The sequence below is a fragment of the Argopecten irradians genome, chromosome 16 (assembly GCF_041381155.1).
Source record: "Argopecten irradians isolate NY chromosome 16, Ai_NY, whole genome shotgun sequence".
Taxonomy (NCBI): Eukaryota; Metazoa; Mollusca; class Bivalvia; order Pectinida; family Pectinidae; genus Argopecten; species Argopecten irradians.
Window position 1 is genome coordinate 5,845,566 of NC_091149.1, and position 285,000 is coordinate 6,130,565.

Consider the following 285,000-nt stretch of genomic DNA (forward strand, 5'->3'; position numbering starts at 1 on the left):
TTGGTAAGTTTAGGTGGTGAATAAAATATTAAAAGTTCTTCATAATTATTCGTGATATACAATACGGCATATCAAACTATGAGGTGTGTGACTTTAATGTTAAATGTGCCGTAATTGTCATACTCACGAATCAAGAAAATATTTCGATATGTTATTCACCACGTTGCATCTACAAATGAGTACATATATACGGTCAGACCATGAAGTTGTAGTCTACATTTTCATTTTATATTTTTCACGGTGTTGTAAGTAATTATACAGTGACATCTGCAGATATTTGCATAAATTCTGTGTTGTAACTAAACTTTATAAGGCATCGTACATGTTCTGTCCATATTTTTTCGTTTTCATTATATTACTGACGAAAAATTAACATGTTAAAATGTTCGCTCAGTTAAAAGCACATATAACTTTAAAGAGTCAACAAATGTATATTTACCTTATTTGTTAAAATATTGAATGGATTACACATTGATCGATATATTGAACGAAAATGAAAAGCGTACGGTGACTATATTTTATTTAACTACTTTTATACAAATTTGTTGTGAACTTGAATGGAATATTTGATGTTCGAACAATGGGTTATTTATTATGTCGATTTTGTTTTCCAGATGTCGAATCGCTTTCTGTCTGGCTCTCATAAAGATTGGGCAGCACGAGATTCTCGTTCTAATACTTCAATCAGAATGAGCAAATCAAGCTTGATTTCCACCAGGGTGAAGAACGAACAGGAAGGTAATCGGCTGTCTATGAAACTACGTCACATCCGGAAAAACAAACAGAAAACTGAAAACGTTGCAAACAGAGATATCAAGGAAACCAAAGATGACTTTGTGAAAATAATCGCTTCCGGACAAGTCTATAAGAAACATCGATTTGAAAAATATGACCCATATCTCAAAGAGGTAAAAGAGTGCAGGACGGTCATGGTGGACAATTTCAGGGACATCAAGAAAGCAGCGAAGAACATACGCCTGAAAAATTTGATCGCCAAAAACAATTTGCTTGAGCGAACTTTTAATGATTTAGCGCCTATCCCCGAAGAAAGTGGCGTCGTTTCAATAAACAGTCGAGTTGCCGAGTCGCTATCACATCCAAACGCGAAACTATTGAGACGTGGATCAGTCAGCAACTCGACAAAATTGGCGGATCACGGGGAGCGTCGGTTTTCAACATCTTCGCGGTTGACTGATATAGGTAGTATTAGAAGCGAGCATCTCCGTGTGAAGGAATACTCCTATAGAAGGATAAAAAGAAAAGCGAAGACGATTATAATGAGTCGAGACCGAACGATTTTCCCAGGGGAATGTAAATCAACATACGAAATGAGAAAGTTCATGGCGAAAGAGGCCACAGATTTGATCTTTTCATTCTCCCCTGAGGGAAGACGTCAGGCTCAAATAGACAAGTTGAAAAGAGAAGCACAGTTACCTGCATTTGTGGACCGAACAAAGTCAACATCAGCCATACTGCGGCATTATCGGGAATACAAACTTAACCGACCTGCTGTTGAGTCGGTTTAAAAGTCTGGCTATAATCATATTGTTACATAAATAGAAACTCAAAAGGAAGAGGTGCTGTTTCGCAAATCGTTGAATATGATTCCCGTGTACGATCAATAATACCTCCCCTTTAAGACATAACATTAAGTACTTATTGTCCAACTGTTACGGGGACAATGAAGTGTTTTGTGTGACTGTTTAAAAGGATACACGAAGGACAGACTTATGAATAAACATTTGTTTATTGACAAATGGGGGATACAAACATTATAGACTATATATAAAACTATAATGTATTGGAACTCGCTCATGCTGTTGAAACCATAGACTGAAAATGAAAAAGAATTTTAAAAAATCGAATAAAATGTAGACAAACAAATTTGTTTTAAAATATTAAAAATTCTCAAGAAAGTAACATTGATAAATATACGTGCGTGTCCCGGGCCATAGACTCTTAAAATTCCAAAATGTCCCATAGAAAGCTATCAGCACTATTAAAATTCTACGTAGATGAACCCACTTGTTTTGAAAAAAAATAACTTAAATTGTCCCATAGTTTTCAAAACATTGATTTATCACTGAAGTAATAATTTGAACATGTCGGTATATTACCGATCAATCTTATTCAAACAAGTGTCTCTTATTTCTATAAAATATGCAGTTATAACTTAATTTAATCAGAGTTAAAACCTCGCGTCGGTACATTGTCCAATACAAAATCAATACACAGCAAATAAATAATACATACAAAGCAACACTGTGCAACGAACCTCCTTTGGAAACTCTAGGGATGTTTACACATCATTAGAACATACAGGAAATTTAACATTTTGAGCTTCATATAATTACATATTTAAGACCAAAGTAAATGCTTGCTATTGAATTTATTCAATTTAACTTTAAAATACTACATATCTATTGATTTCAGCTCTGTTTATAATGAATTCCAAACACTGCCATATCAATAACTGAGTGGATACAATATAAGTTTGTTTCTTTCATTAATAATTTTTAACACAATAATGATGTGTATACAAAATTAAAACTGGTGCACGGCTCCGACTTGATTAAACAACGAACTTTAAAGATCTATATACCTCTCTGATAAAATTAAAGTGTTAGTGAATGCTGTGACAAATATTCAATCCACAAAACTAGTAATCATTTTTCTGAACAAAATTACAATCCAGCCTCGTCAAAGGGCCGACAGAATAGCTTCGAAACATCGATACTTCGAATTACTCAAGGTTTGGAATGAGGCTGATGTTTTTCTACCATTAATGCCGTAATCATACCCCATTTTCCATGCTTGATTCCAACGTCTTTGGATATCTCTGTCCACATGATTAACGCTTCAGATTTTGATATGTTATATTTTGTTTGTTTGATTAATTAACGTCCTATGTTATAAGACACGATCTATGACGGTCATGCCAGAAAAATGCCCGTCTATCCTGTGAACAGACAGTACGATTGATTGATTAATTAACGTCCTATTAACAGCCATGTAAGGACTGCCTCCCATTGTAATGCTCTTTTAACAGCTCTGCAAACTATTCACATTCCATGAACCAAATGAGATGTTGTCAGATTATCTATATAACGAAGTGAGTATTTTAATTGAATGGTTAAGTACACTGCACATGCACACGTATCTATATATATTCGTTCATTTCTCTTTTAAATGTAGTTAACTATAATTTTAGAATACGTCGTCGTATTCATTTCTAGTTGTGGACATTGAATTTTCAGTGGTTTCTTGATATGGATTACAATTTTGAGTCACTGAATGACAATCGTTGCAACCTTTTCACTTTGTGATGAATGATTGTTTTAAAACAGGATAATCGTACTAGTCTTTTAATTTTACAAAATATACACAAGAAAGACAAAATAACATTCTATATTTAGTCGCATATTTCAATGCAATGCATATTTCAATGCAATGGGGGCAGATGTTTCAATTCCAACGCTCTCGAATAGCTAGGTGTGCACGGGTAGTTGGATGGCTTGATGAATGAAAGCGTGCCAATGTGTATTCTGAAAGATGATAGCTATCTAATGAAATACACACGCACGAATGTTATATTATCAGATTCTGTCAATGTATTGTCTGAATCCTGGACTATAGTTATAAATATTCCAAATGTCCTGAGATATATCGTACTTCAAATGGAATAGTAAATGCATATGGAAATGGAAATACATGTATATTCATATACATTAGTATAATGTACTCAAAGGTACATAACAAAATCGTCTGTGCGTTCTACTACTTGAATGATTTAAACAATAGACTTATGATCCTGGTGTGATATTTGAAATATTTCGTCTCCAAGTGATTTCGCTAACAAATCTCACATATTTATTTTCATCACCAATGTTCGATCAGTTGAGTCACAAAACTCGTGTTTTACTGTATGTACTCGATCGATGCATTTTACGAAATAATTTCAACAATAATAACAGGTAAGGGATATTAAGCATTATTGTTCCATTCACTCCTATTTAATAATTATTTTAAATTGACACCTTGATGCTTTTATCCCTTCTACATACTACTTGGCTTTATTCCTAAGCCTCCCTGACACCGCCTTACGTTTATATGGTCATGAGTGAATGATCATCCCTTTGGAGATCTAGGTTATGTCCCCTGGCCAAGAGGCACCATAGTCTATAGAAGTGTTTCTGCATACAATGTACGAGGTAGAAGGACGCCTGTGTTGTCAGTTGTCAGTATTATGAGAGCGGATGGAGTGTGTTTGTTCGGTGTCGTCAGCTACACGCTACAGTGCAAGGACACTACAAAAGAAAAAAAAGAGTTCTTCTAGTACTTGACAACACTTTGCTATAAGGTTATACTACTACCGATAAACACATTGAGACGAGCTGCAGCTGAATCCATACTAATGGGATTGGATAGTGTGGTGGATGAGAAGCTTATGAATTGTTGGTAGAACATGCAAGCTTTTGGTTTTTCTGTTCTGAAAGTATCAAATAATGGTCAAATAATGACACAACACGTGTATACCACAGTCTCCCAGAACATACAGACATTTACACTTTTGTTTGTTTGATTAACAATCTGATTAAAATACAGATCCTTATAACCACTCCGTTCAATAGATTGGCCATTTCCAGGTCATCTGGACGTTTCCCGAATTTTTTCGTCATGATATATGAAGAAAAAGAATCTGCCAATCAGAGAGTTGGATTTATTTTGAAAACAAATAAAAATTTATTATATGAAAGACGCGTGGAGTTTTGTCTTTATCAATTCATTACCTTCTATGATCTGAACACTCTATACCGTTACGTTGCCGAGATAACTTCGTTAACATGTACACTGGGCAATGTGTCGGAGTCGCGAATATTCTTGCTTGATTTCAATAAATATATCTTCGCATCGACTGTTTTCAGCATCACAATTGTCGGTTTAGACAGAGTGTGGCCTGTCTGCTGTCCGGTCTCGTCTCCTGGATATATACATGTACATCGGAGGCCGTCCATAGTATCAGTATGGTTTTGCAGTAGTGTCCACTAAATGATCAACTGCCTACCATATTGCTTAAAATCGTCAATGTGTAAGCGCAGACCGTCCTCACATGACCCTGGTTGTTAATAGGACGTTAATGTAATCAAAGAAGTAAACAAACAAGAACAATATCGCTACCGCACACGCATCACTTTGTATACCAAGCAGGGACATTCTTTGAATAGTTTGTTTGTTTGATTAATTAACGTCATATTAACAACTATGGTCATGTAAGGACGGCCTCCGATGTATGCGGTGTGTTGCGTGTATGTTGTGCGAGGTGCGTGTTTTGGGAGACTGCGGTGTATTCATGTTGTGTCATCTTGTATAGTGGAACTGTTGCCCTTTTTATAGTGCTTATCACTGAAGCATGCCGCCGAAGACACCAAGCAACATACTCCACCCGGTCACATTATACTGACAACGGGCGAACCAGTCTTTGAATGGATCTGTATGTAAATAGAATGTTCACCCTAATAACCAAAGCAACTTAAACTGTTGCCAGATAAAATCAAGGGAAGGAATCAAAACCCAAAACAACTAAATTAAATTGCTATCAAATATACTTATTGATTTGAATAATATTTCAAACAGACGATACCTTGGATACGTTTTATCGTAATTTCAATTATCTCATCCGCATCTTTAACAAAATATGAATGTTTTCTTATCCTCTTATCGTATCGACTCAACATTTCATCGTTTCATCAACATTGTGCATGAGTTTTGTCATGTATTTTACCAAAACCTATATTATCCCATGCTAATTTTTTTTTATAAAAATCAACATTTACAATCTGTGTTTTAGTTCTTACTTGCATTTTCTTATCTTGATCTTTTAAATACAGTCAGTGTTTATATCCTGATATTAATGCCTGACTTGTAGTTTAGCCCTTAATGACCTTAGTTGTCGATGGGCCGTAATACCCTAACAAACAATTTCTAATCGATGGTAATTTTGTTTATGTTCAAAGGGAAGCAACTCTAACAAGAAGAAAAAACGTAAAGCATTTTTCCAATGTGCGATTTTGCATCCATTTAGAATCCGATGATCATCATATATGCATATAAAACTCTGCTGAGATATAAATTGATAAAAACAAATTAAAAGTGTTTTTTTTTTAATGTTTATTATCTAATCAACTTTCGCTTTTTATATAAATAAGTAAAAACATCCATGTACAGTATATAAATAGCTATTCAACTGTTAAAATATTGAAAACAAGAACGAAAGTATGATTTTTTTAAATGTATATGTAAGCCACAATCCATAGATAGTTCGTATTTCTACCATACTGATCTAAGGTAGAAGTTTAAGGTCCTGATTATATATACACATGAACAGGTGAGTGACAGTCAAACATACTTATTTATCAAATAACTGGCCTGTTCAGTCATGTCATAAATATCGTAAGACACATGTATAATTACACTATTATGACGTCACATTTATTTTTCTTGTCATACTATATATATATGACGTCGCATGAATGTTTCCGTAGACGGAAACGTCACGTCCGAGCTTGATTTTTACTTTTTTATATAGAGACGAAATTTAAAGTTTTACTTTAATTTGTATTAATAAAAATTATGTGATGAATAGAATCTTACACTCGTGACTATGTGATATGAAATTTATCAAACTCGTTAAATAATTTGATATGCCACACGCCTAAAGGCTCGTGGAATATCAAATTATTGAACTTGTTTGATAAATTTCATATCACATAGCAACTCATGTAAGATCGTCTATTTATTATGAAAAGGAATTAAGAGTGTCTTCGGCGACATGCTTCAGTGATATAACACTATTAAAAAGGGCAAGTGTTCCATTACACAAGAGACACAAATTGAATATACCAACCATATAACATGGTACTTAGCATAGTTTTACATATATTTAAACACTGGTGTTGTTAATATTCATATGTACTCCATCACCGGACGAAATTCTATTGTATGAATCATGCATTACATTCAAATGGACACAAAAAGTAGGACGCAAGTATACAGTAGTTACAACAGAATTTAAAAATTGTGCTTTTTATTCCATATGTATGTTTAAATGGAAAATACCTCCTAAAATCCCTTTATTAACTAATAACACTGTCAGAGTATGGAAAGTTAACAAGAGCCAGGACTGTATCGCTCATAAAGTAATGTTCTGAATACAAGTTCATTGTTTAAGAGTTCCATCAGGGGTCAAAGCCAAAAAATTTATATGAATTCTGTTTTACACAATCCATGCTGATCTAGGACAAGTAGCGATTTTTAGGATTTACCTCTATTTCCCTTATCCGGCCCGCCCCTCATGCCCCCGGGGGTCAGAGCCAAAATTTATACAATTCTGTTCCCCTTCCCCCAAGGATGTTTCTGGCCAAATTTGGTTACAATCCATGCAGAACTCTATGACAAATAGCGATTGATAGGATTTTCCTCTATTTCCCCTATTGGACCCCGCCCCTCCTGCCCCCGGAGGGTCAGAGCCAAAATTTATACAAGTTCTGTTCCCCTCCCCCAAGGATGTTTCTGGCCAAATTTAGGTGGTACATTCCATGCAGAAACTCTAGGACAAGTTAGCGATTTTTAGGATTTACCTCTATTTCCCTTATCGGGCCCCGCCCCTCCTGCCCCCTTGGGGTCAGAGCCAAAATTTATACAAGTTCTGTTTCCCTTCCCCCAAGGATGTGTCTGGCCAAATTTGGTTACAATTCATGCAGAAACTCTAGGCAAGTAGCGATTTATAGAATTTACCATCTATTTTCCCCTATTGGGCCCCCGGCCCCTCCTGCCCCCGGGGGGGTCAGAGCCAAAATTTAGTACCAAGTTATGTTCCCCCTTCCCCAAGGATGTTTCTGGCCAAATTTGGTTTATAATCCATCCAGAACTCTCTGACTAGTAGTGATTTATAGGATTTACCTCTATTTCCCTATTGGGCCCCCCTCCTGCCCCCTTATGGTCAATAGCCAAAATTTTTACAAGTTCTGTTCCCCTTCCCCCAAGGATGTTTCTGGCCAAATTTTGTTACAATCCATGCAGAAATCTATGACAAGTAGCGATTTATAGAATTTACCTCTATTTCCCCTATTTGGCCCCGGCCCTCCTGCCCCGGGGGTCAGAGCCAAAATTTATACAAGTTCTGTTCCCCTTCCCCAGGGATGTTTGTGGCCAAATTATGTTACAATCCATCCAGAACTCTATGACTAGTAGCGATTTAAAGAAATGTTGACGGACGGACGGACGGACGACGGACGCCCGCGCCATAAGCTCACCGGGCCTTCGGGCCAGGTGAGCTAAAAACCATAACTGTGCTGCCAAAAATTATTCAACTCCAATTTATACTTGTAAAGTTTAAACCTATGCATTGTAAGTATTGTCGTTCTCAAAATGTTGGTAACGTTTTTTGATGAATAACATATTAAAAGCTCTTCTTGATTCGTGAGTATGGATACTTTTGCCTTACGCATTTCAGTTAGATGTAGTTAATTCATACTATGATATTGGAGTGGGATATTCAAACGCATCCATGAAGTCTGTGGGTTTCGTGTCTCAGGCGGCATACTTCCGTGAGATAGCAATTAATATACCGCAGTCTCCCACAACAAGCACTTGGTGCCTTCGGCGGCATGCTTCAGTGATATATCACTATTAAAAGGGCAACAGTTCCACTAATCAAGAAGACACTACATGAATATACCGCAGTCTCCCAAAACACGCACCTCGCACAACATACACGCAACACACCGCATACATGGGAGGCCGTCCTTACATGACCATAGCTGTTCATAGGACGTTAATTAATCAAACAAACAACAATTATAAAACGGATAGGAGTTCACTATTACAGTGAGGAATTTCCTTGTTGTTTTGATGAATAACATATTGAATCGATTTAATATTATTTGAGTTATACACAATATAATTGTGATATATTCCAGATAAAACGATAATTTTCACTGTAAATGCTGTGTTCTGAATGGTAAATATTGGGTGAAAATGTAAAAAGTGATATTTTCACTCGGGTGAAATATAACACATATTTTTCCACCAAAAAGATTATATTTCACTCTGAAGAATGTAAAAAAGGCACAATACGGGCATACTGTAGTCTTCCAAAATACATGTAAAGTACTTCACACATGCATCACACAGCATGCACGGGAAGCCGTTCGTAAATGACCCTGTTTATACATGTATGACGTTAATTAATCAAACAATAGGACATTATCTAATCAATGACACCAATTATGTTAGCATTGCTAAATATAGTATACAGACATGTTCAAAATTCCTTCGGAAACATCAACTTAGTACATATTATCACTGGAAACGGGGGAAGAGGAACATATCGCAGTCTCCCATAATAGGAACCTCGCACTTCACGCACGCTACACATCGCATACAGGGGATGCCGTCCTTGCAAGACCCAACACGCACCTCGCATTGCACACACGCTACACAACGCATGCATGGGAGGCCGTCCTTACATGATCCAGGCTTTTAATAGGACCTCAACACGCACCTCGCACTACGAACTGCATACATTGGAGGCTGTCCTTACATGACCATAACAAGCAGACCTTATCTGTGTGTAAAATGTACATATACATGTATGTGTATAGGATGAAAACATCATGTGTGTGTACACATACATTGTACGTACAGTGCTTTCTAATCAAGGTCAGATGTCAGAGCTGTTTATATACCCTTTAATATTCTCATTTAATCTGCATTAAAGTTAAATTTTGTTATAAAGTGATAGTTAATCGTCAAAACAATAGAACGACCCTTCTTATGCATTTTCTATGTTTTGATGCGGTCAAGGTATGACTTTGCACATATGAGGCCCGTCTAAGATGCTCCAACGTCAACAGAGCATACAAGCTACATTTGAACAATAACTGGTGTTTAATAGTGTTTAATAGTTTACATTTAAGTCTAATTAACACAAAAAAGTATATAAATAATGTATTGATGCATGCGTAATCAGTACTTCAATCCAAATAGAACATAGTGTTATGGATTTTTTTCGGGACGCAATTATTATTAATACTGGTATCTTGAAGTAAATTTAGAAGCTCATACTTTTCAATGGTGATAATGATGTTAAGTAATTGTGCATTTGTAAGTTAATTTTGTATCCGTACTGAAGACAAATACTAATTTGACTGAGAAAAACATACTATTTGTTAGCGGTGTAGCATCTTTAAATGACCGGGGCTATGGATAGAAAGTTAACAACCTAACCGTACTCTCATGGCCGGATATCCCTATATCATGTTTGCAGCGGTGCATTTGATCACTTCATCCGCACTATTATAATTGACTTACCGCGATCGGATATTTATCTTATGTGCGAATTAATAATTTTAGTACAAGATACAGTTTTTACTGACATATGGATATTGTAGTTTACATATGTTTTAATTGCTATGCGATGTTTTCAAAGCAACAAAACCCACATCACACATTAAAGTTTAATGCCTTATTTAACCTAGTGATTTTTTGTATGCCTATACATTGGTTGCCTAAGGTGAACTTGAACATAACTTAGTTATTAAAAAGTGTCTATGCATCCATATTAACCTTTAGTTAAAACATAGCTGTGGAGTCATCCATTGTGATTCGAGTACAAGTAATATATTGAAATATTGATTATCTTAATCCTTTTCGCATATTGCACACCATGTATGCATACAATCGGTAGTTAAATGCATATGGCTCCACAACTTTTGATTGTATTATCTATTTGAATTGATTTCTAATAGAAGTAAAGCCCGCATTTCAAACATATCAATCACACTTTATCCATTTTAATGTGGAGATTTCTCTCTCTCCCACTGATGACAAGGCAAATGAAACTAAAATGACTGCCCATGATTTCACATTCAAACATGAAATATGAGGAACATTCTTGGAGATCACTTGGTCATTGGTTTCTCGGTTTCCTTAAGCTATATCCAAAATGTCCGAAAAAGACGCTCTTTATGTTGAAATTATTGTTTAATTGTGTTATCTATGTCGACAATATGAAGTAAAATCACCGTCATTGTTTGGACTGTTTTTTCTGATAACTTGACTGAACATAATATGTCATCATTGTCTGAAGACATGGCGAAAAATGAAATAATGTGAAGAACAGGTAAATTATGTGCCTTTAATGTACAGTCCATTTCAATAATAGGGGTATCAGTGTATTAACTGTAGGAGTCCAATCGAGTGGAACATTCTATTTGAATTATAGGGGTACTCAGCATTTACCTGTAGGTGTCTAGTATGTTAACAAAAGGATTCCTCTGTACAACCAGCAGTCCAATATTACCACAAAGAGGGGCTATATTTTAAGTATGTTATAAGCCTCTACGAGTCCAATATGTTGGTAGAAAGAACACTTGTCGGCCTAACGGCCCCAAGTGTTCTTTCTACGAACATATTGGACTCGTAGAGGCTTATAACTATACATGTCACTGTGGACTCGTAGATTGCTGTGTTGTTTGTAAATTTTAGCAAAATATGCAAAAACTGTACAATTTTTCGTTGCCAGTCAACAGGGTTCAGTACATAGTGGGAGCGCTGGTTTGACCGGATTCGACTTTAAATAGATATACACATCGAGTCCTTTACACATGCAAAAATCACTAGCTTAAACACGATCTTTAACCTTTAAAACACCAAAAAATGCACCGTGTCGTTTTTTTTTCTACCACAAAACACTATGAAGTAAGTGATCTGTTCTTGAAAGTAAGCCCGTTATTGAAAATAAGTCCATATAATATTTTACTAGAGAAAAAACCACGTCTATTTTAAACAGATTTGATGGTGTATGTATCAATCTGTGCAAGTCATATCCGTAGATGATCAATAACTGGAAAGCCCTAAGCGATCTGACGCCTGTCGCTTCAAAGTCTGTTTATCAACCTTACCTGTATACAAAACAGGGAAATTGTCAAACATGACGAAATACTTAGGCATGGACCCCATTCCGTCACCAGCTTCAGAATTTGTGAATTTATCTTCACAATAAAGCTGGACATCTGACGTTAACAGTTCTGCTCCTTCTTCTGTGACGTAACAAACGCAAACTTCCTCATATAAACGTACATCCGGTACCGCCACTGTCGCCACACGACTAATCCCTTCCATTTGTTTCACCACGTCATCTATGACTCCAGGCAGTATTTTTCGTCCTCCGCGAGAGATGTTTTCCTTTACTCTCCCACGAACAATAAGATCACCTGACGCAGAAATCAACCCAATGTCTTCCATTTTAAACCAACCAGGTATTTCCTTTGTGAAAGCATCCCGCGTCTTTTCCGCGTCATGGAAATAGCGCTTCATCAAAAAGGTACTCCTGACCTGAACCGTCCCTTCTTCGCCGATTGGCACTACGCACCCATCTTCGTCAACTACCCTGATTTCTACTCCTGGATGAGGTTTTCCCACATTACCGGTTGCTAGGTTATCATCGGAAGTAGATAGAGCTGATACTCCTATTGTTTCTGTTGATCCGTATCCTATCCTCAAACTTTTGCAGAATCTGCCGATTGCCCTGGCGCAAAACGTATCTATAACTTGCCCGGTAGTCGTTATTGTATCTAAGCGATATCCATCATCTACGATGTTGTCCTTTATCGTTATAAGATCGTACAAGGAAAATGGCATCAGTAAAGCAATATCAACATGTTCCTCTGCTATGATTTTCCAAATTATTTTCATCTCATTTCTGATAGTACCAAGGGCTGAATCTGTGAAAACACGCGTACATCCCAAAGCCGTCGCGATTGCAAGCGATCCACCACTATACCCAAACGGACGGTTATTAAACGATGTCTTTCGTTTCACCGCCATATCGAATATTGGTCCGACAGCAGCAGTAAACGCAAAATGACTATGGACGACCATTTTGGGTTTGCCAGTGCTACCAGAAGTGGTAAATATTACAGCGTCATCTTCGGGACAAACGTCTGGTAGAATCAGGTCATAATTTCCGGAAGTTTGAATGTCGTTTAAAAGCGTATCGGTGACATTTGCAGAGTCTGGCTTCCTCAGAAATATCAACTTTTGCCTCTTATGATTAGTTTCATCTGTGGCTATAAGACTTCGTATCAGCGGCAGGAAAGCGTCACTAACGCCAAGATCAGCGAAAACCACTTTACATTTAGCTTTTTCTAAAACGTCTTTGCAATCGCTACCGTTTTGGACATCGATATTGAGATGAAGGACGACCGCCCCGGCCAATAGAATGCCGCATTCTGCTACAATTCTTGCCAGAGTATTGGGACCAAACAAGCCGATCTTGTCCTGTCGTTGTACCCCAGACTTAACGAGGTACTGCGCAACGCAACGGCCCTGTTCATACAGGTCGCCGAAGGTTATACTCTGGCGATCTCCGTGTTCGTTGCGGTAGATGAATGCCTCTGTATGAGGAAATTTCTCTGCATTTCTTTTGATGACGTCATTCAATGTAATATATTTGTTTGGTGCTAATGAATTACAGTGCAAATAACTCCACTTACTCATTTTGCCTACAACACACGAAAGGTCGAATTATAATGAAGCTCAAGCCGATCGTAGTTAATTTTGCATATTAAAATAGAACACACATCAAACATCAAAATAAATTATAAAAAGAACAAAATGTTAGCCTTATGTTTTTATTTCTAGTATAAATATTTACATTGCCCTCCATAAGTTATACGTGCATTTTTATATTTATGCTTTAAGTACACAAATAACTATATATCATGTATCAATGTATTTATCTTCTCAAACTCATAATTGTTTTGCGAGTCATCTTAATGATAAATTGTCTAGAAATTTTAACATATGTGACAGAACTTTTGGAGGGCAGCGTATACAGGAAATTAACGAATATTAACAAAACTTTTATGTAAGATTATTTGAATCGTTATTTATACTGTAATAATGAAACTAACCTGCTGTTTTTTCTATAGATCAAACTTGTTGTTGAAGTTACGGTATTATCTCCCATCTGAACTCTGGGTATGTAGAATTCCTGAAACAATGACATCTCACATCGGGCGGTAACGTAGGTCGTTTTAACAGCTTATTGTTATATATACATGTTCCGGATAGAGGAAGTATTGATATTGTGGCCGTACTGATGATTAATAGATAGGATCCTGGTTGTGAATACGTATGTGATAGTAATGAAGCGGTATAGAAAAATCTCACTAACATTGTTGAAACCTCGGGGGTGTTGGTTGGTTATTATAGTAACGTCCTATTAACAGCCAGGGTCATGCAAAGACGGCCTCCCATGTATGAGGTGTGTAGTGTGTGTGAAATGCGAGGTGCGTGTTTTGGGAGGCTAATGTATGATTGTGGACCTCGGGGAATTTTTGTGGGTACATGCTTAATATTTTCAGATATATTCAATTTTAAACATTTCAACTTTTCATCCATGATATAATATATATATAAATCGACATGCAAATGGATAATTAACAAAACTTACAAGTAATATTTCCAGAATGTAGAATGTATATTTTGTACTTGCATATAACAGAGATATCTTCCCTTGCATGTAGGTATTAATGGTGACGTCATACTTTGCGCTCACAAAATAATGACGTAATAATCGATACCTAACCGCAAGGGCGAAAACTCTGTAATATGCTTAGACGGAATATGAATCGAAATGCAAATGAATAATTTATTAAACATACAAGTGATTAGTTGGTTGGTTGATCAGGCTAATAGTTTTGTAAAAAGTCAACGCCATTTAAGGTACGTGGATGTATCTTTGTTATATTACCAACTATCAAAAATGTTCTTTCACTGGTGTTTTCAGAAGCGAGCATAAATGATCAGTCATGATAATTTGTTGAATTACATTCGTTTGTTACATTTACTATACAGACCAAAAAAGGTTAAGGATGCTCGACCGCTGACAAACGGTATTATCTTTTCTCTATCAAAGACAGGAGCAGACGATTTAGTATGTTTCTTCGGTTACAAAAGTTACTTACTTTACACCATTACCGCCATTGAAAAGTTTGAGATTCTAATATATTTTCAAGATAAAAATACTAAAAATAATAATTAATTGCATCCCCTAAAAATTCCGTTGCACAATGTCCTATGTGGAATGAAGTACTGATTGCGCATGCACAAAAGACAAAATAAATTATTTCATATTATTTTTTGATTTATTAAACATATATATACAAGATTAAACACCGATTACAGTTCAAATGATAAGTGTCGTTTATGGTCCGTCGGCGGTGGAGTATCTTTTAAGTGAAATATATAGTAAGATAATTGAAGTCCAAAATGTGACCATATGATGTCACTTATGTTGACGTCGACACATCAACTTATCAAAACACGGACCGCACACTACATACACGCTGCACGCTACACACCACATACTGTACATGAGGCCATCCTTACATGAACCGAACCCAACGTCGCCTCATCATCATCATAATGGCTGTTCCATCTTATTATTGTTATCAACAGCTTTAGCAGAACCGCCAATAGCTAGAAATAATGTTAATATAAGTATTGAACTGTCTTATATAAACTCCAAATGGTACTGAGCGCATTATGTAAATTTTTTTCAACGGCCGAGATAAGGTGAACCTTGTTTAATTGTAATATCAATCTCACAGATGAAGGATGAATTAGAGGATGCTTTATCTTTGCAGTCAAACCACTTAAAATCGAAATCGATACCGAGGAATATAAAATCCTCGTTATCAAAATTGTTTGGTTCCGTGTCCTGCCAGTTGAAATATGTCATCGGTGTGCCATCGTCAAATCTAAATGTTCCTTCAGTGGTTTGATCCGAGCCTTGGATACAAACGGAATGATGGCACGTCACATCACCTGCAATAATAAAACAAATACGATGTTAAAACTCGAGATTATTTGTAAAGTAAATAGTTCTGCGATGTGTATTTGCATCGAGATTAGTATTATATTGTTTGATGCCCGTATGCGCTCATTATAAAGGGAGTGGGACGACTTGTTTTCCCGTGCATTCAAAATGTGACCGGCGTGTTAGTCCGGTGTCATCGGGTTAGGGTTTGGGCATGCTTAAGTGAGATAGCGATATAAAAAGGCCGCTATATATGCTAATTCAAGGATATACAACGACAGTATCCGACAGTCGCCCAAAATATAAAGGCATTCACACACCACATCACACTGCACAGATGGGAAGCCGCCCTGAAACAACTCTTGCTATGAATAGGATGTTAATATAATAAACAAAATTGACTATTACTGGATCAAAATGGTTCAGGGAAAGAAATAAGATTTAAATAACTTTTCACTGTGGTACGAGAAAAAAAATTATAAGTATTGTTTCAAATTTGCTCCAACACAGCACCTTGCAGGACACCGTATGTCAAGCCGATTTCCACTACATTATTACTTACCATTTAACACAATGTGTTCTTCAAGGTGATGTTTTTTACCATACTTATCTTAAAGATGTTACACCGCCGACAAATGATAACAAGATCAGATTTTTTTTTGTCTTCGGCGGCATGCTTCAGCACTATAAAAAGGGCAAGTGTTCCTCTATACAAGAAGACACAACTTGAATATACCGCAGTCTCCCAAAACACGCACCTCGCACTACATACACGCAACACACCGCACGCATGGGAGACCGTCCTTACATTACCATAGCTGTTAATAGGGCGTTAATAAGTCAAACAAACAAACGAAGATACCAAAAGCAATAATTCAAATATATGTATTTTGTGTTATTTAGGTATAAATAAGCTAAATGATAAATAGTATTTATGCTCTGTCGACGGTGGACCATCTTTAAATAATCTTTGAAGTCCAAGCTCAAAAATAAGTTTCTGGCCAATGTTCATAAATCTATGCAGAATCAATGATACAGAGCAATTTAAAGGATTCATCATAGTTCAGCCATATCGGAACCCAAACTGGAATACAGGAATTTAGCAGCAATATTAGGTTTTAAATGTATACCTAGGAAAGCAGCAATATGGTCTTGTATATCCTGAGATGAAATCCGTAGAAGTTTACCGCCTTCTGACGCACACGTGTTGCTAAAGTCGACGGCATTTCTTTCCCCACCAATATGGAGTTTGTAGCATAAATTTAACTCTCTGCTCTCTATATAGCCGTTGCTGTATGGGCAGGCACCTAAACAATAAGAATATCAGTTATAATACTAAAGGAAAGATATTCAAAACAGAAACCAAAATCCAATTTGAAATATAAACTAAAATGTTTTATAAGATATAACGTCTTAAGTATATCAACTATGGATGGCGCCTGCTTAGAGTCCAGCATACAGGGAGTAGGACGCTATGGATGGCGCCTGCTTATAGTCCATTATACAGGGAGTAGGACGCTATGGATGGCGCCTGCTTAGAGTCCAGCATACAGGGAGTAGGACGCTATGGATGGCGCCTGCTTAGAGTCCAGCATACAGGGAGTAGGACGCTATGGATGGCGCCTGCTTAGAGTCCAGCATACAGGGAGTAGGACGCTATGGATGGCGCCTGCTTAGAGTCCAGCATACAGGGAGTAGGACGCTATGGATGGCGCCTGCTTAGAGTCCAGCAGGGAGTAGGACGACAGGTTTGCCTGTTGTCAGTGTAATGGGACCGGGTGGGGTGTGTTGCTTGGTGTCTTCGGCGGCATACCTCAGTGATATAGCACTATAAAAAGGGCAACAGTTCCACTATACAAGACACAACACGAACATACCGCAGTCTCCAAAAACAAGCACCTCGCATTTCACACTGCATACATGGGAGGCCGTCCTTACATGACCATGGTTGTTAATAGGACGTTAAAATAATCAATCAAACAAACTGTTAATAGGACGTTAAAATAATCAAATAAACAAACATTCTGGGTTGGTTTGGTGGGAGGTCACTGAAGAAGTCATCAGTTTTCAGGGTGTTTTTTTGCATTCGTGGAGATATCACTATCGTTTAATGCATGATCAACATAAATGTTATGCACTACATTTCTCAAAAGATGTATATTCGAATCACTTGCGTTTTGATTCTCACACCATACGTTGTTTGAAATCTTGGGTCTAATATTACCGCCCAGGTAGGGTGTAAGACTGCTGCCGCTATTGGATGATCTTAAAAGAAAGAGTCTAAATATAGGATCTTATCTTTTCTTTCTTCCTAATTTCCTTTCTTCTTCCTTACGTCTCCCTTGACCCCACCTCAATTTTGGCCCTTGGTTGAGGGCTCTATTCTATGGAGCCCCACTAAAGTCTAAAAAAAGTGTTAGATCCTGTTCCTGGTTAGCGCTCAACATAAAGGGATTGGGACGATTGGTTCGCCAAATGTCTGTAATTTGACCGGGTGGGATGTGTTGCTTGGTGTCTTCGGCGGCAATAATTGCACTATACACGAATATACAAAACAAAACACACACCCTCACTTCATACACACATATATAGTTGGCCGTCCTTACAATACACTGGCTGTTAAATTTACACGAAGCATTCACGTAATTACGTAATGCTTGATGTCTTCGGCGGCATGTTTCGGTGAAGGAACACTATAAAAAGGGCAACAGTTCCACTTTACAAGACGACACAACACAAATATAACGCAGTTTCTCAAAACCCACACCTGCACTTTATACACGCGACACACCACATACAAAGAAGGCCGTCATTGCATGACCCTGGCAGGACGTTATTTTAATCAAATAAACAAATAATGTTACTACAATAATGTATGGTTCTTCATTCATGCAATGAGTGATTCTTGACTCAATTAAAGGTTTGAGGGCAGTACCAGGTTTAGAACTAATCAGTGAGTTGATTTAGTGTTTCAAAGCAAGAGTTACTGGTATAGTTAATCTACCACTTCAGACTGGACAATTCTAGTGACTTTTTCAAAAGGTTATTTCAAAATTTCAAAAAGATATCGCACTTCTCTGACAAAAACTTTCGTTCATACAATGTAAGTTTCAATTTGCACTCAATCTCGTTTAGCTTTACCTCTGGTTCATTCAGAACCGATTTTATCATAATATATTATGAATTCCACCTAATAGCATTTGTTGCCGCCTGAAACAACATGTTTTCGGTTTCTAGAATATCAGAGGCAAGGATTGATTTTCTTACAAAAGATGCAATGTTAATGGTAACAGTTTCAGGTGGGGACTGCAGTGTTTAGACTATCTTTTACAACAAGCTGAAAATTACGTGCATAACATGTGGAATGGGATGGCAAACATTAAGACAAAACATCATCACAAATGACTTCAACGTTTGACAAATCATCATCTTCGCTCTCACTATATATAGTCAACACCTCTGCAATGTCATTCTATGACTTTGCTTCAAATCCTGGTAAAGAAAATGCTTTTACCATATTGCATCATTGTCACTTGATACACATACATTTTTAGAACCGAAATAAGAAACATACTAATGCGAATGCTTCTTCATACTCATTACGAATATCGCCAGAGATATGTCACCTCTGACACGCTTACAACATATCATTACAGACTTCAATGTCAAATCAAGGATATAATATCCTGTGATGCAAAGGAATCCCTTCATTTGTCTGCTGGACCACAAATCAATTGTTAAACACACATTCTCTGCGTGTTTTAGGTGTTCAGCAAGGTTATTTTTTATTTCAGCACTTTTTATTCATGTAGTAGCTTGGATGATAACACTGCCCTGCACGTAGGGCGTTAGAATTGTACCTGCTGCCCCTATCGTAAAAGGCGACTAAATTTAGGATCTTATTTTTTCTCTTCTTCCCAACTGAATTTATCTTTCCTAATGCCTCTCTTGGCACCGCATCACTTTTGGCATGGAGTTGAGACAGACCAAAGTCTATAAAAGTGGTAGTTTCTGCTCCTGCTTAGCGCTCAGCAAACAGGGAGTAGGACGACTGGTTCGCCCGTTGTCAGTATAATGTGACCGGGTGGGGTGTGTTGCTTGGTGTCTTCGACGGCATACTGCAATGATATAGCACTATAAAAAGGGCAACAGTTCCACTATACAAGAAGACACAACACGAATATACCGCAGTCTCCCAAAACATGCACCTCGCACAACATACACGCAACACACCACATACATGGGAGGCCATCCTTACAAGACCGTTAATGGCTAACATGGCTGTTAATAGGACGTTAAAATAATCAAACAAACTTAATGAGTTTTTCTGATGATGGTTGGCTATTCAAATCGCTACTCGTCCATGGTTCGTCCGTTAACAATTCTTGTTACCGGTTTTTCTCAGAAAGTGCTGAAAATTTTATATATAAGTTTCCTTATGGCTTTAGTTGTGCATAATGCATTTTGGGACTGATCGGTCAAGAAGATGGTTTATTACCATTATTTCTCAGCAAGTACTGAAAGGATCTTTTTCAAATTTCAAATGTAGGCTCTCCTTCACTCAGTAAGAAAAATAAAAGTAAGAAAAAATATTTAAAATCAACATATATAGTTATAATCACGAAAATTTGTAGAAACATTTTTTGGATTACAGATTTGAATGTTGTAATCAAAGATCCAGAATCAGCAATTACGATTAACGATATGTATTAGGTACACATAGCACGAGGTCTATTTTTGTAGTTGAATACATCGATGTAAACGTTATAAAAACAATAGGAATAATCAGCACTGATGCCACAATTTTTTTAATTTCTTCGCAGTACGAAAGGACATTTTGTTTGTATATTGTATGAATCTAGTGGATTTTCTCAACAGTTTTCAAACAAAATTTTATTGTACCTGCTGCCTCTTATTGCATGATCGTAAAAGGCGATTAAATGTATGGTCTTATAAATAGCTGTTCTCCCAAACTAACTATTTTCCTAACGTCTCCCCGGACACCACCTCTGTTGATCGCTGGTTCCTATGAGGAAGGCTCTAGGTTCTGTCCCCTGGCCAAGACACACTAATGTCTATAAAGTGGTAGGTTTTGCTCCTGCTTACATGACCCTGACTGTTTATAGGACTTTAATTAATCAAACATATTTCATAACCCAAATGACATAACCAATAGTGGCATTAATACAAATGTACATACAATCTGATTAAAATACAGATCCTTATGATTGGCCCTGCAGGTAGGGCGTTAGAATTGTACCTGCTGCCCCTATTGCATGATCGTAAAAGGCGACTAAATTTAGGATCTTATCTTTTCTATTCTTCCTAACTGACTTTATCCTTCCTAATGCCTCCCTTGGCACCGCCTCACTTTTGGCCTTGAGTTGAGCGTTCGCCCCTGTGAGGAAGGCTCTGGGTTCTGTCCCCTGGCCGAGACACACCTAAGTCTGTAAAGTGGTAGTTTCTGCTCCTGCTTAGCGCTCAGCCAAAAGGGAGTGGGACGACTGGTTCGCCCGTTGTCAGTATAATGTGACCGGGTGGGGTGTGTTGCTTGGTGTCTTCGGCGGCATGCTTCAGTGATATAGCACTATAAAAAGGGCAAAAGTTCCACTATACAAGAAGACACAACATGAATATACCGCAGTCTCCTGAAACACGCACCTCGCACAACATACACGCAACACATCGCATACATGGGAGGCCGTCCTTACATGACCATAGCTTTTAATAGGACGTTAATTAATCAAACAAACAAATCACTACGTTGGATAAGAGGATCTGAGAACATCCCATTAGGGGTCACGTCAAGATGACCTTTTGAAATGACCAATCAAATTGGCACTGCCGGAAAATTGACTGGGGACGAAATTGTTTCAAAAAGCTGTCCAAATTATGTTCATGTATGTAGCCATCTAGCCCCGAAGTGCACAACAAAGCTAATTGTATATGTATACTGGGGCGAAAAGACGTTTTCAATTGATGTTGTAAGGTGTAGAAACTGCATTTGCTCTGAAGTACACGTGGTATAAAGGTCATCTGGACGTGACCCCTAATGGGATATTGTCAGGTCCTCTATTGAACGGAGTGGTTATAAGGATCGGTGTTTTAATCAGATTGTAATACATATGTTTTCAGACTACTTTTAAACGTACGATTCCATCGATTATCCAAGGGGTTTGTTTTTTCCTCAATTAATACGTCGATCCTATGAGGAAGGCTCTAGGTTCTGTCCCCTGGCCAAGACACACTAATGTCTATAAAGTGGTAGGTTTTGCTCCTGCTTACATGACCCTGACTGTTTATAGGACTTTAATTAATCAAACATATTTCATAATGCAAATGACATAACCAATAGTGGCATTAATACATACTTGAAATTAAATTTCAGACTACTTTTAAACGTACGATTCCATTGATTATCCAAGGGGTTGTTTTTTACTTAAACAAATCTCTATTCTAACGTCACGATAAGATTTAGTATGAAATAAAAACAAATATTATTGACCTGTGTTATATAATATATCGTCCGGATGGCAAGTATGGTAAATATCATTAAAATGATAAAATAAGAAAGCATAAGGTTGACATAGGCCAAGTACTCTATCTTTACACATTGAAGAAATAACATTAACAATGCTATTATTTGCACTTGAAAGATACCTCAAAAGGTTTTTTGCGTGCAAACCTATACGGCATTAATACTTGTCAATGTCTTATCGATTTGAAGGTTTGTCAGAAATTAAAATATTTAATACAGATGTGAAGGAGAACACTGGGTGTCTGTTTACATTTAATCAATTAATTTAGTGTTGATTAATATCAATGTCACCGGTTAAAGATAAACGTATATGTATACAAAGATGTATATTTTTATTTTTGATATCTTCTCACAAACAATTGAAATATGACAGTTATAATTTATAATATTTTCGATGTACGCAAATACAAAAAAAACATATTATATTACAACAGCTTTTATTAGTGACCATAGTTTTAAATTGACAATACTTTTATTTATACAAAAAACAGCCAATCGATCCACAACGAAAAACAAACATAACTTACATGTATAGGTTGGGTCTAAAACAAACCTTATCAGGCGAGGTTAAACTTGTGTCAAGTGAGACGAAGCCGAGCCTGATTGATATTTCTTTTAAGATCAAATATTTTTCCGTATAATGTCACTAACAAACATTTGTTATCAATTCATACTGTCGAAAGCAGGCTCCCACCATGCAAAATACCTCAGAACTTTTATCCCATTGAATGACTCGAAATAAGTTGTCATTTCCTCCATTTTCGTTCAATAATAATTCTTGCCGATTTTGCTGTCTTTGAAAATAATCATCTGGTTTATCATCCACATGTCATCCCAAGGAAGTGTGTTGCTACTTCATTATTTTTCTAAATAGCTGTACAATGTAAATCATGAATATATAAAATGTAATTCTTTTCCCATGCAACATATGTATGTACTATTTTTACAATTTTGGCATGCATTTTATGATTTAATTGTTTAGTGAATTTATTCTGTTGATGAAATCATCGTATTCTTAAAGGAAATAAATAGGATAATGATAGAAAACACATTTGAAAGGTAAATATGATACACTGTACATTTAGGAATCTGTCTTAAACGACCATTCAAGGGAAATTGAAAAGTGGTCTCTTAATAGAGTAGCCCATGTTAAGGAGGATATATAGTTTGATGTTTTAGCTCGCCAATTCGAAGAATAGGGGGAGCTAATGTTGTCACCCCAGCGTCGGCGTCAGCGTTGGCGTCCCATTTCACGTTAAAGTTTTTGAGCAAGTTTCTATTTTGTCTATTGTTTAAGCTTAAGTCATCATAAATGTTTATGATTTTATTTTCCTAATGTGTATGGATGCTGAACGTGATAATACAACCAATTTGGGGCCCTTTATGGGGTTTTTGAATCTGTTAAGTTGTCATATTTCCATGTTTAAATCGTAAATACTTGAACATCAACTTCTTCTTGTAAAATATGAGTTGTCCTTCACTGTTCATGAATAAAGTATCAATCAGTGTATCATAAACATTTATAAAATATTTTAAAATAAATATAAATGTTTTTTAACAAATAAAAAAAAATCAGTAATTTATTCATATTATGTGGTTCTCAGTGAGTTTTAAAGCAAAGAATATATTTTGTGTGGTAATAAGGTCATATGTATAGCATTATTTCATTTATTGTAAATATTTATTTTCTATTTATTTTAACTGTTGTGTAATATTTTGTTTATTTAATTATTCCTGGTTTTAAAAAAGTGTGTTTTCAGAACATGCTACACAATAAATGGGAATTTGTACTGCATGATTCTTAGGGGTTTTTTTATTGTAAAATCCGGATTTTTTTTTTATACATATATCCGGTTCTGTCTATTACTATGACCCATTCAAGATGGCAGCCTAAACAAACGCTGCATGTGTTGTCTGTTCGACTGCTTTCATATTTCATTTTCATGTAAGTAAAGTATTGTCAGTCACTACTAGTATTTGTTTTAAATAATGTTTATCATGTTGTATCAAACAGTTTATTATTTAACCGTAATATCCTTTCACATTGATGGAGACGGCCTTTGAACCTGACCCATAATCTTCTAAGGGCCCCAGGTCTGACGGTAATAAAGGTGTGAAAAGTTCAGTCAGATACAATTGCCCCAGTGTGACATTACTTATACAGGGCTTCAGTTACAGACTAATTGTTTCACACCTCTTTTGTTTACATTAACAAGCTATAGACTTAATTGCTCTGACCAAGCTGTGTTAAAACCGGCGACCGGATGATAGACGTTTTGGAAAGATCGAAATGACATTCGTTTTCTGGTCGCTGTATGGAGATTTTTCGCGACCACGGGAAGGAAACTTTGTGGTCGCTGGTCGCGTTAGAGAGATGATCGTTTAATAGAGTTAAAATATATAGTGAAAATGCTTGGGGGGATTGAAGTGGTCGTTTAGAGCAGAGGGTCGCTTAATACAGATGGTCGTTAGTACAGATTCGACAGTAATAATTATCCAGAATCAGGCTAGAATCTAACATTCCTATTGGTTAACATGATATCAAGTGATATCCAAGATATAGTCGATAAGCCAACTTTTTAGAAAATATTTTTGGTGCACTCAAACTTGAAGTGGGTAAACCCCCCTTTGTTAATAATTGACATGGCCGAAAATAACACCAAAAATTTCGATATTTTCTATCCTAGTCAAACTTTTATTTGTTACATTTTGTCTAGAAATTTGTGTTCATAATATGTAATTATTTATACTCTTCCGCATATAATACTGTGTGACGACGGAACGTTTTGGACTAAAAAGGGAACCCTGTCTTTCACCTCTTCAGGGTTATTTAATTTGGCCATAGCACAGGCCCCTGGGACCTTTTGAAATTTTTAAACGTATTTCAAGAAATTGCATTAATGTTGCTATATAAAGCATTCATTTTTAATAAAATTGGTTCGAGGGCAAATTTCCAGCAGGGATCTGTTTAAGGTCCAAGTTCATTTTTGTTTTATTAAGTTATAGATCATATTGTTACTAGTGATATTAAACTATTTTCAGGTCATTTTGGTGCCCTGTAGATGTGCAACTTTTATAGACAAGGAACCAAGCTTAAGATGGCCGCAACGACACGCAATTGGTCAAAATTGAACAAAAAGGAACATGGTTGATAACACAAAATCTAATGCAAGTATAGACATTGTTGTGCCTAATATATTAACTTTAAATGATGTGACTTTTCAAAAAGCATTTTTCTTCTGCGAAATAAAATTTGTTTACGGGTAAAACAATGTCACATCATCATTCAGGGAAGGTCACTCTTGTCAAATTAGGCTCTGTGGTGATTAGGGGAACTTCATATGACGGCACCCATAAAAATAACTTTTGCTATAAATCTGTTACACTGTAATTAATGTTAACCTCTAGTCTTAGATAAAACCAAAGCTCGGACCTTTACAGTGCTGATATATACGCAGTTTTCTTTGTTTGCCGAAACGCGGTTTCATCCGCGGTGACACACGAGCCACTAACCTAATAAGCATAGCAGTTTCTTTTAAAGAATGTCTAATACATTAGAATACGATTCATAAAATTTAAGTCTGTTGGTTATCATCCGGACTTTGAGGGCCAAATATTTTGCATTTCAAACATATCTTAAATTCGGTAAGTAACGTCCTATTAACAGCCATGGCCATCAAACGACGTGCCAGTTTTGTTGGTGGAGGAAAGCCGAAGTACCCGGGGAAAACACCGACTAGTGGTCAGTAACTGGCAAGTTCCCCACGAGATTCGTACTCGAAACCTACAGTGTACAGGTGGGGGACATTTGGTGATATGTCAGGACACCTTTGGCCACCACTCGGCCATCGCGACTCCTATACGTATACAGAATATACATCATATTAACATAAAAACTGTTAAATTAATGTAATGGGACAACTTAAAGGAAACAAATCATTACCTGTATAAAGGTTGTAAAACTTCCATCCTGGGTTTGGTAAGAGTTTAGTAGTATCCACGAATCCGTTCCTGTAAAGATGACACTGTCCAGACTGGACGAAGATGGACATACAGCGGACATTCTGTCCACAGAGCATCAGACAAAGATACGTGGACACGTTCCCGGGTACCACCAGGTCAGGGTAATCCTGGGGGTGCACTCCACCTATACCGTTAGTTGAAAATCCGTAGAACGATCTGTTACAACCAGCAACAAGAATGATTTGGTATAAAAAGTGACATATCTGTACGACAAACAACATCTTTTAACCTCTGTCTTTGTTTTCTATTACTGAATATAGTTTTCAAAATGTTTCAAGTTACGAACGCAGTTCTGGTCCAAGAAATAGCACTATTGCGCTGATGTCATATGCTTGTTATAAGCGAAGGTAAATAATTTCTTGTATATTGTGTCTTCTGGTAATGTTGTGCTAAGTACCATTCAAACTGAGACTGCAGTTACAAAATGTAAGTCGGTAAAATATCAATTATCGTGTCCCATCAAGCAACAACGTAACTGTGCCGTTATTGGTCAAGACCATGTCACATGACGTCCTGGGCACTGTTCATAAAATATTATTCTTTTCTCTATTTGGTCGATAAGACCCTGTATTAGTTCGTTGCAAGGAAATTCTACGGATGGTTTGGGTTCGTGAAGTATTCGAAAGACATCAGACAGCATTATCCGTCGGTTCACGTTATTTAGTTCACATGATGATGCAAATGACGCAATTAGAATAAAAACATATTCGTTATTTCTCCTGGTCAGGTAGCATGTGTATCTCACATCTTGGTATCGTTTGGTGTCTGCTCCTGCTTAGCACCCAGTATACGGGGGTTGGGAATCGAGCGGCTGGTTTACCCATTGTCAGTATACATTAAACACATAAAATTGATATGTAGCGTTTTATTTCCTCTTGTCCAAATTACTGTCTATTCACAAGACCAAAAGGATTGTGCTTCTTAAACAAACACGAGATTATCTCGGTAAGGGAGCAAACTGCAACTCAATAAGATGGCGAGAAAAGGGCAAGAGCTAGACTGAAAACTCTACCACGTAACATAAAACACTCTTTAATTTCCGCACTCACTAACTCCGTCCTTCACTCTCATTCACTAACTAAACTCACTCCCTTCCTCCCGCCCTAGCCATCCCACTTTTATCCACACTCAATACCTTCCGTCCTCACTTTCACTTACTCCCCAAACCCTCCCTCCCTGACTCTCAATAACTCACCCATACTCTCACTCCCACTCTCTCATCCTCTCACTTCCTCACTCTCACCCTTGCCGACATTCTACAATTGGGGCTATTCCAAAGGAACAATTACTACTGAACGGTGTATCTTATTAGAGAATACCTACTAAAATAGGACCTTCTAATATAGGGACACAACTATCAGAGTCGAAGTTTACAAACGTAAATGTAAGTGTAATATTAGTGCACTGTAACACTATACGGTTGTATGAGGGGAACCTACGGGAAGGCCAATCAGGGATTAGGGAGCTTTGATTACACATTGGTACATTGTGCACCTGTGTTTGCTTAAAGGGTATAACTTCATATTGAAATTTTATTATATGAATGGAATCATAGATCTTTCCTTAGGTGGATATGTTCAATAGCTCTATATTTATTTCTTGATCACTCGTAAATTTAGCCATTAAGATTGAACATAGGTTTTCATTTTCTGAGAATTTATAAATCAATTTGATATTTCAATTTTGCGTGAAATAAGGAAGTTTTATCTATATTCATTCAATTATCTGTAAATAGATGGTAGATAACTCTTAGTTCTTACTTTTATAATACTTATTTGACCGGGTGGGGTGTGTTGCTTGGTGTCTTCGACGGCATGCTTCAGTGATATAGCACTATAAAAAGGGCAACAGTTCCACTATACAAGAAGACACAACATGAATATACCGCAGTCTCCCAAAACATGCACCTCGCACAACATACACGCAAAACATCGCATACATGTGAGGGCCGTCCTTACCTGACCATAGCTGTTCATATGACGTTAATTAATCAAACAAACAAACAATAGCAACAACTTTGATTAAAACAGTTTAAGAACGAAAAGCAACAGAATGGGGCCACCAGTGAGTACTTTTCAGTATTAGGGGTTTGCTCGATATAACTACATCAGTTTGTCATTGCCCATCGTAAGGAGCACAAGGAGCATTGCCATGTGTAGAGATAAAAACTTTGATTCTGCAAAATACTGCATCAGGTTGTTTTTAGGAAGTATGTACAGTACGTAGGAAACAATTGGATTATTATCAAGCTCTGTTCAGCGATTGCTAGAAAAATAAGTAAATGAAAAAAGAAATTGTCGGAAAATTTAAATGTAAGTTAATTTTATTTGAAATTAATTCCATCTGTGCTTTCAATAGATAAAATACATATATGATAATACCAAGGCATCATTTGTTGATATAAATGTTCATATGGAGTTCAAATGTTAACTTGCAATACCAAGTTGCTATCATATAATAATCAATTGAAAGAATAATTAATGAAGCTTGTTGATGTACATTTAAATAAATGTAATTTTCTTATAGCGGTGTATTTTTAAAAATCTGGCAGCATTGGTTAGTTGGTCTATTGGTTAATTTAATCATTAGAACAAGGTGAGTAATGATTATATCCCCTCTCTTACAGCATTCGTTACTATGGTCGAGTGCTGTTTATGGTTTTATGGTTTTATTAGTTTAACGTCCTATTAACAGCCAGAGTCATGTAAGGACGTGTCAGGTACATATCCAGCCCCTTTAAAAAATTCATGATCATGTAATTATCCTGACTGGCCATGAATGAGGGTTCCAGCCCCTTTTGTGGTCAAGTAATCCTGTTTGGCCATGATAGGGGGTTATTGTGAAGTCAATGGTGGTAGCAAGATATTTATTGCCTGGCCACACTCTTCTTTTTTGAGAGGTTGGAAGCATGCAGCAATGGCGGAATCGCTTGATTATCACTTCGCTCGGGTGTAATAAATCCCTTATTACTCGAAAGCCATGCAATAACTTTTACTTATAGACTTCCAATTATACCCGTGTCATATATGTAACAATATACGTGTACTGGTCAATTCGTCACGGGTTCTCTGTTATGAATCGAAGTCCGGTAAGAACTATTATCCATAATTCGCTTAAATTCAATGGGACATTGAACTAGATTTTAAATGACCACGGTGTGTTATTTGGATAAATGTCTAGGCATTGGGTGCTACCTAAATACAGGTAGATATTCATGGTTCAAATGGTGTTGTTTGATTTATATAATAAGTTTTAAGTGTTATTCCCAAATGTCGTAAAAACATCTATTCTTAACGAGTCCACACGCTTACGACATCATCATAATCTAGATCGTATAGTGCTGAGTCAAAATAAAATTATCTCTATATCTCTCTCGTTAAAAGGACACATCACACAGAGTTTGAAATGTCACAAAATGTGGCAAAACCTTCGGCAGGCATCGGGCTTTACCACATTTTATGACTCCTCGGGTGGAATACCCCTATCCTCCATGTAACGACAAGAGTGTTGTCTTTGGCTGGGCTGGTTAATTTCATAACCGTAGCATTTGGTGGTGGCGACTTCTTGAATCTTTTGTCGAAGGGTTAGACAATAGATGATCTTCCATTCGCTGCTTATCAAGTGTGCATACTTCGGTTCCATGTCAAAAACTAATGATATTGGTTAAAAAGGATTTGTTTAAATAAACCCGCGAAATAAGATTAAAAGCGAGAGGATTCATACATGGCTTTATTGACATGTTCCGATAAAGTATGCAAATAATTCACTGTGAAACATTAAAAACAAACCCTTTGATGGTTGGTTTTCTAAGGTGGATTCGCACTCGCATAGGATCCACGTGGTAAAGGTTGTTGTTTTAAGGATTTAGACCCTGTTTAAACTAGTGATTTTTCGTATGTCTATATATCACTTCTTCTGTGTACTTGAACATAAGCTCGTCTTAAGCCTTAAATAGGAACATTGAGTCACAATGAGTTGTTATTAAAGATTGACTCGATACAGTTTGGTTTTAGATACACTTTGTAATAAAATGGCTTTGACTTTAAATGGATTCGTGGTTAAAAAGTTTCTGGTTTCGGGTGCGTTCGATACAATAACAATAATAATGAACTAGTTTATTAAAGTGTCACGCATTGATCAACATAAAAATGATTATACAATATAAAATATACACAATACAATGATTTAACGCCCAGCCGGTATGGTTGACTTATGAGACACTTGAAAGGTAAAAAAAATCACTGATGTTATATTAAAAGTTATTACCTAAAAGTTAATATCTCGAACATGCAATCATTGCCTAAAAATTACATATAATTACACAAATATCGGTGGCCAAGTACCGCCCCACAAACAGGGGAGGACTGAAAAAAATAGCCACTGATCAAATTATTAATGTTAATTAATTTAGCGTGACCTGTATTGTGTATAGGTTGGTCCCTTGTGACCAACATTAGATTACGCTATTTATAGTATTGTCATACGGTTTATGACAGGTTCCTATTCGGACATTTGTGATGTAATCTATTTGTTTTAATCTACTCGAACATACTTAATATTCTATGTTTAGAAGTAAAATACAAAGCTTCATTTTGAATATAATGGCCGTTTCCTTATTGTGATATATAGCTTTAACGTATTTACCGGTGTTTCTTTCAGCTAATCCTTCTTAGCAGTTCTCAATACCGGTAACTCTTGCGTCAGTTAATTAGCGACTACTGTATATCACGTTTAGACTAAGCGCTGTTTACATGTTTGTTACTGTATATTTTGTATATTATCATTTTTTATTACTTGTATATTCACTTTAGGCCTATAGGTTTGGAAGTGTAGAGTTGGATATTTCTCCGCTCCACACCCGACTCTAATAAATCAGTATTTATAGAAAATTATATCTTTGGATTATCCTTTTCACAGACTACATAAGAGCTGTTTCCCCAAACACTAGTTGTAGCTCTGTGAAAGTAAAGTCAAGAAAAGTATGTATACAATTATATATTATGGGATTCCAACCGTGTGGACAAAAACAATTGTCAAATTTTCGAGGTGATCTGCCTCTTAATCAAGACACACAATACGAACACGATTACATAATAGAATACGAACAGTAATACGGGACAAAGAAAGAAGATACACGGTTGGAATTACTTTCATGTCCCATATTTACCATTTGAAGTTATTCGTATCCTACAGACTTACGTTTGATAGGATCCCGTATCATCGGGAAAATCCCGTTGATATTACTTCTTTGACCCTTATAATTATATATTAGATATGCTGCGATATGCCACCACATTCATTGGCTGATACACTCTCACGTTGAGGGCGATATTTAGCATATAGACTCCCATGTTTTCATTTTTAGAAAGCATATTGACTCGATGTTTCCATTTTTAGAAACACAGAGTCAATATTCCCTATTGTGACGTCAATCCCAATTCGATATTGCGTTTATCGAAGCCATTCTCCATGCATTTCATTTAAAATAATTATCATATCTAATATAAAAATAAGAGGAGCTATGTTTTAGCCCATGTGGTGTTATATTGCCCTTGTACGCCCTCGGTCATTATCTATTCTACTCGGGTAATATAACACCATATGGACCTTAACAAATGTCCATAAAATATTAATTTCCACAAGCTGAGGCTACACTGTTGTACGAATACATAAAAGAGTGAAATTTCAATTACGACCGCTATAATTGTTGAATTTTCACATGGTCAATGTGAAGTAAAGGGAGGTTATGACACCACACATAATTGATTTTAACTTACACGTAGTTGTAAATAGAGGACTCGGTCAGCTCTTAATCCGGTTGACCTACAAACATAATTCAATGGACATACATTAACATTTAAAACTGAAAATTCCGCGAAACCAAACTTTTTAGATGTGGCGGGAGGGGCTGGTAAAATATAGCAGGACTATATACTGTATACTTTCCTGTGGTTTTGGGTATATTTCCCGCGGTTTGGGAGGAGTGGGAGGGGGAATGACCCCAACCTTTTTTTTACTACTGACAAATATGTACATGTACATCCAATGTATTTACCATCAGGAAATTCTCAAATATGTCCATTTCATATGGATTGTATGAAATGTGTCTAGATGTTTAACAACACGGTATATCGTTGGTCAAGTGTATGATAGACAGAATACACATGTAAAATAAAAACATGCGTAAATGTCATTTTGTTCAAAACCGTAGCCACAAACGTGCTCCTTTTCACATACGTTGTTCCATCATTCCTGTGAATCGCTATTCCATAAAGGTTTGTAAAGGAATTTGCGGTTTTAATATACGAGATGTCCTTTGATTTAACAAGTTCCTCCTCGGTCCATAAGAGTCAAACGTGTTATTTCACTACTTCTCTTAGTTTCGGCTATGAAAATGGCGGCCATCTTGAAAATAACAGAAGAAATAAGTTTTCAATAGGTCCCAGCATCCGTAATCATAACTTCCTTCGATTAACGTGTGTTTTATATGAAAGCCAATGCCACAAGATCCGCGCTTGACTGAATGGTGTAGATATTGCAAAAATATACTGCGAAAAAAAACAATATATCCTTCAACATCGATTTCCTGTCTTTTATCCCCCAAAAAAATTCCAAGTTGTGCGCGGATATTGTAATTACTTTCCTTTCCACTGACCATGCATACGCGTATATTAATGTGTGTGTTGGGTATATACCAGTTTACTATCCGAACCACAAACGGCCACTACTGCCTATTGGGGAAATGGTCGTTAATCTGCTAGCCCCATTGTCGGACAATCGTTTAGTCAGACAATAAGACTAGTAAGGCCTCGACATGTCTCAAATGAAGTTAGGTACGCTGCGCATTGTAACGGACAATAGTTGCCCTGACCATTGAAGAGTAAAGATCAAAATTGGAACTACTGCTACGTATATTTGGTTTCCTGAACAGGTATGAAAAATTTAATTTCTTTCTGAAAATGTCTGCAGTATTTTTAGTCGTTTTCTAAGGGTAAAATGTAATATACATCTATACTAAGAGATGATTTTAAACTTTATGTGAAAAATTTATTTAAATATGTTGTTAGTGATAACGATTCAGAAATAGGTCAAGTTTCCTTGTGTGAATCATTGTGTATTATTGTTCTGAATGTACCGAATAATTCAGATTTATCTAATCATTTGTGTACAATGTTGAGCATAGTTTGTGCCGTTCGTGACTTAAAATACATATGGCGAACCTTTGTCACACATAGCGACTAATATAATCATAAACCGGAAACTAAATACCTACAGAAACATATATTAGAAAGATTAGCAACAACCTCTGTATCTGTTTTACTTACGGGTTTTTAGATATACTCTTAAATACTGGAGAATAACTTTGATATCTTACAAAAGTAATTTCAGATAGTATGTGTACGAGTTTGGAAAGATATTTTTTTTAAACTTATATAACAATAAGACAAAATGCACTTCAGGTTTTTAATGTCTTATTTTTGCAACACCAGGGAAAATTTGCCATTTTTATGCTTTAAAAAATCATTTAAAATCATATTAATCGAAACAATTGTTCACATCAAACCATGATATAATGTTCGTATCAATAATTACAATGTATGACCTACGTTTCAATTGTTGAGCGTTCGCCCCTGTGAGGAAGGCTCTGGGTTCTGTCCCCAGGCCGAGACACACCAAAGTCTATAAAAGTGGTAGTTTCTGCTCCTGCTTAGCGCTCAGCAAACAGGGAGTGGGACGACTGGTTCGCCCGTTGTCAGTATAATGTGACCGGGTGGGGTGTGTTGCTTAGTGTCTTCAGTGATATAGCACTATAAAAAGGACAACAGTTCCACTATACAAGAAGACACATGAATATACCGAAGTCTCCTAAAACACGCACCACCCACAACATACCGCATACATGGGAGGCCGTCCTTACATGACCATATCTGTTAATTAGATGTTAATTAATCAAACACACACTATAAAAAGGGCAACAGTTCCAGTATACAAAAAGACACAACATGAACATACCGCAGTCTCCCAAAACACGCACCTCGCACAACATACGCGCAATACACCGTATACATGGGAGACCGTCCTTACATGACCATAGCTGTTAATTGGGCGTTAATTAATCAAACAAACAAACAAAATGTTATTTGATATGACCTTTCCCTAATCCTTTTACTATGCATAAATAATTGCGAAAAATAACAGGTTTTTTCTTGCTTCTGAATTAATTATTTTTCAAGCATTGCATACATCTTATAATTTGAAGTGTCATATTACCTACATTCCACGAGGATGCATTGGTGTGCCCTATTCACATGTGACATGTACATCTCCTTTCCTGTATTTTATTTGTGTCAAATGATTACATTAATGTAATGACCATCAATGGTCATAAATATTATTTTAGTTGGCTACTCACATGCTAAGTTTCGTGCTTTTATTTAAACATACTGCGTCTTAATGCGTTCTCTTAATTCCGCAATATTAACTTTTTCCCCAATTGCTGTAGATTTAAAGCTAATTTTGGCAAACTTGGCTACTAATATGCCAACATTTAGCCTGTTAATTCACTACTTCTCTTATATATGAAAACGGCGGACATATTGAAAATACCGGAAGTAGGTATGTTGCTTCAATGACTTCCGGCTTTAAACATTACTTTGGTAGTCTTGGCTACTACCATGCCCAGTTTCATGATTTTATTGAGACGTGCAGCGTATTACTTCGTTAATAATTACTTATTATAGTTTTTCCTATGAAAACGGCGACCATCTTGAAAAAAACGGAAGTAGGTACAATTTTCAATTGCTTTGTTTTGGAAGATTCATGCTTATATATATCAACCAGTGCATGATTTTCCCCTCTACCGCTAGTCTGGCATCATTGTATACGCAATACAAAATGTTAAGTCACAAGTATATACATATACATGATGTCCAGTAAAATGTCTAGAAATGAATTCTCATGTCCACGACACTCATAACACATTTAGGACTTAATATATGTACCGTATTTGTTCAATATAGAATATGGTTTGTGTAAAGTAAAATCATAACTAAAGCTAATTTCTTTTTTTATTTTTCAGCGACAATATGATGGAACCACTACAAATGCGTATCACATCACTCGTGTGTTTTGTCTTTGGATTGGTAATTTACTTCAATATGACACATAAAAACATAACACCAAAGGAAACTCATGTTGAGGAATCGTACATAACACCAAGACAACCAAAACCAAAGGAAGTTTATGCTGAAGAATCGTACGAACCGCTACAATCAATGGACCATTATCCCAACACATTTCCGGTGCGGCATTGTGGGAGTAATCAAACCTATGTTGATTTCGGAAGTGGAGATATTCTAACAGACGAACAGAAAGCAAATGTGGAGAAATGTTTTTCGTCATACATGGATGTAATACAGGATTCATATGACGCAGAACTAATAGATAGAAATATTCGTTATACTTCCCATTCATATCTTACTCAGCAAAGTGTGGTAATCGAGGCGGGCGGACATCGTGGAATTGATACAGGCGAAATCAACTCACGATTCCGTCCCGGGTACTATTATGTACTAGAACCAGTTCCTTCATTTTATAACTTACTTGTGCAAAAATTTAACGAATCTAAAAACGTAGTAGTGTTTAACTTTGGAATCGATTCAAGTGATGGGACGTTTCATATACAAGAGTCTAGTAATGATGCCGTTTCAATATTCGCCCCTCGTAACGAAACCGGAGAGAAAATATACATAGTTGACACTACAAAATTCTTCGAAAAAATATCAGTACGAAGTCGCGACGTTGATCTGATAACAATGGACTGTGAAGGGTGTGAATATGCTGTATTAGACCGTCTTCTTACCACAGACTATATACGTCACTTCCGGAACATTCAATTCCAGCCGCACAGAATCGACAGAATATGTTTTCCGCTACGGCGTTATTGCTGGTATCAAGAATTGTTAAGAAAAACACATAAATTAAGTTTTCAGTTCAAGTTTTTGTGGGAAAATTGGAAACAATTGTAAAGCAAGCATTATCATTTCATAAAAAAGGCTTGCGAAATGTTGTCAATTTCGATATCATATCATTCAGAGTTACGTAGAGGATTACAATAATCCAATTATAACATATGCAAATATTTATTTTTATCAATAAAAGAAAATATTGTCTTACCAGAAATGTTTTCCTATATTCTACATTTAATTAATATATAATAATTTCAATTTAAATTACTATAAATTAAGAAAAAAAAGTGTCATTATATAATTACTCAAAATTACAGAGAGATTCGGATTAGACAAGTCCGGTTGTGTGAAGTTATACTGTACAAAATGTCAAATCGCCCCAAAATATAATAAGGGAGATTAAAAAAAGGATGGCGATGATGTCTTACATCCGGGTGCTCAAAGGTTACATTAAGATTACAGTCGCTTGCGATGTTTGTTTATGTTTTATCACGGTAAATGATACGTCACTCCGATAAATATTGGGTGTTTTTTTATTTCAAAAAGTGCAAGTAGAACATCTAACAATTAAATACTAGATAGGTATGCATATGGTACATGTAATGATCATTTTTGAATTTCCACTTTCGGAAACAATATTTCAGAAAAATACGTTCGCAATACATAATGTACAACCCATGAATACATAGACGATCTTACATGAGTGGCTATGTGATATGAAATTTATCAAACGATTTCAATAATTTGATATGCCACGAGCCTTTAGGCGAGTGGCATATTAAATTATATAACGAAGGCAACAAAATAGAACAGGTAATTTAGTCCTTTGATGTCCATGTAAAGAGCCGTAGTTGACTGTGGCTTTGAAGTTGGGCGTCGCTCTCTCTGTAGTCTTCAAAGGAAATTTTTGCAAGATGATATTGACCTAAATATCAGCTTGAATTTGCCAAATGAATCTACATGGTCAAATATAATTGTGGCGGTTTTGTATCCCCACTTAGGGCATAAGAATGCTTGATATAATCAATAATCAGCTGATGCCATGTAAAATAATGAGATTGATTTCCCTAATTATTGAATGTGGTCTCGGGTGAATCGAGCTCAGTCATACATACTTTGGCATTAAAATAAGTACACAAATATAGCAACAAAATTGTAAACATAAAAACATGGTTATAAATGTCTGTAACCTGCAGCGTCTGTCCATCTGCCCGTGATCGGCGAGTTTATAGTAGGGCAGACAATGTTTGCCATGCAACTGGTCCTTCGACCGGCAATCTGATTAAAATATAGATCCTTATTATCACTACGATTGATAAAAGGATCTGACAACATCCCATTAGGGGTCACGTTCTGGTGACCCTTGGAAATGAACAATCAAATTGCTGCGTCCAGAATCTTGACTGGGAACGAAATAGTTTGAAAAAGCTGTCAGAATTCTTTTCGTGTATATAGTCATCTCGCCCAAAGAGCAAAGCAAACCTAAATGCATATGTATACTGGGACGAAATGGGGAGTTATGAATTGACATACCAATGTGTAGAAAATTCTTTTGATCTAAAGTAAACGTGGTAAAAAGGTCATCCGAACATGACCCCTTATGGGATGTTGTCAGATCCTCTATTGAACGTAGTTGTTATAAGGATCTGTATTTTAATCAGATTGTTTACAAAACAAAAATAGCAGAAGCATTATAGAAAGATTGAAGATCAAACTGTACAAACCAAATTTTCGTATTATTCTGGTTTTCAGTCAACTTTATTGAGATTGCACGATACTAAAAGAGATATGTAGATATTTTAATTAGCAAAAGTATTAATTTGCTAGTAAATAAACTACAAGGTTGAATCGTTACTTTGTAAGGACCAGTAACTAAGTCAGGACCGGTAACTTTTATGGTCAATCAGTCCTAAGGACCAGCTGGAAAAAAATCTTAAGAGAGAACTCTGGTAACTTGTATTGGAGAGATTGGATGTGTATACTTTTGTTAAACTTACACAATTACCCATGTTAGCGATGATATAGACGTATATCTTTCTATTATGAATTAATTTACGAGTAATGTCATCTTTGTTTTTTTATAATTATTATTAATTCAAGCTAAACTAGTCGTAAGAGTTATTACCCTTCAATTGTCCAAAAAAGGGTCGGTGATCGAACTTACAACTCGAGACAGACCTTCATTTTGTATATACAATGTACATGTATCAGAACTGGCCCATTGCGGCACATACAATGTACAATGTATAACTTTAAGAGGCCCCGCAAAGAGAGGTATTGCTAGGTCCTTATATTTCCTTCGTTCGTCTTCGCTGTTCCGTGCCCAATGTGTAAATCCACGTAGGGGTTAATATAGAGTTGTGTGACCCCACAACGTTACACGATGTTCGGTGTACGCACGATGTATGCACGATGTGCGGTCTGGGTGGTAGGATGGTGTCTGGGCGGTAGGATGGTGTCTGGGCGATAGTTATCGTGGTTGATATAAATTTAGGAATTTTGATTTTACTGAGTAAAGATGCGAAACGATGATGGGATTTTATTGCTACTGTAGTGAAGATATGAAAAATCTAAATGCGATATATACAGGATTTATTTAATAAACATCTTCAAAATCTTTTTTGTATTGTTAACTTGAACAATATTTCAGTTTTAAAAAAATTGATTGCATATAAATAACTAAAACAAATCCTATAAATCGTTTAAAGCAGGACAGCTTTATTAATTAAAACTATTTTCATGTACATATGCATGTAGCTACATTTATTCTAGTTAGATTATAGGTTTTACCAGAAATTTATATAGTATATATTATCTAAATATCTTGTTTTACGTACATATATATAGGGGCCGCGGTGGCCGAGTGGTTAAGATGTCCCGACATATTACCACAAGCCCTCCACCTCTGGGATGCGGGTTCGAATCCCATGTGGGGCAGTTGCCAGGTACTGACCGCTGGCCGTTGGTTTTTCTCCGGGTACTCTGGCTTTCCTCCACCAAAAAACCTGGCACGTCCTTACATGACCCTGGCTGTTAATAGGACGTAAAACTAAACAAACCAAAAAATTTACGTACATACATTCAGGTGTTAAATACTTTTCTATACTAGACCTGTTGTACTAGTATGTATACCTGAGCCAGGATATTAGTTAAATTGAAGGTAAAAAAGGCCAGAGGGCAGAATTAGTGTCGGAGCGCGCGGCGAAATACACCTACAATATCTACCTATATACATATACAATGTATACGTGTATACTGTAGGTAGGATTGGGGTGGGCTAAATATCTTTATTTGCCCACTTTTTATAATCTGATAATTAGCAGAATGTTATGACAATGATTATAGTCTATTTCAGAGAAGTTAAACATGGATTTACCTGTATTTTACCTGTGAATTTCACCTGTGCTACTGTACTTATTCCATAAGGGTATCATTATGCAAAAAACGTACATGTACATGTATGGAAATAATATTACATGGAAACATATATCAATTTGTTACACTTTTTGTGATCTCAGTTATGTTCTTGATATTTTTATGTTAATTGAACACATTAAACAAAAAATTATTATTTTGGTAGTAACTTTAAAAGCCCTTTACTATGTTTTTGTTAAACACATAATATATACATACATACAACTATATATTAAACTTCATCTACATATACACATAAATGCTTACTAGAAAACTAGTTTATGGTAATATGTAATCATACAGTTTATATATATGCCACAATTTCTCATTGTTCTTCAGTTATGGTATAATGGTTAATAACATTCGCATTCTCTCAAATAATTTGCAGTCTGCAGAAGTCTATCTTCTGTAGAAATGTTTAGGTTTTTAATAGTGTGATAAAAGTGATGCGCATTGATATGTATTACATCAAATCATGCAAATTTACTAAGTTTTGCAGGTTACTGTAAACAAAAGATATCTCAATTAATCCAAATATTACATTCTGACTAAAAAATATATTTAATTTATTAATACATCATACTTAGTAATTATTTCATGGAGGAAATTTAGCGACCATCTGTATGTTTCCAAAAAATTGCGAAACTCTCATCCTTGATGAAAAATATATAGTTGGATTTTCTCAATGTCTAACATAGAATTGGAATGTCGGGACATCGGTAAAGTTTGGTATACACTGTATATGGTATACAACTGTATATGATATAATTAATTAGATACGTGTATATTTACATGTACATTGTTGTTGAATACATTATGATCCTACATATAATTGAACAGTGTCTTGTGATATATTCTCTATATAGCTATATAATTACACATGCCAACTTTACAACCATAATCGTCCTGATTGGGTTCTCCTAATAAGTGTTTATGATAATGATAGTGGAATGTGTGTATTACTCTTGCTCTTCTTCTGACACTTCTTCTAAAATGGATGGAGTTTTGTTCTTTATTCTTATCTCAGTGGTGAAATTTATAAAGATGTAATATACAAAATATTATGCATATTTGTTTGTCAAAAGGCATAAAAATATATAGTACTGTACTGTATATATTGATATCTCTCTATTTCCCCAGGTAAACGAATACAGGTAAGCACAGGTAAAAATTAATATGGAACTGACTATAATTTGTTTTCCATTGTTCTCCTATACCAACACTATTCTTTGTTCTCCAAAAAGTGGGCAAATGGAGAACACACCCTTACAATGTACCTCGCAACGCTATCTTCATTTCCACACCACGTTGTTACGTTAAAATACTGTATATAAATTGTGGCAGAGATATGGGATTCTATAAAAACGGGATTCAGCTTCATGAAAATTAAAAGTAGATCAATATAGAACATTAGTGAACAGTCTTCTGTAGAAAAGCAAGATTTGCTTCCATCCCCGCACAAAACAGCCTGTCCGCCATCTTGACGTCGAAGCGCAACCCTATAATGACGTCATGTAATGGTGACGTCACAATACATTCACGTTCAATTTCGCGCCACTTCAATAGTGCCCGCTTGCCCGGGCACTATTGCAAATAGTAGCCATGTGTGTAGCCAATCAGAATCCAGTATTCTGTCACGTGATGTACTAATATCAAATAGTCTGAAAAATTAATAATAAGCATATAAATTATGTTTGCAAACTTTTATGAGAATCCGCGCAGCGGATTCACACAGTTTACAAACAAAATTTCTTTCATAACCCGATGAAGTTAAAAGATAGTTACATCAATGCTTAAATTAATATATTTGTTAATTTTGAACCTTAGTTGAGGTTATTTCAATGTTATATAGACCTATGAGAACACAAATAACTTGGTTCGTTGATTTCGGTCATTATTCTAGATTCCACGAATTTGTCATGAAGCAATATTGGCCGTATCCGCCATTTACATTACATCTCCCCCGTGTGGATATATACGTCAAACCGATGAGCCGAAGCTGAAAAATAACCGGCGATCCCATTTAGAACAGCAACATTTAAAAAATAACCTGGAGCAAATGAAAATAAAATCACACTGTGTTAGAAATTAAGAAGGAAAACGTTTTTGATAGCATGATATTTAAGGAATAGACTTTTATTTTGTTGAGGTTATGAGGGTATAATCGTAATTGAGCACGTGTAAATTATGTAACCCCGGCGAATTTATTTAGAGACTAGGTGGAGAGACAGATGGATCGATTAAGACATTGTTGATTTTGAAGAATGTAATTCGAGTTATGCCAATAACGAAATAATATTAATCAATAACGGGGGCGTACATGTAGCTAGAGAGGGGGTCCAGAGCAGCAGCGCATTGTTTTTTGTATTTTTTTTTTTGGGGGGGGGGCGAAGCCATCGACGGAAAATGGTTTTAAGGAATTTGTGCTGACAGTGTAGTCAGGGTTAATTTTGTTTTATGGACAGTAGCTATTTTTCTCGTTATAGTCTAGTCCTTTTGGCTTGTGCCAACAGAGTTATCGTTCCTGTGTACGGTTGAGTTGAACTGAGTTACCTCCCCTGAGGACAGAACTTCCTGTTATTGTACGAAACGAAACAGAGACGAATCTAAGGAATATTTCATGTTCTCTTTCAATATGTAAATGAGCTCACGGTGTAAGTAAGATGATAACGATGTTGATGATGTTTTTTGTGATGATACCTAGTCATTAGCCTTTGCTTTATCTGATGTTAGATTTGTTTATATAGCATTATCGTATACCAGAGATTTAAATAGTAATTACTATTTAAATCTCTGCGTATACCTTTTCTCCTTCTTTTTTTTGTACAATTTTGTAGCTTTTACCACGTGGTTTCACCTCAACTTTTGATGACAATGAAAAGATTAAAGTTTAAGGAAAAGACAACCTTGTGTGTGGTTATGCTATCTGCAAAAGCTAAGGGCAGAATAGAATTGGTCAGTAAATTATTTTCGGAAATACTGTGCTACACTTGAGTTATAAAATCAATATAATAGGTCAATTTTGCACGAGATTCAGGTACATATTACTAAGTAATATTAGAACTAGGCCTAACACCACAAACTCGTTCCTACTATCTACATGTTACTAGTCCCGCTATTTCACATAATTTGAAGTAAACAAGTTGATATTTATCTGTTCTATCAAATGTTTTTATGGTTGAACTGGTTTTAAACGGCGTCATAAACAAACAACATTACTGTTAATGCACCAACTGATTTAGGTGTATGTAACGTTTCTATGGACAAATATTTGGTTTGTTTTAGTTTTACGTCCTATTAACAGCCAGGGGTCATGTAAGGACGTGCCAGGTTTGTTGGTGGAGGAAAGCCGGAGTACCCGGAGAAAAACCACCGGCCAGCGGGTCAGTACCTGGCAACTGCCCCACATGGGATTCGAACCCGCATCCCAGAGGTGGAGGGCTTGTGGTAATATGTCGGGACATCTTAACCACTCGGCCACCGCGGCCCCAATATGGACAAATAAAAACATACCTGATGAAATAACTTTACAATTATTTAAGGATTAACTTGAATAGATTTTTTATGTTATGGAGATATAACACAAAAATCTGAGTGTACTCTAAATAAACCGCGAAGCGGTTTATGATGAGAGTACACTCAGATTTTTGTGTTATATCTCCATAACATAAAAAATCTATTCAAATTAATCCTTATAATTCAATTTACTAAAGATTAATCTCTTCAACATTTAAAATTCATTTTGGGACTCTTTTGTCTTTGAAAATATTACGCCGTCATCTCAGCCAATCAGAAGCGACGTTACAAACGGCGACGCCATTTTTTCCTTTATGGGCTGATAAAGTAAATTTTTAAACCAATGGAAATGCTCGTAACAAGCAAAATTGAATTATAATGTATTAACAAAACTGTAAAAATGTAAATTTCGTACTCATTTCATTCTCATTCTTGCGTTTTTATATGCCACTGTTAAATGGAAACCTTACACTGTAAGTATTGTAATTTCCAAAATGTTGATAATTTTTGGAGGTGAATAAAATATTAAAGGGGCAATTTAATGAAGCTAATTCTGATACTTAACCACGAAGCAAACAATGATATAAATATATTGTTCTTCATTCCTTATGAAACATATAACAAGAAATATTGATTAATTCTGCAACATTGTTAAAGCCACACAATACGTAACTATCAACAAAAATTCGTAAATTCGACTTCGATATTGTTAGTATTTGTAGATGTAGTTAAAATTAAGATATATTAAAGAATATAATAACTTTGGTACAGCAGTTGTTGTAAGTCGATGCATGTAAACATGCTTTCATTTTAAACTGGTCGCCATAGAAGTTACGATTATTGCCGAACGGAAGTCGGAAAGTTCATGACCCATTTTCGGAAGAGTTCGGACAGACGTTACGTACGTAGTTACGATAGTCACATGACGTTCTCGGCAACGACGTTACAATGTCGGCTAACTTCGGCTTGTTTGACTAAGTGCGATGTTTAATATTTATTTATTTTTTATCAAAATATTCCTTATCATAATCGCTCATCTTGACTTCGATTTAGTCCTGTCTCTGCATGATTTACAAAAGTAATATTTTCAACATTCTTCTAAATCATGAAAAAATAAGACAGATACGGATATTGGGCCTTTAAGTATTTTGATCGATACCGTTGAAATTCCAAATAGTTGATCAATACGATTAAGCAGGTATAACATGTATGCTGTACCCATACCCGAGCCAAAGTTACGTGCGTTAAACAATGCAATAACCACTGAGGAGTTGGTGAAGTTATATTTAGACATTAACGCGCACCTAATAACGTAAACACACATTTGTAAGAGCGATTTGAGTAGTTCTAGACGTTTTTTTACTACACTGGCAAGGGCCAGGGATCGGCATACAAGACGTCAAACCACAATTTCGAATGTCGGACAGCAAGCGAGTTTGAAAATTTCACATACATTTCACTGTAGTGGGCTTTTCTGGCATATCACAGTAAAACCAACTAATCTACTTTTCATTAGAACTGGTTTGTTTCCGATATATATGCATATTTTTATGTTCTTTTAGACTGAATTGTCCCTAAATACGGCACATATAGCTTCAAAATAATTCTCGCGTGAAAATACCTTACAGTTCTTAATATAATGGATTTAAGTGTATTAGAAATAAGTAAATAGAAAAAAAACGGAACTTCGTATTATGTAAAGCACTTACATTGTACAAGCTACACACTGATGTTTTCATGGTGGTTTTATCATGTGGTCAGTAACGGTCATTTAAACACCCCCTATCGGTGAAACAGCTGGGAATTAGGGCTTTTCACCATGTGGTGAAAAGAACCTATTGTTTTTGTTCTGTTTTTTATTATTATTATTACGTTTTTTATTATTATATTATAATTACAAGCTAACCGATACTTATATTTATATATATAATTGGCTTCTGAGGTAAAATATGTGTTTTCGTTTAAATATCACATACATCAGTGTATATAACAATAATGACAATAAAAAAGCTAACCGAATTTTATAACATATAGGTATATATATAAATTCATTTTTCACAAAAAATAATACGGGCATCCACTTGAAACATCATGATATACACGTGCATATCAAAAGGTCTCCAATACTTTCAAATGACATACGTATCAAATTACTTGTAAACGTTTCTGTCATAATTTGCGTGCCCCTGTGTTTTGGCTGAGGTGATCAAGATTGAATTTTACGGTCTCGGAATAGCAGTTGAGACTGCTTGTTTTACACATGTTCAAAGAAATTTAACTGTCGAAAACAGATATATCTAGAATTAATATCCCAGGAAAAGTTACATAATATAAGACCACGATCGAGAGCATCGTGGGTAGCGATATGCCAAGGTCGTCTCCTTGCAGGCGGTGTACGGGACTCGCAAATTATTTAGTCTAGATGAAATAAATGATTATTCTAATTACTGGTTTATGTAAATAATGAATGTACTTGCAATATTTCCAACGTTGGACATTTTTATTTTGCTATAATTAATATCGCTGCTGCTATCGTTTGTGCGATGAGATGAGATGAGATGAGATGAGGAGGTTTTGCAGAGTCATCTCTGTTTTCCCTGTCGACACCAAAATAAAACTTGTATTGTAAGATAGCGACCGGGTATTCTGTTTATCCTGCAACTTTTTCATTATACATACAGAAGATGGTAATCAAAACGAAAGCAAATTGCCTGTTATTTACACAGAATGTTCATTCCGGTGATTGTGACGTCACTGTTTGGCGGGATTGACTGCCGTTTCATTCATTCCTACTAAAAGTGACGTCACTGGAATGTTCGAGATCAAGTCAACAATTTTAGAAATTGAATCAAACGAAAGAAATTAAACATTTATTTACTGACATCGTAATATTTTCCTATTGCAACTATTACAGTAAATTCTTATTATCCGATATTGGGTTTTGTGCCCGACTAATGTCGATATTAGAGCTGAAAATGCATTGTTTCTTGATATAATTCCGCTTCTTCTGTTGACTTTAAATTCGTAAAATGAACTTAACCCGCGAAGGGCGTCAGAACGCTTGTTTTCAACGTGAATAAACACCGTAGTGATAAAGACCTTCCACGTGAAAATTTGCATCAGGGAAATAGGGACACAAAAAGACGATTTTCTCCAAAAGTAAGTAAGTTACACTACATTAATTTTGCCGGAACACTTAAAAAATCGTTCTGATTTCAGAACAATTGGAATTATGAAGATATCTTTTACAGTATTTTTATTTTTATGACTATATATAATGTAAGTTAATTATTCTACACTTTTTTGTGTCCTAAAGACCTTCAAAATGGTAAGAGGTATGCCAATGGCCTTATTGTTATATTGTATGGCATGAGTTGAAGGGGTGACCGCAACATTTTTAAGTAGGTCAAAAATCCAAGATGGCGGCCATGACGTCATACCTAAAAAGTTTAAAACAGCCATAACTCAAACAGTTTAAGATACAGCAAATATTTTTGATGTTTTATGTAGATCGTATAAAAGACTAACTTTTATTCAATTACAGCAATTAGGTCAAATGTCAAACAAAATAGTTCACTATGAGGTCAAAGTTCACGAATTTTTATTTTTTTTATTTTGCGAAATTTCTTTTTACATATCAATGCAGAATATCATTCTGATGAATTTGGTGCCTTTTATTTTTTGATAGCACTTCCGGTTAATGTTGTATGCCATTTTGAACAATCCTTTGATCTTTGCTAAATTTCCGCCAAAATGTTAAACATTATATATTGTCGAACTGAATGACTAATATAGTCTTCCATTGCTATAGAAAAGACCCCTCTAATGTTCTCTTACGTTTGATATGATTTTCATCTTCATCAAAAAAACAAAATGGCCGCTATGACGTCATATCTTAAAATTTAAAAATGCTTATAACTCACTTACAGTTCTTTTCACAGATTTCATCCAATAATATTTTTTGCAGATAATCTTATGCGTAAACTTTTTCTCTCTACATGTTATTACAGAAAATGGCAACTTCCGGTTTTCGGTAAAGGTCAAATGTTAAAGGTCCTGTTTTTAGGTCACCTGAGACGAAGTCTCAAGTGACCTATTCTAATCGCCTTTTGTCCGTCGTCGTGCGTCGTGCGTCGTCCGTCGTCCGTCGTCCGTCGTCCGTCGTCCGTCGTCCGTCGTATGTCCGTAAACAATTTACATTTTCAACTTCTTCTCAAAAACCGCTAAAGCGAATTCAATGAAATTTTGCACAAACCTTCTAAGGCATAAGGCCAATCAAAATTGTGAATTATATGGTCCCCACCCCCCTGGGGGCTGTGGGAGGGGCCGAAAGGGGTAAAATTTACTATAATTTCAAAAATCTTCTTCTCCACTCACAGATGTGATGGAATCAAATACTCTTCACAGATAGAAAGGTCTAAAGGTCCTTTACAAAAATTGTGAATTATATGACCCTGGGTTCTCAGGTTTCCCCTTGGGGAGGGGGTGAAGTTTACTATTGTTTATATAGGGAAAACACATTTTTGAGCATTATTTGGTCTTTTGTAAAAGGAAATGAGTCAAATGTTGTCAGAATTATCGCTATGAAATGGCACTTGAATCCTATTAACAAATTTTCCATGACTGACCCCCAGGGGCCTTAGGGGTGGGACCAAAAGGGGTCAAATAAGCTAAAAGTTCAAAAATCTTCTTCTGAAATTCTGGAACTGGTAGAATCAAATACTCTTCATAGATGGAAAGGTCTTAAGGTCCTTTACAAAAATTGTGAATTATATGACCCTGGGGTCTCATGTTTCCTCCTAGGGAGGGGGTCAAGTTTACTATAGTTTATAAAGGAAAAACACATTTATGAATGTTATCTGCTTATTTTTCATAGGAAATTAGTCAAACTGGGTTAGAATTATTAGCCTGAGATAGCATTTTATCGTCATATCCATATTGGTCCTGGCCGACCCCCAGGGGCCTTAGGGCGGGGCCAAAAAGGGTCAAAATGGCTAAAATTTCAAAAATTTTCTTCTGAATTCACAGATTTGATGGAACCAAATACTCTTCATAGATTGGAAGGTCTTAAAGCCCTTTACAAAAATTGTGAATTTCATGGCCCTGGGATCTCAGATTTTCCCCTGGGGAGGGGGTCAAATTGACTATAGTCTATATAGGAAAAACACATTTATGAACATTATTTGCTTAGTTTTAATAGGAAATGAGTCAAACTGGGTTAGAATTATTAGCCTGAAATAGCATTTTAACACCATATCCATATTGGTCCTGGCTGACCCCCAGGGACTAGAGGGGCGGGGCCAAAATGGGTCAAAATGGCTAAAATTAAAAAAAAATCTTCTGAATTCACAGGTTTGATGGAACCACATAATCTCCAATAGACTCCATAGATTAAAAAGTGAAATTTATAAAATCACTGACACTGACTGACTTCTAGTTTGGTTTTGTTGTTTAACGTTAGCAAAGCAAATTGGAATTTTAAGCATAAGGTTTGGTAACATAATACACTAACTATCAAAATGAAAAACAAAAAATAAAAATTCTAATACGAAAGTTCAATTTTAAAGTTTATTTTAATTTGTAAATAATTCTTAGGTCACCTGAGACGAAAATCGTGAATTTCATGACCCCAGGGTCTCCGATTTCCCCCTGGGGAGGGGGTGAAATTTACTTCAGTTATGATTAAAAGGAAAACAAATATTTTGTTCATTTTGTGTATTTAATATGTCACACCGGATTGGAATTATCATAGTGAGATGGCAGTTGGAACGTCACTTCTAGATTGGCCATGTATGGCCCAGGGGCTTCAGGGCGGGGTCAAAAAGGTCAAAATGACAGAAATTCTTAATTTTTTCTTTTCAATTAGGAGATGTGATACAATTAGATTTAGCAAACTGACAGGTCTTAAGATGCTTTACATAAATTGTGAATTCTGTGACTCATGAGACTTAAGTTTCCCTTTTGGGAGGGGGTCAATTTTGCTATGTATGTACATTTTGGATAAATATTTTTAGTTATTTGTAGAATTACCATTGGATCTTTTAATTTTTTTTTTAACTTTTCAATACAAAAATATTTGTTTGATAGTTATGCAGACAGACCAGGTGAAAAAATAGTTAAAAATAGTTTTAAAAAATCAATTAGGCAGAATGGGATTTGAACTCAAGATATTATCTATGTATCTCTGTAATGTAAGGGAGATAACTCTGCTAAGAATATCCTTAACAAACCGGAAGTTGATAGAATTGTTGGATATATGCAACAAGGTAATATGGCAGGGATGGCATGCTTTCAGGAATAAGTCTAAAACTTTAATTCTAGATGTTTAATTGTATTTTTTTCGAGTTGATATATATTTTCAATAGTTTATTGACATTGCACATCATTCTGCATGATAATTCTGTTTGAATTTGTGGACAAGTTGGTGAAAAACGAAATGTTGATCTTTGTCCAGGGCAAAGCCTGCTTCCTACAGACCAGGATAATTCCCATTAAAAATTAAAATGTTATGCTATCATATATTAAAAGTCATATAGGCAAACACATGGATCTTCAAATATAGTTTCAATGATTTATTAGTTTATGCTCCCGATAACTATTAAATTGACATTATATTGTACTCGCATTTTTGAAAAGGGAGAGATACCAGTATAACTCCGACTTATGTGCAATGTTTTTCATAATTAAGTGCCTATAATTTTACACGAGTTAATCCATTGTTTGTTGTTTTTTTAACTATTATCATTAGTTATTTGTTATATTTCAGAGCAATATCTTAAGTGTGTGTGTTAAGATGAATTTAAGGCAAAGCCTTAGAAGAGTGCAGCTACATGTAAATACAGGATAGTAAACTAAACATTTTACACGTGTACATTTTTCACAAGACTGAAAATTATTTAAACTTGTGATTAAATTTTCATCACTATGAAATACAATTTTAAACGCAATTATACTCTAAAGCACTATTGACTCATATTGATAATCAGTCAATCATATACATGACAGAAATAAATGTATTGAACAGGAATAGTTCAATCTTGTGTATATTAAAGTCGAAAACTTGCCATATGTATCAAAAATATGTGGTGTCATGTTTGGCTGTAGTTTTCATGACTCACGTTGACAGACTCCCAAAACACGCACCTCGCACAACATACACGCAACACACCGCATACATGGGAAGCCGTCCTTACATGACCATAGCTGTTAATAGGACGTTAATTAATCAAACAAGCAAACAACACACAGATTACATATTTACAATATCATTTTGTCTGCTACATTTATTAAACATGGCTGGCTTCATGGAGGCTCGAGACTTTTCCTGCGGGACACAATTTCAATGTCTAAGGGTTACTTGAATCTTGCCTGTTTACATACGTATTATGGTTACTAGACTGCATTGTTATAATGTTAAACTTGTATATCATTGACATAATGTCAGTCGACCATTATGAAATCTCGTAACTAAATATTTTTTACCATCACCACATAAACAAAATGGATGCATCTGATTTGTTAATTAACATTTAGATATTGTCATATTCACTACGTATAGAGGGGGTTTAGTTGGCCAATGGCTTACATTCAAGATTTTACAAACCCTTGCATGTATATAGGTTATTTATTCAGTTACCAGATATCGCACATGTATTCTCTCTTTACAAAGAAGCTGAAGCCATGTACATACAAAACTTGTATTGTTTTATTGAAATTACCATGTTGCATAATTGCCAGCATTGCATAACTGATCATGTGGATATCTTAACCAAGATGAGACCACGGATGTATGTAGGTCAGAAGAGAACAAACACATTGCATGAAATATTGAGGCAGCTCACTTCGGTACAGTTATAAGCAGTGACAATGTCAAGGTTGTTGATTTTATTCATTTTAAACAGTTAATTCATGATCACTCCTTTGAGATAACATTCACATAAACAAAGGCATCAATCACTGAATCAGTAATAATGAACACTAGTTAGAACATGTAGTATAATATTATGTAGAAAACGAGTTCCGGTCGACTATAACTGGATGGTAATGATCAATTTTCTGGATTCACAGAACACTTTCTCATCTGGCCAAGATTCAATGGTTTATGGAAGTTCTAGACAACTGTACATATATACGAGTAGGGTTGGATACTGTTCTAAGAATTCATTGGTACGATGCCATACTGATATTAATGAAATGATACCAGTATTTAAATGATACTGATACTAATACTGGCTGTTCAACATGTATTACCACATATACAGGGTTTGCTCTTGGTGTTCAATAAAATGGGGTCCTCTAATGTAATTTGAATGGAGTTTCAGAAAAAAGTGTGGTCTTTTTATTTTTCAAATCGCTTTTCGTCTGTGGTCCATGGTCAGTCTTTCCATTCGTATGTAGATACGTTAACAATTCTTGTTATCACTATATATACGCCCCGACGCCATCTTGGATTTTGATAGTTACCGCTATTTGTCAGAAATTACTGAAGGGATCTCCATCATATTCCGTACATGGGTTCCCCTTTGGCCCTAGCGTGCATAATGCCTTTTGAGACTGATCGGTCAACAAGATGGCCAACCGGCCGCCATCTTGGATTTCATCGTTGAAGTTTGTTACAGGTATTTCTTAGAAAGTACTGAAGCGATCTTGTCTCAAATATATATAGTATGTTTGAAAAAGTTTGAAAAGCAGGGAAAAGATCCCTCTTTCCATTGTCAGACATAAATCATTCTTTGGTGGGCGCTAAGATCCCTTTGGGATCTCTTGTTCAATGCATGGTTATAGGATATTGGGACGCCATATAAACATTGCAATTAAATGCTTCATCATTGCAATTATATAAGAAAATGCTATTTAGTTATGGTGGGGACAATGTGTTTTCATTATTAAACATAATTGTAATACATTTAAAGGTCATGTTATTATAATTAACCACGTAATTGTCTTCTGGCTTCATTTAGTCACTTTACAACGGATTTCCTTAGAAATTTTTGAATACTTTTTTAAATGATTATGTACCATAATACACATGTACTATGTTTTTGCTGTCTGTTGTGAAGTCTTGTGTAATTCTTTTATGCATTAATTCAAATTGCATACACCATACAGGAAGTCACTGTCTAATCCAGTCAATCCTGTTTGATAGATTTTGTAATGATTTAGTGATACACCAACTGTGAATAAACAATACATTATGTATTAACATTTTCTGTATTGATCATGATATTCAAAGCATCTCGTGGACTTTATAAACTTCTGTTACAATCCAAAGTCCATAAAATGCTTAGAATTTCAGGACCGATACAAGTATTTGTATGATGTGCAGCTTGAAGCTAACCTGAATTTTTTAGTTAGTCAATAAATTTAAATGAAAGGAATGAAACGGATGACTTTTGAGTACTAGCCAAAGACATTTACAGCATTATTTAAATGGTTTATATTTGATTTATTTCATACAGGTTTGTGAATATATCCACAGGTTATTATGTGCTTTTTATAATACGAAGCTATAGACCAACATATAATGTGATATGCACTATACATCGCACATCGACAGCTATAGATAGTTATACTTTCCTTTTCATTTTTATAGAATTTTTACCAGCAGTTACGTTCCTACATGCAATATGTAACTATCTTATTTGTTGTGTGTGCAAAATATCTTGTAGTATAGGCCATATATATATGTACATGTACGGGAAATGAGGGTTTTAGGAAGTAGTTTGCGAGCAATTGATATCTAACAGACATATTTCTAGTTTAAAATGAGTAGCGATGCGATAGTGGTATCAAATACCGGTATCCAACGCTGGAGTAAATATGTAATTGTCACTTTTCCTGTCTGAATTTTATTTCCCAGGTTTTCTCTTATTAAAAAAGGGAGGTTTCTGATTATGACTAATACACATAGTTTGTTATTAAGATAATTTGGACATTGCATTTGATAAAAAGGTCGCTTTTTAGCTCACCTGGCCCGAAGGGCCGGTGAGCTTATGTCATGGCGCGGCGTCCGTCGTCCGTCCGTCCGTCGTCCGTCGTCCGTCCGTCAACATTTCCTTTAAATTGCTACTGCATAGAGTTCTGCATGGATGTAACCAAATTCACATCCTTTCTGGAACAGAACTTGTATTAATTTTGGCTTGACCCCCGGGGGCAGGAGGGGCGGGGCCCCAATAGGGGAATTTGGTAAATCCTTTAAATCGCTACTAGAGTTCTGCATGATTGTAACCAAATTTGGCCAGAAACATCCTTGGGGGAAGGGGAACAGAACTTGTATAAATTTTGGCTCTGACCCCCCGGGGGCAGGAGGGGCGGGGCCCAATAGGGGAAATAGAGGTAAATCCTATAAATCGCTACTTGTCCTAGAGTTCTGCATGGATTGTAACCAAATTTGGCCAGAAACATCCTTGGGGGAAGGGGAACAGAAGTTGTATAAATTTTGGCTCTGACCCCCCCGGGGGCAGGAGGGGCGGGGTCCAATAGGGGAAAAGGAGGTAAATCCTATAAATCGCTATTTGTCCTAGAGTTCTGCATGGATTGTAGCCAAATTTGGCCAGAAACATCCTTGGGGGAAGGGGAACAGAACTTGTATAAATTTTGGCTCTGACCCCCCGGGGGCAGGAGGGGCGGGGTCCAATAGGGGAAAAGAGGTAAATCCTATAAATCGCTATTTGTCCTAGAGTTCTGCATGGATTGTAGCCAAATTTGGCCAGAAACATCCTTGGGGGAAGGGGAACAGAACTTGTATAAATTTTGGCTCTGACCCCCCGGGGGCAGGAGGGGCGGGGCCCAATAGGGGAAATAGAAGTAAATCCTATAAATCGCTACTTGTCCTAGAGTTCTGCATGGATTGTAACCAAATTTGGCCAGAAACATCCTTGGGGGAAGGGGAACAGAACTTGTATAAATTTTGGCTCTGACCCCCCGGGGGCAGGAGGGGCGGGGCCCAATAGGGGAAATAGAGGTAAATCCTATAAATCGCTACTTGTCCTAGAGTTCTGCATGGATTGTAACCAAATTTGGCCAGAAACATCCTTGGGGGAAGGGGAACAGAACTTGTATAAATTTTGGCTCTGACCCCCCGGGGGGCAGGAGGGGCGGGGCCGGATAAGGGAAATAGAGGTAAATCCTAAAAATCGCTACTTGTCCTAGAGTTCTGCATGGATTGTACCACCCAAATTTGGCCAGAAACATCCTTGGGGTTAACAGAATTCGTATAAATTTTGGCTTTGACCCCTTGGAGCAGAAAAAGTGGGGCCCAATAGGGGAATTAGAGGTTAATATTCAAATTCCTTCAGAAAATAAACAAAGAACTTGTACTCAGAACATTACTTGGCATTACAAACCAGGTGAGCGATACAGGCCCTCTGGGCCTCTTGTTAACAATAAACTTGAAAACTTTTCTCCTGAAGTTCTGTAAGGTCTAGGATCTTCATATTTCATATATAAGATGTCCAGGGGATGGGCTATAAAGTCAGATACTAGGAATGACCTTGACCAATATTCAAGTTCACAGGGGTCAAATACACATATCATAAATAAATTGTTTAAATGGTCATAACTAACTTATCGTTGGTTTTACAGCTTTCATGCAATTATGTTATTTGAAGATAATCTACAGGGCAATGTTTTAAAGGGCTGTCAAGTTTGTTAATATAAATGATCTTGACCGTAATACCTTTAAGGTGAAAAGCCCGTCAAATTGTCCCGGTGACAATTTCTAGTTATAATTGAGTCTGTTTCCATCTGTGTGTACTATACATTTCAAATGTTAACACGTGTTATTTTGACGTTATTTTCCATCGATCTTGCTTATTATCAAGGACATCAAGGACGTATATGAGAATCCTTGCTTATTATATAAACACAACTACTCTTCTTTTCCATAAGACAATAAAGCTGTCTTGGCAAACCAGTAGGAGTTGTGTCCCTTTCAACACAAATATTATTATCTATGTATTGCAGCATAAGAAAAATATAATAAAACAATAGTTTGTTCACCCAAAGGTTGAAAAGGCCGGTAAATCTGTACAACGAGCTGAATCCTTGATACCTAAGGGGATATTATAACTCACGTTATATCCGCCCCTGGACTAACAGCTCAAGAGAAAAAACAACTGACCAATCACAGGTCTGCTAAGACTTCCTTTGATGACTACAGAGAGAGCGGCACCCGAAGCTACACAGTCAACCAGTGTGCCATTATTCGAATCTTTTTATATATATTAAAGGACCAAATTTAGCTGAAATTTTACAAAAAAAGTCATAGTCCAGGGGTAGAGATAACGACAGTGATAGTAACCAATGAAGGATCAAGGATGACGATACACTGTAACTATTTCGTTCGAATTAATAATTTTCACCATATCGGTTTACTATATACCCGATACAAAACCAACTGTTTAAAGATACATGTTTACTCAAAACATTTTAAAAACTATACATTTTTTCCTGTGGTGTGTCTCATGATAACCTACTTTATGCTTAGTACGGTGGCCGATTGAGGATTCACAAATCTCGTGAGCATTCACAGATCTCGTGAGGATTCACAAATCTCGTGAGGATTCACAAATCTCGTTATAATGACTTAACTGTCTGGTATCAACGATTTAGTATCTCGTTATGATGGCTAAAATCATGTTTGTCTTAACAAAACAAAAAAGACCAAACAAATTTTCCTTTTAAAATTATCCCACATACAAAGTGACGTCACTAAGACAATACCGGGTCTATTATAGTTTGTGTTATAATAAAACATTTTATGCTTTTACATTGCCCAGGGATATTTTGTTCACACGCAATAATTACCGGGTTCACATGCGTCATTACTATGCTCATACATAATGATATAATATTGCGTTCGTACGCAATAACTTTTTTTTTAATTCTCCATGCCCTTTCACGGCTACCGTATAGGGAAATATAAAATGCACAACAAAATTCTAAACTTTTTTTTGTAAATATGACCAGGATAATTTTTTAATTTTCCTTCTCAGCCAATCATGTTAGTCGATACACACAACACGAGATCGTAGATGATATATAGAGTTACAATCGGCTGTTTCCTGTCGGCTGACTATTAACCAGATCCAGGATGTTGTGATTTTCATAAGCTTGGATTTGATTAACGTTTTCTGCTCTCAGTCGACAAATAAGGTGAGTAAAATTGTATCTTTTAACCAATCAGTCAATCAATCCATTATTTTTCATAGAGGAAACCACAGGAATCTGATAATTAGTTACAGTTTATATAATTATAAACCAACGGGACATAAATATATAAACTGTTACTAATCATCAGTTCCCTGTGAAAGAAACGTGTATCTAGCATGATAAGCACGAATTTAAGTTTTAAAAAATACACAAATACAAACACGTCTCCAAACCTCATAATTACGAATACATGTCCGTTGACATGGGTGTGGTTTACATAATTATGTATCTGTAGTTCTGTTGTTTATATTAAATTCAATTTATTTTATTCACTCCGGACACACGATCTGTGTGTAACAGGAGGTCAATCGAACAAATACATATAGATGACAGAACAGAGATACATCAATTACATAATAATGCTCTACAAGTTTAGCAATAATACATACATTACATATATACATACCCTACATCTTTACATCAATATGCAATATATTTTCGTACATACATATTTAAAAAAATATATACACTGTACATGTATTTATCCGGATTATATTTCTGGCCTTTCCTTGTGTAGTTAAGCAGATGTTTGTTACAGACTATAAAATATGATATTCTACATGACTGTGGCTATATACCTAGGCTTGATAAATCTGATATATATCGATTTGTTCGAAAAACCAGCTGTTGCTCAACTGAAAGAATACATGTACGAGGAGAATATGTTATGTTTTACATGTGTCATCGGGGTGGGGGTGTAGTATTATATATATAAATGATAAGAATTTTATACTTTGAAATTTGGACAAATATATAATTATCTACATATATCTTTCAGGTATGTTACTACTGTGTAGGTCAAGCACATGTGTTTCATATTTACAATAGTATATGTACGTGCATGTAAAGTCTATTGAAAACCAACCTCTGTTAGGGTCATTGTATTGCTATTTAATTACATAGCCATGTTATTAATTATGTTACATGATAAGTCTAATGAGGTAACATGTTTCCCTATGTAATACAGCATTCTACGTTGGGTCAAATGTTCCAGGTATTGGCTTTCATACCCAAAATATTGACATATGTTATCCCGATGTACTGCTATATTAACTCGCCAATAATCTCTGTACAGTGTCGATTCCTAAGACTCCAATAAACGTATCGTACCATCCACTGAATCTGCGTTGGAGTTCTACATCTATACACACCACAACAACATACAAAACTACACGAAGTTAAAATCATCATATTGGCGCCGTGCTGAAAAGAACCTGGGTTCGGACATTTTGGAAGTTACTACCACTATATCGATCATTGGTTTCACAGGTACGTAGATTTGGCCTATTAGCTCTTTTACAAGTAAATTATTGTACCACTTATTTTATTTTTCTCGCACAAATAATATTAATGTTTTATCATGGCTTTATCATCACTGAGAACCGGTCTTATTCTTAGTGAGAATTATCGTTTGACTTTATACACATATACATCTTATGAACTAAAATAGACTACCAGTATGTAGTTTAACTTTGAAGTACACACATAAAACTTACACTAAAACACAGACATGCACCACAAGGAGTCAACCACATCAATACACATAACGCACACATATAGACATAAAAATAAACAATTTATAAGTTAAAACAATTTCGTTATGGAAATATTTGAGGGGAATATTTTTATTCAATAACCTTGCTAGTTATTTTTAACTACAATAAGCTACAATATTTCAAATCACTGGTTAAAAAATGTTCAATTATTTTATGATTCCTCTCCTGTGACATGTTCATGAATTAGTTGATTGTTTGTATCATAAATCTTAGAAGTTCCTTAGTGTTTATTTACATATAATATTTACTTTTCCACAAAAAACATTTTTACATCTTATATACTTTTGACAAGTTTCTCTCACGTGATAATGCACGGAGGTAAATATGTACATGGAAACTCGTCTATTTTTATGTTAGAGGCAGAGTAGTGATGTGATTAAAACACACACGATAGTTGCTCTAATCCTCATATAACAGATTCCGCAACATTATACTTTTATATACATAAAACATACAACATAACACACATTATGATTATATTATTTATTTCATTATTGGAGAAATTACTACCTGATGCATTTGAATGCAAGTTTAACACTTGTTAATTTTCTCCTACATTACATATTTTGCACATACAATTTACAAACTTACGGAACTTTCTTTCACTTATCATCTAGTTTTCCTTTAAGTCTCAATCTAATAAGAGACGAAGCGTCATGTCTGAGTTTGAAACGGAAGTACGTACGTCGATCAGACTCTCTCATTGATTGTCATTCACTCTATGGCAACAGCATATCGTGAACATGTCCTCGAGGTCGGAATTTGTGCAAATTAGCTTATATATTATTTTGTAGTTTTTTTTCTCTCAAGTATTTCAATCAAATTTTCTACAAGTTTAAGCTATTTGTATCAATCTGGTTACATTAAATTACACATATTCATTTTATATCTTCATCAAATGATCAAGCATTATTAATGTCTTACTCATACACCACACATAAACATTTTATTTCACACAATTCACTTAGTTACCAGAAAAAACTATAAATGCAAATAAAAAAAAGAAAAAAAAAACCCACAATGTTAAAAAAAGAAACATACTACATTGTACATAAATTACGCATGTATGCTAGAAGTTGTGTTGTATTTCTCTTCTAGTTTTCACAGATGCAATGTCTGTTCTATCTCAAAATAGATATATAATAAGAACTGATAAATTGCTAACATGCATATATGCCATCAGTTTTTTTTCACTTAGTATCACGTTTATATGTTTTTAGATTTATTCTTCTTATCAAATAGTTAAGTATCAAACGTTTTACTCGTAGATAATGAGACGACCATACATCAATACTTTACTTACGGTTATATTATCGCTTTGAAGCACGATTTACAACTAAAGTTTTTACATTGTACAAAAATTAACAGTAGTTAAATACATTTAACACCACAAGCTCATGTTAGTTTTTTATGCATTTGTTGGTTGTTTACACATTATAATGTATATCCCTTTTGGTTTTTTTTTTTGGTTTTTTCCCCCACAAGCTCTGAATAACAACAGCTTGATAGTTATAGATATATTAAATAAATATCTCCTACTGTCTCCTAGGCAAATCTACAGATAATATTACAACTATTGATTGATACGTACAATGTTATTGAGCGATTATTTTATTATATCTTTCATTTTTTCTATATAGTTTTTCTACATTTCTGGTGATACCATGACATTCTTAGTAATATATTTGTGATTGGTACAATTATTTATAAGGAAAAGAGTGAAAAGTCTAATCTTTAAAAACTTGTCGCCTTTGATACGCAAAAGAATTGAGAATCAGCCATAATCCAATCGAAATATAATCTGGACCCCATGCGACGGAAGTGTTAATGTATCCACGCCTGTCAACTATAATTCCGCCTCCAGTTATAGAAGTGGATCGGTAGTCCATCAAAATTCTGACTTTATTGTGTCTTCGTTGTATATGACTTGTTTTGTGTATGCCGTCTTCATTCTATCATTGGAGTTTCCTGTTAATATATATATCTCCACAAAAGACACTTACATCTATTATTTCAACATACGTATATTTTCTGGATAGTCCCCTGAAGTGATTAAACACCAGGTGAAAACTGTTTTAAGGACTATGTCAGGCTATGTCAGAGTCAGAGATAGTGACGTGTTATTTCACGCAAATTTTCAATTATATCTCTGTGCTTGAAGACATAAACATTTACAAAAAAAAAAACACCTACATATTCAACGGATAGGGAGGAGCCGATGCAGTCTAATGCCGGAATGTTTGTCTAAAGTCTCCTTATCCAAAGAAGTCAACACTACACCTGTCCACGTCAACACAATTATCATCAACGAATTTGGAAATACCCGAAGCAGTCTAATGCCGGGAAAAATTGTATGAATCTCCTTTTCCGATGAAGTCAAACACAACACCTTCCACGTCAACATATCTCCTCAAAGTGCTCAACGGATTTGGAAATACCTGATGCAGTCTAATGCCAGGGAAAACGTTGTTTTATATTTTCATCTCCGGAGAGGACTCATTACACTTAGTTAACTTATATTCTGCAATTTTTACACGGAACTCTCATCTTAAATAATTCTTAGCCTTGTTGTGCAAGAAATCACCGTTGGATTCAAGATGGTTGTACATCGTTTTCAGCACTCATTAACTTTTCATCACGCGACGGCATATTTATAAACATTTCTATATCTACGTTGGACATTTTTAAAGTTATCTTTTGAATACTGTGTTTTTAATAATCTATTTGGAACTCTACGTTTTACATACTATACTTATTATGCTTTATATATATTCTTTTCAAGCAACATTCATATCAATAATTTCACTTTCTTTATATATATTTCATTTTCAATCAAAATATTGAAAATGTGTCTTACTTTCATTTTTAACTTAACTGTACATTTTCATCGTATGTATGTACATGCAGTATTTCGTACTACAGTTCTAGATTCAGTGATATAGAATATAATGGTCATAATGGTAATATAATAATGATCAATGATAAGATTTTTAGAAATTTTTATAATTTTATTATATCAAATTATATCATGTATAAACATGGCGACGAATGTAGTATAATATATATATAAAATGATAAGAATTTTAGACTTTGAAATTTGGACTAATATATAATTATCTACATATATCTTTCAGGTTTGTTACACTGTGTAGGTCAAGCACATGTGTTTCATATTTACAATAGTATATGTACGTGCATGTAAAGTCTATTGAAAACCAACCTCTGTTAGGGTCATTGTATTGCTATTAATTACATAGCCATGTTATTAATTATGTTACATGATAAGTCTAATGAGTAATATTTTTTCCTATGTAATACAGCATCTACGTTGGGTCAAATGTTCCAGGTATTGGCTTTCATACCCAAATATTGACATATGTTATCCCGATGTACTGCTATATTAACTCGCCAATAATCTCTGTACAGTGTCGATTCCTAAGACTCCAATAAACGTATCGTACCATCCACTGAATCTGCGTTGGAGTTCTACATCTATACACACCACAACAACCTACGAAACTACACGAAGTTAAAAACGTCATAGGGGATAGTTTGATACAAAAAAAAACCACGTGCGCCATGCCACGGTAAAAAGAACATGATTACATTGTACATTGTAAAAAATATAACAGCATTTATTATATAACATTTAATTGCAAATCCAGCAAAATTCTGCAAGACTTGACACAGGTCGGGCATTTTCGCGTTCTAAAACTTAATAAAAAAAATATACCATCAAAATTTCAGCTAATATTTTGTGCCAACGTGCATTGATGCACTTTTAGATTCCATTTACATAGAATAAAACGAATATATATACTGCCCACAGGGATCTGAGAATTAATTACACTTTATATAGATTACAGACATTGACCAATGTTTTGATTGCATTAAAGGTGGTATGAACGCAATGAGATACAGAAATATTCAATGTAGCGCGTAATGTAGAGTATGATTTTTACCTATTTTATATCTAGACCTCTAAAACGTCTAAAAATGGTCGGTCCATAATCATATACAAATGTAAACAGTAATGAATTATATGATCCCTGTGTTGAAATACATAGTGTGTATTTGTAATATAAATTATATGTAAGCTCCCTCCTCCAAACAAAAACAACAAACAAACAAACAAAACAAAACACACTGCTGAACTTTTCAATTCAGCTTCAGTGCGTAAAGGCCCACTACCTTTCCGGAGTAAAGTTTAAAGGTTTCTTAAAGTCATTCATAACATAAGAAAATACATATCGATGTCCTAAGATGAGGTTACAACACCAAGCATATGAAGATATTCTTGAATAATATTCGATAACGGTGCAGATTCATTTTGCTGCTTTGTCGTGTAGCTTAATTATATTCAACTACCACGCGATATTTAGGACGACGGCGGGAAACATAAGACGACCCGCGTTATTATAAAAATATACAATTAATTTATTCTAATCAAATTGTTCAGAAGGTGGTGATAAGTGCAGTATTAGCGGTAAGGTAATAGCTTCTGCGATTCTACAAAATTATTGATCTCGTTTTTGCATTTCTATTTAAAAAAAAAATACAAAAAGCCGTTTCAGAAAGGTAGTGGGCCTTTAAATGCAAACATTGTTATCGTTAACTATTCATTAGCATTTTATTTTATTTCAAAACTATTATTATAAAACGTTGGAAAAAATTGGAAAAATCAATAGGATTTTATGTAATTTAGAAGTTAAATCTTTCAAATAATAGTTACACCTGTAATCTACATTAAATTGACTATAAAATGTAATCAACTAGTCAGAATATTCAAGCTGAAACAGTGATATATTATCAAATGAAGGCAAGCCAGTAATTCAAATATTTCATCCCAAGATACAAAATACAACATACAAGATATAACATACAACATACAAAATACAAGATATAATATATACAACATACAAAATATAACATACAATGATATATATATACAACATATACAACATCTACAACATACAAGAACATTCATCGCATACAAAATAACAAAATGATATAGATATATACGCAACATTACGACATACAACATAAAAACATTACAACAATATATTATACAACAATGATACAAGATACATGATACAAAATACAAGATGCAAACATACATAGCATACAACAACATACAACATACAAGCAAACATATATATACAACATACAGATATAAAACATACAATATACAACATACAATATGATACATATATACAACAACATAATATACAACATAACGATATACAAGCTACAACATACAACAACAATACAACTATATGCAACATATAAAAATACAAGCATACAATAATAACAACATACAAGTTTATACATGATATACAACATACAACAAATACTATATGCAACATAATACAACAATGCGATATACAAGCTACAACATACAACAAAATAATATATGCAACATAATACAACATGCAATATATTAGCTACAACATACATACAACAAAATACTATATGCAACATAATAACAACAACATACGACATGCAAGCTACAACATACAACAAAATATAATATATGCAACATAATACAACATGCAACATGCAAGTACAACATACAACAAGCAACTATACAAACAAGCTACAACATACAACAAATATACTATGCAACATATGCAACGATAATACAACATACAACATACAACACATACAAAAAACAACATAATACAACATACAAGATATACCATTCAACATAGTCATACAAAATACAAGATATAACATACAATATACAACATAAAAGCTACAAAATGCAAGATGTAACAATACACATTAAAAATAAAAGATACAACATACAACATACATAATACAACATAAGTTTTATTTTATTATATACATGTATTTTCTTAGAATTTGTTTGTGTTAATAATGTCATTTTCTTTAGCATATAGACTAATTCGAGTTATGCCCCCTTTTGTGGATTTTACATTTTTGTCTGTACGATTTATGCCCCTTGGGGTTAGAGGAGGGGCATTTGATTGGTGAAGGTGTCCAAAGGTGCAATCTGAATGAAATACAGATCCTTATAACCACTCCGTTTAATAGAGGATCTGAGAAAATCCGATTAAGGGTCATGTTCGGATGACCTTTATACCACGTCTAATTCAGATCAAATGCATTTTCTGCACGTTGCTCTGTCAATTGACAACGCCATTTCGCCCCCACATACAACTACGATTAGTTTTATTGTGCTCTTTGGGCGAGATGACTGCCTACATGGAAATAATTCTGACAGATTTTCAAACTATTTCGTCCCCTGAAATTCACTGTCAAAATTTTGCCAGCAGCAATTTGATTGGCCATTTACAAAGGTCATCTGGACATGACCCCTAATGGCATTTTCTCAGATCCTCTTATCTAACGTAGTGATAAAAAGGATCTGTATTTTAATCAGATTGCCAAAGGGGCTCCCAGACCCCAAATCAGAACCCTAAGCGTCAGGCAGCCATATTAAAATTTTCCTACTCAACAGTTTTAACCTCTAACAGTTTAACCTGTTTTGAATTTGGCTTGAAAACTTTAATTTTGAACTTTATTCATCGGTCAACTATGTAACAAGGTCAAGGTATTAGCCTCCAATTGGATTTCGACGACAAAAAACTGCTGTTTTCTCGCCATGTAAGAGATTTGAGACACTTTTTCTCGTCTTTTTGGTCTGGATGATGGGGAGAGCTGCATGACTAGAAGAGCCACATGAAGACGAGTGAAGCCCAGATTTAAGTATAGCTTTATGTTAACGCCTTTTATTTTACTATCATAGATGGATCACAACAATGTAGACTTTCGGCCTAGAATACTTGTTCTCGGCCATAGATTTATCAGGTGTTTATTTAGTGACATTCGTGCAGGTATTCTCAGATTTAGCTCAGTGTGAAATTCAGGGTTTAGGAATCGGAGGGTTTAGGAATTGAGGAGTTAGGGTAAGGGGACTGCGTAATGATAGGCGTCTTTATAATTTATTAGACGATTTTCAAACCTCACGCTGTAATTCTTCAGATTGTTGGTAACGATTGTTGTAATTCTTGTCTACCCCCTCGAAGCTTGCGTATGATATTTACGATCTCATGGTGTTCCTGCATGAACGGAAGGTGGTTGTTTATGTATGAGAGTTGTTTACTCGGCCTGAACCCCGTGGGTACCCCAGAAGTGTACAAGGACAGGCGTGTGAATGTCAACAAAGCACTGTGTGTGTTGACTGCAGGGCATGGTCAGCTTCATTTGTGGTACCATAGACGCATTTCTGTGGTGAAGACATTGTCAATGTCTATTTTGCCGGTTTTACTCTGTAAACCCCACATTGGCTTTTTGGTTTATTAATTCTTGAAGGAAATATTGTTTTTATTGTTTTTTTATGTAATTCACATACATTTCGTCATGTATTTTATTGATTATCATTGCTGTTGATTTAATAAATACCCTGTCACCCTTAGTGAGGGTGGCCTTATATATATTCATTCAATATGGTTGTTGAGTTGTTACTTGTAAGTGTTTATAAGCATAAAAGAGAGCAACCAACTAAATAATTTTACATAGACCGCAGTGTTAAACTTTGTTAAAGTTTTGTACTGTATTATTAAAACAAAGGAATATTAGTTAGCTATTGTGCTCTCTAATTAAAGTCTAAGTTCTCGTATAACACTAGATAGAAAAAAAAAGTTTGGGTCCTTCTGCTCAAACTCCAACCAGGGTAGCTTTATTGAAATCAGGCGCATTTTGCACTAAAAATCCTGAAATTCTAATATTTTTACCTATTCATTATCAAAATTGATATTTTGAACCTAAATCTCAATATGAATCTCCAAATTCATATCATGGTTATCTAGGAATAATTACCTGTCAGAAAACATTTTTGCTTTTGAAATCCATAATTAGCCAGCCAATCAGCGGCCGGGTTAAAATTCTATCCTGGGCTCAATCTTCGTTACACACGGGCCGTTTCGAAGGTCTTTTTTATTTAGTTAGTTGTTCCCTAAAAGTGAATACATACATATATACGTGTGGCTTAGAGTGAGATATAAATGAATCCAAATATTTTATTCTAAGGCCTGCTACTAGACCTAATGTAAATTTGGACCTGACCTTTTAAAAGGACCTCTTTCACGAACAACGGTTATTTGCCCACGAACATTTTGATTTTTTTTAACGTATTTAAGGGTTTGTATTAATATTGCTACATATAACATTTAATTTTAATAAAATTGGTTCGTAGACAAATTGACATTGTTCCTGAAAGAGGTCTTCTGCATTAATTTAATCAGACAAGTTTTCGCTTCAGTTTAGCACTAAATTAAGATCAATTGGAAAATTCCAGTTAATCAAGAACCAAGATTAGTTGTTTCTATTATCTGATATAAAGTGGACATTCGAAAAAGTGGTGAAAAGTATCTCTCATGGAAATCCACATCGACAAGTTTGATCTCCCACTAGTCTTACTAGATACAGGATATTTCATTATATATAGCCTCACCTTCCATGATTTACAATCCTATTAAAACATTAAATGGTAAAAGGCTATTATCTTTCCGAAACGGCTTTTAATCTTTAAAATAGGAATGTAAAACGAGATCAATAACTTTGTAGAGTCGCAAAAGTTATTAGCTTACCGTTAACACTACATTTATGATAACCTTCTGAATATTTTAATTCAAAAAACAAAATGCTAACTGTCATAACGCGAGTCGTATTATGTTTCCCGCCGTCATCCTAAATACCGCACGGTAGTTCACTATCACTGCGCCAGACGGCAAAACAACGAAATGACTCTCCACTGTTGTCTTATATTACACAGAAAATCTTGCATATGTTGGGTGTACATGTTGTAACCTCATCTTGAGCAATCGATATATGTATAATATCTGATGTTATTAATGTTTTGAAGAAACCTTCACGTTTTGTTCCAGAAAGGTAGTGGGCCTTTAAAAGATATCATACGTGGGTAAAGGTATCCTACTCAAGTGTTTAAAAGGACACATTGCATCTAGTTATCACGTGATACCGTGAGTAAATATAGTGTATATATATATATGACTTTAGATACAGCATACGATAATTACATGTAGCAAATTTTTACAGATTTTAGATTTCTCACAACTGGACGGATATTGTCAAGTTCATGTCGTGGTGAAAATGCTTGTGTTTTGACTATTATTCTCACCTTTTTATTTTGTATATCGGAGAAAAATAATCATTCTTTACCTTTGAGGATGTGACGACACAATCACCACCCTCGGAGAAATTCTTAAAAACCATCTAGGTAGGGAAAGATTCTATGAATCATTATTTCGTGAGCAAAATCTCGCGTCATTTTCCATGAAACCTATGAATCACAATCAATAACTCCACGTAAATACGACGAAATACCGATATTTAAAGTTTGAATGAAATTAATACAAAGACACTGTCATATTTATTAATCGGTTCACATATCACATGTGACAGACATATCTATTGTATTGGTGTTCCGTCTTTGCACATTACAGAGTTACCTCCCTTGCGGGTAAGTATACATTGTGACCAATCTCTTCGAGAGTGCATTGCGGTACCCACAATTTCACCCCTGTAAACGGCCCAGCGAAATTTCAAGGTTCTTGAAAAACGTATTTCGGACGCATACTAAATTATTTAATACATATATCAAATTTCCTTTTGTATCATTTGCCTAAAAACGACTGTTATTTCTGACAGAATATAATTTTATAATTCAATATAAAACCAAACAATTATGGATTCTTTTACGGATATACTACATTTATTTGTAAGCAAATAGTCACAATTTGTATACGAAGTCTGCCGTTTCAAAAGCAATCACTATGACGTCATGTAAAAATGGGGCGCAATGTCAATCTCTCCAGAGTGAAATTTGTGGGGACCGCAATGCATGCGTACGCTTCTGGCCTGGCGGAAAGTAGAGAACTAATTGGGCGCAATGTATTAAGCAATCGTCATGTATTAAACAATCGTCATTACGTAATATTTTTTGACCCGAGGTCAACAGATGGCGAGTCCGTGAGTCGCTGACAGAGGTGAAATTGTGGGGACCGCAAAGAACCCTGGGAGAGAATGAAACAGAACATGGTTTGTCAAAAACGAATTATATAATTTATTTTTTCTTTGTATTTCAGTGACGATAGGATGAAACCGCTACAAAAGATTATTCCAGCACTAGGATGTTTTGTAGTTGGATTATTAGTTTACTTCAGTGTGACTTTGAATGAATTAAAACCAATTTATGTTGAAGAAACGTACGTACCTCTACGATTAATGGACCATTCCAACACGTTTCCGGTGAGGAATTGTGGGAGTAATCAAACCTATGTTGATTTCGGAAGTGGAGATATTCTTTCAACCGAACAGAAAGCAAATGTTGAGAAATGTTTTTCGTCATACATGACGGACGTCAAAGGTGCATACAAAGCGGAACAAAAACAAAGGAATGTTCGCTATACTTCTCATTCTTATCTCAACCAGGAGAGCGTTGTAGTCGAGGCAGGCGGACATCGTGGAATTGACACGGGCGAATTCAACTCGCGCTTTCATCCCGGCAATTATTTTGTGTTAGAACCAGTTCCTTCATTTTATAACTTACTTGTAGAAAAATTTAAGACGTCTAAAAACGTAGTGTTGTTTAACTTTGGAATCGATTCCAGTGATGGGACGTTTCATATACAAGAATCTAGTAATGATGCTGTTTCAATATTCGCCCCACGTAACGAAACTGGAGAAACTATACAGATAATCGACACTACAAAATTCTTCGAAAAAATATCGGTACGAAATCGCGACGTTGATCTGATAACAATGAACTGTGAAGGGTGTGAATATGCTGTATTAGACCGTCTCCTAACAACAGACTACATACGTCACTTCCGGAACATTCAATTCCAGCCTCATAGAATCGACAGAATATGTTTTCCGGTTCGACGGTATTGCTGGTATCAAGAGTTGTTAAGAAAAACACATAAATTAAGTTTTCAGTTTAAGTTTGTGTGGGAAAGTTGGACAAAATTGTAAAGCCAAACATTCTCCTCAACAATATGAAAAATGTTGTCAATTTTGATGAATTATTGCTACAAGCATCAAAATACAAACATGTCAATGGCTAAGTGTATGATTAAAATAATACAAAAAAAGATGTGCAAGTATTTATTTTTCTTGGGAGAAAATTAATTCTATTACCAGAAATGTCTTTTTATATATGTCCAGTATTGATTGCCTTCTTGTGGGATTTATGGTCCTGTAATTCTGCCAGGATTGCAGGCACATTTAATAACACTTGTTTGTTCGTTTGATTACGTCCTATTAACAGCAAGGATCATGTAAGAACGGCCTCCTATGTATACAGTGTGTAGCTTGTGTGAAGTGTAAGGTGCGTGTTTTGGGATACTGGGGCATGCATCAGTGATATAGCACTATAAAAAAGGACAACAGTTCCACTATACAAGAAGACACAACATGAATATACCGCAGTCACCCAAAACACGCACCTCGCACAACATACACGCATCACACCGCAGACATGGGAGACCGTCCTTACATGACCATAGCTGTTAATAGGACGTTAATGAATCAAACAAACAAACAAACAAACTTTCATGATACATGTAAATGTACATTGATGATACATGTACAAGGTAAAACAATAATGTATATCATATAATAGTCTAACCTGTCTAAATTGGATGTCACTGGGGCCATCAGCTTTGGTCGGTACAGCCAGGTTTTCAGATTATACAGGTTTAAATTACTATGAATAAGAAGGAAAGTATCATACAATAACGCCAAAATACAGAGTGATCCGGATTGGACAAGGATTGTTTTTGACAAGATACAGTGTATACTTTTTATTTATGTGAGATCGTCTCAACGACGAACGGAAGATTTCTGACAGATGGTCGTCGTCAGAGCTGCAATTCCGTCCCATTGACCATAGTGTTGAAAATGTTATAATTCACGTGTGTAATCAAATTCAACAATATCAAAAATTCTGACATAAACTGGTTATTTATTTACTCACCTCCATGTATAAATTATGTTTGTAAGCATATGAATGGCTCGCATCTCCGATTCATGCTTCTCATAAGAAAATCTCGCACTCCAAATATGGCAACTTTATAATTAAATGACCTACACATTTTTACTACAACAGAAATGTTATGTCAGATTTTTTAACTTGAAATTTAAACCTTGAATGTTTATTCTTATAGTTTGACCTTTTTTAACTTAAAAATTACCTGTAGAGTGTCCCATTTCGTCACGGTTTCCGGTAAATTAAACATGGCGGCTAATTGAACAGAATTATATGTGTGTTGTGTTTAGGGTTTGCCTTGGGCTTTAGCGCTAGTTGAAGAAAGATTATAATCTGCAGGTTTGTGAGTTGAATATTAATCATAGTTGTCAGAACAATACATATAGATATTATCCGAAGAAATATTTACATCGGCCTCAAAGTGTCCGATGTGGAGCACATCTTGCAACACTATCTATCAAACCGTAATGGATATCTACACCACTCTACATGTACGTTAATTTTCTTGACAAATACCAAGTTTACAGGGACATACTACTGTATATGTTTTCCTAAAATGCATACATTTCCGGAAGTGACCGCCATGAGAGGAAAACCCTTTACCGGAACTGGCCCGTCACACCACATACAAAAGTTTAACTTTAAGAGGCCCTATAGAGTGTTATCGCGAGGTCCTTATGCCTCTGGTTTCCTTCATTCTTCCTCATGGGATGTTCAATGTCCGATGTGTCAGCCACTTAGGGGTAATTGAATCTCAGAGTGACAGTGATACTCAGAAGACAATCTCTCCCAGGGTAAATTTGGAGAACGCAATGAAACCTATGAGAGATTGATTCCGAGTGGTAACACTAGGCACTGTCACCCTCTAATACAGGTAGTACTTATTTTATTATACCAGAAGTCTAGACACAAACATAGTTTTCAGGTTTTCGCAATCTATTGAAATATTTTACTTATTTTAGCTGAAGTCGAAAACCCACTGTCGGCAAAAATATCTAGCATATCATGCTGTACCGCTTATTACCGTTTGCAATTACAATAAACATCCGGTGAAATATTCTTGTATGAATTCGCTAAAATCTTAACTTTTTCGTAAATCTCAATGGATTTTGATTTCGTCAAGTCGTCTGTTTACAACATTAGCAACGTCATGAAGACGCTTGTAATCGCATGCCTTCTGTTCACCTAATCTTGTTTGTTTGATTAATTAACGCCCTCTTATGAATGGTTAAGAGGGCGTTAATTAATCAAACAAACAAGATTAGGTGAACAGAAATCATGCGATTACATGCGTCTTCATGACATTGCAAATGGCGGTGTATCTACACATGTACGTGTATTTACGCAAACATGTGTACATTGTTCGTATATACGTGTACATGTAGAACTTAAAACATCTCGAAAAGTATTCAAGTTGGGTATAGGGAACAACCAACAAAATGAAAAAAAGACTTTCGAAATGGCCCTTGTGTATACAAGATTGAACCCTGGATAGAATTTTATCCCGGCCGCTGATTGGCTGGCTAATTATGAATTTCAAAAGTTAAAATGTTTTCTGACAGGTAATTATTCCTAGAAAACCATGATATGAATTTGGAAATTCAGATTGAGATTTAGGTTCAATATCAATTTTGATAATGAATAGGTAAAAACGCTAGAATTTCAGGATTTTTTAGTGCAAAATGCGCTTGATTTTAATATAGCTACATATACCCTGGTTGGAGTTTGAGCTGAAGGATCCAAACTTTTTTTCTATCTAGTGTTATATGAGAACCTAGACTTTAATTATAGAACACAATAGCCAACTAATATTTCTTTGTCTTAATAATACATCACAAAACCTTAACAAACTTTAACACTGTGGTCTATGTAAAATTATATAGTGGGTTGTTCTCTTAACCAAACTACAGTTGTGTCATGGACGTGAGGTTGGGTTGGGGAACTCGTTGTACATGTCTTGATTCTGATTCTTCACAACAAAAACACATATGGGTGGCTCAACTCGACGTTCATTCTCCTTTTTTATGAAGATCTTCGACCAACGGGGAATAACTCGTACAATTAGAGTATTAGTATTAGAAGATTATCTCCCTTTGGCCACATAATGTAATCTCATCACATTCTTACACCTACATACACAACATCCAACGCACAAAATAAAATCGCCGAAAGGACAATTGATGTCCTATACCTTCGCCATTTTGAATCATATGACCTTGAAAGTGGTCAATATATGTGTCTGAGATCATGCTCTTTCACACCCAATTCAAAACCTTTCTTGTGGAAATTTCTTAAATTACGGTAAAATTTACGTTACAAAAGTGAACGAAATGCCATATGCGGAGGGCCATATTTCCGCCAATTTCGAATTCATGATTTTGAAATTATAACCCTGTACAGACAATATGCCAAAGTCTAAATTTACAAAAAATCAACACCCTACATTTAATAATAAAGGCCCTACAAACTCACAAATTACGGAATAATATAAGGAAATGGAACAAATTGCCATATTTGGAGATCTATATTTCCGCCATTTTTTCTATATAACCCATTGAAATCCATTGAAGACAAAAGTTCATACAACATAGATATGAAAAATCAACACTGTACATACAAGTTTAAGGCGCTGAAATGTTTGCCGCAAGGACAAATAAAAATAAAAAATTAGATTTTTGATGTCTAATATCTCCGCCATTTTGAATCATATGACCTTGAAATTGGAACACAACTAAGGTATCGGTTTGTCTAGAATTCGTCACTATAAAATGTCGATACAAAGATTATTTTCAATGATTGACCTCCTTTTCTGGCAAAACTGCTGGCGGCCGCCATTTTGATTCGCGTAACACACCAAATACAAACCACGTGATTCCCCACCGTGTATTTGGTTCCAAGTCTACTTTCATTCTCTTTTTTATATGAAGACCAAGGGGAATAACTGGTACAATTAGAGATAAAATTATCTCCCTTTGACGACATAATGTAATCTTATCACATTCATACATACAAAACATGCCCTCACACAAAATGAAATTGGGCTTACACAATTTTATCCATGCGTGATTAAGATTAGAAAGGGCTTGGATGCAGAATAAACAAGGAAGAAAACAGCTAGAGAAAAGTGTTTTGTTTTAAATAGAACTTTAAGATTTTGCTGCCTTCTCACAGCAATACATGTTTCAGTATCCGTACATGGTGTGTCACGGTGATGTGTGAAATGTGAGTGATATGAAAAAACTCTAACTTTTGATAAATAAAGTTGATTTCGGTGATATTATGATCGCATTACCTACTTAAAACAGCGTGCGCCCAATTGTGCGATCTGCGATACCGTTATTGTAATATTTCACACAATATGTAGCTTGTATTTATTCGATGGCTGTTTAACTACGTATACGATAGTGAACGACCTTTATGTGAGTACGCATCCTCGATACTCCAGCGGTTACTATAACTGACGTTATATATATATATATCAGCTGTCCATGAGCATTATCTGTCTATGGACATATACATACGGACACACAGGATAGATACTGTATATTAAACGAACATACTTTCAGCTATGATTTCATATGAGGTCAGACAGACAAACACATGAACAAACAAAAAATAACCTATTTGACCCCTGTGACATTCAATGAAGGTCAAGGTCATTCATTTGAACAAACGTGGTATTTCTTTTATCCCAGCATTCTACAGACCCAATATCAGGTCTCTAGGCTGTTTGGTTATTAAGAAAAAGTAGTTTAAATATATGTGAGTCTACTTGACCCCTGTGATCTGGAATTAAGGTAAAAGTCATTTATTTGAACAAATATGGTAGCCCATCACCCAAGCGTGAAATAGGCCCAATATCAGGTCCTAGGTATCTTTGTTATTATGAAGTCGTTTACATATTTTAGCCTTTTTCACCCCTGTGACCTTGAATGAAGGTCAAGGTCTTTCATTTGAACCAGTTTGGTAGCCCTTCATCTCAGTGTACCACAGGCCAAATATCAGGTCTCTAGGTATCTTGGTTATTAAGAAGTTGTATAAAGATTTTAGATTATTTGACCTTGTGATCTTGAATGAAGGTCAATTTCATTCATTTGAATATACATGATAGGCCTCCATCCAAGCATGCCAAATGCCAAATATCAGGTCTCTAGGACTCTTGGTTTTAAAGAAGAAGTCGTATAAATATATTTCAGTCTATTTAACCGCCATGACCTTGATGAAGATCAAGCCCGTTTATTTGAAGAAATCTTAGCCCTTCATCTCAGCATACCACAGGCCCAATATCAGGTCTCTAGGCCTCTCGCTTATTAAGAAGAAGTCGTTTAAAGATTTCAAGCTTTTTGACCCCTGTGACCTTGAATTAAAGATGCTCCACCGCCGACAGAGCATAAATGATATTCATCAATTGAACAATAATTTGTGTTTAAACATGTATGTATATATCTAATTAACACAAAACATAATATCATTGAACCTTTCAATGTATAGATTGTATCTGGTTCCATCAAATTTGTGAATTCAGAAAAACATTTTTCAAATTTTAGCCATTTTGACCCTTTTGGCCCAACCCCTCTTGCCCCTGGGCGTCGGCAAGGACCAATATGGATATGACGTTAAAATGCTATGGTTAACAATTCTAACCCAGTTTGACTAATTTCCTATGAAAACTAAGCAAATAATGTTCATAAATATGTTTTTCCTACATAAACTATAGCAAACTTGACCCCCTCCCAAAGGAGGAACTTGAGACCCCAGGGTCATATAATTCACAATTTTTGCAAAGGACCTTAAGAACTTTCAATCTATGAAGAGTATTTCTTCTACATGTACCAGTTCAAGAATTTCAGAAGAAGATTTTTGAAGTTTAAGCTAATTTGACCCCTGCCCCGCCCCTAAGGCTCCTGGGGGTCAGTCACAGAAATTTGTTAACAGGACACAATGGCCATTTCATAGGGATAATTCTGACAACATTTGACTAATTTCCTATTACAAATGACCAAATAATGCTCCAAAATGTGTTTTCCGTATATAAACTATAGTAAACTGAGGGCCTTGAGACCTTTCTTACCATGAAGAGTATTTGATTCTACCACATCTGTGAATGGAGAAGAAGATTTTAGTTAATTTTACCCCTTTTGGCCCCTCCCACAACCACCTGAGGGATGGGGTCATATAATTCACAATTTTGATTGGCCTCATGCTTTAGAACGTTTGTGCAAAATTTCATTGAAATTGTTTCAGCGGTTTTGGGGAAGTCAAAAATGTAAATTGTTTATCGATGCACGACGGACGACGACGGACAAAAGGCGATTAAAATAGGTCACCATCGTTTCAGGTGACCTAAAAATGCAAACACAAATCGAAGCCCTGTGCACTAATGGTAAAATGCAAACACAAACCTGGTAATAATTTAATTTCTGTCAAACCTTCAAATCGATAAGACATCGACAAGAGATTATTGACGTATAGCTTTGCACGCAAGAACCCTTTTTGAAAGTGTCTTTCAAATGCTATTAATAGTCTTGTAATTGTTCTTCAATAGGTAAAGATGTAGTACTTGACCTATGTAACCTTTTAATGATGGCTGCCCTGTCATCCGAACCATATATCATGTAACATTAATCATTATTCATATCGCTTGAAACTATTTTTTCGTTGTATCCAACTACATTTGTACAAACAGCAATGACAGCTGTTACATGCATGTCTATCCGGATGTCGGCAGATTGTACTGTTAACACATTTGACCGTACATGTGTAAATTAATTATTCAACTCTACAAAAGCACTGACTTTCGTGTATGCAATGATACCGGTAAATTGATATTTTGTAATTATTTAGGGACAATCGTGATTGCTTATGGTCTAATAGAAAAAATAATTTCTACTGGATGATTACATAATTTAAACTTGGTGAGTACGAGTCTCGACCACGTATCAATTAAATCTAAGTTAAGTGTATAAATTAATTCCAGCCAACTGTAAGCAAAGGCATAACCCGCAATTCAGTTGAATAATGAAAACTTATGTTTGTTTTATGAAATTAAACGTCCTATTAACAGCTAAGTTCATGGTAAGGTACGGCTGGTCCCCATTTATTGCTTATGTTATGTTGGCGTAGGTATGTATGTGCGAGGGTGCGTGTTTATGGGGAGACTGGCGGTATATTCATGTTGAGTCTTCTTGTATAGTGGAACTGTGTTGCCCTTTTTATAGTGCTATATCACGAGTAAGCAATGGCGGTCCGAAGGACACCAACGCAACACACCCCAACGCGACACATTATACTGACAACGTGGCGAACCAGTTCGTTCCCCTAAATCTAAGTAAAAGTGTAATAATTCAGCCAACTGAAGCACAGGGCTTAACCCGCTATTCAGTTGATTAATGAAAAATGGTAGGACTAGTTTACCAACCAAAACATTCAAATGGAGTTATTATGAAGCAGCTCAAAGGAAAAAATTCTTAGACGATGAAATCGAAAATGTGTGATAAATTGTGGTATGCAGTTTTTACATAGCTGGTACTAACAGGTAACAAAAAACGTACACTACCCTCTTCAATCGCCTCACTCACTCCATCAACAACTGTATCACTCTCATTCACAGACTCCCTCTCACCTTCACACCTTCACTCACTCCCAATCACTTCCTCAGTCTCTTTCACCCTCACTTTCTCCCTCCCTCTCTACCACTCACTCACTCCCTCCTTTACTCTCACTTACTCTCCTCCAACCAAATCCTCTCACCCTCACTCCACACTGACTTATCTCCCCTGGAAAACAATTTTAACAATTTAGGATTTTTCCAAATGGTATAACTACAGTCGAGGAAGCGATTTTTTTTGGCGAGACCACGGGAAGAGAAAATTTTATTGTCTCTGGTCGCGTGTAATAGATTTTGGTGTTTACATAAAGGTTAATAATTATCAAGTGTAAATTGCTTTGGAGGATAATTGGGAAGTGGCTCCCGTTAGAGCAGCAGGTCTTTTTCGCTTAATACAGATATGGTTCCGTTAATAACATATGTCGACTTCACTACATAAGGGGCGTCATGGATATTTAAGAGATATCCTACAAAAGTTGAATGTAGATTGTAAGTGTAGTATTAGTAAGCAGATCCTACGTTTTTGATTAAGTGATTAACTTAAAAGGGCCAGTCGGGTTTAATGGAGACTGTTTATTACACTATGGGAACATTGTTGCACCTGTGTTGTAGTGCAAAAAGCCAAACAGCTTCGTATTTATTTATTTATATGATACGTAAGAAACCTTAGATCTTCCTAAAGATTGATCATTTTAATGAGCTTCCTATTTTCTTCTTCTGCATTTTTCACACGTACATTATAGCCATTAGCGATTGAACTTACAATATTTTATGTTCTGAGATGTCATGAAACCGAATAAGAAAATTTTAATATTTGCATAAAAATAAGGAATGTTTTTTATCAAATTTCATTTAATCTCTGTAAGTAGAGTGGTAGATAACTCAGTAACTACTTGTATATCTTACACTTATTTGATAGTGAGAAAAGAACCGAATTACAGTTTAATCCGCCTTATTCGTTAAGTACCGTTTCAATGGTTATCTGATCATTTGGGCTTATAAAAATGAATCATAAAAATGATGTTGAAGTGGTAATATATATATTATTTCGTTAGAACGAATTAAGATTCCGATAAAATAAAATAGTATTTGGTTAAAACGAAATAAAATTTAACAACATTTCGTTTAAACGAAAAATATTTCGAGAAAACGAAATGAAATTTATGTGGGGCATGTCAGTCAGGGGGCCCATATTCAACGTGATATTTTAGAGGCAGATCGTTCATTTCATTGGTTCCTTCGTCCTTCTATACATGTAGTATATATTTTAAGATTCTCCCATATGTGGATATGAATGACTAGGATATTTTCCTGTGGGTCGCAAAATGCTGTGAAACCCAAGGCTTGCTGAGTTCGATGGAAACCGCGGCTACAAATCAATTCTCCATACATGGAAAACACGCGCTAATTTAAACACAAGCCCCGTTGTTTATTGTCTTATAGTAAAATCAGACTGGTCTCATTTTGTAAACTAACATTAAGGGCATAATATACGTAATCTTTCAGGTTTAATTGTAATCACATACATTTACAAAAAACACTTTTGTCTGCATAAAATGTTGACTAAAGCCAGGTAAAATGTTGCTGAGACTAACTTTGAAGTTTGGAAAAAAAAGTAAAAATTAAAATTAATTAATGTGGCTCACAATAAATACAAACCGAAACGATACAAAGAAATAACTGGAATAATATCATTATACACGCTTTTCATCTTTATTCTAGGTCATTTGTGCAACGTTCGATATATAATTATGTGTTTGTTATTACAGAAAAAAAACTGAACAGTTACGTATTTTAGGCCTTTAATATTTTACCTAGAACATAGCAATTTTGTGTTACAAGGGCCACAACTCCTACTGGATTTGCAAAACATTTGACAGAGCATGTCCCTGTGTCCCTGTCTGATCAATCCAATATTAACATTGAATCACTGTTGTGTTTTTTTAATATCATAAGCAAGGTTGATGGAAGATAATTTCGTTGAATTAGCACATGTTTGCACTCGATACGAGTTCTTTGCGCTGTTGCACATATGCTTAAAGGTTTCTATGCTAATATTCATTGAAGATGGAATATAAAATATAAAAATATTTTGTTTATTATTGTACCATACCGGATTTGTTTGGATATAGTTAATACGGGCTTCGTCTAATGCCAAATCCATTTGCATCTTATTTGCAATTTAATTTGTTGAAATTAAAATTAAAGATTTCTAACAGGACTGATGTTTGACATTACTGTGTGTGATATTGACCTTGCATATGTGTAAATTATAATATTTAGATTATAAAATATTCAAATTATATTATGTAAATTATATTATGTAAATTACCTTATGTAAACTATGATATGTAAATAAGGTGATGTTAGAATTAGATTGACCTTTATTGGCAGATGTAAAAACACAGTACCTCATTTATTCATGAAAAAGTAAATGTTCTACATTGTCTAAACATAAATCATAGCAATTAATATTTACATTTCATGGCAAAAATACTCTTAATATCAAAGCGTCTATATATATGTCAAATAATTGTCACAGAAAGTCCCGCTTTATGAATAAAAGACTTTTGTCGGTTACTGTGACTTGGTTTTCACAAAAATTCGCAATATTTGAGAATATTGCTATCAATAGTATAAAACTTTAAATAATCTACGATTGAAGTAACTCGAATCGATGCATTTTGATACTGAAAATTAGGCATAAATATTTTCCGTATTTACATTATTGTAACTTTTTATTTAATAACTTCATTCATTTTTTTTTTCATTCAAAAAACTTAAGCATTACAATATAGCGTTAGTGAATTGGCCAATGACTTCATGAGAATATCGCTATAATCTAATTGAAGTAACTCAATCTGATACGGCATAAATTTCCGAAAACTTTTATGTGCAAGCGTAGTTTGACGTATCATAATACTTGTCATAATACTTGATAATTTCGGTGTATAGAAAAATAACTTCAAAGATAAACCAATAGAAATAGGTGTATTGTATGAAGTTTGATTATAAAAGCATAAATTGAATGATGATTTTTTTTAATTTGTCTGTACTTTTTTTAAATTTATATACGTATAAATTGAATAATATTTGTGTGCCTTTTGATTAATATTTCTAATTCAACTGGAGGGTAAGATTCAAGCGTTCTGCCGCCTGTCGCTTCAGTGTTTGTTTATCAACCTTTCCAGTAAAGACAGTAGGGAAACTGTCAAACCTGATGAAATATGTCGGGCTGGATCCCATGCCGTCACCAGTTTCCTCTGTAGAGAAGTTCTGTTTACAATAAAGCTCTACATCTGACGGAGACAAATCCACTCCATCAGTGGCTGTATAACAGACGCACACTTCCTCATATAAACGTACATCCGGTACCGCCACTGTCGCCACAAGACTAATACCTTCCATCTTCTTCACCACGTCATCTACCACCCCAGGTAGGATTTTACGTCCCCCTCGGGATATGTTCTCTTTGACTCTACCGCGCATAATTAGTTCGCCCGATTCGGTCATTTTGCCGATGTCTTCTATCCTGAACCAGCTGGGTCTGTCTTTGGTGTATGCCCTGTTCGTCATTTCCTCATCGGCATAGTAACCTTTCGTCAGAAAAGAGCTCCTAATCTGCAGCTCCCCTTCTTCTCCAACCGGCACAACTTGCCCATTTTCACCAACTATCCTCACCTCTACGCCAGGTATTGGTTTTCCAACACATCCTGTTTCGAAATCCTCGCTATTTTCTATTAGAATAAACGAGACACCCATGACCTCTGTTGATCCATACCCAACACCTATCTTTTTACAGAATCTGCCAATAACTTTGGTACATTCCTTATCGATAACTTGACCACCTGTCATGATGGTCTCCAACCGATATCCATCGTCTTTTATATTGTCTTGCTCTGCAAGCAGGTCGTACAGACAATATGGCATGAACATACCATCTGTGACTTTTTCTTCTGTTATGATTTTCCAGATAAGTTTGATACCTCTCGCACTTGAACCAAGGTTAGAATCTGTGAAAACAATAGTGCTCCCTGAAACCGTTGCAAATGCTTGTGATCCACCCAGCCAACAGAACGGACGATCATTAAACGTTTTCTTTGACTCTGGAAGAAGTTCAAAGTATGCTTCGAGTCCTAGAGTAAAATCAAAATGACAATGAATAACCATTTTGGGTTTGCCGGTACTACCGGATGTGGTAAATATGATAGCCTCGTCTTCAGGTTGTACTTCTGGTAATTTCACGGAAGTATCGCAGGATGTTTGAATATCGTTAATAACGACCGGGTCGGTGTAGGCTGAACCTGGTTTTCTAAGAAAGATCAACTGACATTCGTTTATCAGTTTTTGTATAGTCGGTAGAAAAATGTCGTTTTCACCAGGATCAACAAATACAACTTTGCATTTAGCTTTTTCTAAAATATCGTTTGTATCGCTAGCAGTTTTGACATCGACATTAAGATGAAGGACGACCGCCCCTGCCAATAGAATGCCGAATTCTGCGACAATTCTGGCCAGAGTGTTTGGACCAAACAAGGCGACCTTGTCCTGTCGTTGTACCCCAGAAGTTACGAGGTACTGCGCCACACATTGGCCCCGTTCATACAGGTCGCCAAAGGTGATACTCCGGCGATCTCCGTGTTCGTTGCGGTAGATGAATGCCTCTGTGTCTGGACAGTTCTCTGCATTTTTCTTCATAGCATCGTTAAGTGTTATGTACGTGTTCGGTGCTGTCGGATTGATATGGAGATAGCTCAGCTTACCCATAGTGCCTACAAAGGATTAAGTCGCTATATTAATAAAAGTCAGGAAAAATAGAAAAGTGTATATCACAAAAATATCCCTCGAAACCACCGCCCCTTTGACTTTTAGTTAAGTGATAGCTACTCTGGGTTCTGTCGCCTTGTCAAGACAAATCATATGCTATGCAAGTGGTAAATTTTTTTTGTTTGTTATACCATTCGTCGGCGGTGGAGCATCTTCAATAAAACGCCATCTGGGCGGTGACAACATTAAAAAGTAAGTCAGATTAGAATAGAAAGTGATAATATAGTTTAATTTAATTCATTGAATATATCAAACGGTAAAGATGTCTCACTGCTGACGAATGGTATTTTTTCATTATCAAAAACAGGAGGAGATGAAATAGTATTTGTCTTTAGTTACAAAAAATACTTAATTTACACCATTAATTGCGTCCCGAAAAAAATCCACGGCACTATGCTCTATATGGAATGCAATCTGATTGAAACACAGATCCTTATAACCACTCCGTTCAATAGAGGATCTGACAATATCCCATAAGGGGTCACGTCCAGATGACCTTTATACCACGTGTATTTCAGAGCAAATGCAGTTTCTACACATTACAACATCAATTGAAATCGTCTTATCGCCCCAGTATACATATGCAATTAGCTTTGCTGTGTACTTCGGGCGAGATGACTACATACACAAAAATAATTTGAACAGCTTTTTCAAACTCTTTCGTCCCCAGTCAAAATTCTGGCAGTGCCAATTTGATTGGCCATTTCAAAAAATCATCTTGACGTGACCCCTAATGGGATGTTCTCAGATCCTCTTATCCAACGTAGTGATAATAAGGATCTGTATTTTAATAAGATTGTATGGAATGAATTATGATTGCGCATGTACTAAAAGCAGATTAAATGATTTGGTATGATTTTGTGTGTTAATTAAACATATATATACACGGTTAAATATCAGTTATTGCATATAATGTAACCTTCTAAGTCTGGGGATTTTCTCTGGTAGAGTCTCGTCTCTTTTATTATCTTTTGCGATTAAAATAAATAAATACATAAAAATTTCAGCGAAAATCTTTCCATTTAAATTTGAAATTTAGTATTATTGTACTACTATGTACATTTTTTCTAAAAAAAAAAATTTCATTGACATTTTATTATTATCATTCATAAGTTAGACTTGCTAAGATTTTGTAAAAGAAATGATAATACAAATATGTCGTATATTTATTTCAGAGGAAAGAATAAACAAAATATAGTAAATGACGGGTGATATTTGGGTCATCGGGTCAAGGGGGGTGTTTTTAAAATTGTCATATAGACATATACTAATCTATAATTATCAATACTATTTAATAGCATTATTGGCATTCAAACCACTAGTTTGACATAAAAAATTGTGCTTTGTCCTTATAGTGTATGCTAACAATAGGAAGTGGCGTCACTATGTAGAAGTCAACGGTTGTAAGGCGTTCCACGACTTGTGAACTTTATGAATTATTTACATAATGTGACATTGTAATTTGTACCATTTCGTATTTCTGATTGTACTTTATAAACACATTCTTTAAATAAATGAAGTCTGAAGTCATCAGGGCTACTGATATCAGCACTGAATGTATTCAAGGCCACACATATGTATTCAAAACTCACATACAATGTACACGTTCCAGATATTGGAGGCCGTCCTTAGGTGACCTTAGCTGTTGATAATTTAAACGGTTTTAAATGTCGGAGAATATATACATGGACTGTATCTGATAAACAAGAAGGTTTTTAAATCACTAAATGAGAATATATACAGTTAGCAACATGAAGACTAAATCTAATTGAGTATGAGAATAATGGCACAAAATCAGTTTCATTATCATATTTAATACATTAACATTTTGTAAATTTGATAGCACTGAATGAAGAGTACATTAACACAAAAACTGTTTCAATAACGTCCAGAGTAGATCTGACTACATGCTGATTGAATAAGTAGCCAACCACTAGAAAAAACTTACGTTAAACGTACAATTTACACACATTCATGCAGATTTGATTTAAACAAAACACACAGATTTAATTTAATTAACCACAACATGATAATTTATTTAATTAACTACAACTTGCAGATTTGATTTAGCCACAACATGCATATTTGATTTTACCACAACACGCAGATTTAATTTAATTAACCACAACATGCAGATTTGATTTAACCACAACACGCAGATTTAATTTAATTAACCACAAGATGCATATTTGATTAACCAAAACACGCAGATTTAATTTGATTAACCACAACATGCATATTTAATTTAAAGATGCTCCACTGCTGACAAATGGTATTTTTTCACTATCAAAAACAGGAGTAGACGATTTAGTATTTTTATTCAGTTACATAAGTTACTTACTTTACACCATTACCACCATTGAAAAGTTTAAGCTTCTAATTTTACTTCAAGTTAAAAATATGAAAAATAATTAATTGCATCCCGAAAAAAATCCGTGGCACTATATCCTATATAGAATAGAGTAATGATTGCGCATGCACCAAAGGCGAAATAAATTATTTTATGTTATTTTTTGTGTTAATTAGGCATATATATACACGATTAAACACCAATTATTGTTCAAATGATGAATATCATTTATGCTCTGTCGGCGGTGGAGCATCTTTAATTAACTACAATTTTAAGATTTGATTTAGCCAGAGCATGCAGATTTGATTAAACCACAACACGCAGATTTAATTTAATTAACCACAACATGCATATTTGATTTAACCACAACACGCAGATTTAATTTGATTAACCACAACATGCATATTTGATTTAACCACAACACGCAGATTTAATTTAATTAACCACAACATGCATATTTGATTTAACCACAACACGCAGATTTAATTTGATTAACCACAACATGCAAATACGATTTAATCGCAACACGCAGATTTAATTTGATTAACCACAACATGCAGATTCGTTTTCATCCATAATTGACTTAACAACAACATAGAGATTTGATTTTAACAACTTACCTATTTATTGCAGTGATTCAACTTATCAATATCAGGTTTTACTTTAATTAAACTTAATATAATATACTAACCATCAAGCAGAGTGAGCTAAACAACAATCATAATTAATTTAAAAAAAAAGTATCCTTGTTTGAAATATTTTAAAGGCCAGAGTATTCCTACCTGTAGTATTGCTACCCCTCGGATCAGATGTGTACGAAATGAGGTCAGCTACCGCTCTGGGATATATCCCCTCTATTCACATTGTATTATATCACACTGTAAACGTCACCGTTGTATCATTAAAACACACACACGGCTGTTCCATGTTCCATATACGCACCTCAGTATAAAACATGCTTTATCATAATTACGGTCCTTCAGTCGCATATTTTGTCAAACAAGAGGCATACTAAATAAATAAATAAATATATTTGGGAACTTTTAATCTTTGTTGAGGTCAACTTCATGTTATAAAGGCCTTACTTAAGGCGAACGGATAAAAAAATTCGGTTATTGACTTCGGTCATTATTCTAGATTCCACCAGGTCAATATGACACAATATTGACCGTATCAATTGTCTATATATTCTGCGTGATGGTTTGCATGCGTTTTAATGTATTGCAATTTTCGTGCCATTCACAATTAATTACTGTCATTATAAAAAGGAAGATAACTTATAGAGGGTATGCCTATTTTATCCTTTTATCATGTTTTTTTTTAAATGTTAAATTGCTTTGAAAAAAATATGACGTAACCTTTGGCAGCAATGTCATTTTGTCATATTATAGGAGGCGTGGTGAAATTGCTTCCTTCGCTAAATGCATTAAATAAGCACTGGTAAGTACTTTCGCATGAGAAAAATATTAGAATAGTTGTATGTGTCCTGAATTTTATACACACGAATCACGAAAAGCTTTTAATATTTTATTCGCCACCAAAAATTACCAACATTTTGAGAATTATGATACTTTCAATGCACAGCTTTTAATTTCACAAGTACATTTTTTTTCTATTTCCATTTACAGTGCAGTGCAATGCGTAGAAACGGTTAGACCATAAAAAAAGAGGTCTGCAATTTTATTTCATATTTTAGTGTTATCAGTAATGTAAGATGATTTCTGCAGGTATATATCCATCAAAATATGCATAAGACATAAAATCAAGATTTTACGGTATATAAATTATGTGATGTAACTGTTGTTAACATGTTTTTTTTCTGTGGCTTTGAATGATTCTCACAACTTAATAAAGCAGACCTAATGGTTTTCAATATATCATTGAATTACTTAATTCATCGATACGAAACACAAGTAAAGTAGAATTACAAACGAAATTTATTTCATAGCCCGATACAAAAAAAAAAAAAAAAAAAAAAAAAGAAAAAAAAAAATTTTTCCTCAGCTACTTGATGAATTAAAATAATTTGCACGTATGATTCCAAAGATTTTCGAAGCGATTATTTTTCCATCGTTAATGTTTCTATTGTGATGTCACGATAACGTCGGGTTTTCGCGTCATTTTATCAAATAATTTATAAAATTAATAATAGGCATAGATGTCATTATTTGTTAATTTCAATGGGTCATGAAATCACATACATAATATAAGAATATTAATTAAATTCATCTCAAAGGTAACTGGAACTAAAAAATTAAAAAATTAAAAAAAAAACCTGATGGCATAAATGACTTTATCTCCTAACTAGCCCGTCAATCCATGTCATACGGCCATGTCATACATATTGTAAGACACATGTGTAATAACACTATTGTGACGTCACTGGTAGTTTTGACGTAATAAATTATATATGGCGTCGCTTGACGGAAACGTCGCATTCGAGCCGAATTTCTCGTTTTATATAGAAACAAAATCTTAAGTTTAATGAAATCTCTATTATTAAAAGTTATATGATAAATAGAACCTAATACTCGTGACTATGTTATATGAAATTTATCAAACTCGTTGCATAATCTGATACGTTAATTACTCGCCTTAAGGCTCGTGGCATATCAAATTATTGAACTCGTTTGATAAATTCCTTATGACATAGCCACACATGTAAGATCCTCTATTTATGCTTCGCATGAATGAAATCCAAAACAATATGATACTTTATGGCAGGAATATGGATTAGACAAGGGTTTTACAATTTATGATTTTACAAGCTGTACTGTATAATATAACTGTTGTATCTGTATTTTAATGCTTACTACCATTTAATTTGATCACCGATAAATTTTTTCACATGAACAAATGATTTTTTGGATAGTTAATGATATATTCAATATTGAAATCGACAGAAATATAAATAACAAATACTATCGTTAAAAACGGGAGGTATAAAAACATTACCGGTGAATTCACATACTGTTGTGACCTAAAACTGTACAATGTAAACAGTGACCCAGATTTCTGTGCGTTGCCCCGAGAGGCTAGTTATGGATTATCACGTGTTGTTTGTACAGTCGGGTAACACATACGTGGGGTGACATAAAACCTCGTCATGTATCGGTCAGGTTAATAGTTTGAAGGTTGATAAGCATGTCGAAGACGTGCGATAGAATATAAAAATAATATTGCCAGTATGGTGAGTCTTAGATTGTATTTTAATAAAACAAAAACCAAAAAAAATATAAAATAGAAATTTATAAACAAAAAAAAATAATAATAAAATTAGATATAAAAAAAAAAATAAATAAAAAAAAAAAAAAAAAAAAAAAAAAAAAAAAATTAATAACAAAAGAAGTTTTTTTAAAAACATTTCACACATGTAAAGCAGAGACATTTATTCTATATCACTTCTTAGTTATAAAGTTGAACATATCTAAGTTGATAAAAAGTAAGTAACCTTATGTATTACAGTTAAGCCTTAAATTGTTTCGTTGGTTGTATATTTTGTCAAAGTATGCAAACAAATATACAAATAGAAGTACATATTTATGTCGTTAAAGAACCATGCCAGTATGTTTGCATGTATTAGTGACTATAGTATGTAGAACGAACGTTTGTGTGTGCAGATTAGACTTTACAAAAGCATACACATCTAGTCCGTTTTGACCTTGTCATGCAAATGGCGGTTGTAAATTATAACATGCAAACACTGTCAAGGATAAAATTGATTATTTTCACTGTATTATTATCAATCTTCCTTATTGTCAATCCTAAAGGTCATAATTACTAGGTTCATTTATTGTTGAGAGTAATGTTATTATTGTCAAGGTTAAGGTTCAACATGTATTGTCAAGGTTAAAGTTCATTATCAAGGTCAAGGATAAGGTTCATGTATTGTCAAGGTTAAAGTTCATTATTGTCAATGTCAAGGTTAAGGTTCATGTATTGTCCAGGTTAAAGTTGCAGTAGTATCTTGCGGTGATCGGCAGAGAAGGTGATTTGCTTCAGCGATATTCAGAATACTTGATGACCCATGCGATGACTTCATCTAATATTTCGATTAACTACGAAGAAAATCATCTTCGGTTACTTTTCTATTGGCTATGGTCCTTAATGAATCTTTCAAATATATATTTGTTTTTGAGATGTTCCCTCTAAAGACTTAATATCTTCTGCTGGTCGTTCCCAGGGACGTAGAAGACATATGGTAATAAGAGTACTTCTAACATATTTATTTGTATTGGAGATTGATAAGTGATTATTTCGGATTAATTTGTCACTGATTAAAGGGTGAAACTGGAGGGGATTTTAGCGTGTGTCTAGATGGATCAAAGATAGAACGTGGATGGATGGAGGATGGATAGATAGACGGACGAATCGAAAGAAGGATATTGCTTTCTAAGCGATTACTTGAGAATGGATAACTGAGTTTTAATGAGACTTTAATTTAGTTTATTTCTGCAAATTAATAGAAATCTCTATCATATTAAAAGCTATTTCAATCCCATTAAAATTCCGTGATTTTAAGTTTTTGCCTAGCCGATGTTGAAATGGAAATCCTGAAATTTAATAGTCCCGATTAAAAGGTAGCTAACAATATTTCCATGGAAGTGTGACGTAAACTGAACAACTAATCTGTAGAAAATAACACTTCAACACAGTACAAATTTGAATTAATTTTAATGTATCAACAACTTTAACAAAAGATATACATTATATCGGAGCATAATGGGAATAATGATTATATATCCAAAAGTATGGAGTTTATAATGTATTATAATGTAATCATAACATGAATAAATATCCATTTTAACTGTGGAACAAACGATAAATGTCATCACGCCATTGTATCTATCCGAATGATATATATACTACCATCTCGTAGGTGTGGATTTGTCTCAAATCCAGAATTCCATCTTTACTTATTACAGAGGTATCTCCCTTGTGCGTAGGTATTGATTGTGACGTCTTATTTTGTGAGTTATATTCACGCCGTTTTCTCTGAAAAGTATGGCGTTATGCTCGCAAACACATCGTGTCACAATCAATACTTACCCGCAAGGCCAGATAATTCTGCATTATGCAAACACAGAATGAACACATCTTAGAAACATGACAAAAAACAATTAATGATCACTATACAGACATGAAATAAAACAATGATGTAAAAATGGAAAAAATAACAATACATAAAACACATCGCAATTTTCATTGGATAAATAATGAGATCACTTTTTAACATTTATGCGCACGCATCCACTCGTAAATGTATCATTGTATGTCTGTTTAATATCTGTTGGAAACAAGCCACATAGAATATGATTTAAACATATTAACGCATTCATATATTCATATAAGTGTCTGTACGTTTTCACCTTCATTATACAGTTACTTATCATGTTTTTTTATTTTTCAAGTGAAGCATCCTTCGAACCAGACATTGCAAATTCAAATACTGTTCAACATACTGTTTATTCGTTAAATTTCGCGGGGAGATCGATTCGCGTTTATTTTCATTGACAATTATTGACGATTAAAATTCGACCATTTCTAACAGTAGAGCGGTATTCAGGTTATTTTACCAACTGATTTGTGTGTGCGGATATTTTTATCCCTTCAAACAAAAATATCTTCATATATCCTATAAAATTCACAATGATTGCTACTCCTACATGGGGATATAATTTTATAAGGTGTCTTGATTGAAAAGAATGTGAATTAATTCATTCCGAGACGGACATGTTTATCTATAATGACTGATGTTCGGATTTGTGGTTTGCGAATGAGCCAAAATATTTTTTTTAATTTCGTTTTATTCCTAAATTCGCGGGGCATATCAAATTCGCTTATCGAAATTCAACTCTAAAAATTTAAAAATAAAATAATTGTTTTACAAATCACACCCTGCCACGTGAAAGACGATGACAAATGCTACAAAAACTCCACACAGTGAATTTACGCTACCCGCGAAAAGTTGATAAACAAAAAATTTAAAGAAAAACACACTGTGAATAAAAAAACCCAGACAAAGTCGCAAGGTTCCACTACACAAATATCCATCTCTCATACGATACAAAAATTGTCTTCAAGAGCTTACGATATTATCAACGTATTTGGCACAAAAATGCCAAACAATAATTGAAAATAATATACTTTGTAGAATCATTACACATAGAAACCAGTGAACTAGTATTCTGTTTTTGTATATTAGAGTTACTTCCCTTGCGTGTAGGTACCCACTGTAACGTCATTATTCTGTGAGCGCAACTTGCGTCATTTTCTCTGAAAACTCGGAAACCAATGGCGTCACAATCAATACCTACCCGCAAAGGCAGATTACTCTGTAATATGCAAATACGGAATCATGTGTCACTTGTTTAGACAAAATCAAATAGTTCCCTCTACATGTACATTATAGTGTTAAAGTTAACACATAATAAAACATAAAATAAATAAATTGCCATCGTTACCAGTTATACTTTTTTAAATATTCAGCTGGAAAATACGATCGGGATACCATTACATGAAACCTTTTTCAAAATCAGAAAATTATGACCTATTGAATATGATATTAAGTTTTGATCTTGTGCCTCTGTTTCTTTTCCTTTTTTAATGATTGTCAAAATAATAAATAGGTCATTTGTATTACATGCACATCACTAGTCGAGAATATAGCCAAATTATTATTCACGCAAAGCTTATCAAATTTATAGTACAAATCAGGCCATTAATCATAATGCTAGTTTAGATCACCACTGATATAGCAAGCTGAAAGTTATATGTTACAAAGTGAAAAAGTCTTGTTGCTATGTAAAACAGTCTATCCCGAATAATAATTCATATCTTTTCTAAAAAAAAATCTAGTTAAACTTTAAACTTTAAAACGACAAATTCAAGCTTGAAACGACATTCATTTGTACAGTATTAGCATTATTATACATTTGTATGTATGTTATTTTGAATAAATGATTAATTTATGTTGATATTTCAAAATGCTTGTGAAAACTTCAGTGGGTATACGACTGATACTACCTGTAAAACAAGTTGTAAAGCGACTTAATTTCATGGTTCTATGCCTTAAAGGCCCACTACCGTGCCGGAGCAAAATTTAAAGGTTTCTTTAAAACATTAATAACAAAAGAAAATATATATCGATGGCTTAAGATGAGGTTACAACACCAAACATATGCAAGATTCCCTGTCTAATGTACGATAAAAGTGGAGATTCATTTCGCTGTTTTGCCGTCTGGCGCAGTGATAGTCAACTACCGCGCGGCATTTAGGACGACGGCGGGAAACATAAAACGACCCGCGTTATGAAAATTAACATTTTATTTATTCTAATTAAACAGTTCTGAAGGTGATGATAAGTGTGCTAGTAAACGTATAGTTAATAACTTCTGCGACTCTACAAGATCTCGTTTTACATTCCTATTTTAAAAATTAAAAGCCGTTTCGGAAAGGTAGTGGCCCTTTAATATTTTTACTTCTATACATAACGTTAAAAACAACTTTCCGTTGATTGATTTTCTCGAATATTATACGTGAAATTCAATCGTACATGAATTAATATGAATTATATAATTAAAGATGTGTACATATATAAGCTGTATGTGTAAAACAGTATACAATAAAAACGTGTCTGCCATGACATCTTTAAACATAAACTTAAAAAAAAATGTTTTAAATCATTGAAACCTCCCTTTAGGAAGGTTTTTAATAGTTTTCCATAAAAGCTACATGAATCGTTAAACTATCTACAAATCCGTAGTTTCTAGAACATTTTTAGCACTAGGAAGATGTTGACCCTGTAGGACGATACTCCTCGGAATTCTTCTCACAGTCCTGGCCGGTTTACTACAGTCACCTGTACTTATAGTATGCACTGTTTGTGTGTCTCCGGAAGAAGTTTTGTGTTTGCAATCAATCGAGTTCACCCGCTGCAACTTTCTCGTGTCTATATCACACACAAACTCCAGCGAGCCGAGAGATGGCGGTTGGCTATATGCGTTACATGTTTGCGTCTGTTGTAAACCGGAAGTAATACCCGGTGGACTATACGAACGATCCGGATGTTCGTATGGAGGACTAACGGAATGATGCGGATTTCCATGCGTTAGACTGGAGGAGGAATGACCCGGATGTACATGCGAAACAGCTGTAGGAGGATACGGCTTTGTTAGATGCATATTAGTGGAATGACCCGGATGTTCCTGTATTGGACCTGACGAACGACGAGGACATGTAGGAGCGCTGTAAGAATTATTTGGACGATCCGGATTGCTCTGTAACTGTTCATGGACACGGACAGGAAGTGATTCCGGCGGAACATAAACACTTCCGTTGAGTTCTTTCTGTATTCTACGATCTGGCGGACCGTCACTATGGCGACGCTCTAAGATCTGGTGGTCACTGTTACTAAGGTAAATATTATCACAACTCTTGTTGGCTTTATTACGCCAATCGTCACTATTAATGGAAGGAATGTTGTCTAAATGGATTTTAGGAAACAATGAACAACGAGGCTTTGTCCCTTGTGGGGCAGCAACCTTCTTAGTGGAAGAGCAAGGCACATCTAGTTTACCCCCTTTCTGTTGACCAGCCACATTGATTACATTGTCTTCAGATGTTGGAGATCCGAATGAAAATCGGGGCTTTGTGTAAGGTGTAAATGGTGTATTTGGAGGGGATATCGAATGGACACTTGGATTAGGAGTGAGTATTTCGATTAAGGATTTCAATCGTTCGTCCATGTGACTGAGTTCACTTCCAATCGTATCAACTTTTCTCTCTATCTGGAATATATTTGTTTTGGTTCCCTCAAAGTCTGTTTGGAGATTTTGTAAGGAAGTCGACAAAGTCTCTATACCATTTCCGGTTCCTTTGTCAACTGGAATAGAAATAGGGTAAAAATGAAGAAATACAAAAACAGCTTATCGGCATAACGAGATATCTTGCAAGGCGTAATATGTCACTGTCCCTGTCGCTAACTAAATTAGTTACACGAAGCTGAACATGATTTAAGCTACTTAAATACGCTATACACAAAATTCATGCCGATGGTGGCAGCCTTTTCAGAGAGTGATTTTACTTTCCTATTATTTATCGTCCTGAATTATTCAAAATGTCATTGAACATAGAAAAAGAAAACATTAATTGAATGATTTATTACAAAATCCGACTTCGACTTTGTAGTGCATATTTTGGACGTTGGAATCGATATTCACTCCGAGCAGCAATGTCACGTTGTAGCTAAATAATAAACCAGTTAAGTGATGATATTTGTTAGCTGTGTGATTATACTAAATAGCGAGTTAGCTGCTAATATACTAACCCGGGGTAGCGAGGGTCCGTTGCTTCCTGAGCGATGAACGCCGAAATGGCGTACTGTAATTTCTCTTCGTAGCCGGACTAGAACTTGTCACGTGACCTCTTTTTAATGATGGAGGACTCGTCAACTCTCTGAAATTAATGAACAATGGCATTTAAATGATAACGCATTGATAACGCTTAGAATTTCGTTTGATTTCGAAAATAATGCAATGCAGAGAATTGTCGTAACGAATAACTTTCGCAGTTTCTGTTTGTCGAAATTTCATCTCACATGGAAATAAGTTTATTTGCAGAATGTTTTAATTGGCCAACAAACAGTTATTATTTCCTTAATATGAATACCTGTTGAGTTTCTCTATGTCCCCATTAGGAATATTAAAGGTGAATTGTTTATCAGACAGAAGCGGAGAGGATGGACTTGACTCTCGTCCGGCGTCTCTCTGGGAGGTTGGACTACCGGAGTTATCTCCCCTGTGGAACACGTGATCACTATCGGTTTCCTCGTCGTCTTCCGATATAGAGGGCAGTGTCATCACCCTGGTGATCGGAAGCTTTTCCTCATACTCACCCTGTATAAAGGTATACCAGATAATGAACATCATCTGATAACAAAATCGAATAATCTTCGGATCAACACATAGTATTGTTATGATAAATTGAGATTTGTAATTAGATAACATCTTAGAAACACTATTGACGAAGCGAAGGAAGACAGTTTTATGGCTCATGCTAATGCAGGCATCGAACCTACGATCTACGGCACTCACTTGCCCAGCCAAACATATATGTGACTTACAATGTGCCGTATCACCGTCCTGGTCTCAACAGATACATGTATATACTACATATCTGTATACATGAGGAATGAAAATTAGTTCAGGTTCCCATATTCTATAAAGATTATTATATTTTTTGTCTAAGAATCTATGAAAAATTCGTAACATTGACTCGAAGCAGGAAGATTATATTTTCTCCGATTTTATGGATGGTCCAGGAGTAAATATAACGACAGTGATAGTAACCCATTTACATCGAAGATGGTCCAGGGGTGGATAACACAAAAGTGATATTAATCGAGGATGAGCTACTTAATACATCAGGTATGAACGCAAAGCCAATTACGTATATAGCACAGACGAAAAAGGGAGATATTTTTGTTAAGTTTGAATTCGACTAAACCCGTGTTTACGGACTACAACTCCCGGCATTTTAGTTTTCGCCTACATGACTCCGCCTATCACAAGGCTTTGTCTCAAAACCGGTTAATGTCAGTGTTTGTTGGCGTTACTTACGTCTGATTCGTCCGTGCCCTCTTTAAGGTTGTATGTGAGATCGTGACGGATATCCTGTGAGAACTTCTCAGCGAAGTCAGGGTAGAGATTAAGCACTTCCGCTAACCCCTTGATGTTGATTCCCTGTAGTTCGCAATACGTCAGAGACCTTACGTCACAGCACGAGATTCCAATAGGGTCTTCTAAGTTAATATCGGTGCCAAATAAATCACCTTTCCCTAGAATAACCCATGAAATAAGACAAACCTTAAATGGCTGTTAGTATGCATTCCTATTGAAGAGAAACGATTATTTTATTTGCAATAGAAAACTTTTTAGAGTTTAAGGAGGTATCTATTGGCGTTATTGTCTTAATTCAATTATTTTGTCTAAAAATGTTTTAGTCATAGACATAAATTATATATTTTATAGATTAATTATATATAATACTATATACAGCGTATGCTATATATATATAATATAATTATGTACTCCAAACAAACTTATTTTTGCGGAGATTTATTTCGCGTTTTGATGCCTAATTTGTGCACTGGAATTTTATTTCTATATTTAGAATACTATAGCTCTACCTTACGAATGCCAAGTACCTTTTCGTGGCCATGGCTTTTTTCTTTTAGCGATGTAGACTTACTCACGAATTACGGGAAATTTTATTCTACGCCAAAATGGTTTTTATTATGTAAAAAATTCTGACAAACAAAAACAATATGCGAAATTATATCAATTAATATTTTAATAATTTGTTTACATGATATTACTAACCTAGGATAGCTACGACCATTTCTGTCTTTAAAACTTCCATAGACCCGCTACATAACAAGTACACATAGTTGATGGCATCCCCCTTATGGATGATGAATTCCCCGGGGGCTGAGAACGCCCGGCGGGTATGGAGGGAGATCGCTTTTAGACAGCCCTGGGTGGCGGTCTCAAATATGGCAAGTGACAGCAGGTCTTTGTGTAAATGTAGTGAAATCTCGCCTCTCATCTCATCTGGAAAGTCTTTTAAAATCTACAGCAGAAACGTAACTTGTTTAATTAAGTATTTGATTCGACATAATTCATGTTTTGCATACGTAATATATAAACTATGTTGCGAATGTAGGCTGTTTTCAGATTTATATATTCCCTTTTATGATCAATCATAACATGCACTACACGTATTAAAAGTAGTATATGATTATTTAAGGACGTTTATATGAAACAGTATAATATTTTTTCGATTGGTTTCCCTACAGTCGTCCGTATATCCGGATATGTTGCTGCTTAGAAAATGCACAAACATAGACAAACACAGGAACACTCAAAGTGAAACTGTTTCAAATAATATACTGATAACAACTTCATTTTGGCGAGATATATACATATTCGCGTTTTTTCCAGAAGTCTCGAATGTGAATTCGAATGTTATATTATACATTTGCATTTTAAAGAGTTATATGCTCTTTCGAGTAAGTATTAATTGTGACGTCATGTGTTTTGAAGAATAACGTCATACTTTTAGAAGAAAATGACGTAAATTACGCCCACAAAATAACATCGTAACGATCGATACGTACCGGCAAGGGAGCTAACTCTAAAAACGGAATACGCACAAATTAAGTGGTTTAGCATAACAATTGTATCGGAAAACAATTTCATGTTTTTCCATCTTTTTTGTTTTTGTCATGTAAAATAACATGATTTTAAAGATGTCAATTATCTCTAGTGGTTTGTATTTTTTCGTTAATGAAACGATTCCAAGTATAGTATTTTAAGTTACCTCTCCTGCTTCCATTCCATTGTTCATCGACCACATAGTTTGGAAGTACTCCTGCATGCGATGTTTGAGTGGTTTGGGTATATGGTGAGTTCGGAAAAAGTCCTTCAAATCTTTCGTCCTGGAATGGTAGGTGGCGCGTCGAGCGTACATCCGCTGAATGATGGCAGTGACATTACCGAACACGACGGCGTGTAGCATAGCTAAAACACAAAAAGTAAAGGTAACTTAATACAATTCATGGTTTGGATTACATTTAAGTACAAATACAAATTGTAATTTTTTAGCATAACGATGGTGATGATCGCACATCCTTCTCCTCCCTCATAATATATCATCATCCATCATCATCATCATCATCATCATCATCATCATCATCATCGTCGTCATCATCATTATTATCGTCATCTCGTCATCATATCATTCATCATCTCATCATCATCATCATCATCTCTCGTCATCACCATCATCATCATCATCATCGTCAGTCATCTCTCATCAGTCAGTCAGCATCATCATCATCATCATGTTATCGATAAATAATCTTTATCTCATCATAATCGACAAATAATCTTATCTTCATCATTATTATATAATCTTCAATAATCTTCATCATATCCCATCATCATTATATACTTCTCATCATCATCATCATCATTTCATCACCATCATCATCATCTTATCATCATCAAAATCATCAAATCATATCATCATCATATCATCATCAAAATATCATCACCATCATCATGTTAGAGAGGACTTAAATAGGCGTTGCCTGATGTCCGATCCATGTCAATAAGATATCGTTGAAGTTGAAATCATCATCATCTTTATCTTTAAAGTATAATGTCTTTATCGACATTTAAAACAGTAGAACAGTATTCTTTAAAGTATATTTTTGGAAAAATAAAGAAGCGTCAAAAATCACTTATTATTGTAGCTACAATGGAATTTTCTAGCTTATACAATAACATAAATTTCAATAAGCAAACATTATCTCACTGTGTAAAACAGTCAGGTAGGTACGAAGTATTTTCGTTTTTTTACTTTTTACGTATTTTGAGTAACTGAAAACAACTATTTTGGGCAACTCAAAACAACTAAAATAACATAGAATTTCAGACAGATACATGTATCCCCAAACTTACCACCGACAAGCATGGCACATACAGAGAATATCTTCTCAGCGTTGGTGTTAGCAGACACATTACCAAACCCTACACTGGTCAAACTACTGCACGTGAAATATAGCGCGGACACATATGACGTCATCAGACTTGGTCTGTTGGTCTTGTTGTGGTTTATAGGGTCATCAAGCCGTTCACTCAACTCGAACAACCATCCTGAAACAGTGATATATATATTCATTATAAATGGCTACCGCGAAGGAGAGTGTGTTAATACACAACTATTTCTGTAATATGTATGCCCTAGCCAGAAGATAAAAGGACAATCGACTTACATATATATAGGATCCTACATGAGTGTTCATTTCATATGCGATTTTATGAAACGAGTCTGAGAAGTTTTTATTTTTGCGAGCCTTGGCGAGGAAAAATTAAAACTTTGAGACGAGTTTCATAAATCTAATATGAAATGAACACAAATTTAAGATACTTTTTATCACATAACTCCAAATACCTACATAACAAAGTATTTAACGTCAAAATGTATTCCGAAAATCCAGCAAAAGCCGTCATTTTGTCCCGCCGTCCTCGTAATCCTAACGTCACGTCATTTTTTGCTGACGTCATTTTATTGTTTCTGTCTGACGTCATAACGAATTTCCGGCCAATGAAAATCGCTCCAGGTCATATTACACTAGTGACATATGCAAAAATATTACACGGGCAAAATCACTGGATATCAGGCGGATTATGTGATAAAAAGGCATAATCAAAATATTTACAATATGTTTCATGTTTAGGAAGCAAAGTTACTCAAATGTGTTACGCGAGGTATAATCTGTAACATCACAAATATCAAGAGGAGCATCGTTTTGCATGAAATAATATAACACAAATGTCTTTTTTAATAATATTCATGAAATACATTTAAAGATGCTCCACCACCGACAAAGCATAAACGATACTCTTCATTTCAATTTTATTTGGTGTTTACTCATGAAAATGTATGTTTAATGAGCACAACAAATAATATGAAATAATCTTAAAATATCTTATCTCTTACCATTCTTTCATATTCAACTAAAGACAGATGTTTAGTTCTTGGTTGTTGTTAGACTTTCATACAGATTCCAAGGGGATGGGCCAGTGTGCATAAGCACAGGGACTTTATGACCTAATATCTCATGGTGTGTATGTCTATGTTAGTCTGTCAATAAATGAGCATGATTCTTATCCCTATTCAAAAGCTAAAATCATTAGGAATATGAACTCCAAATGATTAAGCTTGGACCGAAACATTTTCTATCAAAAATAAAGTTATCCCCCTTTAATTAGTTTTTTTTAACTGTACTGTAACTAATTCAGCTTATATGTATATATATAGATATATGTATTAATGAATGCAGAATGAATTCATGTTTGTACTTTAAAATATCAGCTAGAGAGGACTGAAATAGGCGTAGCCTGATGTCTGATCCTTTTGATGTATGTAATGTCAATAGAATATTGCTAAAATTGAAAAAAATATAAAATAATATGTTTTGCTTTTGGTGAGTGCGCAATCAGTACAGTCCATATAGGGCATCATGCCATGGACTTTTTTCAAGGCGCAATTAATATGTTTTTAGACTTTTTTCTTGAAGAAAAATAAGAAGCTCAAAGGCAGTATTGGTATTGGTGTAAAATAAATGTAAATGATTTTGTAACTGAAGGGAAACAATACCATTCGTCAGCGGTGTAGCATCTTTAAGGATGTAACTTCAAATCTGACAACATAACATGATAATGAACTAAATTTTACTTTGTACTCACCTGTAGTCCAATGTGCCGGACTGTTGAGGAGCTCGTGGTAGCCAATGGCGTACCAGATACAGGCCAGCCAATGAGCGGTGAGGGCAAATAGGAGCATAAGCATGGCAATAACAATAGCGCTGTATTGGGAGTATCGGTCTATCTTCTGCAGCAGACGCGCAAGTCGGAGCAGACGGGCAACTTTGAGCAAATGAATTGGAGTATTCTGTAAAAAGGAGAAGCGAATAAATTAGAGAATTCATTGAGAAGAGAGCAGAGATACATTTTTATAACATTGAGCTAAAGCATTGTGATATAAAGTCATCAAGAATCCCCATGTAAAGATCAAAATATCCCTTCATGAAAAGTTTGCTTTTACATAACATAGAAATATTGAGAATACATCTTCATGTTGAAAAAATAGCATACTCGTCCAAATTAGCGAATGTAAATACCCTGCAAAATTGATCAAAATCATAGTTGTACACACATTATCTAAATGTAGCCAGATACGAACTAAGGTTAACGAAGACTTTTTAATATGCACTTACCGTATTAATATCAATGGTATACAAGAAATCAAATGGAATGGCAGCGAGGAGATCGAGAGGGAACCAGCCCCGGATATAATTGATGGCCACCATTCGACCATCGTATACAATCTGGCCACTCTTACTGACGAAAGAGGTGCGGAAATTTAACACAATATCTGTAAGATAATGAATATATATTTATGAAAGAGCTCATATTTTTAGTAGATGTGTTGTATAGACTTAGCCTGCTGACAAATACTATTGATTTTTGTCAATGAAATTGGTCGAAATGAAAATATATATTTTAAAATAGTGACAATAAAATAAGTAAATACACATGGACTCGCATACCACAGGTTTATATTTTAAAATGGGAATTCATATTTTTTTAAAAGTTTAATCATTGAAATCATTTATTTAATTCATTTAAATATTTGTAAAGAAAAGTCTTCCCATTTCATTTTGATTATGGCAATATCAATACTTATGAAAGGCACGAACAGTTGGTGTCTTCTTCATTTCGCTTTACTAAATAATGTTCCTACACATATCTCGGCCGTTGCTAAATTAAAAGTAAACCGGATAATAAAACCGCCAAACTCAATATTTCAGTTTTTTTAATATCAGTATTTTTGTAATGGAATTGTTATTATAATATAAACATATGAAGGGCCTTGCTAGAGTACTTTTGCGAGATAAGTTAAGCATTTGATCTTTGTTTTCATCCACCTAAATTGACGGATCGCCAGCTGTCAATCAAACCGCACGTGACTTTGCATTTTGTATTGTGTGTGCTACGATGTTTGCTCCGACATGAAATAGAAACACGTGCGCTTGTGAGCACGAGGCGTAGCTATGTAACACCTGGCGATCGGTCAATTATGATGATGCTAATTGAAAAAGATATCTTTCGAGTAAATTGTTTTATTTACTTCAGATAGAGGAACATTTCTCAATGATAGGTGATTCCCCCTGAAATAAGTACAGTCAAACCTGCCTATAAAGACCACCCTTGGGACCGATGGAAAAGGGTCGTATAGCAAGACGTTATAAATATGTTGAATTGTGTGGAAATTTGTCATCTGGTACCCTAGAGGAGTGGTCATATTACTTTTTAAGAAGATGGTCTTTATAGAGAGGTGGTCGTTTAAGTCAGGTTGTATTGAAGCTAAATAAAGACTCAACTTACCAATCATAAAAAGACCTTCTACTAATACATCAGAATATATAGAACTTCTGTGATTCTTTTCTCGTGTGAACGCTGCGTTGTACGGTACCATGATAGCAGTGTAGAATGTACACAGGAGTATTAGCCAATCCCAGCCGATTTTAAATATCCCATAATGCGATATCACATAGCGGGATTTCTTCACTTCCTGTACCTTGTATTCTGGCATTTTACCGGAAATGGACTCGGTGAGCTGGAAAAAAAATCAAATTGATTTAAAAGTATGGGAAATTTTGGAAATGCTAAATAATTTAAATGTTAAATGTAGTATGAGCATTGATATTTATTTTGATCATGTTTTAGAGCTTTTCGCACTTGAGGTCTTAAATATAACTGTGCAAAATAAATTTTCTATATAAAGTAACATTACATAAGACATCAATAGCGAATGTGTGAATTCATCACTTCACTAACAGGTTTAAAACGTACTACACGTTATTTTTACAGTAAAAGTTCTATTTCTAGAGAAACAATATCAAAACAATAAGATAGAAAGATATATGTATATATGTGTAATATATGTATAAATGAATAAAATGGATAACTGCCTAGCATGTACTGTAAAGAAACTTTTATTTGCGGCTACAATTTTTTCGCGATTTCCATTTCAAAACAAGTTCGCGAAGATTAATTTTCGAGGATTAAGACATTGAATGAACCTTCCTATCAATGTAAAAGATGTACATGCAGATATTCATTCGCACATATTAACTTCCGCGGATTTACTAAGGTCGCGAAATTTACGAAAGTAAATCACACGCGAAAACAAGTTTATTTACAGTAAGTCGCAAACATTGATTTGTAGAATGTATTGTTAAGGAGGTACAGTTGTCTCTCACACTAAAGCAATATTTTTTTTTAATAATTTGAAATATATTATAGTATATGAATATATTACAATGCAATGAAATGATAGCAAGTTCTATGCAACTCAAAAGTAAGCAGATGCCGAAACATCGTCGGCGGCCAACGGTTGAATGCACTTCGCTACGTTACACTTATCACTTGTGCAACGTAGCGTAGCATATCGCAATTAACAGTGGGTATTCGACGATTTTCGCAAAGCAATACTTAAGCTAATGTTGTCATTGAGTTCGAAAAAAAGATATCCGACCGAACTGAAAATTAAATTTTTTTAACTTGTGATATCTTTAGATAAAGAAACATACCTTATTGAGTTTCTGTAGTTTACTTTTTGCTTTGTTTTGTTTTTCAAACTGTCCAGACAAGTGGTAAAGAACTGCCCGACTGCGCCTGCGCTGGTAGTTACAGTTGGACGGCATGTCTGCCCGACATCGCATATTAGGAGGCCGGAAGTTCTCGTCGAGGTCATCTTAAACCGGAAATGATGAATTATTACCGGATGAGAACATACAAATTCAGCACGAAAGTATTAAGATTTTTTTCTGAATTCCTGTCACAACAGCTACACTTTCCACAGATGAAATGTTTCTATTTACTTCATTAAAAATCATATCATGTGTTCATGCCATTCTTCAATATCAAATATAGGTATCCTCATTGGAGTAATTGTTACATGTCCATATGTTCAAAAAACTTCCAAATAGATCACCAAACGTGAACAAAGAATAAACAAATTCCGTCAAAAGCTTTCAGCCGAGTCTTATTCCGAACCAGACTATATCTTTAACAAAGAAGGTTCTAAAGAATTCTCCGACATAAATCAATTCTTCAATTGTAATCCTCTTAAGTTTGTATGTGCCGTAATTTCCATTCCGAGGAACCAGGAAGAACTTTTAATATATCATTCACCATCACAATTTTCAATCATTTTCAGACTGACAAAACAGTCATACAAATGGATAGATTGCAATTTCACAAGATCAAATGAAAACTGAAAATACATTGTGGTAGTTTTATCATAAATATATGTAATTATATTTATATCTAATATACAGATTAATGAACACACAAGGTTTCACAAATGCTTAACATTCTGGTATTATAGTAGCCGGTAAAGCGATTTCTTAGATATGTTTCACCATAAAGCACCTTAGTTATTGCCTTTGAATGACGTTAGTATATGAGTAGAAAAAACATCTAACCTAACGTGGAGAATTAAAAAAAAAGCAATAAAAAGGAATTGCGTAAAACTTTGTTATTCATACTTTTCTTTATTCTACTAAGTGCGTCCTTGGTAATTTTTAGGGTTGGCGTTTTTTTGTGTGTCAATAATATGTGTGTCAATAATATATATATTTCCAGTCATCGCTCATATCTTAGCGTTCTGCCGAAAAGCATGGATACATTTTTATAGATCCGGCCTTCGGCTGGCACTTGCCGAAGGGTAAATTGCGCTCCATTGTGCTATATAGTTTAATATTTGTCTACTTTGACCCGAATTACTGTTCGTATCCTGTAATCGTGTTCGTTTTGTATGTCTTGATAAAGGGGTAGATCGCCTCGAAAATTTGACAATTTTGTGTTGTCCACACGGTTGGAATTACTTCCTTGTCCTATAATATATATATATATATATATATATATATACAATTGTATACCATCATCTGATGGCCGTTTCAAATAGGTCAATGTTTTTTTGTTTATATAACAAGTTAGATATACATACGAGTTTGAAATTTGATACCGTTCACCTGTTATAAAAATGCAATAAATTATTTATTTTCTTTTTTTTCTCTATTTTATTATTTTTTTTTTTGCAATCTGATCTTCAACGTGGTGTTATAAAATGGTTCATTAAATGGAATTAAATGGAATTTATATAAAAAAGAAAGAAATCCAATTATGTGGATTTTAATATTGATCCTGAGTTTGTTATTGGAGAGCACTGCGTTAAGAACACACGTACTGATTCCTGAGTTCAACGACACATATTTCCACGAGAGATCTCGTATAGGATATGGGTTCGTTGTTGTATATACAAGGCTTTACAATCTAAATTTTATGAGTTTACCTTATGGAGATTGCAACAAAAAAGGAATTATTCCACAGAAAGAAAGGCTTCAACTATGTATGTTAAGTTGACAGCTGTATCGACCACAAATGAGCATTCCTTTTCAGATTAAAAGAGAGATTGATTCGAATTTTTGGCGTCGTTAAGACCAGATTTTACCTTAATGCAGACACCAATGTTGATAGATTCTATTCGTATACATATAGAATAAATACTGATTGTGATAAAATCAAGGTAATTCATATTACCAGGAAAGGAATAATAATAATTTTTTTTTAAATTGAATGTACTAAATTAATATAAGTTTAGTAAAGGGTTTTTTATTAAAATTTATTTCTTAACTTTAATTATTTGATTTTAAAAGAAAAACCAGCCATATGCAATGTTGAATTCAGACAATTGCAAAAAATTTCAGAACATAGAGTGGTGATGGGAAACAAATAAAGAACTTTCTATAATTTGCATTTACCAAATAGTTGCGTTTTAATGTGAGGTAAATGGTTTCCCTTTCCCAGTAATGATGGCTAAGTCTATGCACTCATTTTACTTAACTATAGATGTAAACGGAATGTTTTTTGGCACTTCAGCTTAAAATTATGTTCAGCTCTTCATCCCATTAGGGGTCAAATTCTTGTAAACTTCATATTGGTCAAACATAAAGTTATTTCTAAATTCTTGAGAGGGGCGAAACAATAACAGTCAATATAATTTCCGTGTATATAAGTCATTCGCCTAAAGTCGGAACATATATACATTTAAATGAATGCTAGGAGGAAATATCGGTTATATTGATATTTTAATCGAATGGGTTAAATAATTAAGATATAAAACTCCATATGTGAAGTAAGCAGACTATATTTAGCATGCATTTGAATATAATTTTCGAACAATGATGTATAAATACATTTTAAAAAGGAAAAACATTGTTTCTTCTTTTCTTTAAACCTATAAATTGGTTTGTCCTTTGTTACCTATATATATAAATACTTACCATCGCTGTCATCCTCTTCGCTGCTCTCCTTCTCCGGGACATCTGTCGACGAGGAGCGGTCACGACTTATATCTTTGTAGGATACTAAAAATAGCACAATCTGACTTTTTTCATTCTTGATCGGTATAATGTCCAGTAAACACCAAAACGTCATTCCTGAAAACAAACATATTATTTTCAATTGACCGGTCACCAGGTAGTACATTTATGTAGCCACGCCTTGTTCTCGCAAACGTACATGTACCTATTAAATGTAGGAGCAAATGTCGTAGCATACACAATACAAAATAAAAAGTAATTTAAAATGACAGCCTCTGATATAACATCAGTGTTTCGTAAGACAATATCAGGCTTCAAATTTGAATTATTCATGCGAATACTGTTAACTGTTAAAAAATTACAATCACAACAATACTTCCACTATAGTCACAGACGCTACAATAATTTGAAATCACACCCTCAGATAAAACGTCAGTGTTCTGTTGACACATAGTAAATTCAAAATAATGAGGATACCGCAAATTACTCTTAAGACTATACTCCCATTTCGATCATACTCACAACATAATTCATATAGTCGCATATTTGCCTTGATGGTAAACTGAAAAGCATTTGATCCTGGACCACGTAAACCTAACGCATATATGGGACATATGTGATGTGGTGAGTTGTGTATGTTAGTTTATAACATATCAAGTGACTTCCTATACACACACTTAACTATTTTTAATTTAGTCCTGAGGTCACAGAGTCTGCAGTTTGTATTGCTTATGTCACAAAAGAATGTGTATGTGTGTATATATATATAAATATGCATGCTCATTGTTACATGGCAATATTTATTAATATAAATTTTCAGTTAATATCTTTAGCTAGTAATATTGAAAGTTGAAGTCGATATCTTAAGCTCATGATATTGAAAGTTGAAGTTAATATCTTAAGCTCATAATATTGAAAGTTGAAGTTAATATCTTAAGCTCATAATATTGAAAGTTGAAGTTAATATCTTAAGCTCATAATATTGAAAGTTGAAGTTAATATCTTAAGCTCATAATATTGAAAGTTGAAGTTGATATCTTAAGCTCGTAATATTAAAAGTTGAAGTTGATCTCTTAAGCTCGTAATATTAAAAGTTGAAGTTAATATGTCTTAAGCTCATTAAATTAAAAATTGTTTCAGCAAACACATAATGTTTTAGTGTCAGTTTGATTGAAGAAAAATGATTAACAAAAACATATAGAATACCGAAAATATCTTGGCTTTCACAAACCTTTTTTACTTGATGCTTATTTATGTCTGTATTCATTGAACGGTGTTTTCGGCGTGTATTGCGTACATATTCGAGGTGGGGTAGTACAAGGACATATATCCTTGGGTTGTGTAAATGGAGCGATTGTGAAGTATGTTCAATGACAATAGCATAATACACTAGAATGTTAATTCGAAGTAATTACCTTAGTAATTTCTTTTCTCTTGTAATAAATTTAACATAAAGATTCCAAGTAAGCGGATTAACAGCATAAGGTCTCCGGCCATCGCTTTAAAATGATAAGAATATTTCTAGGACAATCTTTCGTTATTTACTCGGTGACCAACCATGTTCAAAAATCATGCTATGAAGTCTCCATTCTCTTGATGAAACAATTTAGCAATGTTTAGCACGTCTAAAACAAATACTGGTCTTGCGAATAAAAATGGAATGGGGAAAAATTGCTACACATATATTTTTTCTCTGACTGTTTATATAATAAGGCGAGGATTGAGAGGGAAATTGGTCAAGGATAACCGTTGAATACATGTTACATTGCTATGAATATACTAAAAAGAATCAGACGTTTTTAAAGCTACTGATTGTAAATTAGCTAGGGTTATTCAAGGACCTCCTACCATGTCTGCAATATGTTGCGAAGTGAGCGTTCGCCCCTGTTAGGAAGGCTCTGGGTTCTGTCCCCTGGCCGAGAGACACCAAAGTCTATAAAAGTAGTCGTTTCTGATCCTGCCTGGCGCTCAACATACAGGGAGTGGGGTGACTGGCTCGCCCGTTATCAGTATAATGTGACCGTTGGGGTATGTTGCTTGGTGTCTTCGGCGGCATGCTTCAGTAATATAGCACTATTGAAAGGGCAACAGTTCCACTATACAAGAAGACACAACACTAATATACCGAAGTCTCCCAAAACACGCACCACGCACTTCACACACGCTACACACTGCATACATGGGAGGCCGTCCTTACATGACCCTGGTTGTTATTAGGACGTTAAAATAATCAAACAAACCAGCAAGTGTGAATGTATGTATACTTTGGGAGGCTGCAGTATTTTCTTGTGACTCCTCATAATAGCAGATCTATAATAAACGGTATATCTGGACCTGTATCTTCTGCGATCGTACTCACCTCCTTTCCTATATAGTAAAATTTCCGTTTTTATTTCTTCAATGTTTTCAAGTGCCTCATCAATTTTCTCCTTTTCTGTTTCGTTTGTTTTTGGTCCCCGAAGAAACTTACAGGAACAGCTTTTTCCCATCACGTGAGCGCGAGAGTATCCGGTCAGTTCGCAGAAACCGTCAGAGCAGTAGACGATTGGACAGCCTGTAGCTTGGGCGTTACCGAGCACAAAGTTACTGTCTGTAAAACAAAAACATCAAGAGTTATCGAACGTAGTTTCAGATTTGTTCATTCATGCAAATGTTTGATTGTCATTTTTCTAATAATTTGACAAAGGTACTCCGAATCCATGCAGTTTTGATTTATTGTATGTTGAACAATGCATTAAAATATTGAATGTGCATTAATACGAATTTTAGGTGTAAACTTCAATCCTTAAAGATGCGCCATCGCCGACAGAGCATAAACATTACCCATCATTTGAACAATAACTGGTGTTTAATCGTGTATGTATGCGACTGATTAACACAAAAATACATATAGAATAATTTATTTTGCTTTTCGTACATGCACAACCAGTACTTCTTTCCATGGCATATAGGCCATAATGTCGTGGACTGTTTTCGGAATGCAGTTAATTAATTTAAATATTTTTTTATCTTGAAGTAAGATAAAACTCAGTTACTTAAATCATGTTCCTCCATTGAAGATCATTACAGAAGTGCTTGTCTATCCAATCTATCCAGCGGGACAAAGAATACTGAACCCCGATTTCGTCTCATCTCCCACACAAATAATGTGTGGCAAGATTACACGCTGTGTTTGGTTTTCCTATCAATCATTAGTTCAGTCTCATTTTCACAACTGTTACGTTATATCACAGTTTACAGTGATTAAAATATGTATGACATAAACACAGGTATTTATGGAAATTATGCTTGTGTATATAGTACATTACATGTAACAATGCAAATTGTCGGCATTAATCTTCAGTCGTTTTTAATATGTTCGGTCGCAAAAAGGCATGTATTTTATTAATTTTAAAACAGCATAACTTTAAAATTACATATATGAGAATACTGGAATAGAAATGGTCGAATTTACTTCGCTATAGATGTAAAACTGATGCTTATGCCGATATTGGACATAATATTTTGTCTTTCTAATGTACTTTTTTTAAACAGTGTTTCGTAAGTCTTTTTTAAGGCTGGACATTTTAGTAGATTTTATTTGTACATATATGATGTATTGTATTATTGTATTTAAAAAAGTGCGACACTATAATTAGATATATCTTACTTACTTACTTACTTTCTTTATCTCAGTATATGATACATTTTGTAGGATAACGTTACTAGTACAACTGATACATTAGTTCGTGATTGGCAATGTAACAACATCAGTTGCAATATCTGGGTTTTTCTTGTTTTAATTTAAAAACATTTCGCGAATGGTTTTCTTCAAATTTCTAGCTGGCTTGTACAATTAATATATACACTTTGTCTTTCATCCGTTCTTTTTATAGGAGAGAAATGTGCAAATTTGTTTTAATTTTGAGTTACCTCCCTCTATTCGGCAGGATTCGGTTCCGGCATACTTTGTGCTCACGAACTTCATCGAAAAGGAATACAAATATTGTTTTTCCCCTCTAAACTTTCAGTTATGAATTTTGTGTTTGTTATAGTAGTATTCTTTTCAGTTTTGCATTTGAAAACTACACTCCTATATATGCGGGAGTCCGTCATAAAATATTTACATTACCACTGCACAGTATCGCAATATTAATACTTATCCCACAGGATGTTTACTTATATTGACAGTTAGGCTCTGGCGTAATGATATCTTCAAAGTTCAAGAGGTCACGGAATGAACCTTTTTGATAACGGTAGTGAGAGAAGTTACAGAACAGGCAAAGAAACAAATATATTGTGAATAGAATATCCAAGCATAGCTATCATTGTGCGTTAGTTTAACGTGATCCTTGGAGTTGTTTTAACACTGAATCTGTGCTACATACCAATGTATGCCAAAAGTATAACAACCAGCATTTAAAGATGCTCCGCCGCCGATAGAGCATAAATAATACCCATCATTGGAACAATAACTGATGTTTAATCTTATATAAACATGTGTCTAACTAGCACAATAATAATTTAGTTTGCTTTTGGTACATGCGCAATTATTACTTCATTCCATGCATAGCATAGTGTCGTGGATGTTTTTTCGAGACGCAATTATTAATTTTTAATTTTTTTTATCTTTAAGCAAAATAAGAAGCTCAAATTTCCAATGATAGTAATGGTATAAAGTCTGAAACTGAAGAAAAATACTAAACCGTCTGCTTCTGTTTTTGTTAGAGAGAAAAATACCATTTGTCTGTGGTGGAGCATCTTTAAGAATATAAACAATATGTTATTTTTTACCAAAAAGGATATAGTACATAAGCATATATCGTGAAAAGATCAAAGTAAAATAACATGGACGTCACAACTAACAAAAGTACAGCGAATCAATGTCGAAATGTGCACTTTTGTATGAAATAACTGCATGCAGCAACCCGAATCGCGGGAAGAAGTCGATCGATGACATTGCCATCTCATGAATTTTTACGTATTTATCTTATCGAGATCAGAGACAAGGTGATGACACTATCTAAGCTGAATTTGACATATGAGATATGCGACATGACAGCGACTGAACTAGATTACTTTAATCATGGCAGATCTAAATGCATTGGGTGCAATGTTGAAATGTGACCACATTAGATATGCCCTGGTGCAATATTGAAATATGACTTCATTAAATATATAACTGGGAGCAGTATTGAAATGTGACCACATTAAATATGCCTGGGTGCAATAATGAACTGTGACCACATTAAATATTTCCGGGTGCAATATTGAAATGTGATCACATTTAATATGCCCGATGCGATATTGAAATGTGATTAAATATGCCCGAGTACGGTTTTTACGTGAGTTTAAGTTTTCCTTGCATATCGAATCTGTATGATATTAAAGACATGGTCAGAAACAATCAAAGCAACTGCAAATGTACATTTTAAGCGGTAATAATATTGTAGTTCTTTTCGCGTCGAAATTGCCGTGCAAAGTCTGCAAATCTTTCATAGAGCAATCAGTGCGTCCTCGATAACCCAGGCGATTTATATTTCTGACATCTGATGCGTAAATTCGTCAATTCCCTTATTCATTCAAAATCAACTTTGCGCTAAAATTTGATGGTGTTAAAATGAGTAAGTTATTTGGTATTTGCTGAGACGCAGTGTCTAGGTAAAGGTATTTCTGGTTGTGACATGCAAAAACCTTTCGCCTTAGTTAATCAAATTTCGCTGTGTGAATACTTTGAAGGAGGTTTAAAAGGTCTGCATAAGACTGACGATGGTAATTACAGGGGAATCACTGGATACTTGAAGACTACATAAACATCTTCATTGCAAAACATAAAAACGGCAATACATGCTGACTGAGCGATTGGTGGAGCTTTCATGAAAGGACATCTCGACTGGAAAACTATATGATGTCTTGCAAATCCATGACACTTTAATATCATTTCAAACACTGTCTCCTCGCCGGGGAACAAATGCAGAAGCAGTCTACGGCGGAGGGCAACTGAGTTATTACTATGGCGCTCTCCGTAGTCTGTGATTTTCTCGTCAGCTCTCAACGGGTAACATAAATTGCAAGCCTGCCTTGACACATTTCTCTTTACACAGAGTAATTTTCCAATGTTTTTATAATTGCAAGATACGGGCGATGCAAGAAATGACAGAATTGTGCTATCCGAATTAGGGTTTATTATTTCTTTTTGTATTTATAACTATTCCGCTGGAGAACCGAATGTCTATCAACCATAGCCTTTTACACCCAAAATGAAAGGAAACTGCTGAAAATATTCGAAAGAGCGACCTAAATTTTGTTAAATTAGTAGCCTTTCACAAACTCCATGTAGTATCACCGACAAAAGGCAGGAAAAGACAAGCGTTGGCCACACAATATGTTAATCTAGTAAACAAGCCAATGCACGCCATGCAGCTCTCCATAGGTCTAGACAAATCAACAAACAAACCCATTTCGCTACCCACACGTGTTAAAGAAACCGATACCAAAGTTATTAGCGTTTAAGATATATAACACTACATTTGTAGCAGATGGCTATTTGGCGGAAACAGAAATAGAAAATCTCTAGCGACAACTTCAACAAAGCTGCCCATCTTTACTACCATGTTTGAATGTGGGGTCATAATAAACTGTAAGGGAGCATAATTTTAGTGGGTTTTCCAGATCAACAGTTAACGGATGTCTATAACAAAGACATAGTCCAGCACACTTCGAGTTGACGAGATATAACTGTATATCCAGTCATCAACTAAAACACGAATACGAACGTAAATAAATAAATTTATGCTTTAATTGCTGTCATGATTTAGTAAATATCATCGCATTAACATTTTTCTAGACCGTTATCTATATGAAAAGGCACGTTCCCATTGCATCCATTTTCTGGGGAAGAAAGTGTATAAGTAAATTATATCTTCTTGCTATAACATAGGAAATCATCAATATAATTCAAAATAGAGTCTTTCTGAAATATACTTACAATAATTTACCACAAAGGTATATCTGATCTAGCTATATGAGAAGAAAAGCAGCTTAATTTTCGCTTTAAGTTTACCATGGATTTACGGCATTGATTTTACTGATCTGATATCAAGAATGGACCATTTCAATTTTCTGCAAAATTGCAAAAAAGGTTATTCTGCGAAAATAACCAGTTTTGTGATAGTCCTCTTGGTTCATTGCACACAAAATATCCCCGTGGAAAGGCCCCGAAAGAAAGCATGAGACTTTTCAACACCAATTAGGAGACCTGGGCAGTGTGGTACTGTTTTGGTATTCCAGCGGATCAGAGCTTGGTAAAGAATAACGTAATTAGACCTGCTTTCACAGACATCAATTGACGCCGTTAAATGGATAGCACTCAAGGACAAAAATCAATCCGCCATGTCAATAGCATTACAGACAGCAGTAAACAGGCGCGCAAGGCGAAGTGAGTGATTCCTGTCACGGGCTTCTGCAAATAGTGCAAGCCGTATTCCAGTTGATACCTAGGTAAACACATCTTTAGGTGGGTTTTAACTAAATCACAGGCGAGAGATCGATTCGACTAGACAGTTTGTCAATCTCCCGTCTGAGTAAACTTGAGGTCGGCCACGAACCGGAAATATATCACGGTAGACAATGACATATCGGGATGTCAAATTGGTGTTCCGTTATGTGACCCCTAACAAGAGCCGGACACGGCTCAATGCTCACAACGTATTCCGTCTATCAATTACAGGTACATGTAGAATTAGCAATAATGTGGATGAGTTGTTCTTCAGAGAGAAGGTAACTAATCGTACTGCCGTGATTAATTGTGTTAATTTCACGGTTTCTGTCCATCAGGTATATGTGGAAATCATTAACAAAGAAAACAAATTAGAGTGTTAGACTTTGATGGAATATAATTGAGAGAATAGTCAGAGGTATATATGAATTGGCGGAGGATAACTTGTGTTCAATATCAGATGGCGATTGGTGGTGGTGAAAACCATGATGATGCTGATGCTGATGATGACTATAATAGTCTTCATTTCACATTTCATCTGTTTATTATTCAAACATTTATTCTTAAATACATTATTTTAGATGTTGATTTAGAACTTCTAAAGAAACGTTTATGGAGTTTGGTAACTGGTTTGCCAGTAGTTGTTCTAATGTGACCGGAATTGAGTGAGATTAGTCTCTGTCTTTGACAACATGCTTCAGTGAGGTAGCACTATAAAAAGACAATATACACGTATCTACTATCACAAAGAGACACAAAACGAATATACTGCAGGCTCCTAAACCATTCACGCCCTCTCACACACCAGGTCCCGATTTCTCGAAACAAACTAAAGTCCAAAACCGACTTAAGTCAAAAATTTTCATATAAGTTACATAGGAAAAACTTTAGTTTTGACTCAAGTCTGCACTTTTGTTACGAGAAATCGGAGCCAGATACAATGGAGGCTGTACTTAAATGACCGTGGCTTTTAATAATAGGACTCGAATCCAAACAACCAGCCGCCATCCTTTAGAAGAGGTTAAGAAACCTCAAAACCGACTTAAGTCTAAAGTTTTAATATAAATTACCTAGGGAAAAAACTGAAGTTTTTACTCAAGTCTGCACTTTTGTTACGACAAATCAGAGCCAGATACAATGGAGGCTGTACTTAAATGGCCGTAGCTTTTAATAGGACTTGAATTTAAACAACCAGTCGCCATCGTTTTGTAGATGTTAAGATCGTCTATACCTGATGTCCACCCTACTGACGGGCATTCAACAATCAAGTCAATAAGATATATGAGTATGACATTATAATTGAATCTTAATCGGTAAAGAATTACTACTACACGTATTAATATCGTGTAACCCTGGTCAATACTAGCCGCAATATATCGCTCGGCTAGAGAGAACTTCTCTTTAGCTCGATCGGTTGAGTGTCAGACTAGTAACTCAGAGGTCCCGAGTTCGATCCCTTGCAGAGGCAGGTATTAAATTTATTGTAAATCCTGCACCCTGTTACATTGGCGCCTATGTAGGGACTCGGGAATGATGCTTCACGGTGAAGGAATCGTTGTGACCCCTGGGCCTCAAGGACGAGTTGATTTCTGGAGGGGAAGTATGTAACCTTGGTCAATACTAGCCGCAATATACCGCTCGGCTAGAGAGAACTTCTCTTTAGCTCAATCGGTTGAGCGTCATATTAGTAATCCAGAGGTTCCGAGTTCGATCACTGGCAGAGGCAGGTATTAAATTTATGGTAAATCCTGCACCCTGTTACAATCGTAGCAACGGTTCAAAGTCATATGATTCAGAAGAAGAAATCAGAATCTAAAGAATTAAGTGACTGCTGTTCGCTCGCTAACCTCTACAACAGCATTACGAGTCTCATTCAATTTCGATTCGGCGCTTTACATATCAGAGACATTAACAATTATCTGGAGAAATCGGGTCCACCTCTGGGGACTCTTCGACAATCGAAACGTCTTGTTAGCTAAATGACCCGGATATGGCCCAGCTAGAAGCCGTGGACAATGACACTGATGCTCGAAATTTGATTGGTGGAGATTTGATGAATCACTTCTGATTTTGTCGGAACAAGCGATTGAGTTAAATGTCCCTGAGGACTTTGTTCGCCATGCTGCTGAAATATCCTTTTGCTAGCAAGGTTCGATTGGCTTTTGCCATTCCGATTCCTTCGGGAGCGAGTTAACTATCTGTTGAAAATGATCGCCCAGGGGACATGTCAAAAACCTCTCACCCTCCCAGACTCTTTTAAACTTAACTATCATAACAAGCACTCGATGTCTGCTGTCAAGCTGTGGTGATATAAGCAGTTTGATATATCTTCATGTTTGTGTAGGGACTGTGGTGCCAAAGCAGCATTTTATAATAAACGTCAGACACTGGTGATTTTTCTCCGAGTTCTCCAGATTTCCAATACTTGTGTTCACGTTATTAAAAATCCTCGATAATTTAAAGGAATAAAACAAAATAATACGGAAAAAATCCATTAAAACCCGGTTGTTGATGAATGATTGTGCTTGTTGAAATTCTTGCGTTTGATTTCATCCCAGCCCAACAAGGTCAATTGTCATCATAGATTAAATGCTGTAATATATAATTCGTCATTAAGATTCTCTGCATGCATTGGCTGATAAAATAAAGCAAGTATAATCCTCTATTCATATTATATTTCTTAAATTATGCTATCTTTCCTTTTGTATGATTTTATCACTGACGAATGTAAGATACAACGCTTGAATGAATTTTCTGTGTCCAATATTGAGGACACGACAAGAATAGATAACGTTAAGCTCAAATATCGCCATGCCAGCCAATTGAAACAACCAAACAAATTCAAATGCAATGACTTGCATACCATGTTTTATGATTAATGGAAATATTCGACCTGTATGTACATTGCAGAAACAGAAAAAAGAAACCAATATGGTCAAAGACTTTATCGCATGCCAATTCGCCCTAGGTGACCTTGTCAAGCTCAATGACCTTAATGACACGAGACAATTTATAATCGAACGCGCCTGACACAGCAATGTTCAATGAGATTAGCTGGAGACGGATGTAAGACCGATATTTAAGTACCCTACAATAATGACACGTGTACGCCTCATTAAAACTCACCAGAAACCTTAGATATGTAAAATCGGCTAATTCAAACGCGTGTACTCGTGTGGCTGATTCAGGTGAATTCCGCCATCCTCGGCTATTGATCTTTTCTGTATTACAGACTCCACATCTCTGGGCGCGTTTGATGTGGAAGCGACACCACTATTAAGGAAATCAGAACCACTCTGAAATCTGCGAGGATAATAGAATGATGTTACGAGACTGTCTCGTTGATTTCGAGACATCTTCGCTAAAGCCGGACACGTGTATTTGTTCATACGTAAACAAATTACCAACAAATAGATTCGCAGGCAATCAACAGTCTCATTATCATTCTCTCACTTTATAGAAGAAATATAACTTTGACTTCAAAGAAATTGTCATTGTCATTTTACCGCCGGATGGTTCATTGTTTCCAACCACATTATTTACAAAATACATTAGGATGGTTCACTGAACTTCACTGAAACTAGGTCGCATTGAACTTCTTTTAACATGTTTATTAAAAATTACACGAGATGGCAATAGATTGTATTATTTCCAACTAGATGGAACGGTTTTAAAACTGATATATTAAACCGCCAGAACGTACACGTGCTTTGTATGTTATATTTATAATCTGCATTCCTTAGAGATTTGCGCAATTGCATGTCATAAAGAAAAGGGAGGATTATTTTATCTATTTTGATTTTCAACACTTTTTTGTGATATTCTGCGATCCGATCTGCAATCCAAATCACCATTGTCCATTTGTATTTGTAAATAAAGAACCTGGCAAGAGGTAAAATGGTATTTTTAACAACGAAATTTCTTATCATTGACTATTTTAGGGGTTTCCAGTGCTACTTTCATAAGAATAGTAACGTGACATGCAGTTGAACGTAACACCATCCCCGATTTAGGTTCAGATATAGATTCTTATTGCCATTTTGTTTCTCCTATATAAAATGGAGTCCAAATAAAGATCTGTATTTTAATTAAAGTGTCCTTAGTTTGGAAATCAGCCATTTACGGCAAGAAGTTTTCTTCATGACTGCGGCAGAGGTTGTAAATGTAAATATATTGCATGTTTTGAATGGGTCTACGTTGACTCGAGGGACGTGGCAGTTGTGTATCTTGGCACCAACTAATAAAGGTAGTTAGCGTATCACCAAGAGCTGCTAAATAGTTATCGCATCCCTTCAAATGTTTGCCTGTTTCTCACAGAAAGCGCCAGGCCAACGTGACAGTGAGATTTGTATTGTTTCATTATGCAACTATGATAGTAAAATTCAGCCATCACATCCGTGTTTCAGCGTGATTACACACGATGAACTGACTTGTGAACGTGCGATAAATCGAGAATTTACAAAAAACGTAAAAATACGTCATTCGCGCCTATCCATAGTTAATAGTACAAAATTTAGCAACCATAGCTATATATATATCGAAATGTTCAATAGTTATGTAACAAATGAAAATCGTTACTTTCAAGATATATAACAAGATCATCCAAATTTTAAGTAAAACTGAAAAAAACAATCAATGTCGTGTATTCTTCTGAATTCTAAAAGCATTTAAAATTACTTTAAAATTCAAAAATGTAAAATTTTGACATAATGAACTGTATAGGCTTCTATAGTCTTGAGGTAAATTATTTTAAATTTAAATTTCACCGTAATTCGGTTAACGTATTTTTCATTTATAGTTTTTTTTAGAATTGAACTTTTATTATCTTCCTTTATTTTGCTTTCTGGTTCTTATTAGTATCATCGTTGTATCATAGAAGATCATATGACCGTCCAATACATTGGAACGATAATGTCACAAAAGTTAAATGTGATTTTACAGCCTTGTAAAATCAACCTACTCGGACCATAGGTATATTGTCTTATTACATACATGTATTATATTGTAAACATTTAATTTATTTTGATTTTGGCCAAAACGAGTATTTGTGCGATCAGAAGCGACCCCGTATGACTGCGACCAGCACGATTCTGCAAATAAGGAACAACCGATATGACATACATGTACATGACTGGGAGCATTGACCGAATATTTGGATAGGCAAATGTTTGACCCAGTTACGAATATTGTGTTATGGGCCAAGATTATTTCCATTTTCTATTTGATGTCAAGTTAATAACAAATGGACCCTTGACCCACTTGTTTGCTCCATTCACCTCCCCCACACAAACAAATCTAAATCTACTCAATCACCTCAGGGTATCACGTCACTCGAATTGTCAGCACCAGAAAGCACCAGAAAAAACAACCGCATTTATGATTTTAAATGCCAACACAGCGATGAGTGAATTAATATAACTTTTGTACATTCATATTTTAAATAGAGATAATTTTATAGCTATCTATTCTGCAAAATAATTTACAAATTAATTCTGTTACAATAGTAACATATAAGTTACTAGCCACATGATATCAAGTTCATACCTGATAAAAGATAGGACGCTCTAAACAAGAAATTTGTTGGTGGAACATTTTTAGCATCTTTAACAAAAAAAAGAACCACACAAACAAAAACACAGAAAAAAAATATAACCCAAAAAAAAAAAAAAAAAAAAAAAAAAATCAAAAACTCAAGATTTAAGATCGGGAATCCCTATAGAACATTGAATGAACTGTATTTATTCTGTACTTATCATTTTGAATGACCTTGTCGCTATACATGCTATACATGAGATTTACCAAACGCAAACGGCAATAATAATAACGGTATACTGTTGTTGATATCATTTACGTATCACTTGACCTATCAATGATATTCAGTCATTAGATCACGGTGTTTCCTGGCCTAACATAGTTGCCGTTTTTGTTAGATCATAGTTGATGATCCTAAATGTGAATTCTCATTGAATAAGCAATTGTCTCACACAAGTTTCATTTGCATCCTCTTCTGGTATTTTCTTTAATTAATAAAGCTAAGAAATCTATATAAAAAAAACTCAGGCTTTCGGGATAAGATTGACAGTATATAAATACTACCTGCTTTAGAGGGTGACACTAAGCACTGTCACCCTCTAATGCAGGTAGTATTTATATTATTATACCAAAAGTCTAGAAACAAATCTAGTTCCAAGTAATTGCAATTTATTGCAACATTTTAACTAATTTTAGCAAAGGCCGAAGAGTCACTGTCGGCAGTAGAATAGCATATCAGCTTCTACTCAGTAGCGCTAACTATCATTGCGTTATTAAAAAGAATACTCACAATAAGCATTTAGTGAAAATTGTTGTTGTCTTGTCACATGCGCTTGTTAAACTCTTAACGTTTTCGTAAATCTCAATTAATTTTGGTTTCGTCCCGTCGTCTGTTTACAACATCAGCAACGTCACGAAGACGCTTGAAATCGCATGTCTTCCGTTCACCTAATCACCGACGTGTTCATAAAAACCAACATATAGCGCTTGGACGGTAAGCGAAAAGGTGTAAACGGAAATCTTCGTCCTTAATTTGGAAAAAAAACATATTGATAAACAGATTAATTTGGGAAAACTATTACTAATTAGCTCCTGATAAATTTTGACGCGTCGAAAAAAGAAACGAGAGCCCATCTTTTTCGGGCGGTTAATATTTTGCACTGTCAAAAATACACTATCACCTGTTGGTAGGGGTTTGCTACGAACGTGTCTATTACCTGCCGTGTGATAGTGTAAAATACCGAATATCTCTCGACTAATCAGAATGCAGGATTTTCACTTGAGGTATAATAAAACAAAACATATATTTTACTTTTATACATGCATTTCTTATACTGTATAGTGTGACGGCAATTATAGTTGATAGCTCTATATTAAGTTATAGCAAAATTGGATATATAAATATAAAAAAATAATAATAAAAGAAGAAAAGAAAAAGAAAACAAGCCAACAAAAGCAGATAAATACTGTAAAGTGTTTTATGTTCTAATTTCGTTCAAATCGTGAACATTAATACGTATACATTGCGATCGTATATGTACCACACGATGAATCATGAATTTAAGACCCCAGGCATAAGTTCGAGATTCTGTTACAAGGAAACACGAATATACCGCAGCTTCCAACCAAAAACGATAAGACATTCATACACAACGTGTCCAACACAATACACACAGGTGAGGTCGTTCATAAAAGACCATGGCTGGTAATAAGACGTTAAAACTGACAAACAAAGCCAAATCGAAAATCCGAAAACGCGAAATTTAGACACCGCAAAAATTAAATTTCTTTTCAGTATGTCAAGCTGACATTACGTTGTATATACACTTGACATATGTCGTCTGATGTCTGATTCCTAGAATCCGTCTGCTCCCGAACATCTCATCAGCTGAACAAATACAGAAATAACACTTGAGGAAAGAATTAATAAACGACAAGGAGCCTCTATCACTTCATGCTGTGTTAAATCATTCGTCTGTGTCCTCGATTCACGAAAGTTTATAGATTTTTTCTTGTACTTGTTGTCCATTCTCGTCTGTTCAAGACGTCTTCCGCATCGACCAGTAGTTGAAGATAGGGCCTTTTGACACTAGCATGTTCTCTTGTCATCTCGATTGTGTTGAGACAATACACATTGTTCTTTAACGTTCAATCTAGCTGATCTGATTATGGTAAATTCCTGTCTTCGTTTGTATCGGGGCATGTGTTTATCAACCGGGTATTCATATATAACTTCTCCTTAATTGGCAGTTAATTTAATTGAGTACGTCTTTTGCTCTTTCTCGCATCTACTTTCTCAGTTAATTTAAAATCCAATGTAACAGTTATTTAGATTTTGCAATTGCGTTTGTATCAGGGCATGGGACATGTGTGGTACATTCATGTTGTGTCTCCTTGTGATAGTGGTAATCACACTAACATACGCTACCAACAACCCCAAACAAACATACTCCACTCAGTCATATTATACTGACAACAGGCAAAGCAGTCGTCCCACTCCCTCTATACTGAGCCACTTTATGTCATTTTATAGACTATGGTGTGTCTCGTGCAGTGGGGAGATTCTAGAACCCTCCTCACATGGACGAGTGCTGAACCCAATATATAAATTGAGGCGGTCAGTTGAGAGTCAGGAAGAATAAAACTATAAGATTAAGATCCGAATAAAGTACGTCTCGTTATAGATTTTAACTAGACATCAAAATATGTTCTATTGTTCAATTTTAAAAATGCTGATGCGGAAATATGTTAAATGTCAAGGTTGGTACCTTTTGTGTTGTTATTTTCGCTGTTTAGCATCGGTTATGTACATGTCATGACATGTGACACATGCATTCAGAGGAATTTTAATGGTGAAACCCTAGCCTCAAAAAAACAAACGTTATTTGTCACGATATGTTGATAGTGTAAATAATAAATAAACATTCACATCAATGGACAATATCGTGTCTAGAATTACGACAAGCATCATGTTAACAAAAGTTGCTTTAACAACGACTGTGACACGGAGACGCGCTGCAATTTTGAACTTTGAACTCGGAACAAAATATGAATGAATTGTCGCGACCTTCTCATAGGGCTGAAGGTGTCAGAAATGTTAGAATAAATAGGTGGGGGGATGAATTATATATACTGCATATGTATTCCCTGCCGGTTTGCAAACTTTTTGTTATATATATAACTTTTTATCAATTATGAATTACTAGTGACACTTGACATGTTACACCATGTCTAGTAAGATAGATATGTGTCGCTGCTGAAGTAGAGCCACAAGAGAGTACCTAACTCGTATGAACTTAAAGATCTTTAAGAAAGTACCAATTATATACAACCCCGTGGACTTTTACACAATGGCAGAAGTAATGGGAAAAGACAGTGAAGTTGAAGACGTTTCATCATCAAAAAAGAAATTGCATTGCCATTTTTACCAATGTATTTTTGATTTATATGTACACACTTATATAGAATGTAATTTGTAACTTCAATATAATTGCTGTCGGTGTGAATGTATAAAAACCTTAAACAGAGGGATGAATGAATGGAAAATAAATTAATGTCAATGAGTATGTGTTAAATGCTTATATTATGGGATGGATGAGATGAGTTGGATTGTAAGTTGTGTGATAACCCCCTGTATTGGGACATTTGTTTATATTTTTGATGCCCAAGGCTCCAACATTGGTTGTAAAACATGTTTCTTGGGGATAAAATGTTGTTTTTATACCTTAAAGTTTAGCGTAATTCCTCATTTTGCTTGATTGTGAATAATACCTGATATACGAAATGTAATTTGCATCGTTTCTGGAATACGTCCCAAGAAAGAAAAAGAAAGACACTCCAACAATAAATAGCATACATGAGTGCCGTCATCAGATGGCCTTATCCGTCAAAAGGAATTTAAACCCAACAAACCACTAAATTTTATGTAGCGTTATGACATTGAGGTATACGTGGTGCAAATAGAATGATGGAAAGCACTCTTTGCTTCTTTACCAAATCAATCAGTTGCATTTTTTTTATTCCAATAAACATTTGAATCGCAACTCGTACCGTCTCAATACAAGCCAGGATTCTAATAATTCACGACTTCTTTCAGTTTAAAAGCTCACTAACACACGACTGTAGTAAGAAGATGCATGTGATAAAAGAGAAGATACAGTGGAAAAGAAAGTGTTCGAAAAGGTCATGCAAGCCCTCGAGATTACCTTTAATAGAGTTAAACAAAATGGCAGCGGAATTAAAAACATTGCTGCTATCGTATAAAAATCGGCAAGGATGTGTTGTATATAAAGAAATCTTTTACCTGCTGTCTAAAGGTGGTATTATTGTTATACGAAACGTTTGCCTGGTGTTAATTATTTTTTACGTTGCCAACACTCAAGGTTTACGTAACAACTCGCTCTATGTACCTAATGAACCTTTTAGTAAAAACCTGGAAATGTGTAACGTAGATATTCATGGGAAATAACTATCATCTTTGAATAGATAGCAAAACGCTTTATACATAGTAAACCCCGTTATATCACCATCTGTTTCTTTTTGTATTTCTTTCATTTTTTTTAAAGTCATTTCATTGCAACGATATAGAACAACCTAACATATCCAATATTGACATTGTCATACACATTCAACCACACATCCTCAAATCCCTTCTGTTTTCTGATGACTGGGAACAAACGTCGTTCATCATTTTGACCTAACATAATAATGACATCACAATAGAATCGCGTTCAAGATCGCGCCAAATTATAACGGCACAGGAACGGAGATCTACTGCAAACCACTTCACATATACTTTCGCGTTAGATTAAACATATTCGGAAATGTATAAATTTGCTATCAATGGTTTTTAATGTAAATCGTGAATTCATTTGACTTTTCAAACACAACATGCACGGAACATGTCGATTTGATTCTCAATCATGAAATTTACGCGAAAAAAATGTGTGTCGCAAAAATTAAGTGGTTATAAGTATGATGCAGCAGTGTCTTGTCCGTTGCTGATAAAAATGGGGGTTTAACATTTTAAGGCCCAAAATTGCATGGTGTCCAACGTTGATTGGCTTTCCAGACACGTCATTTTCCGTTAAATAGAAGAGAAACAGATAATATACTTATTTAGTCGCCTCTCACAATCATGCAATAATGACTGCAGGTACGTTTCTAATACGCTTCCTAGAAGGACTAATGAATTGTCTCTCTAGTACTCTTCGTTTTGTACCAGTGGTTGTTGGGGGCGTTGTTGTTCATAATTTTGAATATCAAATGATAATTGGAATGCAAACAAAGTGACAAGAATACAAAATGTATCTACACATATATGCATTATAATTTCCGGGTATGTGTTTTCTTCGAATTTTTAATTCAGTTTAAATTACTGAAACACATTTAAAACTATTAAAATAAATAATTGCCAAAAGAATCAACTATGGTCATAGAGTTTCTAAAAATAAGAAATAGAGTAAATTCATATTGTAATTTAGTCGGATATCATGATGAGATTCTAACGGGCATTAAAAGCCAGCTATGCACAGACAATTTCGATATTGCTATTGTTTTGTAGACATTTACAGACACTGTCTACAGTCGTGCGGATTCGCTAATTACATTTGATAGACATATCTGTTTTCGCGGAGCGCTTATCCTGGAATTTAAGTGAAGACGGACGGTAATTAAGTCGTATCCAAGTCGTTTCTATCCCTGAACCTCCCTGGCACTGAGACGGTAGTTTTATTTGTTATTGTTGGCGAGATCGAGATTGTGCCACTGACCCAATAGTTCGACCTATCGTTAGACAGACATTGAAAACAGACTAACCCGAGCTCCCCTGTAATATCACGGCTATGTTGACAATTACTTGTTGCCTCAATTGTCTTGCCGCTAATCAGAATCTGCGACATTCTAGATCAGGACACCGCAATCCGAAATCGATCGTGTGTATTTTAGGCTCCGGATACGATGTGGAGACTTATCGGAAAGTCTCAGGCTAATATTGTCCGACGTTTTGAGATTTCCATGACTGATAGGAAATCAAGACAGCGGTATTAGAGCCTGAATTTGTGTTTATTTATAAAAGTCCTCTCAATGATTAGTTTCTAACGACATATATACATATATCGTTATCCGAAGTAACACGAAATTAGCTAATCCACGTAAGTAGAACGCTTGTAATCAGTACAATCCAGGCATCACATTGGGGAGTCAATCTAAGTAAGTCAAACGCTTGTAATCATCGCAATTCATTAGAGCAATCAAAGATACCGCCATGTATGAAGGTTTCAACAAAGACTGAATCAAGCTATAAATCAATACAATGTTTAGATAATGCACTTACTGACATCAATGTATAGCTACGAATAACAACATCAGGTTTTACATTTATTCGGTCGGGAATTCCAGAAGGCAGTTAGTCGCCACTTTACATATTTCATTACGGTTGTTAGAATCCTCCCTCAAACTTTGTCAATGCACTAGGGACAATTAAAGGTATCTCTAATGCAAGAGAACAATTTATGAGAATTTCATGAAACCAGGAAGTGACAATGATATCCCTATATGAGAGAAAAAAACCAGGTCACTACCTTTTCGAAACGGCTTTTAATTTTTAAAATTCGAATGTAAAACGAAATTAATAATTTGATAGATTCACACAACTTATTATTAACTTACCACTTATCATTGTTTTATCACATTCTTAACACATTGAATGTTAATTTCCATAACGCGGGTAGTTTTATGTTTCCGTCGTCTCTAATTACATACCTTAGTTGACTATCACTGCGCATGCGCCAGACGGCAAAACAGCGAAATGAATCCTCACTGTTGACATAGTTTACACAGCTAATCTTGAATATGTTTGGTGTTGGTTGGCGTTATAACATTCTCTTAGACCATTGATATACGTTTGTTTTTAAGAAACTTTTAACTAGATATTTACTAAGTAAGAAATTGTTGTATGTTAATTTAAATGTATGGATAGATAAAATGTCATACTTAAAAAGTAAGAAAGCGCTGTGTGTTTGTGAATGTAAGTGTTTTAAAAATCTTAGCAAGTAAGAGAGTGTTTGTCTATGTATGTTATTGTATGAATGAATAAACTTATAATCTACAGCATATGAGAAAGTGTTATGTGAGAAAGTAAGGATGTGTATGATTTCACAAGTGAGAAAGAGTAAATATATAGTAAGTATGTATGATTTTCATTGATCACAATTATCTTGTGCATATTACATGAATTTATAAAAAACTTTTCACTCTTCAAATATTTAGACAGAAGAAGAAGAAGGAAGAAAGAAGAAGAAAGAAGTGGGAGAAGAAGAAGAATTACACCACTCAGTTCATCATGACACTGCAACGAAACTAGACCAGGTTACTTGAGAAAACTACAGTGATAAATGTTATCCTGAGCGTCTGTAATGCGATCTTGTCAATACTGTGCAATGCAACTATTAGAGAACTTGGCATCGGTCATCTGTCTACCCTACACGATCCCGTGGCTTTATTTGTATACATGTATACGGAAACTAGCAGATAAGGAATGCTATCACAACTGATGTGGTGGACATTGATATACGACACGAACGTCATTCTGCCAGTGTGCCAATCGGATGCTGACTTAATTGAATCTGAGTAGACGTTTCGTGACAGAATGTCTTTGATACCTATATCTACGTTACCACACCACTTTGATTTTCAAATAAACAGAAATTGATGGGGGATTAGTTCCTTCTTTTTACTGTAGTGCTATGTGTTGGTATGACCTTGGAGCTGGAATTGCTTTGATTTTCCTATTTGTTTTTACCTGTTTTTTTTTGCGTACCTCAACTCCTTCGGATGAAGATTACTCGTAATGGCAAAATACTTTGCTTGACAACTTTAATTTTTGCCGTTTTGAAAATGCTTATGAATATTACGATGTGTTACGTTGTTGGCATTATGTAAAGAGAAGAGGTGACATTCAACTCAGCTCTGCTGCTTGATTCTAATTTCTCAGTTATATTATTTTTCGTAAATATACTGTACTTGAAAACCGCTATAGTTCCGTTGCTTTGTATTCCAATCTCTATTCTCCATAATATCAGTTTTCAAAATATACTGTACATGAACCCTGTTATATCCCTGTCTTACTGCCAACCTCAAAACCCCGTCAATTAATATTGAACATATGTTCTTAATTCTTCAGCTTGTCGAGGTTGATGTTCACCTTCTGGGTATTTTTGGAACTAATGGCAAAGATCTTGTGCGGGTTAAATACACTTAACATTGTACTTCTGGATGATAGGAAAAGGAGATTGGTTTACAAATCTGTTGTCAAATTCTCAATTACTCTCAATTATTCATTTAGAAGCTTGTTAAAATGTACTAAAATAGCAAATGAGCATAACCATCGCTTGTATGATCATTTTAATTTTCTTTTGAAAGGCTCTTCATCTTACACTCGAATTCCTATTAATGCATTTTTATAGATACTCTATATTCTGTAATTTCAAGTATTTTAGCGGGCTATTAATTTTCGGGTTTTGCGATGGGGTTGGATGGGGATTGAGATTTGGGTGTATTATATACAGTCAAGTAGTATCATTTATGATTCTAAATAACGAAAATAAATTGACAATGGAGAGGTGTATTTCTATTTTAGAGCTATTCACCTAATAATTAGACTATCCACCAGTCTCTAGAAAATTTGGCTAAGTTTCAAACTAGGGAAAGATAATCTAGTGAAAAACTCTGCTAAGAATGTCTTATCAACATCTTATTGTCTAGTGAACAATCCAGCAAATGTAGGGCATCGGCTCAACTAAAATAACCAAAAATATAATTCAATGGCACATTTTAAGAAAATATAGAACAATGGAAATCGTTACCATGGTTATTCCCCTTGCTTATTTCCTTGTTTTAGTATGTGTTAGGAGCGTTAGATCATTGGCTAAAATAGTATTAACGAAAAATACAAATAAAAAAATGAAAAATACATAAGCTATGTCATTTTTAATAAGGTATAAAAGGGCACAAGATTTTTCAGCAGACATCCTGACTAACACCTATATGCAGCCTGATTGAAAGTGACATCGGTGTCACCAACCCTGATTCATTAAGTTAAAACAGAATGTCTCGCCTGTATTTACAGACGTTAACACACAAGGTGATGATAATGAGGTGAATTATTTCTGTATTTAAACCCTAGAGATAGAAGATTGCCTGACAATACTACCTTTGTCTGTAAAGCTTACATTAATGAGATAAATACACAATTGATGTGTAGATCCAACAACTGCATTCTGAACTCATGTCTACAGTGGTTCCATACAGTGCACTCCAACGCACAACAAAGTCTTCTCATTTTTTGTTTTATTATAGGTTTTTATCACTTATTGCAGTTATTTGAAACAAATTGTGTAAGATTTCTTTTACTTAAGCTTACAATACTTTATTATAAATGTAGCCATGGTGGACCAGTTGTGTAGCACTATTGCACAGAATCACGCTAGGCCAGTGGCTGACAAAGCGAAATTTCTCTGGGCATTTCGTTTATGACCTATATATATATCGTTCTGTCGCCCACAGTATTGGATATTACCATTGCTTAATCTGGACTCTCTTCAAATTTTGTCACGTAATTAACTTAACTTGGCAATAAAGAATATATTGTATACGTAATATTCAATTATTTCTGTGATTTTCAGCGTAAATGCACATCTGGAAATGTTGGCATTTTTTCGAAAATTGTTTGCTAACAAAACGGTAATTTTTGTTGATTAAGTATCCTCTGTAAAGAAAGTTTAAAACGAGATGGTTCATCTTGTAAGTCTAAAACAAATTAAAACGTGTGATTAAATAAGTTTTGTCTAGTCAATATATACAATATAGTCGTTATTAAAGATATGAAAAGGAAGGATGGCATGGTATTTGCAATATGCATGTGAAATATGCACAATACTGAGCGAATAATGTAAAGGAAAGAGGTGGACTATTTTGTACCCGTATCATATTCGGTCTAATAAGCACCAAGTGCTTGAAGGATGGCATGGTATTTGCAATATGCATGTGAAATATGCACAATACTGAGCGAATAATGTAAAGGAAAGAGGTGGACTATTTTGTACCCGTATCATATTAGATCTTATTAGCACCAAGTGCACTTTAACAAACACTAGCGTTACAAGAAATTATTACATAAAATAAGCTATTAATCAATTTAAAAACATAAAGGAATTAGAAAATAAGCCTAAGGTTTTCATTTTTATGTATACAATTAAGTAATTAAGTAACTACTGAATAATTGTAATATCTTGGGTTCGGTTGTAAAATGAAACACAATTCATGCAAGATGACGATGGTCTTACAACTGACTTTATTCTAAGAAAAACCCAGAAACCAGATACTGAGTTGCAGACGTCCTTCTAAATTCCGACATGGCTAACATGGTGTAGCATATATTGAAGTAGCTTGTGCATCGCATGGTTAGTATGTAATATGAAAGGACTGTCACGGTTGGTTGAACATAAACAAAGAATTCGAACTTGCTCGCTGACAATGTACCGGATGTCTGATATGTGGTTCATTAATGATAAATATCATTATATGCAATATACTATAGATTTGAATAACGCTAAACCACACGATATGTTTCAAGGTCATCATTGCGAGCCAGGTAATTCGATAACTGTTACCCAAGTACCGTAATCAACCACGCTCTATTCTTACTGATATGTAAACGTAAAATTATTCATAAAGTTTGGATTTGTTAATTAGAGTTTATATCATTCGTGAGTGGATAATTGTCATTTTATCATTATTTATTTATACGACTGTCAGGCATTACAAACTGAACAGCAGAGTATCGTTTTTAATGAAACGTAAAACCTGAAACGCGAACATTCTTAGTTATCAATAATTTTGATAACTGATAATAGATTAAAATTTTCAATATATACATAACTTTAAAACGGTGATCCAGATAGATTAGTACACTCTGAAAAAAAATTATCATATAATGTTAAATTGTAAACTTTTAATAATATCAATAAACAAAAACAACTAACGCAGGGTTTGGAACCATGCTTAAGCGCTGTTTAAGATGCATACCATGTGTGTGGTTATTTATTCTGATTGTTTATATTAAACGAATGTGGATGTATGGTTTGTAATGAAGAGAGAGATGTAAGCTTGTTTAAAAGTAAAATTAAGAAATATGAAAATTGAGTGAAAGTCCATCTACGAAAGGAATATATATTGTTATTTGCAATGTAGATTTGAATAAATAAAACTCTTGGTAAAAAAATGCATACCAGGTAAAACGAATGATACATGGCGTAATGACAGCTCTAAATAATGTATGTATTTATTCAAGTAAAACTTTCATACAAATAAAAGCACCCAAGACAATACGCTTGTCAAATTATACAATATAATAGTCATTTGGGACCTAAGGAGATTGTCTTATAAAGCATGTGTTTTTATACAGAGATGGCCGATAAGCCATGTTGCAATGGATTCCAAAGCGGTGTTACGTTGAGGCAAAGATTGATTCACGCAATAATGCCAGCTCTAAATAACGTATGTATTTATTCAACTAGACGTAAATATGTATGTAATGTCGGCGAGAACATTGCCTGAAGCTGGGAGAAGCAACGCATAAACACATCCGCAGTAACACACAAAATCGCGCTATTTTACGATATAAACTATTCCTCGCACGTTTCCATGTCATCAGTATTCCGATCACGCGCTATATATAAGTCTCACACGGCCTGTTAAGTCTACAGACGTTCCAGTGGTGTTCCCTAATAAGGAGATAAGCAAGATCCCGCATATTGAAAAGAACAAATACGTAGTCTGTATGTATGTCCTATTACCGGCCGTAAGGTAATTCCAAGACTCTCGACAGCTCGGAAATAACTTCCAATCGGATAGTTGTCCGTTGTAATGAAGTCCCTGAACCAATGATCCATTCACGATTTGACGTGTTGCGCGGAGGATTTGATGTCCAGTCGAGCGCGAGATGCTATCACGGACTAAGTGACTGGAAAATAGTCTATGTAGGATTTCGTGGACAGCAAGAATCGAAGGTTTACCGTATATTCTTTGTACTCTATCCATGTTTTTCTCAGTTTCGATATCTTTGTATCGCAAAAAAGCAAACGGACTTGGCATCAGGTGATGGCTTTCTCAGCCATCGCCAAATTAATCCGGTATGTAAACTCTAATTTTAACAAATACATAAATAGAAATTGTATATCTCCCGAATCCTTCAAGCACATTAGGAAAATAGATGATGAGATCGGTTGAGTACGCTGATACACATTGAGTGTTTTTGTTTTTGTGTGTTCTTTTACCTTTAACGGACACGAAGGGACAATATCAGAATGTTTGGTTCTAGACACGCGTTTGTTTTTTGACGAAACAAAAGATGGAAATTGATGCTCAAGAACAATACCTTCAAGCGGAATTAAACCAGACTTAATGGATACCGTTCTTCAGAAGCGAGATGCAGGTTCATATGGCGTTTAAATTGTTGTGATAGAACCAAATTTGAGAATGTGTACATCAGAGATAGCCTTTCACATCTCTTTGGGGAAATTATGTTTGCAGACAATCAAATATCGCGTTAATTTACTATGCAACACTCTGATTTCCAGCCTTTTGATCACAGTAATATAACCAAAGTAGACTATTATAGTTTGTATCTGTTCTTAAACACCTTATGACATTCTAGATGTTGACAATGGGACAGTTATATCGTAAATCAATTCGCTGATATCATTTTTCTTACACATCCAAAGTTTTAATAATAATTACCATAAAAAACTTATAGAGCTTCTGATTGGTCCATTGTGTGCGTTACAAAACAAAAGACTCATAATTCAGCAGAAATCATTGTCCGTTTACCTGAAAATCGAATACCGTACATTTACGCGCGACACACTTTTCGCGATTTTTGCTGAAAAAGATAAAACATAAAGTTAAGCAGTTTTAAACTTTCGCGATCTGGTTTTAAGTGTTTATGTGAATCAATCATGTTGCAATAATTCGCAGTTATTTTGCAAACCCACGAAATCGTGAAAATATCCCCCTTGCGAAAATAACCGAATTTTCGATATGTCGATTTCCGTCATATGTGTAATGACCTTTATGCCCTGGCCTAACCGTTTTGGAAACTGATGGCATTATTTCATTTATCACTGACCATACTTCGATCTGTTAATGGATTAGATTGAAATCTGATATATATGTATGCATATCGGCTTGATATTTGTGTGATTAATTTACACTCATATTTCAATTCAAAGGGCCAACCCATATAATTATAATTATCATAACGGTCTGGAGGTCATTCATTAAGAGGATCAACCTCGATCAAAGCGCCATGTTGAATCAGATTGTCTTGCAGTATATCGATCTTAATCTGCTAGACTCTTCAAGTCTGTCTCAAGAGGCTTTAATGTGTCACTAGTGGTGTTAATGATGATAAAAGGATGATTTAAAAGCCCTATGTATACACATACATCAAACAATATGTCATGGTGATGGTTTGACAAGGATTTTCCCTCCGGTCGATAGGAGACTGTCTTTAACTGCCTAACAGATTTATTTCATAAAATGCAGAATAACGCCGTGATATTTTATTTTCCAATAATAATAAAACGAAGATTATTTTCATGTTTATAAGTTATAATCATAGCTTTTCCATTCAAGTGTACTCGAATGATTTTTTTGTTGTTGTTTTATTTTTCAATGTATGTAAACGCCTAATGCTTGACAATTGAAAGCCAATACAACACTCAGTTATATTATTATAATTCCCGTTAGCAATAAGTGAACAAGGTTTTTTTTCAAATTTAAATGTTATTTTTTGATAATGTGGAGAAAGTAATCTATATACTTTTCTTAAATAAAACATATACAGTAAAACACATTAATGTCAAACGCGTTTTACATCTTATAAGTCAAACGCTTTGGTTTTGCAAAATAAATAATACGAAAATCAAATAAATTATATTTAACGAAATAAATCTAATTTTATCTAAATTCCAAAGTGTAACGGGAATCTGCAAAAGAGTTAAGGAATTGGATAATATTTCCAATGTGTTAACAAAATGAAAACCGAGCGATTTCGTTTTGAATTATTAATTTAAGTACATGTATGTGAGTGTGTAAATTAGTAGATCAGTACTGAAAGGTTATTCAAACAGATCAATGAACAAAATTGTGATACAAAAAAAAAAAACAAAAAAAAAATGAAATAAGACACCAAACCTTAAATTGAAACTGAAATTTACGCAATTATGTTTTATTAAAAAAACTAAAAAAAAAACACTATAAAACAAAATGTACAAGTTTTTTTTATATTTTCTTCGACAGTGTAGCCAAACTACCCCGATAGAGATAACACTGAATAGTTTTGATATCTAGACAATATCGTCGTTTAGGCATTCAATCGTATTTTTAACATTGTTCAACCATAAAGAGCCATTTAACATTTTATTTATATCGACTGCCAATTACGGCCAGTGGATTATATTCTTCCGTATGTGAGTGAAAAGGGTTAAACTATTTTCGACAAGTGAAATTGTTAGCATAGTGTGTGCAGTACATGTATGATACGTCACAGGTGCAAAGTGTGTGCATCAACTTTTTATTTCTCTAATGTGATTTCATTTGATATGATTGTTACCATTATGCCTAACATATACATTTCGTCCTACGTTGTAAGTATACAAATTGTAGACAAGAGTGTTGAAAATAATTTATTTCCGCATTTCGTCATGTTTAAAGACGTTTATACATTTATATATCGCATTGAATGTTACAGTTCAGACCGATTCATATGTTTCAACTTTACTTGAATGTTATACATTTCTGCGGTAGCTCATTTTCAAGATTTCATCACCGACGCAAATTTAATCTAATGATAAAAAATTACAGAATCTTTCCGTGATACGTTGCACTGACACAACCCTGTACATTTTACTGTTAAGTATAAGGTATTCTGTTATCCCTACAGAAAAATAAATCATTTTTTGTGTATACAATTTTCACGCCTTCATTATTTTCGACATGTTCGCAAATACATAAATTTGCGATGAAATGCTTCTTTTCTGAAATTATATATTCGTATACAATTATTCAGGTAACGAATATAAAAATTCGCAAAAAAGGTTTTTTTTGCTGAAATAATGTAGTCGTTTACAATTATTCTCGTAACGAATACATAAACTGGCAAAGAATGTATATTTTACTGAAATAATGCATTCAATTATACGCGTAACATTTGAATTATCGTTCGAGCTGTTGCGAAATTACGCAAAAATAACTGTATCGCGAAAATTTAGTGAGTTGCAGTAACAAGTGTCATTATATTTCTTGACGGTGCGGTGATATCAGTGTGATCCCACATTTAGATTCGTGCAAATTACTCACCACCAAGCTTTTCCAGTTCTATAATAAATATAATAATAATAAATTAGCGAATAATGTTAAGGTTACATAGAACCCTGTTTCTTAACCTCGGAAAAAATATTAACTTAACAATCTCCATATAAAACAGTAAGAAAAGTTAGAGCTAAGATACCTTTATTAACTGTTTGCTTGTTGACTTCAGGATTTAAAAAAATATGTTCATATTCAATTTTAATTTACTTATTCATTTCAGCACACGTACATAAAAATTATATTTTACATAGTGTATTAGAAACATGTTATGATATGTATTTTCTTCCTTTAAAAATAAAAAAAATAAATTCCACCTAAGCAAAAGTTACTTATTTTTATAATATCTAAGATGTTTTCTTAACTTGAAAATCGTCATAAGTACCCATCGAGAGTTCTAAGGTAAGATACTTTTTAAACTTTATAATGCTTTCCTACGGGAAAAATTTAGTTTAAGATTTTTGTTTGCGATAACGCAATAACCTCGGACGTTCATAATACACTATTCAATATTTTGATTTAGAAAACATTGAAATGCGTCAACGTGGATGAATAAGTTAAGGAACATTGATGAAACTGGACAAAATTCGAACACATTGATATTGTGTCGTGAAAGGTTTTCTAAATAAAAACGCTGATTCCATGGTTTTGGAGGTAACGTCTCTAGAACACAAACCTTTCAATCGAATAACATCTACCTGCGAGTATAGATATTAAGTATTTTATCTATATATGCTAAAAAATGATACCAACATATTTGTTATTGCATACTGTAGAAATCTCGTTATTCCGGCAACAGGGGGATACGAACATCAATCATGCTTTTAATATCATTGGCATTAATTTGTCGCTTGCATACTAATAATGCCAAGTCTACAATCACTCAAATTCAGTTTAAGTACGATGTTAATAGTTTTGTCTGTAGAATATGGACCAGTATGCTTTATAAATATGGCATAAAATGCATCTAATGCCTACCGCAAAATACCACTGTTCTCATGGGAGGAATTAAGTATACATGAAGAATATATAGCATTACCACTTAACTGATTACACAGGGTGAATGGAGGTCATTGACATTTTACCTGCGTTTATACGTATACATTATTGAACAACCTCCTTTGGTGCACATGCTTGCTTGTGAATAAAAAACACAATTTGCCGTTATATACAGTAAGAGATAGGGTGTTGATTTCACTACATTGACCCTTGTGACTAAGTCTAACGTGATTATTGTTAGTTTCTTTATAATATACCAACACTCGTCTCATACATGCATGAAATGATACTTTGGTTAAAATATCTATTAATGCCATTTAAGGTTAACTCGTCATGTTTTTGAAGACAAAATTCAGGAAGGGGGGAGGGGGCGAAAAAATTAGGAACCGTAACAAAAACCAATTTAACCTCAAAACGTACTAGTATATAAATGCCAATATATTGCCCATATGTAATTATGTATATCATTAATATTGCCAATATCTGAAATTACACAATTTGATAACTCTTTAGATTATAGGAATGGTACGTTATATCTTGACTTGCTATGTGTGCAAACTGTTTGTATACCTCGATCTAATACCACATAGAGTAAGAAGCATATCCTTATAACAGGGTTGATAGATAGCTAGATGTATCATAATTATGATTTAACATATCGTTGTAATGAACAAATTTCGTTCCAATTTCTATGGTAAGACTTTGCAGCGCTTCCACTTGATTAGGATAAACAATCCAATACATTATACAATGAACGCGCCGCATGCGTGCTGCAAGCCATATATCTTCACATCGTTTTCAATTTAAAGATTTGCTGCAAAGTCTTCTCCATACATCAAGTAACAAGACAATGTATTAGGAAAGTTTAATAAAACCTTACGTAAGTTGTTCTTATTTGCGCGATTTTTTTCTCCTTTATCATTTATTTTCCTAGGACACATTAGAACGTGTTTCCACTCTGTGTTAAACTCTCCATGCCCAATACATCATGATACAAATGGTATTTGCATTCGTATCAAGACAACCGCCGTGTTTCACCAATTTGATGTATGTGTAACTCCAGGATATTGTCTTTTTAACACTAAAAATCAATTTTGGAAAAGTTGTTGGTCGGCTTGTTTATCTGTTTTTAGTCTGATGTGCTGCTCCTTGTCTTTGTCGACATACTTCAGTGATATAGCACTATCAAAAGAGCACGCATTCTACTATACAAGAAGACACAACACAGTCACCAAAACCACGTATAACACACGCATACATTGGATGACCCTGATTGTTGATAAACAGGAATATACCGCAGCCTCCCACAGTAAACAGACATTTATACACACAACACATTGCATTCAGGGATTGCCGTTATTAAATGAACTTAGCTGTTAAATGGACATTAGTTCAACCTATCCAACAACCAACCAACCAAAATGTAAGTTCAGTCAGTCGAACAACGGTACAGTACGTCCTTGGTCGTGGGTTCGATACTGGTTTGTTTAACTTAAACCTCAATGCTGTAATACTATTGACTCAGACTTGAGAGGTGGAACTATAACCTTAAGTTATAACAATGTAACAGAACAATGATTACCACTGCTAAAAATCACCGCTCCACCCCTTTGAGAGGTTGAACTTCTGACCTCTGATCTAGTTTAGTTTAACCCTCAACCAAAGACATGAAAGCAGCACTCGTCTTACAGAGAAATATTATAAGACTCTTTCATATGTGGATATGAAGGATAGGGATATTCTACCCGAGGGTCAAAAATGTAGTGAAACCCGAGGCTTGCCGAATATTTTTCCACGACTGGAAGTCAATTTTCCATACATGAAAAATTATGTGATATTTTCAACACAAATTCCATTGTGTGCATCTTTTATAGTAAAACCAGTCATGTTTGTGAAAAAAAATGTTTAAATTTTACCGAGGAAACAGAGATTTTGTTGACGCCGTGACGTCACGAGGCTTTATTGCATGGGTAGCCATGTAATACAGCCTCAGGCGACATGAGTGTATTGCCCTGGACCAGCCAGTATTACACCAGTAGATATGAAAGAAAATGCAGTACTGATGCTGGAGTTTATCAATATTATATATCCCTTCAACTAAAGTATATAATTTCAGTTATCAAGTGTTTTTCCCTACCAGAACGTCGTCAAAGCAAAATACTTTATACAAAACCGATACATGAAGGATATAGAGGTCCTTCTTCTTACATAACCGTTCTTTACATGGCATGTTTAATAGGGTAACATAACCAAAACAGTTCGCCTGATATTGCTTAGGGAAACACAATACTAATGAAAATCGTTAACGGACTGATTACAATAGCTCCAATTCTCTATTGTAGAAAGTAATCAGAACTAAAAAAAAGCACAACATTTGAACATTGTGATTGTTTTCAGATCGATAAAACGACAAAGTAAAAGTCATATTATGAAACAAGAGTGCAAACTATCTTTAAGCGAGAAAAAGTCCGTCTCATTACCACTTATTGTCGAGAGTTGGAATAGAGCTCGAGTCGAAGCCTCGTTGATATCTAGTCGGTAATGGCATTTCGATCGTAATAGCACTATAAAAATGACAATGGTTTCTACAATTGCATGGACAGATAATGGATATACCACAGCCTCCCATAATATACATACATCCACAGACAAACAACGTTGGAGTGGGATGGGGCAGGAGCGTCTTTAAATAAACAAAACCAACCAAACCATTTTTTTAAGATAAGTATAAAAACATTATTGAGTTCCCAATGTTTGTGTAAACAAAGGAGATGTTTGGGACGTTTTTTGCATGAAGTTATCTTGTGGTCAGTTGCAAATTATCTTCTTTTTTATCTTTTTATTTTTTTTCTTGGTCTATGGCTATTGATCAGGACAAATGTAAAGGAGTGAAAACGAAAAAATGTTTTTTTTTGTTCCAACCATTCATATAATGGGAGTAAAATGGATTATATTGCAGATTCTGCGCGGAAAAAAAGGGTTGCTTCATCGCACATGAAATGGGTAAATACATCACGTTACAATTAAGAGTTGGACGCGTATAGCACAGAAAAATGAGATATAATCATTTACATAGTCACAGATATAAAGCTCAAAGGGAAGTAGATATGATATCATATATCCAAGGTGTAGTGCTAGTATGCTACTGTTTTATAAGGAAGTTTATAATACGATTTCGATAAAAATCACATGTCAATGTAGAACCCCACTTTTCAAACTTAATATGGAAAGCTACACATGAAATTGAGGTTATTGAGTTGCAACTATTCAAAATTAGGAATTAAGATTTTGAAATACAACCATCGACCAACGTCTTAAGCTAAGTTGTAGATAATTGTCCATGCCAGTTGCTGCTGTAATTCGTGTGTGTTGGTATTTCCATTTATTTTTTATTCCATAGCTAGTTTGATTTCAACTGCTCGTCTCCCAACATTTTCCCTTTACGTAATCAACATGCATTGTTACAACTCCAAAATTAGTCACCCTATCAAGGCTTTTAAACAACGAAATATTTCGCATTTGTTACATGAAATCACTTCAAAGCAATAACCTTACTTAGGCAACCACTTTGGAAACAAACGATTCTGAAGAGGTTTCTATTTATAAAACTGACCTCTATACAGATTGGTCGAACTGACACCTCTCCGGTCTATTTTAATGTATCTGCACTTTACGCTAAACGAGCTTCCAATTATGCCTGTCTGGAAGTGATTTAAAAATAGAAACAGACTATAAAGCTTCAGTATAGTCTACTTCATAAAAGTTATAGTTTACTTTTAGGATTTATTTATCTGAGCGAAAATTATATCGATATTTTGAGATAGCGTTTCCCTAGGAAATCTCGTTTAATACGTAAAATCAAATAGATTGCAGAACTTGTTGTGTAATAATGGTTTTCATATACACTTATGAAATATATTGCTAATGTAAGTTGCGTAAACATATAGGAGCAATAGAAATCAGATGGTATTGATTTCAACTAGAATCAACATAACAAGATGGTTTTGAGCGGAAGATGCGGTTTGCTTGGTCAATTAAAAAGCTATATAGGGCGTAAAGTGTATCGTTGATAATGTTATTTCTGGGTGCTCAGAGAGAAATCGTTAGCTCTGCTGAAAGCATCTGAGAATTCGAGACACAAAAAAATGCGGGGGAGAAATCATTAATTCTGTGGCATTTCTGATCAGCGTGTCAAGGACAAGATACATATCAATTATATAAATAATGATTTGTATAACATCGAATCTAACAATACGTTTGTTGCACGCAACATACTAAGAGGATTAAAACTGGCAATGAACTTAGCATGGTCAACTTAACGTAAACAGTAAAAAGTATGTTATAAACCGATTACATGTTTTACGGAAGACCTGCTTTTAAAACAAGGTTGTTTTCTATGGGGATTTAACTATAAAAGCAATGTCGCGACTAAATTCAGATAGATATCAGTATTAACCAATATTTATCTTCTTGTATCGTAACTTATTTCGACATGTTTACAGTATATCAAATGTAATGTTTACTTCTGGTTTCGTGTTATTACATATAGCGCATTTTATATCACCTCTCGTCTGTACAAACAAAGGTGAAATATGTAGGAAGATATAGAAGACAAATAGTAAAACAAAATAGTCGACGTAAATGTCACATTCATTCCATTATGAAGATGGCTTAAGAAGGCTTTGCCTGATGCCAAATCCATTTTTTGGATGTTTTATTTATTTATAACGGCTATGAAAATTAGAAAAATCCATTCAATCCATATATTTACACGAGAATAATTTATGAAAAAAAAAATTATTGAAAGGTTATTATATTATATTTAAAATGTTTACTCTGAGATTGATGGAACAGCTGAATGACGAAATCGTTCCACAACGTCGCGCTTTCAAGCTTCCGCTTTCTGGTCGACTTTTTTTTGCAAATGACAAACGATAAACAAGAAATATAATTAAAACAAGATTCGATTGACTAATTACAGTAGACCTTAGTTGATTCTATATCACGAAACAACACATTAAAGATAATGCATTAAAATAATGTGGGGGACTATTTTGTATTGATATGAAACTGGCGTGATGTTTGAAATCAGCTGATCGATGCACGAGAATCGTTGTATTAATATTGTATTCATAGTGTTTTCATAGGCAAATGTTTGTTTTCGTCAGTTGGTTGATTCATATAGTGACAAAACACTCAGAATGTAAATATATACAAATGTAAACTATTTTATTTTCGTATAAACAATATTTCACGTCTTCGTCAATTCGCGAGGGTTCTCACTGACAACCTTGCACTCACACATCGGATTTACACAATTATTCGCGATTGTTCGAGCTCTAGCGAAACATTGCGAAATCTGTGTCTCTCCAAAATGAAGTGGTTCACAATATTGAGTATTCATCGCTGAAATACCCCCATCATTTGATGTCCCTTTAAGACGATAATTGTCTAGTTTATGATTGACAGTTCCAGCCCGCTAGCACCATTCCTAATGAAGCCGTTATATGTCTTACTATGATCGTCAATATACTGGTAACTATACATCTCCAACCACGAGCAAAGAAAGAGTAAGCATTTTTTGAGGAGGAGGGGGGAGAGGGTGTAGAGAGAAAATGGGTTTTTTTTTCAAGAAGCAAAAGTGGTCTCAACCTTCATTTTCTCTTGATATAATACATTGTCCTCATAGCTACATGCCTTGGCTGTGGGATAAAGTACTACGTTTTACTTCGAGATGAATTAAAATTGATATCAGTTTCATAATAACAATTAGTAAATGTTTTTGTCTTTTAATCCCACGTATTTGTTTTATATATTAATTGTTAATTTTTATCATGCTGATCACTTTCAAATCCAAAATTATCTTTCAATTGATATGGTCAATTACCGTAAGTTGATGATTTTTTCCTGGGTACTATTACTTATCCAAACTGAACATTCGAAAAAGTCCTAATACATACTGAAAGCTTAAGAAACAATATTTTAGTAGGACAGGTTTGGATTTGATGATCGTAATAACTTACTGTAAATCAGCTTTCTTTTGCGGTTAATAAATTTCGAGATTTCCATTTTAAAACAAATTTACTGAGATAAATTTGCGCGGGTATAAAAAGTAGATAAGGAATATCAATATTTAAAAATGATGCAGATATCAGTTAGCGAAGATGCCAATTCGCGAATTTACCTGGATCGCAAAATTCGCGAAAGTATATTGCACCAGAAAAAGATGTTTACAGTAATTTACGTCTCCTATGATTGTAAATGCATCGATGTTTTTATTTAGTATTTAACAGCATAAATAAAGATCAAAAGATTATAAAAATATCAATTTAATGTTATATAAAGGAATATGTTTCAGCCGTATAGTATCTAATCAAGTTAAGTATATAATGGTATCAGTAAGCATTATCCTTTGGGTAATACATACACCAATATATGTCATTATTATCCCGCATCGAATTAGTTATATTAATTATATTTCCCTTATGGTCAATGCCGACACTGCCAGAACACCTCTAACGTCCCTTTTTGATATACATTTCACAGCAGTAAAGCTATTGTGATGCACATTAAACGTCAATTTCATCATAAATATTCAACACGATGCGTGAGGAGTCAACATGGAGTTCATATAATATGTATTATTCCCAGGCAGACCTCACCAGGGCTACGTACCATTGGGAATACGTCATGGAGCTCAGTAAAAAAATTCTTTTGTTAATTTGATAGCATTGGTCTGGTTTCATGTTATTATAATAATTAGTAAATATAGGTATATTTGTTATCTTCAAATCCCTCTGAAAATCTAATTCCTAAACCTGACACGTCTTTAACTTACACTGGTTAACAAATGGATGCTAATATAATCAAACCAAGCCATTGAAAGGTTTTTTTTTGTTCATGGTCTTCACATTTCATAGACTCGCTGAACTGTTAAATGACTAGCTGTAATTTATATGGTCCTGAATTATTAAAAGTTTTGGTTCGATGAGTCCAACCTCCTGATTTTACTCAATGATAATAAATGACACCAGAAATATGTCTGTTTACTTTCATTTTTTTTTTCTTTTTCAGTGATTACTGTAAATTCAATACTCTTTGTGATGATTTAATTTTGCGATTTCACATCTAACAACTTTTTCACTGCAATTCAATTTCGTAAATTCATGTCTTACAACTTTTTATCTATCTTTTTTTATTTTCAAACAATTTACATAGTATGCATAGTCACAATCACGTGCATACGCACTCATCCGCAACACTCATACATCAAAAAGGTGTACGCTATGTCAAGTCATACCTACATGTGCATATAACATGACATAGCATTGCCTACCCTGCATTTCATATTCTGTATTTGCATATAACAGAGTTATCTGCCCGTGGGTGTAGGTATTGATTGTGTCGTTATGTGTTTGCGAGCGTAATGTCATACTTTTCGGAAAAATCGACATGAATTGCGCTCACAAAATAATGACAAAACAATCGGCACAGACAATCCTGCACGTAGTTCGAGAAGTTGTTGAACAATTCTAATATCTTCTGCAACATCTTAAGAAGGTCAAGAGTTTGAATTCAATTCCCCGAAAACATCCTTCGGTTATGTGACATGTTTATTTTCGGTGCCTCAATTCGAAATTAAGCCTTTTAGATTCAATGACAGAAGATTCACAATTACACTTCCTCATCCAAAGAATATTTTTTGTGTAATCTCTTTAGGTACTGCAACTACACCTAGGGGTAATGGATACTTTTAATGCCCAATGTGTCGGCTCAAGTAACGTTGTATTGTTTGTTGATCATGTAATAAGTTCAATGTCCTCATAATCGGGAATAAACGTTACAAATACCGTCTGATCATTAAGAGTTTCCACTCCAGGCCATAAAATACTTCATATATCAATTTCAACGTCCTCGCAATTCAGAGATAAATAAGTAAATTAGCAATAATTTGTTCATCTAAATTTCTACATTTTCACTGCATAGAACCATGACGTTTTGTTCATCATTGATTTGTTTGTTTGTTTGATTAATTAACATCCTATTAACAGTCAGGGTTATGTAAGGACGGCCTCCCATGTATGCGGTGTGTAGTGTGTATGTAGTGCGAGGTGCTTGTTTTGGGAGACTGCGGTAAAATCGTGTTATGTCTTCTTTTATAGTGGAACTGTTGCCCTTTTTATAGTGCTATATCACTGAAGCATCATTGAACTTTCTATTTAACATTTTACAGATTTACATTTGGCAATGCATAACGCTTTGTACTAAAATCGATGTCCTTTCACGCTTAAATTAAATGTCCCATTGTTCTTCTCGAATATGTTGGAATTTCCACTCTTTCAACGCTTGCATGGCTGTCTTCATCATAGCAATAAGGTCCAATTTCGTCATATATGTATTTCATTATGATCATAGTATTATAAAAAATGGTTTGTGGGCTAGATTTTGTGGTATCCGAAACAATACCAATTCAGAAAATACAATATGTATGCTAATTTACAAAATGTAAACAAAAAGGACGATAACACTTTATGATCTGACATTAAAAGGGAGGGGGGATTTATTGCAACTCGCACACGGGTGAAAACGAAATAAGTGTCAAAGCCGAAGATCTTAATACCTTATCACTCCAATACATAAAACCAAATATATACACATTGTATATAATAGCGTCAATTGCGTTAGAAGCATGCTACATTAAACATAGGGTTTCACAAAGAAATTACCGATTGATTTCCTATTAATAATAAATATTAAATAAACGCAAACACGGTAACTGTATGTCTGATAACTGGGTCGTTCACCGAAATAAACGTTGTTTTTTTTAAATGAGAAATGTTGAATAAAAACACATATATTTTATGATTTTGCTATATTTTGTTTGTTTTTTTTACATCGCAGTTCGATGGCTTAGAGCTATAATGTTGTAAGTGTACTTTATATATATTTATTTGCGATATCACAACACTAAGTCATCATTTAAAATGATATTAAATCAATTTAACACGCTTTTTAATAATTTACAAATTTGCAGTGTATGTTATTGCAATTAGTTTTTCCAGAGTCAAGTAGAGAGTACGTAGCTCTATGTCTCTTATCAGTGGTGTTATGTTACCATCATTATTTACAGAATGGTACAATACGTACAAGAGTACTGACGCTGCAGCCACGCTATTTTTCGGAGCACTCGGCAAATTCAATAACTTTTCAATAATACGTGATCTAATCTTACAAATATAGTTGAATGGACAAATGTGTGATAACAATAGAAGCGTCCTACTCAGTATCAGTCACCGCGTTAATGGTTAATTCTTTACAGTGGTTACAACGTATAAATTTAGACAAATATGACAATAGATGTCTGGTCGGCTGATTGACGGAAATCTAAATCGCACGATAAAACCACTTCGTTACTGTAATATGCGACATTACTACGTAAGATGTCTATTTATTTTGAATAAAACATACATGTAAGCTTTTATTGCCAGGTTAAATGAAATGGAAACAAAATGTCAGAGCACCAAAAGAAAAACCATCGACCTATGTACAGAATCTTGCAAAAGTGGGATGCGAACTTGCAACTATTTTTGAATAAGGCCAGTGAGTATTTGATGTACCCCTTAATTAACATGACCCCATTACCACTGTATACAGATCTGGATCAGTACCCAGTAGGTAGCATACCAACTCAAAACATACTGTAGTTCAATTTAGTTTCGAGTGCGATTAATATTCGCGTGTTATGTGGTCGATAATCCGCAAATATTAATCAGGACATCGCTTGTTCACACATATAAAACAATGTTATATTACTATGCCATAGTCGTTTGTATAATAAACAAACTATTTATGTGCTTTGCCTAATAGTGAAGCGACTTCGTCACTTCCCGTGTCTTGATTGATGGGGACCTGTCGTCAGAATCCCGACCACACATCCAGGGACTACTAGGAAAGTCCTATGGGATATCTCGTTACCATTATAAAAAGACAAGAGGAGGAAATGCTCGGTTCGTCACATCGAAAGTGGCAGGGCCATACATCACTCAGCACATAGATTTCGGTAATGGAGAGCACACGACACCATCACCGTGTGATCAAACTCACACTTACCACTAGATTTATCACAGAAGGAAAACGAAAAACAAAATAGCCAGGAAATATAATATTACTAATGAAAGGACATGTTTCAGAGAGAAAAAACCGACAAACGTTGAGTACCCGACAAAAGTCTCACAAGGGATTCAAAGTTTTAACCTAGAGGTGGAGGCTTTGTGGTATTTTTTCGGGACATATTTCTTTTGTCGTCCGGATTTCCGTTTGGCCACCTCGGCACCGAATTGAAATATCCATGTGGTTTTATCGTATTATCGCAATTTCAGTTTTGAGTTCATTTTTTTTTAAATTTTATTTTTCATATTCAAGTTGCCTCATGTTATAGGCAATGCGACACTCAATGTGTCATTGTAAAATGAAGCATTAAGTTCGCATTTTGATGAGGTTCTGATACAATCGCAGTTGGAATTATTGCGCAGCATTATCAGGTCTTTAAAATACAAGCTAATTATCCTTCTTCAATGGAGACAAATATGTTCAAAACGCAACTTTTAAAATGACTGATCGTATGTAAGGTCGTAAAATAGAAGTGGATAGCCTAATTCAAGCCATCCATCATCTTGAAATTTAATATCCCATTAGCAATGAAAGAATGTCTTGATGGCATTTTACAAATGATGGAATGATATATTATATATGCGGAAAAACTTCGGAAAGATAGTCATCGTACTGTAAAGTAACTTCTGTCACGTGCGGTTTATTTTCGCGAATTTCGCAATCACGGTAAATTCGCAAAATGTTGTCTCTGCGAAATCAATATCTTCCACCATCCATGTACAATTAAATTGAAAAATATTTTCATACATTTTTAAATTCTTGAAACGTAATCTCTGCGAAAACAATTTGAAACTGAAATCGCGAAATTTTGATCCCGCGAAATATAGTTTGTATACATAATTTGTGTCTTCAGTTTTTCAAATTGATACGCATTCAATCTGATAGTTAGCCACATCGTATTTAATGATTATGTCGTCGCTAGGAAAGAATTGTGAAAGGTTTTGTTTTGATGGCGACGTCAAAAATATCAAAATTTGGACTGAAATGATGAAAAAATGTTTAGATCTGCCGTCTGCTTCTTTTATCTTTATTCCTCTTCTCACAAGTAACATCAATCGAACCCGAAGAAATAATTCCGGAAAATGGAAATTGTAAAATAAAAACCAAACATATAAATTTTATATTCCGGATTATGTTATTTTTTCATTGACACGCACAAATACGCGTATACGATAGTTGATAGCATTTGCGGTCAGTTCATAAATGGTGGTCATGAAGAGAGGTCACAAGGTTCAAGGAGAGGACAGGCAAGTCTTTATGAAATTGATACTTACTTGCGACATAAATTAACAATCATGAATGGTATTAATTTCAACTTCGTGCAAATATCTTGATACATCAAGGGTTGCATATAGAAGCGGTCATTCATTGCCTAAGGTAGAATACGATTGATGTAGAAAAAATCAATCTCCAAGAGTGCATTGCGGTCCTCAAATGTTAGGACAGTAATGAACTCCAGATGGTTGAGATTGAGAAAAAGTGTTCCTCGGTAAATTTGGGATATTGGAGATGTTATTTATTGAAGATTGAATTATAATGAATAACTAGAATAAAACGGTTTATGTCTTGGATATCAAATAAACAATACTTTGAGTGCTTTTTGTACGTAAAATATATATATTTATATATTAAAGTAATCCTTAATTACAATTTTTGGTATTTCAGGAGTAGAAATTATAATTGCTAAATGCTTTTTCAGCTTTTAGAATAAAACATGTGTACCTAATGTCTTTTTTAATATCTTCTTTAAATGTTGCTGTCGTAAGAGTAACAGTAGCGAATGGATTTTAAACAATCTATATCTACGTTATGTCTAATTCAAAGGCAATTAGTTTCTATATCCAATATTTCATAAAACTGTGCCTCTATACCCCAGACGTATCGGAATACAAAAACGAATATTACGACTGTGTATCATGTAACTAATAAGAAGAGGAGCGATCGATTTGAAATAGTTCGTCTTGCTACAATAACAGGAAATTCGTGTGGAAATTAACAACGCTGACTAGTGTCTCGAGACGAGACCGTTATTGAAATTCCGGAATTGGATCTCGCAACATAGAATAGTCAGGTAGAGAGTATATCTATATACGGTTCTGCCTCCTATGTAGAGCTATATATAATATCACGCACGTGGTACGTACGCCTATTTTAGGTGTATGTTCTTAGAAAATAGCAATGGTGTCTTGTTATTTCCGATTTTATCCTGTTTATAAATAAAGAACGTTATATAAGGAATAACTTTACAGTGCACTTATAAATATAATCATATTGTATATCTTGTAAACAATTTTGGTAAACAAGAATACAATTTATATTTGTAGTACTTTTGTTGCCACGGCAACGGACGCGAAGGGTTAATGTTAATTTAGTTGATTAACTGAAGTGTCAGTTACTGAGTGCTGATCATTTATCAGCGGATTTCTTCGAAATAATCGGCTTTTCTAACAAAAAGCTGCCTCTTTCTTGCATAGCCATTCTCATGAACGAAAGTACATTGTACTAAATCTGCAAAATGGCAAATGATAATTTGGTGTAAAAATCCATGTGTGAAAAACGCTAAAACCTTGTTTCCATTGTTTGTCTTCCAGTATGAGAAAGGGGTCAAGTCTATGAAAATGGTATCGGTTCTGCATCTTAGAGTTATTATAAGGGAGTAGGACAAATGGCTGCCCCAATCTGATTTAAATCCAGATACTTATTTTTCATACTATCATAGCCTATATGAAAACAAACCCATTACATGTCATGTTTTTATTAACTTTATACTTTTGAAAATCTTTTAGATGTGTTTTAATGGGTTTTATTACATGTAGTTTAACGTCTTATTAACAGCAAGGAGCATGTAAATATAAGGACGTGCCAGGATTATTGGCGGAGAAAAACCTAATTACCCGGAGAAAAGCCACCGAAACGGCAACTGCTTTAAAAAAATTATCAATTAAAGTGATTCAATCTGTAGACAATACAAGTTCGTGGGGCACATTCCGGTACTGGACGTGAGTTGATGTTTTTCCCCGGGTTCACTGATCTTCTATCACCTGAACTTAAAATGGCGCGTTCTTTAATGATCCCAACACTTAATACGACTGTTAGTAAAATAAACCCACCAAATATTAACCTTATTTTGACGCTGTAAGAAACAAAACCCGAATCAGGTCATAAATTAAATGTATATTTAGTACAAAAACGTCAAGTTCGGGAGCGGTCCGTCACACACCAACTCCTAAACGAAGAAACGTGACGTATGTAGAACGTCAAACAGTCATGCTCATTCCACAAAACCGAACAGATATTTCGTTTTTGATTGTTTGAATTATCGATTCTCCATCGATCACCACCTGTAGCTGTCACGAAAAGAGTAACACAATCTCGTCCAGAGGAAGCGCTTGATAGATCATGATGGTCATGAGGCAAGCGTTTAAGTGACTCCGGTTGCCTAAGCTCGCGTGCTGTGACGTACTCTCTTTTGCCGGGAAGGCCGATGCATTGATAGAGATGCTATTGATTTATAAATGTGACAAAATGGCAGAAGTCTAACGGCAATTTCTGACACCTTCTAGACCCCATCTCTAAAGTTATTTGTCTTACTCGGGAAGTATAGGTGTGACACGATGCTTTTAACGTACGTTAACTCTTATGACACCCAGTCTACCATTTCAACGAACACGTAGGATGCACCTTTATAGAAATATATGGAGTATATTTTACAATATGGTTTCGTAATGACGACCTATCATAGTTCTGTTTATAAACTTTATGACACATTTTTCATTATATGATTTAGAGACGGAAAGCTTTCACAGTGATAAGAAATAATGAGTCTAGTATATTGCACATTACAGTAAGTTGTATTGATATTCCATTTTTCTAAAATGTTCAGGTATTTGCATTTTGTCCATGGCAATATCGTCTTCGTTCAATATGTCTAGATTGAGCCCCAGTTTCATGAAATTACTTAATTTTAAGGATTTCAAGAGATTTTAAGAGTCAGGGAAAAATTATTTCTTTAATTATTTAACTCCCCTTAACATCTGTAATGCTCTCCGATGCAAAATCTTACAATGCAATGATTTCCTATGGGTAATTTTGAATTAAGGGTTTCCCTGAACTTAAAGTCCATTTGTTAATCAGGCTGAACATCCTATTCCAAGTCAATGACCGCCTCCCGTAGGCGTGTGTGTGTGTGTGTTTTGGGAGACTACGGTATGTTCGTGTTGTGTCTGTTAGTAATTATGGACGTAAAACTAGGCAATTACTTTATGATATTGATGACGTGGTGGTCTTACTTCAATAGCATGTGTGGTGTAGATACGCAAATCAAACACAAGTTTAAGGGCAACGGACACTATAGTGCAGGTGATGTATATGATGATTACTTGACTATTTATGGGGTGCCACGGTATGTTTGTATTGTCTCTTTGCGATAGCGGAAACGTCCGTAAGTAGTTTTTATTGGATATATGGGTTAGTTGGTAATTTGATACTTTAGGGGGTATTCAGTCCGTGGGTATAAAGTTAAAAACAAGTGTCAACTCCCTTGGGGTGTCAACTACAAAAAATAAGTGACATCACATCTATTTACAGGCCCAAAGGTCAAAGGTTAAGGTCATAGTTATTGCAAAATGTTTCTCTATGACAACTCAAATTGCAGTTAACACAATGGTGTAGATGGTATCGATAATATGTTGTTTCCAAAAGAGTATATCCTATTTAAAAAATGTGAACCGTTATCAAATTACCGAAAAGGTCGAACACGCCATTGTTCATAACTCTATAATGAATACTAAGAGCGATTTTAATTCTTGATCATACTACTCATGTTTTCGTGATAGTATTAAAATGCTTTATATTGCACTGTACAATAAGTCTAAGTGTATGCTTGGGGGCATATCGTAGATCTGGCATATAGGGTTCGGTCCCGGGAGACCTTGTTCTCTTGATAGCATCTGATTGTTCGTCTGAGTACCACAACGTTGCATTAGATACACGCACACTGGTAAATGTTTTAGCTAAGGCTCTCGCACCAAAACGCGCACTCGCTTTTCCAACTTCTGTTCACAAAAATGGCTAAGAAAGCAATAGATGAAGAGGTTTACTTTACAAAGTGTCCCATATAGAAAGATAGATTCTTTTGCTGACTTCGAAAATGTTCTGATGAAGTGTCAAAGGTATAAAGGCGTATATCTATATCCATACATTTATAAAAGACAAACGCCCTGTTTTTATGCTAGAGCCGGAGCTAAATCATTTAATTAAAAAGTATCAGTGTCATCCATTAAATTATCAAACACATCCGTATCAGGTGTGGTAATCTTAATAATAACAAAAATAGTATGATTGAAGTTTATACAGTAATGCACTGTAAGCCTACGACATGTGTACAATGTCAAGGACAACGTCTGTAAATTGTTAAAGACGATATCTGTCAAATATCATGGACGATAAATGTGTCAAATGTTAAGGAAGACATTTTTAATACATGCATTTCAAGGATAATGAATATTTGACCGGCAGTCAATTAGAAATGTCACGGGGATGCACGGACGATTTAATTTCTAACCAATAGTAAACGAATACAATGGCAACAGGAAGAAAACTTTGATAAAGTAAAATAAGTGTAATTAGAAATCCTTTGACTTGATTCTGCCGGTTTAACTAACTGTTTACAACAGAACTTTCCCTTACATCCGCCTCTCTTTCAAGACTACCTGCGTTACGAGCGTAACGAGTCGATACATGTTAAAGATCACTTGTTTATAAGGACCATTGTCTTATTCTTTGTTTGGTTGTAAATATATGCAGATATTAAATATTACAAGTGTACAAGTCGTGTATTACAGTATATGATTCATATCTGTACATTTGAATTACGTTCTGACCATTTCATCCTGTTAAACCAGACAACCTGTTAAGCATGCACTCCGACTCATGATAACTCCGGAAAAAAAAACCCATATGAAAATATTGATATATTACCACATATTGTCATAATGGAAATGCAGCAAACCTATCGATTTACATTACGATAAAATACGACATCGAACCCCCTAAGGAATATTGTCCATATTGCATATGGCCGTCAGAAGAGGACGTTATACACTATATCGAGCTAGACTGACTTTCGTACACTCTCGGGATTTTATCACCCTTAATCGGAACCCGTCTAGACAATATGTTCCAATGTCCATGCCGGGAACTCAGGCGTTTGGTAGATATTGCCTCGTAATGGCCATGCAAACGATGACACTTGGGAAGTATTGGGCTATTTGCCGGACTAACGACAGTACATCGATATATCTGACGGGTCAATGGTTCAATGTACCGTCAACCGTCTACCTCCCCTTTATTTGCTACAATGCGACATTTTATTGTTTCTAACGTAGCCATTGAATGTCCTAATCACACTTTGTGAAAGTATACTTAGCTAAGGTGTAACGCTCGTACAGTGTAACTTAAAGGCTACATTAGAGGTTTTAAGATAAAATTGTTATTTTAATAACCAACCCTTAGAACCATGTTTGTCTCTACCTTTATATTTAAACGGAATTTCGGCAATGTAAGCTTGTTCAGTATTTGTATATTACAGAGTTATCTGCCCTTGCAGAAAGTTATTGATTATAGCGTCATGTTTTATGAGTGCGACATCATATTTTCAGAGAAAACGACGTATTTTCTTTGCTCATAAAGTAACATGTGAAAATTGATATCGGTTCTGTCCTTAAGGGATGTGACTCTGAAATATAGAAAGACGGAATTATAATCAACCTACATTATATAAATCATAATAACTGCCAATCGTCTATAATGACGTCAATATGTTGCAACGTCATCATTCCATCGGTCACATGAAATACAATCTAACAAAACAAAACAAAATATATATGGCGATATTGGAATGTTTCGATTTGTCGATAGTAATAAAAACTAGATCAAGAGAGCAAATTTGAATGTGGTCAGCCATGAATTACATGTAGAAATAGAAAATGTAGTCTGAACCATCGCTGATATTTACAGTACTCATCAGAGCAGTACAATAACAGATATGGGAAGTAGGATTATCGATTACAAATAATTATTGATTGTCAAATTTTATGGACATCTAATTACCTTATTAATGAATTAATATATATGCATAACTAAAGCTATTCGTTCAGTACGTACAAACTGACGCCTGTCAAAATTGTGTATCATTTATGTTGTTAATATATTGCAGATATATAAATACAATAGCATTGTTATATATCAAAGTTGTTTTCATACGAGCTTTTGTGATATGGTCATATGGTGTTCATGATCGGCTCACGTTGTATGGCTGGCAAACATCAATTAGTTTTGTTGACATTCTGTTACAGTCAGCCTTGCACTGTTCATAAAAGCCAATGTCAAAGTTTATACAGTGATGCGGCCTTCAAATAAATGTATTACCAAGAGACATGAAACATCCTCATAGAATAAGGCAACTGGATATTAGGTCGTTTGGATGCAGCTGTTTTTAATTGCATTCTCAATGATACAGATACCTTCACTTACATCACACAGCGCACCGACAAATCGCTATAACCACATAGGTACGCGATTTAAGAAGCTGTTGAAACCGAACTTGCCACATAGCAATCGTTGTGTTTATTAAAGGCCAAGGTAAGCATACCACCTATTCAAGTCAAATGTATATAGTAGAGAAGTAACCAAAATACATGTATTGCACAAGCAAAGAAACATATAAACAAAATAAAACAACCTTAAACTTACAACATAAACAAAATTGCGGGGACAGCGTATCAATTGGACTATATCACACAGGAGAAAGTAAGCATTTCATAAGTTCACACTGCAAGAGGGCAGTTTTGAAAAATGCTTTTAAATTTATCATATTTGAGTCAAATTATATTTATTGGGCAGCCGGGCAGCAATACAAAAAATATGTTTTGTAGTATGATGTAAGGTGTCTTTTACAGAACACTTCAGTAAGATAGTGCTTTAAAATTGACATGATTTCCACTATCACACATATATCGCAGACTACCAAAACATACAGACATTAACACCCACATTACATCGTCCAGTTAAAATTGTAGTTGGTAGGTTCATTTTGGCCCCCGCTATGATCGTCTATTCCCAAAAAGAATCCACTGACCAACATTCCAGTTATTCCACATTTCATATTGTCAATATAGCCAAGTGCAGAGCATGACAAAATGCCAAGGTCACTGTTTGCGTAAATATGACCTTCACATCAATATATCAGGTATCAATGACCTCAGAACTCTACAGAGAATTTACCAATATGTCAGTGACATTAATGAATAGTTACAGTATTGGCGTAATAGTTCTTGTTGAGGGACTTCACTTTTGGACATACCAGGCCTACCACAAAATGGAAGGTAAGCGGGAAGTATCCGTCTAATGGATTGAGCTAAATGGAGGTCATTTTTTCTTGACGTCTATCGAAAACAATGCTTATTATACCATTTTAGCACACGGTTTTTGACGGAGTGTGTTTTTTCTGTATTCTTAGTAAACAACGCATGCTGCGTAATAATAAGTACATGTATGCATAATTCACTGCATTCTGTTCGGTTAAACGAGGCGTGCCAACTAATGGGAAGCATGCACATGATGGTGCGCGGTATTCCCAAAGGTGCTGCCAGACGGAATCCGATAATCCTTTGTTTATACACGCTATGTCATCAAACCGGCTCCGCCTACACGGCGAGTTCGGATACAAGTCCTAGGCGGAAGTATCGGGTTACCTTATTACCCAATCCTGAATTGGAAGCTCGGCGTATTGGATTCAGTGCACATACATAAAACGATGCTTTGTTTACTTGATAATTAATTATTCAAATGTGACTTCTGTTCTTTGTTCAGTTCTGACATATCCCATCGGATGACCGACATTCAACTTTTGACTCCGAGTGTCTGTGAAAACGCATAATCCTGTATTTCTATCGCACATAACAAAATGTTTTTCGTTTACATAAACAATTTATAGTCTATGTTTTTTTATTGTCACAGAACGTTTGTATGATGTTACACAATATGGCGATAATTAATGTTAGCGAGGACGACATCTATTATGAAATAAACAATGGTGATCAGTATCTACATTCTAAATCCATATATGGATATTTGCAATTAAACGCAAAGGTATTGTTAGCTACGAGGTCATTTCGTCCATAGATGATATCATCCATGATACTCCAGGGGTTCCAATCACTTACGATATATACACCCCTGGACTATCTCATAGTAAAACTGGAGGGAACTGAACAAAATAGGTATTTTAGTCCTTTGATGTAAATCAAAAGAGCCGTATAAAGGTACACTGTGGTTGACTATGTAGCTTTAAAGTTGGGCGTCGCTCTCTCTGTAGTCTCCAAAGAAAATATTTGCAGGCCTGTGATTGGTTCAGATTTGTTTACTTGAGCTGCCTTCAGTTTTACTGTAGGGTAGTCAAGGGGTGTAGAGACCGTAAATGATCGGAACCCCTGGTGTTTCGAGGATGAGGTGATATATACATCCGTGGCACGATAATACATTGGCAATAAGAGGAAATAGCTACCAGCTTTTGCACATCGATAAAGTTATACCAATGGCAATTTTGTATTTGGTCTAGGTCATCGTGATGCTTTCAAATGCATTGAAACATACATATATTTCAAGCATTTGCTGATGTAGAGTAAGATTATAGATGCTTTAATTTTCGTCTATTTGCCATTGGCTAATAATTGGTCACGTGGAGGTTTATATATAGCATATCTCGACGTGATGTTCCTATTTTTGAAACACCGAGTCAATATTATTGTGACTCCATAACATGTCACCCCGTTGAAAATAAGTTGAGTTCTTCAGGGTGGCGGCCTACTTGTATGTCCATCGTTTGTCTGGTAAATTGAACGCCCAACTGTTGACATTTGTTGAAGAAACAAAATATCTAATAAGAATCTTTGATTAGAGTGATATTGTACCTTCCTTGTAGAATGCAAAATAATGACCACGGGCTACGTTCACTTTTACGATTTATCATACCAGGGTTGTAAAAAACATATTAACCTCAATATAGGTCCATGGTTGACAACAAATTATAAATAGCTTAATTACTGAAGATTGAAATAATGAACTGAGCTAAAACTAGAAATAACACACTGAACGCAAATTAAAACGTTTACAGTTCAAAGTGAAAAAAGGAAAAGAAAAAAATATCACTTAGCATAAAAATTAAAACAAAAACAAACAAAAAACTGAAAAAAAATCTAACGTTTCGCAATATTGTTTGGAGAAACTGAACAAGTGATCGAAATACTTATGGTAAAATATCTATGGACATAACTTCATATCTTAGATCACAACTCTCGCTTTATGAAGAAGTTGTGAATATCGCCATGATTTAGATAAAATTTGTTTTTGGTTTAATTGTTAAAAAAATATACACCTGGGTCATTCAGAGCATCGAAATAACTCAAATCCCAATGGTTGATAATAATGTAGCATATTTTGCATTGTCAGCACATTTTCGTAACATCAACCAGTTATCATAGAAAGCAATTTCCTCGGGGGAAGCATATACTCTATTACCATTTAATGTTGTATGTTAAAACGCCCACACGCCATGTCAAGCTAAGGGGAATTGATGAAAAGTGCAGTATGCTTATAATCTACTAAAACTCGATATCATCGACGTCGCTAGTAATTTAATAAAACATCGCAGCACGACAACTATTTTGCACGATATAACTTCAACGAGACGTTCACACTGTCATTCTTGATTATAATACATTTGGGACTGATTTCGTATTTATTTTCCTACCTAAAGAGTTGTTATTCTTTTATTTCGTAAAATTGCTTTCATTTTGACTGTATCTGAACAGAACAGAAATTTATGGCAAAATATTAAGACAAAACGTCATTATCGGTCTATTTATGTGTAATATACACTCAATTGGTGTTTTAGTGTAGATATTTGTATATGAATTTACCGGAATATATCTATCACTAGTCTTCGACCAGCACTTGAGCCAATTTTACGGATTAACTGTTTATTGAAAAAAAACCCGTTTAAATTATAAATTTGATTGGATTGTCGGAAAGTCATTTCATCGTAATTGCACTGTATATGTTAAATATCGGATGTTAATTAGATCGTATAACTGATTTTCAGCTGCTAATAATTCGTGTTTTTAACAAATATTCAAACGGTACCACGCTAACCATTCGACATATACACGATTTGCTTTCATTACCAATCTGCCTTTATATAATACACTGACCGTGTGGGTAGTCTCTCTGTGTGGAGATACAAGTGTAAGGAAATGGTATTAAGCAATATTATTTGGCATTGTAATGTGTAGCTATTTAAGGAGTATCTTTGTCAACTAGCATGCTGATACTAAAAATCCAACCTGAATGTCCTCTTAAGACAGGATATACAGATTGGCAGCCTCACCGATAAAACGTACTGATGTAACGTTTCATGTAGATTGTCGATGAACCAGGAAGCATGACAATGCATTTCCATGCTAACATGATGGCAACAATTAACATTTTCTACCGATATTTGACCACAATAGTGTGTCAACAACAACCATGATCAATGTGTTGGCATGACCCAGATATTAACTACAATTCATAAATATGTTAGAACTACAAACCTAGAGGCATTTTCTCAGGAAAACAGATGTCGGAATGAACTATCATTTTACTTGATCAAAATAAAAATCAACAGGTGAATATACATATGTATAAATGTCCATCAAAGGGATAAGATTTACATACATACAAATAACATTATGACAAGTCCCATGTGGCGTTCGACGCGACGACAACATCAAAGCAATTGTTTATACAAACATCAATAACGGATTCTCAGTACCGGAAGTGGGCGATGAGGCGGCCATAATCGCCAAGTCATTCGTAAACATTAAACGTAGAAGTGGTGGAACATATTCCAAATCAGCCCACTCCCGCGGAACGGCAGATACATGTTCGTAATGGAAGCATGTAATAACACAGTCCAGGCTATATATAGAACATCAGCGTTTGATGAGGTGATTAGGCTATATATGGGTCTGACGTCATATCCGTTTGATCACTGTAAGCTAGCATACTTTGCAGTGACGGTCTTTGTTACATGCGAGTTAATTTTCTATATCAGATTATATTCAAAGCAATTTTCTCGTATAGTTTGATGATGCGTAAAATTAGGATGGTATCTCCCCCATGTAAATGACACTAGTACAAAGGCGAATTATACTTGGTGGGGGAGGAGGAAATAATAACAGCAACAATCAATCGGGGTGTATAACGGAACAGCTGAGGTTAGATGTGATGAGACGTAAATTGGCTTGAGGGTGCTTGGGAGCAGAGAATCATTAGCCAAATAGGAGCATGGGACCATGGAGATAAAACACATCTTAGTTGGCAGTAATTGAAGGGAGCACTATTCCAAATATCAAGATACTTGTAAATGTGTTGGCAACCAACATTGTACAGTAAAAACAGTACATAGGTTTGAAAATGTGGCAAAAATGTTGTACTTCAACGTGATGATGCTATACAAACTGCTTCTCTAGGGACAAATCCACTGTCTATATAGACATATAGAGAGGCTAGAAAAGTCAATTAGATTAGCATTGAGCTGTGTAAAACTCGTAAAAAAGGTTATACAATGGTGCAAGAGATCGGTAGAGACAAAAACCGGTGATATGGATGATCGGTACTCGGCTGCGGATGGTTGGTTGTACCTGCATTTGTATGGATGGCCAAGACTCGACTATGAATTGATGGTCTTACGTGCATTGATATGGATGGTCGGCACTCGGCTACGGATGGTTAAAGTAACATATCGTAACATATGGATGAACGGTCCATATAGATATGTATTAACGATATCATGCATTCCAACACTGAGTTCAGAATACAGTGTACTTTGATTATCTTTACCTATCAAGTCTACTCGTATTTCTATCCTAGCCAACACATTTTATTTGTCAAGCTTATGAAGTTGATCAAACAATTTCTTATTTATCATTTCCTGGACCGTGAGTTAATTTTTTTCCGGAATTTTCCTTACGTCCTTCCCGGGTATTATTAGACAGTACCGTTAGGTAAAGGTCGGGCCGGATTTATTTAAGACCAACGTCGCGTCGGTGGGTCGGTCTGGTTGGGGTCTGGAAACACTTAGACGAGAGTTTATTGGGGGAAGCCAGTGTTTCTATATAAATAATAATTCCCAATTGAAAAACATACCCACATCTGGTGAGCAGGCGGTGTAGGCTGGGAGGTAAACTATAGAAATAGGTTTACAATAATTTACGTATGTAGAAACACCGCCTACATCGTATATCACATTTCAACCTATCACAGGATGTTGATACTGTTCTCTGACAATATTTAAAAAATGAACTTCGAAAAGTACAAATAAATAATGAATTGTTATATGATGAAATTTTTTTTTGGGTTTTTTTTTCCAAGAGCGACCTACATCATATATTACATTTCTACATTCCAAAAAAAAAAAAAAAAAAAAAAAAACTTTGAAAAGTAACAATAAATAATGAGTTGTTATCTGATCAAATATGCTTTTTGTTTTTTGATCAACTTTAAGCAGGAGCATAAAGTACACCTTTAAAAGAATTTTGGTGTGTATCGAACAGAGGCTAGCACCCAAAATGTTCCTTACCGGGATGAATGACTGCATGTTATGCTGTTCTTAACAGGTTCGACACTCGACAAACAAATATTGGCAAAGAGAACGTCTATATTATACAGTGATAGATAAATATTGACTTTCAACTTCACAAGCTTGTATGCTTGTATAGTATAACGTTAAACTCCAGAAAGGGTTAAATTAATTTTAATAAGTCTTGTTAAAGTACTTTCTATTTCAGTGTTCTCTTTGTAAAACCATTCGTCAAGTTAAAACATTAAAAGCAAGTAATCATCGATGTATGTGTTTTAAATATGGTTAAACCGATGATTCCTCTCAGTAAATGTAGAGCATGTTAGATGCACCTTTAGATATTTAATAAATGAATTAAAAGCTCGAAATGATGTAAATGAAACAATTTCACACAAAAGAAAAAACTAAAGATATTAACAATTCAATTTGTTTTAAGAACAATATCTGATGTAATTTTATTAACACGAGTGGTAGATGGAACGAATGGGAAATTGAAATGGTGTTTCTAAAGCTGTTATTATAAAAGTAAATTGCTCAAGATGATTCAAATGAAAGTCTTGGTAGAGTAAAACATAACCTTTTTTCTTCTCAATTATATTCAGAATTGAGATGGTTACAAAAAATAATTAAAAACATAATATAAGAATGATTCGGATCTTCATGTTAATTGTATTGAATCATTCGCAGATATAAAGTATTGTCAGAAAATTGGGTCAATAAAATATTTTTAAAATCATCTTTAATGTGAAATTACATATTAATTCAAAAATGTTCAGTACCGGTAAGAAAGTATAACAGCTTGAATCGGCATACTTACATGTCGTTATAACATAATAAGTCTACGATTGTACGATATGGCAGATGTTATTTATAAATTAATTCTATTTTTCAGTAAAGACAATTAAGTTTTTTATGACGCACATTCTGATCATAGATAGTAGGCTTAAATGTCACTAACTTTTCGCCTCAAGTTTGGCGCTCGCCTTTGTTAGGAGAGCTTTAGGTTCTGTCGCCTAGCCAAGACACGCCATAGTCTAAAACAGTGATAGACTCTGCTCATGCTTGGCGCGCAGTACAGAGAAAGTGGGACGACTGGTTTGGCCGTTGTCAGTATGATGGGACTGAGTGGCGTGTGTTTGCTCAATGTCTTTAGTGGTTTGCTTCAATGGGAAAGATATAAAAAGGACAATAGCTTCCACAATATTAGAGACCTAACATGAACAAACATTCACACACAACGCATCGACTGTATAGGAAATACCATCCTGAAATGACCTTAACTTTTTAATATCACATTAAGTTAATCAACAGAACCATTGTTTGAAAATGAGGCATTTTTGTAGAAACGTAGGCGCACTTAATTGCATGCACTTCTGTTGGCAACATCCCTAGAACAACTGAAAATTTGCTAAGTGGAGCTACATTTTTTTCTACTTTAATACCAACAGTTGAGTTCATCTAAAGACATTTAAAAAATAAACTCGTTCAAGAAAGGTTTCTATTCTTTTTACAATTGAAAACATCTAGAAATATAGTTTCTCTATTTACGCACGTGCTTATAATTACCGGAACAAAACCTCATTCTAATCTGAAACAGCGAAGAAACATTTACTGTATTATAACGATTTACAACTGTCAAATAAACACTGACTACAAGTATGTCAGCGTCAAAATTTTGTAATTGATAAACCCCGTGTCAAAAGTAAAAGTGGTATTTCATCTTAGGCATATGCTTTCATAAACCGGAGTGTTTGACATACGGTTCTTATTAAACCGACATGCACGTGCGAAATGACTACACTTAATTTCATAAGCACCAAATTACAAATATTTATTTGTATAGCGGGATATATTATATAATTGCCTTGGAACACCTTATAATTTTAGCGGTAGTTTAAATTTTCTTTCATTTGCTCCCGGGTGTGCAAAAATCACTCTTCCGACACTGAATATGAGTTAAAACAAGATTAAATCAACTAAAATATTTAACCAAATTGTCGGAGTTTCAAGTAAAATGACGATTAGTTGAAAAGCTTAATGAAAACTTCCACTTTCTTCTTAGTTTTTGCGAATTAAATTGTATTGAATTATGTGTATGCATATTTCGTAAATTAGGCCATGTGAGTATGGAATCATGTGATATAGGGCAGTGAAGTGCACTTTGGTAAAGTTGAATGACTTAAATTTCCACATAAGAATTTATTTGACATTTAAACATCTTTTCTCTCTTAATATTGCAGTTATCTATTAATTTTTCGCTTCTTTCTTTATTTCCATTGACCAAATTAGATCGTGTTCTTTACATATAATTTTAAAATGAATCGGTTGAAGACAATGAAGCAAACAACATTAGGAAGTCTGTCGGACATAACTTATGTAAACGGATCATAACCAAACGGTACAGAACTCTGTACCCTATCTAATTTAATGTTTCTATAATATACCTTATTTTGTTACACCCTTGTTCTCATAGATGTGTTAAGCAAAATTATACTCGGTTGTATTTTTCCTCTTTTTAAAGAGTTACCTACCCTTGCCTTGCGGGTAAGAATATATTGCGACGTCATCTGTGTGCCAGCCTAACGTAATATGCTTCAGAACAAAATTTGCTTACAAAATAATGACGTCACAACACCAAAATTGATACCTTCCGAAAAGGGAGATCCCTTTTATACATATAGACGGACTTGTAGCGTTTGAGTTCGTAGTTAAGATCTACCATTGACCTCAGTTCACCTCTGCATCTGTTAAAAAACGAATCCGGAATTTCGACTCGCAGATTATATACACAAAAGTATCCAACCGCACATTGATGATCAAACCTTTATATGTTTTAAACTTATGTTTAGTTTAGTTTGCGAGTTATATTACTAAAGAGAGTATAAAAAGTGACGCATTTTCGCGACACGAGAACTTAAAATGTCCACATTCTAAATAATGCAACTGATAATGCTTAAAGTGCATGTTGATATCCAAGATGCATTATTGCAGTGTATTATCAAAATTTATCACTGCATTTGGGAGATGTTCTATTTCTATAATGAGTTCAGTGATGCTAAACCGATTAGCTTTGTTGTGATAACAGTGATGTTTTCAAACGCCGGTCGTTGTCCGATTGCCCCGATTCTAGTAATGACAGACTGCCGTGTTTGTCGCATATCTCGTTAGCTTGTCCATTGATTAAATAAGAATATACCTTATCTAGGGGGATGGTATCTTATCACGAAAGCATTTAACTTGTCTTGGAGACAGAAGACCTACTATACAAGCCATTGGATAAATATGGCTGTGGTGGAATTCACATGCTAATCACGTGCGGTTTTCACGTGATAAAGATTATCGTGGTTCTATGTCCTGTCCTAATTGAGAGATCTTAAGACGCCTCTCGAAATATGTCCAGAATACTGTTTCTTCCGAGTTTAGGGTTTAAATAATAACGTTCTTTGATGTTGTTTTTTCATACAATAAAATGTTCCTACTTTATGAAAAGGTTGTTAAAATGTGGTGAAATATATGATGGAAGATTTTTAAACTAAATGCTGATGAACAACGCATCTACTCAGCTTAAATTACTTAATGAACGTGCAACAAAATGATCAATACATGGACATAAAATGCTGAAACTTAAGATTTTTTTTGGGATAAATACGACCATTTTTAGGTTTTTGTATTACATTCAAGGTTATAAACCAAATTTCCGTCGCTTGCGATAAACTCTCGCGAACTTAGCGATCCAAGTTAAACGTTTTCGACAATTTTAAGTCATTTATATTGAAAGATTTTTTAATTCATTTTTTTCATACTGCGAATTTTAATCTTCGCGAACTTGTTTTGAAATGGAAATCGCGAAAAGTAACAATATACAAAAAATAGATTTCGTCATTGCCCTCGATCTATAATTTGATGGTGTGAAAAAACACACCATGCCACATATATATAGGAAGTAGTTTACAAATGCCTTTTAAATTGGCACAAGAGGTACAAGTACAGAGATAAAGACCTTTTGTTTAGGGCACTTACAGCAGACGTTTTTAAGAAAATTAAAATATAAATACAAAGCGCGAAGAGCTGTTTCTGGAATAATTGTTACACAAGGGGTAATTGTATGTGTGGAAATTTTCAAAAAAAAATTTGATACAAATCAAGACCATACGTTCAAAGAAGTGCACGTCTTATATCGATTTTACTTAAAAATGCCGACGAACATTAAGCACTATTTTTTCTGTATGAGTTATACAAGTAAAAAATCAACGTACGCATATCGTACTTTTAATGAGTACGACGTACGATATAATCAATTTGTTAAAATGTTGCTGAAGTTATATCGAATTACCCCGATGTTTCTAATCATTTCGCATCGAGCCTTCCACGTAAACATATCGATATCGGACAAAGACTGAAAACATCTGCTAATGACCGGTGAACTATCTAACTTGATCTGATGCCTGGAGTAGTATGTAGCTGATGAACCTTCTGCTTCTCTGACATACTGCACTAAAGGTTTGCCTAACCATTATAGTGAAAATAACCTAACAGAGAATTCTGATCTACGTAACTGATATTTTTAACACTGATAGTAAGTTTGTTCTTGTTTTTTTCACCTTTTAGCAGTAGTATATGTGTAGTATATGTACAGTAATATGTGCCGTAACATGTAACACCGAGGTAGAATTTACGAAAGGTATTGACAAACGAACAGCACAAGCTTTGGTGACTGGCATTTATCCTCATGTGCCGTATGTATCGTGAAATGGGTATATGAGAAACAACGAGGTCACCGTTCATAATGTTGTTTATTGCAATAGTGAAACTTCTGGCACTTTTTATAGTGCTATCTCACTGAAGCATACTACCAAAGACACCTTACTTATGCCCGCCACTTGGCCGCCGTGTTCAGAAAGTGCTAAAAGACAGTGTGCATGTTATAAAAACTTATCATGTTCGTGAAAGCATTAAAAACTTGTTTTCACAAAGAAAAAAATCAATGGTTTAACTAAAAAAAATCCAGCATTTCGTATTACATGCAACGTGTCATAAACAACTGGAATAGCACAATACACTGTTCAAGATAATAAGTTTGATAATTCCTCTGCGACAACGCTAACGCGAAATGAGCTATGGTGTTTCAATGTCCTTGATTTATTCTGTGATTTTAGCGCACAGAACCATCCAAACTGTCTTGAGAGTGTTTACGATGTTTAATAGCTGTTGGAACATGATATTGATTCTGGGGTCTGACCATTGCCTTATGCATTGTATGCTTAACCACATGAAAACACAAGTTTTTTCAAAGTAATTTTATGCATAATGAAAAGATTTTGTAAGAAAATTTGCAGCAAAAAAGGACCAAATTCGAGTCGCAAATTCACTCAACATTTGTACTTTAACAGGATAATTTACTTTACAAACGAATATGTTTGAGATATATTAATAAATAGTAAGTTTTCAAATATTGCAGATGATACCGTGTACGCTTATATAGATTCAATTATCTCGAAACATATATAGACTATAAATAGATCATAATTATATTTATAAAAGCTAAATATAACTTAACGTCTGTATTTTATTGCATTTGGGTTCATTGCAAATCTTCTGAAGCAACGTTAAAATGATTAACTAGATATTTTCAAACGTGAAAAAACAAAGTGCTTAGAACATTTCTTCATAGCTAGCTATTCGTTGTCACATTATCATTTTCTCAATGAAATAGGGAGGGAGCTTTCCAATTATTTTCTTTGATATCAACTTTCATCTTTCTCCAGTACTTGCTAGTTTTAGCCAATTATTTTTTAAACTAACCAACACATTTTTCATTCTATTTAGATAAATAAAAGCCATTAATTTGTTACTGTAATTTCAGATGTTGCTAGTTTAAAATCGCATTCCTATTGCTTTGAATGATAACAATACATTGAGGCGAATATTATCTCTGAGAACCTTTAAGAAAAAAAATCAATTATAGACAGTTGAGAGAGAAGCTGTAAATATTCAATTTAGTAAAATATACAGTCTCACAAAATGAAATAATAACATTACTGAACATTCGTTAACAGAAATCTGCAGCGCAAAAGGCATTTCCTTTGTTTTGTCATATAAAGAGAGAGACGCACACGATACCGTTATTCATCGAATACTCAGAACCAACATACATAATTCTAATATCCCCCACTCGCATTTTAACACAAAAAATCTACTGCATGGTTGTGACAATTGTGATGAAGAAAAAATACATATTTTTGTAATGTATATCAGAATATATATATGAAACTAAAAGATTTTTTTTTAGATTTTCTACGGTGATAGGTTGGGGAGATACACTAATAATAATATTCATTTATAATGTAATGTTAAATGTTAAAATATTTGTTGATAATTGTACTATACCGGATTTGTTTGGAGATGGCTAATATAGGCTTTGCCTGTTGCCAAATCCATTTGCATATTTTTTGCAATAAAATTTACCGTTATTCATTGAATGAATGCTTATCATAGCTGTCGATAGTGATAAATCACTATATATTCATATATATGTTTTACGTTTTTCATATCAAAGTATTACTACGATAGTACTATCTGATAAATAATTCGTTAATGAAACATTTATATTTCTATATATACTTAATTGTTTCGCTCCCGTGTCAACTATTTGAAGTACAAATGTGAATCGTATTCTACAGACATACATGTAGCTCGTACGTTTGAAAGGATCTCGTGTTACTCAGAACAAACTGTTGGTACTACTTCTGTGACCCATATTTAACAATGTTGTTTACTTTCGTTGAGCCTTCACGTAATTCCCAATTTCCTCGAGAGTGCTTTTTATTTCTCAGATGAGCTTTTTGTAACAGACAGAGACAAAGAAGAAAAGGCGATCAGACGGGATCTCTAATCCAGACCTCTAAATTTATGACCCAGCCCAGGATATCCCATTTTAAGCGAACAGAAACGAAATTAAACCAATTATAATAGTCACCTTTAGCGTTCGATTACATTTTGCGTATCCGCAGTGGATACGAAATCGCGAAAAAGAGATGATTACAAAATATTTTAATATATATTATATGTAAAACAGAAAAAGAAAAATACAGATCGCTTAGCAGTCGCCTTGAAAACAGTCGAAAGGCATGAAAAGGTCAATTTGAGTGTCACGAAAGTTGGTGTACGGTATCAAGTTATAGTAGAAATATGGAATTTAAACAATTTACTTCATCTTATCTAATATGAATAAAAAATATGAGTGGTTATTTTTTAATAATCCGTCGGCAGTTTTTTTTGTAACTAATTCTTCATTCCAACACATGAGTATGCATTGTCCTTAAATGGTCATAGCTTTCAACAGGAATATATTCATTTTGTTTGTGCAAATAAAAATTAAATACTATTCGGATAAATAGCATTTGTATGCTTACAAGAATTCAACAATTTTTGCATCAGGTTATCTGTCACGTGATACATGTCAGAGAACATGTTGACGACGATTCCTTCGCTGTGATGTTCTCGTGTTAAGTACAGATTTGTATATCGGCGACCGATAGCAGCTGGCATTTCAGTTTTAACATGGAGCAACGATTTATCTCGAATCAATATTTCCATTCCTCTGTAGCGATCGAATTTGCCGGCACATTACACGTCGGTATAGGTCTCGTAGAAATTATCAGCGATGAATGTAGAATAGTGTTGAGGTGATCACTCCATACGCAATGTGTGTTTACCATGTCATAGCCTCTCCACGTGTTTAATCAGACGGGAAGGAGTTTATTTATCAATGAAGTGTAAACTACTCCACTCCGTAAAATGTTATTGTAAATACATCAATCTATGTAATTAACTTTTACGCATAAATACTAATTACAGTAATGAAGCAGTTTTTAAATGTTTCCATTAGATTGCTGCAGACCTTGCAATGGGTTATGGAGTGGAAGGCAATCTCAATAGCAACCCAATACGGGAGTTTACATTCCAGTACATTTATTTCTACGAGAACCAATATAGCGGGGTTCGTTACAGGGAACTATCGTTTTATAATGACATTTGGAAAGAGAACTAGGAAGTCATTTTGTGCAACGCATGAGTTCAGAATAACTTAGGGATTTATTATTAAGAGTACACACAAAAACCACAAATACATACAGGGTGACCGTTCTGCAATGTCTCTAACATTTAATGAAATTTGTTTGATAAAACAACCAATAACCAACCCTGTTAGTGTCCATGCATCAGTTCTCCTTGTTTATTTCATGCACATGTATGTTTTACCAAACATGTTTTGTGGTACTATGTGCTTCAGTGAGATAGCAATATAAAAGGACAAGAGATCCGCTATCACAAGGAGACACAACACGAATATACCGCAGCCTCCTTAAATAAATATAGACATTTACATATTGCATACATGCAACTAACATGCAACTACATAACAACAAACCAAACTGTAATGATTTATACTTGTTTATTGTTATTTTACTTTAGGAATAGTTAATTATTTGTTATAATGTTAACTTTCACTATGAGACATGAATTTATGACTACAACATTAATATTTATATTCAGTTCACACTGAAATTAATTCAATGACGCAAGCACATTTTTGAAACGAATATACATGAAAAAAACATTAAATGATATACCCCGACGGTGAATAAAGTACAATGTTTAATATTATGCACTTCGATACTCACCAAGCTTATTCGTTAACACCTTTGATTATTAACGAACGAACGAACGCTGAAATGATAAGTCGTTTTATCAAAATAATTGATAAGGAATTAGAATTTTACTGAAAGATTAATACACGAAGGCGAGATATTGCTGAATATCTGTCAACGTTCGCTTCAAACGTCATCCACTATTAGTAAAGTTTAATGGAATTCACGACAGCTTCAACAGCGCATGATTCCCAAACGGGTACCACTGCGAATGATTCGAATTGGCGATAACGACAGAATTTAATTTAAATAATAGTTCAACGATGCCAGATGCGTTTGTTTCGCGACTATTACTACTAAACAATATATTGACGTGTTAATTAAAAACATCTTAATATCTATTACAGTTAAGCACATAAAGTTCTGTGATCATGTCACAGCTTCAAAGTGTATTTTGTAAGAACAATTTTGAAATTTTTGTAATTACTGCTGTACCATGGGAGTAAGATGATTATGTTTATGACAACACTTTGATGATAAAATAGCTGGGATAAGTGCACCTGAAATGAAATAATTTTCAATAAATCTAAACCATATGTTACCGTGTACCAAAAATCCAAGATTAGATGTCATATTTTATTCTAAGGTGTTTGGTTACATTTTGAAATTTATGTGAAATGAAGTTACATTTGTATGTGCTAACAACGTTTAATTTTTAAGCGGTTAGTGACGAAAGGAAGGGGGGTTAAAAATAAATATCGACTTTAAAACTGAGCGTTTCTGTAATACATTCATATATAAATATATGTTTGAATAGAGTGATGATGAATAATTGAGTGCTCGGATTTTATTTTAGCAACAAATCTGAGTACAAAATAATTAATCTACATGTAATTATTTTCATGTACGATTTATTCATCTTTCGAGTGCATTGATTAGCTGCCAATCAAATAACTACTCATTTATCGTGTTTGAAGTGTAGTTCATTTAAAGTGTTCTACGACTAGTAATATAAAGTTGTACAGCGAAAACAATAAAATAAAAATAAATAGACTTGGTGCAGGCTTTATCAAGGCTGAACTAATTATCTTTCCTTCACAAATTAAATCAAAGACGCGCGGAATCATTATGTTGTGGCCTTGAGAGAATCAAATTAAATATTTGTACACAAAGTAAATTACAGATAATTGATGTTGTTACCTCAATTACAACAATCTGTTCCTTAGGTAAATCCGGCAGCGAGCGAAATGACAGTATTTTTTTCCCTTCCATACTTCTGGGATTAAAATGTGGCGTAGATTGTTAATGCAGAAAGATAAAAGAGTTTTTGAAATACAGTTATTCATTTCCATTTTAGCTATTTATCTTCAAAAATAATTTCGAAATGAAGAAATATTCTATTAATATAAATATCCGTTAGGCAGTTATATTCATAACGTATGATGTCTTCTTATCCCATTTGTCTCCCTGCGTTACAATAGCTATTATGAAGGCCCATAGGGTATTGCAATACATTGTCAATTTTAAAACGAAACCATCAATATAAATTTGAATTTCGTGCTAGCTTTAGGAGATTTCTTTTCTAACATATAATTCTAGTTATTCATCGTTTGCTTGTATTTTGTGAATTTATTTCGAAGGCAATTGTGGGACTGTCGTGTAATTTTCAGATAGCGTTTCCATGTATCTTCTGCAATTGTCCCAGACGCCGATAAATTGGCATTGCCTGCCATCCATGTAATTGAAATTGACTACTGAATGTATTCGATCCCTACCACGATATATTCTATCAGCGTAATAAATCACAAATATTTTACACAACAAATCACCTTAATGTAGATTTTGGAATATCATATATCTGCTAAGGTTGCGAAATCGGTTCCAATTTTAAATATTGCAATGTCGCCATGCGTCTGATCGGTTAGAGTAGCGTCGTGCTTTAACAAAGATAGATTGCGATAGTTTAAAACGCTATATTTCTCAATGTGGGCGAAGGATACGTAAGTGGGTTTTTTATATTATATAAAATTGATCAAATGGCTTAGTTTGCTTTGTTTTGTGTAACGCGCTATTGATAGCAAGGATCATTCAATGACGGTTAACCATGTGTGTAGTGTGATGTGGTGTGTTAATGTCTATGTTTTGGGAGGCTGGGGTATATTCGTAATGTGTTTCCATGTGATAGTGTGTTTTTTGGAGGCTGGGGTATATTCTTAATGTGTCTCGATGTGAAAGTGGAACTCTTGCCCTTTATGTAGTGCTGTCTAACTGAAACCTGACGAAAATTCCGATCAATTATTTCACTTGTTTTTCTTTTAATTCGCTAATTTCTTCAGTAAAACCGCGAATATAGCGGAATTAAATCATCACAAAATTTACCTACTATACAGTAACTCATGCAAGGTCGAATCAACAGCAAATAAAACATCTGTATAAACAATAATGGTTATTTTTCACCATATGTCTTTGAGTCAACAACCCTCTGTTGCCATTTTCATAGCACTAAGACGTTGTTTTATAGAACGTCTCTATGTCATTGGAATTGCGTTATTTACGAATATAATGAGATTGTTCAGTTAATACAGACATAACTTTTAAACACACCAACAATTAAGTAATTATTAATTTATTCAATTTAATTTTTTTTAATTACAAATTCTGCTAGCATACTTTAATCTTAAGCTTTTATTTCTAGGGTTCGTCAAGTCTTGGCTATAACCATGTTTAATGGGCTCGTACGCAAGAAAGACACATAAAATTGAAATCATGAAGCTATGAGGCGGTACGAATATGCGATTGAAGTGTTGCAATTGGATACGGAATCTATTTTTGTCGTTTCAATATAATCTTATTGGGAAGAGTCGGTATCAACGTCTGATTGTTCAAGAGGACCTCTAGCGATATGCTGTAAAATACAGCGACAGTATTTTTGAATTCCCTGATGTGTCTTCATCGCGTAAAAGCTTATATAAAACCAAATCCTCACATATGTTGTCTTGCATCAGGTAATAAAGTTCATCATTTAGCTCTTGTATCAGAAATACTGAAATGAGTGGAGATTGCAATGGTCGTCATGTTTCCTGAACGCTTGGATGATAAAAAGAAGCAAACAATGCCATTGTTATAACAGTTGTGTACCAGCTGATGAGATAATTGAATTTGGTTTGTAGCCGACAATTCTCAACCTTGAGCTCCAAGAAAGGTTAAACAACGTGTAAAACGTTAAACATCAAGCACAGGAACGACTGAGGCTACTTGTATAGTGTCATATCATTCATTCATGACATCATAATGTTAACCTAGCCATACACAGATTTGTGATTCAGTAAATCTCTATCTTTTACTTTTACATATCCTGCTCTGCCCCCTGCATTCCTTTGATGTTGCTTCAATTTTAGTTTAGTGGTCATCAAAAAAGGAGGTGGGACGAGTAGTTTGCCAGTTGTAAGTTATTTGTGGTCTGGTGTGCTGGTTGGTCGTATTGGCAGCATGCTTCAGTGAGATAGGACTAAAAACGGGGCAAGGGTTCCGCTATTGCAAGAAGACACAAAACGAATATACCGCAGCCTCCCAAAACATACAGACATTCATACACCGTAATACGTTAACACACATGGGAGGTCGTCCGTAAATATCCCCTGGCTGTTAAAAATGTTAATCTTATAAACTAAACCAATACATACTGTCTTGCTGATACATTTGCCATATCGTATGTATTTTTTTCTGTTAATCAAGAACAATCTGTGGAGATATGGGCCCGCAGCGGCCGTGTAGTTTAGATGTCCTGACATAGTACCAAATGCCCCCCCCCCCCAAGCTCTGGCTTGATATTTCGAATAATTTGGGGGTAGTTGCCAGTTACTGACCGCAGGTCGGTGGTTTTCCTTATACTCCGGATTTTTTCCACCAACAAACCCGGCATACCCTTACATGACCCTGGCAGTTCAAAGGGCGTTTAACTAAAACAGCAAAACACTAAAACTAAACCAAACTAAATATGTTGATATACCCTTGTAAGTGTCTAGTCTCCAGTTCACATCGTCACAGTTCTTAATAACTCACTTTATTGTGTAGTCTCCCGTTTGGACTAGACAATATATTGATAGCCTCACAAGTACATTGTAACTTGTCCTCTACAATACATTAAAAAGCATACCCTCCCCCGTGTCTTGCCTGTGGCTGCCCTAGACGCCCCACCATTAAATGACTCTTGTGCCTTTAGTACCAACACGTATTTGTAATTCAAGAGTTGTAGAGACTTGCATCAACACACCGAAACGGTTAACACTAATTACACGATACTGCTTAATTGATCATTAAATCAACATTAACCATCATTTATAATTTTAGAGTAGAGAGAAAATGTCAATTGTCAGAGACCATAAACTGCTGTTTTATGTCCAACACAGAAGGCATCTCTCATAGTGTAATAGTTTCGGTGAGCAACGCTTCCATGTGTGTAGTTTTTTTCTCTCATCATGATGTATTAACATGTCAAACCGAACTGCTTTTCTCTTCTATTGTTAATGTTTTTGTGTCGTTGGGAAGCGATATCCTTCCGCGTGGACTTCTTTAAAAATTCTCGTTTATCTCTTTGGTGGTATCTTCGTTTTATTTCATGTCACTTTGTGTCTTTTTCATTTTTTCTATAAATCTAGGCGTCCTTGTAACTTCTCCTCTTGTCAGTCTTTATCTGTTATCTGTTATCCTCGCGTCCATTGATCCAGCGTTATATAACACTAGATAGAAAGGCTTAAGAAAATGCCCCCTTTCCGAGAGATGGCTGTCGTAGAAGATCAGATACCAGAAATGTTTTTAAAGGTATTCAGTTAAGTGACCACATCACGAAGCCGAACGAAGCAGTACAGGACGGGTAGTACATGACTAACATTTTAAGAGTTCCCATCCATATTAAGTTTGAAGCACTAAACTCATTGCTAGTGATGTGCCCTATATATATTATCATACATGTAACTTTACGTGGGTACCCCACGCAACGACGTTGATGTATACTGTAACCATCTTGTATGTCTGTCGTCTGCAAGTAAATTTTCTCCAGATATCTCTTCATAAACTACTGGGCCAATGTCAAATATACTTCATAGCAATGTTGCAACCTTGTACGGGCTTGTTTAAAAAAAATGTCATGGTAACAGGGTCAATTCACACAGCTAATATAAAATGTTCAATAAGTCTTTGAAATGATTTTGTGCAAACGTGGTAAAGTAATGTAAGAAATGGATGCCTATTGCTTTATTCCTCACGTTGTTTAATAACGTTTACTATGGAAACACAACGGATGCATCTGATTCGTAACAATTGTCAGTCTTATAGGATGTCACATAATATGGTTGTACATTCCAAGACATCAGATGTTTTTTGTTTGTTTTGGTAAGCAAATGAATCGACATCAACATGTGCATGGATAATTGATGTTAACAAATCTGGTCCTATTTTTAGAACGTACGTGTCATGTGGTTGCAATAGTTTAAAATTACGGGTAGCATGGTATGTGTTAGTCAGTTCTACAATGTACGTAGTTAGGTTTAGTAAATGTACCATTAAATGGGTTTATTAGTTAGAATAGTTTTTTCTCCAATACTTCACATGGATATCCCGTGGTTGCTAGGGAAAAGATATCTCTATCTTACACAGGGGGGTGTAAGACAGCTTAAACGCGCTAGACAATAACGTGGCGTCATCAATACATGCGGCGTAACTGCGGCGCGCATTGTAGATGACGTCATCAATTTTCACGCATAACGACGTTCCTGCGATCATGGCGCGATGAAAAAGCTGGAAACCAAGTGGAATTTCATCATTTTTTTCTACTTAGTATGGGAGAAAAAGAATTAAATATGGGTCTGTGAAGTGGACAGGCAAGCCTCGGGTTGACCGGCCAAAATCTTTCACTCGGGTTGAGATATCCCTGTCCACTTCACAGACCCATGTAAGATTCAATAAGTCTTCGTGGATACAGGGGATATCAGACTTGTAAAACCTCACCCTTAAATCATATCTTCTGTTGCCAGCAACTCTTGTTCTGCGTTCAACAAATATATCATGAACAAACAATGGAATGCTAGAACCGTAACCATGACCTAGAGCAGCGGATTTGCTCCAAAATAGCGCTCAAAATTCCGAAAGTTGGATTTCCACTCATTGTCAAATTATTTTGCCCGGATGTGGGTTTTGGCAGAATGCCTTCAATGTGTAGTGTACATTTTCACTATCAGCAGGACAAAAAGTGTATTTCCAAGTCATACATACAAAATCCACATGTATACTTATGCATTTTAGAAAGTCGTACTGACATAACGTTTCCAAATAAAATAAATCGGCCGAGAACGCCAGTTATCGTTGTCAGAGTCATATAAAGTTTATTCAGATTCAATAAGTCAGCTTTTAAACAAAATAGCAGTGTCAGATACTTACTGTTTATAATATATACGGTCTCTTTATCACATGTTTCCCTATTCTGGTGGCAATTTGGAATAAAGGATTTTTAATTTTAACAAAATAATACCATGCTATAATGCGACAATGCACTAAGTGTCAACACCACTAACAGAAATTAGAATTTGGGTGATCGGGTGGTGTAGTAGTTTAGCCACTTGCCTTGCACTTAGCCGGTTGGGGTTTGATCACCGGCACGGTTGTGAAAATGTTACGGGTAACCTATTCAATCTCATGGATTTTCTCCGGGCACTCCGGTTTTCTCCAACTCTAAGACCACTCGCTTGCTGTTTTCCGGGTCATCGAAAGGAAGTTGTTTATGTTTATAAACTATTTCGTATTCGATGTAAAATAAATAAAGTTCATATTAAATTAGAACATCTTAAAACCAAACGTAAAATGGCCAAATCTACAAAAATGTAGCCCGTGTATTACACACATTGTATGATACTGTCAGTTCATTAATTTCATAAATGCCTGGCATGCTTACAACTAACAGCTTATTTAACAGCAGTCGTCTTCATCAACTTTACCTATAATTGCATTTTCCTATTTTCTTGTTTCCCTCATTTGAAGGTCGCAGTTCGTAACGAATCGCGTGTCTTGTCGAATAATAGAATAATCAATCCCAATCATGCATTATCAACATCATTGCAACAATTTATCTTGCATAATTCAATCTCGGATATTTCAACTTTTCGTTTTGTACAATGTTTGTATCCGTTTGATTTCAAATCGTTAAGTCATTCGACCTGTAAGGAGCAGTGGATGATAATTGACGCGTAATTGCTTTAAGAATTGGGTTTCGTTGAATGCACGCTAAATATTAGATAAATTTCAGGCGACCCCATTTGAAAATTGCTACCAATTAAAGCATTTAAACCTAAGCACGAGAATAGCAACGATAGCAATGTAGTTCATTTAACAAATTAAAGAAATCGATGAGAACTCTTCTCTTTGTTTCTTGTTTCTAAGTGTTCTAGTTTTGCAATTATGTTGTTGTTTAGTTGTATGCAGTTGTCGGTTTTTTCCCCAAACAAATTCCGGAGTCACAGACAGAAATATCCCTTAAAGAAAGCCAAACTAGCAATTTCCAGTCTTAAAATTATCGGGTTGTGATCTATTTAACTTATTCCAAGTTATTCTACCCCGGTTCATTTCCCCTAAATCATATGACCCAAGTCAGTGTTACGATCATGCTACGCACCCTCAATGGAAAGGTCGTCGGCTGTCAAAGATCTTCCGTGCTTTTTTTCTGCGACGAATATATTAGATACTATGAACTCACTAGCCTTTCATACTATATTGTTTTGTTCTAGTATCGTCCCTTTTATCCTATTAGATAATTCCATAACATCAGCCATTCCTTCACGATGCGTAATGACTTTCCAGAGTGTGTCCTAAACGTAATAAAAAGACGTTTTCACGTCCCATCCTTTCCTTTCGAGACCTCCCTACTTTAAAAGGTTTTCTCTACCCCTTCACGTTTAAATGTCCCCTTGTTGTGTATTACCACCGTCCCAGCCATAATTCCTATATTCAGTGGATATACGACTACCATTATACACCATACATTGGGCACTAAATTATCCTAAAAGGCGGCATTAGCTTCCCGTGTAATGGTGATACGATGTATCAAACATGTCATAGTCCTTTGTCTCATCGACGCCTAAACAGATACCATGTCAGTTCAATATCGTAAGTGTTGTTTATATTTCTGTTTGATAGGACTACGCTCATACTGACCTTACTACAATATCATAATGTGTTATGTGGCAGAGTTGTATTTGAAATGACATTGATAGACATCGATAATGTTACAAATCAGGCAGCATCATATGTAAATGTACATACAGCTAATGATGTATTCTTTTCTGTCAAACCACGGGATAATATGAGTACCGGCATTTCTTAAGCTTTAAGATCACAACCGCAAGTCGAAAATTATTTATTTATTTTATTTATTAAATTTCAGAGACAAACAGAAAATGTGAGAGATGAACAATGGATATTCACATTCACAAAATTATATACGTTGTATACTTCTAAAAATCAATTTCGATAACCCTGATGTAAGCGCGTAATAGATCTTACAGAGTGGGAGAAAACCGGAGTTCCAGGAAAAAACCCTAACCTTTTCACGTTTGTAATCATACCCAGCCGGCATACTGGTAATCAAATTGTGTATAAGAAATTAACCATGTCATGGTGCATAAATAACCGTGAATGACTTCTGAAATTACTTATTGATAAATGACTTTCCCGAAAAAAATGTATAAACCAACAGGTGTTTGGTGGAACCAATGTTTTGGTAATTGCCATTCTTAGTAAATCGTACTTCAGTAATTATCCTTTAATTGTTTAACGTTGTGTGTTAATAATTAGCCGCTAATTGTTCTTTTATTGTTTATAGCGAAGTAAATGAGTTTATTATAAGTAATGGTTATTAAAGCAGATTGGCATCATTTGTGTCAGTAAATCACAGAATCTGGCATCATTTCATTCTCATCTGACATAATTAGACCCACAAAAGACAGCAAAGGGAAATATAAAACCGTTTCATTAATAGCTCAGTAAGGTAATATCAAACCTAACTGAATATACATAACAATGTATAGAAGTGCAATTAGCGATATGTGTAGAGATATTATTATATATATATCGAACCTATCAAAGACATTTTCATCAGAAGATGTATCACGTTTCGTCGTATCAATCAGAGAATGTCAGTAGAGTAGTCAAATACCAGACTTAAGGATGCTGATCTTGTCTGCTTAAAGTTCACCTAATCTCTGAGATTAAACTAGAATGACAACCCATTAAAGGAAGTTGTCGATAACTTTTAGCTGAAAACTATTTGCATGTGTTATCATACAAAAGCGATGACTGCGCAAAAGCTCAAGGCTGATTTATTAGATAAATGTTCTGTGAATACAGAATATTTTAAGGACGGTCCCCGACGTGTGTGTGTGAACTTGTATTTGTTTTGGAAGGCTGTCGTATACCTGTTCTGTGTCTCCTTGTGATAGTGTGTTTTGGGGAGACTACGGTAAGGTTTGTGTCCCCTTGTGATCTTGTGTTTTGGGAGGCTGTAGTATGCTAGTGTTATGTCTCCTTGTGATAGTGTGTTTATGGAGTCTGTGGTATGTTAGTGTTGTGTCCCCTTGTGATAGTGTGTTTTTGGAGGCTGTGGTATATTTGTGGACTGTATTTCCTTGTGATAGTGTGTTTTGAGAGGCTGTGGTGTATTTGTATTGTACCTCCTTGTCATATAGTGTGTTTGGAGGCTATGGTATGGTAGTGTTGTGTCTCTTGCGAAAGTGTATTTTGGGAGGCTGTGGTATGTTTATGTTTGGCTCTTTTAAAAGTGTGTTTTGGGAGGCTTTGGTATGTTAGCGTTATGTCTCCTTGTGAAAGTGTGTTTTGGGATGTGTTATCATACAAAAGCGATAATTGCGCAAAAGCTCAAGGCTGATTTATTAGATAAATATTCTGTTAATACAGAATAATTTAAGGACGGTCCCTGACGTGTGTGTGTGAACTTGTGTATGTTTTGGGAGGCTGTCTTATACCTGTTCTGTGTCACCATGTGACAGTGTTTTTTGGGGAGACTACGGTAGGATTTGTGTCCCAATGTGATATTGTGTTTTGGAAGCTGTAGTATGCTAGTGTTGTGTCTCGTTGTGAAAGTGTGTTTTTGGAAGCTGTGGTATGCTAGTGTTGTGTCTCGTTGTGAAAGTGTGTTTTTGGAGGCTGTGGTATATTTGTAGACTGTATTTCCTTGTGATAGTGTGTTTTGAGAGGCTGTGGTGTATTTGTATTGTATCTCCTTGTGATAGTGTGTGTTGGGAGGCTATGGTATGGTAGTGTTGTGTCTCTTGCGATAGTGTATTTTGGGAGGCTGTGGTATGTTTGTGTTTGGCTCTTGTGAAAGTGTGTTTTTGGGAGGTTTTTGGTATTAGCGTTATGTCTCCTTGTGAAAGTGTGTTTTGGAAGGCTGTGGTATGTAAGTGTTATGTCTTCTTGTGATAGTGTTTTGGAGCTGTATATTGGTTGTATCACCTTGTGTATTGTGTTTTAGGAGGCTGTGATATGTTAGTGTTATGTCTCTCGTGATAGTGTGTTTTGGGAGACTGTGGTATGTTATGTTGTGTTCTTGTGATGGTGTGTTTTGGGAGGCTGTGGTATGTTAGTGTTGTGTCTCTTGTGATAATGTGTTTTGGAAGACTTATGGAAGTGTTGTGTCTCCTTGTGATAATGTGTTTTGGGAGGCTGTGGATGTTAGTGTTATGTCTCCTCGTGATAGTGTGTTTTGGGAGGCTGTGGTATGGAAGTGTTGTGTCTCTTATGATAATGTGTTTTGGAAGACTGTGATATGGAAGTGTTGTGTCTCCTTGTGATAATGTGTTTTGGGAGACTGTGGTATGGAAGTGTTGTGTCTCTTGTGATAATGTGTTTTGAGAGGCTGTGGTATGTTAGTGTTGTGTCTCTTGTGATAATGTGTTTTGGGAGACTGTGGTATGGAAGTGTTGTGTCTCCTTGTGATAATGTGTTTTGGGAGGCTGTGGTATGTTAGTGTTATGTCTCCTCGTGATAGTGTGTTTTGGGAGGCTGTGGTATGGAAGTGTTGTGTCTCTTATGATAATGTGTTTTGGAAGACTGTGGTATGGAAGTGTTGTGTCTCCTTGTGATAATGTGTTTTGGGAGGCTGTAGTATGTTAGTATTGTGTCTCCTTATGATAGTGTGCTTTGGGATGCTGTGACATACATATATTTTGTCTCCTTGTGATAGTACAATCCTTTAGTATGATATATCTTTTTTATCTTTTTGGTTTTGCTTGGGTTATTAGATTCACGTCCAAGTAACAGCCAGCGTCATTTAAATACGGCCTCTCATGTATGAGGTATCTTGCAGTGTATGGACGTCTATATGTTTTTGTATTTTGATAAAGTATGCGAATGTATATACTGTTTTGCAATGTAATTGTTACTCTTTGGCAACTCAAGTACACGTGAACTAAATACAATTACAGCTATATTAGCAAGCTATAGGCCTGTGACCTGGTAAGATATCTGTCCCCCCGAGCAATGCCAAGGTCGCTCTCGATTGTCCTATCGATATGCAACTGTCATTTCCATTAACTATTTTATTGATACATTTATGTGGCATTGATAAAAATACCCGTGTTATCAGAAACCTTCCGGTGCTGAATGACCTAAAATTTAATGGACCACATCAAAAAGGAATTGGAATATACAATCATTTATTGAGGAGGTATGTTGTTTGAATGTTGTCCATCTACAATTATTCCGACTGAACCTTCACTTCAAAAAAGTCGAATATTGAACTAGTGATGACAAGCGTGTGAAACCAATATGTAACGTCCAATGCGGTTGTGGGATAACTGACTAAAAATGGTCGCGCTATGGCGAAGAGGAGCGTTCTTTCTGTATTATTTGCATTTGGATCTGTATCATTTGGTGTATAATTATCAACGGAGTACAATTTCAACAGGAAATTCAAATTAAACCTTTGGATCAAAAACACATATTGCATATGATACATTGTGTTTAGTAATTATAACATATCAAAGAAACACAAATTAACAAAGGATGACAATTTATTGACTCGCACCCTATCCGGGTCTCGAACTCAAAATGTATAAAAGCTGTTGATGCAACATAGGACACTGGTTCGGAGCAGTTTAAGGAAACACACTCCCTTTCAGTTGAAGTTTGTAAATCAAACGAATAGTTGTAGTAAAAAAAACACTCTGATATTAGGATTCTATATTTACAATTCACTTTTTTTCACTTGAAACGCATTTTAATAACTTTTTTTACAGTATACAAAGACAAATACAAAAGAAACATATGTTTCACTCTCATTTTCTCACTTAAACATTTAGTATATTTTGAATGCCTTGGTATCAGTCCCGAATAGACATTAAAAATTTAGATTTTTTTAGATATCACATATTTTAAATGAAAATACACATAATTTACTTTTTTTTTACTTTATGCTTTTATGAAAGGGAGCACTAAAGACCACCTGCTTGTTATAATGTAAGAGTAAGACCAATTTTATTATGCACATCGCAACACAGGGGAAGCCGTTCGTAAATGGCCCTGTCTGTTGATCGGACGTTTAACCAAATAACCCAATCCATGAACCTTTTTTCTGTGAAACTTACATGAAGCTTGTCACACACAACTGTGACAAAAAGGGTTGAACATTAGTAGAAGAAACTATACGGTATTCAGTGTGAAACGTAGTTATAATAAATGTACATTTGATAGAGCACATGATGGTGAAGTAAAAAACAATAGACTGATTGGTAGAGACTTACGATGGTCAGTAGCAGGAGTGTAGGATTGCCCTGTATCAGGTTGTCTCTCAGCTTGGGAGATGATATCTAAGATAGGATAGGGCGGCCCCTAGCATCCAATCTATCAACGCGGTCAAAAGTGAATCCAGTGACACATATTCTTTATGCATGTTCATCATTAGAAATCAGAAATTTGTTTGAAATGTTGAAATCGCTTCGATGAACAATACGAATGATTAGATGGAAAAATGCCTTGTACAATGGTTTTATTAAGCAGGTGGTCTTTGCTAATTTGATACTCTCCTTCATTGGTTTAAGATCACTATCTCAATCAGACATATTATCAAAAAGACATTATATTTATAATATGTAGGTTATTCCTACGAGGTAGAAAATCGGTCAGACAGATATAGTAAACTATGGGAATATACGTTAAACTATTGATCTGCTTAATGCTATCAGACAAATTTACATATGTCTCTGTAAACATTTTTTTTTCTATCTGAGAATCAACCTGTATAAAACGTGATGGAATGAGATCGTATGTTTATTTAACGTAATTACATTAATTGATATATCGTTAAATTACTTTTCCTTCATCTTGATGATTAACCGTCAACGAAAACAATCAGTGATGTAACATAAACGGCTTATTGTTCAGTAATGTCAAACTTGAGGAGTTTTTTTACAAAGAAGAATTGCTCGTATATACGTAATTGAATATCTAGCATAGATGTATGATGACTTTAAGTCTGGTTTTATTATCATATTATCTTGAATATCAGATATAGGTTATATAGGTCATACGCATTTGAAGTTTTTCAGGATAATCCGGCTTTGGTTTAGGTTTGATTAATTTATTATTATAATTGTTTGTTGGTTTGTTTGATTAAAATTAACGTCCCATTAACAACCAGGGTCACGTAAGGACGGCCTCCCTTGTATGCGGTGTTTTGCGTGTATGAAGTCTGTGGTGCATATTTTAGAGGACTGTGGTATATTCGTATTGTGTCATTTTGTATAGTGGTTTAGTACATTACCATCCTGGATCATTTAAGGACGCCGTTATCCTATGTATCCAATGTTTCGCAGCATGTGGATGTATGTCTGTTTTGGGAGGCTGTGGTATATCAATACTTTGTATCCATGTATTAGTGAAACTCTTGCAACGAAAATGGTATTTTAGTAGTCAAACTAAGGAACAAAGAAAGGTAAAACATGCAAAACGTATCATGTTACTATTATCTATGAGGATGACTTCACAACAAATGAAACAAGGACATAATGTAAATTTCAATATCACTGCATTTATCAATATATCTCTTAAAGTTCACAATACACGTTTGAAGTTTTGCAAAACTTTTTTCCATGACAACGAAATGCATATTATTACGAAACATCAAACAGATGACATTACTTTATTTGAATATGTGATGGAATAGATTCTCTATAACGCCACTATCATATATGATATCAAACGACATATGTCTGTATGGTTGAGTCATATATCATAATCCAATGTGTGGAATGCTTTTGGGTTAGAACTGCTGAAAGGAATTTATTTTGCACACCAAATATATATTCAGTTTTGGGTTGACAACCCGCATAATCTTATTCTTATTTCATACGAGGGAATTTCAAATTTATCGCTTTTTGAGAATACAGTACTGTTATTGTTTTAGAAAATATTAAAAAAAAACGAAAATGTAAAAAATAAAATCTTTAATATTCATCAACGTCTTTACGTTTATACCTCCGTTACGATTCAAACCTCCATTACGATTCAAACCAACGACATTCAGCGACGAGACGCTTAACGTCAGTTTGTGGAATTTAGGCTTGATATTGCATTACATGCACTAGATGTTATTTAATGAATTATTTACATATTTTCATGTCCAGTCATGACATGTTGAACTTTGTCTGTGAAGTAACTGCATCATTAACTCCGGTGAAACACAGTGGATTTACGTCCCCAATTCATGTCCGGATTGCAATTTCTTAAACTCCCTACTTCCGTTTTCTAAGTCAATAATAAATTCCGTTTTCTGACATTTCTTTCCGGATTATTGGTTTTCGGATTATCTGTATTTCTGATAATAGACTACCAAGAACGGAAAGCCTCTGTTTTGTTTGATAGTCAAACCAAAATGTGTATGATTCTGATTCAGATGACAAGACATTTTATGCTTCGATATCGAATAGATTCATTATACCGGTTTTCGGATTAACGCGTCTACTTATTTCTGACACTATGCTACCGGATAGAAAGAAGCCTTTGTTGTTTGTATAATAAGGCATAACGCGATGTTTCTGATTCAGATTCAGATATCAAGACATTCTCTGCTCGAATATTCATTATAAATATGTCCAACTTAATTTGCCTGTGATGGGCATTATATATAGGTTACGTAACTGTGTCAGTTTCGGCGTGTTGTAGTAATGATATTAACTTAAAATGAGTCACTGTTAATAACGAAGCCATGTGTTTGTACATATTTGCATTGTGTTTAATTATCACTGGACTAATTATACTATTCCAATATTCTTTTGATACTGTTCCGGCCTCATTGGGATAAACTTGAATTAATATAATGATCATAGGGGTATAATTTCCGCATGACAATTGAGAACCTCGTTAAATTCCGGTAAACATGTCGTATACAATATCGACCGAACTGATGCAAGGGGGAATTGAGGCTAATACTACCACCTATTTACCTGACAGTGTACAATGTGGGTTCACTCTCGTTGTCACGGACCGCTGATTATCGGTAACAAACCCATTATGCGTGTCATGCACTAATGATTTCCCCTATGTGCACCATGGAGCTAGTATCAACGGGATAGTGAATTATGCATGTGGTTGTAATGTCAGGAAAATTCAGAATTATTCATGGATAAACATTGATTATAGATCCACTAACATAGTTTACATACTTTCGCTTCAATAAACCAGCTAATATTGACATTAACGAATCAAGGAGGAATTAAGCGCACAATACCATGATGTTTACAAAAGTACACTTCAAAAAATACAGATTACCTGCATTAATACTGGAAATAATGTTTGATATACAAGTTAAAAATTGTCAGCATTCATAATTTAGGACAAATGATTCAGCCTTTACTAGAGTCAGAATGTAAGGCTCTTTATCGATATGTTCGTAAACATTTATTTTGAACATCATCACTATCAGTCCATGGATATTACAAAAAAAGTATTTTTACAAAACGTACATCACTGAGAATTATTCACAGATTTATTTATATGGTACAATTGTCACAATATCTCCCCACATACAATAATATTAATAAAATAAACAATCAAAACACCGGGGTAAAAAACCCACGATGGGATCGAGGTTGACGAAATTCTACCGGTGGTATATAGAAAAAAAAACCACCCGGTGTATATGGGAAATAAATACCTAGAATATTTTACATGATTACAATTAACACAGATTTTAGCACAGTAACCCAGAACACAAAATAAGAATATGTTCACACCTAAGACCGTCATTCCTGCTGTCGATGTAACAGACGTGCAATATCGATATAAAGCATCACTGCCTCAGGCAGGGATCGAACCTGTGACCTACAGCTTTGTGGTATAAAGCTCAACCGATCGAGCTAGACTGAGAAAATATATATTGCTGATATGAACATTTTATCAATTATTCAACAGAGTCATATTTAGCCTTCTAATTTTTTGTGCGGCGCTCTACAATTTATTTTGCAGTACTTTCTTTACTTTGATATAATTGTATGCAGCTTCTTAAACGAAATAATTATAATCATCTTATCTATGGCTTTTATTAATATTTTAATATCACTATTTTAATAAATAATATGTATACACTCATTGCTATTTGAATAGAAAAATATATTCGCAAAATTTGCAATACGGATTATTATGAAACTGATAAATGCCCATGTGAATGCAGCGTGTTGTGATGTGTAGATGTATGTATTTTTTTCGAGGCGGCGGTATGATGGTGTTGTGTCTCCTTGTAATAGTATAACTCTTGCCTTTTTTTAGCGCACTCTCACTGAAACATATCGTCGAAGACACCGAGCAAGCACACACTACCCGATCACATCGTACTTTGACCACCATTGGTCTTATTTTACTGCTATTGTTAGTATTCATGACGTTTAGGCACTAATTCACCCCAGTACATCAATCAGCAAAACTCCTCCATGACTAATATTGACAAACGTTATGAAGTCCTTTTTAGTTTTTACATTTATAACAAAGCATTTATTTATATAGCCGAGGCCTCTTCCATTACATCAATTAACTTTTCAGTACTAGCTGAACATGCGTTCATAAAGGTCACTCGACTGAACGTGAATCAGGCATATGACGTCATTAAGGGATGATGGGGGTCAACATGTCTCTCTGATGTTTACGATAGGGGCATGATGGAAAGCAGTTAATGTGTGGCTAATTAATGTTTAAATATTTGTTCTATTGTTGTCGTAACGCTTATTGAAGGCAGATGAAAAAGAAAATGGCGGTCTGTATTTGTTTGCATTTAATTGTTAATTTACAGTCAGACACGTTGTTTTTTGATAACATTGACAGGCGAGATATTTAAAACCGTTATTGTCGAAAAATAATTGTCGTTCTGAAAATGCACAAACGTTATCTCTTGTGTAAAGCCAAACCAGAAGGGATCAACAAAATAAATATCAATTTTAACATCTGCAGCTATTACAAAACCAAATCAAATATGTTTGAATGTTTTGGATCGACAAATACTCTTAGTTAATTGGTTTTGCTTATTACGTTGTATCTATATTATCTTAATTAATCGACCAGTCATTTCCCTTTAACTGGTATAACGAATGTTGTCTCCTTACCTTATTTAAAGTAGTTATTAATTAAATGGTTATTTTATGCTATCCCATCATTCAAGAAATACAAAAAATACGCCATAAATGTCAAGTATTTCCCAGAAGGAATACAACTTCAGGTATATTTAAACTGCAATAAAATCAGAGTAATGCGAAAATAATGACGAATGATATTGTTACTAGTTCATCTGCTACCTAAAATCTAAGTCCTTTTCTCTCAGCCTAATTGCAAATAGACGTGCATACCGATGTTTGTTATAAACCCATTTGCTAATTACATGCCATGCAATTTATACGCATGAGTGAACAAGTCGTGGGATCTAGTCTCATTATTGTAGTGTATGAGGCAGATTTAAAATAATTACCCTGCACCTTAATGTATACACACACTAGATATCTAAATATACTGCAGGATCTGACGTCATGAACGTGCATCTGTTCGCCAAATTCGTTATAGAAATTGGCGGAACACAACAGCATGACAAATCAAAAGAAAAGGTCACGAGAAAACTAGGTCATTAAGGAATGACATGCGTATCAGGTAACTGGACGAGAAAATCAAAAGTGTAGAGGTCTTATAACTTTACGACTGTTGTAATATTAAATCAATATCAATCAAACTGAAATGTCATAGGTCAAATCTACCTTCGTCAGAGAAATAAAACAAATCCACAAATGTAAAAAAATAGGTTATATCTTTTTATAGTGTTGTTGTAGCTTGGAGGCTGATTCAATTCAACTAGGTATGGATATTACATGCGGAGTTTAAGACAGTCAATTATGCGTTGTGCAATTCTTATTTCGTTTTTTTTATTGTACAATTGCCAGTTTAACGACTTCTAATATCACTTGCATAATTATGATTTAAAATTGATATTTACGTAGCGACAAAGGTATGTCATCTTTCTTTGCATAAGATACATGTACCTTATTTATCAGTTATGATACATTCAGTTCTATGTGGCATTATCAAATTTGTATAACAAATACTGGCAGTCAATGAGATTGGTGGGGAAGCATTGTACATACCACAGTAAGATATGTCACATCATCGATCAACCATAATCAATCTTTGAGGAAATCAAGTATTTGAGTGAACAACGGTTTCGGCAAAATCAAAAACACGCCGATTGTTCCCTCATCGCAGGTTAGAAATTACGAAGTAAAGTATAAGTAACTTTTACATATTCGATGAATTATTTTTATTTTCAATGTACTTTGTAAAATAAATAATCAGTCATGTTAATCAACTTTGTGATGATGAACCGGAAATGTAGATAAGTACTTGCATTATTTATTTTATGAGTGTATCAATGTAACTATTCGTCCCGCAGAAAACACGTTTACTTTAAACTTTAACTAAAGCACCGGTTTGGATAACAATGGTAATATTTTAAAGTGTTAGAACATATAAACGATTAAACTAAGTGTAAACGTTATAGTTTAATAAGGCAATCAATGAGTAAAACTTCGTCTGCAGCGGTAAATTAAATGACTAACAAAGATGTCTTATAGAGTGAATATATTATGACAATCCTAAATAGATTTAGCTTAATCATAAGACGAATACCATGTACAAAATAGGTGCCCATGTAGAAACATGTATCTTTTTATCATATATTTACATCAAATGTAACTAAGAGGGATTGTATAGTGTTCTTCGCGACAAACATGTCAGGATTTTAGATCAGATTCTTGTATGAGTTGAAACAAAGCTTATCACACTACTACAATATAACATACACGTGTAAATTGAACAATTGAAAGAAAAACACCGTGAAAGCTGAACTTTAGATCATTCACAACAAACAAAATCCAGAAATACCTCTTGTTGGTTCACCACAAGGTAAGCTGATGTCATAAAACGCCCTAATATTCTCAGATTGTTTCCACACACAGAGTTGTTTTATGTAGAATTACTATAAACAAAGGACTGACGTCATCATGATATATTAAATGTACTTATTCCTTAACCGAAACTTCCTTATAGTTTACAAATAAAATAATCCTAATATAATATTATTTACACTTCATTTCGCATCAAATCATGAAGTAGTTCTTAAGAAAATCGCAGATGAAAATTTTCATAATGCGTGTAGTCTTATCGTTTTTGGTGTCGGTACAATTACTATATAGTAAATGCAGTTAAAACACTTCAACATGCAATATAGCAGAGCAATTAGCATATTTTTTACAATTGAATCTTTCAATTATGTTGCTGTCATTGTGTTTCAAGCAATAAATAGTCTAATAATTATGATTGGTTAATTTGTTTTTGTTTTCTCAGATAAAAATTTTCATAATGCGTGTCGTCTTATCGTTTTTGGTGTCGGCACAATTACTATATAGTAAATGCAGTTAAATAACACTTCAACATGCAATATAGCAGAGCAATTAGCATATTTTTACAATTGAATCTTTCAATTATGTTGCTGTCATTGTGTTTCAAGCAATAAATAGTGTAATAATTATGATTTGTTAAATTGTTTTTGTTTTCAAAAAATGAAATGTGCCTTTAAAACAGCTCCGAGCATGTAGGAAACATCTGTATTAATTACGTATGCTGGTTATTATTGATGTGCCCCACCACATTGTCTATCTTCCATCGTTAGAGGCGTAATTTCTCTCATATACATTCACTTTAATTGAATTGGTTTATGGGACACGTTTCGAGTAGCAGCAACAGGTGGGCTTCGTAGTCGTCATTAAGTCGAGTGGCCGCTTATATCATATGTACACTGGCGCGTTTAATCTATACACCACGTGTTTAAATGAAAAATTAATACCAGTACCGGGACATTGGGATTGATTTAATTCATTGTTTCGTAAACTAAATTTTCTGTTCTGTAGCTGTGATATTTGATTTACACACTGTATATTCGATTATTTTCGCGTGAACGCATTTTTTGCGATTTATTGTGATGATCGCGAAATATTAATTCGCGAAATACTAGTATTGAGTTGTGCTTCATTCATGTATACTCCGAAATATATAGCGACGATTTTTAACCGCTAACATGAAATGTTCTCGTTTTTACTTAAATACCCTGGCTATGAAACGTACTGGGAAACCTTCATAATCCGACCGAAACATTCACCTATGCGCTCTGTATGTCTTCTTGCTCTTTTAATAATACGGTAATCGTCTGGTTGTGGCGGGCAAATTCATTATAGCACTAGCATTTAACTATATCGAGTTTGAAGTCTACGTGGAGCAGATGTCGTCAACGGATTTGTTTTCTACGAATAGCCATGCCAACTCCGAACACAAACATCAGAAACGTAAATATAATCTTAAATGCCCTTTACTGTTAAACGAACCCTAACCTTTGTATATGACCTAAGACGAAGGATTATTTCTACAGGTATTTAAGCACGCAATAGGAATATACATTCTTAAGTATTTGTATACAGATAATAGTTTGCGTTCGCAGATTGCCTGCGCTACAAAATACAGAAAACAAATCTGCGCGTGATACTGTTTTGTTGAAATAATATGACTGCATTAAACAAGCTGTATCAAAATAATCCGCACTTCTTGCCTTTTTCCTGCTTTTATATATCGACTTAAACGAAATATTGATGCTATGGAACAAAACAAATATCCGAACATACCACTGTGAAACCTTAGCTGTCACATCCTGAGCATGATCCAAAAATGTAAAATTTCTTGCTTGATAGCAAAGACCTTGTTATGATAACACTAACTGATGTGTTGCCAAGAGTAATAACATTCGGCTACAACCTGTTTGGCCGTGTTTCGTTTCCTTGTCAAAGGCTTCTAATTGAAAATCTCATTTCAAAATGAAACCCTCGTTCAGGGATGGCTTAGGACTCCGAACCGTCGTCAACATGTTGTAGTTATGGAATTACAACTCATAAATGACCGTTCATAGCAGCAATACAAGGCTTGTGTTTGTTTTCAACTCTGTTTTACGCTAATTACGGAATTGTCATTCGATCTGCAGTTCGCCATTAACAGTTATCGAGCGCTTGTGTTTGCTTGTGGCTTCAGCATATTGATATTTTTAACAGTTGAATATCCTTGGGAATCCGTAATTTATGAAGCAAGATTTGTTTGTCAAGGTACAAGGACACATTCTACACTTTTCATATTAGACGAGGCAGCGGAAAGAGAATGGGCATTTTAAGATATTTAGGCTAAAATGATTTATATTTGTTGTAAATGTTCACAGTTGTGGTACTAAGTATATACTCTAAAACACTTGACGTGCGTATTTAGGATGATTTTGGTGTAATTACAATCGAATTAAAATACATATCTTTATTTCCATTCAATTTTATACCTTAAAACCTCAAAACAAAGCGAGCAATAGATCATAAGTATTTTGTCATGAATTTTAATCAGATTGGTGTATTTTGACGTTGTTTTTCATCGAATAACACTAACTGGGAACGAAGTGAGAGTAATATCATTAGTATTTTGTCATCAATCTGTATTTTAATATATTGGTGTAGTTTGATGTTGTTTTTTTATCAAATGACACTAACTCGCATGAAGCTGTATAAGTAAGATATTTACGTTATATACTAACTACGCGTGGGTGGTGACTTCATGGTATGGTTGTTTAAAAGTAAGATTTTAGACAAGTTAAGTCAGTATTGATGATAATTAATAAAATATTATGTTATTTATCAATAAAACAGCACTTTTTTACCCAACGTTTTCCAAGTACAGATGTATTGAACGAAATGTAACCGATAGCTTCTGTATTGTGTATTTATCATACAATTATCATAAGAAGTTAATGCAGGTTATTACATTACGTACAACAGAGGTTATTAATACTAAACATGTGTTGCGATTTAATAAAATATAAAATATCCTACACAATGTCCATACACAATGCGAATTAAGTTTCTTAACACATGTTGCGATACAGGTGCGAGTGTTTATCATCAGTATTATCAAATTCACCAGTGACAAGAGTAATTATACAATTATATTTATAATTGATTTTAGTCCGGATACGGACACTTTGTCGGATACATCTAGAATGTCCTGTGTGGTTGTTGTCTTTAAACATGGTAGTGTCATCGTTCTTTTGATCTCAGGCGCCATTTGTCGATACATGTACCTAGTAGGAAGTAAACAACTTATCTATTGAGGATGTTGAAGGGTATAATATGTTGTCATAGTTACGGAAAGAAGAAAACTGTATAAGTAACAAATAGAAAATTCGAGAAAGCATGAACTCTCCTGCATTTCATGTGATGACGACAATTCCCTTCAAAATGTCTTATTCAAATGACAAGTTTAGTGAATGTAGCAAATCTGGCAGACATTGCGATTGCACAGGTTTAAACAAAATCTTATATCAAGGGCCAATGCCTTGCGAGGTCTGCTCTTTTCGCTCCCCTGACATTGGTCAGAATGTGTTGGACTACGCTTACGAGGGATGACGTACGACTAAGCATTCTGCATCCCGCAGAACAGCAATAATATCTTGGCGTATGGTAGCGCAATAACTCCACTGCTCTCAACGTAATCAACAAACCTGTGCTATTGCAATTTTAAGTGCATGATAATGTGTTTCATTTATGTTTTGTTTATTTTACTTGACTTTTTTGCCGTTTGTAGCATCTCATTAATTCTGCAAAGCACCTTAATATTTACATTGCTTTATATGTCAATATATAACAAAGAATTGTGAAATATTAATATGAAACCGCTATTAGATGCATTAACTTCTCTATAACATATGCAATACATAAGTGCAGTGTACAATGGGGTTAATTTAGCATTATTGGTCGGTTTATCATGCAAAGAATTTGCATTTTAACGGATGTTAAACTCAATATACACGATTTGACTCTTATTATGTATATTTCAATTTCAGCATAATTCCATGTGCTTTTATTTATATGAATGATATTTAGCATCATAGTCAACATGGTGCCAAGCCCAAAACCAATTTACAAAATACTTCTGTTTCTATATATACAAATCAAAAACCCAGACAACAAGCAATAATATATATCATAAACATGATACATAAGTGGTTGAATGTTGTTTAAACATACACCATGACCTCTACTAGTTGTCGATGCTGTCAAGATTCCAGCACAACTTACGGCAGTCTAAAAATACCTGTCTCTGAGACATTCTGGTTTTAAAAACGTGCGAAGCATAAGTGGCTACAAATGGTATATATTCTTTGTATGTATAACAACAAAGAGCTGTTTGTGTTGGCTAAAGGCCTTCAAATCAGGGTTATTACACGCATGTGCGTTTACTTACGGCACACTTGACAAAATTTTACACGACCCGACTTCATTTTTATAACCCATGATTACTTCTCGATTACTTCGTTAAACAACGAGAAAAAGGCAAGATGTGAATAAAGCATGATTTACAAATAATATTTGTACTTACGTGTACCGTCGAACCTGGTTGCTATGGTATCCAAAAAGGTATTTTGTTGAGCTAAAAATCCCTTACGGTTCGTCATTATTACAGAATAGCACACTACACCAGATATAAACAATAGCACGTGCTTTCCAATGAAGCACCCATCACCGTGATTAAGTTCAGAATAGGTCGTTGACAAAGACTCTACCTTTGAAGTAAAGTCGGCACCAAAAACACTGATTTAAAACCTAACATTAATGTAACCTTCATGTCACGGTCGTCGTGTAAAACGCACGACGGTAGTAACGAAAGATGAAAACACGAACGGGCGACAATTACACGATGAAAATCCTTGTCGTCTGTATCGTTCTCGTTGGCTTTCATCGTTGCGGCGACACGCGTGGCACTTCTACCATTGTCTGTAGTAACACACTGTTTTACCGCTAACAGATGAGAGCCGTGTTTTCCAGCAATCGATTACAACCATTTTCATGTCACATGAGCGATGTTTTTAATTCATTTGCCTCATGATACACAGACAGCACACTACTGCCATTCCAGCTCGAGTGTCGCTGTGATATGGTGACATTGGTCTACATATATGGATTCCAATATCGAACTTGTATCGATCGCTCACTGATCAACCCGAAGACAAGGATGGAAGTCGCGCGCTTACTCCACGCGCTGATGATTGGAACCCCTGCGCGTGGTACAGCGTGTCACCACTAAGTCCCGCCAGTCGCTGTCCTCACTACACCACTAAAGCCTAATTTTATTGATAACATTTTATCATTCGCTAATATCATATTATAGGACCATGTTGTCAGGCGGTCCGCTATCCTCTGGTACAGCCGATCTGTTATTCTGCAATTTTTTTCGCTAGAGTCGAAAACAGCCGGCAATTACAGCGCAAATAAACTCAGAGTATCACTGCTGTAGGTCTAGAACGTCAAGACATTTTCGTCACTGTCATGCTAATTGTGATGTCCGCCACTGCTGCGGTATCATTCGCTTTCTTCTACCACCGCTCTGATTTATAATAATCGGATGAAAATAATTCTTTTATACGTACATATCAGCATAAAATCCAAATCCTGAGAATCACACATTAGCTTCAAATTACTTTAAGAATGTTGTTGCATATTTAAATAAAAATATGTGTCCAATATTTACGCTCCTGTCAGTTCAAATACATAGTACAAAATTTCATGTGTAATATCAACATCACGTCTGATGTTTCCTAAATAAAAGATAGATTGGTTAAGGTTGGAAGCTAACCAATCTCTGTAGACAAAGAAATAAAGATAACCTTTAGCAAGTTCCTACTGACCATATGCCAACACATGCCAATTCCATCGTAAACCCAGTCGTAACTCAATCGGTATGGAGATTTACAACCCGGTCTCAAACTAAACTATGGATGCATCTGTAATTTGCTGGGGGCGTTTTCAGGCCTACGGCTTAATTATGCACGTGTTTGCTAACGAAGCTTAATGGGGAGGACCAGGTTCAAATTCGTTAAGAAAATATTGTAGGGTGTGTATTTTTTACCAGCGTTAGAAGTCAATAATTTGGCTCAGGTAGCGGCAGGTATAATGAAACATGACAAAGGCAGTTCACCTTTATAATTAAGATCACATTGTGTGTTCTATAAATAGTCCGACGTCAATGATTCATATCCACCGTATGTTCTGATAGTTTATATATAATCATAACAGAAGTGATGTTTTCATTCACCTTGTCTTGTCTTACAGTTAACGTTATAAGACCTATGGTAACCGGGATTGATGTATTGTTGACGAGACCCTGTTCATTCTTTATCTGTCATTGCTACGGTTATCTGTCAATGTTACCTTGATTTTTCCAAAATTCCAATATTTGTTTATCGTAACATCTTAGCCATAACCGCCGATAATCTATCATTGAGTCGGGCATGAAATACTTCTTATACATTATTCGGTATTGTTCTACCAGTATTACGTTACGAACGATATGAACTCATGATAACCTAAAAACAGCAGGTTCGAAAGAGCACTTTTGTTCTGTTATTTGAACATCACTCATCACACAATTTCTGAACTACATGCTGACTAATCTAAATCACTTAATATTCGCGATAATCCCCAAACGCGGATTAGAATGTCTCGCAAATACATGTATAAAACTTTACAAGAAACAGTTCAGCGATTTTTGTTTGTTTGTTTGAATTATTAACGTCCTATTAACAGCTATGGTCATGTAAGGACGGCCTCCCATGTATGCGTAGTGTTGCGTGTATGTTGTGCGAGGTGCGTGTTTTGGGAGACTGCGGTATATTCGTGTTGTGTCTTCTTGTATAGTGGAACTATTGCCCTTTTTATAGTGCTATATCACTGAAGCATGCCGCCGAAGACACCAAGCAACACACCCCACCCGGTCACATTATACTGACAACGGGCGAACCAGTCGTCCCACTCCCTGTATGCTGAGCGCTAAGCAGGAGCAGAAACTACCACTTTTATAGACTTTGGTGTGTCTCGGCCAGGGGACAGAACCCAGAGCCTAAACTTATGTCAACTTTTATAACAATATCATATTCATATTTGATTGACCATTTATATGGGTAATCATATAATTATTAGTATTATGAATACTATGTATACGTGATTTAGTAATAATTAGATATATAGAGTATTTAATTTTACCGCTTTTTGGCGGCTGTAACAGTAACATCATCGATTGATTGTTTGAAATCATGCGCATATCATTAAACATGCATTAAGATTAAAAACTCAGAATAAACAAGTAAATGCATACTTTGGCTAATTGTGTACTTCAATGAAAACAACTAACGACTTTTATCACGAGGAACATATACATCAGCTGATGGCGGATCTATATATGGTCCAATAGCGTGTGACTCAGAGCTTATAAGATTCAAAAGAGAAGATTCCATTACGGCACTTAACCTGCAAAAAGAGTGATAATATGTCTTAGGAATATTGTTAAGTGTAAAATATCGAAAACAATATACAAACTTACCCATTAAAGAATGTCCTATTTGACACGAATTCATGTTGCGATAGAGTTCTCTGGAAATTGCACCTCAACTTTAGGTCAGAGCTGTTCAGCACTCCGTGACCACAAACAAATGTTTACAGTAGATCAGATGAAAGAAACATTTCTTTTCTTTTATGCCTTAAACTGCTATCAATAATGAAAGCATTATTATGTCTAATGAAATAGCTTTCTTGTTATATTACCGCTTTGGGCCAGGTGCACGTGAGCGCGTGCTAGCTGTACGTACAGATTCCTAACATGCACGTGGGGTCTAGTCCCGGACAATAAAAAAGAAAATGTGAATTATTTTTAGACTTGATGGAGAAGGATAAGAGGATATTTTATTAGGGTGACAGGACACATTAGTTATAAATCAATACCTAACGTTCTAAAAACATGGCATCATTTCTATGTGGAATGAATTAATGATATATATCTAGGGTTTTAAGACAGAAGAATGCTAGTCATAGGACGAGATGACTTGGCAGTGAAACATCACAATCAAAGCATATAAATTACTATCATCAAAGTCTTATTCAATACATTAGGTAATTTGCTAGTTACCTGCCGCTTACACAAAGTAATACGACTTCAATAAATGAAGTAATACAAAATTAGCGTAGTAGAATCTAATAATTTATTCAACGTAGTAAAGTATACTGGTCACAGAGTTGATTCATCCCAGGTTAACATTTCCCTTTTAGAACAAATCGGAACACATGAGTTCAAAATTTGTTGATTTGACCTTGACACACACCAGCCAGACTGTTAAACGTGTATACTGAAAACGTTTTAGACTGCGCGAATATGGTACACTTTGCGTCCATATTATTTACCTCGGATAAAGTGACACTGGCATGGTTTTAGATGATGATGGATTATCGCTGACCCTTTAATTTTTAATGCTTGCAAATACGATAGCGTCGCTTTGATACAAGCTATTATTTATCTAGTATCATAATCGATCTATTTGATGTAATGACTAAGCTATCCATTTGAATATCATTAAAAACCACCGAGCCGGTCAAATGTGCGATTTTAACTAAAATATGAAATATTAAATCTTTCGAGTTTTATAAGTTTGTAATCTGCATTTTTCAAATTTTATTACGCAACTGTGTATCAATATTTCGAGGATCAACTATTTGCGATAATGGTTACGTCTCGCGAAATGGCAAAGATATACCCGCGATGATAACATGTTATACAAGACTTACAATGTAAAGTAAATATTGCATGGAATCTCGCATGACTGAATGCAATTTTTTTTCTTATCACAGTTTTGGCTTCAATACAAGTTATCTTAATATAATATTATCCCAAAGAGGCTCTCAGCCGATTATATCAGCTGATGGTTCTAACCAATAAATGGCCTCGTACGTTACCGGCTAAATGCCAATGACATGTATGTACTGTGAGCTTTGATGCGCGACCGATTCACCGATATGTCAGTAAATATCTTGATCAGCAATTGCAATGTCATTTTGAATAAATCACGAATCATGAATTTTTGTCTGAACACGAGACAAATATGGTGTCAATACGGCAAAATTTTCAATGCAATACGTAATCATTGGTTTGTATTATACTTAACGTCCTATACAGAAATAATAATAATTATAATATTATAATAAAACACGGTAATAATCCAAGATCTTTGTTTCATCTTTACCATAATTATTTCAATTACCTTTACAATTTGTCAGTTCATTTGCAGTGCACATGTCGCTTTGGGCATCTGCCTTGCAAGTTGACTTGTTTACCGATGCCAACATCAACGTCATAAATTCTACGAACGAAATGGATTTAAGTTCGTCAAACATTTTAATACAATCAATATCGATAAAATTTTAAAAGGTATGGTTGACTGAATCACATGAGTTATGTCCCTTCTGTCATTATTGTCGTTTAGGTTGCAAAGTAGAATATTGAATAAATATATTAAAACAAAAATAAATCTGAACAATTCATTTTTATGTAACGATCAATAAAATCATCATATTAAACATTACCAGTAGTGCATTTAAATTTATCAATTAACAAATTTGTCCATTTAAAAGCATTAGAGTTGAACACTTATTTATACTTCATACTGATACCGATTTTATATCCAACCGTAAAGTGCCCAACTATTTTCGCTCCAATAAGGCTTTGTTGACTTTTACATTTCACTTATTTTTCTATAACGATCGACTTTTCCTCTTTCAAAGAGTTGTCGTTTACCAAGCTATTAGCTCGGCCATGCTTTTCCGCGACTAATTGTTTATGTCAGAACTGGATGGCTTTAATCGATTACCGGGATAACAGTTTAAACGGACATATAATTCACAGCTATACAAATACGTCAGACAAGTCAAACTCCCATTCCTACTCGAACTTGGGTCTACAAATCTCTAATGTTCTGAATAGCCACTTCTTTGAAGTAGATTATCCGCAACTTTTTATATTTTTTTATGATTATGTTATACAAATTAATATGTTTGCGTATCATCATAGACGCTATGATTCAAATCGCTATTTTTATCTCATGTTAAAAATGACATATTTGTTATTCATCTATCATTGTTGAACATATGTTATTTTTTGATTTTTTTTTCTATATTGGACAGATAATATCAACAGTTTTGTATTAATGGTTTCTATATGTAGAGATGACAAAAGTGAAACTGACGTGATTCAAATTAACACTTAGTCTTCAACCGTTGATGTTCACAGTCTGCCTAGTACGAATCTTAAATAAGATTACTAATTTATTATTTGTCGCTATAACAAACATTTCATTATCTAAATATTTTTTACGATTTGTTATGTTTTCAATATACAAACAATCCCCCTAGCCCTCCAGGGGTTGATATAACTGACGTTATGTCCACCAATGGACTGTGTCATAGCAAAACCTCAAGGCAACATAAGTGCATAAAAGCTAAATAACGGTACACTGTGGTTGACCGTCGCTCTCCATGAAATCTTCCAAGGAAGTCTCTGCAGGACTGTGATTGGTCAGTTGTTTTTTTTTCTCCTGAGCTGCCGCCAGTTTTACTATAGGATAGTTCAGAGGTGAATATAACGACAGTGATAATAACCCATGGGTTATTGAAAATGCTATTATACCGATAAAAATGTTAATGTAGACATTAATGATATTTGAAGCCTTAATATATAAACTAAAGTTTTTTTCCACAATGATCAATGAAGTTCGCTGTTTGTGGCTAGTCTATTAGTTGCAACAATAGGATGCATGACATTATCATTAATCGATTGACTTATCGGGTTTAACTTCCTTGTTGGCTGTTATAACCGAGCCTAAGATCCTAAGATACTTCTGCACCTGTCCAAGTTGTGCAATCTTTTACATTGAGCAACATTTTGTTCAAAGAAAGCTATATATGTTTTACTGAAAAAGAATCTGATTCCTACAATTTGAAATAAGTACATCATTATTGCATAAAGATAACATAAAAGTATGGCACAGCGTGATAATGGTGTTCTAACGCAATGCCATATTTATAGATATGCTAAAAACAAAATGCATTTTTTCTCCGGTCTTTTGCTTATCCAATGATGCATTTTTTCAAGCTTAATATAGTAAACAGTTGTGGATGCACTTTTAAGTTCCGTGTCTATCCAATCACTTACTGTACCTTTTTATGTCGTTTACACGCCATCGTAGATCTTCCATTACTGTAGCATTGTCATAATTCTCTATATATAACTAATTTACGTATATGTCCATCTTATCGCCGAGAGACGTATTAGTTGAAAAGTACACTAATATCATTTAGCCGTATACGTTTATTAAATAATACGCGTTGTTTCCCACTGTCATCTCAGTTTTCGTCAGTCGTCAGCAGACATTATTTTGTGTTATGTTTATAAGTTATTATATTATCTCTACAGCGGAGACAGTGTTTAGATGATTGATAGGAAGGTATCGTCTAATAATATATAATTATCTATAATATAATTTTGATCTGTATATACCAGGTGTCCCTATATATTGCCATCATAAAAAGAAAGGGACGCCTAGGAGTATTGATATTTAAAATTCCGACCAATGACCAAACCATGTAAATTGGCTATGAACACAGAACTAGAAATGGAGTTCTATGTGGTTTTAATAACGACAAAAGATAACGAAATATGCATGTATTATATCTCAAATTCACAAGTGATAAAGGAGGACAATTTTATGAATATGTCATTATCCGGAACTCGAACTCACAATCTACGGCACTTAATCGCCTAGCCTAACCTATACCACTGCGCCACATTCACGTGAACCTTTCAATGATAAAGTGATGATCGGCTTGAAAGGCTGACACGATCACAGCGGAAATTGTTAATTATATCTTATAAATATATCTTACACTTTATTATGATATTTTTCCTGATTATTTTGTTTTATTAATAAAAGAAATATATTATTTTACTTTTTACATTTCTATGCTAGCTTCTCCAATTAGTTTATATAAGCCCAGCTAATATACGATGAAAACTAATGTATCAAAGTAATTGCAAGAAAATTAAATTGATATCGCAAAAAATGAGGCAACAAATGTTCACTCAAACCTTAGTAAAATAAATATTTTATGAATGACATTAAAAATCATATCGTATTTGCTTCTTCTTTCTCCCCAAATGTCTGTTTATTCCATGATGTTATGTCATTTCCTCCCGTCGACTTCAAATGGTCTGACACAAAAATCCCTTATGTTTGATAATCTTTTCATTTCCGTGACATCAGACGGTTTCACTATATGTAAAAACTAAATCTCGGACACGAATGCAACTGTAACATGAATAATTGTATTATACGAAGCTTCGCAAACATGTTGATCGTAACGATGACGAAACTACTTTATACACTAAAAAAATTGTTGACAAAAGGTTTTAAACGTTCTCTTGTTTATTTTAGAGAATGGTGAAATATTGACATGTCAATATGAAACGCGCCGTTGGTATGAATGAGTGGGAGGGTGCTATAAATCGCCATCTTAGTGACGAATCAATCACCAAAGACACATACACTTACCACAAACACAACATCGCGTACAATGTAGGCTGTCTATATTTGTTACTTATTCTTGTATGTAATGTGTGCTCAAATGTTTACATGCTTTTGCAGGCTGAGGCATATTCGTATTATGCCTACTTGATATAGTGGAACTCATGTCATTTTTGTAATTTGTTTTTTTTGTTTGATTAATTAATGATTAATTAACAGCCAGGGTAATGTATGAACGACCTCCCATGTTTGCGGTGTGTAGTGTGTATGAAGTGTCTGGTGCGTGTTATGGTAGACTGCGGTATGTTAGTGTTGTGTTTTCTCGTAATAGTGTCATTTGTATAGTGTTATCTCACTGACGCATATTTAATAAGGAAAATGTGTGTTGTTTTCAGGTTCGGTTCGGACCGTTGGTAATGATATAAATTGCAGGACACAAAACGAAGAATTCAAGTGGAATTTGCTTTTCTCTTGTATTGTATTTTTTTTTTCATATATCAAACATATGTGGCACATTACATAGAAATAAAATGAAAGTTCACTCGTATTGGTAATCCAATATGTAGACACCGAATTAGTTGTCCGTAGATGGCGATCCACCTTATAAAAGTTCCGAATTTGAATAATGTTCACACACAGTTCACTATCTGGTAATCCAAGAAATATCCGTAGTGACCGCCTTGAAGGTTGGGAATCCAACTGATGTTCATAAATCAGGCATGGGTTTTTATAATAAAATGACCATTGTCCGATAGGTAAACCCGGATGTATACAAGATCAATAGCATAAAGATATTATCAAAATTAAACGACTTGACAATATATCGGCAGTTTGATATGAAATATATCTACTTAAGCTTATCAATGACACATTTGCCTCAAGGAAGGTTATAAACACTTTGACATGTGAATATTATATGTAATTGTCGGTCACTCCACAAAAATAAGACCACAATGCATTAGGGTAGTTTTTAAACTTGTCAACACATCTATAAAATATACAATTATATTAACAACAAAGAACATCTCAAATTTCTCTATGACACATACCATCAGAGACACCGGACAGCAAACTCGAACTGGCTACAGGGTAAACTAGATGCTTTCCTGCAAGTTGACACCTCGATACACAAGATAAAACATTGTTTATCTTACCTAATTCGTCATTCTATAACTATTTGGACAGATCTAATGCCTCTATCATCCGGCTTGCATGTCTCATATGATTTGCCTTAATAACGCTGGAGCGTCATTTTCAGCAAAAGACAAAATAATACGATTATTTGTGTGTTTTGACGATATCGATTTCTACAGACAACATCAATTAGATAAATTGCTGAGCTTTTCAAATGCAAAATGTGCATTGGTTATCAGAACATCTGCCGAAATATTGTAAACGTGTCTTGGTACGGACTGAAAAGCAGAGGCATTATTTAAATCGCTTTGCATTGCTATAACTAATGATCCCAGCCATCAATTCACAACCATCCGAAAAGAAACAAAATATTGAAATAATCACTAACATGCGCAATGGAAATTGAAATTGTTTTCTATCCGGTTATAGATAGATGTGCTGACAGCGACTGCGATATGCCCATGTTGTTGGCAATAGTTTACAGGTATTTTTTTATTCATTGTGCTTACAAAAAATGTAATTGAACATTCACTCTTTGTTTTGTTCCTTATCTAAACAAAATTAACTTCACCAAAATGTGATGCGAAAAAGTGGAGATTTTTGCGAGTGCTTAATTTCACGATATTTACATACAGAAACCTTTCGCGGTGTTGTTATTTTTGCGATAGATACACTTTCAGACTTTTAACAACAAAGTGTGTATATGTACAAAATATTACAAGCGGGGTTAATTTTCGCGACCTTCGCGTAAATTTCCCTCTCGCGTAAATGTCCATGTTTACAGTATTCCCACCACCATATGGGTAATTATCTGGTTTGAAACATGTTTTGGTGTTCTATCCATTCTACATAATGCATGTCTGTATCATCGATTTATTCAATAGATTGAGATGTATCTTTGCATCAAAAGGAAGGCTTAACATTTATGAAAGGACAGACAATACTAATCCCTGTGTATGTCATAAAAACATGAAAGTTCACTTTACTTAAAACCCGAAGGTATTAATCCCAAGCACCAAGGGGATGGTATGATTAATTAAGACACGTTTTATTTCTTAACGCTAATCTGGTGATAGGTCACCATCCTACACATCGTATTATCTATTGTTCTCGAATGAAAGCTTTCGGCACGACACAAGTGTTGAGGGAAATGGAGATATACATATAATATGTCAACTAAGGAATTAGCGAATAGATATTTAGATGACACTATTGTCATTGTCGGAAGATGTAGGTGGAAGGTATTGTATGTCTTGTACTTTAAGCGCATCAGTCAATAAAGACATCAAACTTTCAGTGGGATTATACAGTTGTACTTACATCTAACAATGCGTTTTCATCAAAACAAGCATACTTACTTATCACAGTCGAATTGTCTTAATTTGCAAATATTACAATTACGAACTCAAGTAAAATATTTCTTGTATATATATTGATTTAGTATAACGCCTTTTCAGTGGTCCTTTATGGTGATTGGCAGTGTGTTTCAATGGGAATATTCTTAAAATGGATGCTTATTCAAAAGCAGTTTCCCAAAGCACTGGTATAATTAAAATATAGATCCTTATTCTACTTCGGTTTTAAGTAAATCTTAAAAATAGATCATGTTATGATGACATTTCGGACTGTCCAAAAATATCTGAAAAACAATGAATTTCAGAGAGGTATTTTTTATCAAATTAACAACCAGATCGGCCTCCAATGTATGCAGTGTGTTGCGTGTATGAAGTGCGTTTGTTTGTTTGATTATATTAACGTCCTATTAACAGCCAGGGTCATGTAAGGACGGCCTCCCATGTATGCAGTTTGTAGCATGTGTGAAGTGCGAGGTGCGTGTTATGGGAGAATGTGGTATGTTCGTGAAGTGTCTTCTTGTATAGTGAAACTGTTGCTCTTTTTATAGTGCTATATCACTGAAGCATGCCGCCGAAGACACCAAGCAACATACCCCACCGGGTTACATTATACTGACAAAGGGCGAACCAGTCGTCCTACTCCTTGTTTGCTGAGCGCTAAGCATGAGCAGAATTTACCACTTTTATAGACTTTGGCGTGTCTCGGCACATGTTTTGAGAGACTGCGGTGTATTGGTGTTTAAAGAATGTATATCTTAAAGAATCAGTTTTCGTGTATTGAGTCATATAGCCCATACATCACAGCAACGCCATGTATAATTCATGCATGTCATGGCAAAGTGTTGATTCCAGCCGAAATAGCAGGATAGGTATTACTATGAACTGTTTTAAAGAGTCATTAAAATAGTGTCTTGTCAGATTATCCATGTAAAGGTATTGTAACAAGCAGATATATATTTTAATCACATTGTTAAAATACAAACACATTGAAAAGACCTAGTGCACAAACATTAGCGTCTTGCTCAAAGAAAAACTGTCAGAAAAAATGTAATCTCATTAAAATTCTAATCCTTTGAGTTTTTTGCATAGTCTGAAAGATTTGCACTTAGAATATTATGACGTAATACACAAAGAATGTTTTCGTGGGAAATTTTAAAAGCGGTCACTCTAGGAGTTAGAAAAAACACCACTATAAGATAATACGCCGGCAACTGTTGCATGCAATTTTCGTCAGCGAATTGATTTTTCACTAGCATTTGATTACTTATGACAATGCACCAGAAAAAAACATGTTTGACGAGTATAATTTGTGGTGCACAAAAGTCAACGCCCCGTTTGCTGTTTTATAATGAAATCATTATCCGTAATTAGACAGATCAATACTTCATCTTGATACCTCATACAACTCTGTGTCTGCTCTATCATTAGGCATCTAAAACTATCATTGTCTACACGAATCCAAAAGGCAATGATAATAGATATTTCTAACTGTATATCATGTATAGCTATAATCAAAAGCTTAGAGCAACGATCCAATACGACGAAATTGTGTGTTTAGACGAACACGCCGTGCACCACGTGACCCGTCATTAGCAACATAAAAAAAGAGAAAAGGATGGGTGGCGCATCTGATAAAAGACTTGTTGGTTCTTATAAAATAATTTACACAATGATTTTCTGATCCTATTTCACGTGTTAATGAACTCAAATAATCTGTGTCAGTCTATCTATAAGTCGTTCTAGTGTAGATATACCTTCACTCCCCGTCTGTGTAATAAGAATTAGTAGTATTGGTTTTGGTTATAAAATAATCAATAATCATTTTTGGTTTTGATTACAATATTTAAGTCCTATGAACAGCCAGGGTCACTTGAGGACGGCCTCCCATGTATGTGGTGTGTTGTGCGTGTAAATTTCGAAGTTCGTGTTTTGGGACACTGTAGTATATATTGCTGTTGTGTTTTTTTGTATAGTTAAAGTTGCATTTCTTGTAATTTTCACCATCAAAAACTCTCATATAACATAACATGTGTGAATATGGATGCTTTTATATGATGGTTCAGATCCATGAAAGCAACAATATACTACTGACATAGCGGTAAATGTCGCATGAAATATCACGCGTTTTGAAAGAACCCTCACATTCAACGCATATTTCAAACAGCTTGGATACTTCCGAGCTAATTTAACTTTAAATAACTTTGCGAATACGTACTTTACAAAAGTTGGTAAATATCGAAAATTTAAAACTTACAGAGGTAACAAAATATGTAGAACAATTTAAATAATTTTCCATGCCAAAAATACAACATTTCAAAGATCATACAATTTTAAACTCTTGCCCTTTTTATAGTGATTTATCACTGAAGCATACCATCGAAGACATCAAGCAACATACAACACCGGTCACATTATACTGACAACGGGCGAACCAGTCGTCCCATCCTATTCTGCTAAGCGTTTAGCGGGAGCAGAAACTACCACATATATAGACTATGGTGTGTCTCCGCCAGGGGACAGAAACAAGAGCCTAACTCATCGGCGCGAGCGTTCAACCGATGCCAAAGGTTCAGAGACATTAGGAAGACATGAAAAAAAAATCTAACATTCGTGGCTACTAAATGTTAAATTTATTAAACTCGTTCAATATTTGTCGCATATTAAAATAGACTGGATAAAAAGTGGAAAAATCAAGATATCCTATTTAACTACAAGGCTTTTATAACCGGAATATGATATATTTTATAACTAATATTTTGAGTCCGGTGAAGAGGAACTATTAGTAGTTCCTGTACTTGAAATCTTCTATATCTATACCTATCTATATCAAATTATTGAACTTGTTTAAATAAAATATTACACAGCGACTCATGTAACAATTATTTTCTATATATTGTATTGATATTACCTGATCAATTGAACAAGATTTATGTTAATTTTGAACATTTCAACGAATTCAGATAAAAGTCGTCTCAACTCTAATTATAGCAACAACTATGTAGGAGCAGAGACTACCACTTTCATAGACTGTGGTACTCAAACGAAGGTCAAAGGTGTATCAAGTAAAGACGTTAGAAAGAATAGAAAAGATAAGATCCTAAATTTTATCGCCTTTTACGAAAAGAGCAGCAGATACAATACTTATACTTACTTTACCTGCGGGGCCATTGCAAAGCTAAATATAGAAAAGAACTTGACAATTCGATCATTAAAATGTATAATGAAACGTATGGTAGGATTATATATTTTGCATTGCGATATTTGAGATCAAACATTGTTAACGAGTCTGAAATAGAAATAATGAATGATTATTCCTATAAGGGTAAGATTGATTGATTTTAAAACGTAGATAGTTTATCCTATAGGGTTCAGCAGAAGAGTCATTCAACATGCTGTTTATCTTTAGTGTTGGTTGTTGACATATCAGTGTATGCATATTTGTACTTTTGATACACAACAAAAAAGTTTTTTTTAAGTTAACAATATAAAAACACCCTTTTCTGAGTTTCTCCACTCCAAGAACTTGCTGTCCGAATATGTGTTTTGTATATTTCTAATATTAGATTTATTATTCAGTCATGCGCAGTTGTCATTCACGTGTCACACGAGTTCCGGTTACAAAGTTCAACTTCCGTGCCATTATCGAGAGATTTTTTTTTGTTTCCCTCTTGGATGAAGACAATAATTGCTTTTGGTAGCGTGCTGTGATTAAGATATACACTGCTCTGAGACGTCAGCACGGCATTTGTCGTGGTGACAAGCCATGTGCTTCCGGCCCGTGATGAGTACTTCCGGTCAAATCAAAATCATATTAGTATTGATTACCCGTTGTAGCTTAGGTGATCTACAGGAATACAGTCAAGGACATAATACTGAAACTAACTCATACATTCTTTTAACGCAAAATATGAGATATGGCAGGTTAGATGGTAGCAGAAGATTATTTTCTACTCAATTCAACGATCAGCATATATTGTTGTAAATACATACAGATGTATCTAAGTTTCTACAACTTCATGACGCTCAACGTACATGTCACTGCCCATCTGTAACGTCTGGCTAAATAATTAAGATTTGTTTGGTCGTTGCCAGCATAATGTTAAACGGTCCCGATAAAGATTCAGTTTCTGTTTCAGCTCAAGACTCAACATAAAGCGGCACAGCACGTCCTTCTGCTAAATGCTCAGCACACAGTGCAACAAGTGTAACTACACGACACTCTTTATAATGGTCACTGATCCTTTTCTGCTTTTCTGTAGTGCACATCAAAGTGAGGTTGACTTGTTTACACATTCTCAGCATACTGTGCTCGGTTATTTTTTGAACATTTCCCGAAATGCATTAACAATGCACGTAAAGCACTAAAATATCAAACAAGATTAAAAGGAATCCAATGGTCTCCGCAATGCTTGTTCTATAAAATTATCATGAAATTCAAAAATCTTCACGATTCCATTAATAATCCACGTTCCATTATACTTTGTAAAATGCGTTCCATTGTTTAATAAAAAAAACCCTTCAAAACCAGTTTCATTACAAAGCAAGTGGCCAAAGGGCTTTAGCGGACATTTGATCACATTTAACATTCGTAAAGGAAGTTAATCAAATACGGTGGTCATCTTCGATTTGGGATCAACCCGAAATGTAACAACACTTGGTCAAAACCATGTCATGGTAATTGCAATCAACTTTCAGTCAATGCACACTGGTACAACTTTAGAAGAAGTTCAAAATGTGTTGCGACTGTGGCGGCTATTTTGGGTATCGTATTGACCCGAACATAACAACACTTGGTCAGGACCATGTCAGGATCATTTTAGGCAGGTTTCATCTAATTGGCGTTGATAAAATTTTAGAAGAAGTTCAAAATGTGTTTACAAAATGAAGGCTGTGATGACTTCACGGGTCAGATGACATACAAATAAGAAAAATATTACTGTAAACGAACGTTTGCAATTTACTCTCGCGAATTGTTTGTCTTTTAAAAGCTAAATTTATTTGAGGACAGTCCCATCTTTGTTCTATGTAGTGCGTGTGAATGGCTGATGTTTGGGAAGTAGCGGTATATAACTTTTTTTTCCGTTCTAATAGCGGAACTCTTAGTAGTGTTATATAACTGTAAGTTAAGCATGACGTCAAAGACGTCGAACTGTACACCCTAACCGATCACATTATATTGACAGTGGACAAACCAGTCGTCCAACTCCCTTTATAATGGGCGCTAAGCAGGAGCAAGAACTACTTCTATAGTGGCACGGTCAGGAGACGGTCTTTATGGCAGGGACGATCATTCATCGCATTGCCAAATGCCAAAGTAAGGCGGTGTCGAAGACGATAGAAAGAATAATATATCACAAAAAATCTTTTCTAACACAATAGCTGACCATGGCTGTTAATATGACGTTACTTAATCAAATAAATTAACAAACTAACAAACGCCATATCAACAAGGTAATCATCAATTTTAGTTTTCTATATATAACCTGAACAGTACATGTTTATCATCACCATTTATTGTGTTTACAAGGACGTTAGCACTACAAAACATCAGTTACCCCTTGCTAAATATAACGACAACTACCGTCATATTCATTCTATTATGAAAACATCAATTTCATGATTTCTATACATAAACCTGAACAATACATGTATTATCACGACCATCTATTGTGTTACATTAGCGGGGAGTTAGAAAAAGGTCGTCGATATTGCTATAAGATAATGATTACCCTTTCGGTAACCCCAGTGGCTTTTATAACTTGGACATAGATTCGTGGCCAAGACTGCTGACTTATTCGTATCTCTCAATTATTTTGCGATTGGCCACCAGGAATCGCTTTATTCTAGGTACCTTCTATTGATGATATTTGCTCATTATATCAGCTTATGAATTTGGGAACCGAATCCAGTTGAACGTCCAATTATCGCCGATATATGTTACAATGTAACAGCTCCGTCGGATATGTTGTTATTAATCCTTCTTAATTATGCTGTAAATACGATGATTGGATCGTTCTCCTGTGGTGCAAAAGTTCAGGTTCCTGTTTGGAAGGAATCATGTGGTATAAATGTTAAATGATTACTTGCTTGTAATACCATCGACGCGCGTTTAATACAGCATAACGCCCGTACTTTAATTGGCATTACTGTTAGCTGTCACATATTATTGTGCTTATACGCCAAGTAAAATTTTATAATACAATATTTCAAAAAAGGCTTGATTATAAAATGTAAATTTGCATCTTATATCAAATTTTTCTTTGCTTTAAGCTGATAATGAGAGTATAAAACAGTTAGTATTTCATTTTAAAATATTTGTATTGAGAATACAAAAAATTATAAACATACTTGTAGACGACTCTAAATAATAATAAAGTTTACAAATGGGTCGGACAATAGGCAATATTGCCTATACAAATTCTTCCGAAAAACACCATCTACAGTCTATGTGCAATATGTTGTGTGTAAAAGCGTATATGATTTAGAAGTCTTCGATATATTGAGACGATAGTCCTTTTTATAGCGCCATCTCACTAAAACGTACCTACGATGCTGCGTGTGAAATGGACATGGTGCATGTTTTGGAAGACTGCGGTATGACCATAGAGTAAATGATATTATTGATTAATTATTCATAATCATCAAAGTATTGTAAGTAACATCGTTTCGAATATGTTACCTCATACCGATCTTCCAATGAAAAGAAACTACAAACAACCCATCCGAATCAAAAATAGAACTTTCGCTATGAAATCAAATAAATTGGCCAAATTTAAGACATCATCATTTGGAACTCTGCACCTTATCAATAGTAAATCATGCTCTCATTATAAAACATCGTGATTTGGGGATACGGTTTCGGAATACGCGAGTTGTAACCTTGAATTTGACAAGCTACAATTTTCACTCTCCGTGATTTGTTCTAATGAATGTAACTAGTGCAAGTTGCATCTCTCTTCTGAGTGTTTTGTCTCTATACTAATGAACAGCTCGAGCTTGTCAATGGTGCGAGGTTTGCTTCGATCACGAGCTCTTAATGCCGATTGTTTTTTTATCGGGCACGGACAGCACCGATTCGTCTCTTATTCATTTAAATGAAGAATATATTTTTGTTATATAAAAAATGCAAATCATAAATCATAAAGATGTATAGAACCTGGTTGGAGATATAATATTATTAACCACTTTACATTTTAATATTGGGTTTCTATAAAAACATTTTTTTTATAAAATTCATCAATATATAAAGGAAACAGATTAAGAGAAAAAACGGAACCTTGGGGTACTCTCCTGTCGACACCTTTTTCGTTACTTATAATTTAACTTTATCCCCCTCCATTTCCCTAATTTGGAGTTGAATTTTAGTTTTTGGGGTGTGTATATTGAATTATTTACATCATTTGTGGACGGTCGTGCATTATATGTGGTGCTAGAAGGGCTTGTTGTGACTCTTTGTGATAGCGGTACTGTATCTCACCGAGATAAAGAACAAACGTACTAAACCCGGTAGGATAAACTGGCAATATAAAATTATTCTCCTTATTGGAATACAAAAAAAGTATTTGTTTTAAGTTTTGTATAATATGAATCGTCTTTTTAGTGGACACATTGGTAATGTGGTCATTACATAAGCAACATTAAGAATGAGTTTACGTTTTAACTTTTGAAAATATTTTAGGAGCGCAACGTGTAAGATATGAGGTTAGGTTTGAATAATGTTTACAAGTGTATTCTATAAATCGGTGATATTTTAAGTATCTATAAACGGGCATCAGTTTCCACAAGAAGACACAACACGAATGCATTTAAATGGTAGTCTCAAATCATATGATCATCCACATACCACAAACCATTGCACACATGGGAGGCCATCCTTAAATCACCCCGTTTGTAAATAGATCCTTAATCTATTAAACCAAAGATACGTAGATGAGTAGAACATTAGATTTGAAGACAACTTTGTTTTAATTATATTTCAGAAAAACAATTTGTGAATTAAACTTTAATTTCAAAGTATTTTATTGACAAAAGATGTTATTTGTCAATAGGATTAGACGTCAGGCATAGCCTATCTTAGTCTTCTCCTGATATTGTTAGTAAAACAATCAATTATATAAAACATATATACATGGTGAGGTTTTATGAAAATAAGGGGAGGTAACTCCTTGGTGAATTTGTGAATAAAGAGAATTAAACAAGAATCGAACGTAAATGATACGTCACTTTTAAGACAAATACTCACTGGTTTTGGTATATATTCAGTGATATGATTTTCTAACAGACAAATGTTAATCCGACACACATTTAGTTAATTAAAACATCTAACACGTATACGTAAAGGACGATTCGTCCCGTGATACCGGCGTGCACAATACTAAAATCTTGTCGGTGCCGAGTTGTCTGTGCGGCTTTTGAAGAATCTCCTCCGCAAAGGACATTTGCTATTTAACAGGACATTTCCATTCAATTGAAACAGAACCGTGGTAAGATCAGGCGCCTTATTTGCGGCTTCTAGTTCCCAATGCAACTCCTATTTTTTGACATGCATGTTGATGGATTTGTATTACAATATCAAAGACAAAAAACTTTGAGATTAATTTGTTGTCGTTTTGCACTAGCCAAATATCCTTGATATTTAAGTACGTCTCGGTAGTTCTTATTTGCATATGGTACATTAATGCTGTTTGTTTGTTTGTTTGTTTGATTAATTAATGTCCTATTAACAGATATGGTCATGTAAGGACGGCCTCCCATGTATGCTGTGTGTTGCGTGTATGTTGTGCGAGACGCGTGATTTGGGAGACTGCGGTATATTCATGTTGTGTCTTCTTGTATAGTAGAACTGTTGTCCTTTATATAGTGCTATATCACATCAAAGCAATAGGGGAAATTTGCATCATGAGTTGAAGTCAAAAGTCACTTAACTGGTCTACTCGACGGACGCAAAGGAAACATCTCAACTAGATCTGATTCTGCAAAAATAAACACTTTGTTAGGTTATCATGGAAATGGAAATACGTAAAGATTGTATGAAACAAGTTAAAAACAATCTTTCTCGTAAGATTTTTATCATAGCAATATCTGAAATCAGTTATGTAAACATAGTTACTACCATTCCATGTAATAAAGGATTTGACATTTGATAATGGGGTCACGATCTGGTGACCTTTTTCGAATTGGTCAATAAAATTGCTACTTGAAGAATCATGGAAATGAAATTTATTGGGGCGAAATAGTTTACAAGCGCTGCCAGAATCAGTTTCGTTTCTGTAGTCATCTCGCCTAAAAAGCACAAGATAGCTTCATGTATGTTCGAGCTGTGACGAAATGTGGTTTTCAGTTGATGTAGCTAGGTGGGGGAAATCAATTTGAACTGAGGTACAGGGAATAAAAAGGAATATTAAGGACACCATGATGTGACTTTTCAGATCCTCCGAGATCCTCCGTAACGGAGTGATTATAAGGATATGTTTTTTAAACCAAATTGTCTCGTTAAAATCATTCAAGTGGTAATCTCTCTTCTTTCCCTATTATTGTTATCTCTTCTGACAGTTGAACTAATCTCAATATATGTATCGAGAAAATGAACATCACATTGATAGCTTTCCGGTCTCGATTGAAGATTTTGAAGAATTTGCCAAATCCACATTGAAACGATGACAGGGTTTAGGTGACAAATTATTAGTACGTGAAGATTTATCGGTTAATCTACTAAAGGACTCGGTTTTTTTCTACCTGTTATCTCATGGGTTTACTACACAGAAATGCCGTTTAGAATTGTACACGTTGCCCCAACTGCATGACTGAAACATCTAAAGTTAAGATATTTTTGGGGGAGGAGGGGCTTAATTAATCATAAATGTTAATATAAACGATGGATGCCATCCCTCAATGATATTTTATCCTAAATCTGGTTGTATTCCACTCCAAGTGGGTTGAAGTTTTCAACAAGAAATCTCATTAGTCATTGAAAGGCTATTTTTTTAAAAATATTTTGAATAGCCTCTGATGTATTGTTTATCAGTTCTCAAGCTATCATTTACACTTAAATATGAAAAAATAAATCCTTTTATCACATTTTATGCCTTCATGAATCTGTACATTCCAAATAGACTGGTGTTTTTGTCAAAAGCAATGACAGTTTTATGTAACCGATATAAACAAACCAAATCTTTAGAATGACCTAATTGTTGATGCCCGGAGCTACAAATAGCGGTGTAAAAGTGTAAATTACAAGTTAATTACTTCCGGTGCCATTTAATGACTTCCGGTGCTATTCTGCATCATTTAACAGGGTGCAATCGTCACGAAATAGCTTAAACCATAACGAGGCAAGCCTAATGCTAGTTAGCGTACACTCTATTTAGGTGATACCATAATTGGGACGCAGAGATTATCTCTCTTAGAATACTTCCGGCGTTTTGCAGCTACATGTGTGAAAACGGAAATGATTCCGAGAAAATTGATGCCATAATTATTTGACTGCAAACTCCAAAGTGAAGTGTCTGTCAACCCCTCGTTATTGCTTAAGCCTAAGTATTGGCTGGGATAGGCAGCGTGGCACGTTGGACAATTATAGGAACTGGTGATTGAACCATATCGAATGACTCGTAGACATCTATAGGAAGTGTCAGCTAGGTCTGTAACGAATTTTAGATACAGTCCTATAGATCTACTACATAGGTGAAATCTTGAGAGAAACCACGCTGTATAATTTAGTACGATTTTTTGTACCCTTTTGATGCTATTGGTTGGTTCATAAGATTTAAAATCCTATAAATATCTAATGTTATTAAAGGACGACTCCTGTCATTCAATAATGACCTTCCTGGTATGCAATGTTTAGTATGTACGAATGTCTATAATTTGAGAGGATAAAGTGTGTTCGTGTTGTGCCTTCTTGTAATAGGCAATGTAGCACACTGCACACATTGGTCGGTTCTGGGTTCTGTCCCCTGGCCGAGAAACATTAAAGCCTTAAAAAGTGGTAGTTTCTGCTCCTGTTTAACGCTTAACATACAGGAAAAGGGGCGACTGGTTCGCCCGTTGTTCAGTGTAAAATGAACTTTTGACATCAACTTATGATGCAAATTTCCCATATTGGATTAATGTACCAAATGCTAATATGTATAATGTGACAGGGTGGGATGTGTTGCTCGGTGTCTTCGGCGGCATGCTTCAGTGATATAGTACTATAAAAAGGGCAACAATTCCACTATACAAGAAGATATACCATGACTATACAGCAGTCTCCCAAAACACGCACCTCGAACTTTATACCCACAGCATGCATAGGAGGTCATTCTTACATGACCGTGCCAGTTAATATGACATTAATTAAGCAAACAAGCTAACAAGTATTGCAGCACACTGAACATATTGGACAACTGGTTCGCCCGTTGTCAGTATAATGTGATCGGTTGGGGTGTGTTGCTTTGTGTCTTTGGCGGCGTGCTCCAGTGATATAGCATTATAAAAAGGGCAAGAGTTCCACTATACAAGACACAACACTAATATAACACAATATCCCAAAACACAAACCTTGCACTTCACACACGAAACAAACTCTTTGACTCCATTATAACCCAAATTCTTTTCTCTGGTGAAGAGATATGCAGAGTGTATGAATTTGTGAAATCAAATCATCCGGTCTAACCAGCGCTCCTACAACACTTTAATGGCATGATTATTTGGTAACAGCAAAATGTAGATTTTTACATAGTTTGCTAAAATTTACAAACAACAAAATAATCTACGGGTCAACAGTAATATATATAGGTTAGGATGGATGTGGATACTTTTTAGCAATTAGGCCATATTCCAGTACACATAAGAAGGGATATATATAGGCATACGAAAAATCACTAGTTCAAATAGGGTCTTCAGCATACAGGTAGAGGGACGTCTGGTTCGCCCGTTGTCAGTATACTTTGACCTGGTGGGGTGTGTTGCTTGTGTCTTCGGCAGCATGCTTCAGTGATATAGCACTATAAAAAGGGCAAGAGTTCCACATGAATATACCACAGGCTCCCAAAACACACACCTCTCACTTCACACACGCTTCATACTGCTTACAAGGGGGGGGGGGCGTCCTTACATGACCCTGGCTGTTAATAGGACGTTAAAATAATCAAACAAGCAAAGAAACCTTAAGATAAAGGATTTTCATGTTAAGTGTGCATATTTTGATCATAATAACAGATAATATATATATCAATTATGAATCTTTCTAGAGGTCGATATGGTGTAATACTGGCATGGTAGAATCAAATAATGACCGAGGGATTAAAATAATGTCAAAAAAGTATCAAATGTGTTACTTACAAGTAAATCTATGGCCAAAGGATATTAATTCGATATTTCTAAAAATGGATACATCAAGTACAATATATCTATTTCTTCCATACCTACGGGTGTAATACTGGCTGGTCTAGGGCAATACACTCATGCCGTTTGAGGCTGTATTGCATGGCTACCCATGCAATTAAGCCTCGTGACGTCACGGCGCCAAGACATTTTTTATTTCCTCGGTAAAATTTTAACATTTTTTTTCACAGACTTGACTAGTTTTACTATAAAAGATGCAAACAACGACTTTTGTTGTTGAAAATATCACGTATTTTTTCATGAATGAAAAATTGACTTTCGGTCGTGGATTTCTTCGAATTTATTTAAAAATAGCGGGATATTATAGTTCTTTGTAATCACACAACTTTATAAAATTGCAATAAAACGTCGAGGTATAAAAGAAAAATACTCTTTCATAAGTGGATATGAAAGATAGGGATATTCTACCCCCGGGATCACAAAATGTTACAAAACCCTCGGCAATTCTCGGGTTTTGTGACCCTCAGGTAGAATATCCCTATCCTTCATATCCACATATGAAAGATTTTTATAGTATTAGCCAATGAGAATAGTAAACAAGAGGCCCATTGGCCTTAACAGTCATCTGACTATTAGAACAATACAACATAGTCGTTTAAAGATTTTAGCCTATTTGACCCCTGTAACCTTGATTGAAGGTCAAGGTAAGTCATTTGAACAAACTTGGTAGCCCTTTATCCCAGCATGTCACAGGTCCAATATCAGTACCCTGAGCCTTCTGGTTCTTGAGAAGAAGTCGTTTAAAGATTTTAGCCTTTTTGACCCCTGTGACCTTGAATGAAGGTTAAGGTCATTCATTTGAACAAACTTGGTAGCCCTTCATCCAAGCATCCAAGCATGTCACAGGTCCAATATCAGTACCCTGAGCCTTCTAGTTCTAGAGAAGAAGTCATTTAAAGATTTTAGCCTTTTTGACTCCTGTAACCTTGAATGAAGGTCAAGGTCATTTATTTGAACAAACTTAGTAGCCCTTTATTCCAGCATGCTACAAGCCTAATATCAGGTCTCTAGGCCTCTTAGTTATTCACAAGACGTTGTTTAAAGAATTTTGGCCTTTTTGACCCCCTGTGACCTTGAATGAAGGTTAAGGTCATTCATTTGAACAAACTTGGTAGCCCTTAATCCAAGCATGTCACAGGTCCAATATCAGTACCCTGAGCCTTCTGGTTCTTGAGAAGAAGTCCTTTAAAGATTTTAGCCTATTTGACCCCCGTGACCTTGAATGAAGTTCAAGGTCATTTATTTGAACAAACTTGGTAGCCCTTTATCCCAGCATCCTACAGGCCAAATATCAGTACCCTGGGCCTTCTGGTTCTTGAGAAGAAGTCGTTTAAAGATTTTGGCCTTTTTGATCCTTGTGACCTTGAATGAAGGTTAAGGTCATTCATTTGAACAACTTGGTAGCCCTCCATCCCAGCAACCTACAGGCCAAATATGAGTATCCTGGGCCTTCCGGTTATTGAGTAGAAGTTGTTTGAATGAAAAGTTTACGCATGGCGGACGGCGCACGACGCACGACGCACGACGACGGACGGTGCATGATGACAATAGGTTATCCTGACCCTTCGGGTCAGATGACCTAAAAATCAGAATATATTTCTTCATGAATTTATCAATTCATTGAAAATGTTTTGATCTCTACTATATCAGAAAGTTTGTCATGACTTAAAGACACTCCACCGCTGACAGAGCATAAACAATACTCATCATTCGAACGGTGATTAATAGTGTATAAGATATGAGACTAATTTACGAATATAAATATATAATAATTTGTTTTGCTTTTGGAGCATGCGCAAATAGTACTTAATTTAATATAGGGGAGAGTGCCATGGAGGTTTTTTCAGGACCTAATTAATTATTTTTCATAGTTGTGTCTTCAATTAAATAAAAGCTCAAACTTTTCAATGGTGGTAATTGTGAAAAGTAAGCAACTTTTGTAACTAAAGAAAAATACTTGTTTTGTCTACTCCTGTTTTTGATAGAGAAAAAATACCATACGTCAGCGGTGTAGCACCTTTAAGTACTACATATCCCCCGCAAGGGAGGTAACTTTGTAATATGCAAAGACGGAATAGTCATTGATATTTTGCATTAAGTATATATTGTACTACGGTCTCCACAAACACAATATAACGTACATGTATTCATAAGAGGCTGCCTTTAGATGAACATTCCTGTTAATATGACGATAATATGATAAACCAAATTTATCAAACCCCGATGTACTTCCTCTTTCTGCATATACAGACAATTGTAGGTGGCACTGTGATCAGTATCCCATGCAAGTCCATGAAATAATGCAAATTGAAAAAAAAACCCATCGCTTTTGCACTATTGGTAACGATATTATCAATTGCAGACTAATGCAAACGTTATCTCAGATTTTGGCAATGCGCTACGTCTGTAGAGATCAATAAATACATGTATTTTGGAGTAATTTCTATTTTAAAGATTACTTATTATTTATCAATATTCTTATGCATGTTTGTTTTCTGACATGATAAGATATATCTTAAAACGAATGCGTTTCTATATTGAATTTTCGGGATTACTGCTAAGACGCTTGTCTCCACAAGTAAAGCTGCACTGTCTGTCCTTATATACGTAGACTCTTCATTGGTACATTGATATTTCTATTATATTGCCGCTGTAGTTTGTTTGGATAAGTGACGAGAATATTTATAAAGTGTATCAATTTGCAATCTTATAATAATATACATATCATTATTATCGTTACGTTTGTTAAATATCTGACAACATCTCATTAGAAGCAACGTTCTATAATATCTTCCGCATTGACAAAGTTTGAAAGAACTGTCATAAATATTTTTGATGTCATCTCACCTATGCAGGATGTCACGTGACTTGCGGAGCGAAGGTGTACAAGAAGTCCAAGATGGCGGATAATCTACGCAACAACAACCCCTTTGTGTTTCGTGTATGCTAAATGTGAAATGTTCATTACTTTTTCGCTGCGGTGACAAGAAGTTTGTAGCAGTTGCAGACGATTTTGACTGTCTATGTTTATTTAAAGATGCTCCACCGCTGACAAATGGTATTTTTTCACTATCAAAAACAAGAGCAGGCAATTAAGTTTTTCTTCAGTTACAAAAGTTACTTACTTTACACCATTACCACCATTGAAAAGTTTGAGCTTCTAATTTTACTTCAAGTTAAAATAATGAAAAATAATTAATTGCATCCCGAAAAAAATCGGTGTCACTATATCCTATATGAAAGGAAGTACTGATTGCGCATGTAACAAAGGCGAAATAAATTATTTTATATTATTTTTTGTGTTAATTTGACATGCATATACATGATCAAACAACAATAATTGTTCAACTGATGGATATCATTTATGCTTTGTCGGCCGTGGAGCATCTTTAAAACAAATACTAAAATAAAACAGCACTATATTCAGGTAGAATAGAGCACTTATGCTGGATTTCAGAGGTTTTTTTAAAAATAATTATAACATTATAAATAGAGGATCTTGCATGAGTGGCTATGTAAAATTTATCAAACGAGTTCAATAATCTGATAAACCACGAGCCTCTACGCGAGTGGCATATCAAATGATTTTAACGAATTTGATAAATTTTATACTACATAGACACAAATGTAAAATTCTATTTATCACATAACTGTTATTAATAGAAAAATATTTAGTAAAACTAAGATTTTATCTCTATATAAAACAGTAGAAATCTTGCTCGAGTGTGAGATTTCCGTCTACTGAAATAATCATGTGACGTGGATTATGACGTTAAAACTACCTGTGATGTCACAATAGTGTTATTACACATATGTCTGACGCTATTTATGATATGGCTGGACGGGCCAGTTATGTGATACAGTTATTTTGAACAACCGTATGACAAATAAAAGTGTCAAGTGACATCTGAATCACTATAAACATTGGTTCTACTATTAGCTTGTTAATTTGTATATTTGTTTGTTTGTTTGTTTGTTAATTTTGTATATTTGTTTGTTTTCCTTCTCCTAATTTGAACTGAAAAGAGTCGATTCAAAGGAATTGTTCCTATTCCCCCTATAGTGTCTCGTCTCTCTTGCACAAGGGGGTCATTGCTAATTTTTGTACAGCCTTCCTCCCGTCCAGGAATATCTTGTCACATCTCATGACATTATGACTAGTACCGAATATCTTCTATTTCCCATACTGGTAACTCTAGTCAAATTTAGTTAAGTACCATGTAATGACTACTAACGATTTAAAGGAAATGTTAACGGACGACAAGAATTCCACTGAAGAGGATGTGTCGCCAACACAGCATCACGAAAGAAATTTATTTACAGTTGACTCTTGCAAATATTGACGGATTTTGACTATTATCGAAATCATCCGAGATCTCATTGATAAAAAGCATTTCATAACATTTGGTTAAAATCGGACAATAAATAATTAAGTTATCGCACGGAAACCGTTTCTCGGCCGCCGATGTCGTAGCCGACACCGACACAGACGACGACATAGTGATAACTAAGCGTCGCCCATGCGATGCAGGCGACAAAAAAAATCTTCGACATAATGTCATAGAATATCTGGCCACAACCAACACACAAAATAAATAAATAAATAAATGAATAAAAATTAAAAAAAATAATAATAATAACACTGATTCTAAAACTGTTTTTTTCGTTCCTGTGTGATGCATTAAGGGAGTTGAACGTTACTACCTAGCCCTAGGATACAGTAGAACACAGTTAGACATCTTATAGAAAATCTTGTCAGGACATGGACATTACTACGTTATAACCGAGAATTCGCTGTAAACATGTTCCTAATAAACGTGCTGTACTGTATACACATAGTCGGTCTCCGAAAGCACACACATATCGCATACAAGAGCAGAGAGTGAAGGCCTCGTTATGTTTGTTTGTTTGATTAATCAATTAACATCCTGTTAACAGCCAGGGTCATGTGAGGACGGCCTCCAATGCATGCGGTGTGTAGCGTGTTTGAAGTGCGAGGTGCGTTTTTGGGAGACTGCTGTATGTTCCGTGTCGAGCCTCTTTAAAATGTCAATACCCTTTGTTAAGACGTTAAACAATACAACACTAAACCAAACGCTTGTAAACATGTCATTGTTTATTGCAATATGAAAAGCAATTACGATGAAACCGTAAAGAGAAAGAGATACTTGTTCTCTCTTCTTGATTTCCTTCTCCGTAAAGCACAATAAACTTTATGCATGGAGTCTAGGGAAACAACATCGTAATTAAGCAGGTATTGCAGTCTGCCACTCGTCTGTAAAACTGTCACGTATTTTCCCAGCATGCATTTGTCTCACGTGATCTAGCTTTCGGACATATTTCGGATATTAGCGGATGGATATAGACTATTCCCACTGGTTTTCATAGTTTATGGCTGTATGCAATGTTTGTCGTTAGCACAGCCTTTCCAAGACATGATCGATGCTTCACTTTCAATTTAAATAATGTCTTTCGACTCGCCTGTCTGCTGCCTTAATAATGCTTTAAAGCTTTCTAGCTAAATATCCACTGATCTCCCGACATTTTTTTGTAAAGTACATTACTGAAATCATTGCGCCTAAGGACTCTAATTTCAGGCAAAGAAGTGATAGACTCAGTAGAGTTTTTGTTTTTGTAGGCAATATATCAGATAGTTTTATAAAGACGTATATGAAAGCAATCTCACTCATATTAAAAACATACTGAGGAATTGATACACAAAAATAATAATTTACTGATAGACTGCCCTACTTCAAAGATAATGGATTTCATTCATTCATATATGGTTCTTGTGCAATACGGCTGTATTGATAATCAATTTCTAAATTTATGAATTGAAAGTCATCATGTCCTAGAAGATAACAGAAGAAAAAATACAACAATAATAAAATGTTCAGGTATGATCGATATAAAATACACATACAAGGATACATCAATATATCCGAAATTCCGATACATGAATGTCCTCATATGGGAAGATACCAGTTCAACATACAAGACACATAAAGTGTGTACTCTATCTTCACACAAACATCTTCATTATGATATCCTAATTAAGAGTTATAGATATAATGAAGACAATAATTAATTCAAAGTTTGAAGTCATAAAAGCAGAAATGTAAAATTTTCTTTGCGAAAACCATTGGTTAGTAGGTCTCCATAGCGTTTTCTTTTTTACTAATGTACCGTCAGAACCTAAGTTCCAGAGAATCTGAGGAACAGTATCTAAGGTTTCGTTACAGAAATAATTCACTGTCGTGATTCGCACGCACCCGCCACATACTAATTTCCAGTGCTCGGACATTCTATGTTTCTCTAATGAACTGCTCTAGCGCTAGGTCTAATTACAGAAATGTTACTATAGCCACTTCCATAGGATGACCACGGTCAGTGCATGCAAGCTTCGAATCACGGCAGTATGTATACACAAAGGATTTAATCTCTACTCAATATCTGCTGTCTGAATACATTTGAATGGATCTGAAATTGAATAGAACTTTGGTTTAGTCGAGATATTTCAGAATATTAACAATAGAGGAAGAATATTTAGAAATGTGTGTAGTCTTATAAGGCAGAAGCCGATAAGGCTTTGCCCAATGGCGATCTGTGTCACAAATCGCATTAATTCCTCTCGGCGTTGCCATCATTATCGTTAGTGGTGTTGGAGAAAAACAAGATTTATTCATAATTAAAAATCAATTTCACAAAATTCCCCGGAGTATTTTAGTCTTAAACACCCAGATAACGAGAATTTCTTTCGTGAACAATAGTCCAAATTTGTCTCAGAAATCCACGTTCTTCAAATGTCAATTCCGAGAGAGAGACCAGGTCAAGAACTTGTTAATGCGGCAGAAAACACCTATGTACGTCAAGACGGCTTCTTTGTAATTTTGTCACGTGGCATTTGAAATCAATCTACGTGCTGTTAAGCGCACGTGTTATAAGATGTGAAGCGTTGACGAGGCAGTGTTAACGACGTTAGCTAAGATAGCTGATGCAAGTCAGTTTTTGTTAGCGTACGAAACACTTTTAGCCGCGACAAAGTAGCTGATTGAGTAGAAAGTGACAACTTGTTTTTGCAAGCACAGTAGATACATCGGCATTGATTGTTTGTCTAGCTCGGAAGGGTTATCTTCACATTTTGCCAACAGTGGCGGTAATGTAGACCGGATGTGGAAGGCGATGCCGACAAGCAGGGTCATACACGAATATGTAAACATGGGACTCAAACATGCAGTAGCAGCTGAGCGCTGTGTAGAACTTCAATAGCCCAAGCTAGTAGTAAAAATGGTTTTGCAAGGAATACTTGCAATTAAAGTCGAAATAATGCTGTGTTTAGAAAAGGGTACCTAGATATAGATTAGAACATGCGTTATTATCACAACTTATAGAAAACAACAAGACTAGGCGTATTACCGTATTTGTCTGTTTGCAGTTTGATTGCACAGGCTTTGGTCTGTAAAAAGATTAAATGTCGGTGACAGAAATATGTTCCGAACCCAATACCCATTTCCGCATATTTTGTCAACATAAATAAGCTACACAACAATTTATGCGTCAATAGTAATGCCTAATGTTAGCCCTGATGCACATTTTTATGAATTTAGTAATGTTAAACTTCACCTAAGAAGGAAGTAATATATAGGTATACATATTATCACTAGATTAAACAGTGGCAAATACCTAAATGATTTGACTGGATACCACACTCGAAGTTGTTGATAAGACTTTCTCGGAAGAGTTCTATACTAGATTATCTCCCCCTGGTTTGAAAACTGAGAAACTCTGGAACCAATCTTGTAGTAGTGACAAAAATACTCAAGCCAAATTTTTTTCAATATTCTAGAGACTAGTGGACAGTGTACTAAATAATATCAATGTACGTTACTTAGTTACTTAACTATTTAAATGGACAAGTCATAATTCGATTGAACATTATCAAACAAATAACGGAAAATTTTAGCACAACATTCTGCAATTAAAATCTTCAGTAATATATCCCCTAGTTTACCTTGTACAAAATATCAATATTTGTTGGCATTTTATACCCAAGGCCCTATGGACATCGGTAACAGTTAAACACCAATTTTGCGCGGTGTATGTCCTGGTATACAGTAACCACGTGACCTATTTACCCTTGGCAATCGGTTAGTGTAGTCATTTACGGTCAATTATTTGCATTATTAACCTTTCTATCTTGACGATGAGAATTGACAACAATGATATGTAGTCTAGCCTGCAATCACTAATCAATTATCCCGTTCATTAATTTATAAACATACGCCCTTAAGTTGATAGATAAAATGGTGAAATTATATCATTTTGCGTCCAATTCAAGGCGAAGCATGATGCCAGCGCCCCCTGGAGGGAAATAGATTGACGATTACTAGTGTCCCGGAAGTTGTTATAATGGTAATATTGTTGGTTGTGCAGAAAACATTGTTTGGATTCGAAGCTGTCACATGATTAGGGTATCCAATCACGTGATCAGCTAAACATTGATAAACTGTTCGAGAAATGACAATGACTGGGCCGTTCAGACTACAGAACACGAAGTGCTCAGAGATAGAGGGAAATGCAATTTGATGGTAATGAATATTCCGTCATGACGACGGACATCAGCCGAAACTGTAAACAATTTTAAAAGATAAGCACGTCATTTCCGCCATCCCCTAAAGTTCCGACTGGATAGCGTGTCTTCTCTAATCGAAGACACGGCATCCGTCTGGAATTCCGGATAAAATCACGACCAATTTATAATTGCATTAGCATACCGTTATAGAGTGCGTTTGGGTGTAATGACCTGGGATCAGTCGCAAGAATATCTTCCACTGAATTGTTAATGAACTGATATATAAATATAAAAATACATAGTCCTTAAAAAATAGCTCCATCTTTGGGAAACAGAAACCCCGATTTTATAACTTATCTCCCTATGTAACTAATGTATCACAAGCAGATATGTTAACCCTACCGATTCACGAAGTCTATCACTTTTGAGGCCGATCTTCCGCGTTAATATCCAAATATTCCGATTTCTGTAAAACTTTTTTTTTTAAATTCTTCAGATTTTTGAAACTGTTATTGAGTTGGGGCCGCCATGGTGGCTTCAAAATGCATACCAGACGAAGTAGGGGCACTGGCTTGATATTTAAGTAAACAAAAGAGGTGTGAACTATTTCCACCTTGGCTTGGTGGTGTCACTTTCACATGTCTGAATGTAAGCTAGCTAATTACGATGTGTATTTTGTATCGTACAGAAACAATCATATGACCTTAGATTAATTTTGTGCTTACAACTAGCAAGAATCATTTAAAAAACAAACACTTCTTACAGGTGAAATAAATTTCTCATGTTTTAATATAAAAACAGCCTTATAGTGTTCCATGGAAGTCACAAATATTGCAATCGTAATGGCCGCCATTTTGGAATGGGGTGATTCTAATGTAGAAGCTGGATTGGTATAAAATTTCACTATGTTTTTTTTTTTTTTTTTTTTTTTTTTTTGTATTTGCAAGGGAATTATCTCTCCAGAATATTGGTGGAAATTTCAGAAACAAACGTACATATTTTTTATATTAAATCAAAATAAAATGATTCAAGTATGTATTAAAATAAATAAATAAAAAAAAATCATTATCACGTCGTAGTTTTGTGAGCATAACGTCATGTTTGTACACTTAATTTGACATCATTTTCCCGCACATGCTGATGAGGTAACAATCAACATGATAGTTTCACTGTAAATGTTGCATTCCGATTGGTCAAAAGCGACTAGAGTGAAGTATATCGCTTTAATATTCATCGTAAAACCTTATTTTCACTGCTAAAAATGTAATGTGTGTAATTAAGTGATATAAATTGATTTATATTGCTTTTGTGGCATGCTTCAGTGATATAGCACTATAAAAAGGGCAACAGTTCCACTATACAAGAAGACACAACACGAACATACCGCAGTCTCCCAGTACACTCACCTCGCACAACATACACGTAACACACCGCATACATGGGGGGCCGTCCTTACATGACCATAGCTGTTAATAGGACGTTAATAAATCAAACAAACAAACAAACAATTGCATGCTCAATCAGTTCTTTATTCCTAATAAGACATAGTGCCGTGGACTTTTTTCGGGACGCAATTAACTATTACTAATATTTTTATCTTAAAGAGACAATTCACGAAGGGTATTTCTTTTACATACCAAGAAGCAAAATATGGCATAAATGTATTGTTCTACATTTCTTATGAAACATATAACATAAAATATTGACAAATACCACGTCATTGTTTAGTATCTTAATTGAGACCGTTGTCATTACCAATCGTTGATCAATAAAATAAAGCAGGTACACCATGCACGCTATAACCATACCCGAGTCAAAGTCATGCACGTTAAACAAAAGAACTACATAACCACTGAGGATGTGATAGAACGATTTTTAGGCAAGAAAATTCACCTAATAAGAGCTGTTGGAGAACAGCAAAGCTCGCCTATTCAGAAGAAGTTGATTTACTATTTAAACATGGAAATATGACAAATTAACAGACTCAAAAACCCCCTAAACGGCCCAAATTGGTTGTATTATCATGTTCAGCATCCATACACATTAGGAAAATAAAATCATAAACATTTCTGATCACTTATGCTTAAACAATTGACAAAATAGAAACTTTCTCAAAAACTTTAACGTGAAATGGGACGCCAACGCTGACGCCGGGGTGACAACATTAGCTCCCCCTATTCTTCGAATAGGCGAGTTAATAAGGTAAACACACTACTGTCAGAGCAAATTTGAGCAGTTCTAGAGTAAAGTTGCATTATTCTACGAGCAAGGGACAGGGTTCGGCATACAATATGTTCGACCACAATGTGTAATGGCAGACAACGAGCGAGTTTGAACATTTCACACGTATTTCACCACCGTGGGCTTTTCTGGCATATCACAGTAAAACCGACTGATCTAATTTCAATTAGAACTGGGTTTTTTTTCGATATACGTACAAATTTTATTGTTCTCTTAGACTGAATTGTCCCTTTAACGTTAAATAAGAAGAGTGAAGTTTTAAATGGTGGTAGTTAGTGTAAAATTAATTGAAGGAAAAAATTAATTTGTCTGCTCCTGTATTTTGTAATAGGACACAAATCTTGGATGAGTCGACTATGCTCTGTCAATGTGAATTATTTTGAGGAGATATGATACTCTCATCAGTTCTATTTCGCTAACGACAGTAGCATATATGCAGAATATGAATCAATGATATACGCATTGGAAATTTACCTAAATTGAAAATTTATTACTTTCAGAATTATTCTTATCAGACAGTGTATCTATTATACAGATTATTGCTTACGGATACATTCCTCGATAGGCATGTGGGGGACAATATCAGACACTTTCCTGCTGCAGCTGCGGCGGCTAATTTCGAAGGTGTCTACTTGAAGTAAAGTTATGGGATAGATACAGACCAACTATGGAAATTTTATAGTAATGAATTATGTAATAAATCTGGAACTTGGGATTTCGGTTGGCCCGATTAATGCGGAAGAAATATCAGAGAATGTTAGCTTTAGGGGAAAGACGTAAATCTGCATGACATTCAATTTCCAGCGACCATTCCGTAAAGAGGTTGTTCTCTTCGACTTCTAGAGGGAAAACAAATCACTATTTCAAGCAGATGTTTTCTTTTTATGGAATATTTTATTATCAAAGGGTCGATATCTTATTTCGTATTAGCCAAGAACAACAGGAAAATGATTTGATTTATTTTCAAATTCATAATTTGTATGCACGTAATTTTAAATTGCTAAGAGACTGAACAGCAAATTAGGTGAATGAATGTAAAAAATGTTACGTTTTATATGTTTGCTAACGTCGTACTTAAAATTGCGATCGAATATATTAAAATTCCATATTTATTGCTCAAATGCACTTTAAAGTCATATATGTCGTGATTCTCATACTCATGAATCAAGAATATCTTTTACTGTTTTATTCACCATCAAAAATTACCAATATTATGAGAATTGCAATACTTACAATGTCTAGGTTTAAAATGATAATATATTAAAAGTAAAAATAATTACTGCCAACAATCGCCATATTTACATCTTGAGGACATTGAAATGAGAAGATAAGGTCAGACCATAAAGCATTGAAGTTTTGGTCTACAATATCATTTCACATTTTTGCAGCGTTTATTGTGATTTTTGCATGTTTGTTTCCATTAATATATACATAGGTATACAAAACAAGAATTTAACAGTGTTTAAATTCTGTGTTGTAACTTATATTTACAAGATAACATTAAGCTCTATGGTACGGAGTAAAAACAGGATCTGCCCTGAAGGAAGGGCGTTAGAATTGTGCCTGCTGTCCCTAGTGCATGATCGTAAAAGGCGACTAAATTTAGGATCTTACCTTTTCTCTTCTTTCTAACTGAATTTATCGTTCCTAATGCCTCCCTTGGCACCGCCTCACTTTTGGCCTTGAGTTGAGCGTTCGCCCCTGGTGGAAGGCTCTGGGTTCTGTCCCCTGGCCGAGACACACCAAAGTCTATAACAGTGGTAGTTTTTGCTCCTGCTTAGCGCTCAGCATACAGGGAGTAGGACGACTTGTTCGCCCGTTGTCAGTATAATGTGACAGGGTGGGGTGTGTTGCTTGGTTTCTTCAGTGGCATGCTTCGGTGATATAGCACTATAAAAAGGGCAACAGTTCCACTGTACAAAAAGACACAAAATGAATATACCGCAGTCTCCCGAAACACGCACCTCCCACAACATACACGCAGCACATCGTGTCCATGGGAGGCCGTCCTTACATGACCATAGCTGTTAATAAGACGTTAATTAATCAAACAAACAAACAAACAAACTACCAAACAAGAGAACATGATCTAAATTATAAACATATTGCCTCATAAAATGATTCCTACAACAAAACCGATGTCTTTGCCAGCATGCTTCAGTGAGATAGCTTTTAAAAATGGCAAGCGTTTCGATATCACATGGAGATACAACATGAATATACAACAGTCTCCCAAACACATCGTACACATTCGAAGTCGTTCTTAAAAGACCCTGGCCTAAGAAATTGAACCTTATCAACCAAGGTAGCCATTATACACTAACACGTAAAATAAAACCACAATACCAGACTTCGTAAAAAATACACCACGCCCTTCATACACGCTATGCATCGCATACATGGGAGGCCGTCCTTACATGACCCTGGCTGTTAATAGGACGTTGATGTAAGAAACCAAATCTAATAAAACACTCCACATGCTTTCACTGATATAGCACTATAAACAGGGCAAAAATTCCACAATACAAGATAACATCACACGAATACACCACAGTCTAAAAAAACACGCACCACGTACTTCATACAAAGTAAACACGGCATATATGGGTGGTTGTAATTACATGACTCTGAAAAACCCTCATCAAACACAAGTACATGTATTTAACTAGAAACTGCTATTCACTTGCGATACAGAAATCTAGATAGCACAATTACCACTTCTTGGAAAAAACCACCCACTATATATTAACATTAAGTTACAGCACACTTTTTGAAATTCTAAGTGCTTTACAGCACTCAATATGCAACTTCTTGGCATAAAGGATGTTTTTTTGGAATCTAGAGTTATGATACCATTTTAAATCTGAGAATAAGAAGAACAAATAATGTCGTAAAAACGGTAAAGACTTGATATATTTCCCCATTTCTGGAAGAAAATGACTGTACTGAATCTTAACGCACAGATAAATACTAATTAACCTTTGTTGTTTGTAATTTTTTTTATGTCTATCGTTATATTCATCCCAGAAAGCTGCCGCCAAAACTCGAAATATAAAACACTAAAAAAAACAACCTAATAGCATTAATAAAGATACACGTATACATTAATGTTTGATTTGTTAGCGTAGCTTAAGTAAAACAGCGGAATCGTACAATTCTGTGTTAAAAAAAACCCACATTTTTTTTTTGAGTTTCGTTTTGTCACGGAAGAAGGGTTATTTTTATTGGATTTCCTTTAAAGATGCTCCACCGCTGACGAGTGGTATTTTCGCTCTATCAAAAACAGGAGCGGACGAATTTTTGTTTTTCTTCAGTGACAAAAGTTGCTTACTTTACACCATTACCACCATTGAAACGTTGTTTACTTTACTTTAAGACAAAAAATATTAAAAATCATCAATTGCGGCCGGAAACAAATCTAAATGTACGGCACTGTGCCCTATATGGAATGAAGTACTGAATGCGCATGTACCAAAAGTAAAAGGAATTAATTACTTAACATATATACAAGATAAAACATCAATTATTCTTCAAATGATGGGTATAGTTTATGCTCTGTAGGCGGTGAAGCATCGTTAAGATGTTTACTTTTTCAGTCATAAAACATGATTGGAGTAAACGTATTAATTAAATAATCAATTTGTAATCCTAGATAAATGAGACAAACTTTTGCTAAATAGTGAGGGGAACACAACCAACTATTTCCACAAAGAATGATTAAAACCGGCGACACAGTATGTAAATAAAATCAGATGAGCAACATCTTTTTTGTTAGAGACTTAAAATTTAAAAAAAAGATAATACAGGTTTAATAAAATGATTCTCAAAACAAAAAAAACTTTGTTAGCTGTTATTGTTGAATAGTCTTGTGAATATAATCCAAAATTGCACTTCAAAGAATAACGGATTTTAATTGCATACTCAAAGAATGTGAGTGATATGGTTAATATGTCGGCGTAATTGTGGTAATAAAACTGATTTGAATAATATGATCATAATAATTAAATCATAGTTATATAAGGATTTCCCCCACAATCAGTCTTGTGAATATAATCCAAAATTGCACTTCAAAGAATAACGGATTTTAATTGCATACTCAAAGAATGTGAGTGATATGGTTAATATGTCGGCGTAATTGTGGTAATAAAACTGATTTGAATAATATGATCATAATAATTAAATCATAGTTATATAAGGATTTCCCCCACAATCAGTCTTGTGAATATAATCCAAAATTGCACTTCAAAGAATAACGGATTTTAATTGCATACTCAAAGAATGTGAGTGATATGGTTAATATGTCGGCGTAATTGTGGTAATAAAACTGATTTGAATAATATGATCATAATAATTAAATTATAGTTATATAAGGATTTCCCCCACGATCAATCTCATTAAAATACAGATCCTTATAACCACTCCGTTACATAGAGCTTCTATTCAAACGTAGTGATAATAAGGATATGTATTTTAATCAGATTGCCCCAAGATGTCACGTTGGCTTAAATAACGCGCATCTTGTGTATTAAAAAAAAAATGGTAATATATAAATCGTTACGCAGTAGCCTCCTTTCAGCGGAAATAATCGTCGAGACACAAAAGCAGTATCTTGAAAACTACAATCTACGATGACGTTTTCCAATCAACGCCAAGTTGGTGCTGTCAATTTATTTGAGTCTTATATTCGATTACCTGTGTATGGCTGGTCACTAAATGCCCCGGTAGAGAGACGAAGAACAGTAGGAATTGAATATAATACAGTCTTCTCCCTGAATTCATTCAAAATAATATAGTCCAATATATATACTCATGAAAAGTCAATATTTTGTTATTACAGAAACATATTATAAAGAACTCACAATCTGCGAATGTGCACCTTTGTGTACTTGCGTTTTTCTATGTACTCCTCAACAGTTACACATAGGTGGATACCTTCGATATGTTTTAAATTAAAAATTTCGTATTTTGCAAATAGTACAGTGGGAACTTTGGAAAATAAAATTATGTTTTCAGTAATATATTTATATAAGAAATGAGACACATCAACGTGGCATTTTCTGCTCACGTTGTCAATGCATTGTGACCGGATGGGGTGTGCTTATTTCATGTCTGCTGCAGCTTTAAAGAGTTCCTCTATTACATATGACACAACACAAATATACCACAGCCTCCCGAAATACGAACCATGCATTTTACAATAACAACATACCACATGCATGATAGGCCACCTTAAATGACCCGGAATGTAAAAAAATTACGTTAATTTAATCAAACAAACAAAACAAAGCTATACACCTTTGCTTGTTGCCCAATTGCATGCTCGCAACTTTTCTCGTCATTCTAACGTCTCCACTGCCTCACTTCTGGCCACTTTTGGTTCTGTTCCTTGATTGAAATTTACAATAAGTTTGTCTCTGCTTCATGTTCAACACAACGAGAGTGAATGACTCGTGCGTTCATTGTTAATACCGGGATATTTGGTGGGGATATTTAGTAATGAGTCTCTAGCATTAATGTTTCAATGAGAGACATTTTCACGAATGCACCAGTCTACACGAACCACACATGCACCATAATACAATCAGGCCGTTGGGTGACAGGTACAATTCCTATACCTCTCTCCGGGACGAACGGACAGCTGGCATATAACGGACACAGAGTAATACATCATCTCTTCCCTTTTTGGAATGCGCCCAGGATGATAATTTAATCTGAGCAATAAAAAATAGGTCACTCTTCGTAAATAATTAAAAAAGCAATACACATTGAATGATTGCTAAGTGTTTAATATACATATATGCAAAGGTTTCACTCCGCTTTTCAAATACCACTAACCGCAGGACACTGCCCCGGGGAGTCGGGCCAATTTAATCACTTTACGGACTGAACTCATTATTTGAAGCACACACCTTTTCAATGCCCCCTCGTAGGCGCCATTGATAGTAGCTAATGAACCGATGCTGCCGATTCGATTCTCTACACACGATTATAGGTATTTACTTTTTGCCTTAGAGAATAGATACAACAACTATCAATGATTTCCATACATATATCGGTCAGTTTTACGAGATTTACAAAGGCTGCTGACAGGGAGCGAAATATTACGAGATTAACTTTCCATGGACCAGGGAGATTGACCTGAACCCAGAATCATGGACGGTTCTTTGTATCTTAAGACAAGCATTCTTTATTGTTATAACATAATTAATATCCTGATGATTTGTTCATCATCCTTGGTTTATTTTGTTGTATTAACGTCCTTTGAACAGCTAGGATCATTTAAAGAACGGCCTTCCATGCGTGTGATGTTTTGCGTGTGTGAAATGAATTGGTTTTTGGGGCACTGGCATATTCGGGTAGTATCTTCTTGTATGATGGACTTATTGTCCTTTTTATAGTGATATTTGATATATGCACTTATTTTCCACTGTTCTAATATTGGTTAATACACGGTCACGTGAGGTAAGATATATAACATATTGACTCGGTGTTGCCAATTCTAGAAACATTCAGTTAATATTCCTTATGTTTCATATACCATTGCCCCACGTAGAGTTTTTCAGAGTGGCGTCCTCTGCCATTGTTTTTCGTGTAAGGCCAACAACAAAAATGTCTGTTTAGTTTTACCTGGTTGACCCTACTTTTTCCCTATTTTCTACGAAAACAAATAAAAATCGGGATTTTGATCTCAGACTCCGGTTCCGGCTATAACTTTTAAGTGAAAGACACTTAAAAACAATCCTGATCTACTGACCCTATTTCGTTGCCAATGTAGTCCTAAACAAACATATTGTTTGCCTAATTAACATGAATATCAGAGAATACTTTCAACAGTTGTAAAAGAAAGAACATATCAAATATAGATATTAAGAACCTTTGGTTCGGTCCATATAGTGTTACACCGCCCTGGTAGAATAAAAAAATAATAACCCTAGGCTACGCTCTTGGTCATCAAGTAATTTTACTAGGGCGGTATAATACCATATGAACCTCACCAAAGGTCCATTTTAAATTGGTAATATCGAAGCAGGCGGTTGAAGACGCCTAGCAACACACTCTTACAGGCCACATTATACCGATATGAAAAGTATGATTAGCCATTGGTAACACGTATCGGTTTTTTCCTAAATTAAAATTCGGGTATACATGTAAATTCCCTACAACAACTACTCTAACAAGTCTTTATCTTTGAAATTTAATTTGACATTGTTTCACACCATAGTATATTTAAGTTCCTGTTCCTCCTTAGCTTGTTGTGCTGGGTGCGTGTTTTGAGATACTGCGGTATATTCATGTTTTGTCTTGTTGTGTAGTGGAACTGTTGTCCTTTTTATAGTGCTATATTACTGAAGCACGCCGCCGAAGACACCAAGCAACACACCATACCCGGTCACATTATACTGACAACGAGCTAACCAGTCGTCCCACTCCCAGCGTGCTGAGCGCTAAGCAGGAGCAAAAACTACCACTTTTATAGACTTTGGTGTGTCTCTGCCAGGGGACAGAACCCAGAGCCTTCTTCACATGGGCGAACGTTCAACTCAATGCCAAAAGTAAGGCGGTGCCAAGGGAGGCAATAGGAAGGCTTAATTCAGTTAGGAAGAAGAGAAAAGATAAGATCCTAAATTTAGTCGCCTTAATAGGGGCAGCAGGTAACATTCTAAACGACTAAGGTCGATGTGCTGTTTGGTTTGTTTGGCCACATGTTTATCAAAATAACACTATTAAAAGGGTAAGAATTCCACTATTGCAACGAGACACAACACGAATATACCACAGCCTCCTAAAAAACAGATTTCACACACCACAACACCGAGGAAGTCTACGTTAAATGATCCTAATTGTAATATCTCACAAATCGTCACATTTCTTCGAGCAATGCAAACAACCAAATATCACAATAGATGTAGTTAAAATAATTATCATTTATAAACGTGAAATGAATATAAGTGTACAGCTGAGTAAATTAAGGCCATGCCATATTTGGGAGGTGAAGGAAAGCCAAATGTCTTGGGGAAAAACGACCGACCTTTTAGAACCTGTTTAAAACCTCGACTTAAGAATCAGATGTGGAGAGTTTATGGTAATATGTCAGGACCACTCCAAATACAAAATAACAAGTATATCTTGTTTCATTAAATCATCTGCCGTATAGGGAACAACCAACTAAATGGGAAAAAAAGACCTTCGAAACGGCCCTTGTGTGTACAAGATTGAGCCCAGAACAGAATTTTCACACGGCCGCTGAGTTTTGGATATATGGGTTCAAAATATCAATTTTGATAATTAATTGGTAAAAACATCAGAATTTCATGATTTTTTGGTGCAAAATGCGCCTTATTTCAAAATGGCTACCCTGGCTGAAGATTGAGCTGAAGGACCCAAACTTTTTAGGTCATCTGATCCGAAGTCGTCATGTTTCGTCCGTCGTCGTGCGCCGTCCGCTGTGCGTTAACTTTTCACATTTTGAACTTCTTCTCAAGTTCTACCAGTGCAATTTTGCTGAAACGTACATGAAATGATCCTGACATGGTCCCGACAAAGTGTTGTTATTTTTTCGGGTCGATCCGAAATCCAAGATGGCCGCCATATTGAAAACACATTTTGAACTTCTTCTCAAGTTCTACCAGTGCGATTTGGCTGAAACTTGCATGAAATGATCCTGACATTGTCCAGACAAAGTATTGTTACATCTCTGGTTGATCCCAAATCGAAGATGGCTACCATGACACTATATCTAATTAATTTCCTATATGTTAAGGCCCTTGGGCCTCTTGTTTGAAATAAAATTTGTTGAAAGAAATTGAAAATGATCCTGACACGGTCCTGAAAAAGTGACACCATATATAATTAATTTTACTATGGCCAAGGTAGTCAGATGACCGTTAAGGCCCTTTGGGCCTCTTGTTTCTATTTAGTGTTATGTGAGAACCTAGACTTTAATTATTATTTATATAACACAATAGTTAACTCATATTCAGCTGTTTTAATGATGCATTACTCAACTTTACGAAACTTTAACACTGTGGTCTATGTAAAGTTATTAATTTGGTTGTTCTCTATTAACAGGCTGGGCCTTCAATGCCTGCGCTGTTTTTCGTCAGCGAAGTGCGTGGTGATTATTTTTGGAGAATGACCAATGCTACCAATGCTATAACTAGCAAATTGAACGTAACACATTGTTAATTGTTGATTCACATATGTTTTTTCTACCACTGTTTGAGTCTTCTCATTTAGCTTAAAAAACAAGTACACCTACGTGTTGACGACACAATTATTTGAGTGCAATAAATTTATAATAAAACCATCGAAACATAACCACACAACGGTAGAAATATATTGATATTGCTATTAATAAGCACAACCTTTACATTAAGCATTTTTATAACTGGCTTAGAAATCGCATGGGACATATTGAATTTCGAACTGCCTTATAAAGCAATACGCCATCACCCACATTCCTGGACCTGATTAAAAAGTACCTGATTAAAACAGTACAAAAAGTTCATGTGTGACACTTGTAGAAGACAGCTGAAAGGACTTGACATTTATTGATTTACATTATGCATTATATTCCGTGGTGACATTAAAGTACTCCTTCGCGTGAACTTTAAACAGAAATATTCTCTCTGGATAATTGATTTAATTCACTTTACAAACACAAACAAATATCACGATAACGTCTGCTGAAGACAAACAACATCACAGTGAAAGCTAACAACGCCTTATACAAGCAACTGAATACTAAGTGGGGACTTCAAAATAATCCATTTTCATTATAGCCTGGACCTGCGAAGTTCATTTTCGTGTGCTTTTCTCGCCAGACACTTGTAGAAACAGCTGAAAGGAGCTCCTTCCTTAGTTTCACCTAGACAGACTTCCCCGGCATTTATTGATTTCCCTTAATTATGCGTAGTGGTGACACTGAACTTTAGGTGGGGAAAAGTTCTCTCGATAATGATAAATTGATTTAATTGATGAATAGTTACTTCACTTTACAACACAAACAAAATCTAAGTCTAGCTGAAGACAACCGGTCGACAACATCACTGAAATAGTAAGAAAACATGCTTTTGACGGACTGACATTTTTGCTTAGTGGCAATGAGGAGTTGCTCATTTTCAAAAGAACTTTTTGGCAAAACAAATTTAATTTTGCTGCGTTGCCCACTGGCTTTTTACGTTACGCAGACGGACAATCTAAAGGGAAGACAACTATAAACACAGACAGTTCTTTGATCCTGCCACTTTTGCCTGGGTTCGCCCGTTTGTCAGTATAATGTGACTAGGTGGAGTGTGTTTCTTAATGTCTTCGGCAGCATGCCTAGTGATATAGCACTTTAAAAAGGGCAACGATTCCACTATACAAGAAGATACAACAAAAACATACCGCAGTCTCCCAAAACACACACCTCGAACTTCAGGCACGCTTAACACCATATACATGGCAAGCCATTCTTACTTTACATGACTTTAGCACTAAGTTGATTTTGAGCAAATAAGCGAATGGTTGCCATGCAGAAATACTATTTACACAATCCTATTTAAAAATACTTTTGATTAAATATTAAAATCCTATTAACAACTAGGGGCATGAAACACCGCTGACGAATAGTATTTTGTCTCGATCAAAAACGTGAACAGACAAATTTGTATTTATCCTCAGTTATAACAATTACTTACTTTACACCATTACCACCTTTGTGAAGTTTTAGTGTCAGTATAATGTGACCGGGTGGGGTGTGTTGCTTGATGTCTTCGGTGGCATGCTCCAGTGATATAGCACTATAAAAAGGGCAACAGTTCCACTATACAAGAAAACACAAAATGAATATACCGCAGTCTCCCAAAACACACCTCGCACAACATATTTAATCAAACAAACTAACATTTAAGTTAAGCACACAGGGTTGACCTTTCTCTCCTTACTAATTGGCAGAATAAAAACTCTCTTTGAAAATTTTTTTTTCACACGCACTCCGTAACCTTTAGAAACAAGAATGATTAAACTATTGGACCTTGATTTGCTATGACGACAATTGTCTATCACCTTTCCATAATATCATAACTATATAGTAGTAGGTGGTGGTGGCGTATTAGACTATATTAAAAGTTATGTGTTGAAATATCATTCTGCTTTGTGGCAATGCATTCTTTTTTAAAGAACAGTAAATTTTTAGGTCTTGATTCGCTATGACGACAATTGTCTATCACCTTCCATAATATCATAACTAGAGAGTTGAAGGCGGCGGTGGCGTATTAGACAATTAAACGTTATATCATTCTGTTTTATGTGGTGACGCATTAGTTTGGAAAGAAGAACATGTAAACTATTAAACCTTGAATCACTATGACAACACTGTTCAATTGTCTTTCCCCTTGCCGTAATATCATATCTAGATAGTACTAGTTGTAGGTGGCGGTGGCGTATCAGACAATTTTATGTTATATGTCGAAATATCATTCTGCTTGAAGTAGCGATGCAAAATGGCAAATATATTACCGTTTACAAATTTGTTCAACATTATGAAATACCAACTAATAAATTAGTTCCACCTTTCAGACGTATGACCTTTGTCTTTCCAGCTATCTATGAAAGTGGTATTCTAAATAAATAGCCATGTTTCCTATGTGTAGTACTGCAGGCTTGATGTACCACGTAACCAAAAAGAACAAAGTATTATTGCTGTAAAGGTCTGGTGAGGGCGATATTTGACATTTTATCGGTTTGGTGACGCAAGTTCAACAAGTATAATAATTATTTTAAATTGCGCATTTCGCACCCGCATTGTTCCGGTAAAATATGAAAACCTGAATTATATCCTGTATATAACCAATAGCCGGCCATTCTCGTGGGTCAAAATTATCGTACTCTGGTCAAAAATCAAAATCAAATTTTAGCGGTTCTACATTTTCGGGATATGGACTTAAGAGTATATATAATTTAATCATTTCTTAATATTTCGGGGATCAAATTTTCGCTATCATAATAAATACAATCCCCGCAAAAATAACCGGTTATACGATGATGGTGACTACACGATTTCACCATTGTACTAATGTCGGCAAGAATATAATTCCGCATAAATTTGATAAAATAATTACGTTTGCAGTAACCACCTTCTAACACTACGCCTTCGAAAGCCAATATCCATTCGACTGGATTGTATTACCATGATGAGATAAAACAACCATTGTCCGTGTTATTAATTGTATTTAATTTACAACAGCAGTATGTTTGTAAAAAATTAATAAAAAAAAACAAACAAAAAATAAAATATGTAAATGAAGAAAAAACATATCATTTTTTTTAGTATATTCATCAACTGTTTTCGAACTGAACAAATTAAAATTAATTTGAAGGGGAAAACATTATCAACTGAATAACACACAAAATTCAATACAAGTGATAATTTCCGCTCCTGCTTGGAGCGCTCAGCATACGTGGGATAATTGCTTAGTTCTATCTGGAGACTTCAAATGAAGTGAGTATATTGAGTGAGACGACTTTTTATCCTTTCATCAGTTTAATGTTACCGGGGGGAGTGTGCTTCAGTGAAATAGCACTATAAAAGGGCACCAGTTCCACTGTTACAAGCATTTTGGTATGTTTATTTGATTAATTAACGTCCTATTAACAGCCATGGTCATGTAAGGACGGTCTCCCATGTATGTGGTGTGTTGCGTGTATGTTGTGCAAGGTGCGTGTTTTGTGAGACTGCGGTATATTCATGTTGTGTCTTCTTGTATAGTGGAATTTTTGCCCTTTTTATAGTGCTATATCACCGAAGCATGTCGCCGAAGACACAAAGTAACACACCCCACCCGGCCACATTATACTGACAATGGGCGAACCAGTCGTCCCACTCCTTGTATGCAGAGCGCTAAGTAGGAGAAGAAACTACCACTTTTATAGACTTCGGTGTGTTTCGGCCGTGGGACAGAACCCAGAGTCTTCCTCACAGTGGCTAACGCTAGGCCAAAAGTGAGGTGGTGTCAAGGAAGACAGTAGGAAAGACACAGTCAGTTAGGAAGAAAAGAAAAGATCCTAAATTAAGTCGCCTTTTACGATCATGCAATAGGGGCAGCAGGTACAATTCTAACGCCCCAATACCAGTCTCCCAAAGATACGCACTTCACACACGGACCCCAAACGTTAATAGGATGTTAATTTCATGAAACAAACAAACAATGATAGAGGAGAAAGGAATATTTGACCAATGAGGAAGGACCGAGTCTCCCTTATATTCAATACAGCATTTTCCCAGCAGAATGCAATCACGATTAGGTTCGTATAGGACGTAATTTAATTTCCCCGCAAACAAATTAAAAGGGACCATTTTGGACCATGCTTAAGTAGAAAAACTTTGAAGTGAGAACTGAATTAGGAGTAGCATTGATTCAATCTACGATATTTGTTACGAGAACCCCTATTCTGTAGATCCTGTTATATAATCATTTGTTAAAGGCAGTTATCTTATCTTAGCAAATGGAACATTATCTAATTTCTCTTGTGTGTAAGTCCAACGAGAGTAAGCAAAAAAAAGTCCATCCACGTATAGTAATGCATCAGGGCTATAATGTGGAGGAGGGATGAGGTGTACTTCTGTCGGTAAAAAGTATCATGAAATTATTTTAATGTACTTTGAGTATTGTATTACACATTTAGGTTAGGTTACGCCCTCTTCCTCGCCCGTGTCATAGTAGATAAAATAATTGCTCCTTTTCCAGGTCATCGGCTATCTCGTCTTTGCATATTACAGAGTTAGCTCCCTTACCTGTATATATCAATTGTCATTTCATTATTTTTTGGCCAGACATAAGTCGTTTTCTACGAAAAGTATGACGTTCTGGTTGCATAAACATGATTTCACAAACAAAAACTACACGCAAGGGAAATAAATGTGTAATATACATATCTAGAATAAAGGATGATGCGCGAATCTGGTCAGTGAATTGTGCTAACTAGCTACTTCAGTAAGATAAAGCAGTATGAAAAGGGTATTTATTCGACTGCTATAATGAGAAACAACATTTACATACCTGTTTAATGTTACAAAATATAATAATTTCTGTGATTTTTGCTGAATTAAAAATTATGCGCCATATCTACCAATGCAATGTATTATTATGGTAATTTATAAATATTAATCGCGAACCTTATGGGACTCCAAAAAGAACAGATAAATGCATTTTGTCACATTTTCTCTCGATTTTCTATAATAATTATATACGTCTTAATTAATCCTAATTATTTTAATAACACACACCACTGTGTTGTTTTAAACGTGCTAAATAAAGTGTCAATAAGTGATAAAGAAAATACATTGTTATTTGATTATTTTAACGTCCTATGAATAGTCAGGGTCATGTAAGGACGGCCTCCCATGTATGCAGTGTGTAGCGTGTGTGAAATGTGAGTTTTTTATTACTTATACGCAGGGAAAAGAAACATATGGTCTAATGAGTTCACCATGCAGAACATCACAAGATAATTTGAAAATAGCTAAAAACAATCGTCATTTAATGAATAAAAATAAACCATCATTTTTATATTGATTAATTTATTATCCTACTGCATCACCAGAAATGTTCTCCCATACTTCACTGGGATACCCTGTGGTTGTTAGGAAAAAAATATCTCTATCTTACACAGGGGTTGTAAGACAGCGCACACGGGCTAGACAATAACGTGACATCGTCAATACATGCGGCGTAACTGCGGCTAGCATTGTAGATGAAGTCATCAATTTTGACACATAACGACATTTCTACGATAATGGCGCGATGAAAAAGCTGGAAACCAAGTGGAATTTCATCATTTGTTCTACTAAGTATGGGAGAAAAAGAATCAAACACGGGTCTGTGAAGTGGACAGTGATATCTAAATCCTCGTGAAAGCCTCGAGTTGACCTGCCAAAATCTTTCACTCGCGTTGAGATATCCCTGTCCACTTCACAGACACATGTAAGATTCTCTTAATCTACTTCTGAATCTGTATGTTTTACGAAATTATCTGAGATTACACAAAAAATGACTGTTTAAAATCTGGTTGAAATAACTGAGGATACATCTTGTAACCCACATTTATAAGAGTAATCAATTGACCTCCAATCGTTACATTATATTATATATTTACATGTAATTTAGACTTTCACGTTTTTTATAATGCATGTTATCATATAAATATATACAAAAAACAAGAGGCCCATGGGCCTTAACGGTCATCTGACTCATGACACAAAACAACAAAGTCACAGTATAAAGTATTGGTTAACGATTAATATAAACAATACAAGGAACTCCTTAGTTGAATATGTAAGTTTCTGAAATAGGTAAATGTCATTTGTTGAACAAACTTGGTAGCCCTTCATCCATATATGGTTGTAACCCATTCAAGGATTAATATGAGGAGGAGTCAGATTTTAAAGCCAAATTTCAGCAAACCTTCCATTTTGGACCTCCGCCGTACTATCCCCATGGGTCTTACCTCGGTCCTTTATAAAATATGATTATCCTCACCTAAAGTTCCCCCTTCTGAATCAATTAAAACCCCTATAGACCAATTCTCATTGAGATCAGAGACTGAAACCTAAAAACAGGAAGTGGGCCAGTGGCCATCTTGGAATACCAAAATCTTTACGAAAATGTTTTCATGTTGTTCGGCATCAATTAAAACCCCTATAGACCAGTGTTCAATGAGATCGGAGACTGAAACCTTACAACAGGAAGTGGGCCAGCGGCCATCTTGGAATACCAAAAATCTATACGAAAATGTTTGCATGTTGTTCGGCATCAATTAAAACCCCTATAGACAAATTTTTCATTGAGATCGGAGACCGAAACCTGAAAACAGAGAGTGGGCCAGCTAAAATTAAGAAAATTTGCCCTTTTGGGGCCCCACCCCTCAGCCCCTATGGGTCAACAAGGCTCTTTTATATAAAATATGATTGTCCTTCCCAATGATGTTTCACACCAAATATGGATGAAATCCATCCAACGATGAAGGAGAAGTAGGATTTTAAAGGTTAAATTAAGAAAATTTGCCCTTTTGGGGCCCCGCCCCTCAGCCCCTAGGGGTCGGCCCAGGCTCATTTATATATCCTCCTTCATTGTACTTTTGAATAACATTAAATGATGGTTGGCAAGGTCCACTCAGGGTTTTTTGTTTTATGATCTTAACAGTAATAGACTATGACTTGTCTTGTTGAGATGAACATTAATTTTGTACTTTTACTCAATGCCATACCTGAGAAAATATTAGTAAGACAGAATGAAATAGAAAATTATAGAAAAGATATAAAACCTATTTTAAAATTTTACAATTGCATCCATATCAGATGATCTTGTGATCATGCAAAGGAAACCGTTCCTATTCAAACCATTTCTGTTACATTCTGTAATCTGTCTACTTTATCTACTTTAAAATACACAGGAGATATTTTCATTAATTCCATCCTTACATCTTGATGTATATTATGAAAAACACGAAAAATGTCTGACGAAACTCAAGATTACAAATTTCTGGAAATTCTTTCAATTGTCGTATTGCATTTTAATATAAATCTAGCTTTCAAATAACAAGCAGAAGATATTATTAAATAAATTTGAGCGGATATGACATGAAACTAATCATTGGAGAATTCTAAACATCGTATTTTATGCGCTTCATCCACAGTTATTCCGAGATTGCTGTAGAATTTACGACGCCGTAAACACTACAATATTTAATTAAATTTACTCAAGTATCCTTAGCTTTATAAGCATGGTCTCTTTACGAATTTATGGATGTTGCAATTTTGTTTTAATGCGACACCATTCTTTGATTTCGTCAGTTTAGAAATGGACGTCTGTCATTGAACAAATGTCTTTTTATATCATAGCCGTCCGATATCTTAACTTGTTACTCAGTGAAGTTGCTCCATCAAAGCTGACTGGCTCCTTGTTCAATATTGCTCCGGACTTATTGCGTCTTTGGAATAAACCCATATTAGTGAAATATATCCGGAAATAATCCAAGTCAGCTGTAGGTCAGTGTCACATGAAATCTGGGTCACGAGAATGTTTATGTTCCATCTGCGCGTCACTAATATGTCTTTTGTTTTCAGATAGTGACTCTCGTGGCTCGAATTTGTCGATATATTCAGTAAGAAACACGCCCTTTAAATTTTTGTTAGTTTATGTAAATTTGCAACATTAATAGAAATTATAATTAAATGTGTCCCCCAGTTTAAGTCATACGAATGTAAACAAAGGATATGGATTTGTAATATATCCTTTACAAGCAGTAACCAAACCAACACATGCTTCGTAGAGATGGCATTAGAGACAGCAGTATCAAATGGATACGTCTTCTTTATCTTATGATGTGGGTAAATTAATGCGTGTGTTTACTGTTTTCAGTGTCAGGTATACAGCTGTTAAAGCGATTTTTGAACTACATACATTATGTACGTACACACAAGTTATGAAATCGAATCCCGTCATCAGCTTGTTTGTACGTAAAAAAGCACATTCTACCATATAACCACACATTACCGCAAGGTTGAGATAAAATTAGAAATCTTGCTTTAACTTTCACCTTCAATTTGTGATGGAATGGATGTGTCACTTTACTTCAAAGATATAACGTAATGGAATTGAGTATATGTCCACTATTACACGGAGACAATACTACATGTAGAATGTCCCGACGAACTAGAACGCATCACATGTACATATCCAACGCATAGAGAACAGAAAAAGCCGGACTTAACATTCGATGAATACACATGTGATCCAAGTATGTAATATGTAAATGCTAGTTTTTTCTCTTTAAATTTTCATATCTAATCAATCCTAAGGACGCTCCACCGCCGACAGAGTGAAAACGTTACTCATCATTTGAATAATTACTCGTGTATATATGTGTCTAATTAACACAAAAAATAATATGAAATAATTCATTATGCTTTTCGTGTATGCGCAATCAGTAATTAATTCCATATAGGACATAGTGCACGGATTTTTTCGGGACGCAACTATTTTAATGTTTTTAAAAAATATATTTGTTAGCGGCGGAGCATCTTTAAAATACAGTTATTGTCAGTAAATTCCCATGCTGTATTTTAAATTTGAATCAGACTCCATTCTGATACAAGGGAAGCAACCGTTATTCAAATGTCTACAGTGGTCTGTGCATGACACCACGCTATTGCAGAGAAAAATAAGAAATCGGTGACGGATCCACAGTTGTTCTTGGAAGGCTTAGCAACTCTCACCCTTCGACGAAACTAAGGCGAGCGTTCAGCTGAAGGCCATATATAATATGGGAGACGATTAGCAAAAATACAAACTAGGAAGAGAAAAGATAATATAATTAATTAAGCCGTTTTTACGACATCATGTGCAATTCACACGCTTTTTCTGAAGGTTTTTTTTTACGGCCATTAATTTGATGAAAATAAAAAACAATTAAAAACAAGATGTTTTTTTTTCTATTTGTTTTGGTTAAGTTTCGAAATATAGCATTAATATTTACCAGTCTCCAGAAACACGCATCACACATCGCATATATGAGAGGTCGTCCTTACATGACCCTACCTATCAATATCAAACAAAAAGCTAACTAGTAACATAATGCATAATCTCGGGATTAACCCTAACCCTAGCCATTTTCTTAACTGCCCTGGGACATACATTGTAGTCGACAATCATTTATAATGATATATATGTGCCTAGACGGTTATCAATAAATGCATAAAAATATCTATATGGTATCGACATACTACATATTTATGTAGAATTCAGCATACGCTGCCCTAAAAAAATCTTGATTGTTTATTTGATTAAATTAACGTCCTATTTACAAGCAGGGCCATATAGGGACGGCCTCCTATGTATGCAGCAGTGAATTAGTGTTGTGTGCCTCTCATATAGCACTATAAAAAGGCTAGTGTTCCAATATACAAGAAGACATCACATGAATATACCGTAATGAGACCACATGGCAATGGTTTTAATTAATAAAGCTCTCCTGCTTTAAAAGTTTGAAAATATTTATTTAATATGTAGTAAATCAACATTATACAGGTCTAATTAGCCGGTGCAGTAGACTATTTAGCAACCTCAAAAACTTGAATTGTCAAGAAAACAAAACAAACAAAATACATGTTTATTATGTTTATTCAATAAAATTGAATTCATAAATTTATATCAACCATGATAGCTATCGCTCAGACACCGTTCCTATCGCACATCGCACAGACCGCACACCGTGATATGTGCGGTCACACAACTGTATTATTCTGACAACGGGGGAACGAGGGAGACGGAGGTTAGTTAGGAATAAAAGAAAATATTCTTGATTCAGTCGCCTTTTACAAAGCAGGTACAAACCTTCCAAGGCATTTTTTGCTTCCAATATGGTGGTAGTAGCTTGGATTAGCGCAAGAACTTGGCCCCATATCAATTTTGGCCTCTAAAACGAAGTGAAAATATTGACCTCGATTTTCGTCGGATAAAATGATTGATTGGAATGAAATGTAACGAATTAATTTTAAAACTTTCGTCAATATGTACATGTAGCATTCCAAACTAGGAAGGCTTAATCCAAGTACATACGAGTTATCTTTCTGTGTACCATTTATGACCTGTGGTTATTTTGACTTTGGTTATCGTGGCATAAAGTCCGTGTTAAAATATATCCATTGATTTTAATTCTCTTATCAAAGGAGGTCTCGTTTGATCTTGTCATGGGAGGTATAAGACATTTGAAGGAGAAAAAGTGAATGTCATTACAAGTAGGTCTTTTAACGTGCATTGATAACTTAATGTTGGACGAAAACTAATTTGTAATTAAGGCAATATTCACTGATTAGAATCAAGTACCCTCTTTATGCTTCACTGCAGAACTGGTTATAGAAAACCTACAAGAGACCAGACGGTCTCACAGATGTGGAAAGACCTGCATACTCCAGACCAATTCAATATTTTGAGATGTCTTGAGTGCAAGTGACAAACCAAAATCTTTAGTAAAGATGATTTTGAATGGATCAAATATTGACGGGTACATATTATGTCAAGGATTATGTATTATACATATACGTTCACAATAAGGTTGACTACCTCATTCTTTAAATTCTGACAAATTCATTGATTATTCATCTTAAATTGTTAGTGTTTTAAATATATGATTAATACATACATAGGGACCTCAGTAGCTATCAATCATGATAAGTATGACCTCTACTACTGATTTAACTCTTCCCCCTGGATTTACAATGAAGGCAGTTGGAATAGGTCAGTATTATTCTCTTGTAACGCTGGCCTCCCACCATCTCAAAAACGTGCAATTTCTTGAATGAAACAAACAAAAAACAATAAATGAAACTGTGTATAGTATAAAATAAATAAATGGGCGAAGGGAGACAATTTAATTACATGAAATAGATTAAGGGTTCATTTACACTTTATTCTTCATTTATGATTCACTACCGCATGCTTAATAATGTGGCATTGAATGCGGAAGCAAGGCGAGAGATCAGTGAACACACCTGCAGACAGTGATCAACCCCAACACAACTTTTTAAGGTGGAAAGTGCTTGAAAAGTCTGCATCAATGTGAAAGTAACAGAAATGAAGGTTCTGTACTTAAATTACCAATGTGTCGTAAAAAATGTCAACAAACAAATGACTTTAGAAATATGAGTAGATCATGGGTGCGATATAAGTGGTAATAGCTGTATCCAGAATATGGAAATTTTTACTCTACCAATTCTCATTTCAACATGAATCCTTAATGATGCCTTTTCCTCTACATTTCTTATAGTAAATCCTTTGTCTGCCAAGACACTTGGCCCTACAGGTAGGGCATTAGAATTGTACCTGCTGCCCCTATTGCATGATCGTAAAAGGCGACTAAATTTAGGATCTTATCTTTTCTCTTCTTCCTAAGTGACTTTTTCTTTCCTAATGCCTCCCTTGGCACCGCCTCACTTTTGGCCTTGAGTTGAGCGTTCGCCCCTGTGAGGAAGGCACTGGGTTCTGTCCCCAGGCCGGGACACACCAAAGTCTATAAAAGTGGTAGTTTCTGCTTCTGCTTAGCGCTCAGCATACAGGGAGTGGGACGACTGGTTCGCCCGTTGTCAGTATAATGTGACCGGGTGGGGTGTGTTGCTTGGGGTCTTCGGCGGTATGCTTCAGTGATATAGCACTATAAAAAGAGCAAAAGTTCCACTATACAAGAAGACACAACATGAATATACCGCAGTCTCCCAAAACACGCACCTCGCCCAACATACACTCAAAACACCACATACATGGGAGGCCGTCCTTTCATGACCAAAGCTGTTAATAGGACGTTAATTGAATCAAACAAACAAAAATATTCTTCCTAACTGACTTTATCTTTCCTAATGCCTCCCTTGGCACTGCCTCACTTTTGACCTTGAGTTGAGCGTTCGCCCCTGTGAGGAAGGCTCTGGGTTCTGTCCCCTGGCCGAGACAAACCAAAGTCTATAAAAATGGTAGTTTCTGCTCCTGCTTGGCGCTCGGTATACAGGGACTGGGACGACTGGTTCGCCTGTCACATGTGAAGCACAAAAGTATAATTCCATCATGGTATCATTTAAAATATTTATTTGTATTCTTAAAATAAGTCGTCCTCGTTTCATCATTTGATACACTGATTTAGATAATAGAAATTGAAGTTCATTATCACATATTAAATAAAACATCTCATTAAAATTACTGGAACAGTTTGCTGCTGTTTTATACATATGCATGTACATGTAGTTGATGTGTTGGATATATCCGGTATACAGTAATTGGTACAAGAGTATGTTACATACTGATATACTGTACATGGGGATACAGGTACAATGTATCCGTGCATAAATAACTTGTGTACTGTAAACTCTAGGTACACAGGTCTGTCGTCATGGTCTCTAGACCTAGGACCCTTTTCTCCCTCTTTCCCTTATATCCTACCATGTAAAGTGACACCTTACCTGAGATTAGTCAGGGGGCACAGGTAAGGTATACAGAATTTATTTAACACCAGGGGGTCCGTTATACCAATCAATTCAATTGATAGCATGTTATGACAGCCTCTGTACCTGTATAATATAATGAGCACAGTAAAGTCTACCAGTCTACCTGACCCCATGTGGTTTTGTTTCAAATAATAATAAACCTATAGCTGCTTTTTTATCAAAATGCGTTTATTCTTTCAATTGAAACTGATTGTTATAATATTGTTTTTATTTTAGTTATCTTTAAAATTTGTTTGTTGTTATTTTAAGAGAGGGAGAAGGGTTTAGTAATTATGTACTATAATTTATGCAAAGTCCCTATATATATATACATATGTGTATTCAAAACATGCTTCAAGAAAATACCCCTTGGGCTCCCTTATCCTTGTTAAAGCCAAATCCAGTAAGCAGAATATATTATGTTTAGTTTGACACTATGTTATATATAGATTTTATAGAAAGAAAAACCGGAACGAAATCGATATGTACGGCATTTAAAAGACACAAAATATGTATATCTATATCATAGGTTTAACCATACAGCATTTCGGTAAGATAGTTAAATATGGGCGCAGGAGCTGGCAAAATTCAAGGTAAGAAATAGTAAAAAATGAGCTTAATTGTAAATGATGATAAATTATCTTTTAACAGTCAATTGTTTGACGGTCACAGCCTGAATGTATTTTTAATGTTTATTCCATCCTTCATCTCGAGCAATCTTTAAAATATATAATATAAATGACATAATAAGTATCTGGAGTTTAATCAGAATTGTGTCCAAGTAAAGATCTAAATCTGAAAACGTAGACATTTATGTTGTAAAGGATATAGACGATGTTTATTAATTAGCCTCAATTATACGGGTAGAATTAGTACTACAGAGCCAGATATTATTACTTTTTGAGAATATCAATAAGTATCCCACTATAAATACATCGTTTGTATTTTTCTTTCAAAATTGTTCTCGGAAATGAAATATTGTTGGGGACATTCAAGATAGCTACGAGGTAGCTTTCCTTGTTTAGAAAATATAAATAATGCACACATCGGTTATACTATACTAAGAAATATACATCAATCGCTAATTTTGCTCGATGAAAGAATAATCATAGCGAAGAAAATGTGTCCCCAAAGTGAAAACAAATCGTTTAAACTGTAGAAAAAAATTATTTCAGTTCGTTTTTTATCGCAATGTTTAGTAATAGTGTTTTGTCCATCGTCGGCCGCCGTGTTCCCAAAACCAAGATGGCCACCACTTCAAAATAATTTTCTATACCATTATCAGGCCACCGTTAAGGCATATGAGCCTTTTGTTATTATTTTCAAAACGGTTTTTATAAACGCTTCACGAAAATTTATCGTGACAAAAGTTATACTTGTTGACCATATAATAAACAAATTGAATACATAGATTGTTCGCCTCAAAAAATCCACATTTGCCCTCATCTAATAGTAACCAATTTTTGATATTTTATTAAAGTCATATAACACTAACCAAAAAGTGTATGTTAAGATTACTTTGAGAACCTTTTCGCTTTGTATATTTACTCTCTATTAACTACCAGGATAATTTGAAGACGACCTCTTAAGATGAACCTATGCCGTTTCTATAATGCTAAATCACTGTAGTTTGTTGGCGTAGACACACCCAACTCTGTCACATTATGCTGAAAACAGCGAACCAGTCGTCCCACTCCCTTATTGCTGAGCACTAAGCAGGAGCAGAAACTATCATCTTGGTGTGTTTTTGCCAGAGTATAGAAACAAGCGCTCAACCGAAGGTCAAAAGGGAGATGGTGTCAAAGGAGACATTAATACAAATTGGGCTAGAAAGCTCAGAAAATATTCTATCCTGTATTCCCCATTGCGCCATAGATACAGCATGGTCTATTGCGTAATAATTTTTTCCAAGCGAGTTGTATAACTTTCCTTCCAATTAATGTAGACATATATTGGCTGTGAAAAATGAAATCTAGAGTAAAGCTGAAAGGTATTTCGCTTTTGTACCTCTTTAGTAATATATATTATCTGATTGAGAATACTGAATTGAAATTTTAATCAATATGGTGTTGATGTAGAGATGATAAACTTATAAACACAATATCATGAATGCCACTAAGGTTTCCTCACAATAACGGTAAGAGTCAATAACGAATTAAGAAAAGTAAGGTCAAAGTGTTTATGAAATGGTACGTTTGTTTTGTCAATCTAATTAAAATACAGATCCTTATAACCACTCCGTTCAATAGAGGATCTGACAACATCCATTTAAGGGTCGTGTTCGTATGACCTTTTTATCACCTGCACTTCATACCACATACATTTTCTACACATTGCTACGTCAATTGATAACGCCATTTCGTCCAAGTATGCATAAACCTTTAGAATTGTTGTGCTCTTTGGGCGAGATGACTACGTACACAAAATAAATTTCGGACAGCTCTTTCAAACTATTCCGTCCCCAGTCAAGATTCTAGCAGTGCAAATTTGATTGGCCATTTCAAAAGGTCATCCGGACGTGACTCCTAATGGGATGTTGTCAGATCCTCTTATCATACGTAATTATATTAAGAATCTGTATTTTAATAAGAATGTTTGTTTTGTAGTCTAAAGAGCAGGAAAGGGTCATAAATCAGTTACGTAAGGACGTCGATGACATATTGGAGACAAGAAAAAAACCAAAAGTGAAGAAGCAGAGCAACAAGATGCAGGTAATTCTGGGATGGCCGGTGTTTCCGTTGTCAGTATAATATGACATGTCTTTGTTTTGTGTATTCGTTGGCATGCTTCATTGGAATAGCACAAGATATACAAAAAGACACAACACTAAATATACCGCAGTCTTCCAAACCACGCAGCACACTTCATACATGGAAGGCTACCAATTTATCGACCTAAACAAAGCAGAGAGCTCAGCAGAGTCATTTCTAGTGCTAGGCGAATGTTACAATGTATATATATACGGAACAGATCCAATAATCTTGTCGCCAGCTGACGGGTGTGCTGGAGTGAGATAACATTATCATATTTAGGGCAAAGAATCAAGACACAAATATATGCAGCCCCCCCCCCCCCCCCCCCCCCCCCCCCCGATTTGCGCAAGTAACACGTTGCACTAAAATATAAATGTCTTCACCATTCTCAGGTTTAACATTAAAGAAAAGACCTTAAGTCGCCGCGTTATAATACTCAGTTCCTCCTCAGTTTCACCCATCATAGTTAATACCATCCCAGTGACATAAATCGGTGTAAGATGGCAGTACTGTTTATACGTCTAGGGCATCCGTTTTTATCCCCCACTTTCTTCGAAACGGGGGGATTATTGATTTGGGTTTGCCCGTCTGTCTGTCTGTAACACTTCGTTTCCGTGCAATAACTAACAAATGTAAACCGATTTTCTTCAAACTTGTTGACAAGATTAAATAGCCTTAAGATCTCGGCCAACTTCGATCGCAATTGTCAATGGACTTTATTTAATGGAGTTATGGCCCTTTGATGTACTAAAAACATTCTGTCATTCCCTGTGCAATAATTGTAACAAATGTAAACCGATTTTCTTAAAAGTTAGGATCGAAGTTAAATGCCTTAAGAACTCAGCCAAGTTTAATAGTCACTTTCAGCGGACATTATTTAATACAGATTATGCCAACTTCATTTACTAAAAAAATCATTTTCTGCCATTTACATGTAATAAATGTAATAAATGTAGATTACACTCCCTACAGATTTCCAATCATCTGCTTAATGTTATTACAGGTATGCATTATTTACACTATGCTTTCTTCAATCAGTTTCCTTTACCCCTTAATACATGTTTTATCATAAAATAACTAATAAAACATCTTACTTCCGAATAAGACTTCAGTTTATTTTTTTCATGTTTCAACCAAGGTTAAACCTAACTTCAATAATGTTTACCTACAATATGTCCTGAAAGCGGGGAATGGAAATTCCACGAATATGCTTGTTACAGGCGAGTTCCTTCGATGATGCAGTGAGCTGCTTTAAAGCGACTTCTAATTATTCTCATTGTCCAATTCCCATTTGTCAGTACTCAGTAAATCCATGATTGATTTAACTGGTTGAATTTCCCCAACAATATACTACCTGCTTTATTGCTCTTTTATATACTACTCTAATGCACATATTATACATCCTATAGTTTCATCACTGCTGGTTCGGTCATAAATGAGTAGTGGGCATTTGTCTAATGTATTGAAAACGTTACTAGGTATCGCTTCTGATCCCTGTGATGTTGTTAGAAATGCTTCAGTTGTTTCTTCAAATGTGTGTCTTATATTTCATGCTGTCTTCTTTCCACGTGTCTTAAACTATCATACAGTGTCTCATCCGGTGTAGGCATGAAATAATACATTGGAGGGCTAGGGCCACTAGCGAAGGCAATGTCATGGACATGAATGTATCGATAACTCTTCCCTATTCACACATATTCTGCTGATGATGGTAATCACTGCTACTGCTAAGGCAACCCCATCTGTATCCACTGTTTGGATTGTAGAGGATGTGACCATACCCATTTTAGCTTCAAAATAAGGCTAACCTCAAACTAATTGCAACAGAATTTATTCCATGTAATTCTGGAAGTTCATCATTTGTAGAAACCTATATTAAAAATCTACATCTCCAAAAATTGTGGAAATTTGAGAAAATTATTTTTCAAATTACAATGTCGAGAACAACTATTATACACAGAAATTGGGGGTAGGGGTAACATTTTTTGTATGATTAAAATATGGGCTGAATGATTTTATCAAATTATGTACCAAATGAGAGATAATTGTTCATTGTTTTAATTTTGACAAAATAAGAGTTATTCTTTTTTATTATGACGTCATAATAGCCGTTGAATTATCTCCCCTTTGTCAAAATGTAACTTTCCATATCCTTGCAATAAAAAATCTCTTTTTGATCCAGATTTTTCTCACAAAAATTATAAGTTTTGGAGTATATGATATATATATATATGTATATGAGTACACTGTGCACAACATTTATATTAATATAATCATAACGTGTTTTTTTCAGTTGTATTAGGCTATAATGAAATTGTATAACATGACATGTATTATGATTTGCTGTTATTGGATTCTTAATTTTATAAATAACTTTACTTAAACGAGATAAAGGAAATAACTTTTCTGTAATATTACAGAATGGTATTCCATTTTAACAGTTATCAAATAGCTAGAAATAATTATTACACAAATCTTACGTTATTGTATGATGCCACAATTGCATTGTTTTTCCGTACCCTTGATGAATAGTCTCAATGCTTCGGCTTCATAATTTCATTTGGTTCACACTTGTGATAAATCCCTTCCATCAAAATGAAATCATTTGAAATTAATTCGCAATGTGTCCACTTAAGAAATTCATGGAACTGGTTTATATTAGTCTCAGTACATTTATTTATCCATAATTCCTCTAAACGTCTTCTGTAAGATCAGTATCCGTCAGGGCAGACGAGTTTGCACAGTTAATACCCTTGCAGTCAGTGCATACACTTGAGCAGTCCAGACCATTCTTTCTACACGAGCAACGTTTGCTTTCACAATTTGTTTTACAACTGCATCTAATGATCTTCAGTAGCTGTTCTGGTGCAGGTGGCAGAATGGATTTGATAGGTGCAAGTCTTCCCTGCGTGAAAACCCAGCCCCAATGGATAGGATCCATGTCGTTTCCGTGCCATGACTGACATTGGTGGTAAACTCTCATGCTGTGATATCTTGCTGCATCTGAAGTTGGTGGCAGAGACTGGACTTGAACACTGCTGCTGACTAACCCTGTACTAACTTTGTTTGTAAACTTCCTATAGCGCAGGTTATCCAGACTTTCATCAGAGAGACCTCCATACAGATACACCAGAATGGACTCTCCAATTTTAACAACTTCATCGACTGTTGATATCTCTGACATTAGTCTAGACGCATGCTCTCTCATTGTTTGACTTGATACGAGTTTCTTGAGTGCCTGTCCTTTCCCAATTCCAAAATAGCCTGGAAGTAGTATCACATCCTGTCAAGGAATGAAGGCCTGGAAGAGCAGAACATAATGACTCACCAAGTACAGCGACTGTATTTCGTAAATCCCAAATCTTGATTGCCTTTCCCCCTGCCTTTCTACAATCTGACCGAAAATAGATGTTGTTTGTTGCATGTTGATCAAAGTAATAACAAAGAAGAATTAATATGTCTGTGTCCTCGCCGATAACTTCAACGTTTTGCAACTGTGCACAATTTAATGCAGTCTTGACGATCAGCAGATCAGCATCAGCAAGGGCGTGAATGACAGTACATCCGGCTTCCTGCAGTTTGGTACCAAGATAGTAGATAAACGCTTGCTTGTTGTCTGAGTTCGCCAAAAATAGCTCCTTTTTTGCCCTGCAAGGCGCAGTTCCTGTGAAATCGACCTTTGTTGACGATTTACCTTTCCCACGTCTTATATGGGCTACATCTTTCGTTGAAGGTCCATTGTCGTAGCCATCGAAAACGATAACTGGCTTACTGTATCTTCTGATTGCGTAAGTGATGTACATATTGCATATCGAATCAAATGATTCTCCTATCTTCCATGGAATCCTGTGCAGGAAAGAACCGCCATCAAGAATTGTGAGGATATCGTCAGGTGTTCTCTCAACACCGCAATCACCTAGACCCCATATACTGTCAGATAATACTGCCTTCTGTGCCTGTCTGAGAAGTCCCGAATGATCGAACAGGGATGGAGGATGGCTTGATAATTCAAATCTGAAAAGGTCTGCGGGATCGTCAACTAGAGTGCGGGATGCAACTGTAAGCCTTTGAAATAAAAGTTGAGGGTCGACGTTGACTGCTTCTCCGTCAACTGACACCTGGCTGTTGGTGCTCATTGTTCGCAGCAGAGTTCGCTTGAAAAAATACTCTAGGATAGACTGCCCAGCCATCGATTTAATGATCTTTTCACCAATCTCTTTAGCGTTGTCTTGGTTCACAGTACTTTCAGCAACTTGACCTGTCTCAATGTTTTTGAGTGGATAGGTTGTCATCTCTGAAAGGGTTCCTCTCGTCCAAATACTCAATGATGGTTTTGATGTCTTTGTGATCCCTAATCTTTCTACTGGGAGTGTTATCTTTGTGCTGATCACTTGTAATGTACCCGACTTCCGTCACCTGCTGCATTGCATTGTTGATATCCGCATGGTGTGGCATAGACAAAAGCCATTGTACCCTCTGTACCTCTTCAAGGCCACGACCTCTTGTAAGCCCGCCAGATGTTTTCAAACTTCGCATTAGTTCTTGCTCTATGATGAGGTCAGTGGACAAGCCTCCCCAATACTTGTCAGTCCGTCTGATGACGTGGTGACCGGAGACGAAATCGCTGTATACATCTGGATGGGTTTCTTTCAGGTCTTTCATCTCGGAGATATAAACATAAGCAGACTTGGTGTACAGGTTATGACCGGCAGCAGCTAGATAAGGAAGCATGTCCTGGATACATTTAAGATGCAGTTCCCAAGATCCTGTTCGTTCTGCAGCGATGTAGTTGCGCAATAACTGTACCATATTTGAGTACTGGATCCAAAGTGAAGCTGTGCGCTTAGTTGCCATGAGGTTCTTAATTTCATCAGTTACTTGATGAAGTATCCGGTCAACTTTTTCATTCTGTATCAGGGTATCTAACGATATATCACCATTGATGAACTGGTCAAACAAGAATGATGTGTCTTTGAGGACTGTATTTTCATGATTTTCCTGTCCATCATCCTTGTTCTCTTTGTCTTCACTCTCATCTTCACTTTGAAGCGGTATTGCAAAAATCTTACATGCAAGCATTGCGTGCAGTGTCGTATCAACTAGCATATGTCCTCTGACAGCTCTTGCTACAGCCTTTCCAGATAGCATCCTAACAACAGCATTTGGAGCGTACACCCTTTCCAAAACCTCTTGAAGTCCGGAGCCATTCATGATGTTCCCAATTGCGCCGAGATAGCTCATCTCCAAATGAAATCCTCCCAGTCTTAGCACCATAGATTTGAGATCGCTGTCTTCGTTGTCGTTAGAAATGATTGTGAACGCTTTCCAGTATAATGGCTGATCAAATGTGATAATTGGTGTCCTGTTATGCTGACAAGCTAGTTTTGAAACGTACTGAAGCGTAGAATAGACACAAGTCATGTCGCTAGGGTTGAGATCTATCATGGGTAGATATGTCACAGTTGATTTTCCCGGATAACGTCCTTTCATGACCATATGCATAAGTCCTGACCAACTAGGCATGGGAGATTTTAATGGCCTTAGTATTCCTGTCAACTGGTCAAACTTTTCTAGTGGATACTCCTTATCCGTGATCTTTCCAAGTGTGGGATATCGCATAGAAGACATGTTATTGGTGAGTTGCCGATAATGAAAGAGGTCGATTTTCCCGAGGTTTCTCAAGTCATCTGAAGTGACAGTCATCCGACGGATAGGAACGCTTGTGTAGCTACCTGGTGTAACACTGGCTATGATTCCCATGCCGTGGAAAGTATCGTGTCCATCAAGAGTACAAGAGTTGTGATCCACGTTATCTGCAACAAACTGTAAACTTGTGTGCTGCTGAAGACCGAGCAATGTGTCACTCTGAGCGAGAGCGGAACTAGACGCAAATCGGCTGACCTCATTATATGATGCACAAAATCCCAAGGCATTACAAACATCTATCAAAAATCTCGACCCGAAGTGATGGTTAAGCTGAACACCAAGGCCGATCTGTAGAGGTGGGAGGAGTCCGCGCGGACGAACAGCTTGCATTATGGCCTGACCAATGGATGAAATTTTCAAGTCGGAATCTTTCCCGCTGAAGAGAATCTTGAGGAATCTTTGCAGACTCTCAGTGACATATTCCAAGTTTTTCTCTCGCGATGATATATCAGATGAGTCTGGATAAAATCCTTTTGAAATAGATAACGACTTTATTTCATTCTTGATCAATTTAGCAGCTGCTTCTATCACGGCTTGCTTTTCTAGATCAGAGTTGTTTCTGGGAGTCTGATAGAAATCTCTTAAGATAGAGTTTGCTGTTCTTCTGAGTGTAATGACATCGGATTTTCCAGTCATATCTGAAACAATTATATCTTCCTTGAAATGATCAATAAGCATCTTTTTCATATATACTGGACTGTACGCATTTTCTCCACATATTTCAACCATTTTAGCTACAAGATCAGAAACGGTCAGTTGATCGTCTTCATTTTCCTGTAAATAGTCCACAACCTCTAGAAAATGTTTGGATGTGATGCTTGGTCGTCCAGCTTTGCCCTTTTCCTTCTTTGGTCGCCCGGCTTTGGACTTCTGTTTCTTATCTGGTGTGAATGCTTGAGGGATGGATCGATTTGTTCGGAAACTGACACTGCATGGGTTATGGTATAGTGCATCAGCTGCTACCAAATCATTGACGGATTCCAGGCGCCCACGAACTTCTGCAGCCCATTCATCATCTCTCTGTTCGCACTTCAACAAAACTTCAGACTGAAAATCTGAGGTACGTACAGGATACACATCTATATCTCTCTTCTTACCGTTGACTTTGGCTTGTCTTGTACAAAATAAACAATGATCAGAAAAGCTGAATACCCCATGGGAACGCAACGATGGTGTTTTTTCCTTATTCTCACTACTTGTCTTCGATGGATCAGCATGGCTACTCTTAATCAATATAGGGTTGGTATATGTTTTTCTGCAATTAATATGAACAGAGTCACCTGCTTTAGAAGTTATATTATCCCCACGCAGAATACTGGCCTCGTTAATGCCATCGCTGCCTTTTTTCTTTATCCTTACAGCCTCAGTATGGTCAGTGATCTGTTGATGACATATGATGCAGCTGACTTCACATTCCATTCTCCTCCTGAAACAAATAATTCCATTGCTTCGGGTCTTGTTGTTTTACAAACGAAAAAATAATATTGCTAAGACTATTGAACAAATGAAAATAAACCGTTTAACGAAAAGTAAAACAAATCAGGAAATACCAAGACAGTCTTTTTGGTAGGCCATCATGATGCAACTGAAAGAAAACGAAAAAAAACACAAAAGTTAACTAAAATTAAATAAAAATGAATAAACTAAATTATGAAAACATAAAATAAACGATGTAAAAACTTATAATTATCCATATAATTCAAATTTATTGCTTTTAGGGTCAGGTTATTTTTTGCTGATAATTAAATATCAAACCCTTTTAATTTCCTTTAATGATAACCACGATATTCAGTATTATACTAGTATCCGTCCTATTGTTTCGCCTATTTAATTACCATTTCAGTTGGAGTTATACATTCAAACCTTTGTACATTATAATGTATGTATACATGTATATACATATATATTATACAAATCCATCGACATTAGGTCATAACGTTCTAAATTTTTATTACACTATCTTCAAACGAAAAATCTAAATATGTTATGTGTAAAACGGAAGCTATACTCACAGAAACGTCAGACGAGAATGTGTAAGACACAACCTGCAAAACGATATGTTGTCAAATATCAAAATATTTTCATACTGACAAATCGGTATTCAAAATCAACTAGAGTCTACTAGCTGTATCAAAATTATAATGTGGTCGTCAAATTACATATATGTATTTGTTGTCTACATGTTGTTTTTTATTTTATTTAATTAACTAGGCTCATGATGTTATCCACAGGTAGATATATTTAGTTAATAACAGAAAAGTAGACAAAAGTTAAAATTTTTTAAGATATAATATAATGCCTGGATTTTGTTGATAGTGATTTTTAAGATTTTAAATAGCATTGCTTTACAACCCCACACGCCTAATTTAATAATACTCAAAAGTTCTTCAAACAACTTGTTCAATTGACAAAATGTATTGCTAAAATAACTTACGTTTGTGCCCTAAACAGCCATTAGAGTGTATAAGTTCTATAACTACTGTACGTCCAATAGTAATGTTCGCGGGTCGGCGTGCATCTGTAATAAATGTATATGTGAATACGGATTTGTGCATTTGTTTTCAAATAAACTAATAAATTATACATATCGTATTAAATGGGAAGTACAAAAATCACTAAGAGATGAATGAGGTGTGTAGATCGGTTAGAAACACGAAAAATATTGCGTACCGGTACGACAGTGTCCTAGACGACAATATTCAGTGCCGCCGGGCTTCCATACTTTTAAAAATTAGGCGGCGTCTGCTTCCGTTTTCTATTCGTTATTTCTACGTAATTGATAACTTTATACACACATTTTGAATGAAGATTACTTAAATTAGGACTAACTATCATTTCTAAAATGTCAAGCATGAGTGTTTATGACAAGAAAGCCGATTTCCGTAGTCAATCGTGCTCCGTGTCGTGTAAACACGGTATGTTTACATGTACAGTACATCAAGTCTTGTAGCAAATCGCTCGTTTTCGTTGAATAAATGTAAAATAAAATCAAATATATATTACACAACATTTTCAGTTTAGAATGGATAAATTAAGATAAATTTACTTACCTGCGAGACGAAGGAAATTACTTTTAACGGTGGAAATATCCGGGTATGCATACCGCTCCTAGCTATAAATATATCGTAGTTATCTCCCTTGTGTTGTACGGCGACCTGTACACGCCATACAGCTACCGCTTCAATATGACGATTTTCAATCGCTTATTAGGAAACTTTCCCCAATTTAGATTTTTGTAGATTTTTAGTATTTTGTTCACTTGTCGTAGTACTTCATAATGTATTTCTTATCTTTTCTGTTGCAATTAGTTTGAGGTAGAAATATATTTTGACTGGACTAATTTGACCATACCCATCGTTAACAGCATCATCCATATTAGTGGAGCAGATTAGTTCAGAAATATGGACAAATTATGCACATAATAATAGAGGCATGAAACTTGGCACAAAAGAAGTTTAGGACAATAGAAATCTTTTTAGCCTCTTGCCCATCGCGATTTAGCTATATGGCGTACTGGCGGCCATTTTCCAAGATGGCCGTCAAAGTTTTCAAGAACCTCACCTCATTATAGATCTTTGCTAAACAATAATCCTGAATTGGTTTCATTTCACTTATCTTTAATTGATGTGTTCATGAAAAATTAAATAAAATTTGAGAAATATGACTGAGTTTTTAAAGTACATAATTGTATTTTAAAATCATTTGACGGCAATCTTGAAAAATAACCACTTTAATAGTCATATGCATCACGGTGATCTATGCTTGTCTTAAAACATACACATTATTAGTTGCAGGTCCAATATTATGTTTATATGTCTTTCAGACAAGATTAAGGGATCGGTGCAAGGGTCGACATTTTAGACAGAAATGAGTTTGGTTTATCATATAAACGTCCTATTAACAGCCAGGGGCGGCGTCACATGTGTAGCGTGTGTGTAGTGTGAAGTGCGTGTTTTGGGAAACTGCGGCATATACATGTTGTGTCTTCTTGTAATAGAGGAACTATTGTTCTTTTTATAGTCTTGCACCTGCAGGGCCATTATAGCCTTTATAGTGGGTAGTGGTTGTTATGAATGAATACCTTTCATCCGTTATTTGCGGCTAACTTATTAAAATTAATGTTCATGCAGATAAGAGTAGATATGAAACGCGAATTCCTTTATCTCTATGAATGCAGATAAGAAATATTTTTTGTATTATGTGAATATATAAATGCATTAATTCAGAAGAATGTTTTTTGAGATATTGGACATGTTTTCTCCTTTTAGCCCATGGGGGCAATAACGACCCATTTGGATATGATGTTAAAATGTTATATCAGGCTAATAAATCTAAGATTTTTATTCTTTTGCTATGAAAATTGAGCAAATAATACTCATAAATGTGTTTTCTTGTTTAATTTATAGTATTGAATCCTTTCTCATTGTGTGTGATATCCGACTATAACTTTCAGATAGAAAAAATTAGTATAGTATAAATAGTATAAACCATTGGAAACAGGTCATCTGACTTCAGAACTGAAATACAAAGTAAGGTAAAGCATATTTGATTCCTGTGATCTTGAATGAAGGTCAAAGTCATTCATTGAACAAACTTGGTAGCTCTTCATCCAAGCATGATACTTACCTAATACCTGGTTTTAAGGGTTCTTGTGAGTCAGACTTCCGATCAGATGACCTTGAATAACTTACATGTTTATGAGTTTTGAACATCTTCTGTATTAAGTAAAGATTCCTAATCTATACTCAGATGATGATATCGAGCTAATACAATACCGTAGTTTATGCACTAATGCATTCTTTCATTCTGTTACTGTCACGACATATATATATTATCATATTAAAATACCAGATTGGTCATCCTTATGTCGCTGTTTCGATTCTTGATACCTCTTTTCCGCTTGTTCATTTTTTGCTTTTTCTTCACTTAGCATCCTATTGAAGTCATCACGCAACTCTTGTATGGCTTGTTCCTGCCCTTTTCAGCAATACAAAACAAACGTAACATTTTATAAATACCTTACTTAATTCGTTATTGACTGTTAGCATACTGCAGTTGTTATTGTGAGTAAACTCAATTTGGTGGGTTCGGAAAATACTTCTATGCTCCGATTTCTTTTAAATTGAAGTGTTAAAGGTCAAGATGCATTATTATTTTAAATGTGTTTTTTTTAAAAAGGCATAAATGACCTAAAATTATATTTTCTAATAATCTAATAATACTTTGGGCATACGTCAAGGGGACCCCTTGTGTCCACCTTTTGAACAACTTTTTGACATTTTAATTATTTTTGCTAATGAAAGAGGCTTCATTCCTTATTTTGTATCCTTTTATAATGCTAATTACTAATTGGTTTGAATACAAATTAATTTTCAATCATTTTATTTTTATTTTTGACATGATAAAAGTTCAATAATTTGGTTTGCTCCGAATAATTGGCATTTTTTCGATTTTGTCCACAATTTTCAACATTTAAAAAATATGCCATACGTATAATCTTAAAGCAGATATTTTTCAAAAGATATTGAAATGCAGAAAAATAGTTTTTCAAAGGCTCAAATGTAGCAAATGAGATTTTTCTAAAAATAAACCACATTTGCCCTAGGTGACGTGAAAACTCTAATTCGGTACCCTAACAAAATATAATTTTGTAAACTTACAAATGCACTCTAAAGTTAGAGCATTTTTATTCTTGCATTTTCCCTAACAGTACACAAAGGCTTAAAAACTAGAAGCCCTGTTGGGTGAAACAAACAGTTCCTTTTTATATGTCAAATTAAAAAAAAGTATTTTCATTAGCAGTTTAAAATTTAAAGATTCTGTAAATAGGTCTTATATTAATCAAACAAACAAACAAGATTTCCTCTTCTGTAAATAAAAAAACCTTTTAAAATTTATTTAGAACAGAGCGAAACAGTATTACATTGATATGGGGTATACTGCTTGGTGTTTTCGTCAGCACGTACCAGTGACATATGTATATCACTATAGATAGAGTTCCACTTTACAAGAAGACACAAGCTGCATATGTGAATGTCTGTATATTTTGGGCTGGGACATATTCGTAACCTTCCTCCTTGTAATAGTATACTCTTATCCTTTTATTACTCAAATAGAAATACATGATTGTATTATAATCGTAATTTGAATAAGAAAGTACAAGTTACGATACTGTCATTTTCGTGTTATGAATTCCTAATATTTTACAACATGAATATACCGCAGTCTCCCAAAACACGCACCATGCACTTCATATACGCAACACACCTGGGAAGCCGTCCTCGCATGATCCTTGTTGTTTAAAGGATATTAATTTAATCAAAACAAACTAGTGTGAATCCGTCTAAAACTTATACGAATGTGTGTATATGAAAGACTTCAGACTTGTATTTATAAATTACTTGGTATATCCATTAAGTTCTGGTTTAAACTTCTTTTCACCGTAGTTATTTCTAAAACCAAGTGCTTTGCCTTGTATTTTGACTTACGCGCGTGTGACTTTATTTACATAAGGATTTGTATATAATATAAATTTAAAAGGATAATATACTCAGATGTTATAGATGAGATAAAAAGAAAATACCTCTTGCCGATAAAGTTATATGTACTGGTGAATCAAAACGAACTTTAAGTATGTTATTCATCGGTAAAAGTTATCAATATTATGATTATTACAATGTATAGGTTTTTATTTTATATTAGATAAATACGAGGTCAAATTGAATGTTTGCAGTATTTCCAAAAATCATACCCACGTCTTCTCTGTTGTAAAATGAATACACACAGCTAAACCAGTCAGCCAAGAAGTGATTAACAATCTCATTTTACCTTGCCATAGGTAAGTTTAAAGTGTCTTCTTAAGATATGTTTCATCTACACATGAAATAAATATAAATCATTCACTGTTGTGTTTACATATAAATGTGTGGAGAAATGTATTTATATAAACAGATTTAGAATATGTTAAAGTGCTATCATATGTGCGAGTGTTAAGGTGTGGATGAATAAACTTAATTAGAGTCAATAGTAGGCATGGTCATTGAGTATGAATATGATATGTATAATACATTGATTAACCAAAACTCTGAGCAAAATGTTAATTATTAAAACAAGTAATAATACAACACAAAAATCTAGCATGTTCACTGTGCATTAAGTCTGTCTTCTGCTTACGAAGTATCATGCATGTTTGTCTGAAATTTTACGCCAAGGAATGGCAAATAGAATTTTAACACAATATACATCCCTACTCGGGAATCAATCTGATTAAAATCCATATCCTTATTAATATATATCATTTCTATTCCTCGATATGAAAGGTGTTGTGTAATAAAGTGAATAGTATGAGAATCTTCGTCTAGAAAACATCTATACTCGGCTATCAAAAAGTGGACTGTTAGGGAAAAACCGCTCCTGTTATTTACACCATAAGCCTCATAATTTACTATTTCTTACCTTGAATTTTGCCAGCTTCTGTTCCCATTTTCAAATCTCTTCCTGGATTGTTGAATGTATGAATACGTACGATATAGCTACACATATTTTGTGTCCACATAAAATTTCAAATGCCGTACATATTGCTTCGGTTCCGGCTTACCTTTCTGTACAATCTTAATGTCACTTGGAGTCAAACTAAATAAATAATGCATCCTGCTTATTGAATTAGATTTTAACAACAAACGACGATTTTTTTACTCGATGAAAGTATAGCAAAAAGAAATTAAAATGTGAAGGACTATGGTTTGTGCCTTTTAAGTCCTCAAATCCATCTTTTCAAATCTGTTATTAAAGATATATGTGCCGTATTTTTCATACTCACGAATCAAGATGAGCTTTTAATATGTTATTCATGTCATTGACCTTATGCCTTTGAAGGTTTATGCAAAATTTTATTGAAATTGCTTCAGCAGTTTTAGAGAAGAAGTCGAAAATGTAAATTGTTTACAGACATACGACGGACGACGACGGGGAACACTTGAAGACTTCGTCTCAGGTGACCTAAATATCCAAAAATGGAAGATCTGCAATAGCAAAAGGCACAACTAGGACACTTGTCTGATGTATGCAGAAAGTTTCAAGGAGGACGCATAGACGGACGGACGAAGCCCAAATTAACTTCTTTTGTTTTCCTAGACTTTTGTGTAACAAAATAAGTACTTAATGCATAAGATGGTGACAGAGCCTATTGTTACCCCTCGGATTATCGCTGTCACCCTCGGCTTCGCCTCACAATTAAGTTTAAATACCACTAAGTAGATACCTCATCGGACATTGAACATCCCATGAGGAATAAGGAAGAAAACACGGGCATAAAGACCTCGTGATAGCCCTCTGGCGGGTCTCTTAAAGTTATACGTTGTATGTGACGTTGTCGGCCAGTTCCGGTATAGGGTTTTCTAAAGTTATTCTCTCATGGCGGTCACTTCTGGAAATAAATGCATTTCAGGGAAACAAGTAAAGTAGTAAGTCCTGGTAAACTTGGTATTTGTCAAGAAATTTAATGTATATGTGAAATGTAGATATCTATTAGGGTGTAATTTGAATTTAAAGCAAAGCCTTACAAGACTGCATATACATGTAAACAATTTAAATGTTGTAAGATTAAAACCTCAGAACGAGAGGGCGACGGTGATATCCTCGGGGTGACACAAAGCACTATCACCATCTAATGCAGGAAGTATCTATATATAATATACGCGGTGCAGTATGTGACAGTTTAAACATTTCGTGACTAAATGAATGTTTGGTTTGGTATCGTTTGTTTATTTACGTCCTATTAACAGATTCATGTAAGGACGGTGTCCCATGTATGTGGTGTGTTGTGTGTATGAAGTGTGTGGTGCGTGTTTTGGGAGTCTGCGGTACATTCATGTTATGTCTTCTTGTATATCGCTGAATCGCTGAAATGACATCTTTGGTAAGCTTCTGGGCTTGTTTGATGTACGTTGGTGCTTTCTGCAACTGGTATAGTACTATACATGCGCGTACTATTTGTTTAAAACTTCCGGTTGCGTTAAAAGGTGTCTATATTTGACACTTGGTAATCGTTCGTTAATTCCTGTAATGTCGATTTTGTACATATACGGTACATCATGGTGACCCTATTGGGTGTTAAAAATAACCTCTCCATTTAAAATGTTAGTGGTTGTTTAACAGTTCATACTACCACTACACAGTTCAGTTGACTAACTCACTAGTAGAACGATGGTCGAAATTTGGTTGGGTGGTTGACCCACAATAGTGAAAGTCTTGCCCGTTTTACAGTGCTATATCACTGAATTATGCAGCCGAGGACACTGAGAAACCAAACACATTATACTGACAACGGGCGAACAGATCGCCCCACTCCTTTAGTGCTGAGCTCTAAGCAGGAGCAGAAACTACCACACTTTTATAGACTATGCTGTGTGTAGGTTTGTCTCTATGAGGGATCATTACAATTTGTGGTATACGTATATATGTATACATATTGGAAGGGGAGCGGCCATTATTCACAAAACCTTCCATATTTCTATTTTGCGTCTATTTTATTCATAGTTATATATACCACATTATAATTATCTCCTCGTCTGATCTCGTAATATAATCGGCCGCTGTACAATGACACAAACTATATTACTGCATACCTCTCACAAACTCTCACAAAGGAAAAGTGTGGACAATAAATCTCCTGCTACCACAGTTAAGTCCACAATAACCTCCTTTCGTGGCCAATCAGGATAACTTGGTCATCAGAAGGGACTGAATCCCCTCTTTCATGGCCAATAAGGATTATTACATGATTATAAAAGGGGCTGGACAAAAGTGCAGTCGACCATGGTAACGAATGCTGTAAAAGAGGGGAGAAAATCATTTTTTATTTATCAGAAAGTGCTAAGATTTCTCTCAAAATTTTACATGTTGGTTCCCTTAGGGCCCTAGTTGTGCATATTGCATTTTGGAACCAACCGGTCAACAAGATGGCCACCAGGCAGCCATCTTGAAATTTGGTTTTTTTTTAAGTTTGTTACCGCTATTTCTTAGAAATAGTTGAAGTTATCTCCAATCTGATTAAAATACATATCCTTATAACCACTCCGTTCAATAGAGGATCTGACAACATCCGATGTACGGCCATGTTCGGATGACCTTTGTACCACGTGTACTTCAGATCACATACATTTTCTACAATTTGCTACGTCAAATTTATAACGCTATTTCGACCCAGTATATAAATAAACATTTAGCTTTGTTGTGCCCCTTGGTCGAGATGACCACGTACATAAAACTATTTCGTCTCCAATTAAAGGGACAATTCAGGCTAAAAGAACATTCAAATTTGTACATATATCGGAAAAAACCCAGTTCTAATGGAAATAAGATCAGTCGGTTTTACTGTGATATGCCAGAAAAGTCCATGGTGGCGAAATGCGTGTGGAGTGTTCAAACTCGCTCGCTGTCCGCCATTACACATTGTGGTCGAACATCTTGTATGCCGAACCCCGTCCCTTGCTCGTAGAGTAATGCTACTTTTGTCTAGAACTGCTCAAATCGCTCTGAAAGTAATGTGTTTACCTTATTAGGTGAATTGTCTTGCCTAAAAAATCATTTTATCACCTCCTCAGTGGTTATGCAGTTCATTTGTTTAACGTGCGTGACGTTGGCTCGGGTATAGATACAGCGAACATATTTTACCTGCTGAATCGTATTGATCAACGATTTGTAATTACAACGGCATAGATTAAAATGTTAAACAATGACGTGAAATTTGTCAATATTTTATGTAATGTTTCATAAGAACTGTAGAACAATACATTTATGCCATATTTTGCTTCTTGGTTATGTAAAAGCATTAGCCTGAGTGAATTTCCCTTTAAGATTCTGGCAGTGTCAATTTGATTGGCCATTTCCAAAGGTCATCTGGACGTGACCCCTAATGGGATGTTGTCAGATCCTCTATTGAACGGAGTGGTTAAAAGGATCTGTATTTTAATCAGATTGTGAATTTTGCTGTTTTGACCACATACACGATAGATTAAAGCAATAATTTCCTAACTTGGTGTTTGATATATCTTGGTGTTTGCAGAATTTATTGTATAGTGGACTTGTTTTAATAGTTAATAAGATTCATGTTTCTTTTTCTCAGAAAAACGATACTGCTACCCATAGATCTTAATTTTGAGCTGGAAAATCCACCTTTTCCAGCTATTTTTGCCAGATTTAAACTTATAGAAAAGTTTGACCTTCAAATTTTACTTCAAGATAAAAATATCAAAAATAATTAATTGCATCCCGAAAAAATTCCGTGGCACTATGTCCTATATGGAATGCAGTACTGATTGCGCATACACCGAAAGCAAAATAAATCATTTTGAATTATTTATCATATTAATTAGACATATGTATACAAGATCCAATTATTGCTCAAATGATGGGTATCATTTATGCTCTGTCGGCGGTGGAGCATCTTTAAACTTTTGGAAACATTTTACATATCAATAGGGAAAAGATTGTTCTTTATAAATCAGGGGGTCGTATATATATCATATATTAACCGTTCAATTGAAAAAAAAAATTAAAATGGCCTCCAAATGGGTCATTTATTAAAATCCTCGTATAAAAAATCTACTAAGAAATGTATCTTTGACAAAATTTGCATCTGGCAACTTGCTACAGATATTCATGAATTTCATTTGAAAAGTTCATAACTTCTTTGATCTATGTCGAAACGATTCTTCAACAGGACTGAAACCTCAGAGGTGTACATCCTTAAGTGACACCGGCTGTTAATGTAGATATACTGTATTTGATTTTCTCATTAAAACGTTTATGATATGTTAATTATCTGGTGATCTATGTTGGAACAACTGTGTCACGGACCATTAAAATATTGATACAATGTACATCTTAAACAGAATGTTACAGCACAAATTCATGATTTTCTATGCATTTATTTTCATTAATAAAGCGATGCTTTAATTGATATTTTTAGATATTGATTTTTACATTAATAGCAATCACATATTAACGACTTTGGAATGCAAGTTCTTGAAACAAAGGGAATTAACCACCCTTTTAATATAAACAATTGTATTCCTAAGCCTCAATGAAAAATGATCTAAGATAATGTTGGTATCCATTTCCTGAAGAGTAAAAAAAAAGTAAAATAAATGTATTAAATTGACCATCGACAGTTTATCAGATATTTTATACCGCAGTTGAACGTTGGCATGGTTGTTTATGGATATTGAAACAAACGTCATTTTTTGTCTTTGCTGTTTTTTGTCCTTCCTTCTCTGCTCCTTTAATTTTCTGTTAAGTAGGCGTTACCTATTAGAGAGCAACCAACTAAATGATTTTACATAGACCACAGTGTTAAACTTTGTTAAAGTTTTGTACTGTATTATTAAAACAAAGGAATATTAGTTAGGTATTGTGTTCTATAATTAAAGTCTATGTTCTCATATAACACTAGATAGAAAAAAAGTGTGGGTCCTTCTGCTCAAACTCCAACCAGGGTAGCTTTATTGAAATCAGGCGCATTTTGCACTAAAATATCCGGAAATTCTAATGTTTTTACCTATTCATTATCAAAATTGATATTTTGAACCTAAATCTCAATATGAATTTCCAAATTGATATTATGGCTATCTAGGAATAATTACCTGTCAGAAAACATTTTTACTTTTGAAATTCATAATTAGCCAGCCAATCAGCGGCCGGGTTAAAATTCTATCCTGGGCTCAATCTTGTATACACAGGGGCCATTTCGAAGGTCTTTCTTTATTTAGTTGGTTGATCCCATTACCGCCTTTGCTTTATGACCGTTATTTGCGTCGCTTGTTTTCTTGTCTTTGTCCGGTTGTGAGACGTCAACTTTGGTTCTTTGAGGTATTTGTGATTTCAAAGGTTTACATTTCTTCGTTTCTCTCTCTCAATTTCGTTTTCAATTCTTCCTTTTCTTTAACATGGATATCAATTTCTCTTTTGTATTTTGCTATCAGTTTATCGTCGTCTGCACATTTTTTCTCTAAATGATCTATTTTCGTTTGCAGTTTGTTAAGGTCATCCTGCGTCTTTGTATCTTCTTTGAGCCTATCAACTCTGCTCGTCATGACTGAAAATAACAATGTTTGGTGATAATAAATTCACATATTAATCTTTCGATATAATTTTTTCATCGGTGTATGTATGAATTACTCTAAGGCATCCCTATATACCGCTTCATTTGTTTAGTTTAAGCAGTATATTACTAAAAGTTCACAGTGACAGTAACAGAATGAAAGAATGCATTAGTGCATAAACTACGGTATTGTATTAGCTCGATATCATCATCTGAGAGGAATCTTTACTTAATACAGAAGATGTTCAAAACTCATAAACATGTAAGTTATTCAAGGTCATCTGATCGGAAGTCTGACTCACAAGAACCCTTAAAACCAGGTATTAGGTAAGTATCATGCTTGGATGAAGAGCTACCAAGTTTGTTCAATGAATGACTTTGACCTTCATTCAAGATCACAGGAATCAAATATGCTTTACCTTACTTTGTATTTCAGTTCTGAAGTCAGATGACCTGTTTCCAATGGTTTATACTATTTATACTATACTAATTTTTTTCTATCTGAAAGTTATAGTCGGATATCACACACAATGAGAAAGGATTCAATACTATAAATTAAACAAGAAAACACATTTATGAGTATTATTTGCTCAATTTTCATAGCAAAAGAATAAAAATCTTAGATTTATTAGCCTGATATAACATTTTAACATCATATCCAAATGGGTCGTTATTGCCCCCATGGGCTAAAAGGAGAAAACATGTCCAATATCTCAAAGAAACATTTAACAGACAACATCAACTAAACCACAATTATGGGCACTGTCTAGACCCAGTAGGTAGCTAAATCGACAAGTTTGTCGGTCATTTTACACATTTTTCACAAAGGCTCTCATCTTAACATACATAAAGCGTAAAGACAAGAACTAATATGGTACATACATTTGGATGATTTTCACGGGATCTCAGCGAATTTACAATTTGCTGTTTAATGGCCAATTGTCGCACATTCATGTAGGTATATTCAATGGAACGATGTCTATAACAGTTTTGAGTTTCAAGGTCATATCATACAAAATGGCAGAAATATTGCCATCAAAATACTGTCATCAAAGTTATCATGTAGGTATATACTATGGAACGATGTCTAAAACAGTTTTGAGTTGCAAGGTCATATAATACAAAATGGCAGAAATATTGCCATCAAAATACTGTCATCAAAGTTAAATACACGATCGCGCCCGGTCACGAAGACAACTCGAATTGCGTCCTTTTGGCCATGAAACTAAAGGTATAGAATGCATTTACAAGACTGCATAAGGACACAAATTTTGAATAAAGATGTGTTTTCACGTTTTGAAAATATTAATATATAATCGTTCTTTGGATACTGTTAGATTAGGCCGCCACTGAGGCGCACAGTGTTACGTGTTAATCACTAAATATACTGTAAAATATACAGAACTTGTTTATACAAAAGCGGTGACTCTATTTCGCTTTACACACAATACCATGAGGCAAAATTATATTCCAATTGTTTTATTACTGATACATCTATCTAATTCAAAAGCAATTAAATCATACTATGAAATTTACAAATAAAACCCTACAATCTAAACTGTGACTAAATAACCTAGCATGTGGCTTCTTGGGGAGTTACTCGTAGGTAGACTTCTACCCTTAATTTTACCAGGGATGACCCATCTGGTATCAGGTTATACTTTAGAAATAGTGCAGGTAGACTTCTACCATGCATTTAGGGGTGATCTTATTTACCAGGGGCGGACCCATCTGGTTTGAAGTCAATTTTCCTACCGGGGACCTTATTTACCGGGGGCGTCCCCACCGGTATCAGGTTAAGAATTTTTTCTACCAGGGACGACTTTATTTACCAGGGATAGCACCTCAGCTGGTATCAAGTTAAATCCTCTGTTTTAATTGATAGATCTTATATATAGGTATAACTTTTATTTCAGGGACAACCTTATTTACCAGGGTTACAACCTCAACCGGTATCAAGTTTAAATCCTCTGCGTACCTATTAATTTCAGAAAAGTATTTTAATTGATCTATCAATTATCTGAATTGGGGGTAAAAATTGTTGTTTGCAACCAGTTATTTGTAATTTGTTGAGTAACTCCAAAACATATTAACATATGTTGATAAGTATCATCAGAAAGCATATTACTATAAAAATATAATTAAAGTTATGTAATTAACAAAACAACATAAACTTTCGGAGTATCTGGGACAATAACAAGCAAATTATTAGGGCCACTACAAAATTTTATTTATCTTGTACGTACAACTTAGTATCTTGTACGTACAACTTAGTATCTTGTACGTACAACTTAGTATCTTGTACGTACAAGATAGTATCTTGTACGTACAAGTTAGTATCTTGTTCGTACAAGATACTTGTTCGTACAAGATAGTATCTTGTACGTACAAGCTATTATCTTGTACGTACAACTTAGTATCTTGTACGTACAAGTTATTATCTTGTACGTACAAGTTAGTATCTTGTACGTACAAGATAGTATCTTGTACGTACAAGATAGTATCTTGTACGTACAAGATACTATCTTGTACGTACAAGTTACTATCTTGTACGTACAAGTTACTATCTTGTACGTACAACTTATAGTATCTTGTACGTACAACTTAGTATCTTGAACATACAAGTTGAGTTGAACTGCTGTTCATCACCGCAGAATTGAGTCACCCGCCTGATATTTTTCGTAATTAAAGACAGTTGGTCTACTTTGCATTGCTTCAAGCACGATCACAGGTTTATTAACTTATTTGACAATATTAAAAATATGAATATATATTAATGAGAACAATATCTTTTTCACAATCGTAATTTGAAATTGCCGGATTATGAGTTGAAACTGTATAGTCACTTGCATTATTTTGAAACTGACACTGTATAGTTCCTTTCGAGAAAACTGTATAGTCGCTTGCATTATTTTGAAACTGACACTGTATAGTTCCTTTCGAGAAAACTGTATAGTCGCTTGTTTTATAGATAAGATACATTTAGTGATAAAATGAATATGATACATCTCCGATGAATGATAAGTTTTATCTATTAAACAAATTCGTAATTTTCTTCAGTAATAAAAGTTAAATACTTCACAATGGTGCCATTATTGGAAATGTTTGAGCATTTATTTTACTTCAGAATAGTAGTATTGAAAATAATTAACTGCCTCCGAAAAAAATCCTAGGCAATATGCCCTAATTCGAATGAGTTACTGATTGCACAGACAACAAAAGCAAAACAAATTATTTCATAAGTGTTTTTGTGTTTATTAGACATATATACACACATCAATTATTGTCCAAATGATGATCATAGTAAATACTCTGTTATAAACATTTACATATATGTGTTCGGAAACTTATCACAGCATTTCTCCCTTTGGCTTAAACAAAGTTTACGTAATATACGTATAGCTTCATGCGATGCCATTGTGACAGTAAACCAGCCACAGCCTTTAATACCGAGAGTTTCAACATTATACTATCTTGTACGTACAAGATACTAAGTTGTACGTACAAGATACTAAGTTGTACGTACAAGATACTATCTTGTACGTACAAGATACTAACTTGTACGTACAAGATACTAACTTGTACGTACAAGATACTAAGTTGTACGTACAAGATACTATCTTGTACGTACAAGATACTAACTTGTACGTACAAGATAATAACTTGTACGTACAAGATAAATAAAATTTTGTAGTGGCCCTAATACGCCGCCGTACGAGTAAATGACTCTGTTCCAAGAATTATGAAATTGACCAGAGCCCAGCTACCTAGTACCTAATATTCCTGTCACATAAGATTTGCCCAATCATAATTGACTGTCTTGGTCATGTGACTAATCAGCTTAATACTAACTAAGGACGCTGTCGAAGCAAGTGTCCTCTACTGCTTGGTTAAAGGCTAGATCCCCTAAACTATAATACCCTAAATTATGTACACACACCCACACCACGTGTAAGACCCCACTCAATTTCTGACATCACTGCCCTTCCTTATCCAGACCCTAATAAACACCCCTCCCTTAGATATTCACAACAATATAATGACATTAGCCCTGACTGCTTGACCTCAATTGAAATGACCTGCCAAACTCCCATAAATAAACAAAGGCCTTATCTGACTCCCTCATCCAACTATATTCCCTGACCCCCCCTCCTCTTCCCTATGTGTCTGCATTGATGCCCTGATTACAACCTAAGGTAAATTCAGTATGAAATATAAATCACAAGAGCAGAAAGCTTGTTACAGAAAAATATGAATATAGGTATGTGTATTGTGTATAAACAAAAATTAAACAAATTTACATATAAATCGCACAAAATATTGAGATTTCATTTACAGATAAAGTTTTAAATCCCATCTTAGGCAGTGAACGTTCATCAAATTATACCAAAGCTATTATTGCAAAAGGCAGATTAAATTAGAACCATTACAGAAAAAAAATATTTGCACTTGGCTATAATGATTTTATATTTATACCAAACATACGTAAGATTTTCTTTTCTTTTAACACATTTTGTTAATAAATACGAGTTTGAAATGACATTTTTTGGCAATGAATATTGTTTCATTATGCTAGGTTTACACTGTGTTCCCGGCGACCACGGTAGCCCCGTTTGACCGAAACGTGGTGCGCCGTGGAATTTTGGCTATTTTTTGTCTCAGTATTCAAGTTGAGCTAGGTCTTGTAAAGTTTTGCCAAGGTCTTTTACGGATTACGTGGTGGACCGAAGATATAGGGGGAAAGTGCTGTTCCGGGAGGTTTAAAGGTACACTACGGCTTTAGCACGGTCTATCAAGGATACCACTACGTTCTCTCTAGGCCTGTTACGATCTGATGAGGTCTGCTACGTTTTACACGTTTTGATCAAGCTCCGATAAGTTTTTCACGGCAATGTAGCATCAAATACACTACAGGCCTACACGTGGCTGGAATTGTGTTTACCTCTAAACTACACTTTTTAAAAATAAAACCGGAAGCGATGGTGATTTGCTGCTGCCCTTTACTCAACTAAATGTGTAGTCGGCGGCCAATACAAATGTGTGAAATAGAAGGGTTTCAGAAGTATTTCATTGTGCGAGTTGTTTAATTTCACAAATTAGATATAACATGGGGACAGCGGGGTAAGACGATGTATTAGAAATATGCCGCTGACGTAGCGTAGGCCAAATCTTTCATACGATTTCATGTTTTAAGAGGCATTGCGAGCTAACTATATATTAGGCAAACACATTTTAAGAGCCTAGTGATATAGGCAGGTTTTGCGAACTAACACACGCAGTGTTGTGTGTTAATAACCACATATAGTTGTTGAAATGTGGCGGCTTCATTTCACATACATCACACAAAATGAGATTTCATTTAAAATATAGTATATATTTTTAATATTCCATCTTAGGCAGTGATCCGTTCAATACACATGTATGTTTCACACGACAGGCAGCGATCCATTTAGTTGATTTTATTGCATCAGTTCCATAAAATTGTAAATTGAAAACAAAATTTCAAAACTTAAAAACTTTGTAAGTGATAACATCAACTAAAACACAACTAGGTGCTCTGTCTAGACAGTTTATGTGTCGAAGTCTAGATGAATAGAACTTTTTAAGATAGTCCCTTCATCTTCAACTATTTGAGATTTTACTGTATCGTTACAGCAGGCAAAAAATATGCCAGTTCATGTATGTGTTATTTATGTGTATATTTATTTCATCGTAATGCGTTCTAACTTTCAACTTTTTCAGCGCTGTTTGTTCGTCCATGTGTGCAAATTGTGATCATCGTATCGCGTGTGTCTTTCCATCTGTCTGTCCATTAATTCACGTGTTCGATTGTTTGTTTATCTGAGTTAATAAAATTATATCTGGAAGTATGTTCGTGGCAAATGCAGTGTGTCCTGTCTGTAAGGACGAGTGCACAGGCCGATTAAAAGATACCCGTGTTCAACCAGATACATTGTGTATGTAATCATTATATTCGTTCCTTCTTTCTTTTTTGTTCGTATGCTATTTTCGCTCGATAGTTATTGTTTTCTTTCTTTCTTTCGGGTGTGCGTTTGTTCGTTCTTTCGACCGTTTGTTCGTTCATTACAGATAGTTCGATTTGATGCGAAGAGAACAATTATCAAAGCGATCGTCTGATCGATAACATGATTATTTCCTGGATGGAAATCCCGTGTTTTGATCGCTATAAGTCTAATTAAAATTAGATTTATAATTCCACTCCACTACAATAATCTACGTTACGCCCCAAACGGGGCACCGGTGACACCCTTATATCCCTACGGCCCAATATAGTCCGAAGGCCCGTTAGTCCGAAGGCCCAATAGTCCGAAGGCCCGTTTGTCCGAAGGCCCAATAGTCCGAAGGCCCGTTAATCCGAAAATTAGTAAATATTACATGTTATAGAGTTGTTATAATTAACGTATTTTGACGAAAACATTTTTCGGCATTGCTGATCTGACAATTTCTATGGACAGCAAGTTGTCAATTCTTCATGGAGCAATGCCAGGTCAAAATTACATAAAAAAAATAAATCAAAAATAAATAAAAACTAGATTTGATCGCGATCAAAACACGGGATTTCCATCCAGCAAATAATCATGTTATCGATCAGACGATCGCTATAATATTTTTCTCTTCGTATAAAATCAAACTATCTGTAATGAGCGAACAAACGGTCGAAAGAACGAACAAACGCAAGCCCGAAAGAAGAAAGAAAACAATAACTATCGAACGAAAAAAGAGCAAACGAACAAACAAAAAAAAGAAAAAAAGAACAAATATCATGATTATGTACACAATATTTTTGATTTAAACATATTTTATTGTGTAATTTTTATATACAATGGGATTGGGCACAAGTTTTCCAACTTATATGAAGCCTACAGAATTATAATCAATTTTATAACAAAGAATACAAAAATGGCAAAATATACATATTTACATATTTACAAGATTTTAGAGAGAGAGAGAGAGAGGGGAGAAAGAGAGAGAGAGAGAGAGAGAGAGAGAGAGAGAGGAAGAGAGAGTTTATTTAAATAAATGTATATAATTACTTAATTTATTGAAGTGTATGTATTTGTGATCATCATGATTACACAATATATCTGGTTGAACACGGGTATCAACGTGTCCTTCCTTCCACCCGTCTTTTAATCGGACTGTGCACACGTCCGGTTACAGCAGGACACACTGCATGATTTTATTAACTCAGACAAACAAACAAACACACGAAAACATGAATTAATGGATAGACTGACGAACAGATGGAAGGACAGGCAGACACGCATGATATGATGTTCACAATTTGCACACATGAACTAACAAACAGCGCTGAAAAAGTTGAAAGTAAGAACGCATTACGATGAAATTAATATACACATAAATAACGTATCAATAAAATGGCATATTTTTGCCTACTGTAAAGATACAGTGTAAAACTCATCTCAGTCATTCTAAATCGTAATATTTTTTCCCGGGGGACACCCCTGGGCCCCACAAACAACAAAATCTCGCGCCTTCGGCGCTCGCAAAATCATCGTAAAACTCATTTTAGCCATTCTAAATCGTAATATTTTTTCGGAGACCCCTCGACCTTCCAAACGACAAAATCTCGCGCCTTTGGCGCTCCAAAATCATCAAAATACATCTTAAAACTCATCTCAGTCATTCTGAATCTTAATATTTTCTCCGGGGGATACCCCCAGACCCCCAAACATTCAAAATCTCGAGACATTGGCGCTCGCACGCTACTTTTTGTATTCATTAATTTCCTGTTAGCGACGCTACTGTCTATAGATGTGTACAAGGATTATTAGTAATGATATATGGAAAAAATATAAAGTATCCATGTGGGTGCGGGGCGCTTGGGGGGTGTTAAAAATATTGAGGACCTCCCCCCCCCGCCCCACCCCTTACGTTTCATCTTCCTACGCCATTGTCACTCTTCTTGCAAAATAAGAAAGGTATATTTGAAAAATCCTTTAAAAAATGCAATTGACCTTGTGCGTTATTAACACATAAAATAACCTTTTTGCTTGAGGGGTGGTTTAAGTTTTTGTTTGTTTCTTTCTTTTTTACATGTCCGTTCTGCCACACGTCCCGCTCAAGTTTTTGTATTTGTACACAGTGACCGGTTTAGTTACATGTCTTTTTAGTCACACAAACCTAAGCATTAAATGGTAACTAATTACATTGTAGTGTCTCTATGATTCTTTAAATTCTAGGAATGCGATACTGTACTTATAGCTATTTTAGACAGCGATAATGGACCGTATATGTTTTAATGACATCAACAATTTTGTTGAAAGTGAACGTTTTATAACATGAATCTTATATCTTCACTCTTCTCTCTGTGAACTGCCCACAGACAAAGGAAAGGTCTTCAAAGATAGAATTTTGGAGTGAAAGTTTGACAAAAAAAATGCATATTATTATATCTATAAGTCAATTAAATCAATAAAAAACAATCTACCAGTCCGGTAAGTCACCTAACTGGTACCTACCCTCACCTATAATTAGAAGAGGCGTTTGTAATATTTACGATAATGTTTCCTTAATTGTATATATTTATGTATATATACATTGTATTTATAAATTATTTTCCGTAGAATACATTTCTTATGATAAATAAACAAAAACTTACCGGTGTATACACAACAACACGTATCATATGTATCTGGCCTTTGGAGTTCCAATATCAAACGATCATCATACATAATTACAATGATATTTTGGTAAAAAATTAACGGTTTAATAACGCACAAACTGGGGTACAATGACATTACAGTATACACAATCTTCAAAAAATATGTAATGTGTTAAGTTATATATTCTATTCTTAAAAGATTATCGTTGGATGAATTTCGCTGAAAAAAATCACAGCTAAAAGAAAAAAAAATCTTCTGATGATTCTTGTTCAAGCATTATTGTTGCTTTAAATAAATATATCACATACACACCTTCTAAAACACAAATTTAGATAGTATAACAGGGAAGTTGTTCTTGTCATCAATTTACTTACATGTAGATCTACATGTACAATGCACATGTAGAAAAAAGGTAGAGATACGAAATAGACAAAAAGCGCTTTATGATTTACAAGGGAGGTAACCCCCTGTGATACATGTATACATGTAGTCGTACAGGTAGTAGGTAGTTAGGCCGTTGTCCTGCGGACATCGTGTAGCTCACTTACTTTAACCGTCACCGCCATGTTCATTTTTCTCTCGGAACTCTTCTTGACTTTACATATCGTAACTACATTATGCAAAATTATGTAATGTTGTGCTTGTGTGTAAACTCGAGAAGCGTTCCGAGAGAAAAATGAACATGGCGGTGACGGTTAAAGTAAGTGAGCTACACGATGTTTAAAATGGAGTTTCTACAAAGTACGGGTCATGACACCTCCAAAGAAGATTGTTGGATGAACACAGTTATGGGTACTGTTTACCACCACAAGCGTAGATTTTGTGATTTTGGCTTGGTTATTGAGGTACCCATTAGAGCCGAGGACGACATTTCGACCGGACAGGGAAATGTCTACCTAGCATTTTTTGGCAAATTTCCCGATTCATCAAGCCAAAACTTCGTCAATACTTGGCCAATTTTGTTCATCAAGCACTCAATGGAAAGATAAATTATTTCTCTTTAAGGTAAGATATCCGTCAATGTTGTATAGAACCACTTTATTAAAATAATCACGGTTTTAAGAAAATAGGTCCGTTTTTCTCGACCGCCGAGTTCATACCCTTGATACTATAATATATATATATGTATACTGTTAGTTTTTAAAAAAATCGTGCCAGGTCTCTGTGTTTACAGTAGGCAAAAAATATGCCATGTTTTATTTATGTGTATATCAATTTCATCGTAATGCGTTCTTACTTTCAACTTTTTCAGCGCTGTTTGTTAGTTCATGTGTGCAAATTGTGAACATCATATCATGCGTGTCTGCCTGTCCTTCCATCTGTTCGTCAGTCTACCATTAATTCATGTTTTCGTGTGTTTGTTTCTTTGTCTGAGTTAATAAAATCATGCAGTGTGTCCTGCTGTAACCGGACGTGTGCACAGTCCGATTAAAAGACGGGTGGAAGGAAGGACACGTTGATACCCGTGTTCAACCAGATATATTGTGTATATAATCATGATATTCGTTCTTTTTTCTTTTTTTTTTGGGGGGGGGGGGGGGTTCATTTGCTCTTTTTTTCGTTCGATAGTTATTGTTTTCTTTCTTCTTTCGGGCTTGCGTTTGTTCGTTCTTTCGACCGTTTGTTCGCACATTACAGAAAGAGAAAAACATTATAGCGATCGTCTGATCGATAACATGATTATTTGCTGGATGGAAATCCCGTGTTTTGATCGCGATCAAATCTAGTTTTTATTTTTTATTTTTATTTTGATGTAATTTTGACCTGGCGTTGCTCCATGAAGAATTGACAACTTGCATTGCTGTCCATAGAAATTGTCAGATCAGCAGTGCCGAAAAATGTTTTCGTCAAAATACATTACTGTCGACGCGGGATTACTTCGAAAGGCACAGGTGAAGTACTAACCAGACAGACGGAGGAAGTTCCTTTGATCACTACAGGCACAAATTGAATGGGATAACATGCGCGTGGCGATTGGTCGAGTCTGACTACATAAGCCCCCGCCCCATAAACAACACTGACAGCACGTAAAACTCATCAATTCAGTGATCATGATCACCGAGATGTGACGGCGTAGTACATGGCCTCTCAGTTTCGGTGTAGAACAAAAAACTCGATATTTTAATTAACTTTACATTTTATACTGTATTGTAATGTCCTGGTTAATTTGAACCGACGGAGAGTTCAAACACACATTTTTTAAGGAAAAAAATATCTTTAGTTAATGACAGTTTCAATACGTCAAATGATCAAAGTAAAAGTAAGATTTTTGTCGGCAAATCGGCACAATGGGATCCCCATAAAGCACCCCAACAACGTACATATTTGTTCTTGATGTACGTGGAAAAAATCGCCAATGTTCCTTAGGCCCAATCTAGATAAAGATATCACTTAAAATCGACATTAAAAATTCAACATTTGGTCTTTCTTTTGTCAGCCGATCAAGTTGTTATTACATGTAAATATGTGCCGTACGCTGGTTTGGGCAAGCCAGTTACGCGGTGTCATGTTAGCGAGAACGCTGGATATTCAGCTCCAGCCAAAACAATCCACTTGTAATATTTTAACAATGTAAACGTAAACGATACATACTTTTCATCAGTTTAAATATATTAACATAATCTGTATCTGTAGACGTAGACAATCTGCGATCGGGGGGTAGACAATTTGACAGTTCGATTGTGACCTAATTTTACGAACAGAATGAAAACATTTTCAGCAGCAGTTTTGTAAAAGCAACCGACTCTATTTATAATCAAAAAACATGTTTAGTTACGAAATATAACAAAGGACTAATACTTAACTAGATTTTCTGTGGGTTTACTGCCGGTAAATAATTACGGACGTCGTTGTAGATTCTAGGCCTCGATCAACGGTGCTGTTTTGGGTCTTTGACTACACCCATGGCTTCTGTTACAAATAAATGCTCACGATTATAGAGAAATACATCTTTCAGTTGTTATGTATGACACTAAATACATGTAGTTATTAGATTAGGGAGATAACTCCTATAGCTTTATTATCAATACATCCTATAAAGTTCATATCATTAATTTAGGTTATAGAACTTTCTAGAATATTATCATGTATAAACAAATATGTTTGTAAACATGTTGATTATAAGTAGGGATCTAGATTGATCTATTTCCAGAACGTTCTGTGTGTGTTTATTTGTTTACTGTGTTATGTATGACACTAAATACATGTGGTTATGAGATAAGGGAGATAACTCCTATAGCTTTAATATCAATACATCCTATAAAGGTCATATCATTGATTTAGGTTATAGAACTTTCTAGAATATAATCATGTATAAACAAATATGTTTGTAAACATGTTGATTTTAAGTAGAGATCTAGAATGATCTATTTCCAGAAAGTTATGTGTGTTTATTTGTTTACTGCTTTTAGTTAGATATTTCTAGACAGTGGCGTAGCGCCCGTGCATGCTTGCATACTCAAGCATGCAAAAAATATTTGTACAGTCAGAAAAAACACAACATTTGAATACACGTAACGCTGCTGAATATAAATTACGTAAATAAATACATATGATACATGTATGTCCAACTGTATGCCTAACATAACTTTGTGCACATTTGACAGACTTGAAGATTGGCCATTCTGGAAATTTATTAGAAAAGTCTATATATTTCCGGTTACCACTGTGCATTTAGTTGTTGAAGTTTGATTGTTTGAATCTTGTCGAAGACAATATTAGACTTCTTCACCAAATTCCCTCAAGCAAATGTGGATTTTGAATCGGAAAACACTTACGAATACCAAAATAAACAACATCGCATGAAAAGCAAGAAATATTCTAAAAACATATAACTATATTAAAATGATAGCAAATCAACTGAAATAGCAATTGCAATATGTTCTTGGCCAAAGTGAATTTTTCAATTTTAGTTCACTTCCCGCCCGTTAAAACGCGTGTTAATCCATGATTTTCGGTGTCTACTCACGAAATAGTTGACTTTTATTTTTTGTAGAATATGAACAGATTGTTGATCAAGAAAATAATTTTTCTTATTGTAATTGTTAGAAATAAAACAGAATATGTAGAAAAAATAGGTCATAAAATACTATGTTTGATTTTTTTATTGAGATGGTCGAGGACTGGTCCCTTCTTACGCAATTACGTAAACTTAATTTCAATTTTGTTTCAAATATTCGCCATAAGTTTTTTATCAGTTGAAATAACACAAAATTCTCCCATTGCTTACTACACTGTATTTTAATTTTTTACAGAAAAAAATCCGTTGTTTTTTTGTTCGAGCACTTGTCAGGGGAGTCTAGTATATAAGATTATATGTATATAAAAAAATCACCACAGTTCTAATTTTGTGTATAGTTTTGCATGGTTATCAACTGAATATCGTGACCTCCATTTAACCATTGGTATATACGTTAAAAGTTACCATAGAAGTAAAATGGTTACTACATTGTAACAATTTCCCGTCAGCTTCTAGGGGCTTCGCACCCCATACCCCCTACCGGGGCTTCGCCCCTGGACCCTGAGCAGGGGGCTCTCGCCCGCTGCACCCCAGGCATGCAGACCTATCCAGACCTTGCTACGCCACTGCTAGAAGTAGAAGGTTCTCCAATATTCTTGAATTAGGGTTTAGCTATATATACTCCAGCTGTCCAAGGCTAATCAGAACTGTAATGAGACCTGTAATAAGACATATCAAGAATTGTACAGCGCCGTATAAGATTCTATTGGGAGAGCTATTGTGACTTTATCTGTGGATTATTACAACACTTTGTGTGGATTTATTCATATTGCCTGGAACTTTACAAATCATCGGTGGACATTCAATTTCCTTGTGTATTTGTGATAATTGTTTAATTTGAAACCTGGAAGGATCAAGGATTATACCGGACATTCGCATACAGATAAGTAACACTTTAAATCATCGTACTACTCTTGTACCAACCAACCAATTACTTTAGACATTGTAAACCCATCTCTGTATAATATTGTATATATAATTAAAATTGTGTTTTGAATTTACGCTGCTGGTTTCTCATTATCTGTTATTCGTTCATGTAACAGAAATTGGGGGCTCTTGTCCGAGATCGATATTTTATTTTGTGAAATCTAACTTTGAAAAATTAATTAAGAAATTTTCAAAATTTGAGTACAAACTTGGAGTTTACATTTGAAACCAACAGCTAGATAAACATGACTTCTATGCAGGTAGAACAGTTTGTTAAAGCGCCATCCCTGGATGTTCTTTTGCAAGTTAGTAAGAAGGATTTACTGTTATTGGGTAAACATTTAGGCCTTACTATCAAAACTAATTTGAGGAAAGCTGAAATTAGGAATGTAATTATAAGATATTTTGTTGACAATGGCAAATTTGACTCTAGTGCATTAGATAGTATAGAGGAAACAGTCAGTTCAGAAATTCAAATTAGACAAATGGAACTTGAACGAAATGAAATGAAGCTAAGACAAATGTGAAGTATTCTTATTCTTTGTGGCTCTTTATGTCGATGAGGTGTAGATGTTGTAGAGTAAAGTTGAGTATAAGTCAAATGCTGAGTTGTGGTTTCAGTACTTTATTCCGCATGGCAAAAGTATGGCCCAGTATTCATGGTCGAATACTGGGGGGAAAGTTGACACTCTATGCATGGTTTGCTTGCCCTTTAAATAGCCCTTGAGTAATATCTATAAATCAATGTTAATCACAGAGTTATTCTAAGTTACATCGAAATGCTGACCTTTAGCAGACATGATAAATCATGAAGTATTCTTTTCTTTGTGTCTGTTTATGTCGATGAGGTGTAGATGTTGTAGAGTAAAGTTGGGTATAAGTCAAATGCTGAGTTGTGGTTTCAGTACTTTATTCCGCATGGCAAAGTATGGCCCAGTATTCATGGTCGAATACTGGGGGAAAGTTTGACACTCTATGCATGGTTTGCTTGCCTTTAAATAGCCCTTGAGTAATAACTATAAATCAATGTTAATCACAGAGTTATTCTAAGTTACATCGAAATGCTGACCTTTAGCAGACATGATAAATCATAGTCCATGTGTAACTGTTTTGGTTAAATAGCTTTCATCAATGTCTCGACAACATGTTACGCGACACGACGGACAGGTCCCTAAGGCTAGGCCACATGTACAGACATGGGTTAAAGATATGTACAGTTTACAAATAATATATTTAACTTAAACTTTTCCCTATAATGCCACAAATGGAAATAGATAAAGAGAAAGAAATGAGAGAAAGAGAAATAGAAAAGGAGTTAAGAGAAAAAGAAATAGACAAAGAAAGAGAGTTAAGAGGAAAAAGAAATAGACAAAGAAAGAGAGTTAAGAGAAAAAGAGATTGAGAGAGATCAGATGTTAGAGCTAGAGAAGCAGAAAAATTCAAGCTGAAACAGAACTTAGAAATGAAAGAATTAGAGCTAGCTTCCTCAAGACAGTTCAAGTAATCTAACTTTTAGGGGTTTACAAGGAAACAGAGGTTTTGATGTCAGTAGAAACATTAGGTTAGTTCCTCCTTTTCAAGAGAAAGAAGTTGACAAGTATATTTCTGCATTTTGAGAAAATAGCTGATAGTATGAATGGGCCTGAAGATAAGCTTACAATGCTTCTTCAGAGTGTCTTGATTGGTAAAGCTAGAGACATTTATTCTTCTTTTTCTGTAGATGAGATTTCAAATTAACCAAGTAGTCAAGAAAGCTATTTTGAAAGCTTATGAGTTAGTTCCTGAGGCTTACCGCCAGAAATTTCGAAACTCGAGAAAGAGAGGATGAACAAACTCATGTAGAATTTGCCAGAGAAAAAACAACAATTATTTAATAGGTGGTGTGATTCTAAAGAAATTGATGACGATTTCGGTAAATTGAGGCAATTATTGTTGATAGAGGAGTTTAGACGTTGTGTCTACACAAACATAAAAACTCATTTAGATGAGAGAAAAGTTGAAAACACTTAGTGAAGCAGCTACAATGGCTGATGATTACGCTCTCACCCACAAAGGCTCATTTGTTAAAAACAGTTCTCAAGACAAAAACAGTACCACAGGTACTAGTAAATTTGGTCAGCCTAGGAACCCAACCTTTAGTGGCCCTTCCAACGACAAACCTAAATTAGGTGATAAAAACTAAGTCTGCTTCTAAAACAGATGATAGGGTAGGTGTGGGGTCTTCCTTCTGGTCCTGTTTGTAATTACTGCAAGAAAGTAGGACATGTTATGTCTGAATGTTATTCTCTCAAGCGTAAGGAGCAAAGGCGTAAACAGTCAGTTCCTTCTGTGTTAGCTATGTCAAAGCCTAGTCAGTATGAAACTTAGTGATATTGTGAAAGATTCTAAAGTGTCTGTTTTAAATTAAGAGCTCAGAGTCTGATAGCGTCTTGGAGAAGTACTCTCCCTTCATTTCTGAAGGTTTTGTTTCACTTAACTAGTGATATTACCAACTTGAAACCTGTGAAGATTTTGCGAGATACTGGGGCTTCTCATTCTTTGATATTAGATGGCGTAGTGCCTTTGTCTGAAGAGACCTCATGTGGTAGTAGTGTTTTGCTTCAAGGTGTAGAGTTAGGTTTTTTGTTAATGTGCCTCTCCATTCTGTTTATTTAAAGTCAGACTTGGTTACTGGGCCTGTCATCATTGGTGTTAGACCGGAACTTCCCATAGAGGGCGTGTCGCTCATTTTAGGCAATGACTTGGCTGGAGAGAAAGTTAGGGTAGATCCCTTAGTGTCCAGTATCCCTGATAAAACAGATGATGCTGAGACTATTCAACAGGAATTTTCCTGGTATTTTCCCTTCTTGTGCTGTAACTCGTTCAATGAGTAAGAAGGTTTCTGATGTTGCAGTAGTTGAGGATCATTATAGTCCGGGTTAGGTGACACTTTCTTGGCTCATGATATAGAGGATGTCGGGAGCAAGTGTGATCTTTTGAGCAATCCTGTAGACTTTGATAGTGATAGAATTGTTCCTAACAAGGGTACTTCTTTGTCTGACATGATGAGTAAATCATCTTTGTCTAGAGAGGAGCTTATAGTAGAACAGGAGAAAGATCCTGAAATATCCTTATTATGTAATCGTGCTTTGAGTGAGGAAGAGGCTGAGAAAGTCCCAGTTTGTTACTTCCGTAAGTCAGGTGTGTTG

The 285,000-nt window shown here is 35.1% G+C and overlaps 7 protein-coding genes across 11 annotated transcripts in view; 3 read left to right on the forward strand and 4 right to left on the reverse strand.

The window, feature by feature from the left end:
- The window catches only part of LOC138311070 (uncharacterized), a 5,239-nt gene extending 3,135 nt beyond the window's left edge, over nucleotides 1–2,104 (forward strand). For both annotated transcript variants that reach the window (XM_069252507.1, XM_069252508.1), the window contains exon 2: nucleotides 615–2,104. In XM_069252507.1, coding sequence (XP_069108608.1) covers nucleotides 615–1,526 — 912 coding nt within the window. In that variant the 3' untranslated portion in view covers nucleotides 1,527–2,104. The remainder of the gene's footprint in view (nucleotides 1–614) is intronic.
- Nucleotides 2,105–11,183: 9,079 nt separating this feature from the next.
- Nucleotides 11,184–14,142, reverse strand: LOC138310592 (medium-chain acyl-CoA ligase ACSF2, mitochondrial-like). Its single transcript, XM_069251860.1, has 2 exons — nucleotides 13,977–14,142; nucleotides 11,184–13,565 (listed from the first exon to the last, which is right to left on the reverse strand). The coding sequence occupies exon 2, from the start codon at nucleotides 13,558–13,560 to the stop codon at nucleotides 11,899–11,901; it is 1,662 nt and encodes a 553-aa protein (XP_069107961.1). The 5' UTR covers nucleotides 13,561–13,565; nucleotides 13,977–14,142; the 3' UTR covers nucleotides 11,184–11,898.
- Nucleotides 14,143–33,293: 19,151 nt separating this feature from the next.
- LOC138310585 (uncharacterized) lies at nucleotides 33,294–36,622 on the forward strand. Its single transcript, XM_069251854.1, has 2 exons — nucleotides 33,294–33,378; nucleotides 35,527–36,622. The coding sequence occupies exon 2, from the start codon at nucleotides 35,534–35,536 to the stop codon at nucleotides 36,473–36,475; it is 942 nt and encodes a 313-aa protein (XP_069107955.1). The 5' UTR covers nucleotides 33,294–33,378; nucleotides 35,527–35,533; the 3' UTR covers nucleotides 36,476–36,622.
- A 19,498-nt stretch (nucleotides 36,623–56,120) lies between these two features.
- On the forward strand, nucleotides 56,121–69,261 carry LOC138310376 (uncharacterized). 3 transcript variants are annotated; one of them, XR_011206415.1, is made up of 2 exons: nucleotides 56,121–56,500; nucleotides 57,633–58,276. XR_011206415.1 is itself a non-coding variant. In XM_069251571.1 (2 exons), exon 2 carries the CDS (start codon nucleotides 68,257–68,259, stop codon nucleotides 69,133–69,135), a length of 879 nt encoding a protein of 292 aa, XP_069107672.1. In that variant the 5' UTR covers nucleotides 56,344–56,500; nucleotides 68,247–68,256; the 3' UTR covers nucleotides 69,136–69,260. The 3 variants fall into 3 exon arrangements, 2 of the variants coding, with proteins under 2 accessions (XP_069107672.1, XP_069107673.1); XM_069251571.1 differs by lacking the exon at nucleotides 57,633–58,276 and adding an exon at nucleotides 68,247–69,260 and having other exon boundaries at nucleotides 56,344–56,500; XM_069251572.1 differs by lacking the exons at nucleotides 56,121–56,500; nucleotides 57,633–58,276 and adding exons at nucleotides 65,051–67,121; nucleotides 68,247–69,261.
- A 10,473-nt stretch (nucleotides 69,262–79,734) lies between these two features.
- Nucleotides 79,735–84,773, reverse strand: LOC138310525 (3-[(3aS,4S,7aS)-7a-methyl-1,5-dioxo-octahydro-1H-inden-4-yl]propanoyl:CoA ligase-like). The gene is made up of 2 exons (XM_069251778.1): nucleotides 84,717–84,773; nucleotides 79,735–81,529 (listed from the first exon to the last, which is right to left on the reverse strand). Exon 2 carries the CDS (start codon nucleotides 81,522–81,524, stop codon nucleotides 79,875–79,877), a length of 1,650 nt encoding a protein of 549 aa, XP_069107879.1. The 5' UTR covers nucleotides 81,525–81,529; nucleotides 84,717–84,773; the 3' UTR covers nucleotides 79,735–79,874.
- A 3,824-nt stretch (nucleotides 84,774–88,597) lies between these two features.
- LOC138310377 (voltage-gated delayed rectifier potassium channel KCNH8-like) lies at nucleotides 88,598–191,791 on the reverse strand. 2 transcript variants are annotated; one of them, XM_069251574.1, is made up of 14 exons: nucleotides 190,938–191,791; nucleotides 107,316–107,546; nucleotides 104,918–105,073; nucleotides 102,161–102,324; nucleotides 100,953–101,184; nucleotides 99,782–99,939; nucleotides 99,252–99,456; nucleotides 97,461–97,655; nucleotides 96,316–96,515; nucleotides 95,316–95,565; nucleotides 94,554–94,771; nucleotides 93,604–93,830; nucleotides 93,263–93,390; nucleotides 88,598–92,818 (listed from the first exon to the last, which is right to left on the reverse strand). In XM_069251574.1, the coding sequence occupies exons 1-14, from the start codon at nucleotides 191,011–191,013 to the stop codon at nucleotides 91,686–91,688; spliced, it is 3,573 nt and encodes a 1,190-aa protein (XP_069107675.1). In that variant the 5' UTR covers nucleotides 191,014–191,791; the 3' UTR covers nucleotides 88,598–91,685. The 2 variants fall into 2 exon arrangements, with proteins under 2 accessions (XP_069107675.1, XP_069107676.1); XM_069251575.1 differs by lacking the exons at nucleotides 107,316–107,546; nucleotides 190,938–191,791 and adding an exon at nucleotides 105,479–105,588.
- A 61,883-nt stretch (nucleotides 191,792–253,674) lies between these two features.
- LOC138310862 (uncharacterized) lies at nucleotides 253,675–258,047 on the reverse strand. Its single transcript, XM_069252194.1, has 3 exons — nucleotides 257,552–258,047; nucleotides 257,130–257,162; nucleotides 253,675–256,543 (listed from the first exon to the last, which is right to left on the reverse strand). Exon 3 carries the CDS (start codon nucleotides 256,534–256,536, stop codon nucleotides 253,675–253,677), a length of 2,862 nt encoding a protein of 953 aa, XP_069108295.1. The 5' UTR covers nucleotides 256,537–256,543; nucleotides 257,130–257,162; nucleotides 257,552–258,047.
- Nucleotides 258,048–285,000: the final 26,953 nt, after the last annotated feature.

What these genes read in the sequence shown, in the direction of transcription:
- LOC138310592 (XM_069251860.1), bottom strand. Translation starts at nt 13,560, where the DNA reads ATGAGTAAGTGGAGTTATTTGCACTGTAATTCATTAGCACCAAACAAA.
- LOC138310585 (XM_069251854.1), top strand. Translation starts at nt 35,534, where the DNA reads ATGATGGAACCACTACAAATGCGTATCACATCACTCGTGTGTTTTGTC.
- LOC138310376 (XM_069251571.1), top strand. Translation starts at nt 68,257, where the DNA reads ATGAAACCGCTACAAAAGATTATTCCAGCACTAGGATGTTTTGTAGTT.
- LOC138310525 (XM_069251778.1), bottom strand. Translation starts at nt 81,524, where the DNA reads ATGGGTAAGCTGAGCTATCTCCATATCAATCCGACAGCACCGAACACG.
- LOC138310377 (XM_069251574.1), bottom strand. Translation starts at nt 191,013, where the DNA reads ATGACGAACCGTAAGGGATTTTTAGCTCAACAAAATACCTTTTTGGAT. An exon ending in TTTACTATATAGGAAAGGAG is followed by an intron (nt 105,074 to 107,315) that starts GTGAGTACGATC and finishes GTTTGTTTTCAG; the next exon opens with GAATGACGTTTTGGTGTTTA. An exon ending in ACGGACCCTCGCTACCCCGG is followed by an intron (nt 92,819 to 93,262) that starts GTTAGTATATTA and finishes TTTCTATTCCAG; the next exon opens with TTGACAAAGGAACCGGAAAT.
- LOC138310862 (XM_069252194.1), bottom strand. Translation starts at nt 256,536, where the DNA reads ATGGAATGTGAAGTCAGCTGCATCATATGTCATCAACAGATCACTGAC.